Source organism: Pyrus communis, chromosome 15 (genome assembly GCF_041283825.1).
Source record: "Pyrus communis isolate YQ-2024b chromosome 15, ASM4128382v1, whole genome shotgun sequence".
Taxonomy (NCBI): Eukaryota; Viridiplantae; Streptophyta; class Magnoliopsida; order Rosales; family Rosaceae; genus Pyrus; species Pyrus communis.
Genome location: NC_142579.1, coordinates 27,588,754 through 27,801,546, shown reverse-complemented (window position 1 = coordinate 27,801,546; position 212,793 = coordinate 27,588,754). Strand labels below are relative to the sequence as shown.

General features: G+C 37.0%; 27 protein-coding genes, 1 long non-coding RNA gene and 3 pseudogenes across 36 annotated transcripts; 16 read left to right on the top strand and 15 right to left on the bottom strand.

Annotated features, from left to right (window-relative positions):
* Nucleotides 1–7,867: 7,867 nt before the first annotated feature.
* Nucleotides 7,868–11,747, bottom strand: LOC137716353 (protein STRICTOSIDINE SYNTHASE-LIKE 5-like). Its single transcript, XM_068455796.2, has 4 exons — nucleotides 11,163–11,747; nucleotides 8,800–9,107; nucleotides 8,521–8,653; nucleotides 7,868–8,416 (listed from the first exon to the last, which is right to left on the bottom strand). The coding sequence occupies exons 1-4, from the start codon at nucleotides 11,604–11,606 to the stop codon at nucleotides 8,135–8,137; spliced, it is 1,167 nt and encodes a 388-aa protein (XP_068311897.2). The 5' UTR covers nucleotides 11,607–11,747; the 3' UTR covers nucleotides 7,868–8,134.
* Nucleotides 11,748–18,229: 6,482 nt separating this feature from the next.
* Nucleotides 18,230–23,506, bottom strand: LOC137729127 (putative CoA ligase CCL13). Its single transcript, XM_068467970.2, has 2 exons — nucleotides 23,285–23,506; nucleotides 18,230–20,224 (listed from the first exon to the last, which is right to left on the bottom strand). Exons 1-2 carry the CDS (start codon nucleotides 23,486–23,488, stop codon nucleotides 18,794–18,796), a joined length of 1,635 nt encoding a protein of 544 aa, XP_068324071.2. The 5' UTR covers nucleotides 23,489–23,506; the 3' UTR covers nucleotides 18,230–18,793.
* A 2,881-nt stretch (nucleotides 23,507–26,387) lies between these two features.
* Nucleotides 26,388–28,257, bottom strand: LOC148690816 (uncharacterized; annotated as a pseudogene).
* A 2,121-nt stretch (nucleotides 28,258–30,378) lies between these two features.
* Nucleotides 30,379–33,072, top strand: LOC137735016 (endochitinase-like). Its single transcript, XM_068474373.2, has 3 exons — nucleotides 30,379–30,931; nucleotides 31,229–31,379; nucleotides 32,586–33,072. The coding sequence occupies exons 1-3, from the start codon at nucleotides 30,499–30,501 to the stop codon at nucleotides 32,953–32,955; spliced, it is 954 nt and encodes a 317-aa protein (XP_068330474.2). The 5' UTR covers nucleotides 30,379–30,498; the 3' UTR covers nucleotides 32,956–33,072.
* A 2,668-nt stretch (nucleotides 33,073–35,740) lies between these two features.
* On the top strand, nucleotides 35,741–38,028 carry LOC137718235 (uncharacterized). The gene is made up of 2 exons (XR_011065861.2): nucleotides 35,741–37,259; nucleotides 37,480–38,028. It is a non-coding gene; the product is annotated as an uncharacterized LOC137718235 (long non-coding RNA).
* Nucleotides 38,029–40,220: 2,192 nt separating this feature from the next.
* On the top strand, nucleotides 40,221–41,114 carry LOC137710393 (uncharacterized). The gene has a single exon (XM_088685690.1). It carries the CDS (start codon nucleotides 40,221–40,223, stop codon nucleotides 41,112–41,114), a length of 894 nt encoding a protein of 297 aa, XP_088541816.1.
* An 8,633-nt stretch (nucleotides 41,115–49,747) lies between these two features.
* LOC137710467 (uncharacterized) lies at nucleotides 49,748–51,335 on the top strand. The gene has a single exon (XM_068449534.2). It carries the CDS (start codon nucleotides 50,302–50,304, stop codon nucleotides 51,181–51,183), a length of 882 nt encoding a protein of 293 aa, XP_068305635.2. The 5' UTR covers nucleotides 49,748–50,301; the 3' UTR covers nucleotides 51,184–51,335.
* A 2,966-nt stretch (nucleotides 51,336–54,301) lies between these two features.
* Nucleotides 54,302–55,412, top strand: LOC137728428 (uncharacterized; annotated as a pseudogene).
* Nucleotides 55,413–67,589: 12,177 nt separating this feature from the next.
* On the top strand, nucleotides 67,590–68,852 carry LOC137710550 (uncharacterized). Its single transcript, XM_068449648.2, has one exon. It carries the CDS (start codon nucleotides 67,688–67,690, stop codon nucleotides 68,636–68,638), a length of 951 nt encoding a protein of 316 aa, XP_068305749.2. The 5' UTR covers nucleotides 67,590–67,687; the 3' UTR covers nucleotides 68,639–68,852.
* Nucleotides 68,853–69,935: 1,083 nt separating this feature from the next.
* Nucleotides 69,936–73,387, top strand: LOC137715205 (Regulator of Vps4 activity in the MVB pathway protein). Its single transcript, XM_068454452.2, has 7 exons — nucleotides 69,936–70,171; nucleotides 70,944–71,076; nucleotides 71,500–71,603; nucleotides 71,686–71,857; nucleotides 71,978–72,118; nucleotides 72,308–72,396; nucleotides 72,484–73,387. Exons 1-7 carry the CDS (start codon nucleotides 70,080–70,082, stop codon nucleotides 73,187–73,189), a joined length of 1,437 nt encoding a protein of 478 aa, XP_068310553.2. The 5' UTR covers nucleotides 69,936–70,079; the 3' UTR covers nucleotides 73,190–73,387.
* A 644-nt stretch (nucleotides 73,388–74,031) lies between these two features.
* On the bottom strand, nucleotides 74,032–74,828 carry LOC137714357 (small ribosomal subunit protein eS30z/eS30y/eS30x). Its single transcript, XM_068453595.2, has 3 exons — nucleotides 74,689–74,828; nucleotides 74,440–74,577; nucleotides 74,032–74,233 (listed from the first exon to the last, which is right to left on the bottom strand). The coding sequence occupies exons 1-3, from the start codon at nucleotides 74,690–74,692 to the stop codon at nucleotides 74,187–74,189; spliced, it is 189 nt and encodes a 62-aa protein (XP_068309696.1). The 5' UTR covers nucleotides 74,693–74,828; the 3' UTR covers nucleotides 74,032–74,186.
* Nucleotides 74,829–84,628: 9,800 nt separating this feature from the next.
* LOC137710763 (lysine histidine transporter-like 8) lies at nucleotides 84,629–88,116 on the top strand. The gene is made up of 5 exons (XM_068449889.2): nucleotides 84,629–85,213; nucleotides 85,431–85,567; nucleotides 85,676–86,103; nucleotides 87,025–87,156; nucleotides 87,361–88,116. Exons 1-5 carry the CDS (start codon nucleotides 84,759–84,761, stop codon nucleotides 87,847–87,849), a joined length of 1,641 nt encoding a protein of 546 aa, XP_068305990.1. The 5' UTR covers nucleotides 84,629–84,758; the 3' UTR covers nucleotides 87,850–88,116.
* A 1,292-nt stretch (nucleotides 88,117–89,408) lies between these two features.
* On the bottom strand, nucleotides 89,409–94,580 carry LOC137744699 (protein S-acyltransferase 10). The gene is made up of 11 exons (XM_068484471.2): nucleotides 94,162–94,580; nucleotides 93,843–93,957; nucleotides 93,291–93,365; nucleotides 93,051–93,122; nucleotides 92,792–92,929; nucleotides 92,487–92,520; nucleotides 91,803–91,912; nucleotides 91,262–91,348; nucleotides 90,917–91,000; nucleotides 90,502–90,567; nucleotides 89,409–89,839 (listed from the first exon to the last, which is right to left on the bottom strand). Exons 1-11 carry the CDS (start codon nucleotides 94,244–94,246, stop codon nucleotides 89,665–89,667), a joined length of 1,041 nt encoding a protein of 346 aa, XP_068340572.2. The 5' UTR covers nucleotides 94,247–94,580; the 3' UTR covers nucleotides 89,409–89,664.
* Nucleotides 94,581–104,347: 9,767 nt separating this feature from the next.
* LOC137740980 (putative F-box protein At1g65770) lies at nucleotides 104,348–106,483 on the top strand. 5 transcript variants are annotated; one of them, XR_011069192.2, is made up of 3 exons: nucleotides 104,383–105,732; nucleotides 105,917–106,138; nucleotides 106,234–106,483. XR_011069192.2 is itself a non-coding variant. In XM_068480792.2 (2 exons), exon 1 carries the CDS (start codon nucleotides 104,471–104,473, stop codon nucleotides 105,725–105,727), a length of 1,257 nt encoding a protein of 418 aa, XP_068336893.2. In that variant the 5' UTR covers nucleotides 104,348–104,470; the 3' UTR covers nucleotides 105,728–105,732; nucleotides 106,234–106,483. The 5 variants fall into 5 exon arrangements, 1 of the variants encoding a protein (XP_068336893.2); XR_015957160.1 differs by having other exon boundaries at nucleotides 105,875–106,138; XR_015957161.1 differs by having other exon boundaries at nucleotides 105,872–106,138.
* Nucleotides 106,484–106,945: 462 nt separating this feature from the next.
* Nucleotides 106,946–110,498, bottom strand: LOC137744325 (uncharacterized). Its single transcript, XM_068484165.2, has 4 exons — nucleotides 110,387–110,498; nucleotides 107,972–109,410; nucleotides 107,376–107,640; nucleotides 106,946–107,283 (listed from the first exon to the last, which is right to left on the bottom strand). Exons 2-4 carry the CDS (start codon nucleotides 108,093–108,095, stop codon nucleotides 107,064–107,066), a joined length of 609 nt encoding a protein of 202 aa, XP_068340266.1. The 5' UTR covers nucleotides 108,096–109,410; nucleotides 110,387–110,498; the 3' UTR covers nucleotides 106,946–107,063.
* On the bottom strand, nucleotides 109,956–111,381 carry LOC137744315 (uncharacterized). The gene is made up of 2 exons (XM_068484158.2): nucleotides 110,997–111,381; nucleotides 109,956–110,845 (listed from the first exon to the last, which is right to left on the bottom strand). Exons 1-2 carry the CDS (start codon nucleotides 111,379–111,381, stop codon nucleotides 110,685–110,687), a joined length of 546 nt encoding a protein of 181 aa, XP_068340259.2. The 3' UTR covers nucleotides 109,956–110,684.
* Nucleotides 111,382–112,713: 1,332 nt separating this feature from the next.
* On the top strand, nucleotides 112,714–115,216 carry LOC137714893 (thiosulfate sulfurtransferase 16, chloroplastic). The gene is made up of 6 exons (XM_068454052.2): nucleotides 112,714–113,059; nucleotides 113,351–113,461; nucleotides 113,624–113,697; nucleotides 114,267–114,337; nucleotides 114,450–114,503; nucleotides 115,082–115,216. The coding sequence occupies exons 1-6, from the start codon at nucleotides 112,896–112,898 to the stop codon at nucleotides 115,154–115,156; spliced, it is 549 nt and encodes a 182-aa protein (XP_068310153.2). The 5' UTR covers nucleotides 112,714–112,895; the 3' UTR covers nucleotides 115,157–115,216.
* Nucleotides 115,217–115,913: 697 nt separating this feature from the next.
* Nucleotides 115,914–116,681, top strand: LOC137749329 (protein IQ-DOMAIN 8). The gene is made up of 2 exons (XM_068489430.2): nucleotides 115,914–116,289; nucleotides 116,394–116,681. Exons 1-2 carry the CDS (start codon nucleotides 116,032–116,034, stop codon nucleotides 116,577–116,579), a joined length of 444 nt encoding a protein of 147 aa, XP_068345531.2. The 5' UTR covers nucleotides 115,914–116,031; the 3' UTR covers nucleotides 116,580–116,681.
* Nucleotides 116,682–116,730: 49 nt separating this feature from the next.
* Nucleotides 116,731–122,598, bottom strand: LOC137749314 (serine/threonine-protein kinase STY17). Of its 3 annotated transcripts, none has more exons than XM_068489409.2 (16): nucleotides 122,106–122,598; nucleotides 121,665–121,779; nucleotides 121,255–121,355; nucleotides 121,007–121,126; nucleotides 120,429–120,483; nucleotides 119,483–119,593; nucleotides 119,347–119,397; nucleotides 118,928–119,103; nucleotides 118,746–118,853; nucleotides 118,582–118,655; nucleotides 118,144–118,319; nucleotides 117,875–117,970; nucleotides 117,545–117,625; nucleotides 117,362–117,415; nucleotides 117,147–117,281; nucleotides 116,731–117,069 (listed from the first exon to the last, which is right to left on the bottom strand). In XM_068489409.2, exons 1-16 carry the CDS (start codon nucleotides 122,300–122,302, stop codon nucleotides 116,998–117,000), a joined length of 1,722 nt encoding a protein of 573 aa, XP_068345510.2. In that variant the 5' UTR covers nucleotides 122,303–122,598; the 3' UTR covers nucleotides 116,731–116,997. The 3 variants fall into 3 exon arrangements, with proteins under 3 accessions (XP_068345510.2, XP_088541845.1, XP_068345520.2); XM_088685719.1 differs by having other exon boundaries at nucleotides 118,621–118,655; nucleotides 122,106–122,586; XM_068489419.2 differs by lacking the exon at nucleotides 119,483–119,593 and having other exon boundaries at nucleotides 122,106–122,586.
* A 9,211-nt stretch (nucleotides 122,599–131,809) lies between these two features.
* LOC137710644 (ammonium transporter 2 member 3 pseudogene) lies at nucleotides 131,810–134,728 on the top strand (annotated as a pseudogene).
* A 275-nt stretch (nucleotides 134,729–135,003) lies between these two features.
* Nucleotides 135,004–137,688, bottom strand: LOC137710957 (bifunctional nuclease 2). Of its 2 annotated transcripts, none has more exons than XM_068450132.2 (9): nucleotides 137,306–137,688; nucleotides 136,849–137,061; nucleotides 136,700–136,752; nucleotides 136,564–136,620; nucleotides 136,157–136,222; nucleotides 135,995–136,066; nucleotides 135,729–135,838; nucleotides 135,557–135,648; nucleotides 135,004–135,406 (listed from the first exon to the last, which is right to left on the bottom strand). In XM_068450132.2, the coding sequence occupies exons 1-9, from the start codon at nucleotides 137,580–137,582 to the stop codon at nucleotides 135,354–135,356; spliced, it is 993 nt and encodes a 330-aa protein (XP_068306233.2). In that variant the 5' UTR covers nucleotides 137,583–137,688; the 3' UTR covers nucleotides 135,004–135,353. The 2 variants fall into 2 exon arrangements, with proteins under 2 accessions (XP_068306233.2, XP_068306241.2); XM_068450140.2 differs by having other exon boundaries at nucleotides 136,996–137,061; nucleotides 137,306–137,636.
* Nucleotides 137,689–138,432: 744 nt separating this feature from the next.
* Nucleotides 138,433–140,913, bottom strand: AKRP (ankyrin repeat protein). Its single transcript, XM_068488828.2, has 7 exons — nucleotides 140,151–140,913; nucleotides 139,828–139,904; nucleotides 139,602–139,700; nucleotides 139,404–139,502; nucleotides 139,213–139,311; nucleotides 139,019–139,117; nucleotides 138,433–138,829 (listed from the first exon to the last, which is right to left on the bottom strand). Exons 1-7 carry the CDS (start codon nucleotides 140,863–140,865, stop codon nucleotides 138,731–138,733), a joined length of 1,287 nt encoding a protein of 428 aa, XP_068344929.2. The 5' UTR covers nucleotides 140,866–140,913; the 3' UTR covers nucleotides 138,433–138,730.
* Nucleotides 140,914–142,335: 1,422 nt separating this feature from the next.
* On the bottom strand, nucleotides 142,336–145,519 carry LOC137738081 (uncharacterized). 2 transcript variants are annotated; one of them, XM_068477685.2, is made up of 8 exons: nucleotides 145,379–145,519; nucleotides 145,266–145,285; nucleotides 144,194–144,325; nucleotides 144,041–144,070; nucleotides 143,790–143,889; nucleotides 143,529–143,678; nucleotides 142,866–142,935; nucleotides 142,336–142,772 (listed from the first exon to the last, which is right to left on the bottom strand). In XM_068477685.2, exons 1-8 carry the CDS (start codon nucleotides 145,379–145,381, stop codon nucleotides 142,537–142,539), a joined length of 741 nt encoding a protein of 246 aa, XP_068333786.1. In that variant the 5' UTR covers nucleotides 145,382–145,519; the 3' UTR covers nucleotides 142,336–142,536. The 2 variants fall into 2 exon arrangements, with proteins under 2 accessions (XP_068333786.1, XP_068333794.1); XM_068477693.2 differs by having other exon boundaries at nucleotides 144,047–144,070.
* Nucleotides 145,520–146,633: 1,114 nt separating this feature from the next.
* LOC137719170 (phospholipase D delta-like) lies at nucleotides 146,634–152,111 on the bottom strand. The gene is made up of 10 exons (XM_068458404.2): nucleotides 151,029–152,111; nucleotides 150,556–150,672; nucleotides 150,063–150,257; nucleotides 149,599–149,901; nucleotides 149,382–149,450; nucleotides 149,125–149,272; nucleotides 148,547–148,695; nucleotides 148,044–148,196; nucleotides 147,550–147,750; nucleotides 146,634–147,210 (listed from the first exon to the last, which is right to left on the bottom strand). Exons 1-10 carry the CDS (start codon nucleotides 151,962–151,964, stop codon nucleotides 146,914–146,916), a joined length of 2,568 nt encoding a protein of 855 aa, XP_068314505.2. The 5' UTR covers nucleotides 151,965–152,111; the 3' UTR covers nucleotides 146,634–146,913.
* Nucleotides 152,112–154,973: 2,862 nt separating this feature from the next.
* Nucleotides 154,974–155,432, bottom strand: LOC137710729 (uncharacterized protein At1g76070-like). Its single transcript, XM_068449878.2, has one exon. It carries the CDS (start codon nucleotides 155,430–155,432, stop codon nucleotides 154,974–154,976), a length of 459 nt encoding a protein of 152 aa, XP_068305979.2.
* A 1,126-nt stretch (nucleotides 155,433–156,558) lies between these two features.
* On the bottom strand, nucleotides 156,559–164,957 carry LOC137734295 (DNA-directed RNA polymerase II subunit RPB1). The gene is made up of 15 exons (XM_068473586.2): nucleotides 164,663–164,957; nucleotides 164,256–164,519; nucleotides 163,624–163,923; nucleotides 163,377–163,535; nucleotides 163,070–163,231; nucleotides 162,709–162,929; nucleotides 162,453–162,594; nucleotides 162,032–162,367; nucleotides 161,648–161,934; nucleotides 161,203–161,461; nucleotides 158,061–161,122; nucleotides 157,792–157,863; nucleotides 157,592–157,645; nucleotides 157,410–157,481; nucleotides 156,559–156,934 (listed from the first exon to the last, which is right to left on the bottom strand). Exons 1-14 carry the CDS (start codon nucleotides 164,744–164,746, stop codon nucleotides 157,421–157,423), a joined length of 5,463 nt encoding a protein of 1,820 aa, XP_068329687.1. The 5' UTR covers nucleotides 164,747–164,957; the 3' UTR covers nucleotides 156,559–156,934; nucleotides 157,410–157,420.
* Nucleotides 164,958–166,684: 1,727 nt separating this feature from the next.
* LOC137715105 (uncharacterized) lies at nucleotides 166,685–167,697 on the top strand. The gene is made up of 3 exons (XM_068454332.2): nucleotides 166,685–166,950; nucleotides 167,088–167,203; nucleotides 167,288–167,697. Exons 1-3 carry the CDS (start codon nucleotides 166,741–166,743, stop codon nucleotides 167,433–167,435), a joined length of 474 nt encoding a protein of 157 aa, XP_068310433.2. The 5' UTR covers nucleotides 166,685–166,740; the 3' UTR covers nucleotides 167,436–167,697.
* Nucleotides 167,698–172,954: 5,257 nt separating this feature from the next.
* On the top strand, nucleotides 172,955–175,645 carry LOC137740402 (putative prolyl 4-hydroxylase 10). Its single transcript, XM_068480283.2, has 8 exons — nucleotides 172,955–173,454; nucleotides 173,541–173,622; nucleotides 173,915–174,012; nucleotides 174,146–174,243; nucleotides 174,436–174,565; nucleotides 174,662–174,849; nucleotides 175,093–175,181; nucleotides 175,389–175,645. The coding sequence occupies exons 1-7, from the start codon at nucleotides 173,249–173,251 to the stop codon at nucleotides 175,164–175,166; spliced, it is 876 nt and encodes a 291-aa protein (XP_068336384.2). The 5' UTR covers nucleotides 172,955–173,248; the 3' UTR covers nucleotides 175,167–175,181; nucleotides 175,389–175,645.
* Nucleotides 175,646–176,351: 706 nt separating this feature from the next.
* On the top strand, nucleotides 176,352–177,779 carry LOC137733370 (F-box protein SKIP23-like). Its single transcript, XM_068472525.2, has one exon. The coding sequence runs from the start codon at nucleotides 176,430–176,432 to the stop codon at nucleotides 177,681–177,683; it is 1,254 nt and encodes a 417-aa protein (XP_068328626.2). The 5' UTR covers nucleotides 176,352–176,429; the 3' UTR covers nucleotides 177,684–177,779.
* Nucleotides 177,780–178,063: 284 nt separating this feature from the next.
* Nucleotides 178,064–183,902, bottom strand: LOC137733379 (aconitate hydratase 1). Its single transcript, XM_068472533.2, has 20 exons — nucleotides 183,609–183,902; nucleotides 183,388–183,492; nucleotides 183,029–183,189; nucleotides 182,845–182,937; nucleotides 182,494–182,679; nucleotides 182,237–182,398; nucleotides 181,857–182,001; nucleotides 181,592–181,734; nucleotides 181,460–181,516; nucleotides 181,283–181,362; nucleotides 181,120–181,195; nucleotides 180,777–180,962; nucleotides 180,330–180,397; nucleotides 180,130–180,248; nucleotides 179,917–180,038; nucleotides 179,673–179,771; nucleotides 179,078–179,557; nucleotides 178,828–178,926; nucleotides 178,491–178,733; nucleotides 178,064–178,397 (listed from the first exon to the last, which is right to left on the bottom strand). Exons 1-20 carry the CDS (start codon nucleotides 183,610–183,612, stop codon nucleotides 178,329–178,331), a joined length of 2,697 nt encoding a protein of 898 aa, XP_068328634.2. The 5' UTR covers nucleotides 183,613–183,902; the 3' UTR covers nucleotides 178,064–178,328.
* Nucleotides 183,903–189,277: 5,375 nt separating this feature from the next.
* LOC137709760 (NEP1-interacting protein 1) lies at nucleotides 189,278–191,626 on the top strand. The gene is made up of 5 exons (XM_068448745.2): nucleotides 189,278–190,015; nucleotides 190,533–190,711; nucleotides 190,864–190,947; nucleotides 191,061–191,228; nucleotides 191,339–191,626. Exons 1-5 carry the CDS (start codon nucleotides 189,856–189,858, stop codon nucleotides 191,459–191,461), a joined length of 714 nt encoding a protein of 237 aa, XP_068304846.2. The 5' UTR covers nucleotides 189,278–189,855; the 3' UTR covers nucleotides 191,462–191,626.
* The last annotated feature ends 21,167 nt before the right edge of the window (nucleotides 191,627–212,793 follow it).

Here is a 212,793-nt window from a genome sequence, read left to right as displayed (position 1 = left end):
CATAGTCATACCATGGATCAATAGTTCGGTTCACCTAACAGTTTTGACCATTCTTATTGGCAAAACTAGCTCTCACTCTGTTGGACTTCCCTCCACGAGCATTATGCTTAGACGTCCACTGGTCGTCTTTTGCAACTCTGGAGTGAACTTATGAACACTCATCGCGGTGATTCATCAATTGCTGATTTTTTGGATTGTGTAAATTGTCTCGCTGACACACACTCTCTCTCTTTCTCAGGGTCTCCAATTTCAGACTAAGACTTAGTGGCCATTGTTCTTAATAATTGGTCATGCGTATGAAGGTACCGTGGCGTCTGCCCAAGGTTGAGAGGATGTTATCTTCTATGGCGCTTTGGAAGCTCTACTTCTCGGTGCCGAACGTTGCCAAACGATGAGCACTATGTTCAACATTGATGTTACTCATACTAGCCTTGTTGCTAGATGTGGAGGCCTTGGTTTTCAAGTCGATACAGGGCATGGTTTTCAGGCTGTTGGTCTTGGTTTTCAAGCTAGTGCTAGTTGTTAGTGTAAATGTATTCGATGGGTTTTGATCTAGAGAGAGCTGGACAGAAAGGAAAGATGAACGAAAACTGAAACCGAATGGTTTTTCTTCTTCTCTCTTGCAAAAGTTGCAGAGGAATATTTTCACTATTTCAAAAGAAAGCACTAACTCTACTTTTACATTAACTGTTGGCCTTAACTTGGGACCACACATACACTACATTTCATCTTAGTCACTTATCTATCTAATTACATGGATCAACTAACACATGGCACTCATGGCCTTTTACAAAACAGAACTTTACACTTGGCATTATTTTGCACAAGTGAATACACCAATTTAAGTAATCTTATTCTAAACTTTTCAGCTCAACATTTATAATTCAACACTCCCCTTTAAGTTTTGAGCTGATTTCACACCAAGCATATCCCTGAGATAGTTGAAACGATCTTTAGCCAAAGGTTTTGTGAAGATATCTGCTACCTGCTTTTCAGTGGGACAATACACCAAATCAATGATTCCTTCCTGCAGTGCATCCTTAATAAAGTGATACCTTCTATCAATGTGCTTAGTCTTTTGATGGAACACAGAATTCTTTGTGATAGCAATGGTAGATGTGTTATCACAGTGAAGAGGAGTAGCTACATTTTGTAATTCTCCCAAATCTTCCAAAACAAACCTCAGCCATATTGCTTGAGCTGTGGCTTCTGATGCACTTATATATTCAGCCTCTGCAGTTAAGAGTGCAACACAGTTTTGCTTGACCGAAGCCCAGGAAAACACATATCCTGATGTGCTTTTGCTGTCTTCCAATGAACCACCCCAATCACTATCACAGAAGCCAATTAAACAAGTTTTTCTTCCTTTCACATACTCCAAGCCATAATCCAGAGTTCCCTTGATGTATCTTAGTACTCTCTTTGCAGTTCCATAGTGTCTATTGGTAGGACAATGCATGTATTTTGCCAATAAACTAGCTGCATACATTATATCCGGCCTTGTAGCAGTGAGATATAGAAGGCTTCCCACAATGCTCCTATACATCTCATCACTCGCAGATCCACTTCCATCATCTTTAGATAACCTCAGTAGCTACAAGAGGAGTTGTGACAGTCTTTGCTTCATTTAAACCAAATTTACTCAGTAAAGAGCTTGCATACTTCTTCTGATTAATAAAGATGCTGGAATCTGTTTGAATCACTCTCATCCCAAGGAAGTGATAAAGAAGTCCTAAATCTGTCATTTCATACTTCATTTTCATATCTTCTGTGAACTCTTCTAGCATTGGTTTGCAACTACCAGTGTAGACTATATCATCTACATAGATAGAGATAATCAGGATATCTTCTCCCCTTGCTTTTATATACAGGGTTGGTTCACTCAAGCTTTTCTTGAAACCACACTGTGAGAAATAGTTGTCAATCTCTCCATACCAAGCTCTCGGAGCTTGTTTTAGACCATAGAGGGCCTTATGAAGTTTGTACACCTTTTCTTCCTTGCCTTTTACTACAAAACCTTCAGCTGCTCAACATATACCTTTTCTTATAGAACTCTATTCAAGAAGGCCGATTTCACATCTAATTGATACAGTTTCCAGCTCTTTTGTGCAGCCAAAGCTATTAAGGTTCTAATGGTATCCAACCTAGCAACCGGTGCATAAGTCTCATTGTAGTCCAAACCAGGCTTTTGTGCATAACCTTTTGCAACCAACCTTGCTTTATTCTTCAACACTGAGCCATCAAGATTTAACTTGGTTTTGTAAACCCATTTAACCCCTATAACAGGTTTTTCAGTTGGTCTGTCAACAAGCTTCCAGGTGCCATTCTTTTCAATCATAAACAGCTCATCCTTCATAGCTTTTAACCAAGACTCATCTTGTTTAGCATCCTTATACTTCTCTGGATCCATGATACACAGATTGCATTGAGCCAACACTTCATTCAGATTCCTCCACTTCAGTGGTGTATGATCAAATGCTTGATTGTGTCCTTCACTTAAGTTTGACATGCTTGTAGATTCACCTAAGATAGGTGACTTGGATTGAATTTCAGAGTCTTCAATATTAAGAGCTCTCCTAGATGGAGATAATATAAATGATGTAGGAGACAACACCATTCTGTCACTGATATCTGTACTTATGTCACTATGAATAAAACTTCCAGTATTAAGAGATGTTGACCCTGAGTTCTCTTCCTAACTCCAGGCAGCTTCTTCATCAAATACAATGTCTCTTGACAAGAACAACTTCTTGGATAGTGGATCAAATACCGTATACCCCTTTTCACAAGTTGCATATCCCACAAATACTCCTTTGAAGCTTTTAGGTTCAAGTTTATGCCTCTGTTCACTTGGAACATGAACATAACATAGAGATCCAAATACTCTCAGATGGACTATTCCTGGTTTTCTACCGGAATAAGCTTCAAAATGTGTGATATTGTTCAAAGCCTTTGTGGGACATCAATTTAGGATATATACAGATGTATGCACTGCTTCTGCCCAGAGAAAATATGGCATCCTCTTCTCATGCAACATAGATTTCGCCATTTCAATCACGGTTCTGTTCTTCCTCTCCACTACTCCATTTTGTTGTAGAGTATATGCAAGAGTAAGTTGTCTTTGTATTCCTTCCTTTTCACAGAACTGATCAAATTCTGATGACTTGAACTCCCCTCCTCTATCACTTCTCAGAGTCTTCTGCCATAGCTTTGAATTTCTTAAAACAGTTAAATGCATTAGACTTATATCTCAAGAAATATACCCAAATCATTCTGGTAAAATCATCTATCAGCAGCATGAAATACTTATTTCTAGCAATTGACTCAGTCTTTATAGGTCCACACAAATCAACATGAATCAGTTCAAGTGGAGCAGTTGCTCTGTACATTTGATTTCTTGGGAATTCTTCTCTGTGTTGTTTACCAAATTGGCAACCTTCACAAACTTCATTGTAGTTTGCAAGCTGTGGCAAACCATGTACCATTTCCTTGTCTCTCAATTGTTTGAGACCACCAAAGTGTAAATGTTCAAGTCTTCTGTGCCAAGTCTCAGTAGAGTGAGTGACACTAGCTTTCAACACCATTTGATTCTCAAAGAACAAAGTCAGTGGATAACACCTATTCACTCTCTTTTTCACTCTCATAACCAAGCATTCCAGTGATGGACCATCATACACACTGCACATTCCACCTCCAAACACCAAGAAATATCCATGTTCATCCATTTGACCAACACTGAGTAAGTTCTCCTTTAAACCGGGAAGATACATTACTTCTCTAACATACTTTCTCCCTTTATTTGTATCAATAACCAAAGATCTCATTCCTGCAACATTCACAAGATCTCCAATCGGCATTTGAACTTTGCCAGCTACATTGGTTCTAACCTCAATAAGCAAATCTACATTTCCTGTCATGTGATTGCTACAACCACTATCTATATACCACTCTCCATTCACCTTCGGTTCTGTGACTGTGTTGTTTGCATAAAACAGATTTCCTATCATCTCCAATTGATTTGCATTATTTGCCTTTTGCACTGATTTGCCTACAGTACACTTTCTAGCCCAATGCCCAAATTTATCACAGTTGAAGCATTTTGGTTTCCCTTTGTATCTACACTCACCAAAATGATATTTAGAACACACCTTGCACTGAGGCTTTGCAACCTCTTGACCCATTGACTGAGATGCATTTGCATTCTGATAATTGTGCATAGGAGATTTCTGCTAAAATTTGGGTTTTAATTCCCATTTCTTGCCTTTAGAATTCCAATTTCTCTGAAATCTAGACGAACCAGAATGAACACCACTCTTGTTCTGTTCCTTTGGATTCACAGAGAGTGAAGAGAATGCTCTCTCAGTTGCATCAACCGTATGCAAATCAAACCGTTGTTCTTGACTCTTTAAAATTGCAACTACCTCCTGCAATTCTACAGTCTCCAAACATTTTGTATTCTCAATGACAAGACATATGAGATCATATGATTTACTAAGGCTAATCAGAACTTTCTGCACAAGTCTTTCATTAGACAAAATTTCCCCAAATGTTTTCATCTGATTTATCAAATCATTTAGCCTAGTAAGATACCCAGACAAAGTTTCATCAACACACATGCTAGCATACTCAAATTCACGTCTCAGATTTTGTAATTTCACAAATCGTACCTGATCACCACCGTGATACTCTCCATACAACAAATCCCATGCCATCTTCGCTGACTCGGCATTGGCGATTCGAGGGAAGATTTGATCCAAGACTGCATTCTGAATGATTCCCAAAGCCTTTGCGTCTTGCATCAACACAACTGGCATTTCTTCATCTACATCATCCTCCGATGATCCTTCAGGCTTCTTCTTCTTCGAATCGGACGTTTTAACTCCCTTCTCCACCAGATTCCACAACCCATGTGATTTGAAGATTGTCACCATCTTGATTCTCCAGAACTCGTAGTTCTCACCGGAGAAAATTGGAGTTCTCATTTCTGAGCTTCCAGATCCAAACATCTTTGGTCTGACTGGATTGATTTCTCTTCTCAGATGATAATGAGTCTCCAGCGACTTTCACCAAGCTTCAAATCAGCTCAATGATTTCACAGATTTACGCCCAGGCTCAGATGATCGAACCTGGCTCTGAGGCCATGTTAGTGTAAATGTATTCGATAGGTTTTGATCTAGAGAGAGCTGGACAGAAAGGAAAGATGAACGAAAACTGAAACCGAATCGTTTTTCTTCTTCTCTCTTGCAAAAGTTGCAGAGGAATATTTTCACTATTTCAAAAGAAAGCACTAACTCTGCTTTTACATTAACTGTTGGCCTTAACTTGGGACCACACATACACTACATTTCATCTTAGTCACTCATCTATCTAATTACATGGATCAACCAACACATGGCACTCATGGCCTTTTACAAAACAGAACTTTACACTTGGCATTATTTTGCACAAGTGAATACACCAATTTAAGTAATCTTATTCTAAACTTTTCAGCTCAACACTTATAATTCAACCGTGGCGGCCGTGGTCATTTTCAACGTGGTCATGGCATGTTTCAACAGCCAGAGGCTCGTGCTCCTAATGATGGTGTGCTCGGTGTTGCATATCCGCAAGGTAATGTTTTTAATCCCAATGGTTGTGTTCAGTGCCAAATTTGCCGTAAGCCTGGTTATTCTGCTATCAACTGCTACAATCGTATGAACGTGGCATACAAATGTTGTGTTCCCGCTTCCAAGCTTCAGTCATATGCCGCTGCTGTTCCTATCCATGACTCTTCACCCATGGCTGCTCCACCGGTTCAAAATTGGCTCTTTGATTCTGGAGCTAATGCTCATATTACCAATAACTTGGCACAAGTGGTTGATCCCTGAGAGTACAAGGGCAATCATCATGTGAATGATGTAGTTGGAAGCACATGTTTGCTTATTTCTAAAGTTGGTCAATCCCATATTAGCACTCCCACCCATACCTTGAATCTTTTAAACATTTTATATTGTCCCAATGCTTCAACCAATGTTATCTTTATAAATCGTTTTACTATGGATAACAACTGCTCCCTAACCTTATATCCCCATTCTTATCGTGGTCAGGACTTAACAATAGGGAAGATCCTTTTGTAAGGCTGGACTAAGAACAGCTTCTATCCTTTTTCTAGTCTTTCATCCAAAAACAATCATGGCGTCTTTGCATATTTTGGTGGTCGTGTGTCTGATGCAATGTGGCATTCTAGACTAGGGCATCCCTCTGTTTCTATTTTAAAGTTTTTAGTTGCTAGGAATAAATTGCCAATTCATGGCCATGCTTATGCTCCATGTCATTCTTGTCCTCTAGGAAAAAGTCACAAACTTCCATTTTCGCTTACTATTTCAATTTCAAAGTTTCCTTAAGAATTAATTCATTCGGATATATGGACTTCCCTGTCGTACTTGATTTTATTGATGATTATTCACGTTACTCTTGGATATATCCTTTAAAACTTAAATCCGAAGTGTTTTATGCTTTTGTTTCTTTTAAGAAACTTGTTGAAAATATGTTTAGTAGGCAAATAAAATCATTGCAAACCGATGGAGGTGGCGAATATATGAGTCATAATTTTTAAAAACTGTTGATGCACAAAATTAGTGAAGACTTTGGAACAAAGTAAAGTGTCAAGTTTGTGACCTTTGCTCAGTTGCTCCGATCGCTAATGAGGATAAATATGTAAAGAGATAGAGATAGGGGAGTAAACACAAGATGTACGTGGTTAGTTTGGCTACGTCCAAGGAGTAGAAGAGTTCTCTTTAATAGTGAAGGGTTTACACAAATATAGGTTCAAGCATAATCATCATTAGTGAGTTCTAATGACTGGTTTAAGTACAATAATGACATTAGGGATTCATTCTAGGAGAATGATCTTCTTTTATAGTTGAGGAGAGTCTTCAGATTTTGTCTGCGGTTGATGTGGGACTCTATGAACTTTATTCTGACATTGACATGTGTCGTGCTGTGATTGGCCTCCTGGTTGGAGGGAAAACTATTGTCATTCGGCAGGGGTGCCTCAGCATGACCCCTCAGTGGATCCTTGAAGGTACAAAGTTGACCGGTGTTTGGTAGTTTTGAGATTGGTCAAGTATGGTACAAACAAAAACTATTTAACATCTCATGGCACATGTCCTCATCACCTTGACAAAACGGACTTGCAGAATGTAAACATCGACATTTGGTTGAAACTGGACTTACTTGACTTGCTCATGCATCAATACCTGTCACGTTTTGGGTAGAAGCTTTTCACACTGCAAATTATTTGATGAATCGCTTGCCCACCAAAGTTTTGCATAATGAATCTCCCTTTGAAAAATTATTTTCCACTCCTCCACAACATGATTTTTTTAAAGTTTTTGGCTGTTCATGTTCCCTGTATCTTCAACCATATAATCAAAACAAACTTAAATTTCGGTCTAAAAAGTGTATTTTTCTTGGTTATTCCTTAAATCAAGAGGGTTATCGTTGTTTTGATCCCTCCAAGGGAAAAATTTTCATGTCTCACCATGTTATTTTTGATGTAAAATGTTTCCCCCCATAAGGATATGGCTATTACTCCGGCTCTGCATTCTCCATCCACTAACGTAATAAACATAGACACCATACTGCCACCTACTACCTCTATCCCATCACCTAATAATTCCCACCGCCTAAACCCTATCACCTTACCACATCATCCAACCCAAACTCAACCTTTACCCACTCCCAATATCTCGCCCATCCCTACCCCACCTGATCACGCTACATGCACTCCAACACCACCTCCACTAAAGATGCTGCTGCTACGAGCTGTGATTCATTTTCAACTCTTCATCTGATATACTCTTGTATTATCTGCAATACTTGGGGATTTATATAGAATAATTATTTGTAATCAGTTCTTTGATGTAATTCATCTCTATAAATACAAACATACAAACTCTCTCAGAATTAACTGAGTTGAGCATCAATAACTCTTTTAGCCTTTATAACCTTATGTGTCATTATTTCTCCTTTAGAAAATACGATAGTAATGAACTGATTGACCATATTGTATATAACACAAGCAAATGTCACAAAACGAGATATGAAGTGCTGAGATTTTGCTACAATCAAACGCCCACCCGGCTGAAATTCCTCATGTGACAGCTGCAACTGGTGGGTTTTCTTGAATGTTAAGGCGGAGCATGTAAGGGTGAAGTATCGAACCGCAGTAAATGTAATTACCAATCTTGATGCCACTTGAAACCATCGACAATCTTGGATCATAGTAGTGATCAATCAAATTTCCTTCTAAATCAACGGCCAGAACTCCACCATTCTTCTCCACACTGGGTCTTAATTTGTATTTCTCCATAATTGCCATCACTTTTCTTATGGAAGGATACCTAACAGCCAAATCCCATGCCAATGAAGGCGCCTGCATTCAAAATTGATCAATTTTGAGCCCCTTCCTAGGTAATGTTAGAAGCTTAAAGGGCATAAATGCCAAGTGGTTTATAACAGTCTTAATCCACTAATTACCAAGGACAATGCAATCCAGTAACGGCCTTCTCCATCATATCTTATGTTATCAGGATACCCTGGAAGATGATCAATAAAAGTATCCGCGCTTCCCTTTTTCTGACCTTGTATGTAATACTTTGTACACCTCCTCCTGTAGTACGTATAAACAGAAAGACAGCCTAACATGTTACGTTTTTAGTATCAGGTTATCAGTTTACATTATGCATTGGAACAACAATTTATGAATTGGACAAGCTCAAATCGATCGCATGCAAAAGTTGTACACTAACAACGTACATTGGGGTTTCGCAGTAGATTACGTGACTCTGATCCGGTGAAACCACCACTCCATTAGCGAAGTACAGATCACGCACCAGCACTGTGGTCTGTTTGGTTGCTGAATCGTAGCTCATGAGTCTTCCGTGAGGCCGGCCTTCCAAAATGTCCCAAACATGGTCTTTTAAGCTGTATTTGTATGAAGCATCTGTGAAATAAATCATTCCATCCACTGCGACATCTACAGCGTCCGTCAGTGAAAATTTTACACCCTCAACATTGTCTGTCAGCAGCTTCACCTCACCCTCACTTGTTACGTTCAGTAAGCCCTGCCATACACTAGATTTTGTTATTTTGTATAAACTATAGGGGTGTGATATTCACACACCTCATTTACTGCTCTCACACTCTTCTAATTTTCGATCGTCGGATCAGATGAATTGAAAAAAATCAAATAACAGAAATTAACAAGAGATGTAAAAGAAGTAAAAAATGGTGTGTGGATAGCGCACCCTATACTATACTATAGATAGTGTACCTTGTCTAATGCCTTTTTATCCACTACATACTACGCCTTCATTGGATACAATATCATACAATATCTTAAAAATGAACCAATAACATTTTCAATTTTTTAGTTTAATATTCTATTCAATCTAATAACCCTAAGTAAAGAGAGATGTGTGAGAAGCTAAAAAAAAAAATGTAAGTCACCTCTCTTTACAAACATATAATTAGTAGACTCTAGCCCCTTGACACGTCCTCACATGTATATCAATTGCTTTTTTAATATTAAATTATGTTAGTTAAAAAAATGATTTTATATATTTTAAAAAATTATTCAAATAAAGAAGTGAAGCTAACCACCAACGACTATTTTGAAATTCAAGTTTAAAATTTTCATTCAAAATTGTTTGAATTGCTAGTTTAGCCTTGGTTAAGTCCCTTGTATCTTTTTCACTTATCTGAAATACAAGCGATGACACTTCTCTAATCTACACTAGTAGAGGGGAGAATTCGAACACGGGAAGCATTGGGTTGAAAAGAATACCTTACTCATTAGGGTAATCCACTATTTGTCACTTGTAATTTTTTAGAATTCTAGTTTATAAAAGGTAAACTTTGAAATTTTAAAAGCTTTGTAAAATTAGTGTTCTCCCTTGATACATTTAGATAGACATTGTTTGACTTCTTATATGAATGAGTTATAAGGTGATGCGGCATCATTTAACCATGCAAATGTTATATTATGAACAGTTGATTCTCCATCTAAATATCTAAAGAATTTCATTCGATTTAAAGATCAATTAGTCAATCATATAAAACAAGTTGATAGTTAATAAAGAAGATATTGCTTATTATCAATTTATCATAAAAGTCAATTTGTTTGACATATATAAATGGTTAAACGATCTCTAAAGTAAATAGATGCTTTTGAGAACGAATGTTTGTATTATAACATTTGCATAGTGAAATAATGTCATGTCATCATGTAAAGGAGAACAACAACTTATGAAACATGTTGATTCACAAAATCAAGTTGCTCTTGGATCAACTTAGATCCAACCATAAACCACATAACACACGTTAATACAAGGCTATATCGTAGTTCATCATGAGTTGGGTTATGTCCACATTGGTGTAGCTTTTACATAGCTCGTGTGGGCTATGTAGTGATACACAAATATGGTACAACAAAACACACACCATATGTGAATCATGTTTTTTGTTCTTAAAGTTGCATAGAAAGTAATCTGATTTGGAGTGTTTATCTATTAAAGTTACCTTTTAAAGACCATTCATAGAAAGATTAGGACCACTTAGGACCACTCAAGGCCGGGCTTGAGAATTTTGGAGGCCTCAACGAGCCTTTAAAGTGAGGTTTTAAAGTTTTTCGAGTCTCAATCCTTTGTATATTGATATGTGCAAAAAATATTCAGTAAATACATGAAAGAGTCTATGTCTACGTCAAATATTATTAAAAATTAATATCAAAAGAATAAAGATACAAACATTATTTAAATTTTACACTTCAAGCGTTTTTAGATGTAAATGTACTAATTAAGTTTACGTAATCTAATTTTTCAACCAATTCATTTTAACTGGTAAAACAGCTAACTCGTTTAATGCTTTTTGTTACATAATCAATCGAAGGTAAGATTTGATCAATATTAATTTTGAAAAACTTCTTTCTTTCGTCGAAGCACCTATAACTAATATGATTAACAAAATACTATAAGCAAAAGTTCAAAAAATAAGAGTGTAAATTTTTTTATTTGAACGGACACAAAAATTATAACATTAATTTATATATATGAGCCCGCTTATGGGACCACTGAAAGTCCGATTAGACATATTTGGAAAGTTGTCTATATTTTACTAACCTTGTCGGCATCAGCCACTAGAACTTCATCGTGATGCCCGAAAGCGAGTCCGAGCGGTCTGCCGCCCGTGTTGACCCAGTTCTCTATCGCAAACTCGGGACTCTCCGACTCGTTCCTCTTGACTCGCTTCACCCACCCATCTGCACATCCTGTGTAAATATTCCCCGACCTCTTATCATAAGCCACGTCCTCAGGCCCCGGCAGGACTCCAAACCCAACACGCTCAGCTCCTCGAAGCATGTGAGGGTTTTGAGCTGGGGCCGTCTTGATCAAGTGCCGAGTCAACTCCTGAAACGGCAGGGGGGCCGGGTCGAACGAGTCAAGTTGGTAGACTAGGGTTGCAGCAAAAATGGGGATGATTAGGAATAGAAACAGAGTTGGAGCTGAGAGCCATGATCGTTTGGAGCATGGTTCTGGTAGAGTAACTGAGTCTGCTGGGTTCATTGACTTGGGTATGGCGTTGAATTTGTGGTTTGATTCTGAATCTATCTATATATTATGCCAATGGAAAAGGTAAATAGGGGTTTTGATGTCATCAAGTTTCAACAAAAGTGTTTGAACAAAAATGGTTCTGAGAGAGAATACTTCAAATGCATTCCAAGATAATACATCAAATAAGGCAGGTGTTTATTAATATTTTACTAGTATTTTTTTAATAAGTAATTATTTTGTGATTTTTTTTTTAAATTAGTACCGCACAATATGTTAATAATAATATAATTCAATTTATCTATTTTTAAACATGTTCAAAACATTTTAAGAGACGTATAAAGCCGGTTATAAAAATAATCATTTGCACGCGAATAATAATGTGATTAAATTAGTTATCAAATAATTGTTTTTGTTTTTGTTTATTTTTTTTAAGCAAGCAATATTATCTATACTAAGGGGGAGGGGTGATCTTAGTCTCACAATGAGTTAGCAATAATGTGATTCAATTAGTTGTTTATTAAAGATAATTTTCTCTATTTTTAAACATGTTCAAAACATCTTAAAAAACATGTTATGCCGGTTATAAAAATAGTATTTTGCAGGCAGATAATAATGTGATTAAATTACAATAAATTAGTTGACAACTGATTGGTTTTTTTTTTGTTTTTTAACAAACGATATTATCTACACTAAGAGGGAGAGGTGGACTTAGCCTCACAATGGGCTAGCAATAATGTGATTCAATCAGTTGTTTATTAAATATTAATTTCTCTATTTTTAAACACATTCAAAACATCTTAAGCGGCGTATAATGCCGGTTATAAAAAAAAGTATTTTGCACGCGGATAATGTGATTAAATTACATTAAATTAGTTGTCAAATGATTGGTTTTTCTTTTTAACAAACAATATTATCTACATTAAGAGGGAGAAGGTGGGCTTAGCCTCACAATGGGTTAACAATAATATGATTCAATCAATTGTTTATTAAATATTATTTTCTCTATTCTTAATGTAAATTCTATAAAGATCAATTTTATGTGAATTCAATTACTTTAATTGGTTTATGAGGGGTTTCTTTGTGACAGCCCGTTCCGGATTTTTCGTACCGTAAGGGTAAAATGACAGTTTTGCCCCTAGTGTGTTTGTTTCGTTGTGTGGTCATTTTGGGGTTTTGGTTGGTTGATTTTGGACCACACACACACCCACATTCATTCTTATTCTCTGCTCTGTCCCGTATCTGTCTCTCTCTCTCTTTCCCTTCTTCTCCATATGTACGGACATGAACCAAAGTGTTCGAAAACGTAGTAGATCGAGGACGCAAACTACACATTTGTGCTCGTGAGGTTCTTAGGAGTTCAACCATACCCATTTCAGGTAAGGGAACCTTCGTTTTCACGTCGAACTCATGATCCCCGATTTGGTCACTGTTCATGCACACGTAAATTCATGTGTTTTTGGGAATTTCAAGTTTGTAGGAAGCTTGGTGAGGTCCTTAGGAAGCTCGGGGTGGTTCGTTTGAAGGTTTTGGACGTTGGGATCATGAGTTGCAGGTTTGGCCAGTTTTGGTGGAGTTTTCCCGGCGAGATTCCGTTGGTTTTAGTGCTTGAAGGTGGTAAGGATTTGTTCCTCTAGTTGTAAGCTTCATTTTGGTACCAATTTCGTGAAATTGGGTGAAAAACAAGTGAGATATTAAGTTTAGAAATTTTCTCGGTTTTCCGACGACGGTGACGGCGACGGCGCCAGAGGTTGGCCAAAGAAGACGACGGAATATTTCGTCAGTTTAGATGAAATATTCCTAACAGCGTTAGGTTAACTTTAACGGAATCTGTCAAAGTTAACGGAATATTCCTGACGCCGTCAGTGTGCCAGGCACATGCCTACGCGTGTGGTCGTGCCTTGGTCGACGTGTGGGGGAGCGTGCAGTGTCGAAAAATTATTTTAAAAATATGGGGATGTTCGTGAGGTTGAGTAGATCACGTTGGTGTATTCACACACCCCATTTGAGCATTGTATGAGAAGTTATTTTGTAATGTTGGTTATGTGCTTTAAAATTAACGTTTTTATAGTTATTTCACATATAGGTGAGACCTATCCCAAGGACAAGCGCAGTCACTCGAGGCAAAGGGGTTACGACCCTTTTACATACCAGTGAGTGGGCTTTTGGTTTTCCGTATATACCTATATACTTGTGATTTTCCCAGAAAATGAAATTAAACGTTTATATGTTTTATATGTCATGCATTATGTTTGCCCATTTAATTATGCATTATTAGTTGCATATATATATATATATATATATATATATATGTTTGGTGCTGCGAATGCACAAGTAAGTGTCAGGTAAGTTATGGTTTATGTTTATGTTTAGTAGTGATTTGAGATGCATTAAGAGCTTATAACCTACACCCCCAATGTTAGTACTCCCGCCCAGAGAAGGGCACAGTCCTTCACGTGATGTTCACCTCCTGCACCACACGCTCATCTTGGATCCAAGTTAGGTGCACAGTCCTGTCGTACATACCACTATAGGTGGTTCTGACTCGTAGGTGACCCGCGATTATTCGCCTAGTCTTTACGTGATCGTAGCACTTGAGCGTATTTATTTACACCCAGTCCTGTCGTACATACCACTTTAGGTGGTTCCGACTCGTGTGCAGGTATAGTTAGTGAGTTGGAGATTTGAGCTCTAGATTCAACCGTACAGGTCACGTCAGGTGACTCCGGCTGACAGATTTCATGGCATTAATTTGACATACCTGAGTACTTGCATTTCTATGTAGAGGCATTCGACATGGCATATTTTTTAGCATGATTTATATATATGTGCATATTCTATTTTCTGGGAAACTATACAGGTTTTACGACGAGGGGTTAGTACTTTTGATATTGAAATGATTTTGAAAAGGTTTGTTTTTGCCCACTCACACTTTCTGTTTTGCGCCACTCCAGGTTCTAGTTTGGATAGCTCTGTTGGTGGCTCTCGAGGAATTCACGGCATATCTGACAGATTATCACCAGTGTAGAACCACATTTGGGTGTGTTTATTTATTGTTTGTTCCCCTGGACTGCACTAGGTCTTTTATGCTCTGAACATTATTTATCACACTTGCGCTTGCACATGTTTGTTATCTACTTTGTGTATAACTTGATTTGTATTTATTCGTACTTTTATTACTATTCTTAGCTTCCGCACTATGCACATGGTTACGTCACTCTCACGTGACGGCTAGCATGCCCTGATCTCGGTCGGGGTGTGTGATTCCTCTAGCATGATATAAGATTATTCATTTACTTCAAATATTTAACTTTCATTTTGTCAATTTACGCATATAAATACATTTAAAACGTGTAAGTAGCACGTAGCCTACTGTAATTGAAAAAATGTCTTATGCACGCACATGAGCGCGTGCATGAAGGCTAATTATATATAAAGCTAACACAAAGGTGAATAGTGCTTTTAGTGTCACCAAACTTCAACAAAAATATTGGAAAACAATGCCCCCAAGATAAAAAACTTCAAAGGTATCCCAAAATAATGCATCAAATAAGGCAAGGGCAATTTTGTCATTTTAACAGTGTTTTTTAATAATTATTTTTTTTTGTGCTTTTTAAAAAAAAAAAAATTTGTATCTCACAATAAGCTAGCAATAATGTAATTCAATTTCTCTATTTTTAAACACGTTCAAAACATCTTAAAAGGCGTGTAATGCAGGTTATAAAAACAGTATTTTGCATGTGGATAATATTGTGATTGAATTAGTTGTCAAATGATTTTTTTATTTTTTATTTTTAACAAACGATATTATCTACACTAAGGGAGAGGGCGGTGGGATTAGCCTCACGGTGGGCTAGTAATAATGTGATTCAATCAGTTGTTTATTAAATATTATTTTCTCTATTTTTAAACACGTTCAAAACATCTTAAGAGCCGTGTAATGCCGGTTATAAAAAAAATCTTTCTCACATGAATAATAATGTAATTAAATTAGTTGTCAAATGATTTTTTTTTAACAAATAATATTATCTACACTAAGGAGGAGGAGGGTGGGCAGCCTCACAATGGGCTAGCAATAATATGATTCAATCAATTGCTTATTAAATATTATTTTCTCTATTCTTAATGTAAATTCTATAGAGATTGATTTTATTATGTGAATTCAGCTGCTTTAATTGGGTTATGAGGGGTTTCTTCTAACATGATCTAAGATTATTCATTTACTTTGTCAATTTACGTATATAAATACATGTAAAATGTGTACGTCATGCGTATCACACCGTGATTTAAAAAATGCATTATGCACGCTCATGAGTGCATGAAGGGTAGTATTGAACAAAGTGATCAACTCAAATTATAAGTATAAAGATCCATATATATATATATATATATATGTATGTGTGTGTGTGTGTGTGTGTGTGTGTATTCCACTATACTCGACAGTAGCATTATTAAAGAAAAGGAATTTGGTAATATGTACTACGGGTTGTATACAGTTTAGTGAATTCCTTTTGCAGTGGTCTAACATTTTAGTGAATAAAATGTTGAGATTTTACTTGGACATTCATAGTTCAAAACCCTTCAATCTCTTAAATCACTATAATAATTTCGAATTCCTCATTATTAATGGAATTCTTCATCACTTTTACCGGAGAAAGTTTGACTTAGCTAACAATAACGTATATACTTGTATTTGATTTGATATTTAGTTAGTGGCCCGTTGCGTATTTAGATTGATATAATTGAAAAAATGATGTAGTGCTAGTTGGGTATTGCTCTAGTGTGTAGTGTTTTCTTCTTCAATCAATTGTATCTCAAGTTTAAGTTTTAGGACAATTAGATACAATAAATATATGTTGACACTGGTAAATATATGTTGACATTGGTAGCAGAAATGATCAGTTTTTATTATGTCCTCATTATATCATCATTTATTATGTAATCATTATGTCATCTATATATGACCAACATATTGTCATTACTAAAAAATACTCCATTGGTACAAAAGCTAGTACATACATGTGGCCATTGGTGTAGAACAATCAATTAAAATTCGAAAGTAAAGTTGGTACATATTAATTTCTCGTTGACATTAACGCTAAGAACTCCTTTAGACGAAAATTTGAGGGTCACTAATATTATAATACATATATCCTTGTCATATCACGTAATAATATTAAATAAATGTTTTATGTAATTCGTAATAAGGATTTCTTGGTCTCTAATAGGGCGGCAAGGGTTTCAGAATCTTTTTTTTTTTTTTTTTTTTGTTTAACACGATACTTAACCTAGAAATAGCTCAATCATAAGGTCCAAAACCTGAAAGATCACGACACACAACCTAATTTTCCAAGTTTAATTTTATGGGTTTATAGTATATCCTTTTTTAGCCGGCCTCTTGGACCTTGCTGCCTTTTTGTTGGGTTGGGTTGGGTTGGGTTGGTTTTGGGCGTTTTGCATTCTTTGTTCTATATTTTTGTTTATTTATTTTTCCTATCTAACTTTTAAGAATTTAATTTAGATAACTCAATAGTCAAATGTCATTCGGCTTCTACGATGAGAAATTTGGAAACACTGTTAAGTGACGCTATTATTCATTTGATATATATGGGAGGCTGTCGGACAATATGATTGATATGTTTATATTATAAATTGATTGTTTTTGTTGATGTCAGCATCGTTCTATATTTTATTCATTAGATGTAGAAGGATGAGCACCCGGTATACTTAACAATAGCGATGTTCTAAGTATTCTAACAAACTACTCATGTATGAGTTCTCAATTAAAGCTTTGCATCGATTGACCCATTAATGTATCTCTGATATCCAAATAGAGCGAACCACTATTGTAATTTCAATAAATAAAACATCCAACTAAGAAACTTAGTAGTATGAACAAATAATAAGATCAAATTGTTTGGCTTAATATTTGAATATTGGGCTTAAATGAAGGAAAGCCCAAGGATGTCAAATTAAAGGAAGACTTGCTCGAAGCCCAGCATCAAGCCTAGGACTAAACTGAAACTTTCTTAGCCAAGAAACAAGCCACATGTCTATGAGTGAAGTGACAAGTGATGGAGACTAACCTACTATCAGCCAAAGAACACTTTCCAGTGACATTACAAGTAAAAAGTTGATGACTCACTACCCTCCAAGTGCTTTCGGGCAAGAGCAAAAGTTACAGCCAGGCCAAACTGCCTATAAAAGGAAGAAGAGAATAGAGATAAGGACACTTAACCAATCAAACAAACAAACATACAAACTTTGCTCTCAAGCCAGATTTGCATCCAAAAGCTGAAATTAACCTAGGTTCAGTCATTTTTAGCGATAATTCTCTGAAAAAGCTATCTCTTGTCTAGTATAAAAGCTTTGCTACCTCCCTTAGTGTTGTAGTATCGATTCCCTTGTGTAAACTTATTTACCATCCATCCTTTTTTAGCATATAAACCCTGTAAATTCAAAGAGAAGTGACTGCGAGAAGTTCAACCTTCCCAAACAAGGTTAAATATTTTCCTGAAGCTCTTTGTTTACTTTCTAAATTAGTATATCTATTGCTTAATGCATTATCTAGCATGTATTCAAGTTGTTTCCACCTGTTTTTCTGTTTTAAGAGTCTCATTTGTATCTGGATCTGGTTAGCTTGATGAATATATTTTCATTAAAAGTAATTTGGAACCAAACACATGACTTAAGGGGCTCTGAACTCCCTTCATTCAAACATATAAGACCATGAACTAAAAGTTCTTGTTTACAAGGCAAGAAAAAGAACTTAATACAGACTTAACCCATCTGTGATAATCCTTTGATAACAATAAGTTTGAGTAACTTGGGGTGCAAGTAATCAACTTAAAACACACTTATTCAACATCTGCTATACTAAGATAGTAGTGACACACCTAAGCACTTAGTTAGTTTTGATTGCGAGCCTCAAGGCGTACACCTAAGGCCCCACAAATGCACCTTTCAGAACTAACTTTGTTCTCCTCTTGTAGCACATCAACAATTAAGAACCTGATTACACATCCAAAGTGGCAATCCCTTGGGGAGCTGTGCTGAGGTCCAAAGAGCATTCTCCAGAGAAATCTTTGCCCGAACACAAATCATTCATATCCCATATTCTTGAAGCTTCATGCATATATAACAAAGAGTCTACAACAAACCTGTTTGCGAATTGTAAGTGCCCGTAGAAGAGATTAGGCATCTTATTCTTGGCTTCCCACAAGATTGGCCTTCTTCTTTAGAACAAACTTTTGTACCCTCCCAGTAGAATTAGGCAAATCCCCAAACACGAAAGCTTGTGGAACCATAAAAACAGGCAATTTCTCCTCACAAAACATCACAATCTCTTTACAACTTTCTTCACCACCACCACCAAAACCCTCCTTCAACTTCACAAAAGCACAAGGTGTCTCCCCCAAAACCTCATCATGTTTCCCCACAACAGCAGCCTCCAAAACTTGTGGATGAGTTAGCAAAACTGCCTCCACCTCAAGTGTGCTTATAGACTCCCCACCAGAAATTATAATGTCCCTTGCCCTATCTTTCATCTGAATGTACCCATCTGAATGCCGAACTGCCAGATCACCAGTCCTATACCATCCGCCCTTGAAAACTTCATGATTAGGGTTTGAGTTTTTCAGATATCCTAACATCAAAGTGTTGCCTCTTAACATAATCTCCCCCATTGTTTTTCCATCATATGGCACACTCTCCATACTGTTCAGATCCTTCACATCAACACCTTCCATCATTAGATTGTACTGAGATTCCAACTTGGGTTTGCATGGTGTGACAATTGCCGGTCCAAGAGCCTCAGTCATGCCATATCCATGGCTCACATTAAACCCTAATTCTGTAACCTTGATCAGAATCTCCGGTGCTGGCAATGCACCAGCAACAATAATCTCCACCCTTGATTTTGTAACCCTAGTTTGATCATTTTCTGAGGCATCTGCTAGAATGTTTAATATAGAGGGTGCACCACATAAGTGTGTTACCTTGTGAAGATCAATTGCTTCAAAAATGGCTTTGGCTGAGACACTTCTTAGGCAGATATTGGTGCCACCAAGAGCAGCAACAGCCCAAGGGAAGCACCACCCATTACACCGAAACATTTCGACCGTCCATAGAAAAACAGGCATTTTTCTCATGTCACTCTGAAAAATTGCTCCCAGTGAATTCAGGTACACAGCTCTGTGGCTGTACACAACTCCTTTGGGATTACCTGTTGACCCAGAAGTGTAACTCACTGAAATCGGGTCACACTCATTGTTGGGTTTGAGAATCTGAAAACCAAGTTCTGCTGATTCCTGTAGGTCATTGTAATTTAGGGCACCTGATGGAAGATCAAGATCAGTATGGGAAGATGATGATGATTGGTCACATTCTGGGATTAGAATGAGGAGAGGTGGCTTGGAGTTGGAGTTTGATTGGGACAAAATGTCAAGTGCTTGGAGGACAACTTCAAGGTACTGATGATCTACAAGAATGGCTTTGGCTTCCAATTGTTGTAATATCGAAGCTAATGCGGGTGCGTGCAGCCTAATGTTAAGTGCACAAAGGACTGCTCCAGCCATTGGAATGCTGAAATGTAACTCATAGAGTGCTGGGATGTTTGGTGCAAAAGCTGCAACCTGGTCAGGGAAGAAATTTAAAAATTTTAACTGATTCGCAGTTACTGTTACATTACACACACACACACACACACACACACACACACTGTTTTAGGTAATCAGGTCGAGTGTTGGCTCATCCTGCTATACAAAAATCACCGTATCTTATGTAGCGGGTAAGAACTTTTTGCTATTTCTTGATCCAATACTAAGGTGCTACATAGGTATTTAGAACACGTGATTAGTTTATATATCCAAGTGATCAGTTGTGCAATAAAAAACACTTAGTTGGATTTGCGCACACAGATTTTTTCTATCATGGTATGTGAGAGAGAACAAAAACATGTGTATTCTACAGTTGAGATATATATTTTTTTTTTCTTGATTATGCTTTGAATAAGTATTATATTAATTACCGGAATCTGTATTCAAGTTCTTTTCAAGATTGTGATCAGGAGACGGAGACAACTAGTGTATATTAACAAGGATATGCAAGCTTTTTCTGTTGACTTTGGGTCTGTGTACTACTTTGAGTTTGATGTAGTACCCTCTATATATTACAGTACAATTCAAACGTTTACATTAATATTCCTAATTAAGAGCCCATCAACACAAAAGTGATTAGCTTTTGACATAATCCCACTTCAAATTAATTAACAAGGAAAGAATAAAACAAGATGATCTTAAATTATCTTATATGTTAAAATGGCTTATGACTGTTTCCAACTACTAAAGATTATAAGTGGAGATTTTTCTTTCTCCAATTCGGTTTATTATATGATACTGAGAAGTTTTGATTATGTATTTCACAGTAGTTATGTCACTGGTTCTGGTCGATGTGCTGCCTCATACACACACACATATATATAGCCTTAGCAACATGCTAATTTTTAAACAGGACCAGTAGAATATGAGAGAAAGTTTGAGAACTGAGAGTCTGAGACCCCTGTATTTTGGAAGTGCGTGAATACGTGTATCGCATGCAACGTAAGCTTTTTGGATTTTAGTCGGTTTGGTCAAGACTCAAAGTGTTTGTGTTTCCATTGAATTCTTATTCTCAATAAGTTAGTGGAAGGGTTTTTGCGGTTTTATCTATCATTTATCTTTGTCGGCCTAGTGAGGTCTGAAGATGAAAATAAACACACATACAACGCACAAATTAAATCTACAAATGGGAATAAAATTAGCAATACACAACAAACATCTACTCATGCACGAATCAATTTCAATAACGGAGCATAAACTAGCATATATCAGTACATGTTAGGAAAACATGTGAGTACATGAGGATTCTACACATAATTCTCTACATGCAACAACTTAAGAGTCCTATGATACACTTGAACTGAACATTTAACCTAAAATTAATCAATTAATAATGGGTGAGAGGTTGTAATTGAATTGGAACTAAATGGTCGAAACGAAAGAAATGAAAGAAGACGAATTGAGAGCTTTTCTGTTTCTCATATTTCTTTATGATCAAATACAATCTTATTCTTTAGCGACTACGAAAACTAGCTTGCTCAAGCTATACACACACACACACACACACACACACACACACACACATGTATAGATTGTATATTCAAAGCAATCATAAGACTCTAGAGAGAGTTTAATAGCTATCAAGAAATTTGAAAAAAAAAAAAAAAAAAAACAAAAGTTGACGCAGAAAAGCAACTCCAAACGGGCATTAAGTCTTTACTAAGAACTCAACAAACTATAACGAATTACTTATCAGGATAGCTGACATTGCAACCCTCCCTAAGATGATGACATCTGATAATAGAGAGAAAGAGACTCCATATTTTTAAGCAATTTATATACAAAACTTTCATTTCAAATTTGAGATACCCTTAGTAAAGAACAATCAAGAAACAAATACACACACACACACACACACACACATATATATATATATATATATATATATATATAAGCGTACGTAGAGTTGTTTCTAACCTATTAGCTAGCAAGTGTTTTATATTAACTGAAATGGGATGTGTAGTTTTATTTAAAAAAACCTTTTTAGTCAAAATGGTTTTTGAGATGTGCATAACTCTTTGTTTTGGTATCTGACAATGAAAATTGATAGAAGTGGTCTCTGAGTTTGTCCATCGTATATCATTTTGATCATTCCGTGAAAAATCAATCAATATCCTCATTAAGTAAAGGAGTTGGTTTGATGAAAATACCCTTAAAATATAGTCACGTAGTCGTTCACGTGACAATTTAATGAGGATATTGACAGATTTTTCATGGAATGACCAAAATGATTTACGGTAGACAAACTCAGAGAATACTTATATTGATTTTCATGGTTAAGAACTAAAATGAAAAGTTATGCCAATATCAAAAAGCATTTTAACTAAAAAGCTTTAAAAATAATATATATATATATATATATATATATATATATAAGTCGACTAATGCATAGATTGGCAGATGATTCACCATGCATGTTACTTTGGTGGTTCCACGATCTTGGTTCATCGTGGGCGTTGTCCATTTGACCCAGCATCCACGCCAAGATGCATGATCAAGTTGCGACTTGGTCATTTGGCACCATCGACTTACGAAAAATGACCACCATTGACTTACAAAATTGATTAACTAATTTGTCTTTTAATATTGAGTCCATCGTTGAGATCGGTCTTATAATATTGAGTCCACCGTTGACTTACTACAGTCGGAGTCGTTGGTGACTAGCTAGCCGTGAGCTAGCTAGCAAGTTAGATCGATCTCCATCGCCATGGCGTATATTGATGATCAAATTTCCATGAAACTCAAAACAAAATGTAATGTGATCTTAATTGTTAGAAGACCTTGAGGTACAAGTTTATGTTGAAAAAACCAAACACTACTTGTAACAAAAGAAAATTGTCTTCTTACTGAATGATGAGTAAGATACTCATATAAAGATATATTCGTATATATGTAACATCCAAATTTTTTACTTTAACACTAAAATCATATACAAACTAGAATGACAATGCTTGAAACTAAAAATATAATGAAATCAAATACAGTGAAATCCCTATGTATACTCATGTCATAAAATATTAGAAATATGCTACTTACAACATCATGGCGAGATATGCCTAAGTGGACGAAAGCTGAGGCGACCTTGAGACATCTTACAAGCGTCTGCTGCCATGAAAATCTCACTCCCCCGTAAACGATCGAAATCTTATCGCCATGGACAACAGCAGCTCGCTCTAAGAAGCTTATAGGCGACAAGGGTATGTAGTTTGCGGAGCACTGGACAAGACTAGCCTTATTCATTATTGCTACGTCTCTATCTGGCTTGCCTAGCTAAGTACAAAACCACAATATATATAGGACTCTTCCACACATAATGTTGGATGACTTCATGTACACATGCTTCTCCCCAGTCTCCATGAGTCTGACTCGGACTATAAACAAATAATTAAATAAAGTATGAGAGTAATCCAGATAAGCACGAAAGCATAATGCAGTCATACGTAGTTGATGATCTCTAAGCACTCTTTGCTCTTCAAAAATTAGTATTAATGATCTCTTTATATTTGCAATTACTTGATCCCATGTACAACTGCTATAGTTGGAAAATTTACTTGATCCCATGTAATTACTATAAACAACACCACGTGGTATATATACTCAGCCTAGGTCTATTGTACGAGTAAGAAAACAAGTTTTTACTTTAAAGTGCGTATAAACTATGACACGTTTTGTAATAAGGTGGTGTTATCCACGTGCCCATTTTTACCTTTCACGGACCACTCTCAATTTTCGGCTATCGGACGAACGAATTGAAAATGATCAAAGGACAAAAGTTGACGGGGTATGTGTGGGAGGTAAAAGATGGTGTGTGGATAGACCATCCTTTATAATATGACACGTGTTATGGCTCTGTGTTTAAATCTTGTGCAACATTAATTCTAGAATTAAACTCTTGGAAACTGACTTTCATTTTGTGAGAAAGGGAATAATTATTCCACTTTAAATATCTCATTCTACACTTCTCACAAATGTATTTTTTCTTTCTAATTATAGAAAGTTTAGATTGTAAAATGAGAATTGTGGAATATCAATAATAATTCCTATGAGAAATAGTACAAAAATGTGAGGGAAGTCAATATGTTCCAACACAAGAACAGGTGGCTGATGTTTTAACGAAAGGAATTCTTGGTTTGAATTTTACATTGTTTCAATCTTAAACGAGTAGTGCTACACTTGTCATCTACTTATACCATCTTTTGTACCATCTCTCTAATAGAGGTAGGGTCCGTCACTGTATATGAGTCTCATCTCTGTCAGCCAGATGATACAATTAGATGGTAAGAATAAAATTTAACTGGGTTACTCCATTTTAGACTCCGTATTAAATACAAGATGCCCGTCAGCTTGCCATATCATTACTATTAGTTGGTTATGTGTTAGTGGTGTAGCTTCATTCTTAAGCAATGTAATAAAACTACAAATAATTCTTTAACTAAGAATATAATTGTAATAACTACTGTTTCTGAGAAATACAAGCATATCCATTTCCTTCTTCTTCAAGCTTTCATTTTATTCAATCCCTCCATGGATGTTATGATTTCGAATAGTTATTTATTAAATTGGTGGATAGGAGTATACTCTGAATTGGAATCCTGTCATGGAAAGTACTGCCTGATCATTTCTACCAACTTAAGGTCCCAATTAGTGTTCTTTGTTTGTATATTATGTAAAAATGTCCTTTTGGAGAATTTGCATAATCTCCATTACTAATCCTTTATATATGTTCATGTTTCAACCATCCACTTGTTTTTGCTGAATTCCCTGTTATGCTAATATATAAAAATGATAGTGAAAACTCAATACGAGTGATCTTTTGAACCTGCTTCAGGAGAAAGTAATCCAATTTGAAGTTGTTGATGTTTATACCGATTTATCATAGAAACAAATTCTGATTCATTTCATTCCGATTAAGTTTCCTTCCTATTAATCTGGAAGTTCTTCACAGACACAAGGAAATGGACGATAATGGGAATTCAACCTGTCAGCACTTGGGAGTTGGGACTTGTGACAATCGGATTTTCTTGCTTTGAGATATGTAAGTATTAATGGGTTGGCTCACTATAAGTATAAACCCCATTACACGTAATACATATTCGACCTTATAGAACCATGACCAGATACATACGCACACACACACACACACACACACACACACACACACACACACACACACACACACACATACATACATACAGACATACACACATACATACATACATACATATATATCAGTACCAAAACTACTTGGAGAGAAAGGAGGAGTAAGTTGTGGAGATGCTTGTATTGTAGAACCGGTACCAAAACTATTTTCCATATTCCCAGAAGAAGATGACCCTGGTGAAGATAACTCAAAATCCCTATGTTGTGCAGAAGCTGAAAAACTCAAACTAGCATCATGATCTGTGAGTGAAACTAAACTACTATTTCTATCATGAGACTGCTGTGAACCATTGAAATATGGTACAACAATAGGAACTAGAGTAGGATGTTTCACAGAGGAATAAGATTGCTTTGAAATAAATGATACTTTAAGAGCACTAATAAATGGAAAAACTGTTTTATCATGAACTACATGTCTGGAGATGAATAACTTCTTTTTATCTCTATGATAGCACACAATTCCTTCATAACCTAAAGCATAACCTAAAAATATACATTGATCAGTTCTAGCATCCAATTTGCTAGAAGTATAGGGCTTCAGATAGGGATAAACTGTTGTACCAAAAATTTAAAGACCTTTTAACTTTGGATGAACCTCAAACAACTTAAGAAATAGAGACTACATGCCTAAACCATTACAAGGCATTCTATTAATGAGAAACACAACATGAAACCAAAAGTTATGTGGCAAATGAGCAGTAGTTAATAGAGTAGCAATAGTTTCTATAGCATGCCTATGCTTTCTCTCAGCCACTCCATTTTGATGAGGAGTGTAAGCACAAGAGACTAAATGTGGAATGCCATTGAAGGGCAGAAAATTCTTGAACTTCAGACTCATATACTCACCACCACCATCAGATTGAAAATACTTCACATTTTCTTGGAAATGGTTCTTAATGAAAGCATAAAAGTCTCAAATATAGATTGAACTTGAGATTTATAGCACAAGGGAAAAATCTATGTAAATCTAGAGAAATCATCAATGAAACTAACATAGTATTTATATCCCTCAACTAATACAACTGTTGATGGCCCCCAAACATCACTACTTATTCTTTCAAAGGGTTTTACAGACACATGTGAACTGAAAGAAAACATTTGTCTAGACATCTTGCCACTGAGACATAATTTACACACATGTTTGTCTACATCAGCCTTATAGGAAATATTGGATAGAGAAAGCATACTATGTAAGATCTCATTACTAGGATGGCCTAGTCTATGTTGCCACATTGAAGCCTTGATCACTTGCCCGAGAAAAGCAGCTGGTGGTGTCTACAGCAACTTATTGTAGTTGAAAAACATCTGTTTTGGAATGTAATACAAGCCCGCCATTACTCCTTCCTCTCGTTAATATTGTCTTTGTTGCCTTGTCCTGTACCCAAAAACCAAACTCATCAAGAATTACATAGCAATTATTCTCTTTGCATATGGATAAACTGACAATAAACTTGCAGTTAAATGAGGAACATGTGAGATAGTTAACAAATGCAATGGTTTAGAAGTAGTGGAAATAGAATTTGAACCATTATTTTTCACTAGAAGACACTCTCCATTTCCCACTATGATTTTTTGATCTTCCTCAAAAGGTGTAACTATGTTTAAGTCTACCATATCTCCTGTCATATGGTGTATAGCACCTATGTTCATGATCCATGCTTGATTAGCATTGAATTCAGAAGATGCACTTGCATCCATTGCAATGAGTGATGGAGCTGGATTAGCACCTTGAAACACATAGTTACTTATGTGATAACAATTGAGTGCTATGTGACCCTGTTTTCCATAAATTTGACACTCTGGAATAGAACCACCAGAGATAGGTTGTTGCTCATTTATGTAAAAACAGTTTGATGTAGTATGTCCACATTTATTACAAATTTGACACTCAGGTATGATATTAGACTTCTGACCAGTATTGCCATTCCAATTAGACCAAGAATTCCCAAATGAACCTCCACCAAATGAACCATTCTTAGATTGATAACTACCTGAGGAACCAAAAAACCCTCCATTGTTTCGATTACCACCATTATAACTTCCATTATTTCGAGGTCTATTGTTGTTCCTTGGACCATTAAAACCCCCAAAATTTCTATTGCCACCAAAATTGCCATTATAGTTGTTCCCATTATTATCATTGTAATTATTTCCTGGAGGTCTTTCTTACCGACCTACAAATCCAACATTTCCATTGAAATTATAACCATTCTGAGTTGAAGAATCACCCTGATAGAACTGTCTATTTGCTCCAATGTTGGAGGATTATCCTTGATAAAATTGTCTCTGATTTCCACTATTGGAGGACTCTCATTCACAGTACATCCCTGACATTGGAAATTGAACATAATGAAGTGATTCTTCTGCAGTCTTCTTAGCACTTAGTAGCTGTGCACAAAATTCTTTAAGAGTAATAGGTGATTCTCGGGTTACAATGACAGTTCTAATCATGTTGTATTCTGCAGGTAAGCCGGCTAATGCAACCATAATCTAATCATTCTCAGAAATGCTTTCCCCTGCAACAAGCAACTGATCTTTAAGATACTTAAGTCTCCGAATATATTTTTCAATGAAATCGGTCCTTTTTTTTTATGGTGCAACGTTCAATCTTCAAATGATTAATTCTTGCCGTGAGACAGTTGCATAGCAATCACACAAGTGTGTCCAAGCTTCATAAGCTGTTTTACTCCCGACTACATATTCAATCGCTTCATCCCCCAATGTTACAATTAGAAGACTTAGTAAAGCCTTATCTGTCTTAATCCATTGTCTGTATGCATCAGTAATCTCCTTAGTAACACTATTGTCAAGTGAAATCACATATTTGGGAGGACATACATTGGTACCATCAAAGTAATCAAACAAATCATAACCTTCTAATACAGAACGAAACTAAAATGACCACTTAGCGAAGTTATCGTCTTGTAATCGCAGAGTAAGTGTCCCAAGTAATCCATCAATCTTCAAAGGTGTAGACGTCATAGCAACAATCACAATATAATGTTGAATTAGAGAAGAAATCAGCAGGAATAGGCTTCGTGCAACACAACAATTCACAATCTTCAACAATGCAGATAGCTTCGGCTCAAAATCTTCAATCAAAAGAGCTTTGTGCCCTAATTTTATCAATTTTCAAGGTTTGGACAAATCCAAGCATCGTGCTCAATTTCTTCTTCTAATCACCAATTGAAACAATTCATAGATAGAAAAATTTTCACAAACAAAATTTATATAGCTTCATGCCAAAAATTTCAAGAATCTTCAAAAACTCAACTACTAGGGGCTTCGAGCCTTAAAATTGCAACAAGTTTCAAATCTACAACTACAACTTCAATCGTAAATAAAGCAAAATAATTTTGGAAAGAAAAACCTAATTTCTGTCATCGATCACTGCCATTAATACTGATCACCACCATTGTTGTAGAAAAAGAGATGCAAACTTGCAGAAACTATGCGAACTTGCAGAAACTTTCAGCGAGACTCTAGATCTTTACCAATTCTCTCCCCTAAGCTTAGAATCCTCAAAAACCTAAGCTCTCGGTACCATCTTAACAAACTAGCGGAAGATTAAGCAAAGAGGAAATTGAGAGAAAAGTTTAGAGAGAGAAAGAATATAAACTGATTTCATTACAATGTGAAAGATTAGTTACAACTGTTATCTTTCTAGCTATATATAGAAATAGAAAACTTAATGACTAAGTAATCCTCTAACTACCAAATGACACAAGATTGTAACACATGTACATCCAAGATTATGATAGCTGTTCAATTACATTCTAACACTTAATAGTTATTTTCATTTCTTATAAGTCATCATGAACATTCTCTGTGAAGATAATGGAGAGAGTTTAGTGCATGATGTTTTTCCCTAAAGTTCCTATTCAAAACTTTGAATTGATGAGGTGAGATTCAAACTAAGGGGGTGTAGTCAAACTAAGATTTTAAAGGATTTTAAAAGTGATAGATTTGATAAGATTTAGGAGGATTTAAGACTCCTACAAAATTCATATGGATTTTAAAGAATTTGAATGGATTTAGTTTGTAGATTTTGGTGGATTGTGGTGGATTTTTTATATTCTTTTTTCTTCTTTTTTTCTTGTTTTTTCTTCTTCTTTCTGGACTGACAATACAAAATCAAATCAAATTGGAGGTGTGTGGTGCATTGGTGCCGCAACGGTGCGAACAAACAGCAGCAAGAGAGTGGTTCTAAGGCAGAGGGTACAGCAGCGGCAAATTGAATGGGTTAAGCAACATATTCAAATATGGGCTTCTGGATGGAGGTGCAGGAGGAGAACTCAAGATCTGGGTTAGTCAGGACGTTCAAGAAAGGTGCGAGATGGTGGTGAATTTGTCTGATCACGATGCTGGTGATCAGATCGTTGGGAAGGGAATCAGAACAAGCACACCGATGGACAACAGCAGGGGAAGATGGAAAAGGATTTGAAATTATAGGGGATGAGGTTGGATTCTTTTTAATCTTGGTTATATATACTTCTAGCCTTTAAATCCCACAAAATCCACAGTTTATTGAAATCCTCCAAAATCTTAATTTTTTTAATACACTTGGATTTGGATGGATTTTAAAATCCTTTAAAATCTTTTAATTGATTACACCTAGATTTGAATGGATTCTAAAATCCTTTAAAATCTTGTAATTGACTACATTAGGATTTTAAAATCTTTTAAAATCCTCTCAAATCCGAGTTTGACTACACCTCCCCAAAGTACCCGAGCTGCAATTTTAGGTCTGTCCAATTACTTACCCTTTTCCTTGAATTCGATAATCTTTTATCTATTGACGTGTTTTAGGGGGAAGTGGATAAGAGATGAAGTAGTCGATCAGTAATCAATTATCCTTAGGTCTGCGCTAGCATATCCTCCCAAAATTCAACGTCAACTTTTTCGGCTAGTTCCACAACAGGACGGCATTTAAAATAGGGCACTTGATCAATCAAGAAGAAACTTGTACCCAAAAACCCAATTGAGCGATTAGTCAAACGAGACTGCTCCACAAACACTATATATTTACTCACACCTCTAAAACCCAATTCATAGATAAAAAAAAACTATCAAACACTTGAAAATAAAAAATGAAATTGCAAACCCTTATCATTTTGTCCCTAAGTTTGCTGCTAGGGATCTCAGCAGAGCAATGTGGGCGTCAAGCTGGTGGTGCCGTGTGCCCAAATGGGCTGTGTTGTAGCCAGTTTGGGTGGTGTGGCACGACATCTGACTACTGCGCAGCCGGTTGCCAGAGTCAGTGTAGCTCAACCCCTAAACCTACTCCAACCCCAACCCCAAGTGGTGTTGGTGGTGACGTCAGCAGCCTCATTAGCTCATCCGTTTTCGACCAAATGCTTAAGTATCGAAACGATGGGAGATGCCCTAGTAATGGTTTTTACAAGTATGACGCTTTCATTGCTGCTGCCCGGTCCTTTAATGGGTTTGGCACAACTGGGGATGTTGCTACTCGCAAAAAGGAGCTGGTTGCTTTTTTGGCTCAAACCTCTCATGAGACTACTGGTCAGTACTAAACTAACGGTTATGTTTGTTTGTTTTGTTTGTTTAGTTTTCTGTGTTTAAATTGTCATAAAATCATAAAACTAGTTTAGTAATGGTTATCTCAAGTTGGCTAAATCAATGTACTTCCTTATATATACTCAAGTTCAAACTTTTTCTTTCATAATTTAAAAGAATTCGGGCTATTTGTTAAAAAAAAATTGAACCCATCATTTGGATGGTTATAAACAAACAGCGCTCATATTATAGAACTTTACTATACATTATTTTTGTGCTTAATCATCAATGTTAATTATGTAGGAGGATGGGCAAGTGCACCAGATGGTCCTTATGCATGGGGATATTGCTTTGTCAATGAGCAAAACCAGGATGTGTATTGTACACCGTCCAACCAATATCCATGTGCTGCCGGCAAGAAATATTATGGCAGAGGACCCATCCAACTCACCCAGTAAGTCTCTCTTAACTTTTATCATCAAGGCATTCGCCAACTTACTTGTCCCACAAAAAAAAAAAAAACAAAAACAAAAACAAAAACAAAAAAAACAAAACAAAACAAAAAAGGCGCCAACTTGGTAGTGGGTCAAGAAAAGCATTTGGGTGTAATAGTAAAAGGGAGCTTTTAAGGAAGTAGCTCACATCTCGAATTTTAATGATTTGAATTATTTATTTTTTAAGTTGCATCTCATAAATTATCTTTGCAAAATATTAGTCAAATAAAAAATATTTGATGCATCTAATTGAGTTCAAAGAAATTAACGAACACTATATTCCAAGAAAACTAGTGAAATTTTATTGTGATAATTAAATAGACAAATAGTTTCAGATTGAATTGAATTTTTCCAAGCCTGATCTATGAATCAAGATTTACAAAATAGACGGTTCGGATCATTGAAATTCGATATGATGTAAGTCCCACAACTAAACCCCATTTTGTTAAAAATGAGGATCCTTTCTCTTAAAGGGTTTGATGGTAAAATCACTATGTGGTGTTTCTAATATACGTTTTTTATTTGTATTTATTTAAAAAAATATATATATTATGATTAAGAGATGGAGAGGGTTCAAAATTATTATAAGAATTTTGGGAATGAAAGGTTTTCGAACTCTGACTATATTGGTGGAAATCTAACATCCTATCCACTAGAAGAGGACAATAAATTTATGTTTTAGTGTCGCAAATTGATGTTTGCACGCCAATTTTTCTGTTTTCAAATTTTAAATTAAATAAATTAAATGAGAAAATAGTAAAAACACAATACTACAATGTCAAATAAATAAGTGTGGAAAGAAGAAAAGTGGGCGTAAAAAGTCATCTTTCAAGGCACTTGTGTTAATCTCCATTCCTCTTTGTGAGGATCTAACGATCCATGCATTGTGTACATTTATCATATATCGTGCGATCAGAAATAATTTTAAATTTTTTAATTTAAAATTGAAAACAAGCAGTACCTTACGAAAATTGATCGCACCATATATAATGAACAGACACAATTCATCAATTCTCAATATTCTCACAAAAGAAAAATCCGGAGAAAATTGGATAACAAAGATCAATATAACACCACGTGCCATTTACTAGATTTATTTCTTGGCTCTGGTCTGTTGACTAGTTGATGGGAGATTGACTTGCTTTTTGACTTGTTGACTTTTCTAGCAACTACAACTATGGTCAAGCGGGCCAAGCAATCGGAAAGGATCTGATAAACAACCCGGATCTAGTGGCTACAGACCCGGTTGTATCATTCAGGACAGCTATATGGTTTTGGATGACTCCACAGGGAAACAAGCCATCAAGCCATGATGTAATCACTGGTAGGTGGAGCCCATCTAGTGCAGACACATCAGCGGGTCGGGTTCCTGGGTATGGAGTGATCACCAACATCATCAATGGAGGGCTTGAATGCGGCAAAGGTCAGGATGCTAGGGTTGCTAGTCGGATCGGGTTCTACAGAAGGTACTGTGAGATATTGCAAGTGAGCCCAGGAGACAATTTGGATTGTTATAATCAAAGGCCTTTTGCCTAAAACAAATAAGGGTAAAAGCAATGTTTAGCCTAGGAGATATTGTCATAAAGACAATAATCCTATCCTCTGTACCAAATAAAATGCAATAATCCTATGTAATTGGAAATTTATCGTCTACGCTATAAGTTATTACTTATTATTTTTAATTACGATATAAAGGTGAGAGAATCTAACACGAGAATTAGTTGTTGCAATGGTGAATCACTCTTATGCTACTAGTCTACTAAGAAATCACCTTTCTATAAAGTTATGGGCTATTATCCATCCCATCTTGGGAAACTTTAGTGCTATGTTAGCTTATTACGGTCTAAATTGAAATTTTTATTAGTACTTTATCAAAAATCCATGCGCGCCTCCTCACCTGCGAAGTTAAAATTATTATTTTCAAGTTTCAACAATTGCCTTAACAATTGCCTTCACACGAGGAAGACGCTTTTCCAAGGCCCGAGTAGAGATGGTTTCTACCCTTTTTCCAATGTTTCATCATGTAATAAAGGACTCTTTGCATTCATAGGTGCTAGGGTGTACAATCATGTTTGGCACTCTAGATTAGGTCATCTATCATCTCATGTTTTGAATTCTTTAATTTCCAAGAATAAATTACCTGTCAATGGTGTTGTAACTAGTGACTTTTGTCACTCATGTCCACTCGACAAAAGTCATAAGTTACCCTTCAATTTGTCTAGTTCTAGGTCAACTTATCCTTTACAATTAATTCATTTGGATGTATGGACTTCTCCTTTTGTTTCAATCAATGGATTTAAGGATTATGTAGTGTTTATTGATGACTTTTCTAGATACTCATGGTTGTATCCATTAAAACTAAAATCAGATTTTTTTTCTACCTTTGTTAATTTTAAAAAATTAGTTGAAAATATGTTTAGCACCATAATCAAATCCTTTCAAACAGATGGTGGTGGATAATATATTAATAACAATTTCAAAACCTTTTTGACTCATCATGATATATATCATCGTTTCACATATCCTCATCATTCCAAACAAATTGATGTTTCAGAACCTAAACATCGTCATATTGTTGAAACCGATCTTACTCTTCTTGCTCACGCATCCCCACCCACTTCCTTTTCGGATGATGCTTTTCATACTGCAAATTATTTAATTAATCATTTACCCACTAAGGTCTTGAATGATGAGTCACCATTTCAAAAACTCTTTCTCAAAACTCCTCAGTATAATATTCTCAAAGTATTTGGTTGTGCGTGTTTTCCATATCTTAAGCCATACAACTCCAATAAATTACAGTTTCGTTCTACACGTTGTGTCTTGTTAGGCCTCTCATTAAGTCAACAAGGTTACAGGTGTCTAAACTTGTCTGCAGATAACGTCTTCTTGTCACGTCATGTTGTCTTTGATGAAATTACTTTTCCCTATACAGAAACCAGCTATACTTAGATTTCTTCTTCCACCTACTTGCCTAACACCATAATTAATATTGACCCCGACATGCCCACTTTCCCTCCCATTCCCACGACATCACCTACACCTACTTTTTCCATCCCTAATGCTACCCCACGTCCTACTCCTACCCCTCCTTCTGCCAACCTCATTTGTACTCTATCAATCCCTCCTGACACCCCATTTTCCACTTCAACCGTCCCTTCTGCCAACCCCACTTCCTTTTCCTTATCAGTTCCAGTCAATAATCTACTCCAACGTTGAAGTCCTCCTCTAGTCTATGCATTATTCAATCCACCTAATAAACAGTAATTATTCTTAATGAACAGTAATAACCCTGGTAATAACATTTGCTTCTCCACCGTTACAATTCAATAGCCCTGACAATAAGCAATAAAATATTAGTATTTTTTTATTTATAAAATAATACAAAATAATTTTAATTGTAATATCGGATAAGATTTTTAATCGTTCTCGTTGTGCCACATGTCATTATCCGAAGTATTATTAAATAATACAAAAAATTTCAGATTTTTTTTTGAATTTTTTATAATTTTTTTAAAAATTTTTATTCAATTAATTAATCTCTGCCGTTGGATATAAAAAAATTTGAATTCCAAGACTCCAGATTGTGCCACGTGTCACAACGGTAACTTTTCTTAATTTTAAAACTATTTTTTCTTTTATTTATAAAGCATATTAATATCCACCGTTGATCTCAGATCGAACGGTGGATATTAAATAAGACTTTTTTTTTTACCATTGAGATCGAACGGTCCAAATTAAATATCTGTTGAGATCGAACGAACTGTGGGAAGCCACGTGGCTTCCCAACGGTGACTGAAAAAGAAAATTTTTTTCTGATTTTGTATCGGCGACGCGCCCCCACGCGCGAGTGGGGTGCACGTGCCTAACACAAAAAAAATTAAATAAGGCCTGACGCCAGGCTGACGTCAGCGCTAGCGTCACAGGGCCTCAGGCTCTCGGGCTGGCAATTCTTCACGGGCCCGGAGCTCGGGCCTCCACCTTCACTCGGGCTTGCCCACGCTGGAGCCGGTCCACGGGGCCTTGGGCTCCTTTTCTCTCCCCAGTCCCCCGAGCAACTGCCCACGCTGGGCTTGCTCTTAGATCCACTAGTTTCTCTCCACCCTGTGAATGCAAGTAAATCCACTGTTACCTCTTCATCTCAGAGGCCCACTCTACCTACACATCCCATGGTTACTCGAGCCAAGGAGGGGATTCGCAAACCTAACCCCAAATATGCATTTATTGCCCATACAACTAATGATGCGGTTGAGCCTACTTGTTTTACACAGGCTAACAAATATGCAGAATGGAGACAAGCTATGGCAGACGAGTTTAATGCTCTTCAGCGAATCGATACATGGTCATTGGTTCCATTTCAATCAACCATGAACGTTCTTCCAAATAAATGGGTGTACAAAATTAAACAGCATTCTGATGGTTCCATACAACGATTTAAAGCACGTCTTGTGGCAAATGGTTTTCATCAACAAGCCGAAATTGACTACAGTGAAACTTTTAGCTCCGTTGTCACATATGCCACTATCAGATTACTTCTTTCCATTGCCCTGCACTACAACTGGCCCATTCGCCAACTTGACGTCCAAAATGCCTTTTTACATGGTTCTTTGACGGAGGAAGTATATATGCGCCAACCCTCTGACTTTGTTGATCCTCAGTACCCTTCACATGTTTGTCGTTTGCATAAATCTTTATGTGGTTTGAAGCAGGCTCCTCGTGCCTGGTTTCACTGTTTTTCTCAACATTTTGAACACTTGGGCTTTCAGGCATCTCTGGCAAATTCCTCATTGTTTACCTTTTTCCATGGCACCACAATAATTGATTTGCTTATTTATGTTGATGATATCCTGGTTATGGGCAACAGTTCATGTCACATCAACCAACTTATTGCTCAACTCAGCCATATGTTTTCAATGAAAGATCTTGGCCATTTACATTATTTGCTCAACTCAGCCATATAGTCCGCATTATATGGTTCCCGCTCAACTACTCCAAAACAGAGTTTGGATAACACACGATGTCTTCAACAGATTGAGAAGAATCATAATCCTCCTTCAACATGACACTATCGTCACCGTGTATCTTAGCTTTCTGTTATGTATTTTTGTAATTTGAATTCCATTGTAATCTTGATAACAGATACGCTGTAATCTTGTAAAGCCTATATAATGAAGTACATAATTCACTCATAATTAATTGAGTTGAGCTTATGCAATTAGTCATTTCAACCCTAGCTTGAATTCTTTCACTGGCATCCCCTAACCAACGTTTCTCAGTATGAAAAACCAGTCCCTTATCCGACGCACTCCATAGGAATCCATCGAATCCCTCATTCCTATGCGTAACCCCTAATTTTCACGACCCCCAAATTTATTGTCCATCTTCGTCATACGAACGGAATCTGTGGGTTTTCGATACCGAGAACAATCAGGTCTCTCCTTACGAACTTGACCTGGGTCTCGATTCGACGGTCCACACATCTCCGAAGGAGGCAAAGAGGCAGCTGATGTACTGAAGAAAATGAAGGAGAAGGGTGTGGAGCCCGATCTTGTTACGTATAATACTTTGATTTTTGGGTTATCGAAATGTGGGCGGATTATGGAGGCTAACAAGTATTTGGGTATCATGGTCGAAACGTGTCATTTCCCGGATGCGGTGACATACACTTCATTGATGAACGGAATGTGTCGGAAGGGGGATGTCTTGGCTGCAATGGAGTTGTTAGAGTAGAACCTGTTGCACATTGATGCTTATATTTACTCCAAATCTAATCATGATGGTTTTCTGTGCTTGTGCTATATTATGTGTAATCCGGCTAGATATGCTCTTCTCAAAATAAGGTTAGACATGTGAATTGTGAATTCTGATTTTTCTTTGACTGTTATTATGCAAGTAAGGCTGTTATTCTGGCCGGCCAGTTTCTTTGGCTGTTGTAGGCTGTTATAATGGCCTGCCAGTTTCGTTGGCTGTTGTAGGTTGTTTGAGTTGTCAACAGTCGTCGTTGATGAAGCAGGAAGGCTACATCTAGCACACTAACACTACCGATTTTAACTGCACCAGGTCAAATGACTCTTCTGATGAACCGCAACAATGACAAGATCCCCAATTGGAAGGCCCTGGACACGAAGCCACGAGAAGTTTCATGTCTAGCCATAGGCTGTAAGATCTGTAGTAGATTTCGTGATGCTGCAAAGAATTACAATTTACAGGAGCAGTTTGAGTAACCAGTGGAGCCAGAGTAAATGACCGGCATTAATAATCCCCCCGGAAGCTCAATTCCACCACTTTGTATTCACTTCCAGACAAACATTTTACCTCTTGACAGATATCCTCCAACAAACTAAGGATTTTGCATCAGACACTATCTGCTATTTGTTGTTGAACAGCTACTCCTGTGGAGCTGTAATTGTCTGCTACTATCCATACAAGTACAAAAATCCCCCTTTTCGTGATTGGGTGGCTGTATAAAATAATAGCTTATACAAATTGAGTCAAAAAGGGCTTTAAGAAAGGTTATCCAGATGACAGGACCATGTCTACTCTTTTGCAATCTTGTATCTTTGAATTTTATGAAAAGCAATAGAATAAGCCCCCAAATTGTATTTGTCTGTTCGGATTTGCATTAACAATTGGGATATCATGACTCTTAATATGTTCTAATTCTATAATCCTGGTTCCTCGATAGTACATTATATTAATTATGAACCAATTAACCTAATATGAGATAACACGATTAGTTAACGAGTTGGATTGTTATTGAGTCATATGTTAAGAACTCATTATGGTAATGGGTTTGACACAACATGATCCGTTAAGATAACATATATAATACAAAAACGACAAATACGACCTGTTTGTCAGGTCAAGGTACATGATACATCTCCTTCAACTTGTTACCACAATTGAACCCTATAACTTTACTCCGTCGTTTATTATTTTTAATCAGAATAAATTTCATTAGATATACTTTAAAATTACATTAACATTGTTAGTAAAACAATAAGATCAATACAATCTACAGGCAAAAGCTATACAAACAACTAAACAACTCACATTACCAGAAGTAAGCTTTATCTCATGTCAAACCCACACCGCAAAACTACCAAAACGTAAAACAACCTACAAGCTTAAACCACGAGAAATACAACTACATGAAGCGTACTCGCCATCAAACCAAGAAATTAGTGTGTAACAATGGGGATTTGGGGAAAACATGGTCTCCAGATATCCAATTGGGCCTTTTTTTAATATTTTACTTTTGACAGGACGAGATTTTAAACTACGCTAAGTTGCAAGAGAGAGACGAATTAGTTTGGCCAATTAACATAACCCACATTTACTTATTATGTTTATTCAGTGAACAAAACTATGCACAATTAGGCAAAGGCAGAAAAGGGTGCCCTAAAAAATGCAACAAAGAGTGTAGCATTACTCTTTGTCTTTGATTTAGGGTTTGCTAGGTTTGCGTCCTGCCAACAAGGTTCTGCAAAACATGTAATACAAAAACTACTTGGGGCATTTTTAACTCCTGAGGTTTAGGCTCTTTTGTGACACTAATTGCCAACAGCCTGCCGCCCCTCTTAACCCAAAAATGTTTACCATCATTGCTTTGGTTTCAGAATAAAAGGTGAATTAAAAAGTGTCAAAATGTTTCATTGTCTGTGAATTAAAAATTGGGTGTATATGGTGCACAAAATGATAAGGAAATCCAGTGATTATTTGATTAGATGGACCAGACCATTATGGTTAGAAGAGCCTATCTAATCACAAATATTATTACCATAGTCAGCAAACCCTAGCTAGATTCTTGTATTTGAGGGCCATAGATTTATGCTTAAATCTTGTCTTAGTGTTGTTATTTTCTTTCGAATTTTAACCTACTGATACCTTCTTTCTCTGTTTCTCTCAAATGACCAGCAAAGCACTTGCCAGCCTTTCATGTTTCATAAACAATCCATCCAAACGAATATATATATGATTGAGTTCTGATTGCGGATTGTGCGGTGGATTTGAAATAAGGTCATGTGACGTTATTGTTTTACTTAAATTATAACACGTGAATTTTTTTTCTAATATATCTAGAAGTGTGACATATCAACCATATCGGTCACCTTTATTATAAAATGTAAAATAAACCACATGACTTTTATCTCAGGTGCCATAAAATTAGAGGAGAGAGAATGGGCTAGTAAATGATTGGGGGAGGCAAGGAGGCATAAGCCTGACACGGCCTGTACATTACTGTTTGCAGATTGAGGGCAACTCCAGCGGGAGCAACTGCTCGAGGGACAGGCTGCGGAACAGGGCCTGATTGGAAGTCCAGCGTTGGTTGGCGAGCGAGCCCGAGCAGGCCCGAGCTCCAAGGCCGTGGATTCGTGCCGACTCGAGTGCCCGAAGGCTGTCTGACGTGGGCTGATGTCAGACGCTTACTGAGTGAATCGAAGGGCCACCAGACAACTGTACGATCTCCTGAACATTGTCATCGTCGTCCTCTTCTTTGTCATCGTCGTCCTCTTCGTCCTCATCCTCGTCGTCGTCCTCGTCGGCATCCTCCTCCTCTTCGTCTACTTTGTCATCGGATTCAAACTCGAACTCGGACTCGGACTGCGACTCGTACAGCTCCAATTGCTCAGCAGTCAAAGGCTTAACTTCATTTTCCTCCACAACTTTCTCCATAGCCTTCATCCTCTCAAAGCTCACACAAATTTGCAGAGAAAATCTCCTCTTTGTATTCTTGAGAAAACGAATTGGGATTGGATTTGGGAGAGTGAATGAGATAGAGGGACTTTTTGCAAAAGCAAATGGCGGTTTCATTGGCATCCACAGTACCTGTGAGGTCTATTAGCCTACCATCTAGGCTAAACCCTAAATCCCAAAAAATTGAGTCAGATTTAAACAAGTTAAAGACTTCGAAATTTTCAAGTTCTCTAGTGAGTGAGGATCTTCTGGTGGGCTTGTCTGGCCTAGCAGAGTTGTACAATTGCATCGAGGAACTTGTTCTCTCTCCAGTGACCCAACAAGCACTTCGCCACCAACAGTGCAAAGCAATTGTGGAAGAAGCACTTGACGGGTCAGTTGGGTTGCTAGACTCATGTGGTAGTGCAAGAGACATTCTCTTGACAATGAAGGAACATGTCCAGAACATCCAATCCGCATTGCGCAGGAGGACTGGAGATTCAAGCATCGAAACTACCGTTCATTCCTGCATTTGCTTCCGCAAAAAGGCAAAGAAGAGCATTGCAAAGAGCCTCAGAGAGTTGAAGAAAATGGAAACAGATCTTGGGTCATTCCATCTCTTGGATTGTGACCACGGTGTACTAATAGTGCTTAAATTGTTAAGAGAGTTAAGTGATGTAACAATTTCCATATTTCAATCCCTCTTCATGTTTCTATCCACGCCGGTGGCTAGCACAACGGGTAGCAAATGGTCATTGGTGTCAAAGTTAATGGCGGCGAAATGTGCAGCAACAGAAAAAGGCCAAACGGTTTACAATGAAGTGGGAAGTGTTGATGTTGCTCTTTGCTCACTCCATGGAAATATCAGAAGGAGTGATGCCAAGATTGATGTGCTGGTGGTTCAGTGGAGACTAGACACACTGGATTGCAGCATATCCAGCCTTGATGCTGGATTGGAAATATTCTTCAGATACCTATTGCAACATAGAGTGTCTCTACTTAAAGTCCTTACACCTTAAAGCTGTATAAGTTATCTGTAAAGTCAGTCATGGCATCGACATTTACAGGATTGTACCATGTTCAAGAACCATTTTGTAAAATTGTTCCAAAATTATGGAATTCAATACGTAATATTGATTCTTGTCAGCTTATTTTGTGTTTTTTATAAGATTTGCACCAAGTATGTTCTCTATGAATATCGTAGATTTTGGATTCTAACACTTACAATTTACAAACAAATTAAAGTTAATTACTGAATGCAAATAATTTATTTGGTTTGTTATAATGGAATTATGTAGGTATTGTGACTTATTAGATAAAAATTGAACTTCATTACCAGAAAATTAGATTGTCATCCTTAAATAAAATGACTTTCTTTATACAATTTTGGTGTTAAATTAAATTTTGATATAGGTCCCTAGGTACAAACATAATAATGTACTTAACCAAAAAGGACGGAAAAATAAAATCTAAAACTTACCTGTTTTAGTAAAACCTTATAACTCATTAATCGACCTACGAAGCCAGTTAGTTCTTTTTAGTAAAACTTTATAACTCATTTTACGTAAGGACGAAAATGTGCATGACCTTTCATTAATTAACCTACGGAGCCAATTAGCTCCTTTTAGTAAAACTTTATAACTCATTTTACCTAAGGACGAAAATGTGCATGACCTTTAATTAATCAACATACGGAGCCAGTTAGCTCTTGATACCTGACTATCCGAATATTTTCTGAATTTGAATTCTTAATTGATATAAAAAAAATTAAACCAACGAAATGCCACAATCAATACACCAAACTTCACAAATATTGATCAAAATGCAATTTAGTTCAAAGTGATTGGACTTAAGAATATTGTCAAACCCAAAAACACTCGCCCCCCTGGCACCACCCCACCAAAAAAAAAAAAAAAAAAAAAAAAAAACCTAACGTGATGCATCCTATAAATTTGAATGATTGAGGAGTATATTTTATAGACATGGGTTTATGCCACCTATATATAATAAAAACTTTGATTCTTGCTGACTCAAGAAACCCTATGTGAATGCAAACAAGAGATAATCCACTATGCAAAAGAAAAATGCAAACATTATTGAGAGCACGTCGACTAATGAATAAGTGATTTATTCAAATATAAAGTTCTTATGGAGGTAGAATTTAGTATTAGTTTTTATTATTTCAACTCAGTATGATTAATGTGCTATTATCTTTCAAGTTTTTATTTATTAATATATAATTTAACATTGTATTCCAGTAGGCTGTTCAAGAACTCTAGCAATGGAAGATGGAAGTATATTATGGAAATGGAGGACATGATTGCAAGTTTGTCTCTTGAAGGACTTGGTTGCAAAAAGATTAAATTTTTATCCAAGCATGTGACATTAATAATAGGATTAGACAATGGAATGAGTGCTCAACGGCTCCCTTTTAAATAATAAATAAACAAAAAGATTGAATGTATCATACTTCAACTATTCCTTTGTACACCGATAGAGAAATGGTGGTGTTTGTCGCAACAAAGCTACAGAGGACATGGACGTCAATTGTTGCAGGGTGGCATTTGATAGTTGCCACCGAAGTCAGTGCCATTTGCCTACTATTATTTAAGCGAATGAAGAAGGTAGCTAGCATCTTTTACTTATTCCACACCATTAAACGTAGAGTGTCCTGTGCTAAAATTTCCATGGTTGCCAAGCTAAAAGGGTCAACTGTCCAGCTGAGCCGTTGATCACCACATCATTTCATCGTCTGCATGACTGTTAAACCTTGTGGCATGCGATCTTGCAGGTCCGCTAACGTAAAGCGAGGAGTTGAGCCCTCATCTATTCTCGAGTCACCAAGTCCACCTACAAGGAGATTATTGAGAAAAGCCAAATTGGCCTTATGGGACGGCAAAATTATACCCTTGAATTTTTTTGGACGACGTGGACCTCCCCATGACTTCAAATTATGCATGGGATATACTGATATACTATAAATATTCTGCCAATACGCAGAGAATATTGGACGTATGAATATATAACACATTTTTTCTATATAATTAGTTGGTTTACATAAAAAAATTTTGGTTTAGTACTAATAACAGTACTCTCAACTAGCTAAAGGAAGATAAAATATCTGTAATAATATAAGGTTTTTCTATAACTATAGAAAGAAGAAATTCGTATATTTTAATTACTATATATGTATTAAGCAGAGAATTAATGATGATAATTTAGGTACACTGCAAAGACAATGTACTGTGCTCCCTTAATATTGTAGTCAGGGGGAAGCTGAAATGTCTCTGTGAGTCTTCCCAACCCCTAAAAATGATAGATAACCGTGACTTGCCACCAGTTGACTCACTTAAAAAAAATAATAATAAATAAATAATATTATGAAGAACACCAAATTAAATTAATGCATGCAGAAAACTAGCTAAAGCAGACAACAGAAGAATCATGTCCTCAGCGGATATTAATTTTATACAAAATGAGCATGTGGTTTTTATTAAGTTTTGGTCTGATGTGCAGAATCAAAGCTTTTCCAGAATTAAGCCGCCCATTCCTAAAACTTAATTCTGCATTCGATATGCATATGCTCATTTCCTGTTTCTTTTTCTTTTTTTTTTTTTACAAACCATATTGGTTGGTTTATTTATTCTATATTGAGCACCCTCCTATGGTTTGGGAGAAAAATATCAATTTAATGACAATGATATATATATAACTTTTATGAAGGAAGAGAGAACATTTTATATAGCTTTTATCTTATCTGAGGGGATGGAGATAATATTTGTAAATTAATTTACTATTATACGTGTGAGGCAGAGTTCATGATTTTTTTTTTTTACAATACAATGTACAGTGCAAAGACAATGTACTGCGCTCCAGTAATGTTACACAGCAAATTAATGCATGCACAAAACCAGCTAAAGGAGACAACAAGAATCATGTCACGATGGATATATAAATGTTTTGTGTGTGTGTGTGTGTGTGTATTACACATAAAAGGAGCACGTGATTGGTGCTCAGAATTGTAGTTTTTTTCCAGCATTAAGCTGCCGCAGCTGAAATATAATTTGTGTATTAATTTGTTTCATGCATGATAATGTAGAGCTGAGCCATCATCAATTTCCAATGCAGGAATGTGTTGTATACATACAGAAGGATAGGAGAAACATATACTGCCTTAATGCCTCCTTGTCTCCAAGATTACACCAACACCACCATAACGATACATACATATACAGTTCTATTTATAATTCAGTGCCACACTGCAATTCATAGTTAAAGAACAGGCAATTTGCCAATTTGGAAGTAAAAAAAAAAAAAAAATATATATATATATATATATATATAATTATACAACCTCGACCTTAATATTATGAGATTATGATCTATTCCAAGCCTCTTCAATTATGATATATTCATGGCCTGTAATAGCAGGGGTAGCGCCCAGCTAGTGCATGAAATGTTGAACAAGCTCTATGGCTGAGTTGCCAAAAATTTAAGGGATTTTGTCGATCTTATTAATTAGTGAGACATTCTCGGCTCTTCTTCTCAGTTTATAATTTTAATTAAATTAGTCATGACCCTTTGGGTTCTCAGAAGCAAACACAGACACACTCCCGGATCAACTGCAAAATTAACTCTAGCTCGAAAACCACTGCATCAGACCGAGACATATGCAAATGAGAAACATTAATTTGTACATCAGACACGGTGTATAAAGGAAACATTAACTTCAGCTAGTAACCGATCCATCACATTGTTGACACTTAAGAGGGATATGGAAATATCAATGGTGAACTCATCGATCATCATGCATGATGTTCGGAATATGCAACATAAACAAGGGCAGAAGAGTAACGTTGTAAGGGCTGATGAAGAAAATACCCGCTGTTCACGTTTCCAAGAATATGCAATGCATCACGGCAGATATAAATTATTATCAAGTATATTATGTAATACATTACTTCATCAAATATCTCATGCCCCATTGGGACTAAAGAAAGTGTTTCATTTGTCTTTTTTGTTGGCCAAGAAGGTTGCGGGGGCCAGCATCAGAAAGTAATAGGATGATGACATCCCATTAGTTATCTGATCGATGCCCTTTCATATGTATGAAAGAAAGCTATAGGATATTGATGACATCCCTAGCTTTCTGATGCCTCTTCATGTGTATGAAAGAGCTTAGGTGAAGTCTTTAAAAGAGCTTAGGTAAAGTCTTTAAAGTTCCTCAAGCAGTGAAAAAGACGTAAATAATATAAAATTATAATAAATATAAGGTTCGATTTGTAACAAAAAAATTTAAAAATTGCAAAAACAAAGCCAAGCTTCCCCTCAATTCGCGCTGATCTAATTAACTAATAGATTTCAGTTAAAAAAGATGAACTGTATCCAAGAATGGTTTTCCTTCTGCTACGTCAGAGGTATACATCATCAGTGTAAATGAATGATATGGGAAATCTTCAAGGGAATAGATTCTTATTTTTTTTATTTATAAAAATAAGGATTAATTGTGGGATCCACACTACATCGAAGTTTAACGATCCGAATCGTCTATTTTTTAAGTTGTACCTTATAGATCATGTTGCAAAATATTAGCTAAATTGGAAATGTTTAAGATATCTAAATGAGTTAAAAGAAATTAATGAATACTTTGTTATATAAGAAACAATGAAATTTTATTTTGATAACTAAATAGGCAAATGGTTTCGAACTGAATTGAATTTTTACAAAAATGATTTATGAATCGAAACTTACAAAATAAACGGTTCGGATTGTTGAAATTCAATGTAGAGTGAACCTCACACTTAATTCCCATTTTTTGAAAAAAAATGGAGATCTCTTTGCACAAAGGGGTAAAAGAAATCATAAGTTGAATAATATGATTTAATTCAAGCTGGTGCTACTTCCATTAGTAACGACATTTAACTCATAATATATTTAAACAGAGATTATAAACACTATTTATGAATACAACAGAAGTATTTAGATTTAAATTTTAAAAGAATAATATATATGTTAACAAACAAATGTCATTCTCACCTCAAATCTAACTTCATTTTACCTTGGGGAAAAATGATACTGGCCATTCTGAATTTTATGAGTTATCAAATGTATTCTTTTCTGAACACACAACGGGCTCTAAATAATACTCTAAATGGGATCAAATAATCAACCAAATAATTCCATATGTACTATATAGTTATAATTAAGCATTTCCTGATGGTTCAAAACCTAGCTAATATCGTATCGTCATTTTTACTAGGAATGTAACTCGGGTGGGTTGGGCAGGTTGGAAGGTCAACCCAACCCTAACCCAACTTTTACAATTCGGGCTCGGGTTCGGGTTAGGTTTTAATCGGGTTTGGGTTGGACATGGACGGGTTCGGGTTGCTCAACTCTTTCAAAATTAAAATTCAATCCTGCAAATTGTATTCGTTATAAAGTTAAACTAAATATGAATGTTCAGCCATGCAAAGTTTGAATTAAAATACAAGAAATACCAAAGCTAGTACCAAACTACCACATTCATCCCCCTGAATTAGACGTACAATAGTCAGGTAGCTAAAATAATAATCTCATTGGAATGAACTAGGGTCAAATTTGGATCAAATGGATGATTGTGCCACAAAACATTTATGAATTCAAAGTCAGATTGTTGGCAGATTTTGGGTACAATTCAGATCTTTGGTACATCCTTCTGGTCCATATAATTCCATATCAACTTGGAAGTAGTAAGAGTTATGGGTGATCCTAACAGCTCTATGTGCCACATCAATGAACGGGTTGGGGTTGATTCGGGCGGGCAAATGATCAATCCTACCCAACCCAATCAATGAACGGGTTGAAATTGGGTTGGGTTCGAACGGGTTATAACTAAAAAAAAAAACCCCCGCTTGTTCGGGTTTAAAGTCGGGTTGGGTTCGGGTTGACCCAACCAAAGTTGCACCCCTAATTTTTACAATGGTATTTTATATTTTGAACTTCTTCTTAGAGCTCATTAATGATAATTTCGTTTTTAGTTTTTGATTTTTGTGTTTTGAGATAGGAGAAGTATAAGAGAAATGAGGAATGAGTTAAGGAAGAGGGAGTTATTGGGAGGGAAGAGGAAGAAATGAATGAGAATCTATGATAACTGAAACTTGTAAGTAAAAACAAATTAAAATTGGTTTTGGATATTGGATTTTGGTTTTTAGGTTCATTTTTATTTCATTCTATCGACATTTCTTTCACATTTCTTTTACCATGTTTCCTCCACCCACCTTCATTCTTCCTTTCTTTCACCTATTTTCTTCTATTTATTACCCAAAAAACAAAAAATTAAAATTAAAAAAGAAATAATTATGAAAAAGGTAATATTAAAGAAACCAAATTCTGTAAACTAAATAATATAATTATTGATTATTGAATTATTAATTAAGTATCGATTAACGTTATTATGTCTTATTGCTAATCTATTATTTAGTCTGAAAAATTAGTTTAAAATTTTAATTTCCTTAATATTATCTTTACGAAAAGACTCAATTATGAAAAGCTAGCTCTAGGGACACTCCACGATTTACTCAATACACTGAAGATTTCAGACTAAATGTCCTCATCATTTACCCATTCTAAATAAAGGACAAATCCAAATGAGAGATCAGGGTAAGAGCACGTATCTGTCCACTGCAAAGTTAATCTCAATAGGAAAATACTACTCCAAGTCTCCAATAATTTAATGAAATGACACAAATCAGAGAGCCATGCAGAGATGACCACATGTCTATCTTAAAGTAAAAAAAAAAATCGATGTGAAAATTTCAAGAGGGAATCTATTTTTTCTGGAAATTCTAGAGATTTGTGATCGGAATCGTCCATCGTATATTGTGCAATCAGAAATCATTTTAAAATTTAAAATTTAAAATTAAATATAAATAGTACCTAACGAAAACTAATCACATAATGTATAATGGACAGTCTCGTTCACAGGATTTCTAGAATTCCTAAAAGAAGAATCCAGCGGGTCCTTTTCCTATTCGCAGGATCCTTTTCCTATTTCAATAATTCGATGGTGAGATGACTCAAATGATAGAACCAAATAGAGGGCACCACTTGCCTTAGAGCAACACATGTCCGCGTAAGCAGCAACATGCGTTTCATAAACATTTTGAGTACCTTAAACTAAGGAAAATTTTTATTTAAACCTATGCAACCTCTTTTTACACTTAATTTAAAATTTTGAATGTTAATTGTCTATTTTACCCTATTGCATAATTACTATTAAGTACAAAATGAAATTAATAATAAAACTCAAATTTATCAATAAACCCAAACACTATAATTAAACCCTACGATCATTATTTTTTTATCCTACGTTCATTCTGACTAAAACCCTAATAGTTCTCATAGAGAAAAATAATTTTTTCTATTGATGAATGATGATTTTGAAGTTTTGAATGTAGCCACTAATGATGTTGTGGATCTTGAAGATGATTAAAACATGGTTTTTCTTCTTGTAAAGACTATTGGTAAACTCTATTCTCCGTTTGAGATTAAAACCTAGCTAATATCGTATCGTCATTTTTACAATGGTATTTTTACATTTCGAACTTCTTCTTAGAGCTCATTAATAATAATTCCGTTTTTCAGTTTTTGATTTTTGTGTTTTGAGATAGGAGAAAGTATAAGAGAAATGAGGTGAGTTAAGGAACAGGGAGTTATTGGGAGGGAAGAGGAAGAAATGAATGAGAATCTATGATAAGTGATAACTGAAACTTGTAAGTAAAAACAAATTAAAATTGTTTTTGGAATTTGGTTTTGGTTCATTTTATTTCATTCTGTCGACATTTCCTCCACATTTCTTTTACCATGCTTCCTCCACCCACCTTCCTTCTTCCTTTCTTTCACCTATTTTCTTCTATTTGTTACCCAAAAAACAAAAAACAAAAACAAAAAAAGAAATAATTATAAAAAAGGTAATGCTACAGGAATCAAAATTTATAAATTAAATAATATAATTATTAATGATTGAATTATTAATTAAGTATCGATTAACGTACTTATGTGATGACCTATTATTTGGTCTGAAAATTTAGTTTAAAATTTTAATTTCCCTAACATTATCTTTATAAACAACACTCAATTATGTAAAGCTAGCTCTAGGTTACATTCCACAATTTACTAAATACACTGAGGATTTCATACCTCATCATTCACCCATAATTCTAAATAAAGGATAAATCCAAATGAGAGATCAAGGTAAGAGCACGTACCTGTCCACTGCATAGTTAATTTCAATAAGAAAATACTACTCCAAGTCTCCAATCATTTAATGAAATGACAGAAATCAGAGAGCCATGCAGAGATGACCATCTGTCTATCCTAAAGTTAAAAAAAATCGATGTGAAACCCTAAGAAACATCAATAATTTGGTGAGATGACACAAATCTCTTACAAAGTTAAAATTTCAAGAGGAAATCTAATTCAATGATTCCATGGTGAGATGACTCAAATGAGAGAACCAAACAGAGGACACCACTTGTCTTTGAGCAACACATGTCCACGTAAGCAGCAACATACGTTTCATAAACATTTTGAGTACCTTAAACTAAATTAAAATAAAATATACATTACAAATTTAAACAGAGACATGAATACTACAAATCATTCGTGCGCACAATTTAATACTAGCTACAATATTATGATGTTGATCTTGGCATTCTAACCACCATGAATAGTACGTGGTGTGTGTAATATGTTACATTTCTTAATCCCTATAGATCTGGATCTCAATCTCTTTGTTAAGCATTTTGTTTAATACAATTTCGGTGTTGAAGCATCTCCAAAATTGAGACAACCCAGACAAGACAAGGCCAGCTATTGGAGGACTGGTCTGCCATAATTCAATAAATTAAAAATGAAGGCTAATGTGGCACTTGGGGAGGCAAAGTTGGTGATGACTCTTGAAGTTTTGCCATAACAATTGAAACCTAAAGAAATTGCAAATTATTGAAGCAATAATGTTACCTAAAAAAGCGACAACATAACCAAAACTCGAGGCCTGCCCACTCTGGCTCCACATGCTCTCCATATTGAATTCAGAAGTCTTGTCCCTCTCACCTTATTGCATCTATATAGGCATCCTCAAGAGATGGTGAAACCAGAGACCTCAAAACAAAGAACAACATCATCAACTTTGAGCTTTTTGTCAAACACAAATTAAAACCCTAAACCATGGCTGCCAAGCACAATGTAATCAGATCAATCAGCTTGCTCTCAAGGTCGCACCCCACCACTATTAAAGTTGAAGAGGAGCTCAGCAAGCTCCAAGCATCTTCATCTTGTGCTTCAACTTCAAACTCAATCTGCAAATCTCTATGTGGTCTAGAGGAGTTGTATGAGTGTGTGGACGATCTTTTACAGATGGCATCAACCCAACAGCTCCTTTCTCAACATCAACAGCAGAAATGCATGGATGATTTGTTGGATGGATCAGTGAAGCTCTTGGACATATGTGGTATCACAAGAGATACCATTTCAACAATCAAGGAACATGTTAGAGCTCTTCAATCTGCTCTTAGGAGGAGAAAAGGAGACTCAAGCAGTGAAAACTGCATTGCCAATTACACTTGTTTCAGAAAGAAGATGAAGAAGGATGCCAAGAAATTGATCACATCTTTGAAGCAAGTAGATAACAAAATTGAAGCATCACAACTTTTAGAGCAAGACCACCATCTCACCGCTGTGATTCGAGTTCTTAGAGAAGTTTGTGTCGAGAACATGTCTATCTTCCAATCCCTCCTGGTCTTTTTAGCTGTTCCTGTTTCAAAGCCAAAGGCCAACAAGTGGTCTTTGGTTTCAAAGTTCATGCACAAGGGAGTGATAGCATGTGAAGATCAGAACGAAGACATTATTGGCCATGAGTTGGATGGTGTTGATACTGCTCTCTACTCTCTATCCAAATCTTCTTCAGCTGATGTTGAGAAGGTACAAAGTGCACAAAAAAGATTGGAGGCTTTGGAAATCATCATTGAAGGCCTTGAGAATGGTTTGGACAGCGTTTTCAGGCGCTTGATTAAAACAAGAGCTTCTCTTTTGAACATAATCTCACAATGATGTGCTCTCAAAGGCCACATTCATTTATCCCAAAATCCTCCAAGGCATATCCACATTTTATTAGGATCCCTTTGGAATTATAATTTTTTTGATACATATGTATATGTATATGTATATATATAGTCACACAATGAAATACAGTTGAGACCCAAGTTCTTAATCTTATCATTATATTTGTTTTTTGTCTTTTATCTTTTAATTGTTATGTACATGCAAGGCCCATCAAACTCTAAAAAACTAACACATGCGAGGCTAATGAAACTTGTACGGTGAAATAATTTGATTTTTACGGAACAGTAAGAAGATCAATGGATAAACGTGATTAGAACACCTACGAACAATACACATTCTTTCACTAGTGGGCAAAAGCTTCTTGATCTTGTTTAGTTTTGGCATTAGTATCTGTTGAACATTATTCACTTCATCTAAGAGTTCACTATGCTTTTTCATATTTATGTGTAAATATTACGTACGGAAGCCCAAATAAGTTTTGAGTGCCCTTCACTACTAAATCTCTTTATTGGTTTCATCAAATTAAAATTGAAGAATTAGATTCTTTTTTCTTAACATATTGTTATTCACACACATTTTTTTACTTATCACAGACCTTTGTTAATTTTTTTACCCTTGTTAATTTTTGTTCATTGATCTTTTTCAATTTATTCGATCTGATGGCCGGAAATTGAGAAGAGTATGTCATGTGTGAGAAGTAAAAATGGATGTGTGAATAACACCACCCTCTACTTAATGGACTAGGATACTCTCCCCTCATCTTTCCATCCCCTTCTCTCACATTATCTATTTTGCTTTTCTCTTTTTTATAAAAAATTAATATAAGATATTGACGTGGCTTAACCATGACCGTTCAAATAGGAAGAGGAGGAAGGGGAAAGAAAAAAAGAAATGAGAGAATCCTACTTCCTACTTAATTCCCACACCACTTTTCTCCCCGAGAAAGTACATTCATTCATAGTTTGTGTTTCTTTCAGAATTACACCTCTCTCTAGGCAATGAATCTACAAAGACAAATAAAACTTCTGTTTTAGAGAGGATAACAATCATGGAGCTAAAAAATAGTTTATATCGTTTAATGAAAGAATGAGGTAACAAAAGTGATCCACGTACTACCCAATTACCTATCCAAACATCAGATTAAATTTCTAATTGAAACCACTAATTCTCTTTATCATTATTTAAAGATGTGCAAAACATCATTCAATCATATTCTGTGTCAAATTAATGATGGTTTTGATACACGTACATATATATATATATATATATATATATAAATATATAAATATATATATTATGGTTACTGGTTATGAAGGATGTGTAGTTAGTGATGAAAATGATGAACTCATCAATCATCGTGCATTATCACAAGCCATACAAATTAAAGGGCAACAGAACAAAACAGAACAGATTCAGTAACGGCTGTAATGCGCTAATGTTTGTTCTTATTATTATGCAGCAATGCATCATGCTGAATGCAAATATTTAGGACAAATTACATTTTACCCCTTTAAGTTTGGGATCAATTTCAATTCCTTACAATATATTTATAACATTTTAATTTCATACATTTACTTATCATTTTATTTCAATTTTATACATCTATTAGAAAATTCGTTAAGTGATGATGTGGCAAATATGTGATACACACTTGTGCTGACGTGACTACCAAATTTATGCTACATGGCAAAATAATAATTTTTTATGCATTTAAAATATAATAATATTTACCTTATTTAAAAAAAAATTAATTTAAAAAAAAAAAAAAAAAAAAAAAAAAAAAAAAAAAACCCAAAGCCCAAACAAACCCAAAACCCCCCGACCCTCCCCCTTCCCCGCAACCCAAACACCCCATCCCACCCCACCCTCACCTCCCCCGCAACCCCCCACCCCACCCCCACCTTCCCGGAGACCGCCGCCACGCCCAAAAATCCCACCTCAGCCACGCCCAAAAATTCCACCCGAGCCACCCCCTCTGTCCAAGCTCCCGCGTTTTCTGTGGGAGCGGAGACCGCCGGCGAGCGTCTCTACGAATCGATCGGCGATAGGAAGAGGAAGAAGAAGAGAGAGGAGTGCATGAGAGGGGGGGGGGGGTGAAGGTTTCTGAGTTTGTTTACAGGGGTGGGGGGTTGCGGGGAGGTGGGTTTGAGTTTGAGTCTGAGTTTGAGTTTTTTTTTTTTTTTTTAATAGTTTAAATGAATTAAAAGTTATTTTTTTTCAAGTGGCATAAATTTAGCAGTCACGTGGCATAAATATGGCCGCCACGTTAGCTCTTAATAGATCAATGGATGAAAAATGTAACGAAGGTATTATATAGAAATAAAATAATAGATGAGGTATGAAAATTAAATGTTTTGAATTTATTATATGAAATTGTAATAAACCTCAAATCTTCGGTGGTATATTTATAATCAAAATTTAAATACAACTCCCAATAGGATTAAAGAGTGCTCTTTTTTTTTGTGGACCAAGAAAGTTGCAGGGACATCCGAGAGGTGAGAGAAGCTTGGGAAAATTATGCAAACTTAATTTCAATAGGAAAATTACTCAATATCTCCAATGATTTTTCCGACCCACGGAAAAGTACTCTCCAATAATTAGGTGATGTGACTCAACTGAGAGAGCCAAACAAAGATCGCCACCTACCCATTGTAAAGGTAAACTTTTATGAGGGAATATACATCAATAATTTGATGAGATAACTCAAATGTGAGAACCAAGCAGAGAGCACCACATGTCTCGAAGGTCCACACGTCGATTTCTAGTTTGGTCATGACTTTATACACACATGAAACGTTTACCAAAATATAATAGTCACGAATAGTACAAGTAACTCGTGCATACAATAATATGTTACATATCTTATCTTATTTATATATCTACGCATTTTGGTGTTGGATCTTCTCCAAAATTGAGTAAATCCAGACAAAGCCAAAGATTGGAGGACCGGCCTGCCACGGTTCAATAAATGAAAAGTGAAGGGCAATGTGGCACAAGGGAAGGCAAAGTTGGTGATGGCCCGTGAGGCTTTTGCCACAAATAATTGAGGCCTCAAAATTGTGATGAGTCTTGTCACTCTCATCTTTGATCCCTATATATAAACATATTCCAAGATATGGTAAGACTAAAACCCTCAAACTTGAGCTCTAGTGAAACATAAAGAACAGCTTCAACTTTGAGGTTATTTGTTGAACACAAACGAAAATCAACCATGGCTGCCAAGTACGAAGTCAGATCAATCAGCCTGCCCTCAAGATCACACCCAACCACTATTAGAGTTGAAGAAGAGCTGAGTAGGCGCCAAACATCTTCAGCTTCTGCTTCAATATGCAAAGTTCTATGTGGACTAGAGGAGTTGTATGATTGTGTGGATGATCTTTTACCGATGGCATCAACCCAACAACTCTTTTCTCAATACCAACAAGGGAAGTGTATGGATGAGTTGTTGGATGGATCACTCAGGCTCTTGGACATATGTGGCATCACAAGGGACGCCATGTCACAAATCAAGGAACATGTTAGAGACCTTCAATCTGCTCTTAGGAGGAGAAAGGGAGACTCGAACATAGAAAGCAGCATTGCAAGTTACAATTGCTTCAGAAAGAAGATGAAGAAGGATACCAAGAAATTGATCACATCATTGAAGCAAGTAAACAACAAAGCATCACAACGTATGGTGCATGATCAGCGTGCTCCTGCAGTGGTTCGAGTTCTTAGAGAAGTTGTTGGTAAGAATGTGTCTATCTTTCAATCCCTATTGGTCTTCTTCGCAGTTCCAGTTTCAACGCCGATATCAAACAAGAGGTCTCTGGTGTCAAAGTTCATGCACAAGGGAGTGATAACAATGTGAAGATCAGAAGGAGGACATTCATGGCCATGAGTTGGATGGTGTTGATGCTGCTCTTTACTCTCTATGCAAATCTTCATCAGCTCCTACGGAAGGTGCTAATGTTGAGAAGATTCAAAATGCACATAAACAATTAGAGGCTTTTGAAGTCACCGTTGAAGGCCTTGAGAAGGGTTTGGAGAGCGTTCTTAGGCGCTTGATTAAAACAAGAGCTTCTCTTTTGAACATAATCTCACAATGATGTGCTCTCAAGGGCCACATTTTGTTAGGATTTCCTTTGGGATTATAATTCTTTTGATACATTTGTAACATTTATAGACATACAATGAAATACAATTGACACCTTGAATCACATCAAGATATTTCTTTTTTTTTTTTTGGGGGGCGGGGGGGGGGGGGGGATGTGGTTGTGGATTTGAGAGAATTTGGATTATATAGACTTCTACAAAATTCATATAGATTTTGGAAGATTTGAGAAGATTCGTATAATAGATTTATATGGATTTTGAAAGATTTTATAGCGTTAAATCTTAACCATCAAATAAATCAAGTGGTGATAAATGTATCTAAGTCATAAATCTAATCAAATGAAGTTGTTCATGCCCTGGAACTGCGTCCATTGAAGCCGAAAAAAAAGTCAAGATTATCACATAAACCCAACTCCTCAAAGATCCCCAGCGCACCCCTTTCCAATCCTACTTCCTCCCTCACTTTATTCTTATCCTTTTCTTATCCTTTTCGTTGTCACCTTATGTATTCAGGTATATAAGGGCTTGATTTAGTTATCCAGGAATACTTTTAATATTTATTAATGAAACGAATTCAATCATGGTACCAAAAAAAAAAAAAAAAAAAAAAAAAAAAAAAACCAAGTATAAAGAAGCAGACATGCTCTCAACACATGAACCCATGCCGCACAAATAGCAGAAGGGCCCAGCAGCAACGAAAAAAATTGCAGATAGGAAGAAAAAATTGCGACCCGGCAACAAAAAATTGAAGAAAAAATCGCATAAAATGATACAACCCAACAACAAAAATTGAAGAAAAAACTGCAAAAATGAAGGGAGAAGATTAAGCAAAGAAGGTGGCTGGCAGTGAGAAGAAGATGAGTCGTTCACTAGGTCTCTGGATTTGAAATCCTATGGTGTGGGATAGGATTTTATTTGTTCTTGGTTATATATACTTCTTCCTTTCAAATCCTACAAAATCCACAACTTAATGAATCCTACAAAATCTTTAATTTTTTAATACATCTAGATTTGGATGTACTTTAAAACTGACTATTAAAATCTCCATTGACTACACCTAAATTTACATGGATTCTAAAAATCCATTAAAATCTATTGATTGACTACACTAGGATTTTAAAATCTTTTAAAATTCTTTCAAATCCAAATTTGAATACATCCCTTTTATCTTTTAAGTAATCCTCTTGTGATTTGTACGTATCCCAAAGGCATCAATATCGCAAACCCTAAACTTACAAGGCTAGTGAAACTAATTACAAGACTAGTGAAACCTAGAGAGCCTACTAAATCCTTTTGTGATTTCTACTCATTTATTTATAAGACCAAACCCAACTCTGGGCTAAATGCTATTTTTTAAGTTTTATTCCCTCCTCAAACCCAACACATGCTAAATGTGTGGGCTAAAAGTTAAAAGTCAAACAAAAGCCAAATTTCCCCCATGATTTAGCCCAGAAAATGGTGTGGGCACCACCAACGAGACCCCACCTACATGGGCATGTCTCTCAGGATTTATTGAATCCAACGGCTGAGATCGAATATAATCAAATTTAACGATAGAAAAAAGATCTAACGGCCCAAATTTAAATCCAACGGCAAAAATAATTAAAAAATTATTTAATTCAAAATTCATCCAAATTTAGTGATTTTTTAATATTTATCGGAAATTAAATATTTTTAGGTTAAAATGTTCATAAAATTAAATTAAATTATTTTAAAAGAAAAAATTAGCTTAAATTTATTTTTTAATAATCTCAGGCCGAAAAATTTAGGCTAGAAGGGTTGGAGCAGAAAAACTGATTCTGGGCTAAAACCTAAATTTTTTGGGCTAAAAATTTTAGGTTTTAGCCCAAGGGTTAAAAATGGTCTAAAAGTTATTATTTTTTAATATAATTAATTGTAAGGGTATATTTATCTTTTTATAGTCATATTAGAAGGAGTTTTGTGAAAGTGAATTAAAACCTCAAGAGGTGATGTTAGTGCAATGTTTCAAACCTATAAGGGTTTTGTGAAAACTCAAAAAACCTCAGGATGTGTTAGTCTACCCATCAAGAAATTTTAAAAAAATAATCAAAATTTGTATTCCATATAGAATTATAACCACCTTTTAAATTTATAATAATTATAACAAAAAATTGACGTAAAAGTGCCAATATACCTTAATGACTAAAAATTCCCTCATTTGCTCTTAACTGTGAAAAAACCATAGGCATTCCTTTTGCAGAAATTGGATTCCAGATTTTGGAATTTGGATGGCGAGGGGTGGATTGGATAACGTTTCATTTTTGGGAATTTGCAGGCCATCTTTAGCTATCCAAATGAAAAGCATCATCATATTTCACGTTTGAATTTTCTGCATATTACAATTGATGGTTTGATACAGACAGTGTTGGAGAAAGAGACAGAGCAGTGAGGAGAAGCAAACAGGGGGAGGAAGGAATGGAGGCAAACAAGAACAAGTTCATAGAGGAATGAGGGATCCGCCAGAGAAACTTTTGAGTACAACTTCCGCTAGACTCGCCGCAACTTGGTTCAATTGCATCTAGGTGAAGAGTAGTATGGTGGTAATGTTTTAACAATTCAGTTGTTCAAGAGATGAACACTAGAGGTAGGCGGAGAAGAGAAAGTTTTAACCTAAGGGTAATTAAGTATTTATAACTTCAATTTTGGTTAATTTCATAAATAAAAAAATAGAAAAGATAGGCTATATTTCATTAGGTGGTTCTCAAAATGGCTATATTTCTAAATTTCCCAAACCCATGCCTTAAAAAATATAAAAACCCTAAGCTAATCTTTTTTGTTTCCTTAATGGAATAGGAAAACCCTATCCTATCCATTAACAAAAGAAAAAGAAAAAGGGTAAAACCTTAAAAGCAGTCTTTGCAGTTTTCTTGTTCTGTTTCTCTCTTCTTGCCTTTTATCCCTTCTCCTCCGGTTTTCTTTATTTTCTTTTGCTCGACCAAGGAGATAACATGGATAATGATGAAATAGTGTTGGGCCTAAAAAAAAAGCTTAGGCTGAGACTGGGTAAACCAAGTTGAAATGCCACAATTTTTGGTAGGTAATGATTCCTTAGGTTAGTGGACTTTCAACCCAAAAGAGCACTAATTCAACCGAATCCCTATAGAAGTAAAGTTGTTGAAGGATCAAACTCAAACGTGGCTCGGTCGAGTCCTAGTGAATTAAAATTTCCAAGGATCAGATTAGTTTTGATGAAATGCGTATTCTAAGGATCAGAATTAAAGCTTGATCAAATGAGAATGAATCAAGTGCATAAAAGCAATAGGTCAGAATTCTTGTTCAAGTCAAAGAAGCCGAGACTGTATAAAGATTTAATTTAGGCTACGGAAGGGATAAAGGGATAAAGGGGGAATATCTAGGTAAATGTCAAGTATGCATAGTCCTATCAAGACTCTATACCTTAGCAAACATGTTTATCACAAACTACATCCCTATAAATAAAAGAGGTTCTACAATGTGGAAAGCCCATTCAACTCAACAAACAACTTAAATGCTTTATGCGAAACCCTTCTTACACCCTTGAGAAAATACTAACTATCCTAACCCTCCCATTAACACATCTTTTGTTTAGATAAGTAAACAACACTATAGCCATAGAATCAAATAACATAGAAGCACCTTCAGTTTGGACAAGTAAACAACACTGAATATGGTTGGTTGGTTATCTATCCAATTCTAGGTTGGTGAAGAGTTTTCAATTCTTTCGCCCAAAGAGGTCACTTCACTAGCTTCCCAGTGAAGTGAGATGTTCTATGATCGATTACTCTCAAGTGCACTTCATAATTAGGCATTTAGACGGCTGAACCACGTTCATGCTCATCTCCTTAGAGTACCTTTGCCTTTACAACCTGATGATATTGGTTCGATGCACCTGTATTCTCACGAATATAGTCGAAGCAACCAAACCCAGTGCACAAGATCCTGAACTCGCAGTGAATTAAGCAACCTTGTGAATCCAAGGCCGAAACAAGTTCTTTCTTCGGTCGTAGTTGCTCAAGTGTAAAAGTCAGCAGTGCACACCACCACCACCACATTGGTAACAACTCGTCCTGAATTTATTTATGGATTTTTGGAATAAGGGCATTTTAGACATTTCACGGGTAAAAGATATTTTGGGATTGCTTTTGGATCTTAAATTGTGGGCCGAGTGGAACCCACTTGCTTTTTGGTTCCCCAACCTCCCTTCTCCCTTATCTGCCATATGGCACCCCTCACTTTCCCCTCATTCTTCTCTCTTCCCTCCCCCGTGAACAACCTATATCTTCTCTCTTCACTCTCTCTCCCTTCCTCGCTGTATCATTTCATCCTCGAGCACACCACAAGCACCAACTTTCTCTCCCTCTCCCCGAGTGACACACACCCATCCACACAATGACGACATCACTCACCACCATCACCAACCATTTGTGATGGGTCATCTTTCTCCTTCTTTCTCGGTGAAGCACAGAGAACTACCCAACAACCCACTCCAGCAAGTTCTGACGGCTTCTGAGCCAATTTCCGGCCACTACTAAGGAAATCAAAGGTATAATCCTAATCTACACTTAATTGTCTTCAATTTGGTGGGTAGATCGAAGATTGTAGTGTAGTTTTGAGGTTGACTGGAGCTTGGGAAGCTCCGGCTTTCTTCTCCGTCGAGATTGGCCAACCCGGCCTAAAAACAGGTCAAAACCCAATCCACCAACCTATGCTGGCCTAACTCATTGGGCCATGGAACCCAGCCCATTTCCCTCAGCCCAAACCTAAATGGTAACCCAGATCCAATGAACCTAAGCCCAAACCAATAAGTCCAGCCCTGAAGCCCAAGCCCATGATATTAGGCCCAACTCAGAGAACCTAAATCCAACTAAAATGTGAAACTTGGCCCAAAAGCCTCGACACAAACCCATTCAGATCCCAGAACCCTGGCCAGCGCGTGGAGCTCTGCTGCCGTCCACTGCGGCGCATGGGGGTACCCAAGGTCCCCCTTAGGTTTTTCGACGTCCTAAATCCATTTATAACATCCGTTTCCTGAAATTCAACCGTTTTAGTATAGTTTTATTAATTGGTACCTTTATGTGCTTAGGTGCAATTGTTTATGGCGTTTATGTTCTTCCTATTTCGCATGGCTCTTCGACCATAGAGTATCTGTGAATGGACCCCTTCTAAAATGCATGATTTTACTATTAGAAATGCATACATGAAAAGCATGATTTAATGGTTACGTTTTATGAAACGTTTATGAGTAAATTGGATTTACGTTTTATGATATTCATGCTTTATCGATTTTACGTTCTTCGTAGTATATATGATTAATGACTATATACTACGAATATGTTTTTATTATATGATGCTTGAGCTATTAAGCTCCGATGATATATATATATATATATATATATATATATATATATATATATATATATATATATGCGCATGTATCTTGGAAAGATTATATTCACTGATTTTTGTGCTTATTTAGTGGTTACTCATATGTCCTACCTACGGGCGAATGTCCTGCTTACGGGCAAATGATCTGCCTACGGGCGAATGACCTGTCTTCGGAAAACCTATTACTTATTATGCTATTTGTGTTTTCATAAACTTTAGGGGTTAGTACATTGATGAATAACTGTTTTAGTATTACTTATATATCAACTTGGTCCACTCATGTTTTGTTTTGCGCCCCCCTCAGGACTTAGAATCGAGGCTTACAATCCCGGTGCCCGCATCGGCATCTTCAAGTCCTCTCGGTGTAGGACCTATCCCTTTGTTCATTCAATTTTATATTATTTCCTTTCTAGTGTCTCAGATTAGTTGTATGCTTTGAACACGTTCCACAATTGCATAATCATTGTATTTAAATTTATAAGTTTTATTTATGTCCGTTACTTCTCATGCATGTTAGTATGGCTTCGTCACCTGGCCAGCGCGTGCCTACCCTGATGTTTGGAGTATATCAGGGTTGGATGTGTCAACATTTATTCTATTCGCCCAATTAAGCTTGATCGTAAATTGGCATGTCCACATTCAAAAGAAGGACGTAGACCTATCCATGACTTAAGTTATTCGGCTGATACTCGAAGAATATTTGACGTACGATCATTGTATAAACACATTCCTTAGAATAATTTGTTGGTTGGTTGATTAGCAAAGCACACATATGGTATTGGAAAAATATCAATTTAATTAGTAACTATTGAGGAAGAGAGAATACAATACTTATTCACCTTAACTTGGAGCTTGGGAGGTAGGAATATATTTGTATATATATTTCCTGCATTTTATGCATGTGAAGGAGGAGAGATTTTTTAGTGTACAAGAAAAACAGTTTGGTATATTAAATGTCATAATATAATAAAGAGAAGTTTTTTTCTTTTCAAATGTTCATCCACTTGTATTTGTTGTGTCAAAACTCACACAAAGTTTGGACTAGGTTCAACAAGTATTTGCCCCGAGTTTAGCTTTCGGTCTCAATGCCACAAGATGCCTCGAGAGAAGAGAGATAGACGTGGCACTCTTGGAGGCTACCAATAGGTAATGTTTGTGTTCAAGTGTGTGCGTGAAAGTTGCACATATATCTGACTTCTCAACCTATGGTGGTGCACCAAGTGAACGTTGGTTTGGTTAAGTTTTTTTCTGTGCCTCGAGCGAACAAGAACTTAAATTCAATGTAATTTCGTCTATGCTTGCCTAAATCTTAAATTATGTGTAATTTTGTGTATGCTTAACTATTCGTCTGTGTGGCAAACTCATTTCGAATGACTTTTTGTTGGGGCCTTAAATAGGTTGGAGTAAAGCGAGATACTCGTCCGAGCTCTGGTTTGGTTTTCAATGTTGATGGGCTAAAGTCGTATGATTTTTGTTTAAATAAAAATGGAAAAGCAGCATAGTACGCCTTATGACTCAAATAATATTATGACATTTGGTGGCCATGTTCCTGGAACTAACAAATTTCGCATCAAGGAGAAGATGATTTTGATTTACATGCATGCACTTTAAAGGCAATGTACGTACTGTGCTCCTCTAATATTCCGAATTAATACCAAGTTAACTAGCTAGATAAAGGAGACGAGGAATCTTGTAGCCCTCATGTGCATAGATATTATTGAGCGTGTGATTATGTGTTCTGATTGGTTTAATACAGTTTGGATTGGTCTGATGAACTGCATAGAATATACTGAACCGTTGTCCAGCAATATTAAGCCGCCCACACCATCAAACAAAGTTTGGATCTTGGGTATACATTCGTTGCATGATGTAGCCGGCCAGAAATATCAATTTCCAATGCAGGAATATGTTCTGTATGTATAGGAGAATAGGAGAAAAGGGGAAATATGAACTGCCTTAGTGCCTCCTTGTCTCCGAAACGGTGCCAACATCACCAACATTATATATAACACAGTTCCAAATATAATTCAGTGCTACACTGCAATTCGTCGTTAAAGTAGTGGCGATTTGCCAATTTAGGAATTATTTATATATAAGGATAAAACATCAATCTTAATATTATGAAATTGTAAGTTATTGAAAGCCTTGTAATAAAGTACATCGAACGATGTTTGAATTGACTACTGATAGGATTGAGGAGCAACTTGACAAATAAAGCGCAAAACAGCAAAATTCAACCTTTGCATATTTGAGCTCTGGGTTTCAATTTGGGCCAAATTCTATTGTTTAATAGGTTAGAACTATGTTTTGAGTTTTGAGATGGTTATATTTTGAAAGAGATCTTAGTTGACAGACCAAAGAGTAATTAAAAGCATTTTAGTTTTTGTATTGAGGTCATTTTCAGTAAGGATTATGTCACTTTTAACCTGAAATGTGTAAAGTCCGATTTTAGTAAGAGGGCAATATGCTAGTCATCAACATGGATAAGTACTTGTAGCCGTGGAGCGAGATGCATTTAGTCCTTTGACAACGGATCCCTTCCATCTAATATTCCTTATCAAACAATTCGGATTCTTGAAATATGATCCAACAGCTAAAAACACGAGCATACTCTAAAAGTTATAATAACTTTAGCCGTTGGATCAAATTTCAAGGGCCCGTATTGTTTGATAAGGAGGATTAGGTGGAAGGGATCCAGAGATGATCCCTTTCCTTTTGACAAAGCTTTTTATGGAGCCCACACAGACTTCCTATCTCCTTATAGAGCCCAAATAGACTTTCAATTTCAGGGATCATTTTGATGTTGCAAATCAATTTCAATGATCATTTGTGAGAAAAAATGACTTATGGGACCCATTTATATGTCACGTCAGTACTTAACAGAATTATGATGGAATGACCACATTAATTTGCGACATCTATTTTTAGGGACTACATTGATTGATTTTCAATTTCAGGGACCATCTTGATGGTGAGAGTCAATTTCAAAGACCATTTGTGATAAAAATCCAAAATATTAATGTATAACCCTGCAATAGTCGGTAGTAATGCCGGAGAAGTTGAGGTGGAAATGTTATAATTGAGACCACGAGATAAAAGAGCATTATTTGGAGGCTTAAAATATAGCCCTCTACACACTGTTCTCCTCCACCGCTGGAGATAGCCTAAAATTGTTATCCTATATTATTAATAAAAAAAGCTTTGAGTTTCTTTCATATTATATATTATATATTATATATTATAGGTTACCGTAAGTTTCCTTTGTTACTTGAGCGTGCTAGCTTACCAATACAAATTTTTAACTAGTCAATACACATGCTTCTGTGGTTCTTTGAAGCAGGACACACGACAACTCAAAGACAAGAGCATGAAAAATTATGTCAGAACTGAAACATAACCATTAGACAATTAGATATTGTACAACACAGAAATCGTAAGAAACAAAAATGGTAAATACTGATGAATCAAGGTTATGGGTGAGAATTTGAGAGGAATATCATCTTTGAATATATGATGTTGGGGAGGCAACAGCAGCAAGGCATGCCAATAAATGCTGTGCAGTAATGTTCGTAATGGATTGATGGAGAGCCAGAGCCTGTAGCAGTTCACGTTTTCAAGAACATGCAGATGCATCATCCATCATATAATAATATACACGCCACTCAGCTTATCGCATACTCCAACCTCCAATGCGGTTAAAAGAAAGTGTTTTTTGTCGTTTTAATATGTTGGCAAATAAAGTTGCAGGGGCCGGCATATATTCCCGATGAGAGTGAAGACGGGCCGGCATATACTTGTCTGAAAGAGCTCAATTCCTTCAATATAATAATAATCAGCTTTTTGTTAAAAAAAATAAGGATAAATTATATAAAACTATCCTAATTATTAGGTCATTAATAATTTCATACATTGTTTTTAAATTTTTTTAATGTCATACCTTATATTTGAATTTGTTGCAATGTCATACTTTCTGTCAATTAACTGTCAATTCCTCTATTAAATGTTAAGCATGAGATGGGACCCATTTTTTATTAAAAAAATTAATTAAATATTATCAAATCCCGTGATGCTTTTGCCCTAACCCAATACACCAAAGACAAGATTGTGATACACCTCATGACAATTGTCATTCCTAAAGAAAATGCAAATTATTCAAGCAATGTTGCCCAAATATGCGAATGTGACAAGGTAACGTAAGACTAGACAACTCAACTTAAGCTCTTTAAAAAAACAAACAACAACCTCAACTTTGAGCATTTTGTCAAACCCTAAACCATGGCTGACAAGCACCATGTTATTAGATCAATCAGCTTCCCCTCAAGGTCTAACCCGACCACCACTCGATCTCCTTGTCCTCCCCAAGAAATTGTCTTCATTGGGAAATGACGTTTATCTTTCACAATTACATACATTATGTGTAATAGAAATTTTTTTAATGTCATCATAACGTCACGTCAATTTAGAAACGTGAACTCAAAAAGACCAGGATCGCAGTCACACTAAAAACTTTTAGTGATTGCTCAAAAATGTTCTTTCTAATTTACTTGGCAATTGACACATGCTAATGTTGCCCTCCCGATATCTTGTATAGCAATAGAGAAGATTTACCATGCATATTGTTAATGTATCAACTTCACAAATGTCGGCTAGCCGTTTGTTTATGTATTTATCTGTATTTTTTTCTGTTGTTTTTGCTAACCAAATTTATTTGAGTAATAATATATGAAGTAACAACTTGTGGCCTTGTATACAATTTATTAAGTGACTGGTACGTCCCAACAAATTATTCAAGATTTTTAAGAATGTGATAAACAATGACATATTTCAATTTTTAAGTCCCAATTATCCCACGATATGCACGGTGGAGTCATTTTCTTTTCAATAATATGATGTGCAAATCAAATTTTCGAAATTGAATATACTTTAGCTGTCCTCGTGCAGCTTGCTAAGAGACACTTGAGAGCTTGGGAAGGAAACACAAGTATTTTAAATTGAACACCCTTTACTCTGATGTGAAGTTTTCCGCTAAATGTGAAAGAATATAGTAATATACCTTAAAGTCTTTTCATCTTGTGTCTTTCCCAAGCCAAAGGCACGAAATCGACTAAATTGATATATTTGGAAGCAACTCTAATCTTAATCCCCTCTGTTTTTGCTCATATTAAGCGATCATGACCAACTAATGTAATTTTCAATTCTTTTTATTTTGTATCTAGGTCGAGTTATGATAACTTTGATTCTATGATATTCTAAAGAAGACATGTTCCCCCCCCCCCCCCCCCCCCCCCTTTTCATATATAGAAAAACACTTGATAAGTTGTTATTAGAGGACAATTCTTAAAATTAATTTGTTTATAGTATGGCGCCATTTTCCTTCAATTGGGATTACTGAAAACTTTGACAGCGATTTTCCTGGCTATTCTGTTGTACAATTTCTCATCACTTTTTAATGAATACTGTGCCTTGTCCTAAAAAAAGATGCAATTGCAAGTTCACTTGTTTCGCATATACATATATAGCAATTCAATCAAATTGTCGAATTTGCTTCATATTGAGTATTCTTCTTCGTTTTTCATCTTTTCCTTTCCTTGATTCCGTCCCAAAATTAATGAAACTTTCAAATAAGGGGCCAAAATATTTCTAATTCAAACACACTGATCAAGAAGTACCTTGACAAAGTCTTTTTACCTGTCAGCAAAGATGAAGAAAAAATTGGCCTAAAGTTAAAGATGTGACAAAAAGTTACCAAGAAAGAATCATTTCCTTCTTTTAAGGCCAAAAAGTAAGAAGAAAAACGAGGAAAAGAACAAAGAAAACAACAATCCCACTGCTCAGAAAACTTAAGTAAAGGTCTGTGGTCGAGCATGACCACAATGAACTACTTAATCAAGTACTAAACTGAAGTAGGTTTAATTGCATTTGGAAAGTTGCAAGCCTTCAAGGGAACATAGCAAAGACATCACACTCGTGCAACCCATGTACATATATATTATAAATATAATTTTTGCTTTGAATTTTTGTTTAAACCCCTCACATTTCCATCCAAATTCCAAAACTAATAAAAAAAAATGGTTTCATGATCTTGTTGGATATATGGATTTCTCGATGTTCAATATTCAAAGGTTCTCCTATCCAAAGAACTTTGGAATGCTCCATTTTTTTAAATACTCGCCATCGAATTCCTATAAATTTAAGTCACTTGACTATATATTGAGAAACTAAAATTTAGCTGTGCCAGTCAATTATTTTTTAATAACACGATTACATAATGTTACATTGTCCACAACTATTACAACACAAGAACTCATATATTAGTACTTACAAGCAAGAACACAGCCACCTTATATTCACTATGGGTGGATGCCCCCACTCACATTGGTCTGGAAAAAAAAGAAAAAAAAAGAAAAAAAAAAAGGATACCGCCTTCGCTCTTTACACATTCTTATGCATTTCTAGTTATATATTGCATTGAATAAATTAAAAGAAAAAAAAAACCAATGGATAAAAATAAACAAATGTGTGCATAAAAAAGAGGTGTTGTGGATATCATTTCATTTCACTTAATAAATTTTTGGTTTAATGTCTCCATTCAAAAAATCTCTAACTCCATCCTTGCTTATAAGAATTTCTCATGCCGGCGGTGCATGAAAGGAAAGAAAAGGTCAAATGAATCTATCTTTCAAGAAAAACAAAAAGAACTAATTTCAGATAACATCCTACCCAAAAAAATAACTTTAAGCTGATATTAAATTGGACAAATATTAAGTTTATAGTTGGTGCAAGACGTGACAATATAACTCACGCCATGGAATGGAACAATGGCCCATCGGCCTCCACATGTTGATCACATTGACCTAAGGACCCAAAAGATGCTTCTGGTCCCCCTTCCATCTTCTTTCAAATTTGTACCTCGGTATAAATCTGTGACTTCGAACTCTAAATCATACAGCACAACTTCTTGAACCAATTCCCACAAGTTCTTTCAATTTCTCTCAAGTTTCAACCTTTTTATATGATGAAAAGAGCAACAATGGCTTCATTCTCTGCCAAACCTTCAAAGCTTTACAATGTTCGATCGATTAGTATGCCGGTTAGGTCACATCCAAGCACACTCAGAACCGAGGAAGAGCTGAACAAGCTCAAGGCTTTGGAGGCAGCATTGACATCTTCATTGTCTTCGTCGTCGCCAAAGGCGGATTCAATATGCAAAGCACTAGGTGGGCTCAAAGAGTTATATATTTGCATTGAGGAGCTTCTTCAATTGCCATTGACACAACAGGCTCTAGCCCTTCACCAGAAAGAGAAATGGGTTGAAGAGCTGTTGGATGATTCTGTCACGTACTTGGATGTTTGTGGCAACACAAGGGATTCCATTTTGACGATGAAGGAAAGCGTTAGAGATCTTCAATCCACGCTTCGGAGAAGAAAGGTGGGAGATTTGAGCGTCGAAGACAATGTTAGTTCATATGTTCGCATACGAAAAAGGAGGAAGAAGGAAATTGTGCAGTTTATGGTATCGTTGAAGCAAATGGATAAAAAATATGAAGCATTTCCTTTGGATCTAGACAACCATCTCGCCGCGGTGGTGAGAGTCCTGAGAGAGGCAAGTTTGATCACCAGTTCCATTTTTCACTTCCTGTCTTCATTCCTTTCCACACCAATTCTGAAGCCAAGGCCTAGCAGATGGTCACTGGTTTCGATTTTGTTGCACAAAGGGGTGTTGGTTTGTGACAACAACCAACACAAAAGCATGAACGAGCTGGAAAATGTAGATATTGCAATTAGCAACATGCTTGTCAATAATTCAGGTGAAGGTTTTGAGGATGATCAGAAGATTCAATCTGCACAAAGAAGGTTGGAGGTCTTGGATTCAAGCATTGAAGGCATTGAAAATGGTTTGGAGTGCTTGTTTAGGCTCTTGATCCGCACCAGAGTCTCTCTCCTAAACATGCTTTCTTGTTAAAAGATCATACATCGATTAGTTTCCATTTATTGTACCATATAATCCCAGTAGCAGCATCCGAATTTTAAAGGATCTCCGTATATTCTTCTTCATTTTGTCGAAATGTGAATTCTATTGTACTTGTATCTAAATGTGTATATTTATTTTAAACTGATTTTAATACTATTTTGTTTGAGGAACCTCTAAATTAAGTTTGCGACGTTCTGTTTAAGAATTGTAATCTTCTTTGAAATCTAACGTCAATCGTTTCCTATATTACCTTAGTTTCATTTCCTATATTATCTTAGTTATTAGTTGTAAATCGTGTTAGAAAATTCTTAGAGGTATTTGCAAGTGAAAACCTAAATACATGCTTATGCTCGTTGATGAGTTGATTTTAATCCGATTCCAATTCGATGTGATACAATTAAATTAGATGATGATTTTAATATGAAAATCTAACTCTGATTCGAATTCAACAATTTATTACGTTTGTTCATGACTAATCAGATTTGGTTTCAATATATCATATAACCAAATTATAGATAATAGTTCTGATTTGATAATCCGGTTCCAAATTATGCACATGGACTTTTCGGTCTTTTTATGGTGTGACATAGACTTGAATCAAATTTATTTCCGAATAATGTTATTCATACCATGTTTTTGTACCACATTTTTATACCAACTTAGGTGGTATTTGATGTGAACAGCCACATCATTTGAATTAATCAGATTTTTAAATTTAGTTCATTATTTAATAAACTAACTAGTATTTGCCTACACACTTTGTGTATAAGAACACATTTTTTTAGAAAATGAGAAGGTGAGAGAGAGAGAGATAGAAAACGTGGGAGGAGTGCGAGATTTTTTTTTTTTTTTTTGGTTTTTTTAATTATTTTTAATATTAGAGGTATTTTAACATCATTTATAGATGAGGCTTCAATAAAAAAAACAGTAAAATTTGAACCTGTGAAATTACATTATTGCCCATCATTTTTTTGTGTAATAGAAGACTAAGTGGTTTTTTCATCTTCTTTTGGTTGACAAAGAAGATTTCATTAATTAATAAAGATAATTAAAAAAAACTAGTTAATTATAAAAATGAAATCTAATTTAGCCAAACTCCTCATTCATTTTAATATAAAATATATCATTATACTAAAAAAAAAATTTGTGAAAAAGTTAGAAATAGAAATGGTTTGGCTGGATTTTACAGCTTAAGAAATCTTCACACCGACTTTGTCATTGGATTCTTCTCACACGTGTCAACTCACAACGGCTATATTCTCGTTTTACAGGCCCAATTTATAATTACAAGACATAGGTCGGTTATCCAGTGGGCCCCACAGAGGATCTGAAGTATAATTTCATAGCTTTCCTATTCCAATTCAGGCGACCGTTCCATTACACTCCGCATTCAAAACCCAGCAAAAACCCCACCCGCTCTCTCTCTGTGACCATGACTGTCGCCACCGTAGCCACCACTCACACCAAGAAGCTGGTGAAGCTCAGCCGCTCGCTCTTCCGATGGGGATTCAACTCCTCCAAATGGTACATTCTTCTCTCTCGCTCTCTGCCTTTCCCCTTTCTGGGTTTCTCTACTTTAGCTATTTGGACTGTTTGGTTTGGTTCCTAGAAATCTTGGATAATAGGAATTGAGACCCCAGATTGTCAAAAGTTGAAATAATTGTTCACTGTTTGCATTATCTCGGCAATGGCAGTTAGTCTTAGTCCCCGTTGGTTGGTTGCCTAGAATATGTGGGAAGCGGGAATTGTAGAGAGCCAGATATTGAAAAGTTATTAGAGTTGAAATATTTGTTCAATGTTGCATTATATCGGCAAGGCAGGGTGGGAGTTAGTCATTCTGTTTGGTTGCATAGAAAATTTGGGTAGTAGGAATTATTGAGACTCTGATAGTTAAAAATTGTTAAAGTTGAAATCTTTGTTCAATGTTTGCATTATCTCAGGAATTTAACTGGTGGGAATTAGTCCCTCTGTTTGGATGCGTAGAAAATTTGGATTGTAAGAGTAATTGAGACTTGAGACCCAGATACTGAAAAGTTGTTAAAAGTTGATATATTGGTACCCATGTTTGCTCTTTCTTGGCAATTTAATAGGCTCGGAGTCAGTCCCTCTGTTTGGTTGCCTACCAATATGTGGGTAATGGGAGTTATTGAGACCAGATTGTGACAAGTTGAAACTTTTGTTAAATGGCGTGCATTCTTTGACAATTTAATAGGGTGGGGGGTTTGGTTTTTTGCTGAATGATTGTTCTTGCTCATTGTTTTGCTAATCGTGATCAATGGAATGAATGGTGAAACAGCAAAATGCAAGCGAAGATGGCGGTGGCTAGAATAAAGCTGCTGAGGAATAAGAGGCAGGTGGTGGTGAAGCAGATGAGGCGTGACATCGCCTTGCTCCTACAATCTGGTCAAGATGCCACTGCTCGAATCCGGGTACTTATCACTTTTATTAGTCATTTATTTAACATATTAATCTAAAGTTCATGTGTTCTGGTCTTTATAAATAAATGGGGAGGGGAGAAGGGGAGTAAAAGTAAAAGCATGTTAGTGACTCTAGCGTTGTTTGAAAAACAGGCCAATTCACTTATCATAGGTCTACATGTTAATGTCTCATGAATTTTGTTAACAATTGTCTGAATGGATTTCCCAGGCAAGTTATTATAATTTCCTGAATTTTTTTGTTTACTTGGATGTTTTATTGACTCAAACATACGATAGTACCCAAACTTCTGCTTCAGTTTGTTATAGACTCAAACTTATGATCAGGCATGTGGCTTTGCAGTTAGGTTTGCGGTTTTGCAACATGGTTAACGAAATAGGTTTGCCCTAATTACTAACGAATTCTTTGTTTTGTAGGTTGAACATGTGATCAGAGAACAGAACGTTTTGGCTGCCAATGAGTTCATTGAGCTCTTCTGTGAATTAGTAGTCTCTAGGCTTTCTATCATCGCAAAGCAAAGGTGACAACATTGTATTATCTGTGTTGCGTTTCACAGCTGTGGAATTGTATCTTAATCCCAATGTTTATCGGATTTGTTACAGGGAGTGTCCACCTGATCTCAAGGAAGGGATTGCAAGTTTAATCTTTGCCTCCCCAAGGTGCTCTGAGATTCCTGAACTGATCACTCTAAGGAATATTTTTGAGAAAAAGTACGGTAAAGATTTTGTATCTGCGGCTGTTGATGTACGTCCCAGCTGTGGTGTGAATCGCATGGTAAGCATGGTCTCCCTGTCATCTATTTCTTTATTGTTATTGGATATACTATATCACTTTTCTACTTACAGTTCATATTTTAGTTTCTATAGTAGCTGAGTGCGTTTGTTTCTCACACAGCTGATTGACAAGCTCTCTGTTAGAACCCCTACGGGCGAAGTAAAGTTGAAACTCCTGAAGGAGATAGCCAAGGAATACCAGGTTGAATGGGATACATCGGAATCTGAACAGGAGCTTCTCAAGCCTCCAGAAGAGCTTATAGTTCGTTGCTCTTCCTCTCTCTCTCTCTCTCTCTCTCTCTCTCTCTCTCACACACACACCCACACACACAAATTATATTCAGGAGCTTTTCCATTTTGTGATTTTTGTTTAGTAATCAGTCATTTCCTTTCTCACGTTATATGCAAGAAATTTTCTGATTTAATATTTCTATTTGCGTTATTTTAACAGCAAGGACCGCACAATTTTGTTAGTGCTACCAGCATGCCTGTGCAGAGTGTGCAGCCTCAATCTATTGAGACTAACAAGCCAGACACTAGGTAGCTTGGCTATTCCTTTTACCTCATCTTAATTTAAGGCATGACCATACTTCGATTATCTGTTTACTTTATCGTACTTTCTTTTAGTTCTTCACGAAGAACAAGTGGTGGTGGAGAACGAAGAACAAGTGGTGGTGGTGAAAGAGGACATATGCAATTCGTAGACTCAGCATCAGCTGCCGAAGCAGCTGCAAAATCTGCCAGTGAAGCAATGGCTGCTGCACAAGTTGCTGCATATTTGGCCAACAAAGACTGCAATCAAGCAGCTCAATCATCTTCAAGCGTCACTACCGGATTCGGAACCCCTTCAGGAAATTCCACTGGCCGCTTTATGCCAGATTCTCCATCATTCGGGTCTCAGAATATGGTCAATAATGGATTTGGAACCCCTTCTGGGAATTCCACTGGCTTCTTTACGCCAGATTCTCCATCAGTTGGCTCTCAGAATAGCGATCACCAATCTAAAGCTCCTGGAGTTGATAGGTCTCACTCTTCAAGAGATGAGGAGGCGATGCACAGCCATGGAAATGAGAAGCAATTCATCTACAGGAGGTACAGCTACAATAACGCCCCATCAGTACATTCAGATATTAAGTTTGATGAATCGGACTGTGATGAAGAAGTTGAAATGGAGTCACCTCCCAGCGGCTTTCATCAAGCACCTGAGCGTCCTCCACCACAAGTACCTTCAGCTGCAAGGCAGGACTCGGTTCCTCGAGTTCATCCAAAGTTACCGGATTATGACGCACTTGCTGCTCGCTTTGACGCCCTCAAGTATCGGAAGTCATCCTAGTGCTTGAATCAGATTGCTTCTGCATTATTTTTGGGTTGCTTGTATAATTCGTATACAATACATACTTCAAATCGAAAACGTATCGTCTAGATTGCTTCTGCACCAGTTTAGGCTTTGCTTGTATAATCGATACATATGGTGGATGCTTGTCATTGCATCATTTTAATACTAAATAAAGCGCATGCCAGAAATTTTGTATGTTTGCCCCATTGAGCCATTTATTATTATTTTCATTTATCTCTTGAACTTAGGAAAGTAGCCAAATCGCAGACGCGATAAAAAATCATTTTAAATATTTTTATTTAAAATTAAATACAAACGGTATCCACAATAAACAATCGAATCTCTGGGATCCTCGCAAAAAAATCCTGTTGGAGCAACTGGGACTTGATTTATAATCATTTTAGTCAATTTCCAAAAGAACTTTAGTTTGACAAAAATATTTAACGATTTTTTTACAAAATCAATGGTATGAATCTTGCAACGCCACTGCACCTTGGACAGCACTCCATTTTTCACACCAAATCCCTATCATGAATGCGTCCTTTAGCCAAATTTTTTTTAACTTAAAAAATATTGGTAAAATAGGCTAATTAAAATTCTAATTCTAATTGTTAAAGTGAAAAAAATATTAACGATATATATTATACATCAACAACATCCAGAAAAACTTATCATTTCAACAATTAAAATTAAAAATGATAATTTTGCACAATTTCTCATTCAAAACTTAAAAACGATATATAACTCGATTAATTAGCTTTCTAAATATGATTTTCCCGGGAAATCAAATCAAGCATCAGACAAGAGGATCATCAAACAGCCAAACCAACACAAAAATGTGAACGAAGAAACCAGAAAGAAAATCGCATTGCTGCTAATTCAAATTAGATAAAAAAAAAATACCAACATAATCCAACACTTAAACAAAAATAAGGCCTTTAATTTTTCTCAATCTACGAAGCACTTGTCATCCTTTCAAAGCTTGAACTTTGCCCTACTTCTCTGAGGAGTTTGGTCCCCTCTTCTTTCCGAAGCCAACCACTGCAACAATCACGCAACACGCACAATGATTTAATCAAAAAATGCAGAACATGGGTTTTTCATAAAACATTAATTCTTAATTACCCATTTCAAAAAACAATCTAAACAAAAATCACTAAAATGGTTTAATCCCAGAGAATATGATCCATAACATAGGTAATAACGGCAAAATATTGGATGGGAAAATCAGGAAACGGTGGTGTTACCGGCGGTCACGAATCGGCGGTTGTATTGCAAGCGCTTGTGAGCGCGGCCGCGGGGCTTCTTCTTCTTGTCCTGCTTGGCAACTTTGGGTGTTTGGCCTCTCACCTTACCGGCACGAGCCAAAGAACCGTGCACCTTTCCTGAAAAAATTAAGAAAAATACATATTTTAATAATAAAAAAATGGAAACAAAAAAGCGAAAAAGATATTAAAGCGTGGGAAAATGGGCGGAGAGAGATGCATTGAGCTCACCCATGGCTGCCGAGTGGTGTAGTTGCAGAGAAGATCAGGAGAACAGGTAAACGGCGCGGCGGCAAAGAGACGAGCGCTGTGAGAATTAGGGTTTTCGGTTTTTGCTTCGTTTTAAAGGGTAGATTTGTGTTCATCTATGTTAAACCTCTGCATATTAACTAGGCCTATAGCCCATTTATGTTGGGCTGAAAAGAGTTATTCAAATAGCCCATTTCCATTAGTTGGCCCTGTCGGATCGTTTCTGTCCGCCATCTTTAACTCTAATTTTTTGACAAAATAACCTTAACATGAAATATTCACGAGATAACGATCAAATAATGATGATATGTTGGTAATCAATTGGAATTTTAAAAATGATCACTTCGTCAAATTTTCTGTACTTGCCCTCCATGAGGTGTGATATGAGAAATTTATTAGTGTAATTGTCACACTATCACGTGTTGTTATTAATTCATGTGTCATAAGTGGATGATATAGCTAATATGTCATGGACGTAGAATACATATTAATAAAAGAAATCGACTAAAATGATCAGAAATCAAATCTAATTTGTCAAATTGATCAAAGTAGTGATTTGTAATGCTCAAAAAGTGCATCTTTAATCTCATCTAACACTAAGACAAGTGTTTTTCCTTATGTTTCCACCCACTTCTTGGGTTGCTCTTTGAGATTGTCAATACGTTGTCTGGTCCTAAACGGTTTTGATTGGTCAACAAGTCACGTAGGTCGAAAACAACACATCCTTGTCTAGGATTATAGGATGAAAGTAAAGCTATTCCGACCCCTTGTATATCCATCCAAACCAAACCAAACTTTGAGAGCAAGGAAGCGCAAATCGAATTATCTTATCAAAGTCAACTGACCTTGTTGGATATTATTGCCGTTGCGTCAATGTCAAAACACAAAAGTATCTTTGTGTGATGACGATTTTATGAGAACAAAGACGATTTATGAGAATAAATCAATATGTTAATTTCTACCTCATTTTTCCACCATCTCTCACTAGTACTTGAGTTAACTCCACGGCTTGATGTTTCTCTTCCGACTTACGATTGCGTTCATGGGAAATCCTCTTTAATTGTGATGTCACATGAAGTAAAGTTATGAAGGAGTGAAAACTGAAAACTATATAATCTCAAGTATTAACTAATTGAGCCAGAGAATAGAATGACTAGATACAATCTGACTAGAGAATGTGATCCATTTTTATGCCTACTAAGAGACAAGGAGTGATTTGTCTTGTTATTAAACAATTATTTTTGGATATGATGCTATTGGATTTCTAATGAAATCACCACATAATAACATGTAAAAAAGAAATTCTATCGTATAGTTTAGCATATCTTCTTTTTAACTCTTTCGTCACATGATTTTGACGTATTAATAGCAAGAAAAATAGTCATTTTTACTATGATATAAACACTACGTTCTTCTAAAAAATGAAAATTTTGCACAATCTACTAAATCTCAAATCTCAAACCTGGAAATTGATTTTTTTTAGGACAAATTACATAAAACTACCTCAACTATTGGTTCAGTCACATTTTCATACCCTATCTTTAAAAAATGTCAATGTCGTACCTCATCTTACGAATTTGTTACAATTTCATATCTTTGTTTGTCTGTCAAATTGACTGTTAAATGCTGACGTGGCTTGAGACGGAGCCCACTTTCTAGTAAAAAATTAATTAAATATTAAAAACTAAAATATAAAATCATTTAATAATTTTTTTAAATGGGGGACCCACCCCTACAAACCCATCCCCCCTTCTTCCCCATCCATCCGTGTCCCCCACCCCCAACCTTCCTTCACCCCCCAAAATCAAAACCCCACCATCACTCTCCCTTACCCTTATCACCTACTCGATCATCTTCTCCACCCAACCACCTCTGCCAAATTCCAGTCAAGTCTTCCCACTTCTGCAACTCCCCAAAAACACCACTAAATGCCCCTCAAATCCTAGTACAATTACTTCCTCCTCCAACTCTTTTCTTCTTCTTTTATGGGCTGTGAGAACCAGGGCTCCGACGAAGCCCACCCTCTTCCCCCATCCCCCATCCCCCATCACCCACCCCATATTTTCCTAAGCGTAGTCTCAGCCTCTACCATCCACACTCCGATCAAGCCATTCCCCTCCATGCCCGTCTTCCACTACGCCCTCATTCGTTGCCGTACTTGCCGCTCGGTCCTCAACCCCTTCTTCACTGTTGATTACACTGCCAAGATCTAGATCTGCCCTTTCTGCTTCACCCACAACCACTTCCCTCCCCACTATGCCTCCATCTTCGATGAGAGCCTCCTCGCCGAGCTCTTCCCCCATTATACCACCATCGAGTACGAACTGTCCATCGAAAAACCCACCTCACTTCTGGTCTTTATTTTCGTCGTCGACACCTGCATGATCAAGGAAGAGCTCTCGTTTCTCAAGTCCGCTCTGTCTCAGGCTATCAGTCTGTCACGCCCCGGCCCCGAAATATTTATTTCGGGAAACCATAATATTAGTGATAGGCCCAAACTAAACTCTTGTTTATTTAGCCGACAATTTTCACGACTCTAAATTTAAGTTCCTTAAATCCGCAAGTTCTATAACCTTACTTCTCTTAGATCAATTTTCTAATCTAAGAATAATCCTCAACTAAAATGTAATTTTTGATTATTTAATTTCACTTATTTTATGGCTGCATCTAACGTCTCGTTAGACTGCCTACGTACCCTAAACAAGGATCAAGCCATTCGTAGTTCACGTTTCCAAAATTCAATCCAAATCTGAATATATACATTTAAATTCAACATATACCACAATGGTATTATTATTCAACCCACAGCAGTTAGATCTCAAAAACATAATTAGAATAACGAAATTCGCATAAACACACAATGTTGGCTCCCTGGCCGTGCGCTGTTGCACCCGCCGCCGTGGTTGGCAGTCGGCCGCCCTGACTCGCTAGAAAATTCAATTATTTCTAAAAATTCTCAAATTTTACAGAAATGTAGAGCAAATCAAGGTGAACAACTTTTATACCTGGACCAAAGTCCAATTCGGCCGGAAAACAATTGAATTTGGCTACGAACCACCGGCACCCTAGAATTTGAGTGTTCTTGATTCGCCTCCAAAACATTCCCGACACCCCAACTGATGATTGGGATTTGTTCCTGAGGTTGAGGGGAGCCTACTGGTAGTTATAATCAACGGAATACCTTTCAAAAATGACTAATTTTCGTCGTGCACCCATTAAACCCGCCGGTTTGTTCTAGAGGAAATCGTGGCTATTTCCCCTAAAATCTTTGTGAAAAAGGAAGAGAAAGGATTTGGGATATGCTTCTAAGTCTTTTCCCGTTGAAATGCCAAGGAAAACGACCGGAATTGGAGGCAAAGATCAACAATTTCCATCAGGTTGCCGTCGGGTTCGCGAGTTTGCCTGTAACCCAACCCACTGGGCTTCCCTCTCCCCTTTCTCTCTTCCCTCATTTCTCTCATTTCCTCTCTTTCCATTCGGCATCTCCCTTTTTTTTTTTTCCTTTCTTTTCTCTTCTCTTTCTCTTTTCCAACGACCCCCCCCCCAAAAAAAAACCACAACTACTACGTGGCTTATCTACACAAAACTCCAGCAAAATCTGGAGCATTCCAGATTTCAGGGCAAAGGGACTATTTTGCCCCTATCTTCGTTCGTTTTTATTTTGTTCATTATAACTCTATTTCACGAACAGTTTTAACCTACGCGCTCGTAGGGTCGTTCTCTATCCAAATATGCCAAGAAATCTAATAAAATATATGAGGATAAAATACATCCTCGTAAATTACGTTCAGCCAACTAGGGCATTTCCGTCATTTCACTCATCGACAAAGAAAAACCTATGTAAATTATAAAAAAATTCCTAGAAATAAAACTTTAAAATTTCCCATTTCTTTTTCCATAACCATAAATCGATTTATTTTCGATTTTCTCCACATATTCATAATTATGAATATATAATTCATATATTTAAATTTCCAGGGTATTACATTCACCCCTCGTTAAAATAAATCTCGTCCCCGAGATTTCAACTGTCAATTTACGAGAATGCACAAGCACTATTTCCACCATTTCTTTTATGGTGAATAATATTATAACTTCTGTCTATGATTTTATTCAAGTTAGAAATAAATACTCGATGAAGAATTCATCGTGTTCCCACACATTTTCTCAGTTTTCCAACCGCATTCTTTGATAAGTAAAAATACCAGAACTTCTAACCACATACATTGAAAGAAAAAATATCGGAAATTCCAGCTGTAAACGTCAATGGCCAAATAAATATCACAATTTCAAGCCAAACCACTAAAATCAACTAGCAAAAATTCCAACCAAAATCATTGGAATTTCAACCATCATTACTCACCACTATATTAAAATAAAGATCCGCAATTTCCGTTACCATGGAATGAAATCAAAATCTCATTCCCTGATTTCCTTCATTTCCTCAATTTACTTAATTACTCATAGCAAAATCCAAACAATGCACATGCAGGCACAATCACATTGATTGGAGCCAATATTCTTCTTTCCACATTCAAGTTTAAATCTTCATTTCTGTAATGTATATTTGATTAAAAAGTCAAATATCCTTCATGTTGAGAAGAAAATAAAAAGGAGTAAAAGAGCATAAGGCTTGTGGGATTCCATGCACCCAAATTGATCATGACATCACATAATCCACTCTGATATGTCAAGAGGCAACAATTTGTGCAGAAAATGGAGCACCAATAAATCTTTTGAAACTAGTAGTAGTCCAATTATTTTCTCTCATATTGACAAAATCAAAAACCAAATTTCAAGTCATGACTAACGTGACTAACAAAATATCAGAATTTCATGCCATAATTCGTTAATGGCAAACCAAACCAATCAAATTTGAATTTATAACTTTCTCTTCCCCAAACGTAAAACCCAACTGGGAAAACGTTAATATTAACGAACTCGAAATTTCATTCCACACTTTCAAGTTCCAAAAATAAGCAAATCAACGAATTATAATTGTGATTATCACTCACATTCTCCTATTCCCAAACACATTTATTGGCAGAATAAATATAAAAATTCTAACCATACTCATTGGCAACATAAATATTATAAATTTCCAACCAAAATTTTATGATTGGCAAAACGAACATAAAATTTCAACCAAATTCATGGAAAATTTCCAATCACACTTACTGGTTAATGGAAAGAAAATTAAAACTAAATTCGCAACACCACTAATATAAATTCTCATTTTATGGTTCCCTTCATTTTTTGCAATTAACTAAATTGCCCACAATAAAATTAAAACCTTTTAAATCTTCCTTTCGATTGTTTCACTTTTAACTTACCTCAAATGTAGCCACGGATTTAATAAATTAGTGACTCACACTTCCAGAGCACTACTCACATTCCATCATCCAAGGGAGAGAAATATATATATCACAACTTTAACGGTCAGTGAAATTAAACTTTAAATAATCACATAGTTACGAGAATATATGCTCGTCATCAGTTTTTGTTCGCAATATCGAATCCAACAATGCCAACTCAAGACCAAGGCAACCAAAATAATCAAATTTGTAATTAAAATTTTTCCCCATCAATTTTTCATCAATCATAAAAATTTCTCATCTCACACAACTGGAAATTCGTTTATATTAAACGAACTTAAATATCATTTCATAATTTTATTCATGTCCACCCTAAATAAATGGAGAAAATTTCATAGTCTTTTCACCATTCCAAATATAATGACCAACCATAACCACAGTTTTTAATTTCCTTCCCATTCGAAAAATCACCATATCTTCCATAAATATTAAAATGTCCAACCAAATTATCGTGGCCATAAGATTTTTAAAATTTCTAGCTATATTTATCATTGTCAAAACACTGATTTCACCACCATTTTCTTTTATCTTCATCAGCAACTAATAGGCTGGAAAAGATTGTATTATACCTGGCCAATACACATCACACTTTTTTTTTTTTTTAACATCTATGGGCCTTTTCCACCCAATTTCACATCCACAGGCCTTTCTCGCCCAATTTCACATTCACGGGCCTTTTTCGCCCAATCTCACATATCCACGGGCCTTTCTCGCCCAATTCACATATCCACGGGCCTTTTTGCCCAATTCAACTTCTCAAGTGCCAGGTATAATGCCAATTCTCCATCTACTTATCACCACCTCACAATCACCTTAACATTCAACATTTTCATAATGCATAGCCTAATATCGATTCAATTCAAGATTAATCCAAAACTTTAATCAAATGCTCATCTTCAAAGCTATAATATGAATACTATATTTTAAAATTTTCTACTCCCATTCAATTCAATTCAAAGCATCATAATTCGCAATATATGCATTTCACATAATTTCCGTCATACTCATAGAACTTATGAAATAAAGCAATATCAATACAATTCATAATTCACACCCACAATTCAATAATATCTCATAATACATACCATAATGTCAATCCAATTCATTTCACTTCATGGTGATTCTCAACATATATATATATATATATATATATGTGTGTGTGTGTGTGTGTGTGTGTATTTCACATAACTTTCTCATTACCCAAATAACTTAGAAATAATGCATTATTAACGCAAATCACAATTCCCAGTAACGAAACTTTCATATTTATCAAGGAAATTGCACCACAATCATAATACAATTTATATCTGTATTTCACAGATAAAACATGAATGCCACTTTATTCCTAAAAATATGAATTAATGCAACCACAATGCATGTCATAATTCACACCGACAAGACTCACGAATACTGCATCTCGTAGAGTATGATCATTTGCTCTGATACCATTTTGTCACGCCATGGCCCCGAAATATTTATTTCGGGAAATCATAATATTAGTGATAGGCCCAAACTAAACTCTTGTTTATTTAGCCGACAATTTTCACAACTCTAAATTTAAGTTCCTTAAATCCGCAAGTTCTATAACCTTACTTCTCTTAGATCAATTTTCTAATCTAAGAATAATCCTCAACTAAAATGTAATTTTTGATTATTTAATCTCACTTATTTTATGGCTGCATCTAACGTCTTGTTAGACTGCCTATGTACCTAAACAGGGATCAAGTCATTCGTAGTTCACATTTCCAAAAATCAAACCAAATCTGAATATATACATTTAAATTCAACATATACCACAATGGTATTATTATTCAACCCACAACAGTTAGATCTCAAAAGCATAATTAGAATAACGAAATTCGCATAAAAACACAATGTTGGCTCCCTGGCCGTGCGCCGCTGCACCTGCCGCCGCGGGTGGGAGTTAGCCGCCTTGACTAGACAAAAAATTCAACTATTTCTAAAAATTCTCAAATTTTACAGAAATGTAGAGCAAATCAAGGTGAACAACTTTTATACCTGGGCCGAAGTGCAATTCAGCTGGAAAACACCTGAATTTGGCTACGAACCGCCGGAACCCTAGAATTTGAGTGTTCTTGATTCGCCTCCAAAACATTCCCGACACCCCAACCAATGCTTGGGATTTGTTCCTGAGGTTGAGAGGAGCCTACTGGTAGTTGTAATCGACGGAATACCTTTAAAAAATGACTAATTTTCGTCGTGCACCCATTAAACCCGCCGGTTTGTTCTAGAAGAAATCGTGGCTATTTCCCCTAAAATCTTTGTGAAAAAGGAAGAGAAAGGATTTGGGATATGCTTCTAAGTCTTTTTCCGTTGAAATGCCCCAAAAAACGGTCGAAATTGGAGTCAGAGATCAACAATTTCCGTTAGGTTGTCGTCGGGTTCGCGGGCCTGCCTATGACCCGGCCCACTGGGCTTCCCTCTCCCTTTTCTCTCTTCCCTCCTTTCTCTCATTTCCTCTCTCTCCATTCGGCAACTCCCTTTTTTTTTTCATTTTTTTTTCTTTTCCTTTCTTTTGTCTTCTCTTTCTCTTTTCTGACGACCCCCTTAAAACTACAGCCACTACGTGGCTTATCTACACAAAACTCCAGCAAAATCTAGAGCATTCTAGATTTCAGGGCAAAAGGATTATTTTGCCCCTATCTCGGTTTTTGCCTACATGCTCGTAGGGTTGTTCTCTATCCAAATATGCCAAGAAATCCGATAAAATATATAAGGATAAAATACATCCTCGTAAATTACATTCAGCCAACTAGGGCATTTCCATCATTTCACTTATCCACAAAGAAAAACTGACGTAAATTATAAAAAAAAATTCCCAAAAATAAAACTTTAAAATTTCCCAATTCTATTTCCATAACCATAAATCGATTTATTTTCGATTTTCTCCACATATTCATAATTATGAATGTATAATTCATATATTTAAATTTCTAGGGTATTACACAGTCTCCATCCCCCATATTTGGAGATGAGGGAGTAGGCGCGTGATGGGGGACGGGGGATTTTTGGGTTAGGTTGCTTAGAAGAAGAAGAAGAAAAAAGGGGATTTTTTGGGAAAGGGGATTTTTGGGAGAGGGGGGTGGGTGATGGGGGCTCTCATTTTGGTGGTGAAGGAAGGTTGGGGGTGGGGGATGGGTTTGTAGGGGTGGGTCCCCCATTTAAAAAATTATTAAATGATTTTATTTTATTTAGTTTTTAAGATTTAATTAATATTTTAATATAAAGTAGGTTCCGTCTCAAGCTACGTCAGCATTTAACGGTCAATTTGATAGACAAACTAACGGAAAATATGAAATTGTAACAAATTCGTAAGATGAGGTATGACATTAACATTTTTTAAAGATGGGGTATGAAATTGTGACTAGTCCAATAGTTGAGGAGTTTTATGCAATTTACCCATTTTTTGTGATAATTTTGCCTTCACTAGTTTATTATTTTTTCTAGTAAGATCGGTCTCATGTTTACTTACAGGAATAGAGATTGGAAACATTTTTATTCATAAAGTTCCTTGCATTAATTACGAAAGACTATTTCACTACTTAATCTTCCCTTATGTTTACTAACATATATGGATTCAGAAAAGTGTGAGTTATTCTTTAATTTTCCGTAATCATCTACCTAAACATAAAGAATCAGATCAACTAGAGGGGCTATAGCTAGTGATCCGATTCTATTTCCGTACCTCCCCTATTTCTAAGTTCTCTAATTCACACCTTCTCCCATTTCTATTAACCAAACATGTCTTATCAATCATGACAATTTAATCTGCATAAGGTTCATGTATGTCAATAAGAAAATAAAAACAATCATGCACATTGCGTTTTGGAGTAAAGAATGCCCAATGGATGTTGGCTTGCATCATCATAGCATGTTAAAATAACATTAGAGGCCATTTTCATTTGAGACGCTCTACTAAAAAAATCTAATGATCTCTTTCCCTTCATCGCTGATGGCTCATTCAGCCAAGAAAGTCACCGGCAGGAGACTTTGTTTTTCGTCACCTTCATGCTTTGGGGTCTAAGAAAGTCCAATTCCAATTCCAAAAGAACGCTAATATTGACCAGTGTGTTTATCTTTGAAAGCAACTTGCATTTCCTTTCTGTTTTTCAAAGTCTTATATTTTCAAATATCCACATGCTAATATAAACTCCTAATAAAAAAAAACCCTAAGTTCTCCACAAATTAAAATAATAATAGCCGTTTTGGCCTCTTTCCCACTATTTCCTTAGGGTTAAAACGTTGACCAATTCATACTCCATGCTCAAGTAACCTTAACAATGGAGCTCCAAATCGTACGTTATATATCATTTATGCCAAAACAATTTAAATGCATAAAGCAAGAAAAATAAGCAGTCAATATTGCCCGTCAAACAATTGCTTTAATTACTTTCCAACTAATGCAATCTTTCTCTCTCGGTCATGGTCATACAAAGTTGTCTAAAACGAACCAAAGACTATCGACTCGAAAGCAGTTTCACAAACAAGACCCACCAGCTCTTTCCTTGTACCTTGCCACTTCCATCTTTTACTATTTGATTTATTCCCCTCCCCTATATGTATTCTGCTCTGTGTTTTCTCTCCAAGCCACAGAGGGAGATAAATAGAGTGCAAGGAGCAAGAACAATATAGGAGAACACAAACAAAATATCAAAAATGAGTGTAGAAGCAAACGAGATTAGCTCAGCTCCTATAACACCGAGGCCGGCTGCTGGGGCTCCAAAGCCTCCGGTAGCTCCACAGCCTGCGGTGTCTTGCCCACCTTTGCAGTACAACTCACCGTCTTTGTCTAGGTCACCGCTTCTCGATGGAGCCTCAGATCAACCAGCAGCGGGAGGAGCTGTTGTGCCTGCCAGTAAGACCCCCAAGGGCTCTAGAACCCCAGCTGGAATAAGGACTCCAAGGATGTCTTTGACTCCAAGGTTCATCACTCCCATTGGTAGCCCTGTCAGGAAGGCTTTGAAGATGACTAGGCTTGATCCTGAGGATGCTTGGCTTCCCATCACTGAGTCTAGAAATGGGAACAAGTACTATGCTGCCTTCCACACTCTTTGTTCTGGGATTGGTATTCAAGCTTTGGTGCTTCCTGTTGCTTTCACAATTCTTGGCTGGTAAGACCCTCCAGATTAAACCCGGAACTAGTACTCGTTTTGCAAACTTTTGATGTTGCCAGACTGTCAATCTGGACCGTAATTTCCCCATGACTCAGATTGAAAGTATGGCAACGTAAAATGTCAGACTATTTTAATCTTTCAGAGCTACAAAATTTACGAGTTATGGCTTCTGATAGTTTTATGGGTTTTTCTCCTCTTTTCTGATTGATTGCAGGGCTTGGGGTATAATATGTTTGACTCTCGCATTCATATGGCAAAGTTACACCCTATGGATACTGGTTCATCTCCACGAGAATGTAGAAACTGGAGTACGTTACAGCAGATACATGCAGCTCTTTAGTCTCACCTATGGTACGATTCCAATCGAACTTCATAATTTTACCCCCAAGTCCATCAACCTTTTCTAATTCGACTTTCTGCACCATTGGAGTGACTGATTATGTATACAAAATGTTGCAGGTGACAGAATAGCAAATTGGCTAGGGATGTTTCCGATCATGTATCTATCTGGAGGCACCTGCGTGGCCTTGATAGTGATTGGTGGAGCCACTTCCAAGCTCTTCTTCCAAACTTTATGTGGGGCCGCATGCAGCTCTAAGCCATTGACAACAGTTGAATGGTACTTGGTGTTCACATGTGCTGCTGTGCTGCTATCTCTGCTGCCAAACTTGAACTCCATAGCTGGAGTTTCACTTATCGGAGCTCTCACTGCAGTTGGGTACTGTACAGCGATTTGGGTGATTTCTGTATCAGAAGGCAGGCTTCCTGGAGTTTCATATGATCCCATTGAATCTGCGACTAATGTGGAGAGGGTGTTTAGTGTGCTCAATGCCCTTGGGATCATTGCTTTCGCCTTCAGAGGTCACAATCTCATCCTTGAGATTCAGGTAATTGATAATTTTCATCTTAATTAATTATTAAATTTTAATTTAAACAACTTTACAGATTAACAGATTAATTTGAGTTGGTTCTTTCGACTCCCAATGCATTTGGCCAGTGAGAACCTGCAAAATTGGTCAATATATATTTTTTTAGGGTTTTTGAAGTCAGAAATTGATGCCTAACTAGGTGAATTATTAAATGCGCACTTTTTCTTTGAAGCCAACAATTTCCTAACAATAATTCTAACAGAATTGAGACTTCTCATATTGCTTTTACACATACAAAGTGACAATTTTGACCAACTTGAGCATCTTCAAATGAATAAGAATCCAACCGTCAATTTTTTTTTTTTTTTTATTTTTATTTTTTTTTTGAAAATGCTAAGACACATGCAGATACAGTACAACTAATCTAGCAATTGGAATAGCTTAGTTTTCCCAGTTGAATATTTAATTAAAACCAACCATGACCGATCATTAATCTTTAGCTTTACATAAATTAAAATTGTGCAAATTCATGCTTATTTGTTTATTTATTTATTTATATTTTATAAAAGCTTATCTTTAAAGATTCATTTTGGCTTTAAAACATAAAAAATGCTGAGAGAGTATGTTTTTTAGATCATATTTTTGCAGATAACACGATGAGACAGTTGATGATTGAATTTTTCGTTTAATGATTTAAAGAATGAATCAAAAAATTAACCGGCACAATATGTAATCTACAAAATATAATTTAAGTAGATGATATCTCTAACATCATCATATGTACGTCAAATTAAAAAGAAAATTTTAAATAAAAGTGCGGGGGTGCTCAACCGTTCACTTATCATGATCATCCCCATCACCTAGGTAGTTAACTCTAACATGGAATTATTCAACCATAGACTTACTTAGCTTTCTGAATTCAATGTTTTTGTGTTGCAGGCCACCATGCCTTCTAGTGAGAAACATCCCTCACATGTGCCAATGTGGAGAGGAGTGAAGGTGTCCTATGCAATCATTGCTGCATGCTTGTTTCCCCTTGCAATTGGAGGCTACTGGGCTTATGGTCACTTGGTAAGCACCCAATCCTCATCCTCAGTTCTTTCCTGCACAAGACGTTTGTTCTTTATCAAAGAACAGACATGCAGACGTATATTTTTTTTTCCAGACGTTCAGCATAAAGAATTTCTGTATTGATCATAATTAACAAATGTTTAAACATGAACTATACACTTAACTCAAAGATTTTAATATTTTATTTCACTTTTTTTTCGACAGATACCAGCAAATGGAGGAATGCTTCCAGCTGTGTTCCAGTTCCATTCAAGAGATGTGTCACAATCCGTCCTAGCGCTCATAAGCTTGTTTGTGGTGATAAATGCACTGTGCTCATTCCAAATCTATGGCATGCCAATGTTTGACCACATGGAGTCCCAATACACAAGCAGAAAGAAAGCTCCACTTCCATGGTGGCTGAGGTGCATTGCTAGGGCAATGTTTGGGTTCGGAGTCTTCTTCGTCGCGGTGGCAATTCCATTTTTGGGAAGTGTGGCTGGTTTGGTTGGAGGGATAGCACTGCCTGTGACTTTAGCGTACCCTTGTTTCATGTGGATCAAGATTAACAAGCCTAAGAAGTACAGTCCTATGTGGTGGCTAAATTGGTCTCTTGGGATTTTGGGGATGGCTTTGAGTTTGGTTTTGATGGCAGCTGGACTCTATGTTGTGATTCAAACTGGGATTCAAGTCAAATTCTTCAAGCCTCACTAACAAAGGGAGGATTTCAGGGGAGGATTTGAAGGGAGGATTTGTGAAGAGGAAAACAAAACGGTGGATTTACACTTATTAATTTGTTTTACTGTTCTTCGTGAAAGAAAAAAAAATTATTCACAGTTGTAGTTTGCTGCTGAATTTCATGGGAAAGATAATTCTATTATATAATCATTTTTTTTTTCATGGAAATTGTAATTGACATTGTAGAATCTTGAGGTGTGTGTAATATTACTTAGTCAAGTAAAATTCTGAAGATTGGATTAATCTCACTTAACACACACACACTCTCTCTCTCTCTCTCTCTCTCTCTCTCTCTCTCTCTCTCTCTCTCTCATGCTAATTCATTTTTTAATTCAGAAAATTCAAAGGCCAGTGGAAAATTCCAGAACAGATCCTGTCTGGATCCTCTTTGTGAGAATTATAGGGATCAGTTCATCCTATATGTTTATCAGTCTACGGCCAAATTTTATTTTGATTTTTTTTATTAAATTGAATACAAATAGTACTTAACGAAAACTAGCCATACAATGTATGATAAATGGCTGAGATGAATTGATCCATAGAATCTTCACAAAGAGAATCCAGAAAAAATCCTCATCCAAAAATTCCATCAACTATGGACTGCCACTCTAATTATAAAATCAAATCAAACTAAGTTAATTGGTTAGGTGGGAGGAGAAGTTGGATGAAATTTCAAAAGTTGATCAAGTGATTTTAGTGGAAGATATCTGATGAAGATCTCTTCTCAGGTGGGAGAGCTTAATTGTAACGCTAAAGTGGCCTACTGTGGACCATGCCTGTTTTATTATTATTCAAGAACACTACTTAGCTCTTTTATACACCGAAAAAGTTGTTCTTCCTTAACTGCAAATCAGTATAACATATTTAATTAAAACCATCAAATTTTAAGAGGTTAGAAGTCTTGAACCAACGTTTATTTAACTGAGCTTATTAGTCTCAGAAGGTGGCTCAAAGTCAAGTCAATGCTCTTGTGACTTGTGATGAACCTTGACGGGTGGTTCAACCAGTGTGGACGCAGACGCATAAAATTGCAAACTATCTTAAGGATCTGACAAAAGGATCCTCACCGGATCTTTTTCCTGAGGATCTAGAGATCTTGTAATCGTGTTCATTCATCGTACATCATGCAGTAAAAAATCTTTTAAAATTTAAATATAAATAGTACTTAACGAAAACTAACCGCATAATGTACAATAAACGGACACGATTACAAGATTCCCCAGATCCCCGAAAAGGATCCCTCCCAAGCATCATGCCGTAATTACCAAAGGAAAATACTCGACTCCTTCTGCAGAATAAATCATGTATCTAAATATTTTTTTCATACGCGTAAAATTTAATCGCTTCTATCCATATATTCCACTAACACATATCGCGAGAGATAGGATCAGTAAATATAATGCACCAAGTGTATAACTCAATTCACATTAGATAAACTTTTGAACCACATTTCAACGATATGAAATTCTTGCAGAGCAGTTCTAGGAGAGTGAATTTGGTAATTTATGGGAAGAGTTCAGCTATGTATATAAAACTGGCACAAATAATTCGGAATTTTATATCCTGCAAAAACAATTTGATCAAAAACCTTTTTTTATAACATGCCTAAAGATCGAGCCTAAAATAAAGTACAAACTATAGACCTTGAACCAGTTCCGACTTATCCATCTCCGGTCGCCATATTTGGGAGCTACCTAAACAAAATATATGCGCAGATATGCCCCCGGATGGTTCCCCCTGTAAATTTTGAGGGAAAAAATATGACAAATTAATGATACAAAGCTCACAATGTCAGCAACAACGACAGGTTACAACGTCACAACAGGTGTAAGGTCTAGACTTTTCTTCAAGTTGCTGCGTTGTTGGTAATGATTCCATTCTGTATTTACTGCTTCGAACACAGCAAAACTCGTATAAATTTCTGCATGCTCCTTTACTGAAGGGATATACCCTCTCGGGTACTCCTCTGTCGATCAAAACAAAGTAAAAAGAACTGAGAATCTAAGAGCATAACGGTTAACTATTTTAATTCACATCTCAACACAATATTCATAGCCTAGTATATGCAAATAACAATTCTCCTATGTTTGACAACGGATTTGCATTAGCAAGGGATTTAGACTAAATGAATTAGAAATGAACAACAAACATCAGATAGAGGGATTTGAAATGCACTACATGATCGTTATATATTTACAACAAAGACATAAACAAAGGATTTACAAATCAATCTTTCAAGTAATCATTTGCGAATCCCTCTCAATGCATTGTATCTAGTCATCTCAAATCTCTCCCTCTAATCTTTTCTAGCACATTTCTAACTAATTTAGCCTAAATTCCTTGGTGGTCGTTGCAAACCCCTTACCATTATAGAACAATTTGGAACACAACGCTAGTTAGGGTTCTGTAAACTCCGTGTACATATACTATTATACTCTTTTTCTTTCATCACACCACAAATAGCCATAATAAACACATCTAACCATATTTATGTCACATATATTTTTTTTTACTGAATCAGTATTAAAGTATATATAATGACACTAGATATTTTTAACATACAATGACGATTTTAGTTATTTACAGCAAATAATACTATATAGCAGAAAAGAAAAGAAATGAACTAACCTTAAATATGGGATGCGCCTTCGTCTTACAAGCTCATAGGTAGTCTGATTGGTCAGAACTAGGTAACTGCAGGAAAAGAAAAAGAAAATTAATGTTCTACTGATACATTTCAGTTATGCTTTTGAGGTAAATGACTTACGTAGTGATAGTGCTCAGTTATAGAGAACGAAGCCGGGATGGGGGAGCAGAAAGAGAGAGAGAAAAAACAGACATCCAATTCTTTAAATATATTATACTATAACACGACTATTGCCAGCATCATAACACAAACAAATGGCAGAAGTTCTGTGAAAGCATTAAAATTAGGTAACTCTACCAAAATGGCAAATTGAAAATAAAAACATGGTGTCATAGCATAGGAGGAAACGTCTTGCATCTAAGAAACCCAAAGCTGATGCCAAATATAAAACTTTACCTATGAAATATCAGGAGGAGCAGCAGAAAGGTCATGGAAATTGACAAAGTAACCAACAGCAATATCACAATTGCATCCTTCCACCTGACAATTAAACATTCAGAATCCAAATTATAATGGACACCAATTAAACAGAAAAGAAAACCCTTAATGGGCAAATAAAACTTCATAACGAAAACCACAAGGACCATAAGAAATGACTTTTCGATTCTGTTTTTAGTTTTCACTTAATCTATTTCTCCATGGATTCATAGAGCACCAAACACTTAGACAGTACTACCACAATGACAAGGGTATAACCTAAATCATTCCCACGAAATAAGGACCTCAGAAAAGATACCATACCAAGCGACTGATATATTAGCCTTCAGGTATGTGATGTACAGGATGACAGTCCAAAGGCACAGTGCTGTCTCTTCGCAAATGTACCACCTACAACATTAGACCAAAAGACATAAAAGTTCTTGATCAGGAATTTTAAGTGTGGAAATGTAAATAAAAGTTTTACGTGCAGTATTCAGTGCACTGATTGCCTATCCTGTTAAACGACAATTTTAGAAATGATCAGACAAGACTCAAAAGTAAATAAGATTACAATCTTAGGAATGTTTTGTACCATTGACAAAAAGAATAGTTCAACCATAAAATAGAATAGAAATATGTCAAGGTGGTGATCAGGGCTTTTAAGTATGAAATGTATATATACGTTGGAGAAAAATAGAGATGATACTGAAATAACAAAATAAGTGCAATTCTAAATTCAACAACTGGTACTCATTCATACCACAAACTGAACATGGAATATCTTCTGTCTATTGGCAACAGATAAAATATAAGAACGCAAAACACAATAACAAAATTTAAGCTAGTACAAAATCACACTCACCAAAATTTACAATGGTTACCCACACCAATGCATGTTCCAAGCCAAACACAATGATGATCGAACTGAAGAACACATTTGTCACAATCATGGCAGTGCTTTGATCTCGGAGGCTGCACATAAGTCAAAGGCAAAATATATAATCCAAATTTACATTATAGGTAAATAAAAATTTTGAGTAATGGCAACAAGATAGATAATAGATTCTTTTTCCAGTAAATTAACACATGGGCAATTTTGTACACTAACAAATAACAATCTTGATGCATAACCTGAAAAATAGGGGGTGTGAACATCTAGAGGATTGCAGCTAGAATCTTGTCCAACAGCAGCCATACTTTTTCAAATGCTCTAGTGACTCTTCTGGAGGAAATTCATTTGTCCAAGGTCGTAATTCTAAATCAGATCAACTTTTTTAAGACCCTTGTCCATGCCGAGCAGTTTAACTATAACTAATTACTCAATCACTCTTATAATAACACTGAACATACACAAACAGGTACAATACGAGAATCTTTAATTATTGGTCTTCTCTTTCCTAAGATAGACATTTTCTCTGTATATCTTTGTGAATATTCCATCCTTTATAAAGTTTTGTTCCATGCTCAAAAGATGTTGGCAAGAGAAATAATGTAAACAACCAAAAGTATCAGACAAGATGAATATGTAAAACCGAGATGGTACTACCTGCTCAACATTACAGTACGTGCATGTCAAACTTCTGCAATAACCAAAAGGAAGCAGTCAGCAAATATATTTGTGAAATATGAGAACTTATCTCACTCTTATACTTAACTATTTCATTCAATATTGTATTTGAAAGGAAATGGTTGCATCGAAAGAACTTTAAACTCTGTTTACCCTACTTATTTTATGTTCAAACAAACACAATTAAGATGAAATACACAGAATAACGTGCAAACACCAAATCATCACTTTGCAATGTACAATAAAAGTGAAACTGCTCTGACAACTTATGAATAATTGCATACCTAACAGATGTTCCAGGTGGATACAAGTCCATCACAAGTTTGGTCCAAGATGTTGCATTATTTCCAAGAAGACTTCTTCCCAACTGACTCCCTTCCACTGTCACGACCACGCTGCCAGTTTTGCTTGGAGCAGGCTGTCTTTGCTTAACATTACAGCAAGATGACATCAAGGAATTAGTTCACTTAATGTTGTAAGATCTCTGACCATAATTTTTATCAATATGAAAAACAGAAATACATAAATGAAAGCAACGCTTACTTTGAGATTACTGATGCTTTTCTGAATATTGTATTGGATTCATTGACAGTCCTCATTGCATCGAGGACAAAGCTAAAATATAAACACAAATAATCAAGAAGTCAATTAGCTGAAATTGGAATACAAGTATCAAATTTTTGAGATATCACAATGAGATGAAACTGAAACACAAGCGTAACGTTCGCTATTCATATTCAAACAAGTATAATCTTAAGGTAGCATAAGTGCAGTGGCATTTACCCCGGAGAAGAACCAGAGGTAACAAAGTATTGAATCAGTGTCACAACAAAGAGAGTCAAATATACAGCAGTATTCCTGGAAAAGGGCAGAAAAGAAAAACAAGGAGAAGGGTTAGTGGTACGACAGAAAACACTAATAGAACACTTTCATACGATGACTTAGACGTTCATACCCAAATCTAAGATCATTGATCTTAAGTTCCATATGTTCCACCACTAGTTCAGACAGAATGTGATAAATAACTTGTCTAAGTTTCAGCCCCAATACAATGCACGCATTGCTAAACAAAAGGCAACGCCTCATCAGTTACACTTGCGCTAATGGAACCAATCGACACCGGTCCTCACATACGTTAAGGTTCAACTCATTTTGTGATCTTAAATTGAAAATTGATATTATGCAACTAAGACACAGCGGGACCTATTTATTTAAAAGTTCTACAGTAACCCATCGTCGAAATTAGCTAAATTTGCATATGAATATGCTTATCGCCATAAAAATGTGATGCAACTAAAACATAGATTAAATAAAACCATAAAAACATTAGCATACCATGGTTCTTTCTTAGTTTTCTCTATCAAACCTCCATCAAAAAGAAAAATCACGCCGGCGTATATCAGATGTAGCATCACCAATGCAACTTTCAATCCCAAAGCAGACCTCCGCGCTGAAATTCAAAGTACCCAAAACATAAAAATCACAATGTTTTTGCATCAACAAAAAGTCAAGCTCTCTAAAAACAATAAAAAGTAAAATCCTGGACTCAATTGCGATTAAAAAACTATGTAGCTGAACAAAAACAGTCAGACTTTGTTTTCTGTTCCAATTTTTTTTAAAATAAATACAAAATTGAAGGGGAAAAAAAAATCACCGGGATCGGAGAGGCAGGGAAGGAAACGGGAGCATCGCTCAAATGGTCGACACGACGAGTCCCGGCAGATGTTCACGATCGTCATCGGACGAAATTGAAAGAGAAAATAAGGAACTGGTTACATCAGTATTCTACAACACTGGGTTTTCCAGGAAAATGCTTTCTTTAGCTTCAAAATTTGAACTTTCTCGGGAAAGTGATGGAATTGGAGAAACCCAAGTGGTTAAACTGGAAGAGCAACGGACCTGCGAGAAGGGTTTGGATTTGGATAAGAAGATTGTGCGTTTTTTGTCAGAGAAACTGGAAATTGAATAGTAGCTGTACGCCTGTGCCCCTATGTTCCTCTGTCCAACACTTCGATTTGTAATATGCCTAAGGCTTTTCTAACCCTCATTACATATCACTTGATTAATTAGATTAGATCGCTAATCATATTTAAACTACATATTAATAACGTTTCTTTGTTAACTAACAGTGGGTATAATGACTACTTAGTTTTTATCACAACAAAAGTTAAAAGCAGTAACGTAATTTCACAAAATAAAATTTTACAAGCATCACATACATGTGATTTTAACATTTCTAATTTTAAAATATTTAAATAAATTAAACCTCTCTCCCTCTTTCAATTTAAAAAAAATTCAAACGCTTTATATATGGGCATATACTAGTTAACTTTTGAGTAATGTTATAGATATCACATTTATACCATCTCTCAAGGTAAGGCTACCAACACATGAGAATTTTTTCTTTATCACAAAGATGTACAAATATGGTAAGAGCAATATTTTTTTTTAGAGAATAGTAAGATCAAATTTAGTGATCTAAAATGCAATACAAATAATTTTTCTTGGTTTAGTGTTTCAAATTTCTAATGTGAACAAGAATTCCTCTATTTTTTGCTCATTCATTTACATATTCTACACGTTTAAATTTGATATTTTAACTTACGGATTTTAACATGTGACAATCGATAAAACGACAAAAATTGCATTGTCATAAACCGCAGAAAAGTTCATTTGTTAACCTTGGGTATCATAACCACCACCTATGGAAAATTCAAATCAGTTTGCCTCAAGTATATTTGTTTTGTATTCAAGTTCAGTTGGTTAGCTCATAAAATTGGACAATATGAATCAAACTTTCGGAATACACATACATTTTCTAATAATAGGGTTCACAAAATTTCTGCCAAATAAAAGTGTTCCCACTTAACAACGTGAAGCATGATGATTCTAATAATTTAATTGCCAAATTGAGATTTGAAGTCAAATTTAAACTACATATTAATTAATGAAGTTCTTCTTGTCAACTAAAACTTCATAAAATTACCATTCTACCCTTTAATCAAAAGTGAACATCTCTATTAATTAATGAAACATTTTTTGTCAGCCAAAAGAGAGTGAAAATACTACTTAGTCTTCTATCACACAAAAAAATGATGGGCGATAATTTAATTCATAGGTCCAAATTTTACTGTTTTTTATTGAAGCCTCATTTACAGGTGATGTTAAAATACCTCCAATATTAAAAAAATATATATGAAAACAAAAACCTCCCACTCCCCCCACATGATCTCTCTCCCTCTCTCCTCATTTTTCTAAAAAAAATGTGTTCATACACACAAAGTGTGTAGACAAATGCTAGTAACATATTAATAGAAATCTTATTGTCAACCAAAACTTTGTAAATTACCATTCTAACCCTCTAATCAAAACTAAACTTAAATAAAAAAATGGACAGTAATGTAATTACACACAACCAATATTTTACTACTTTTTAAAACCTCATCTATATGTGACTCTAATATTTCTAATTAAAAAATAAAAATAAATCTCTGACCCCTCTCTCCCACTCCTGCTCCGAAGTTCTCTCTCACTCTCTTCCTCTCTCCTTCTATTTAAAAATTAAAAAAATCACTTAGCAGTACGATTTAGTGGTATTCCTCTCCACTTGTAAGTGAGAAGACTTAGGTCTAATTCTCGTCAAAAGCGAATTTGGACCACATTATTGATAACTCATTATGAGACTTAGCCGACTCTCCCATCCTTTAGTATGGATAATATCGTTTGGTCAAAAAAAAAAATGTTCACATACACTTTGTATGTGGGCATATTCTAGTTTTAATTATATGTTAGGACCTCATCATTTTTTTTTAGGAAAACTAATAAAAAAAGGTTTGAAAACTTTGAGTTTTAATGATAAGGACAAAATAAAAGATAAAGTAAATAGTACTAGGATTGACTTTTTAGTATAAAAATGTGGTTTTTCGTTAAAGTGAACAGTACCGTGAATTTTTCGTTAAAACTCTTTTTTTTTTTTTTACAAGCAAAAAGGTAATTCTCCTAAATATATTTAAATTACTAAAAAAGATTCGAACTGAAATTTCATAATTCGTATTAAGTTTGCGAAAAAAATCAACCAGAAATTTAGACAAGTTCTGTACCGACAGGTCCAACTGATCCATTAACATATGTTCAACCTAATTTCCATTTCCACACCTAACTAAGCTAACTGAACAGTCGTTGGGAGCACCAATCATTCAATGACAAGTTGCAATCTTTATTCTCCGAGTATTGTGATTGTTGTATCATCAAACTAACTCTATAACTAAGCTAACTGAACAGTCGTTGTATCATCAAACTAACCTAATTTCCATTTGCACATATTTTTTTAATTTTCGATTGTCGGATTAGAAGAATTGAAGAATATCAAATGATAAAAATTAATAAAAAATGTGTGAAAAATAAAATAAAGTGTGTGGATAGCACACCCCTATATGCATTCTTTCGAAAACATGAATTGTAAAAATATGTTGCTAGACCAGAGAACTCTATCGGTTTAGTTCTAGGATTTGCCAATCTGCCAAAAAACAAAACAAACATCTCACAATAATAAAACGGTATTGTGGGTTTTTTTTGTTAACAAAAACAACGGTGTTATTACTTTACTTGAAAGTGAGATGTCTTAAGTTCGAATCTCGTGAATGGCGAATTCGATACCAAATTAAGTTGCCCATTGTATGGCTTAGCCGAACTTCCCCTCCCCCTAGTGTAAAAATATCAATATACTCAAAAAAAAAAAGTCATTATGTATTTTTTTTTTTTTTGAAAGAAACGAAAGTTTCATTTCAGGGAGTGCAGAATAAATTTTTTTTAAATATCAATTGTTGTTTACATGTTAAATTTGAAATTTATCACACGTGAAGAAGCATGTTGAGCACAAATCACACATGAAAAATAGAAAGAACCTTGCATGATCTTTAACATCGCTCCAATAAAATTCTGAATACTAAACCGCTATAGTAAGGCCATCGAGTCATTTGGCCCACCAAGATATTAATATTTTAATGAACAGTACATGGCTATATTTGCCTCCATCTCCAACCGAGGGCCAAATGGGCATAGGGCTCGTTTTAGCCCTGTGACAAAAAACCGTCTCCAACCGAGGGCTAAAGGGTCATAAGGCCAAACATAATTTATGACACACCCCGATCGAGATCAGGGCATGCTGGCCGTCACGTGGAAGTGACGTAACCATGTGCACAGTGCGGAAGCTAATAGAATACTAATAAAAATAGTACAAATAAATAAAAACCAGCTTTACACAAAGTAATAACAAACATGTGCAAGCGTAAGTGTGAGAACAAAGTTCAGAGCACGAAGACCTAATGCAGTCCGGGAGAAAATGACACACAAAAGCACACCCGAAGGTGGTCCTACACTGGTAATAGTCTGTCAGATATGCCGGGGAAATCCTCAGGGGAGCCACCAAACGTGCTAGCCAACTAGAACCTGGAGGGGCGCAAAACAAAAGCGTGAGTGGGCAAAAACAAAGTTTTTCCAAAAACCATTTCATAAATAAGTTCTAACCCCTCGCCGTAAAACCTGTATACTTCCCAGAAAATAGAATATACATATATATAAGTCATGCTCAGAAATATGCCATGCCAAATGCCTCGAAGTAAAATGCAAGTGCTCAGGAATATCAAATCAATGTCATGTAATCTGTCAGCCGGAGTCACCTAACGTGACCTGTACGGCTGAATCTAGAGCTCAAATCTCCATCTCACTAACTATACCTGCACACGAGTCGGAACCACCTAAAGTGGTCTGTACGACAAGCCTGGGTGTAATATAAGTACGCTCAAGTGCTACGATCACGTGAAGGCTGGGCAAATAATCGCGGGTCACCTACGAGTCGGAACCACCTAAAGTGGTCTGTACGACAGGACTGTGCACCTAACTTGGATCCAAGATGAGCGTGTGGTGCGGGAGGTGAACATCACGTGAAGGACTGTGCCCGACTCTGGGCGGGAGCACTAACACTGGGGGTGCAGGTTATGAGCTCTCTAAGCATCTCAAATCACTACTGAACGTAAACATAAATCATAACTCACCTGGCATTTACCTGTGCGTCCACAACACCAATACATATATATATATGCAACTAACAATGCATAAATAAACGGCAATATAATGCATGGCATATAAACGAATAAACGTTTCATTTCACTTTCTAGGAAAAGTATAAGTATATAGGTATATACGGAAAACCAAAAGCCCACTCACTGGTATGTAGAAGGGTCGTAACCCCCTTGCCTCGAGTGACCGCGCTCGTCCTCGGGATAGGTCTCACCTATATACGAAACAACTATAAAAACGTTAATTTTAAAACACATAACCAACCTTATGAAATAACTTCTCATACAATGCTCAAATGGGGTGTATGAATACACCAACGTGATCTACTCAACCTCAGGAACATCCCCATATTTTTAGAAAAATTTTCCACCGTCGCACGCACCGGCCATGTGTAGGCACGTGCCTGGCACGCTGACGGCATCAGTTAACGCCGTCAGGAATATTTCGTTAACTTTAACGGATTCCGTTAACGCCGGAAAATCGTAAAAACTTCAAACCTTCATATCTTCTTCGTTTTTCAACCAAATTTCACAAAATTGGTACCAAAATGAAGCTTACAACGAGAGGAACAAATCCATACCACTTTCAAGTGCTAAAATCCACGGAATCTCACCGGGAAAACACCACCAACTCCGGCCAACCTTGTAACTCACGATCCCGACGTCCAAAACCTTCAAACGAACCACCCCGAGCCTCCTAAGGACCTCACCAAGCTTCATACAAGCTTGAAATTCCCAAAAACACAAGAATTAACGTGTGCATGAATAGTGACAAAAATCGGGTATCCCGAGTTTGACGTGAAAACGAAGGTATCCTTACCTGAAATGGGTATGGTTGAACTTCTACGGACCTCATGAGCATGAATATGTACTTTGTTTCTTCGATCTGTGAAGATTTAGAGGGTTTCTAGGCATGTCCGTACAAATGGAGGTGAAAATGGGAGAGAGAGAGAGGGCTCGGACAGGGGGTGCAGGGCAGAGAAAGGTGAGGGTGTGTGTGTGGAAATGTGTGTGGTCCACAATCAGCCAACAACAATCCAAAAACAACCACACAACGAAAATTCACATTAGGGGCAAAATCGTCATTTCACACTTACAGTTTGAAAATTCCGGAACGGGCTGTCACAACCTACCCACCTTATAAGAATTTCGTCCCGAAATTCAAAACAACCATACAAAACAACCCCTAGTGATCAAAGAACAACCGAGGATACAAATCTCTCATCCGATCTTCAGTTTCCCACGTAGCTTCCTCCACATAATGATTCCTCCACAAAACTTTCACCAAGTTCACTGTCTTGTTCCTCATAACCTTTTCCTTCCAATCTAGGATCGTCACTGGTTCCTCATCATAAGTCAAATTCGGATTGATTTCCAAGGGTTAAGGTGGTATCACATGAGACAGATCAGCAACATAATGTCGAAGCATGGACACGTGAAAAACGTTATGTACTCTAGCCAACTTCGGAGGTAACTCCAGCCTGTAAGCTACCTCGCCAACTCGCTCAGTGACCATGTATGGTCCGATATACCTGGGACTCAACTTACCTTTCTTTCCAAACCGTACAACGCCTCTCCATGGTGAAAGCTTCAGAAATACCCAATCACCAACCTCATACATTCTGTCAGTAGCATGCCGATCTGCTAAACTCTTCTACCTATCCTGGGCCGCCTTCAGGTTAGACTTAATTACTTGAACATTTTGAGTAGTCTCCTCAACAATCTCCGGGCCCACCAAAACTCTTTCCCCTACCTCTGACCAACACAACGGTGTGCGACAAGATCTACCATATAATGCCTCAAATGGTGTCATGCCGATACTCGAATGAAAGCTGTTGTTGTAGGCAAATTCCATTAAATTCAACCGCTTATGCCAAGCATCACCAAACTGTAACACCGAAGCTCGCAACATATCCTCCTGATTACGTTACTAATACATATCCACCTTTACTAGGAATGTGGTCAAGGTGATTAGCATATGTAGTACCAAAAACATTATTCAAAATTTGATCCTCTTATCATTCCCCTGGATTTATCTTTTTGTTTCCAATCAATTTTTAATATATGTATAATGCAGAATTTATACATGCTAGGAGCTCGGAAATTTGGGATTATAAGTATTCCTCCAATTGGATGCTGTCCTAATTTACGTGCTTCATCAAAGAAGTCGGGTGATTGTAGAGAAGATCTAAACAAGCTCGCTCAATCCTTTTTCATTTCACTTAAGGATCTTCTGCGAAACATGAGTTCAAAATTGGAAAGGATGAAATACTCACTCGGGAATGCTTATGAAATGACCATGAGTATCCTTGAAGACCCATTAGCCTTCGGTAAGCATTTCATATAGAAAACATGGTGATTTAATTGAACCTTGAGTTTGTTCTTCATACAAGCTGTAAAAAGAATCTAACAACTGAAGGACCCTATGAGTGCACCACCTTGTTCATCCATCCGTGTACTGCCTTGTCCATTCATTCATTTTGCGACTAACATATGTTCACATTACAAATTTTATAATAACATGTTTATTTTCTTAATCATCTTTTAAAGGTTATATGTGCAAATTGATTAAACTAGAGATTGTGTCATCATAACTATCGTCATGAGGATGTTAATTGTACTAATAAGTGATCTACTTAAATGGAGTACTATTACTTGAGTTATAATTAAAACCAACAAAAATTATGAAAAAAATATATATAAAAACAAAATTTAGAGCAAAGCTGGTAGAACCAAACTAAAAACATAAAAGTGATTTTTCTTATGCGTATGGAGGTTATATGTCTTTTATTCACATATATAACCTAGATTTTTTTTCAAAGATGAAGTATTTTTGCTACAAACCAAGTTGGTACATATGTGGATGATATCATATTTATTGACCTTTAGGATTGGGGGTTTTGTGCAAGGGCACCTATTGCACAATCCCAAAACCGCCACTATGTTAACTTATATATTCACATACTCTATGTAATATGAGTAGACCATAAACTTAATATTTTATGAAAGTAATAATATTAAAAAAATAGATACACGTACTATAACTAATAATAACAATGACTTTGATAACACACCACATGGCAATACTACCGTCGCACTAAAATGTTTATCATAAAATCACTAGGGTTGTTATGATTAGATTTACCTTTCAAGTCTTAAAAAATGAATATACAATCTTTCAACTTGATAGGCTTCAAGGACGTCCAATCAGCCTGCTGTGGATCAGGAAAGTTCAATGGAGAATTGCCATGCTTTTTTCTCATTGGCCCCAACCTTTGTGCGAATCGGCGCGAGTACTTGTTCTGGGACAGTTATCATCCCACTGAATATGCTTCGGAATTGGCAGCACTTACCCTCTATGGTGGAGGAACAAGATTTGTCACACCCATGAATTTCAGTCGGTTGGTGGCTACTCATGTTAACATCACTTCCTAATGATTAGATCCAAACAAAAATAAAGAAGAAATGAATCTTCTCTTTTCTTTTTATGTAAAAATAAGTTAAATTTGTGAGGTTTTGTTGTTTTGATCCATTTTTAAATTGGAATAATTAGCAATAATTGCGATCGATATCTTCAACAAGCATCACAGAAGTTCTTTTCTTCCAATATAATATAGAGCATTTGCTTTTAATATAAGATAATACTTGCACCCATGAATTTCAATTGAAGATCATTTAGTCATTCAAATGTATAGAACAAATCGACGGTGTAAGTACTAAGCAATATATTTATGGTGAACTGTCCATTTATTTGATGTATTTTGATGACTAAACAATCTCGAATTTGAATGGTTTTTTACATGAGTGATCTTCAATTGAAGATTAATAAATTAAATAATTCCAATCATTAATTTCATTCGGTCAATATATGGTATTAGCAAACAGGGGACACATGTGTATCTCCTATAAATTAAAAGATTCTGATCAATGCTTACATTCGGTCAATATATAGTATTTGCAAATAGGGGATTTGTGCTTTCCTATAAATTAAACAAGTCTGACCATTGATTTTATTCGATCAATATACGGTATTCGAAAATAGGGCAATACATGCATCCCCACATAAGGAATGCAAGTATTATACATCTCTAGGGAGGATGAGTTCATTTTCTCTTGCGAATAACATATCTTGACCGTACAAATTTCATAATCAGAATTGTTTAATTTTTTAATCTTTATTTGAATATCACCTTTACAAAAAATAATTTTAGAGATTATTTAAAATAAATAAATAAATAAAAATAATAATAAAAAATATATTTTAAAAAAAATAAAAAATAAAAAATTCTTTTGGGAACGAGTAGGTGCACCACCAATACCATCAAGTGTTTGCCTACACAAGGAGTTTTCTAATGAATTTTGCACCACAACGGAAAGGGTGCCAAATTGGCACTTTCAGCTTGGTCCCACGACCATCTCACCTTCTGCAATACCTACCTGGGTCCCACTCGTGACCGTGCCCCATTCGAAATTGAATTCCATTCGAATCTATTTTGTGAGGATCTTAGGGATTTCTACATCTTAGTCATTCATCGTGTATCATGCGCTCAAAAATCATTTGACTTTTTTATTTAAAATTAAACACAAATAATATTTAACGAAAAGTGGTCACGCGATATACAATGAACAGTTCGAATATGAAAATTCCTAAGATCCCTACAAAGTGAATCTAGAAAATATCCTCTTCTGCCGTATTCCAACCGGCACTTGCTTTACAATTACAAGCAACATATCATCGAATTTGGAAAGGGATCCTCTCCGGATACCTTTTCATCAAATCCACCTAGTCTGAGATCCGGGCCATTAGCTTTTGATTCAACGGCTACAGTTACTATAACTTTTAAAGGGACTCCCTGTTTGTAGCCGTTGGATCAAAATTCAACACCCCAGATCCTGGACTAGGTGGATTTGGTGGAAAGAAATTCGAAGAGAATCCCTTTCCATCAAATTTAGCACACCTGCTACACCATCGAACTCATCAAATTTAAAAATAAATAAAACAAAAAATTAGGATAATAAATTACTCATACCAAAACCAAAAGCACCATCACCTGCAACTGCAAGAGAGAGATTTGAAACACCTTTGGCAAACTCAAATGGATACTTACTAGCCACTAGTACTACGGTCTAATGATATTCTTTTTTACTTGTAAGTGAGAGGTCTTATGTTCGATATACAACTAAAAACAAATTTGAATTACATTATTAATAACACATTGTAAGGCTTAATCTACTCTGCCACACCCTTAGATAAATAATATCATTTTTTTATTAAAAAAAACAATTGGATACGTATTAGTAGCTTGTATTCATTTTTTAATTTGTCCATTAATATTTTAACATCAGTTTTCTTATTTTAAAAAATAATGAATATGTTATTAATTTTATTGTGTATGCATGTGAAGAAACAATAAATCCTTCTTCACATGCAACTCTTTTACATATGATGCGGTAGCATATTTTCGTCATTACACTAAAGCAAAACGAGTGACCCACAATTAAGTTTCTACGGCAGGTAACAAAAATTGAGTTTATTTTCAATTCTGGAATTCAGTATATTTCATAAATTTGATCTTATGTAATAAGGAATCAACTATTTAAAGGAGTGAAAATAAAACAACAATAATATAGTAAAAATTAAATAAATCTGACAAACTCACCTAATCATTGTTAAATAGCTTGATTAGAGAATAAAATGGATATGGACTCAGTTATTATCCGACCTGTCATATCAGACAATCTGAGATTTTTCTTATTTGTTGACAAACTGAAATCCCCACCCAATAAGAATTCGACAAATAAACGGGCGCGAATTAGTGGGGAGGGACCACCCCATGATAAACAACCATTTTTCCATAGATTCTCCTCCCTCCTAAGTCAATCAAGATGGAGACGACGAAGGAGTGGTCCGATCTTCCAAAGGAGCTATGGCCGGCAATCGGAAATCGCCTCGACAACCGCCTCGACGTTCTCCGATTTCGCAGCGTCTGCAAGACATGGCGCTCCTCCGTCTCCCCTTTTCAGCAACCCGTTACCCCTCCTCTGCCCCTCAGCTTCTCTTCCCCTCCCGCCGCCGAGGATGGCGGAGCTCTGCAGACTCAACCCAAAGCCCTACTCTTTCAAATCAAAGTCTATCGGATGGAATCGCTCGTCGGCGAAAAGCCCAATTCGTCAAAACCGTGGGTGGTGAAGTTTGAGGAGTCGAGTTCCGGGGACCTGCGATTGCTGCATCCAATCAGTAATAAGCCGCTCAGGTTTTTCCCTGCATCTAACTCTTTAAAGGAATTCAATTTGTTGGACTTTAAGATGGTCGAATTGCGAAAATCATATAGTCTGCAGTTTAGAAATAGTCTCAATGTTGTTACGGCTTGTGTGAACAAAGTGGTAGTCATGGATGCAAAAAAGTTGAATGATTGTTGTATTTTTATGATTTGCAATGGCGGAAAGTTGGGCTTCTTGAGATTCGGGGATGAGAAATGGACCCATGTGGATGAACAAAACTCACACTACGATGATCTTATTGTGTATAAGGGTCAATGCTATGTTGTCGATAGATGGGGAACAATTTCATGGGTCAATTCTGATTTGAATGTGATCCAATTTTCGCCTCCGTTATGTGGGTTTGGCGGGCGGAAGCATTTGGTTGAGTCTTGTGGCGATCTCTTCGTTGTTGATCGGTACCTTGACAAGTGTGAAATGGAAAGGTTCCCAGAGCACAATGTTGAGAATGAAAATGTTAGTGTTTTTGGCCCTAATTTTCAAGCTCCTCCTCATCGTTTCGCCGCTTCTGTTGACGGCGAGGCTGTTGATTTTAAAGTTTATAGGCTGGATCAAGAATGGGGTAGGTGGGTTGATGTGAAGAACTTGGGAGATCAAGTGTTTATTTTGAGCAATGATGGGTCTTTCGCCGTCTCCACCAGAGACTTTGGTAGAGTGAAGGGAAATTGCATTTTATTCACTGATCAAAAGCTTCCTCATTTACACGGAATTGGGGGATCAAAAAGGTGTAACACTCGCGTGTTCATGCTAGAGAGTGGCATCATTCGGGACGGACATGCTTTGTCCTGCTTTAACAAAATGCTCCATCCACCATCCAGTTGGCTCCGCCCTCTTGATTTCCGTCGGCATCGGCTTGCTGACTGATTAATGTAAGTGTGATACGCTTCATTCTTCTCAAAATGTGAAAGGTTTACTGTTTACATGCCTACAAAATTTTTGTTTTTGCCACTCGGCGAAACAAAAAGTGCTTTGTATTTTCAACTGAATTTCATCTTCAGAATGTGATAGCAGATAAGCAATTTTCGGAATCATTAACAAGGCTAGTTCATGCAGTCTTTTTCCTAAAGAACATTATCATTCAGCTCAAAGGATTGTAGGTTTCCAGCGATGACAAACCCATGATTTAGTGCTCATGTTATGACAATCTTCTATAGACACCGAATGGCTATATCGAAAATGTAAACAAATTGATGTAGGATAACGCGTGTTTTAAAGAAAAGGGAAGAAATACAGGTTTTCTTCAAAACCTGAAAAAGTTCTATCGCGATTCATGAGGTAGATTGAGAGCATGCTTATTCCCCTGAGCAATAGTGTTTCACTTGGAAAAACTAGGATTTGTTTGTTTTTAATTATTTCTCAACACTTGACAGGGATACTGCTGACAGCGAATGAAGACACATTTTCTGCATCTCTCGGAGGGGGAATATCCAGTTTCTCACGAGTGATTTGTAGAATTATCTGATACGAAACTAGTGTAAAATCATCAATCTAGTTTATCCGATGTGTAAGCATGCGGTTTATCGATGTTGTTATGGATGTATATATGCAGATTATGCAATCTGTTTCTTTGTTGGAACTCAAATCTTTACATGTAATTGGTAACGTAATGCGTTTCTTGAATCAGATTCCCCTCCTCACCCACCCCTTTCCACTCTCTTCTCCCATCAGCCTAAATTCTCAATCATCCTATGACGACACTTGCTTGAACTCGTTGTCATCCTTTACACGCATTAGTAACCATAAAAACTGGTGGAAGAGTTCGATTGAAGAGCGTAATTTTCGGAACTAATCATTTCTAGGTTTTTGTTCTTGAGTTTGAGCCTTATTGTTGGTTAAAATTGAATCGAAATGAAGATCACGGAACTTAAATTTCTTGAAAGATAAGTAATTTCGCGCGCTCTCTTTAAACTTTGGTTTCTTTAATTTTGCGACTTCCTTTTGAAATCGTAGCACAAAGGTTGTAAACTACAAACATTCACGACAAAACTCCTTTGATTTTATAAAATTTGAGTGATGATCGATGGACCAATTTGGCTTTAGTTGTTAATTTTTCAATTTTATTATAATTTAACAGACCAAAAATTGAAAATTTGGATTTATATATATTATCTAAATACAACCACATTTATCCTAATCAACCACTAAATTGTAACAAAGCGAGAAGAACAAAAAAAAACTACTTCTCAATTATTACGACTAGCTAAGAGATGCATCTCATGGAGTACGTCGACACAGGCGAATCAACCGCGGGTGCATCGTACACCCTCGGATGATCGCTCTCCAATCCGTAGTCCATCATCGGACGGTGCTCCAAGTCCTCGTCATGATCGTACACGAAATCAGGCACCTCAATCTCGCTCCTCCTCACGTGCTCCCACAAATAATCGAGCCTGCTCACGTACCTTAGCTTTCCGTATACCCTGCGCCGCACCACAAGCGCACGTTAGTACAAATGACAGGAAAAATGCTTGCATGCGCCTTTTCCGTTCAAGTAAATCAATCAATTATTTACCCGTCGGTGAAAAAGAAGCGGCCGAAGGTGGCGAGAAAGAGGCGGGCCTGGAGGCCGGGGTGGAGGAAATACACGGCTTCGAGATTCCGGCGGACGGCGATCGGGATGGCGTCGTAGATTGATCGGACGGCTGAGATTCCGGGGAAGTTCTCGCACCTTTGAGCTCCGGTGTGCACGTACAGCACAGCGAACGGCTTTTTCTCGATCTCTGGGAATATTCTCTCCTCCAAATACTTCCGCAGAGCCTCAACGCTCACAATTCGAGCTAAATAATACAAAATTAAAATTAAAAATCAGATAATCAGAAAACTAAAATAAATTAAGGATAAATTGTTGATTACGAAGAATGATTAAGAATCTGTTTGGGAATAATCTTTTGAAATGCTGAAAGCGCTTTGAAATTGACAGAAAACGTTATAGGTCACAAAAGCACTTTCTGGAGAAGCACGGGCTTCTTCAAAAAGCACTTCCAGGATCGCTTGAACTTTTGATAAAAAAAAAGTCAATGGTATTTTTAATAAAATCATTCCTAGCACAAGCGCTCTGAAAGAGAAGTGCTTTCTACAAAAAGCAATCTCAGAAGATCCATAAAATACCTGGAAAGAATTTGCCGATGATGCGAAGGACGGTGCGGCCGCGTTTGTCACGACCCCTGATCCTGAAGATGTCGAGCTTCTCGATGAGTTCCTGCTGCTCGGAATCGGAGATTGGAGTATGCATTTCTTTCTGTTTAGTATTACTTTCTTGTTGCCTGTTTGGATGGCGAGAAAGTGAGGGGAATTGTGACAGAATTTTGAAGTGGGAAGGGAGGATGAGGGGGTCAATGGCGTTGGATGAGAGAGAATTATGTAGCCGACGACAAGCGGTATTATTTCGTGACTGGCTCAGGAATTAAGGGGGCGAATGGAATATTCGGACGGATCTTCCGTTATTGGAGGTATCTGGGTGTCTGATTGCTGAGTTGGCGTTCTGTTGATTAAATTAGGGTTTGGATAGAATGGACGGGCAATTTTAGTGGAGGGTGGGTCCAAAGATAGAAGGAGGGGAGGAGAAAAAGTCTTACAAGGGTTGAACTAGTAAAGAGTGTTTATGGCATGGGCATGTGGTCAAGCCTTAATCTACTTGGCTAATTAAGGAAAAATAATGCTAATTTGGTATTTGGGATTGTGGTATGGCATGCGTGGAGGTTGATTTTAATGGTTGATGCATATGAGGGTCGTGATCATTAATAATTAGATAAAATAAAAATTAATTTGGTGCTACGCGACGTTAATGTTGGATATTTTTAGGCTCATCCGAAGGTGCCAGCCTAGAAAGAAACCACGAAGAGCCCAAGGCAAAGTCAAAGACCATGGGAGACCAAGAAGCCCAAGGTCCAAAGGGCTTGGAAAGGAACACGTCCGAGTGCTGAAGGGCTTGTCGAACACTGACCAACCGACCAGGGTATACGAAAGGTTTGTCAACCGTTAAGAGCACATGGGCAGACTAACAATTTTATGACACAAATCTCTAAGGGAATGTCTACTCATACATCAAACAAGCCACTTAGCGACCCAAATTCAACAGCAGGTACCTAGGATTGAAACGAAAAGTGAGTCGGAATGCGCTCAGAGAGGTTGAGTTCGACAATCGAGGCACATCGAAGGCTTAGTCCACTTTACAATGTGAATGCGTGTTATCTTAACTGGACACCCATCACTTCACTATCAAATGTCTGGATGGCAGGTGACGAGATGTTAGTAAGCTAGTCTATGTAGTCAGCAGATTGAATGCCAAGTAAGAAGGACCCAAGCTGAAGGTTTCATTGAGGGCCTATATAAAGGGGTAAAAACCTCCAATAAGGGGTGAGACCAAAAAGGAGGGAGAGAATTGATGTATTAGTTGAGAGTTGTTTTCCAGTCTTGCAGTTAATAGAATTTGTGCAATACAGTGGATGTAACCCAATTTTTAGAGGTGAACCACTTACATTTATGTGTCAATTTCATTACAGTCCACATCCCAAGCCCACCAAGGCTTTAGTATGTAGTTTGTTAACCTGCAAATTTTGAGCGTTAACACATGAATAAGACACGTGTTGATGCATGTGAAACCTTTCAACATTAATAATCATGATGAAAGAATGCTTAATTGGCAATTTGAGTAGCATTAACATCAAGATGACAAGCAACAGACTAGTCGTTGGTGTATCAAACAGTCAAGATCAATTTACACGTGTAAAAGTGACCATAACATTTGTTTAGTAACATTTTTTTTTAATTTTTTTTTTACAGAGGTTTGGTACCTTCCGAAGCATACATGATCCCATCCAATGGGATTTCTCTCTTTATATTCGCCTCGTTGACTAATAAGAGTTAAAAGTTAACTTAGCATTTTGAAAAGGAGTAGGATTCTCACAGCTCTTAATTTCTTTCTTCTTCCATCCCCTCTTATTTAAACAGTTACGATTAAGCCACGTCAACATCTTATATTGGAATTTTTTTTTTTTTTTTTTTTGGGGTAGAAAGGTAAGGAAAAAAGAGAAACAGAAAACAGATATTAATTTCATCTACATAAATAGCCAAGTTGGCAACATCTATAGACTCAACACAAAAGACTACACAGTGAAAGAATGATCTATTCATATCAATGACCATTGAATTCCCATTACGGTGAATTCCTTAAACATAAAGTAACAAAAGTGAAGAAAATAGAATATAAAGGAAACCACAGCTACCTTGATGCTGCGAGCATCAAACCTTCCATACATTATTTATGATTTACTCTTTACTGTTATGAAAATCGTTGTAACACTTAAGTTTATCCGTCTCCAATGTTTCCTACCACTCTGACTGCCATTCTTATTAACATATATTTCTATTTCCTCCTCTATCAAATTAGCTAGACAGGCAGCCTCATAATACAAGAAGATTGAGCTTCAAAGCAGAATACGAGTTCCGTTAATCACCCATGAAACTAACACATCCATGAAACCGAAAAGCTAAAAAAATAAAAATATGAGTTAGGTTAATCACCTTGAGGGCACAGGTGGAAGAGCACTATATGACCTGTTGAGAGTCACAACCACCAAGCTAGCTATACAAAACAGCAAACCCACTTCCTTCTGTACTTTTTCTAACCCAAAATCCTAAATTTCAATAAACCCAAATACTAAATCACTGCCATTAACATCAAATCAAAGAGAACAGAAAAGAACAATATCCAAAAGCTCAACTTTAAAGTAATGAAAAACAAGGTGAAAGAGAGCAAAGCGGATAACAAGCAATACGAGCAAGAAGCTCCTGAAAACTTTGTGCCAAGAATGTACAAAAATCAAGCGCTAGCCGCTGCCATGGAAGTTGAAGTCCCAAGCAATACTAAGCGAGCATTAGATTCATCAATTCCAAAAGGCAACTTCTTTGCAGTCAAAAGCTGCACAACCAGAGTAGCAACTAACCCATAAGCAACTATTCCGATAAGCGGAAGAGGAACACCTGGGAAAGCCAAAAGGGATTTTTATCAAACACCTTGCGTGCAATGCAATTCATTTCCAATCCACAAAAACCCAATCGAAATTTTCACTTTTTCTTGTTTTGGGTGATCAAAAATTTGAATTGGTTTCAGATATGGAGTTAAGGGGAGTACCAAAAACGACAGCGTAATCGCTGCTGAGAATGTCGCCGCAGCTGCCGCTGCCGCCGCCGCCGCTGGTGAGGCAGAATGCATTGGAATTTGTGAGCTTGAGATAAGTCAAGTACGTCGTCTCGAGAAACCCAACGCCTCCAAGCCCTGCATAGAGTTTGTAGGTCAAGTCACTCGAAGAAGACGGAGTCAACGACGCCGTTTCTGATTCCGAGTCGTCGGCGTTTTGATTTGGTTCTGTAGACGAGCATGTTATGGGAAGAAGCAGAGATCTCTGACCACAATTCAGAGATTTATGGAGGAGCGGGAATCTTCCATGGGTCGACGGAGACCGGCGCAACGACGAGAACGGCGGAGATGTTAGGCTCGCGAACGCCAAAGTCGCCATTTCTGCTCTCACATTCCACCTGAAAAATCAACGCGGTGACTAATCTGGGCTGGCTGGGCCCAAGTAACTTCTCTATGGTCCAACCCAAATTTCCCAACGGTCTATTTTGGCGGGGTGATGAAACGGTTTGGGGTTTACTGTTTATATTTGTGGGAAGCCTTTAATCCCAATTATTTTTTTAAATTTTTTATTTAAAAAACAGAGATTAGTTGTTAGATCCACGTGACATCAAACTTTAATGATTCGAACAATCTGTTTTTTAAAATCATGTTATTTTCATCATAGAAGAAGATTTCTCGAGATAATAAGCAACAGAGGTACAAAATCACTATTTGTATGTTTGTCTATCTCTATCTCTCACTAATTGACCTAATTACGTGACGAGAGAATAGAGAATGAATACAGTACTGGCTATCCAAGAATCTCCCCACCATAGAATGTACATTTTAAAAATGTTTTTTGTCAGACAATCAAAACATGTGAACTATCTAGTTAGGCAAAAGAAAATGATAAATAAATACTTCTATTTAACTATGATCATCATATTGAATAAATCTAATAAAAGGGACGGAGATAATTAAATAAGAGTGTATGTGATTATCATGTTTCTTACAATATTGAAATTTGTACGTAAAATGTTATGGATTCATGAAAAGTATAATTGCCACAATGTTAATGAGTTCTTCTATCAACCATCTCTTAGTTTTATAATATCTCTCTTTCCAAAGTTACAAGAAGTCATAGATGTGTATTCTTAGATGTTTATACAAAATTTAAATAGTCAATCATTTTAATACCAATAGTCTGGGTTATTTAGTTTAGGGATGAAAATATACTTGAGCAATTAGTGTTCACTTTAGGGAAACTTTTAGGGGCGGAGTTGCCTATAGCCTAAGGGGACTTTTAGGGGTAGAGTTGCTCTAAATGATGTGTCACTAATAAAAAATAAACATGTTAATCAACACTTAAGTGATAATTCAATTAACTTCCATATCGCTTAGTTTACAAAACTTGATTTACAAATTTAATCTCCCTAACATTTGTCAGGATTAATCTCAAGGGTAATGCTAGGATGACCAAAATTATAAACGAAATGATATGTCACCAATAGAAAATAAGCACGTTAATTAACGCTTAAGTAATAATCCAATCATCAACAATCACATCATTTAATTTAAAAATTTTAATCTCTTTAGTATTATCCTAATAACTTCCAAAACACTAAAGAATCTTGTCAGCAGTCTCATCCACCCGGTGTACATACATGTAAAGAGCTAAGGTTGAAACTTATCCATGCAAAAGTATGTGTGCCTCATTTTTGGGTCTATCTGAATACCAAAACAACAGCAAGACTTAAATAATTAGAAATATGATGGCGATTTCTCTGACAGCACACCCCCATTGATCCTCCCTCACAACCAATTTCCAATATTTTTCTGATAAAACAGCAAACCCTCACACGCTGCATTGCAATCTGCAGATCTCAGATACCAAAAACCTAAATAATTAGAAATATGATGGCGGTTTCGTCTGTGTCATCCTCCTCTTGCTTTACTAGCTCTGCTGCAATTCAACATCCTTCACTTCTTTCTCACAAAAATCTCATCCACAAATCTTCGTTTTCTCTAAACGGGAAGAGATTTGGCACTGGACTCCAAAACAACAACTTCAACTTCTGGTAAGTAGAAGAAGAAAAAAAAAAAAGAACCCCAACAAAACTAGAAAAATAAAATTATTTTTAATTATGTAAGTATAATATTGTTAGGTAACAAATTTCAGACTTGTGCTTTCTCGCACCCCTCGTCCTTTGTTTATGTCTCTTGATTCTTCTTTGATTATTCGATCCAAATGCGAGAAAAAAATGGATGACGCGAGTGCATGGGGAGAAAAAGGGGAGTAGGAAAATCATTACTTCCAGATTGTTGTTGTCGTTTTTCACTAACTGGATCTTATTTGGTAACTGGGAAAGTGTGAAAGCTTATCAGAAAAGGAATTTGGAGGCTGTTGGAGTTCCAACTTCCGTGCCAGTTCGTGTGGCTCACGAGCTTCTTCAAGCTGGACACAAATATTTGGATGTCAGGTAACTTCTCTGTTTTCTTTTTAAGCCTATTTATTTATTTATTTTTGTATTAAGTTAAGCACTCTGTTAATCGTTGATTAACATTTTGTTTAACTGTTCTTGTTTTTGAGTAAATTTTATTTTATTTTATTTTATTTATTTATTTATTTATTTTTTGTGTAGGACTCCTGAGGAGTTTAGTGCAGGGCATGCACCTGGGGCCGTTAACATCCCTTACTTGTACAAAGTTGGCTCAGGTTCAGTTTTTTCTCCATTCCCGACCCCTTTTTCCTCCACTATTTTGTTAAATGATTTTTCAGAATTATAATCACCAAAAGGAGTGGCTCAAGAACCACATTTTATTAAACAACTGCAGAAAAATTAATTAACATTGTTTTTTCTTGCCCTAGTTGAGTAACATTGAAAATTTGCAATCTTCGTTGCAAAAAAAAAAAAAAAAAAAAAAAAAAAAAAAAAAAAAATCTGAATTGTGCTTTGGAATCCTTTAGACCGTCGTATATGACTGTTGCATCCAATACATTCTCATCTAGCCGTAATTTTAACAACGGATTTAGTAGGAAAATTCACAGTTTTTGTGTCTTTTTATTACTGTTTGAAATTGAACCATAGGGTTCCTCTCATATTTAGGCAAAAAATTTGGTCCTACTATAAATTGTAGTGACATTATGGTGAGAAAAGTTTATTTTTATTTTTCGAACTAGAACGATCAGGGAATTCGAATAAAGATGTTGTTTGACAAGGTTTGGCATGTTTTGTGTTATAATGGTATAGTAAAACATTTTGGCAATGTTGTTGTTCTATGCAGGGATATCAAGGAACCCAGAATTTCTAAAAGAAGTGTCATCACATTTCAGAAAACATGATGAGATTATAGTTGTGAGTCCAATTACTCAAAATGTTTTACTCCTAATTTCATCTTCTTTTTGCTTTCAATAGTTTTTTGTAAATTTCTGTCGCGGTTAAGCGTTTATCTTATGCCTTTCCACAGGGATGCCAGCTTGGGAAAAGGTCGATGATGGCTGCAACTGATCTTGTAGCTGCTGTAAGCACATTACCCTTACTTACCTTTCAATGCTTTTTTACTTAATCTCTAAGTAAGTGGTTGATGAAGACGAAAAATATGCATCGCATTTTGGTTGAACGTCATTGTCAAATAGGTTGCACAACTTGTATGGCGGATTAAAATTCCGAAAAGAATTTATCCAAAGCCAGAATGTGTGTTTTAGACATGTTTTGTTTCAGTAATCGGTACTTAACGTTAGTAAGAAACACTTCGAGGATCCAATTGTGGAAGGAGAAAGAAAAACCCTTGCCTATCAATTGTTAACGTCGGTGAAATAACAGCTCGATCCAATTGTTAATGTTGGTGGAAAAATAGCTCAAGAATCAAGTTAGAAGGCAAAAACCCTCAACTATCAATTAAACTAATAATCGGTGCAATCTTTGTTCGGGCAACCAGGTCCTTTTCCTTATTCAAAACGGTGCTTTAAGTGTTTTTGGCTACGAAGGGGAGTTACAAGGGACTTATCTGCGAAGAGTCCCCTTGGAATTGGTATCCTTGCAATCAAAGAATTGATAAAAAACTGACCAGAGCTTTGTTCTTTGATCTTCTTTTTGCAGGGTTTCACTGGCATTACAGATATAGCTGGTGGGTATGCTGTTTGGACACAGACTGGACTTCCAACAGAGATATGAACTCTGATTGTTTCTTGCCAAAGGGAGGGAGAGAGAGAGAGAGAGAGAGAGAGAGAGAGAGAGGTGTGGGGGGGTGGGGGGTGGGGGGGGTTTACTTTGGAAGCAAAGGATATGGTGCAGGAAAAATAAAAACACAGATAAAGTGGCAGTAGAGCCCTGCAGAAGCATAGAAACTTGGTTCCAAAGAATATTATTGTAAAAATGTGGCAACAGAAAAAATCATGTGAAAGCAAAATTAGTAAATAAATTAAGCTATCACAACCACAAAGTTGGTATCCAATATTATAGTCGCTTACTAATCGACGCTCTATTAAACTGAAACTATTTTAGTTCTTGACTTTTAAAAGCGTTGTTTACCATAATTTATATTTAAATTATTCTAATTCTTGACTTTTAGTTTTACTTATATATATTGTATATGAAATAAAAAAAAGATATATTCGTGTCACGTTAAAATCAATACTCTTAACAAAAAAAAAAAAAAAAAAAAAAAACAAAAATTGTTTGTAGTTCATCTGATTCTCATCCTTTTTATCCTTCACCATTTATGATTTCTCCCGTTTCGTTTTAAGTAAACATGTCATAAAACTCGAACCAATCTTGAAGCTCGAAAAATCGACATGTCGTTTCCTAATTGAAAAAAGTGGAGGTTGCATTTTATTAGTTTTCAACCTTTTATTTATGTGGTTGAGACTTCAGTGTAGAATTCATCCCACCACGTTCTCCGTCTCAGACAAGCAGAAACCATCTCTCTCTCAACATGGTGGCCACATCTCCTTCCTTCACGTCACCGTTTCAATTTGCTTTTAAGTGGAAAATGCCCCAACAAAACTCTCACACTTGTTAGATATCAATACACAAAACTATACAAGAACATGGGAACTACTCGCAAGTGGTTCAGAACAATCCGAAGAAAGTTAGTCGGATCATCCAACAGAGATATCGTCGTCGTCTACACCAACACCACCCCGAGCACTCACAATGAATCAGCCCCCCGGTACGAAAAAATCGACTGCATTGCTTCGTCATCATCGTCATTCGTTGCTTCGTCACCTTCGGCATTCGAAAGGAGAATTTTCACCAAGGAAGACATTGCAGCCATCAGACTCCAAGCCTTTTTCAGGGGACACCTTGTACATTACCCCAACTTGTTCCTTTTTTTTTTTTTTTTTTTTTTTTTATACGCCAAGTTTTGCTTTGGTGGATGATATTTGTGATGATTTGAACAATTTGACAGGCCAGGCAAGCGTTTCGAGCACTGAGGAGCCTGGTGAAGCTGCAGGCGTTGGTTCGTGGGGTGTGCGTGCGGAAACAGGCACGTATAGCTCTGTATTGCATGCACTCGATGGTCCGATTGCAGGTCAAGGTTCGTGCACGCCAGCTCCTCAGCGGGTCTACTGACGGCAGATCCATCGCAGGTTAAACAGTGTTTGCTGAACAAGTCTAGTGATGTATGATTTTAAGAATTTGTAACAACGATTTGGCAAGTCAAAGAACTTCCTAGTAAATGGATGTGTAATTTTAAGTTCAAATTCGCCCGGAAAGTTCCTGCAGTTCAATGTCAACAAATAATATTCTCAATGTCAAACAAAAAATATAATACCATACCATAAGGTAGTTAACATTATCTGTCAATGACGGGCTCATTAATATTTACTGTTAACCAGCCGGCCGGACTGAATTAGTAGATGAAAATTCGAGTCTCCGAAGATAAGACCACCAGAAAAACACAAACAAACTACAAAAGAACAACTGTGTGATTGGAAAAATCTGTACAATGCAAAAAGTATGTGCAATGAAAATGGTCATGTGCAAGATCAGATTTCTCTCATCAACTGTTCTCAGTGATTGCCCCATCTAAGTGCCGAGAAAAAACCACCAGATCTGTGTCGATCTTCTCCCTCATTTCCAACCTGTGTTGAGATTATAGGATTTAATCATTTGAATATGTTTAACGGCCCAGAAGCTTTATGGTTGGGCAAGAAAGTACCTCTTTGGCCAAATTCTGCAGGATTTGTACAATATCGGAGAAGGGGGGCCTTTGAGTTGGGTCTTGTTGCCAGCATCTCTCAAGCAGTTCGGCGAATCTTGGGTGAGTGGTCTTGGGAATTGTAGGTCGTAAGCTCTGAATGCCGTGCCAAATAAAAGTTAATCCATAAGAATATCATGTGGTAGAGTTAGCCAAATTAGAAATTGGGTAAGTACCTTTTGCACCACACCTACTGCTGCTTGTAACGGTGTCAAGGATGAGTAGGGGAGCTGGTAAATACACCATAAAGATGACCGTGAGTTTTGAAATTAATGCCGTCATCAACTGACGCACTGAATAGCAAAGGCAGAAGCAAGCATAGTAACACAAACTTCTTGCAAAGAAAAGTAAGCACTTACTTGTCCAGTTAGAAGCTCCCACAGAACTATTCCAAAACTGAAAACATCTGCTTTGTGATCATATGGTTTGTGTTCGATGACCTTCACAAGACCATGGTAAAAAGAAGCTGAGAGATAGGTTACGTTAAATGAAGTCAGCACAAACTACCAACCAACTTAATTACTGTTGAACCCGATGATAGCAGGCCAAAAAGGCCCCATGATAGCTCTAACTCCCCTTGGGGGTAAAAGTTTAGTGGGATTGAGTTGAACCCCATGAATAATTAAACTATGAATTGTATCACTTTAAACAAAGTAGGATTTAAAGTAGATGTCCAAGGAGATTACTACCTCAGGAGCCATCCAGCGGTATGTACCAGTTTCAGCTGTCATCACTCCAGATTGAATCTGCACTCTGGCAACCCCAAAATCAGCAACCTTAACGACCTGCACAGGAAGGATATACGATTCTAAACATTAAAAATCCGCAAACATGTTAAGAAAGAATAGTTAATTGAGACACAAAATTTTGTTTGAATTTTTATCTATATAAATGCAAAGGGAAAACATGTGTGGCTGACAAATGAATTGTTGATTGAATAGTCATGAATTCCACGTACTTCGTGTTCATCCATAAGAAGATTGGCAGTCTTAAGATCCCTGTGGATTATATTATTTTGGTGCAAATAGTTCATTCCCTTGGAAACGTCAATTGCTACTTTGAGTAGAGACGGAAGCTTAAACACACCCTTGTGCTTATGCAGAAAATCGTACACACTTCCTTTGGACATAAACTCTGATAAGCAGGAACATGAGCATCAAAAGGTGGTCATCAGTGAATTCAAAATGCACTATATTTCTTAAAATAAAAATTCATAACTGTTGACAATCAATGTCACTGTTTTCTTCTAGTTGTAACCAATTAGACATGGTATAACAAAGATGAAAGTATGGCAGCCATCCATAGCAATCATGACTACGAAATAAGATAGATGCGCCCATGAGAATCATTAATATATATATATATATATATTATAGACACACACTCTAAGAGATACCTGTCACAATGCATAGGTTTGGAGGTCGTGTACATGCACCTATAAACTGCACAACATTCTTGTGCCGAATCTTCCTGCCAAATCTCATGATATCAAGAAGTTTAGAAAGCTGCACAGAAAATGACAACTGCCATCAACAAGTATAAGCAGGTATATGGGTGAACCTCAATATATAAACTTCCTGTGAAAAATCCCTCAGCATCTCTGCATTGACACGCTCAGGTTTGAGAACTTTTATGGCAACTTCCTGAGTACAATATGTCCCTCTGTACCTGAAAGAAGTTGGAAACAGCATATCAAATAAGAACCTGCATAAAATCCAACACAGATTCAAAATGTAACTTACAGATCACCGAAAGACCCAGATCCAACTTTGTTCTCAAATTTCAGCTGCTTTGTATCAATCTCCCAGACATCTGTTCCATCAGTTGGTATTTCTATGCTACTGGGGAAGGACTCATTCCTTGTTTGATTGTCCTCACCAATAGCCGCGATTGGATGTTGTTTTGACCAAGATTGATCCTAAAATACGAAATCACAGTAAATTGTATGATCAGATGGGAGCAATGAACCCAAATTTTCTGCATGATGGTAGGTGGTATCCAGTTTTCATGAGACAAAAACAAGGATTCACCAGATTTTAAGAAACCAGCCCAAGTATTCCCATACCACACTAGTCTGAGTCTTATTCAAAGAATGAGACATTTTAAATTTTGTTCTACAAGATACAGCCATAAAATTAAGCAAGTCAAGGAGAAAACTTACCTTAAATTTTGAAATTTCCTTTTCTAGCACACTTTTGAGCTCCTCGGTTACCTAAGTTTTACATGCAAGAACATTTTGTTCAAAGAACAAGAAGCATGTGAATCAAATATCCATGAAGAAACATACAAACTTGTACCTCATATTTCCACCCATCAACCACAAAAACATCAAGAGAAAATCCATCAACAGTGGAGAAAGCATGAGCTTCTTGAATATTCAGTCCAATATCAGCAAGTAATGAAGTTAACTGGAAAAATAATCACTAATATGTATCATTTAGTAAGTGAGTAGGCCAAAAACTGACAGAAAGATAACATAAAATTTGCCATAGAACTGTTGAATCTTATGACAATACACAATTTAATGTTAACAACCTAGGAACTGCTCCACCAAGCATATCTCATGAAAATAGATGAGCAACTCTTGAGCTACAGAATTCCAAAATTTACTAGCTACAGGGTTAAAAATACAGAAATCAACACTCGAGCCCCTAGTTAGGTCATTCTATTACAGCATAATCTTCTAACAAAATAAAAAGCCTTTCCTACAAAAGTAAACAAAGATCGATACAAATTGGCTCTAGAAATAATCTCAGTTAAACCACAAATTGCCAGTTGCAGACAATAGCAATTGATAAAAGAATGTTAATTTTCGGAATCCATCCACCAGTAACCTATCACAGCGGAGACAGGATGAGTATGAAAACGAAGAATATGTTACTGCTTAAGATATTCTTTAAAAGATGGAACAAGGTTGAGATAAATATTACGTCAAGTTTGATCTAAAATGTGAAAGGTACAAAATGTGTAACAACAGCCACCTAATAGGATAAAAGGTTCTGCATCTAAACAGAGTTCTCATTGTATATCTAGTCCATCCAAAGGATCCAACTGTAATGCATTGGTTCTAAGTCAGTACGAAATAAATATATAAATTATAAAGGACATTCTGAAAGGAAAGTTCAAACATATCCATAGATATGAGCCTATGAACAGAATCAGATGTGCACAGCATTGAATAAAAGTTGGTAGAAATAAAAGGTCAATGGCATGCATGTGGATATATATACAGATGAGGACTACCTGACTAAGAAGTTTGGGCTTGTCAACTGTTGAAAACGTGATCTCATGCATAGGCCTACACAATTAACAACAATAATTAACAGCGACATTTACAAACAGCCAACGCAATAAATTACTACCAATATTGTGTCTGTATCCATGTTAAACAACATCAAACACTTTACTTTGTCATATAGAAGCATCTTGAGCGTAAGCCTAAATTATGTAGCCCCAGACTTCACTAGTACAAAACACTATAAACTACGCAAAGTTGACAACCAGATGGAGAGAGAGAAAAACCCGGAACAAACTAAACTGTAAACGAATTATATAGCATAGAATATTTGTAACATAATGTTAACTAAAATTCTTATTGAGCCTCAAACATATTCCACGGCATATGGGAAATTTCTCAGATTTATCATGAAGTTAAGTGGAGAAACCTTCTCTCTTTCTGTCTCTATGTATTTTGATAATTTGAAAGAGCAACAAAGTAGCAGACAACTTATCAAGCTAAACACCTCTACAAAATTAAGAGGAGAATCCATTTCTCCGTGGATGAGTAACTACTTAAGATTGGGTTCAATGTCACTTCTTACCGCGAAAAGACTGGTGTTGCACTCATAGCACTACCTCCATCTTCAACATGGTATCTATTGGCTTGAAGTGCAAGTGCGTCAAGAGTAGGAGATGAACCAAAGGTGGGAGGTGCATGAATCCTGTTGACAGACAATTCTATGATTAGCACATATAAGAGTAAAGTACAAAATGCAGAGTGAGGTAATTGAATGAAAAACAAGGATGAAGAATACAAGTAACTGATATAAAACTATACAATGTGACATACCCTTGTCTGTTAGAATAATTGAAAGAACTTTGTGCATCTTCTTTCATCGAAGAATCTGAATGGACAGAATCAACAGAATTTCCATTGAAGACAGGATAAACCTGCATAAAAAAACGATTTTCATGATTAGCAAGTAGTCATGCATCGTAGCCTAAGGTAATTACATTGATTTTAATAGGTACTTCTAAGTCTTCAACTCAAGACTAGACAACTATACTCGGCAACAAAAGTTGGACGAACGGTTTCCACTAGAAAAGAATGCGGACCACAGTCAAACCATTATACATACACGGATAATGCAAGGATAAGGACATGCATGAACCCACACACAAGGACGGATGGCATTAGGCATCAACAGAGTCACAGCTAGCTAATATTCAAATTATTCCAAGAAATGCACTTGTGTTCACCTGCACAGAGCGAACTTCAAGGGCGGGTTGGTTAGCAGGGTCTTCTGCAAATTGCAGCAATCTCTTATGTGTTAGAACATCTTCTGCCCTCTCCACATTCACATCCAATGCATAACTACATAGAACCAGCAACAACAATTACACAATTATACAAACTTAACTTCCAAGACTTCAAGATTAATAAACTGCACCAATTCGGTATCTTTTTCTCCTACTATCACTATTTCCAGCAATACGAATTCAAAAAATTGATAAACCTAAAAATATGAATCATTTGATATTTTATACACGTATCAGTATAGATTCCAAGTTCCAACTCTTTAATTTCTTTAAACTTCCCATACTTTCTCAGCAACCAAAGAAGCAATGCCAAAACCCAAAAAGCTAATTACCGAACATACAAATCGAAATTACAAAATTCTAGGGTTAAGAGAGGAGTACCGAGCAGGTAACCGATTGAAGTGAAGCCAAAGCTGATCATCAAATCCAGGAAGATTAGCCTCCTCAAAATTAGACTCTTGTATTCGTCGGAGCACCTCGTTGTACACTTCCAACTTCTGGCGGTGGTGGCGGGGCTGCGCCTGCGACGACAGCGCCGCTCTGCTGCCGCAGCTCTCCACGTCTTCGTCTATAGCCATTGGAGAAGCTCGGGGGAAAAGCTTGCGAGAAGTGAATCAAATCAGGCTGTAGAATTATAGATTAGAGGAGAGGAATATGCAGGGGAAGAGTGAAACGGAGATTTTATAGAGAGGAGAGAGAGAGAGAGAGAGAGGAAAGAGACAGCTTGAACTGGAAAAAGGGAAAGAGTGAGAACGAGAGATTCGTTCTGGCTTTCTACTGCAGTTGGATGCATCCAACTGTTTCCGTCATGGCATTTAGACTCTAGCGACTGGGATCCACCACCTGTTGACTCATCGGCGACTTATCTATCACTGCCAGTCTGCCACTAGTTATTTAGTACTAAATAGACGAGTAACAATTATTAAATTCGATTCTCTTTAAAAATAAATTTGAACAATATTATTTTTAGCCTTATTATGAGACTTAGCTCTTATCTAACTCGTTAGTATGGATAATATCATATGTTAATATATATATATATATATATATATTTATGGATATCTCCAAAAAAAAATGTTGAATTGTTTTTTCTTTTGTTAAATTTGTTTTCTTCTTCTATTTAATTATTTCATATGTACTTATTGTTATTGTGTTAATTTTATTATCTTTCGAGGATTTATGTACTTGGAATAATGTGAAACGTTGTAAGTTTTCCATTTCACGAGCGAAAATGATTTTTTTTTTTTTTTTGTTCAAACACAAGCGAAAATGTTGAATTAAGTCATTTCACGGAAATAATTAGGAAAGTCGGAAAATTTACGATCACACTAAATGGCATCGCCGACGGTATAAGGTATCCAAGTTCCAAGTAAAAATCTGACCCTTCCAAGTTTTAACAAACACTAAAACACAAGGATTGGATTCTCTTCCTCCTCTTTTCATCACTTATCTCATATTCTTTATTTTTTCTTTCTCTTTCTATATAAAATTAATATAAGATGTTGACGTGGCTTAACCGTGAATATGAGAGAAATAAAGGAAAAAAGAGAAAAAAGAGGAGAAAATCCTACTCCATAACATATATATATGTGATTTATTTGGTGACAATATCCTATATATATGTTCTTACTCATTCAAGGCTTCGTATAGCATCAAAAGACTGCCACGTCAAATCGGACAGCCGCTAAAAGCTTCGGTGCGCACATACAAATTACCTTTGTATGTGTGTGGGGAAGAACGTGAGACGCTAATGCAAGACAACTGATGATATCAACACCCCGTAAACTTATAATTGATATGTGTCAAACACAAATAAGTTTCATAATGCACAAACAAACGACTCATATTGTCATGTACATCGCATGAACGACTAAAGATACCAAAACTCATATGCTATCAACTATGGTATTGATAGGTTCTATGGCACAAGAAGATGAGGCTCTCATGGGCCAGCCCTAGGCTGAGCACTACTCCTGCGCTGCTACATACTGCACTGCTACTTAAAGTACGCATTCCATTTTATTACCATCTGATTACTTAGCCCGCATTCCTATTTCAAGTAAGAATATTTTTGTTTACCGTTTTCAAGTGATGATAATACTCATCACTTTATTTATTATCATTAGATGAATTTAAATTTAGAAATTTTTGTAGTGGGTAGACACAAATCTTAAAATTTAAACTCATTAAACGATATAAATAAAGTGATGAATATTACAACTATCTAAGGATAGTGGGCAAAAATGCCCTAGTACTAGAAATTGAATCACCTTGGACACCCTAATGATCGTTTCTTTCCTTAAACGAAAAAGTTATATCTGAGTTTTTATGATGAATATAAGAGATTAAATTGTTCTACATATTGAATATTTTAAATTCTTATTAATCAATATTTATTTAACCACAAGGAAGTTAAAATATAATTACCTAAAGGATTGAATGTTGAGATGTTGAAATGAAACAGTTCGATAGATGACTGAAAGTGGGGGGATTACTGCAAGCAGAATACTTGTGTTTTCCTCGCTGGGAACCTATTTGTTCTCCTATTTATGATTAGATATCTTCATCTTGTGAACATTATATCGTTCAATCTCTTTATTATTATTTAAAGATCATATGTACAGAAAAATCATTCAATTTAGACATTATTTAGTTATTCATGCATGTCAAACTAATCGACGATTTTGGTAACAAATAGTATCATCATGATAAACCGTCCATTTGTTTGATGCATATGGATAGCTAAATGATCTAATAAATGCTTTTTCAGTAGATATCACCTTTAGATGACAATAAAAAAAATGAATGATTCCAATTATAATATTCGTAAAGTAAAGATACGTTAATCATAAGTGGAGAAACAAGTAGGTTCCCTATAAGGAGAAACATAAGTAGGGTAAACTGCGGTTTGACCCCCTAAACTATTACCCTAGTTGAAATTGATCTCCTGAACTATTTTTTTGGTAAATTAACCCCCTAAACTACTTAAAATAAGTCAATTAACCCTTTCTCGTTAGATTCCGTCCAATGTTCCGTCAAATTAATCTTTTTATCATCAATTCTTACTTGTCGGTTATAACCACCAATAAAATAATAACACCTGGACACATAATAATTCAAAAACTTATAGCATAATAAGAAACATAAAGAATCCAAACATTTGCATAACATACCATTTCACATTGTCATTACACATTATTATGTGTCCACAAGTTAGAATTTATTGGTGGTTATTAGTGACATGTAAGAATTAATGATAAAAATACTAATTTGCTCTTGAACTTGACAGAATAGTGGACGAAATCTAACCGATAAGGGGTCAATTGACTTATTTTAAATAGTTCAGGGGGTTAATTTACCAAAAAAATAGTTTAGGGGATCAATTTCAACTAGACTAATCATTCAGGAGGTCAAACAGTAATTTACCCAACACAAGTATTATTCTTAGTGCAATGCCTTGACAATTGAAATGTGAATAGTTAGGGGTGTATGGTTACCATATCGAAACCATAGTACCAAACTTTCGGTTTGACAAAAATTTTTACCATTACCATACCAAAATTTTAGTATACCGAAGTTTGGTATTGCCAAATAGTTTGGTTGGCATGGTATGACAATGGTAATTCCACTTTGTTTTGGGACAAAATTTGTCTTTTTTTTTAACCCAATTCAAGGGCAAAACCTTTGTTTGTACCTTTATCTCATACATTGTAGCCTAAATTCATCTATTATTCATCATTCACAATTTACACACACAATAATTCAAATGATGCATCAAGATTCATGATGAAAATTAAGCTTACAATGCAAATAGAAGTTAAAGTTTCAAACCAAATAAAAATTGGAACTAAACTTCAAAAAAATTCAAATGATGCATCAAGATTCATGATGAAAATTAAGCTTACAATGCAAATAGAAGTTAAAGTTTCAAACCAAATAAAAATTGGAACTAAACTTCAAAAAAGTAAAATTCATTGATTAATTCTTCAAGCTTGAGATGTCGAAGTTTTTGGAGGCAGCATTGAAATTGTAGAAGATTGAGCTTGTGTCAGATTTCGTTAGGTACTATTTATGTTTAATTTTAAATGATTTCTAACCGCACGATGTGTGTCATATCCCGACCCGGGACGGATCACTTCTTGGGCTCGCTCTACCACCGTAGCACGATATTGTCCACTTTGGGCTCCAACCACGCCCTCACGGTTTTGTTTTTGGGAACTCACACGAGAACTTCCCGATGGGTCACCCATCCTGGGAGTGCTTTCGCACGCTACTCGCTTAACTTCGGAGTTCCAACGGAACCCGAAGCCAGTGAGCTCCCAAAAGGCCTCGTGCTAGGAAGGGATGAGAATATACATTTAAGGATCACTCTCCTGGGTAATGTGGGATGTTACAATGTGCAATTAACGGACATGATTTTTGGATCCTCCCCAGATCCCAAGGAAAATGATCCGGCGAGGATCCTTTTCCCTAATCTAGACACGTTTAATACAAAAGTCAATACATTTTGATGGTTAAATAACATTATATTTTATTAATTGAACCATCATATTGTTACTCAGTACTACGATTTAGTAATATTCCTCTTTACAAAAAAAAATAAAAATAAACCACCATATTTGAACGAATCAAGCTGTTATGCACCCTCGTCCATGGTGGGATGACCCTACTTTGTCCTTTTATTATCTCTTATGTCTTCATTTCTTCAAATAGGGTGTAATGTCACTTATGACACAGGATTCAACGATAATATTTAGTAAGTTTTGATAAATATCGTATTGTTGTTTAAGATGTGCTCATGTCTTGCGTGAGCGTGTGATGTTGTTTATACATTAGTTGGTATAAACACGAGCAACGCGAACAAAGCTAGTGAAATTCTTATTTTTTCCAGATTAAAGTAACAAACAAAGATTTTTCCACCTAATAACTTTTTAATAGGAAACAAATTGCACCCACAATTTTGTTGTCCAACTCATTAATATGGTTTAAGTATTATCGATCGTTCTTAAGCCAATTTAACCGATTAATTGGTGCTAACTCATAATTTTTAATTTTTCAGGAATCATTAATTTCCAGCTTGAAAAAAAAAAAAATCATTATTCTAGAATTAGAAAGTCCATAACCATATAACAATAAACCTTTTGCTTAATACATCGATGTAGTGTACATATCAACGGATTTGGATTCCATTCGGATTCAAATTGTGGGGATCCTCACATTTTAACAATTCATCATGCATCGTGCGGTCAGAAATCATTTAACAATTTTTATTTAAAATTAAACACAAATAATACTTAATAAAAATTGATCGCACAATATACGATAAACGGTTATAATGTGAGGATCATTAGAATCCCAACAAAGTGGATCTGGAGAAAATCATTTTCCCATATCAACCAATCAAAACACGGAACGTGGACGACAAAACCACTAAGAATGGTCTCGATCAAAATCTCCACCGTCGGATGAAGAAAAACGTAACTACTCAAAAATAATAAAGCAATTAAGAAACCTTTTGCTATGCCAAATTATCAAAGCATTCCTGAAAAATATAAATAAATACAGAGAAAACAAATGCAGAGTCAGAGAGGAAGAGACAAGTGTTTGACATGACGAAAATCAGGGAGGCGCTTTTTGCTGGGTTTACATAAGTCTAGATGATGTGGGCTTTCATGTGTCACAGATTGAGAGAAAGCAAAACCAACAAACTGGAGTTTTTTGCTGGGTTTCTGTAAAATTGTTACAAAATATGGGAAATCTTTGCTGGGTTTACTCAGTTTTGGCTTAGGGTTAAATTATGTAAATTCCTCTTCACCATATATTCATAAAGTTTATGACTTTGGCTATGGGAAATCTTTGCTGGGTTTGGTCTGTTTTGGTTTAGGGTTAATTAGATTAAGGGGATTCTTCTGTATCATATTTCAATATTTTTGTACGTTGTTTTTTTTAAGCTTGAGAATTTGGAGACAGATTATGGGTCAATGCATATGTAAGCAAGTTAAGCGAAAGGGGCTGAGTGGTAATTCTTCGATTTGTTCTTCTGCTCGAGGCGGCGGTGGCGGTGGCGCTGGGTGTGCAGCGAGGCAAGGATGTTGGAGCATGATGCGAGAAAAAAGGTCCAGGCTCTATATTGTTAGGAGATGTGTGGTGATGCTACTTTGTTGGCACAAATATGGCAACTATTAATGAAACTTGAATTCTTTCTTCTTTTTTTTTTTTTTTGTTACCGATTTACGAAACTTCATGTTTAGGATCGAGGTCCTTTATATTGTAAATCATTCTATATAGATTATCTAAAAAATCAATTTAAAATCAAGTCGGTAAGCCAATCAATAATAGAAAATAGATAAAAGGTTAGTAATGCTTTTACGATATCCAACATTTGTTTTTATATAGTTCACTGACTAAACAATCTCACTTTTTATTAATTTTGTTTGCAAATATGATATTTATAATGTGTTTTATAATATGAACGATTCTGATTATAAATAAAAAGTTCCATAAATCGATAAGAAAACATATTGAGGAGAAACTTCTTGTCACATCCCGGCCCGAGCGGGACCACTTCCCGGGCCCGACTCCACCATAGCACGATATTGTCCGCTTTGGGCCCCGACCACGCCCTCACGGTTTTGTTTCTAGGAACTCTCACGAGAACTTCCCAGTGGGTCACCCATCATGTGATTGCTCTCGTGCGCTACTCGCTTAACTTTGGAGTTCCGATAGAACCCGAAGCTAGCGAGCTCCCAAAATGTCTCGTGCTAGGTAGAGATGGGAATATACATATAAGGATTACTTCCCTAGGCGATGTGGGGTGTCACAATGCTTTGATACCAAATTGTCACATCCCGGCCCGGCAAGACCACTTCCCGGGCCCGACTCCACCGTAGCACGATATTGTCCGCTTTAGGCCTCCAGCACACCCTCACGGTTTTGTTTCTAGGAACTTACACGAGAACTTTCCAATGGGTCACCCATCATGGGAGCGCTCTCATCCGCTACTCGCTTAACTTCAGAGTTCCCATGGAACCCGAAGTCAGTGAGCTCCCAAAAGGTCTCGTGCTAGGTAGGGATGAGAATATACATATAATGATCACTCCCGTAGATGATGTGGGATGTCACACTTCTTCTCATATATTGAGGAGTCAAATTAATTCGTAATCCTATTTTAAAATATGGCATATTTTTTGGTTGAGAAAATGATATTTTAATATATTATGAGAAATAGAATATGAATTTATGTGAAGTTGGAGTTATTGTTTTAGCTAATTTGTTTATGTCAAGTCACAAACAAAAAATCATATTGATTAGTATCGGTTACCAATTAGTGAAATATCTCGACCAATAGTAAATAAATTGCGCATAACTTTTTAGACGGTTACCAATTAGAGATTTTTTCAGAAAAAATCAAAATCAGATGTCACGTGGTGGTTTAGCTAAAGACCCATTGGTTGGGACCAGGAAGGGGTGGCCGGGGTCGTAATACACAAAGGGTGTGCGATGTTTTTGGGACTTGAGTGGGGGAGCAATTAACCTACACAGTAGAACATCTCATACTCATACCCATTATACATCTCTTTTATGTTTTGATTTTTTTATGAGTTCATGACAATATATTATTAGTTCGAAACGTTGTCATTTTAACTTCTTTTTTCATGTAAGCCCTTTTTAGGTGGATGTTTGACCCGCGACTTAATAATTTCTTCTTGTCTTGACCTATCTTAATTCTTTATCTAATCTAATTAGTGTTAGTGGGTTTCCAATATGCATAAAGATTTTCAATGCATCGAAAGTACGGTCCGGATACACTAAGTATCGTAGTATAAAAGAGAAAATTTTTTTTCCTCAAATATCTATCCATTTGCATAATAACATAGGTGTACCCTACATCTGTCAAATATACGAACCAATGAACTTTCTTTGTATTGAGCTAAGAATCTTCATTGAACAAATATCAGATATTTATTTATTTTGGTGTTCCAAGTTCCAACACAATTTACAAACAAGTATTTTAATTTTCTTAAATAATATAAAATAAGAATTTTGGAGGCTGCAACGTACGATGTAAAGTCCAAGGAGAATATACCATGGGCCATAGCTTTCTACGCTCCAGCTGATGATTACCCGCCTCCGGGGGGGGGGGGGGAAGATTTTAATTCTTTTAATAAATCTAAGGATATTTAATCAAGATTTTAAGTGATTCTTTGAAATTCAAGGTATATTCAATTAGAATTTTAAGATAGTTTATTAAAATCCTTAAAAATCCGAGTGTATTCAATTAGGATTTTAAAAAAGTCTATAACATTTCACGTGTATTCAATTAGAAATTAATTTTACAGAATTTGATAGAGTTGAGGAGTTAGAGGGAATTTGAAAGATTTCGTAGTGTATTTTAAACATTTACAAATATCACATTTCCCCATGAAATTTCGAGGGAATTAAATTAAAATTTTATATGGAATCTCTACAAATCAATTAAACTCCATAAAAATCCATTAAAGTCTTTCAAATTCTCAATTGAATACACTCCTACATTTACACCCCGATGAGATAAAAAGGGAAAACAAAAATGAATATTCAAATGCAGAGACAAAATATTCACATTAATCATATAAATTTGCACCAAAAAAATAAAATAATTAATCACATTATGTTGTAGGCATAATTTACTAAACGATTATGGAGACCATAGAGAGAAAGAGATGTGCGACAATAATAGAGTGAAGAGAGAGATGTGTAATTGTGGTGTATGTTCTATTTCACCCATTGTGTTTTTATTTATTGTAGTAGGATAGGTAAAATCCTTACCCTTTTAGGATTACAACTCTTAATAAGTAATCAACTCCTAATAGGAATATAAGAGATATTCCTAGATATACTAGATTTTACACAATCACATTCCTAATCTAATAGAACTGCAACACATTAGTCATTGATAGGGTGTGCTTTAATTGTTACATTATTCCACTGCTTGGAGTTTATTTGATGGAACTCTAGCTAATGTGTGGACTGTGGAAACAAGATAGTATCAAAATTTTGGAGGTTTTGTAAGAGGGAGTACCAAAGTGTTGGTGTCTTAATGTTAGTGCACCAATTGGATCATGGCCATTCCACTCTTAGTTCGCACCTTCGAGCAACTTTGAAGTTTGTGTACAAATGTAAAAAAACAAAAACAAAACTCTAATTACATGAATTGGTTCCACAATTTGTACAATAGTTAAACTAAGGCAGATGCCTCGAGAGTTGACTCTTATAGAATTGTTTAAGAACCAAACTTAGGTGACTGCCTATTCTCCGTCCTTCATAACCCTCAAAATTTATGTATACTAAAAAGAAAAGAGGCAAAATCATGATCGCACAAACCGGCTTTACAACTCGTTCATTAATTAAATCAAGACAAATGTCTTGAGAGCTTGCCCTTAGAGTTTATTGGGTACCAAACTTAGGTAGCTCCCTACTTCGTATCCTCAAGCAGCCTCAAACTAGCTTTACAACTTGTTCAACAACTAATTCAATACAAATGCGTGGGATCTGACCCTTCTAGAGTTAATTGAAGACCAAACTTAGGTAATTGTTTCGCATTCTCAAGCAACTTCAAAGGTTGTGTACTAAAAAGTGTAATGAGGACAAAATCCAAGTTGCACAAACATAGTTTACAAACTCATGCAACGATTAAATTCAAACAAATATCTTGAGAGCTGACCCTTTTAAAGTAGATTGAGAACAAAAGATGAGTGATTACTATTGCAACACTTTTACCAACCTAACTAACCCCTTAGGATTCACAAACCTCAAAGGCTCTTGCAGCTCATGATATCCAATTAATGTCTCATTTTATTCAATTTGGTCCACAAGTCAAATGACAAAGACCATATAATTTCAAATTGAATCTGTAACATCAGCCAGCAATGAATGTTGAGTGTATGCTTTTTTGTACTAAAAAACCAGATTTGTAGATAATTACAATGTACAACAACATTAAACATTAAGTCAAACTCCAAAGCTCTAAACCCTATATATTTCCCTTCCTTGTAAGCTATTCCAAAGTTTCACCAAACTCTCTCTCTTCCCTTCCCCTATTTCCGATGAACAATGGTTGTCCACTTCTTATCGACCTCCCAACTAATCTCTATCCGGACAAAGTGTCGCGGTCATGGATGAACAAAGCAGACAATGGGTGGCAGCTAATAGCCACCACCATGGTGGGCATGCAAAGTGTGTCTGGCCTTGTGATTCTCTACCGGAGCATGGTGAAGAAGAAATGGGCCGTAAACTCAGCTTTCATGGCCCTGTATGCTTTTGCTGCAGTCCTAATCTGTTGGATCATGGGGGCCCACAACATGACATTTGGCTCAAGATTTTGCTCAATTTTGGGAAAACCCGGTTTTGCCCCAACGTTGTCTCCTGACGCAATACATGGGGTATCTTCCGAAGGCTGACTATGTGTACCACCAATTTGTATTTGCCACCATTACTGTGATTTTGCTCCGTGGGTCCCTCCTTGGGAGGATGAACTCCACAGTGTATTTAGTATATGGGGGAACAGGTTTCATGAGAAGTACATCATCGATTATGCTGGTGGGTTTGTGATTCATCTTTCTTCTGGTGTGGCTGGTTTCACTGCTGCCTATTGGGTAATTGATCTAGACACCCAACTCTATGATTAGTATGTCTTGTTATACTATCAAATTGTCAATACTCAGCCTGTTGAGAAATACGTCATTGATTATTCGTCGTATTGTGTCGAGTAACATAACATCATTCTATGTTTAATACTTGTTTTTTTTTTTTTTTTTTTTTTAAATAACGTGCACAAACAGAATCGCTTACAAAAATCTTATCAAGAGTAGAACCGAAAAACACTAAACAAATAGTAAGTAGTATATAAACCGTAGTTTAGTGCATCTATATAATTTGGTTGGTGCTTCTTCGTTCTATTTTTTTATTAAATATGTATAACCGATTATAGTTGTGCATACTTTGCTTCTTTCTTTCGTATATTTTTAGTGTTAGATTATCGTCGCATGATGGAGTGATTTGGTGATGATCATGTAGGTAGGACCAAGACAAGCACATGACAGGCAACATTTTCCACCAAACAACATAATTCGCATGTTGGGAGGTGCAGGGTTTTTGTGGCTTGGATGGACAGGATTCAATGGAGGATCTCCATTTGCAGCAAACGTGATTGCATCCTTGACCATTATCAACACCCACATCTGCACCGCCGCCAGCCTTCTGGTGTGGGTTTCCCTTGACATGTTGGTGTACCGGAAAAGCTCTGTCATCGGTGTGGTCCAGGGGATGATCACCGGCCTCGTCTGCATCACACCAACCAATGAAAACGTCCTCTTACAGGAATGCATGACATGTTATGTTATTATACTATCAATTAGTCGTATATTCTGTTTTGAAGTGTAACGTAAGATGCCTTAATATAACATGTCATATATCAAATGATGCTTATCAATATATGTGAACTAGGTTTTGATTAACATCAATTGATATAACTAGGGCTGCAAAATGGATTGAAAATTATAATTCAAATCGAAAATTTTCGTTCCAGATTTGAAAATTTTCCGATTCTGAAAATTTTTGAAAATTTTGGATGGCAATTGGAATGTACCTATCCAAACCGAAATTCCTAAATTCCAATGCTATGAAAAAAAAAACAAAAAAACAAAAAACCATGGATAATATTATTTTATCAAGTTTATTGTTGTATTTAGATATGTTTTATTTCGTATTTTGTGTATTTAATAATACTATTATACTTTATAAATGGACAATATTATATGTTGTCTAATATGATTTTATGTCAAACACACATGTAACGGTCTACAAATATCGCAAAAATTTAGAAATAGAATTGAATGGCGGATATATAAAAGTTTGAAAATTTTCAAAGTCTTGCAAAATGTAGGAGGTCCAAATTATGTTTTGAACATTACGAGATAAAACCAATTCCGAAATTTCTGATAAATTTTGATAATCCAAAATTGCGAAATTGGAACTAATATTGATTCCGAAATTTTTGGATTGGCATTGGGAATGCTTGTTTCCAATCCGACCGAAAATCACTCCTAGATATAACAAATTCCAATGCTCTTGTATAATAAAATACATGACATGTTAAATTATCAGACTGTCAATCTTCGCTCATTAATCAAGTGGATTGTTGTTTTAAAGTCCATCATCGAACAATCTGACAACATAACGTGTCACTTATCTAACAATTAAACATAATGTAATCATTGCTTTCATAAAACAAGAACATGATGGTTAGGAATGTTATGAACTTGGCTTTGATTTATTTAAGAAAGTAAAAACAAGCAATTTTGCAGCATTCCACCAATAATATGAACATGATCGAGCAGGGATTGTGGAGCCATGGGCAGCACTAATAATGGGAGCAATGTCTGGCTCAATACCTTGGTATACCATGATGATGTTGCACAGAAGATCGGCTGTCTTCCAAAGCGTCGACGACACGTTGGGGGTCTTCCACACGCACGCAGTAGCAGGCCTCTTGGGGGGACTCCTCTCGGGCTTCTTTGCCCGACCCAACCTTCTCCGAATGACGTACCCCCACTATACCTACGGTCCTGGCTTAATGCACTGCATCCTTGAAGGGAAAACAAAGGTTGGTCTCCAACAAATGGGGTACCAGATCGGCGGAGCACTTTTCATCATCGGGTGGAACGCGGTTGTCACGAACTTGATTTGTATTTTGATCAGCCGCATAGTTGATCTTCGAATGAAGGAAGAGGACCTCGACATTGGTGATGATGCTGCGCACGGAGAAGAAGCGTATGCCCTGTGGGGACACGGTGAGAAGACGTCTACACAGATTCGATGGCTTCCATTTGCAGATGCGAGAAGCATAGTTTTGTAGCGTAAATGTAGTAGGTTTTGCAGTACTTTCCCCCGGTTTTTATAGTTCAAAGAATGCATGCAGCAACTTTCGTTGCTGGTGCTAGTTCAATCCATCATTTTATTCTCGTCTGTAAAGCGTACATGTTGAAGAATGTTGCTACTGGAGTACAAATTGTGACATGTAATTTACGTTCGTGTCACACGTCTTATGTAATTTGGTGAAGAAAAAAATAAGAACATACTGCAATAATCCAATTTTATCGCGTTATGATTCGAATTACAGGTAACTACTGTTGGAACACAATCGAACTGCTATTGCTGTCAAGGATTCATACACGCAAACTTTAGAAGAATGTAAATGTAGGAGAAGAATCACTGCACAAATGTAATAAAACATCCAATGTCTTTTGAAACAAGATTTTTTTTCAATTCGATTACGGGCAAACACAATATGATCATTCTTTTCATATAACATTTTGGTAAGATTTACAAACTCTGGAATTCTGGATATCTCCAAGGAAAACCTACCGTCTTTAGGTTTGGAAGATCCAACTAAATACACGATTTATATTTACAAATTTGGGGAAAATATACTAGGGTAGCTGTACATTCAATAATTTGGAAGTTCCCTCGTCATTGAGTAACTCGTAAAGGTGTTGCTTGCACCAGAATCTTCGCGATGAAAAGCTATGCCAAAAGCCTCAAAGGCATATTTCTAAGAAACCATTAGAAGAGGACAACCTTCTATAGTGATTAAGGCCCTTGAATTGATTTGCGAAGCTTGAATAGTTCGTCTTTCCACATGGCTGCAGGAACCAATTGTTAATTTGCAAATGATCCGATATATAAAAACATGAATCAGGCAATCAGAAGCAAATCGATGAAAAAAAGGGAATATGTAACGTGACTAGTAATTGTATATATTACAAAAGCAGTGAAAAGTCCTGATAAAATACCTGCATCTTTATATCTTTCCTCTTTGATAGCTAAATTGATATTCTTAACCAAACCAAGTTCTTGAATTAAAGAATCTGGGCCCTCTATAGCACTGAAAAGAATACAACATATGATCGTACACACAAAAAACTGACGAAACAAAATTGAGACCCCTAAAATACAACTCCGTACCTGTCAAGAGATACGTCATAACAAGACTTTGTATCGCGCACTCTGCCCATTCCATAACTGATCCTCACTGCATCTGTTAAGACAATCTGTTTGTTTATATATATGGGTGCCTGCACGTGGCAAGTGTCACTAAAACTTAACAACAATTTCAACGAAATGGTCATGTGTAAACTGAAGGTTTCTTGCTTGGACATGAAGCAGCAGGAATATTTATGTACATAAAGTCTATGAGTATTTGTGTTGAGGAAGGTAAGAGATGTAGATACCTTGCATCTATGTGCGAAATTTATGGCATCTGACGGGCGTGCATCCACACTAAGAAAGCCATTTTCCCCTGGCTGCAGATAACAGGAACCTCAATGTCATAAGGTTGCTTCATTTTCTTTAAAAGATTAGGAATAACTCATACGGTTTTTAACTTTTACCACCTTGCTAAAGTACAATCTGGCAAAGTAAGTATTCCGCACTCTTTCCGTGATTCTCACCATATTCACCTGGAATTGAAGTGGTGACAAAAAAAATAAGACAATGACCTGAATGGTATCTTGTACTTGGAAAACTAATATTGTATAATCAAAGTGCAATGCTACCATCAGGGATCTAAAGACTATGAATGTCTTCTTAAGTCGGACAAACTATATACTTGCGATCCCTTCTCAACACTCACTTTTTTTCTACAATCTAGTTATTGGTATCGTTAGATTTCTTATGAACATGCAATAAACATAGAGTGAGACTAGTGAGTAGCTAAAGCAGGAAAAGGACAAACTACAAAAGCCTTCTCTTCGACCCTTCAGAAAGTAAACTTAATACACACAAAAAATTAGCTCCTTACTTGATAGCCGAGTTTGTCAACAAGGTTTCTTAAGAACTGGAAATGATCTGGGGAGTCCTGTAGCAAGACCATTTACGGGATCAATATACATTACATAAGAAAGAACCAACTTAATTAACAGAGCTCAAACAGTTACCCCATTCTCATCTCCCCACTGGGCATCTATGAGATTTTCTATTGCAAATTCGCCTGAAAACAAAAATCAGATAACGACATTAATAACCAAGGACATACACCCCAAATCACATTCACGTTCATTCATATGACACACATAACTTCATATACCTACAACAATTGGCAGCAAAAAGTCTCCATCACAAGAAATCTTAAGAAAAATCGTGGGAGTTTGGAAACGCTGGACAAAGTTTCGGCCTAATGTATCAAGAATGTTTTGTTGTCGGCTGGCGTGGACCGAAAAGGGACGCAATTTACCAGATAACTGCCATTTCGATTCTTCTTGAAACCCTCGCCTCTGCATACGGTAGTGCGATATAGTTTCTGCACTAATTAAACAGAAATAAACAACTTCAAAGACCTAATCACACTCAATTAGCAACAAATTACTCCACTTTAGTCAAAATTGCAGAATTTAGGCAACAAACACCATCTTTTGAACGAAATAGTAAGAAACAGAATCAAAATCAATTCAATAATCACAAATACATAGAAACGTACGTATTTGTATGTGTATACAAACATGCATGCGATCACAAAGAGAGAGAGAGAGAGAGAGAGATGGGACCTGAGAGGAGGAGGGACGCTTGGATGTGGTCGAAATCGTGATGATCGTCGGCATTGCTGGATCTAGAGCGAGAGGAAGAGCTGTTGCAGGTAATGCGGAGAGATTTGAGCGCACGACACCGTTTTGATGGTCTGATGAACCCTAATCGAACCGTGAAGACCAAGTGGCGCGAAGAGGAAGCAGAAGACGAAGTTTTTGGGACCGGATGGATAGCAGCTGAGCGATCCGTCACGTGGAATTGAGCTCCGGCTCCGAGCATTGCACCAAACCAAAACATCCACGTCTGAGAGAGAGAGAGAGAGAGAGAGAGAGGAGAGAGAGTTGATTTTAACTTCGGCTGGTTGCCTTCTTAACTCTTTTTTAATCAATGTGATTAACGAGTTTAATTAACGATTAATTTTCTATAATTTTGTTCTAATCCTCCCTCTCATAGACATGTCTCCCCAATTAAAAAAAAGAAGTAATGCTAGAAGACTATCAATTTAAATTATATTTGTAAATCGTATAACGTGTTTGTTGATGATTGAATTATTACTATTGATGAACGTATATATTTTTTTTATTAGTAACATATCATATGATTTGCAAATATAGTCTAAAAATTGGTCCACTAACATTACTCATGAAAAAACTCAAACTCAATCAGTTTCTATGGACCGGGGGCAACTTGATCTATTTCGGTTGGGCGATTGTGACTTGGTGCTTGCACAAATAAATGTGCGTAACAATAACAAAACACAGCATGCTGACATATTATAACGAGTTTAATAAAAAAAAAAATTTAGCATAGCAATGACATATCAGCATAGCATAACGTAACATAATGACACGTGATCTATTATTTTTTCTTCTGGCAATACGATATTTTAAATTACTATAATCTATATAATCTATATAATCTATAAAAGAATGAATTTTGAATTCGCGTGCACACTTCTCCTAAACCCACATAAAACACGTGATTTTACACGTTAAATGAGTTGTGCTCAAGACTCGATTGATCTAGCTCACTTTTGTTTCATGTAAACATCATGTATGTACGTGTCCTGCCCCTTTCAATCGTGTTGAGCACGTGCTGAGCTCGTGCGGACTCGAGCCTCTTTTGTGCCTAACACGAACAGTCCAAATATGTAACAAGATATTCTGCAATTTAATTTCAGTGACTTCACAAGTACAAAACATTACAAAGTTGGTGCATAGCTAATGATTTTGAGCCTCAAATGTTCTCCTTTCGATAGTCCAGATGGCGTTTTCGCAGTTGTAACAGCATCGGCTCGTGAGTTGGAAAGATGGATCGTCGGATGATAGCTGGACATGCTGAATCTTTGATGTAAAGTTATGGCAGATCAAACCCTGGTTTGCCTTCAGATCATTTGGCCAGCTGACACACTGATGAGGCGGATATGTGATTAGAATATCCAACCATTAACGCGACCTCGGAAGAAGCTTCAACAGCTTAATTAGCTCGTAAGTCCTCGTGTCTTGACCAGAGTAGAGGCAAAGGTCAAGAGGGGATAAACCATCCTGCAAGAAAGTATAGATGACTTGCAATCATTCATCATAACATTCGCAAATCTTACGGTCCACATCAAGGTGATGAGATGCATATACTGGAAAGTCAATAAGTTGCTTAAACTTGAACAGCGTTATATAAGAGGAGATATTATGGAGGACAGTTCAAGCATGTGCAGAATCCAGAACTCCTATGTTTACCTTGTTCTTCAATGTCTTATTCGCTCCTTTAATCAGCAAAAGCCTGACAACATCTGTTCTTCGGCCTTGAACAGCTAGGTGTAACGGCGTCCAACCATCCTATATAGTGAAAGTAACTGATTTAATTATACTTCTCTGGATTATTATAGATTGAAGTTGCATAATAAAGCGCTAGGGGAAATTAAAATCCGTACGTTGTCCTGAAGGTTTATATCAACATTATATAAAAGAAGAATTTTGATCGCTTGACTGGAAGCTGTTCGAACAGCATAATGCATCAATGTGCCGCCATCCTGGTTTTTACCATAAACATTTAATTAGGACAATAATCTTCACACCAATTCTAAACTGGATACAGTGATACACTACGTGAATTTGTACTCACTTTATCACGAACAAATGGATTAGCTGATTCTCTCAAAAGATAGTTCATGATGGCCTGGTTTTTACCAAGAATTGCTTTGTGAAGAGCACTCCAACCGTGCTGCAGACGACATGAACCAATTCTTAAATCAGGTATTGAAAAGCCAAGAACAACATTCTGCATTCAACGTTCTAAGGTAAAAGGTGGCCATTTACGTACCTTATCCACGACATTGATATCAGCATTATGTTTCAATAAAGCATCCATAAGGTAAAATTCTCCAGATGCAGCAAGAGTGTGCAGGGGTAGCCATTTGCTCTGAAAGAGTTTACAAATACTTTATAAACAACTTAACAACTTCAAGTTCATCAGGTTAGAAGTACAAAAACGTGATTATGTTTTATCCTAAACATGCACGAATGATCATAAGAAGGGGGACACTTACAGAGGTAGCAGCAGCTATATCAGGTTTTCGCTTATTAAGGAGAGCTTTTTCCTCTTTCGAAAATAACTTTCGGGGTCCTATTCATCCAAGCAACAAACAATGCCTCACATACCTTATGAATTAAACAAAACACAAAAAAACCAATTCAAGTTCAACCTAAGAAAAGTTATCCATATTGAAAATTTGGTTAAGAAATAGAAGTTTGGATACTTGATTATCTAAAGTTCACTAATTTTCCAACAAAATTCAGAGCTCACATCTGCAATCTAATATCCAAAACATCGCAGTCACATCTGCAAAATTCAGTATAAACAAGCAATTACCTTCAGATTTCTTAGCACCAGGCTCATAATTCCCACTGTTAAAGTAATCTGCAACATCCTCCAATCCCTTCCCATAAACCGCCCACCTCGGATTCTTCGGCGCCACTCTCTCACTCAATTTCCTAGCATCCCCTTCATTCTCCTTCAACTCCTCCGTCGGAGCTAAACCAGAAGCATCATCCAAAACAAGTGGCTTCAATTGGTTTAATTTCGCCTCCCTATACGCCAAGTACTCCTCCAAATTCAAATCCCTAATCGGCTCCAGCCCCTTCTTCTGCTTCTCCACCCTCGTCCCGAACTGCAACTCCTGCGCAATCTTCCGCCGCTCTTTCTTCGTTATGTTAATCTCCGCCTGCACCTCCCGCCACTGGTCCGGAACCAAATTCTCCGACCCGATTTCGGAACCATCTCTTCTGGGTTTCGCTTTCTCGGGTCTGATACGGTCGGTTTTGGTATCGTTTTGGAGGTAGGGGTCGTCGAACACGCCTTCTTCGAACACGACGCAGTCGCCTATTACATGGTCCTCGTCAAAATGGTCGGTTTGGGCGGAGTAGGAGGAGGTGAAAGAGGGAAAGAGGCCATGGAGCTTTCGCGGGAACTTTAGGGTAGCAGGCGCCGATAGCTTGCGAGGTGTGGTGGGAAGAGAGAGGGGTTTGGCGAGGAGGAAGGTGGATTGGGGGTTTAGAGAGAGTGGCATGGTCTTTGCACTCGCCATGCTTTCCCCAAAAATCAAAGATTTAAAATACCTTAACTGGTTTAGAATTGCTCTGCTTTGAAAAAAAAAAAAAACTGTTACGTGCTCTGAGAATAAACTCATTTTTATTGTTTCACGTTTTCAGCTTTTTTTTACCCCAAACTGTGAAAATAAGCTGTTTTTAAGTGTTTACCAAATATCTTTTTGAGTTTAGTTTTTTTTATACCCATTTTTCATAAAAACATCTCAATACCAAACCAGTACTTAAGATTGTACAAGCCCTTAGCAGGGGTAAAACAGGAAGCACAGTGTGCTTATCAACAGTGTTTCAAAGTGTTTTATGTTTTAGTATAGATTATATTATATTTACTAAACTTGAACAGAAATTGAAGTAGAACAGAACTAAAGTATCACTATGTTTATGTTTTTTTATTTGGGTAATGAGAAATAAATGTAGAAAGAAATGTGGGAGGAAATAGGAGTATTACTAAAACAATAAAAATCAAAGTCCTACTATTTAAGTTGTATGTTTTTTACTTCTATTATTCAACATCATCCTTAGTTATATGTAGTTATTTGCTTTATATAGGCATTTACATCATTTCACAACACGTTCATATTTTAAGAAATACTAAGAAGACTTTCCATGAATTCTCTGTCATCTCATTTTTTTGGAACAATAAGATGAATGATAGATAGTCATTGAAAGTTCTATTTTTGAAAATCTTCTTAGCATTTCTCTCGTATTTTTCTCTCTACATTTTTTTTGCAACTTCATGAACTGTTTAATTAAGGATTTTTGCAAGTCATCAATCAAGTTTCAAGTTTTTACTCAAGTTTTCTTGCAACTGTGTAAGTGTTTTTACGACTTTATTGTTCAAGTGTTATTGCAAGTAATTTAAGTGTTATTGCACCTATTTAAGGTTTAAGGTTTAGTTAAGAAAAGTTGAGGCTTTCTTAGATGTTAACATTTAAGATTTTATAGTGATGCATGTGTGGTACTCCATTTTTGGACCATTGGAGGGAATATGGATTCTTTTTGTGGAGATCCTGAAAATTTTCAAATCGTATCCGTTCATCTACATCTTGCGGTCAAAAATTATTTTAAATTAAATATAAATAGTATATGACGAAAAATGACTACATAATATACAATGAACAGACACAATTTGAAAAATAACTGCACGATATACGATGAACAGACACAATTTGAAAATGCCAAGGATCCTTATAAAGATGATCCGGAAAGGACTCCTGGCATTGAAGGATGATTCCCCATATATAATATAATGTGTGATATAGTTTGAATAGATAAAGATTAGGAGAAAGTTTCAATTTTTGGTGAAGATTTTAACCCTATTTTTTCCGACCATGATATATGGGCAAAGGCGATCAGCCAACTCAAGCTGATTATGCCAATTTATACTTCATGCCTTAGATAAGACTTGTTCCCTCAATTATAAAAAAGCAGATGCCAAAAGCAGACCAAAATGGACGAAAAGGAAGCCACATACATATTTAAACCCCATATCCAAGGTCTAAAACCAGCAATATCCTACAATTTGTTAAAAAAAAAGCACGAGAAAACGAAACAAGAGGAACAGCAGACTTCGAGACGCAGATCGATACACTCCTACATCGTGTTTCCAGATTTGTCACTTTTGACAGACGGGAGATACATCACATATAGACTCATCTAGAGCCACGAGCATACTTTCTTTCCGGGCTTCCATAGGGAGAATAAGACCTCTCTCTTCTTGATCTTCCGCCATAAGGTGAGCCGCCCCTTGGAGAATAATCACGGCCACCTCTATAGGGTGAGCGCCTTGGAGACCTCCTATATCCATAGTCATCACGACCTGAGCCCCCACGGTACCTACCACGATCACTATCACGTTCACGATCTCGATCACGATCACCTCGGTAGCCTGTGACCAAGGCAGAGATAAAATATGAGAGAGAGGCACACAAACCACAGAAAGGCAATAGATCATTTATTATGAAAAGCATATCAAACATACCATAGTCTCTAGTATTTTTCAACCCAAGATAATGCCCAGGTGTTGGCGTTCTTGGTCGCTTCCTCCGGGACTGAAAATAATCATAAATCCTCAATTACTGAAACTTCCGGTACACAATCTCAAAATGAATAAAAAAATATCATAAACAAAGTTGTAGAAAACAACAGAAACAGAAATCTCCAAGCGACGTCATTTTTAATAAACTCGGATTCCAGAGTACATATTTTAACAACTTAGAAGAATCTAGATAAAGTGGTAAATCTGGACACAGAAACAAGCACAAGATATCCGGGCACCTACATGATACGATTAATGTCCATAAAATGAATGCCATTTATGAAATACCATAAAAGCCTGATTAGAAAGTTGTTCGTAATGTCCGTGGATTAGTTGAGGGTTGAAAGTTGAAAGTGAATGCTGAAGTTGTATAGTTGTTGGAATATAGTTGCTATGTTTAGTTGATCAGGCGCATTTGAAATGCTGTTTAAGCTTGCCATTGATCAAGCTGTTTCTAAAGTTGACATGGATAAACTCATCATCTGTGATTGCTGCCAACATAGCTGACGCAATGACTTCTGAATATAACCAGAAAACTTCCAAGTTAAGAACAAGAAAACCCAACTAGATGGTTTCAAGTTTATCACCATATTAAAATCACATTACCCTCTCAACAGTTATGTATCGACCTTCCAGAACCGACTGATTGAGATTTTTAATGCACCGTTCAGCATCTTCAACTGAGTCCATCGTAATGAAGGCAAAACCACGAGAAATCCGAGTCCGAGGCTCCATAACAAGAAAGCATGAAGCTACCTGAGGATGAATGCAAGCAAATATTATAAATGAAAAATTCATCAGTACACCACGTTTCAATAAAAAGTTCTAAAACAATTAACTTTAAAACAAACTATAAAATCGAAGCACCTTTCCCTCCTTTGAAAAGTGCCTTTCAACATCCTTCTCTGAGACCCTTGTAGATAGGCCGGTCACATACAGTGTATTTCCAGGATTTATAGCAGCAGCCCTACCACAAAAAAGACTAAGTTGAGCACTAGCAGCACCATCAGCCCATGTGGCCAGCACAGAAAAATATCAGTGTCGTCAATCGGAACAAGGTTTGACAAGATTCAACTTTAGAAACACATATACTACCCAAAAGAAAAACCAAAACTTACACCAACCTGCCAGGACTTCTGGACCTTGATCTGCACCAAAAAATGCCAACCATGTATCAGAAATATAGGTGGTACATGGCCAAAATATTAAAGTTATTAAGGTCAATAAGTAACATAGTGAAAAGTACATATAAGCAAAAAATTAACACCAACCTGCCGCGACTTCTAGAGCGAGACCTCTGCCTTGGTGGCCTAGACAATGATCTTGACCTCGGCCTCGGCCTAGACCAAGACCTAGACCTGGACCTGGACTGAGCTCTCCATGGAGAAGGGGATCGTGAATACCTTATTTATCCATACACAACATAAATTTTTTGAACAACTTCAAATAAATAAAAAATAAACATTGATAATCTGATTAGAACTCTGCTGCATAGTGAATCTACATAATTAAGACCGCCAACTCAAACCTAATATTCTATCCAAAATAACATTTATCTTTAGTGTGAATTTAACAGACCCTAGAATTACCATATTAACCCTTGCATGAACATATTAACCATATTGAGAGATACTAGAATGTTCCAAATTGGGCATTTCACCCACTATCCAAGCCAAATTTGAAACATTCTTGAAAACGCGATGGAAAAAAATAAACAAATGCTCAAAAAGCATAAACTTTCAGGTCACTTGATTCTATATTTCTATAGGATAACACAGTGAACAACTTCGAAGCCTAACAGTAAATTACAAACATCTATGGTACAATTACAGCACTTAAATGGTAAACAAACCCTCTCATGTAAAAACAGTTGCCACATTATGGTCTCTCAGAGAAACCCTCAAATTTCACGTCGGAATATTTTCCATAGACTACGGCGCAGCACATCAAGCACAACCACATGAACCTAACATAACCCGCATGCGCTCCGGCATATCTATCAACTGCATTTCTAAAACAATTAGCTAATATTGAAAATCCTAAAACAGGGAATTTGTGTGTTGTTCCTTTCCTATAATTGCTAAGGGAGGGCCCTTAAAGTATCGGTTTCTACACAAAATTTTACGAACAATGAGAGATAACCAGAGACAAACATAGCAAAATAAATGTTCCCAATCCATCACCCAAAAAATCAGTTAAACACACAGCGAATTCTAAACTCCAACAGATCGAAAGCCTGGATACATATATCATGTTAAAGTACAATTCTTTCTTTCAAAAAACATGGTAGGATGCAATTCCAAACCAGAAATTGAAAACAAGATTTGGGATTTTAGGGCTTACTTTTTGCGTGGAGAATCCGCCTGCACAAAAATTGTAAAACAAAAAAGGGATTAAAAATTTGAACTTTTGTCGAGCATGGAACAGCTGCATACGATGTTCTAGAGAGAAATTACCATTTTCAGAGGGCAAAGGCGAAGGACCCTAGAGAGAGAAAGAACAGAGAGGGAGAAGACTGGAGGTAATTAGGGTTTGCGGTCAATAAGATTTCTGGGATGAGTAAATTGAAGCTTCCTCAACTTTAATCAAATTTGAATAATAGTCTCTAACTAAAAATTCGTTACTATTGACTCCATAACCCGTCAAAATATATAGCTACGATTATTTTCGTCGACTTCGTCAAAATTTTGTCAAAATAAGTTACGTTGGAAGGACCATTTCCCCAATTGAATTAAAATTAAATGATCATTTCTTCAATTGGATCAAAATTAAGATATCATTTCTTCATTTAGATTAAAGTTAAGGGATCATTGGTAATGAATTTTTAATTAAAATACTGTAGCTACACGTTTTAATGAGTTGATGGACCAATACTAATATATTTTTAGTTGAATAATCATTACTCCAATTAAATTAAAACTGAAATATTATTATTACAATTTACTATTGGAAAGCGCTGTTTTGCGTCTATTTTCTGCGTAGGACCGGAGAATGACATTCAATATTTGTTCGGGAACGATCCTCTACGGCGAGGCACATTTTTATTAGGTGTAATTTTCTTTTTATTAAAGATTTTTGGGTAAACTCCAGTTGACACTCTTAAATTTTAGTGCAATTACAATGTTATACATAAATTTATGAATTTACATTGATGTCGATGGAAAAAATGTGCCACATGGAAAATGTTAGAATAATTAACAAAAAATAAACAAAGTTTATTTTCTTTGATAAGTTTATTTATTTCTTAATTTTTCTTTAATTCTTTTCATACGGCGTCAAGTTATCAGTTAACGATTAAATAAATAGATTAATTAACAGATGTATGACATTGAAATATATTTGTAAGTTTGTGTATGACATTACATTGTTTTAAAGATGAGGTACGATTGCCACTTAGTACTACGGTCTAGTAATATTCCTCTTCACTTGTAAGTGAGAGATCTTAGGTTCGATTCTCGCCAAAGGTGAATTTGAACCACATTAAGCATACTCCATTTCCCTTATTGTAGATAATATCATTTGTTAAAAAAAAAAAAAGGTATGATTTGCAATTACACCCAAATTTAAGGGTGTAAATTGTATTTATCCAAGAATTAAAGACAAACATAATGGTTTAGATGAGTCAGTTTGCTTTCGTAGTTACATGAATTAGTCTAAAACATCGCTTATATAAAAATAAAAAAATTTCTTAAGAAGTGGGTAGATTAATAGTTTTTACAGAAAAAGAAAAAGATTACTGCTACTTCACTATTCACATTGTCGAAATTCCTTATACATACAATAAATTGAAAAAAAAAAAAAAAAAAAAAAAAGGACTGCTGCTTCATTTGATACAAATTCACAAAGTGACATCATTTCACCTCACAATTTTACAAAATTGAATAAACAACAAACAACGCCCACTATTTTGATCTGGTAACTTGAACACTAAGCAATGTCTCGCCTCAAATTGATTGCACAAATCACGTTTGAACATAAGAATGTCGAGAGATTATGTTGTGAGCATATCAGGAACTGCGGCGGAATGAGCTCCAAGTACTTTACCACCAACATCAGGGAAGTTTTCATGTCCCGGCAGGGGGCCGACCTTCCCATCAACATCTACCTGGATAGGATACTTCAGAAGATGACCCTGCAGTAGTGTAAATTCTGGTGTTGTGAACCTCTTCCAGTTTTCGTCCGCAATCGCATTTACTTTCCTCATACATTCCAAACTCTCAGGCTCTTGGAAGCATGGATCCAAAATACCAAGGTGCTCGGCCCAAAGCGACCTTCGATATCCATATATCTGCATAAACGGAAGATTGGAGGTCTCATCAAAGCATGTCTTTCACTATCTCCTTCCGTTATATACCATCAAAATATTTTGAGACAGAAGATGAAGGAAGGGACATTTCTGATGTTGTCAACAAATTCTAAACTTGTGGGATAATTAGCTTAAAATGCACTTTAACTTGTTCTTTGAAGATAATGGAATAAAGGGGCAAGAAGGAACTGCTACGCTAAACCAAGGGTCCAAGACAAGAACAATTACGACAGCTAGTGCTAATAAAGTCTCATGGACGCTAAAGGTAGAGGGCCATTATAAGTTGCGAAAAGCAAGAGAGAAGTACAGCAAGCTACAGACCTGACCAAACGGATGTTTCTTCCTCGCAGCCCAAGTGTGATGGGGTTGATACGCACCCATGGCTATCTCAGTGTCTTTTGTACCAGCCATTGATCTTTGGTTGATATTGGCAGATCCCAGTAATACATACTCGTCATCTACTACCATACCCTTGGCATGAACATAAATCATGAACCGCTTATATTTAAATGAATCGGAAACCTGAAAGAAAATAAATTATGAAGACCAACATCTGAAGAGTTTCCCACTGATAATAAATTAAAGCAGATATCTTATCCACTCCAAAATATAGTATACATGTGACAGATCTTGATAATAACCGTCGAACCCAATAAACAAACCATTTTGCCTTTTTTTTTTTTTTTTTTTTTTTTTTTGTTATTAGCCATAGGGATCAAGGGCCTACAATTTAACTTAGGTCAACCAAAGAAGTTAGAACTCAATGAGTTCGACTGTTAGAGTGGTGCAGATGACAATTGTTTTCAAATAATTACCGAAGATGCATTGTCATTTGCCATATCCTCAGGAGGTATTTCCCGTTTACCCAGGCAATAGAAACTTAGGTAATCTTGAGGATGTGAGTCCTGAAGCTGCGCCGATTTCAGTGCCTGTGCAATGACACTATACATCGCTTGCATTGTTTGGCTCTGCAAAAAGCAAATATACACAAGTCAGAAAGAAACTTTCACGTGTCCTTTCGGTTCTTATTTGTTATGCAGTTTCTCAATTCCCCTTATCCTAGACATCTAAAGATTAGATACCAACATTATGTGCAACATCAAACAAATAATTCTAAGGCTAAGCCAATAATTTCCATGAACAAATTCCTGTTGATTCAGGTCTAGTCAAGCTGCTAGCAAAGAGAATCAATGATGTCGAAGCAAAAAGTCCATCGCTATTTTTCCTAGTCATTAGAAGATCATAATATCCAATTTCGTGGTCCTATTTAACAACCATGTGATTTCCGCGTATATTTATATATTAGATAACCACATACCTGCCAGAAGAGAATTTCTTGCATTGCAGCAGTTTTTGGATCACCTTCAGGCCACATAGGTAAAACGACATAGACTGTAAATCTCTCATTAGCTTTAATTTTGCTAACAATCTTTAATGCCAACTCCATTGGGATAAGATTATCAGCTCCTGTACACACCATGAGAGAAAATAGTCAGATAAATTTGAATCATAAGAAAGGAGATATCTACTATCAATTAATAACGATGTTTACTTAAATGTTTGCAAACAGAAGAATTATGAAGCGACGTAGTTACTGGTTAGGTGGCAGGTGCAAAAATATAGGGTAATTGAGGCTAAAATTTGTGTAAACCCAACGACGAAGAAACAAAATGCATATGCAAACTTTCAATATTTCTAGACTTCTAGTCAATTAAGGATAACATAACAGCAAATTGAGCTGCTTCCCATGTACAAAATGCTTGAACCATAAATTCCAAGTGCAATTATGCACACATGAAATAACAAGCTACTGTACTGTTTTACAAAACTAAAATTTTGCTCCCAAAATATAAACATTAATTCCTAGAAAACAAGCATTAAACATTGTCATCTCACCTGCATTTTCATAATCTGGCCACGCATATGATGAACCAAGAAAATACTGATTTTCGATATATATAAAATGTTGGGCCGATCTGATTGCATGGATGTATGCTGTTTGAATGCTTTTATCTATTACCAGGTTCTTTGAGCAAATAAGATTCTGCAGTTACAATAAAGAGGTATGATCAGATTTAGGCCGCACATTTAAAAGTATAAAAATGGAAGACAGATAGAAGAAGGGGGAACAAGAGGGGGAATCAAATAAAAACCAGGGCCTCAGCAGCACGGCCAGCTTTGGGAAATCCCTTCAGTGATCCTGAGTCAATGGACCGGAAAATCTACAAGAGAAGGAAGAAATTACCAACTTGATTCTCCTTTTTACTACAGAAACAATAATATCATGTGTGTGTGTGCATACCCACCAAAATAAAATTATTAAAAGAAACAGAAAACAACAGAAAGGAGGGCAAGAAAGTTGCACTCCACCTGAACATGCCAATCTTCAGGATCTTCTTCACGGTTAACCCACAAGGAAGGGTCGTCTTCTGGAATAGTTGTACCATCCTTTGAAACAGATAGGGGAGGACTTAGTATCCAGGAGATGCGGTCAATTTTTATCAAAGCATCATCATGCCAATGTGAAACCTTCTTACGTAATAGTCCAAACTCCTTCCACTGTGTTGCTTTCCTCCAACGTTGCTCAAAGTTTATAAGAACATCATATGCAGCAGGCCCATCTATTCTACAGTGCAAGTCATGCCATGGTTGTCTTGGAGCCTTGGTTCCAGCCTATTACAAGAATACACCATGAACATGCGGAAAGATATGCATTACAGCAGTCTCATTATATATCATTCTAATTACAGCATAATATACAAAAGAAAAAGGGATACAGTATGCTAGAGCCTAGAAGCAATGCAGATAATAAAACCCCATCACCAATTACTTACAGGAAAAGTAGGTTGATGAAAATCACCCTCAAATACAGTGTTAAGATCATGAAACAGTCTGTGCTCGGGTGTGTCATAACGACCATCACAGAGATCAAGACCTCCTAAAAACGCAGTTATCTTCCGATTATTACCATATGCCTGTGTGTCCACAAGAACACATTTTTGATGGTGGGTGAAGAGGGTTCCAACAACCTGTTCGAACCCATACAGTGCTTGTTAAATTCAACATGTATCAGCTCAGTAGAAAATAACGTCTAGTAAACCGTAAACTATTCTGAAATAAAACAAAATCTCCGATAAAAGCAATAAGTGGATTGCAATGAAGGAGTTATTCTCAAAACACAGAAGGTTCTGGCCAATTGTACCCAAATGGTCAGTATTCGGGATATATCCATAACTTGGAGATTGCATTAAACAAAAGAGCAAAAGCAAAAGGGATAAAAAAAAAAGTGTCAATACCAAACTACAAAATGTCATAACTGAAACCTGCCTGTTGTTTTATAATGCTAAGCTTATTGCTAGCGTAGCGAGTTGCCAGAACACAATTTACAGATGAATGCTTGAAAAACTTCCTTGTTTCTTCATCATGAGTCGCCATCATTCCTGCCTGCATCCAATCCAGCTTTCACGTTATGACCCAATTTCCAGACTATTGGAGTTTTCAAGTTGTATATTCATTGTAAGGAAAAAGATTACAAGACCTAACCAATATATGTATATCGAAGAGAAGGAACAAGCCCCCTATCCCTCCTCGATTTAAGCCTAAAAGCTAACAACCAAAAGTAAACAACTACTAGATACACATCTCTTGAATTAAGGGGATTGACAACAAGAAACACTATTGGTGACAACAATGTACAAGAGGGCAGAAAACAATCCACTCTACATCAACCCATCCCCCTCAAACTAGGTTAACAACAAGTACACTTCATCTAAACGACAATGCAGGTTTAGAAATGTCACCGTTTTGAAGCAGAACTTGTCGTGCGAGGTCTTATCGTCCCACACCAACAGCAACACCCTCACGCCCTCCTCCGACTTGTACTTCAGCAAATCGCCGAGCATCAAATTTCCGCCGCGCGGCAGTGGCCGGCTCGGCTCCCGAATCAGCCGCACCTTGTGAAACACCGACCAACCCACAATGTAAATCAAGTGGTGCGCCTCCGAAATCGCATAGCAAATGTCCTCCCACGTATTCTCCTGCTTATACACCTTCCCGCCGTCCAACTGAATCTCCGGCAGCAGCCCCTCCGGGCAGTGCGCGTCTTGGTACAATCGCACGGAGCTTCCCTTTCGGAGCGGGAAATACGTGTGCGGCACGCCCTTGTGTTCCGGATCCCCCGCTATGCCTTGTTTGTACAATGGGTTTTTCTCGAACGGCGTGAACTGCAATTCGACCCGGATCGCCGAGTCGGGTTTCGGGGGCTTCCCGGAAGGTCCGATAATCGGGAACCACCCGGAGATGGGCTCTCCGGTGGCGATTTTCTCGGCTGGGATCTTGGCGGTTCCGATGATCTCGGCGCCGAAGACGTCGTTATCTTTGACCTGAAACTCGAGGTTAGTCACGGGGTGAGCCAGCGGGATAAAGAAATGCTCCTTCCACTGCGGGTTCTGGGAGTTCTTAATGACACGTGTCCGGGCGACGGTGGTCTGGGGGACCACAACGGTGACGTAGGGGTCGCTGGTTATGATCTTGCGGTGGGGTCCGTGGGGCTTGCGGTCTCGGCCGTCGTCTTCGGCGGAGCGGTGGCAGGATATGTTGATGGTGTCGCAGGCGGTGAAGCAGCGGCGGAAGCGCTCGGAGACTATGTCCATGTTGGGGAGGTGGCAGGCTTCGACGATTGTGAGGTCGAGGTCGCCGTGCAGGTAGGTCACCCGCTCCGACGTCTTTTCGGCCATTTCCGGAGGTCAGTGTACAAAACCGTAATTTCGTAAACCAGATTTGCTGGGTTTGCGGTGGTGTGAATAGTGACAAAAGCTGGGTTTATGGGGGGTTTGGCGTTGCCTATAGGCAGAGAAGGTGGGAGTTGCAGAGGACCTCGTGGCACCTCGGAGGGATTTGGGGGCTTTTTAAAATCCCGTGAAAACAAAGTGTGAGTGGGGCCAGGAAGTTACTGTCCGTTACCAAAAAAAAAAAATAATAATAATAATAATAATTGGGTTTATATTTCGGGAAAGTTCGAGCAATTTGCACACGACATGAATCTTGAGAGGGAGAGGTGTCAATTTTTTTCCGTAGTTTCGACATTCCTCTTGTCTCGGTCTATTTACACATGATGAACCAAAAAAGTACAAATATTTACTTAAAATCCGTACTAGTTCTTATGATTCCATTTCTTTCTCCGATTTTTAATTTTTGATTTTTTTTTTTCATTTGTGTTAAGTAAACACGCTCTAAAATGTGTAAGCGAAATTATTTCCCATTTAGTTATGAGGATGGTGCAAGTAAATGTATTGGAGAATTTGAGCATAAGAGATCCCAATAAACATTGAGAATTGCGTCAACTAATCTCATAACTTATCAAATTTATGATTATGAGATTTGATTATGAATTTGAAAGTAAGATCGTATTTTTATTTTTTATGTGATAGTACACACTAATGAAGTTAATTTGAATAATCAAATCAAAAGTCTATCAGAGACCAATAACAAAAACCTTCAAGAAAAAACTCCAATCCTTAAATGAAAAAACCTAGCAGCCGATCCTTTGACTATGATCTTGGGATCAGCGTCAATTCATCTTTCTTTTTTTTTTTCTTTTTTTTCTCTATTTATAGAAATGACCACTTTCTCATTTTTTCAAAAAGAGTTATTGTGGTTTTAATTGCTCTCTCGTTTGATTCTGTTATTGATGAAATTTCTTTTGACGGGAAGAAGAATTGGGGATTCCAAAAATGAGTTGGGGTGTTTGGTGTGCAATAATTGGGTAGGACGCATGGAGTGTGAGTGAGACCCATGAAAATAATTGAGCATGTTCATTTCATATTTTGGGTGAGTTGTGGATCCAACTACTTATACCATCAATCAATACCTACCCATTTTAAAATTAAGCACAAAATCATTGAAAATCTCCGATGATAAATGATATCAATTCCCAAATGGGATTCTCCAATGTTTATGATGCTTTGGGAACAACATGTTTTCATAATGTTATTAAATGCATAGAATCTATATAGTTTTTATGTGTTACACACAAAGTAAGATGTTTGCAAATTAGGAGGGGGGAGATTTCTAAGCATTTCATGATTCATTTTAAATGAAAAAGGTAGAGAAAAAAAAATATAAAGAAACAGTTACACTCAAAATTTTATACTAAGAATGATTGTTAAGTTTGCAACGTATCATCATTTAGTGTTTTTGTCAATTGGCGAGTACATTATTATATTAGTCACCTCTAAATTTATTTTATTATCACGTGACGAAGATAATAAAACACAGTATGCACGCTCGATTGCATGGTAGATTCTCTCCATAGGAGAGCCATATTTGTGGGTGTCATCTCCTAGCAGCTTCCAAGCTAGGTGGTCAGAAATTCAGAATGCAGTCCACAAACTATAGGAATAGTGTCACATACACTATTTTAATAACTTGTCCCTCCAATAGCAGAAGCAGAAAGTGGATTAGGTGCTTATTACTTTTGTGCTTAATCCAACTTCCCCAATCCAAACGTGAAAGCACCATTCAAAAGCAGAAAAAAAACTGCTTATTTTACTTTACAGCTTTAACCTACCGGCCCACAAATCACAATCAGTCTGGTTGGGAAGTTGTCCCCAGCCTCACACTCGTTATCACAAGCTTTCCACATTTATCTATACGCCAAGTGCCAAGTCAAATTATCCATAGACTTTCATGGACCATGATATTGGTATGCTATCACCGTGTTGTCATGCGTTAGTTATACAACACAGTACTGTAGCGTTTTGTGTCAATTTTACATGTGATATGAATGAAAGAAAACTTCACGATAACTGTATACTCGTGTCGTAGAAGTTACTTTCCTAAATATCAATGGTTCCATCATGTTTTCCAAATTTTAGTTTCCAAATGGAGAAAACCCCACTTGATTGTGAAGGACGGCTTGCAGATAGATAGTGCCAAAGGGACTGCAACATAGGGTTTGGATGATTTTGGTATCTTTGTAAGAATGAAGTTTAATTATTGTGGGCTTGAAATATTTCAGAATGGGTCGATTTTGGGCCCAAATGAACCACCGAACTAGTCCTACTAGAGCGCCCAAAATACAAATCTCCAGCGAAAAAGAATGTTCATGTAATGAAAAGCCAGCTAACAAATGTTGGACATGAAAATGCCAAAGTGCTTTTGGTATGAAAGCACTTGAAAGTGTTTTTTTAGCCTTTTCAATTGCTTCTTTAAAAATCACTTTCAAAAGCATATGAATTCTTAAATGGAAAGTTTAACTTACTTTTAATTATAAAACCGCTTTCTATAAGAACGCTTATAAACATAAGTGTATCTCTAATTAGCACTTCCAAAACGTTCTCAAATTCAACTCATCCAAGTATCAAGCAGTTCTATTTGACCAAATAAAACATGTAATTAAACTTAAAGGAAGTGGCAGTTGTTTGGTTCTCAAGCAAAAAGAAGCATTCTAGTTAAAAATATCAATAGTCATGAAATCATGGTAGAACAATTAATATTTACATAAACCTGAATTAAATCCACAGATATTTAATTTCTATTTCGAAACCTAAGTTTCAAAATATAAACAATGATTGATTCGTGCATATGTGTTTTACGATTGAAGAGGCAAAGGGTGAGAAGAAAAGGTCCTCCATTTCCTCAAAGCAACAGCTTCCTTCTTCACATCCCTATGATCTTCATCTTCTTCTCCCCTTACCTCATGTGTCACGTCATTCTTCTGATCATCACGAACCTCCAGTCACAAATCAATCCGCCAACGTGCTACGACCACTGGCAAACCTCTTCATCTGACCCAAAGAAGGCACCCTTTCTGGAGCTTCATCACGGTTCCTATTTTCATTTCCTTCTTCCGGGAGGGCTACTTCTTTCGGAACCTTGCTCGAAACCCTAGCCGGCTTGTTCTTCACCTCTTTAGGAATACATGAAACTGGAGCAGAACCAGTACTATTTGATTTGCTTTTGCTCTTCTTCTTGCCATGGACTTGCCCCATGCAGGAGACCTTTGGGGAGGTGGGTTCTTTGGAAGCAAAGGTAATTCCACTCCTGGTTTTCCTTCTGGATTCAGGAGGAAATATCCGTATCATCGGACCGGCTGCTTTTCTAGGGCTCGGAGGTGGGCTGTGGAACATGATCACGGCCGGCTGTGCAGCTCTTGATAGAAACGTTAAAATCTTGCTTCCCATTCGTTTTAATGGTTTCTCCATCGACTTAATTGTTGTGAATCTTGTCTACTTATATATTCATATACAGTATATATATGTGTGTATGCTTGTATATATAAATTTATATACGCAGAAATGCCTTTAGGGGCTTTGGGGGAGTCGGAATGGGAATGAGAATGTTGACCTCTTCACAATATCAGCTTGTGCGATGGAAAAGCCAAGGGTTTTTGCCGGCAAAAATAAAAAATTTGGATTAACAATGCATCCTCCACGTGGCAAACAGCAGTGCAATCTCCAAAGTCGCATGTGATTTTTAATTTTGTTATTTTTCAGTATTTCAGATAGGAGGTTTACATCCACAAGTCAAAATCTTTTGTTTATGACTTAGGATCAAGAGCAAATATTTTGAAACATATTTTATGACTTTTTTATTTTAAAGGGTCAGTTAGTAGTTTCGTCAGAGATTATGAGCAATTCTTGCTGGTTCACTCCTTCATTCGTGAATGTGTACTTGAATTTAATTCCAACAGAAGAGAGAATCAAAACCAAAACATATGATCAATATCCATCGTTTTTACATGCGAACGTAGAGTCATCAATCTAATACCCAGTAATGAGCAATTACTATTCTATTACCATTCTAGCTAAATGGGCCTAGGAGAACCTAGGAATCACAATAATTTTACTGTTCATTCTATATTAGTTATGTCAGTTAACTAGAGTAATATGTATGTCATCTTCCATCCAAATTCAATCTCTCTTCATAGCCATTTGAAAATATTTCTTGTAGAAAAGCAAGACATAAATTAAACCAATAGCATTTTGTGAGCTTTGTGCGTAACCTCTTGAGTAAAAACTTTCTTTTCATCAATTCGCTCATCTAATTAGGCCCTCGAATTTCCGTGAACGGAAGCATAATTTCGGGATCGCATAAAAAACGACACTACGGTATGACAACGTATCTTTGTGGACACTCAAGTTGTAAAGCCTTTGACAACGTTCATTGGATTGTGTAAGCTTGTGAGTGAAGGCCATGTAATGAGCATTAAACGGTTAAAGAGTAACATCTCTTCATTTACAGTAGAATATCGTTGTATCAGAAGAACAAAAATATCGTTAAACAGTTAACGAGAAGGGTTGAACTTGATTATAAGTTCAAAACAGTACATGATAGCGACGTAGGCAATTTTATAAATCTACAAATTGGTTATAAGTTCAAAACCAGACTTCTCAATACACTCGTCATCCTCACACTGATGAAGAGAGGAAGCTATCCGACTAGAACGTAAACTTTCGACACTTACAACACATCGCGAGAGGAAAATATTCTACTGATGCCAAGTTCTAGGGCACCGAAAACACAGTTACACATTTCTCCCTGGATATCTGAACTGATTAATAGTAAAAACTAGTCCTGGGCATATCCTCGACTATTGACGGGATTGTAATATGTACGGCAAGCTTACATCCCCCAGCGAAGCGGCCAACTTGAACACGGCTTCTCAGTTCCAATTAGTCCATGTTTTCCGATGGTAACAGGAGAGCTGTAGACTTATACGAAAGAACCATGAATAAAAGCCGATGAAGTATCATTTTAAATCATTTTCATTCTCTAGCTACTGGCATGCATTTGGGACCCTATTCTGAAATTTTCATCCAACCAAAACACCCTTTCATTTTCCATGGCCGGATTGAATATCAACTTGCTTACATGCTTCCGTCTCTCTAACCACAAATACATGCAATTTCCTTTTTCTGAAATGAAAACAAAGTTTAACTAAAAAACTGTACCATGTAAGTATAAATAAAACTTTATGCATATAAATGAATGAGATATAAGAATACGAGTGCTCGAGTCAAAAGCTTAAGGAGGCACTGATGTTCAAGAGACGTGGAAATGCAAATAACTGGTGGAATGAAATTAACCCTGATAACCCAAAGATAAAGGTTTGAAAAAGAAACTAAAATCTCCATTTGAATAAATAGACACCCACAAGATGAAGGATTCAAATAATATACCTCCACATCATCTACTGGCTGGCAGATGATGGCGAGTAACCAGGTTGACTGGGTGAGTATCCAGCACTTGGACTGCATAGAAATAAAAGTGAGGAAAATTCACAAGCATTATGGCACATTTAGTGCAATGGCGATCAAAATAGAAATATTCGGAGAAAAACAAAGATTGTTTCACAGTTTACCTATACTGAGGGGAACTCGAGCTATAGTCTAGGCTCACTCCAGAAGTCAATGGGCTGAACAAGAATAAATATTAGAAAAAGAAAAAAAAAATTCAACAAACTTGCACATCAGTAAAAACCAAGTAGAGTCCCAAAAAACTAAACTGGACAGGAAATATAGAACTATGCAGTCGAGAGGTGACCAAAGAAAGTAAGTTCACCTGCCGGGACTGTATGTGGGGCTTGAGGGAGAGTAAGATGGAGAAGTAGGGGAATATGATGGTGAGGTTGGGCTGCAAAAGATAAGAAAATATAATTGGTAGACTACATGAGATTTCCTCAACATAATAATTACAACAATTGGAAAAGACAGAGGCAGCAAAACAGAGAATTAGAAACTGGAGACTAATCAACTGTGAGTAATAATCCTACTCATCAGCCCACATACAGCAATTCTAATACCATAAGTGCAGTTCAAAAGATAGCTCACCTGTAGTTCGGAGAGGTAGGACTGTATGGACTAGATGGTGACAATCTTGGACTGCTTGGAGAGTAGGCTGATGATGGGCTGTACTTGGCAGACTGAGGATTATAGCTTGGAGATGTAGGGCTGTAACTGGGCGAGGTTGGACTATAACTAGGCGAGGTTGGGCTGTAACCAGGAGAAGTTGGGCTATAGGCTGGCGAGGTAGGGCTGTAGGATGGAGATGTGGGACTGTAGGAAGGAGAAGTTGGGCTGTAGGAAGGTGAAGTTGGGCTGTAGGATGGCGAAGTTGGGCTGTAGGAAGGAGACGTGGGACTGTAAGATGGCGAAGTAGGGCTATATGCGGGGGAAGTGGGGCTGTAAGCAGGGGAAGTGGGGCTGTAAGCAGGGGAAGTAGGGCTGTAGCTTGGTGAGGTGGGGCTGTAGCTTGGAGAGGTGGGGCTGTAGCTGGGAGAGGTTGGCGAGTATGATGGACTTGTAGGAGAGTAAGCTGGACTGGTGGGACTATAGCCGGGAGAACTAGGACTATATGTCGGAGAGGTGGGACTGTACCCAGGAGAAGTGGGGCTATACCCTGGAGAGGTGGGACTGTAGCCAGGAGAAGTGGGGCTGTATCCAGGGGAGGAAGGGCTGTATCCAGGGGATGATGGGCTGTAGCCTGGAGAGGAAGTAGGAGAGAATGCCATTCCTCCAACATAAGGAGAAAACTGAGCATCCGAAATTGGTGACAGCCGAAGATTTGGGCTCAGCAAATAATTAGGGGACATCATGCCCTCGTGATATGGTGTTCCTGACACTGGAGAACGGGACGGTGTCATACCAAAATCAAGACCATCCATGTAACTGGGCAGCTGGAGTTCGATGGCGTTCTTCAGCATCTCATCATTGAGATACAGGGCACAATCTCCCGTCCCAATTGGTGCAAGTTGCCCTAACATTATATTTTCTGTCACGCCTCTTAAATAATCCGTCTCTGCGAACACTGCAGCATCAAGAAGAATATCAACAGTCTCTTCAAAGGAGCACCTCATCATAGGACCAGTGTCATTTCTATTAATGCCATGACGGGTTATTGCCATTAAGTGCCCACGGTACGTCATCGTGTCACAAAGGATAGCGAGATGCCTATAATTAACATAGGACCCATCAAACGAAATAACAACCCTCAACTCATCCAACAATGACCGACGAACTGCCTCAATTCCGAGAATTTCCAGAATTTCAATCAAATGATTACTAGTTGTGCGCCTAGCATCAACATCATCATGGCACAGAACAGCCAAGAGATTAACCCCTTCCGTATCCAGCATCCACTCTTGCTCTGCTTTAAACCCTTCATTTGGATCGAACTTGTTAACTTTACCATGTTTAATGAACACCTTGTTAATATCTGGGATACCACGAAGAGCCATCTCTGTCAGCATGTTACTCTCAATCTTCTTCAGAAAAACATCATCTTCAGCAGATTCATCAACCATCTCCCCTTTTGGAGCTTCAGCATTCATGATACGGATACGAAGGATCAATTTTTCTGCATTGTCATCATTGAAGATACAAGTTAAATCATCATCAAATTCAAGGTTAATCTTCTCAGCAATGTCAGCCATGCTCAACTTCTTATCCACCATCATTTCACGATTCAACTCGATGCGAAGCAACCAAGGTGAAATTTTATCAGGATTAACTTCTTCATCTGGCATTTCATAGTAAGCTCTCACAAAATCAATATCCTCATCAATTATTGTGCTTGTGGGTTCTGGATCGTACCACACTTCTGTAGCTTGAGTTACACTTCGCAAAGTGGTGTATTCCAAAGCACACTGCACATTCTTCGCCCTCTCCTTCGTTTTATTAGCTTCAGGCTTTAAGTAGACAGACAGGGATGGCGTTTTGATTCTCTTGGCTACATTAATAATTTCCCTCAACCTGGGGACACCTAGGGTAACATTCTTTGCACTCACACCTGCGTAGTGGAAAGTATTCAGTGTCATCTGAGTGGCAGGTTCTCCAATAGACTGTGCAGCAACGCAGCCAATCATTTCCCCAGGTGCTACAAGCGATTGCAGGAAGCGTGATTCTATCTCCCCAATAACCCACTCAAATGCTTCACGAGTAAGCCTGTACTCATCCAACACCCGTTTGCTTGCGAAAGTGCTGCGAAGTAAAATGTTGAAAAACAATGTTGCATTCTTCTGCGCTTCGACACTCAACAAGTCATCACCAGGAACAACTTTCAGTCTCTCCTGCAGCTTATCAATAGCTTCCACAATTTCCATCGGGTGCATATCAGAAGTCCTTCGGAAGTCAATCTTAAAGGTTTTTTGTGCATTCCAAATAAGCCTCTTCAAGTTAACAGGCAGTGGCCAAGAATTATCACCTGTGACTGCAATCTCTGTTCCAAGTTGTAATCTATCTGTTTCAAGTTTCTGAACTTCTGCATCAAACACATTACGGAACTCTCTAATCGTTTTGAGATCCTCAACATGTTCGTGCAACATGTAGTCGGGATTCCAATATTCATCATCCAACTCATAAGTAAAAGTCTTATCAAATTCTGTTTTCTTCATTTTCAAAGAATCCAGCTTTTGTGATTCTATCCAAACAGCATCCATCCCATCTTCCCCATATAGAAACTGAATGACATCACCCAAAGAATTACGTACTGTGCCATCATATTTCACCATAATATCCTCCATAGCCTTCACCAGTCTCCTTTGGATGTACCCAGTCTCAGATGTCTTAACAGCAGTATCTATAAGACCTTCCCTACCACCCATAGCATGAAAAAAGAACTCCTGTGGAGTTAGTCCACGCAGGTATGAATTCTCTACAAATCCACGACTTTCTGGTCCATAATCATCTTTAGTAAAGTGGGGCAACGTCCGGTCTATGAACCCGTACGGGATTCGCTTACCCTCAACGTTCTGCTGTCCCACACAAGCAGTCATCTGTGATATGTTGATAAAACTCCCTTTGGACCCTGCTGTAACCATGGCCTTAAGATTGTTGCTCTCATCTAAACTCTTTTGAGCACTACTTCCAGCATCATCACGAGCCCTATTCAACACCTGGAAAAATCACATACATTATTACTCAACAATACGCAGGCAAAAAAGAATAATTGCAGGCAAAAAGCCAAGTAGCAAACCTGGTTCACTTTGTTTTCAAACGAATCCATCATGGTTCGTCCAGGTTCAGCCTCCAGCTGCTTAGATTGGGCTTTACTTATAAGATCTTTCACCTCATTTTTCGCCTTGGAAATTGTTTCATTGATTTTCTCCATTGTGGCTGCATCAGCAATCGTATCTCCAATTCCAATGCTAAAAGCATTCTGCAGCAGCCAGTAATTCACAAGCCATTGGGTATGACCCAGAAACTTGCGGGCTGCATCTGGACCAACCTCTTCCCTGCCCAACAAGAAGTTTCAATGGATACAACTTCTCTTTTGGTCAAATTATACGTTTGATACTCAGATGGAAGCAAACATCCTATTGTATGGTGCATCATAAACTCCGAGTATGAACTTCACCAAGATCATACACACAAATGCATTTCTTAACTTAATAGAGTGAACTGAATAGAGAAAATCATACCATATAACATGAATAAGACTTCCTGTAGAAGTCCCAAGGGCCTTCTTGCAGAGAGTTCCAGAAAGCAATTCACCCTTTTCTATTCTAACAAGAGTATCCCCTGGAGTTATGTTCCCACTCTCTGATTCCGAGTGCCATGCAGAAGTTCTTTGGAGATTTATTTGTTTTGGTATTATAAGATTGAACACCTGTTTTCCAGTCCAAAGTGGCCGGGGCTTCAAAATTGCAGGAGCAGGAACTTTTCCATCAAAATCCTCCCACCACATCAAGATATTCATGAAAACATCCTGAAAAGAATTAGTGAGGGTAAGGCTCCTTTTGCGTGAAAAGAGAATATTAACAAAACATGGTATTCAAGAGGTAAAATAGGGGTGAATCAGTTACCTTCTCTATGAAGGTGTCCCTCTTAGTGATCTTACGACAACCTAAAAGTGTGTCCTGCACAATTCCCATGACAGGTCGATTTGACTGAGGTGAGACGATGCATTTTGGCACCATCATGAGCTCCAATACTTCAGCCCTGGTTTCAAAGGACTGGGGCACATGCATGTTCATTTCATCCCCGTCAAAGTCAGCATTATACGGCGACGTCACAGACAAATTCAATCGAAATGTTGAGTACGGCATGATCTTGATTCTGTGGCCCATGATAGACATTTTATGGAGACTAGGTTGTCGATTGAAGAGGATGAAGTCTCCATCGTTCAAATGACGTTCCACCTGAAGCCACAATAGTACAAGTTCAAAATTTACTCTCAAACAGAAAAGATCCAAATCAAAACTTATCAGAATGAAATAGCAATGCCTTGTATCCAAGCTCCAAATGATGATCACTGCTTTTCTTCAAATAACGAAGATCAAGCCTTTGCCCATCATCCCTTATTATATACTTCGCACCAGTTTTACCAGGCGGAGGATGGGGGCCATACTCAACAAGCTCCTTCAACCTGTTTGTTATTGAATGATATTCCATCAGTAGAAATAGAATAAACTAGGGAAGATGAAAAACTGTAAAAAAGAACAAGATCGGAAAATTGCAAAAAAAATAAAATAAAGTTTACCTTTCAATATTATATGGAGTCACAGTCTCAGGGTATGTGAGATTCAAAGCAATGCTCCATGGAACTCCTAATTGATCAATGTTTATGTTTGGATCGGGAGTAATCACTGTTCGTGCTGAAAAGTCAACACGTTTCCCCATTAAGTTGCCTCTTATACGCCCTTCCTTTGCCTTTAGTCTACTACAAATTGATTTAATAGGCCTCCCTGATCTCTGCGTAGCCTGTTCAGTGTGGAAAATTTTCAGAGTATGCATGAAATGAAGTTCTACTGCTTAACATAAATTTATGTCCACAAAAAAAGAAAGACACAACATAAAAGCATATAGCTACTATGCAGAAATATGTTTCCATGTATGCATACCCTTGGTAGTCCTGGCAACTCATTGTCAAAATAAGTGGCAATGTGGAATTGCAGAAGTTGTGCAAACTCTGAAATGATATGAGCAGGAGAACCGTTTCGTTCCTGCCGCCTCAGATTGTCATTATGACGAATAATCATCGCCAATTGATGCGTCAAATCATCCTGAACTCAGAAAATACATGAAGCCAGTTATCAACTTATCACCAACAATGATAAATACTAGACTTTCCTTTTAGCTATTAAAATTATCAGCTTGCCACCTGTTCTCTGGAGAGAAAGGAAGAAACACAGCATGAAAGAAGTTTACCTCACTCCTGGATGAGGTGTCCATCATTACAGAGGGTCTCACAGGTTGTGGAGGAATGGGCAGAACTTGTAGAATCATCCAATCTGGCCGAGCATACTTTGGGTTCAACCCCAATATTTGGGAGTCTTCATCACTTATTCTCTTTAAAACACTAAGAACCTAAAACAAATTTAACAATGTTTTAGTATCACTATCATGAGAAGTTGGTCTGATTGAAGGAAAATCTGTCTAAATAAAGTACACCAACCCTTTCCGCAGTAAGGGTCTGTTTCCTTTCCACAGGTTCAGGAAGCTGTTCCTGGTCATCATTTTTCTTCCTTTGGGCTTTGTACTCTGCATTCATTTTCATACCCTCAATAGAGAGCTTGGGCTGCTGAGCACCACAGCCACCCCGACTTTTCTTTACAGGCTCTTCAGTATCTTGGCCTTGGACATCAATTTCATCACCACCTTCACATTTGGATTTGTTTTTGCAGGCATCCAAAATCTTTTTCAGCCTGTTTTTCGGATTTTTTATTCTCATAGCTTGCTTAAACTTGTGGTCGTCCTGCAAAATGAAGTCACACAAAATTTGTCGAGGTTAACAATTGTCTGCATACTTGAGTATAAAGGATTTAAAACAAAATTGACGCTTTTGGGTTCCTGAGGCAACAGACTCATTTTATGCATTTCAAGCTACCCCAAAACATAACCCAATAAGTTTACAACGAGGTATACAACAAGCTAGGGACATCCAAATGACCTTCAACCTATCTTACAAGACTAACAAGCTTATCAACTATAATGTTAGTCAACATTAAGAAAGCAGTAACTGAAACTCAATCATGTGGATTAGAAAACTATTCTACTGGAAAGTTTAAGGGCAATAACTATAAGTACCTCATCAACTAGAATTTTCGAGCAATTGAAGCAAACGCATCGCATTACAGATAACACAGTCTTTATGAAACCGATGTGAAACATTGGTTTCGCAAGCTCTAGGTGCCCAAAATGGCCGGGGCACTCAGCCATGTTGGCTGTACAAGTCTCACATTTCAACTTCCGGTCAATTGTACCGAGCCGAGGATCACTCAAACCAGCCGTCTTCGGCTTGCCTCCCAACATAGTCTCACTGTGCTCAATCTCCACCACAGACATTTGCCTCTGCAACAAAACACAACAGATTGTTTCAGAGCACTCCAATTCACCATAATACAGCACTCATCGAACCCTAGCATCATCCAATCACTACCAAATCGAACAAACTCAGTAAACAGCTTTCGAACAAAGAGGGAGTGGAAAGTTACGATTTCGTCGGGGCTGAGAATTCCGAACTGCACGCATTTCACCTTCGCCACCTCCGCTGGCGAGAAGGGAAACCGGATATCCATGGCGACGACGACGACAAACCCTAGGGTTTTTTTCTGAGTCAAATTCTCACTGTCACTGGTACTTATTCAGCTCGCGGTGTTTGTCGATCAAATAGTTTTCTGGTTTCTTTTTTTTATCCGATTTTTTTGGGTTTAATTGTTTTTCTGATTGCTGCGAAAACGAGGGATCGATTGGCTCTCAACTTTGGAGGAGTAGTCCTCTTACCAAACGGAGTGTAAGCTTAGGCCTTAAGGCTCCATTTATAGGCAAAGTGGATGGAGGCTAGTGGCTGCCTACTTGTCTTAAAGACGAAATTGCCCTCTCAGATTGACGGCTGCCTTCTCCGGGCGGGTTGTGGGTCGTGGGTTGTGGACTGTGGCAAAGCTAATTGAAAAGAGAGGAACTCGTATGACATGGTTAATGGTGACGTCTAGTGTTATTGGTATATAATATTTCGTGCTAAGAGTGTAAGAACATGTGGGGGCAAAATAATATATGTCATGTATTATTCGCACATTATGTCATCATGGCAATGTACCAATGTTAAACATGTTATGTTAAAAGTGCATTCAAATAATCACAATGACTTTCATGTGCGATTGGAAAAGATAATTAGAAATGTCTTTTGAGTGTGTGACATTATTCCAAAGTGATACTGAATATGTGTTCACTTAAGTGTTTTTACAGGAGGCATTAGTTTGTTTAGGAATGCTTATAAAAATGACAAAAAGAATTTTTTGACAGTTAAAAGCGTTTATAAGTGTGTTTGGCAAAAAACCTTAAAGTATTCTAATAATCATAGAAGCGCTTGTTATAAATACACATACCAAATGCTTATTTAAGAAGTACTTTCAGCCGTTTTCCATGAGACAGTTAGAACTTTCAATAAATTTAAATGCATTTATTGTATCACGTTATGTTTTTATGTGCAAAGTGCTTTCTTTGTGAGTAAAACCCCAAACGTGCCCTTGAAAGTTAAAAGGCACTTCGATTTGGAAAGAGGGACCAACCGCTTCCACCCAAGCAGCCACACCACCGAGAAGAAGACCCAACAAACCAACTGGATGAAACGGAAAATGGGGGTGGAAAACCACCAGCGCTATGAGCACTCCCAAAACCCCACCAAATGGTGCTAAAAGCACTTTAAGAGTCACCTAAACCCATAGCATGTCTCCTAATGAGATTCATGGAGGAAACACAGGATGAATCGAGTGGGCGAGGCTGGTGGACTGTGACTCGCGGCTAGGAACAACCATTGGAGTGGAAGAAAGCATGAAATATGGATATGAGACAAAACCCAAGGAACTTGAGACAGAGCCAAGCAAACATAGACTGAGCTCAAATAACAAAATCACCAGATACAATGATCAAAAGCAAAGCAGAAAAATAAGGATAGTCAAAAGTTGCAGGAAAAGTAAATCTAAGGGTTGCCACCAACCCCAACCAAGGGAGGGGCCGGGAGCTAGGAACCAGAGTTAATAAAACGCGTTTAGATATGTGGTGTTCCCACCATGATCTTCGGTATGGTGCTACTAAATTCATGAGACATATGGTGTTCCCACAATGGTATCCGGTATGGTGTTACTAAATTCATAAAATGCTGACTCTGCAGTCCACCTTATTAAGATAATAACACCGATAAAGGATGTCACCGTCACACAAATTTTTTTCGTTACATGCCTTAGTTCCATGTACAATCTGCCAAATATTTCTTGTTGAAAGTTGCTGCAATCCCAAGTTCTCAACTCTTACCGGGAAATTTCAGGTTGCAACTACCAGTCAATTTTCCTTTGTATTATAAAGCCTGACAGGGAAATGCGCCTGGAAAACCAAATCCATCGGTCACATTTGAAAGTTAGGTTGGAGTAGTAGCTACCTTTAGAGGGTTGGTACTTTAAAGTCCATGTCCAAGACTTGCAATCATTTTATTTCTTCCACCACATTCCAATCTTAATCTTGTACTGTTAGAACTTCGACAAAATAAATTGATCGATTCGATTTGTCGAAAAGATTGATGAAGATGAAGCAAATAGAGCAGGGGAGTTCACTGCTGCCGCCACCTCCACCACCTCCACTTCCAAGGTTCTGGGCTAATAAGGCTGTTACGGAGAGCGTGACAAAGCGAGAAATTGCGAGGTTCTGGTATCGGAAGCGTATTGAGGAAGAGGAGCATCTCCTCTCCGCTATCAAGGCTGCAGCACGTATTCGAGCCCGCAAGCTCTCGGTAAGATTCTATCTCAATCATCATGTGTCACGCACTATCGAGCTGAGACATGATCAGAAACAAGTACAAAAGAGCAGTCAGTAGCCATTTTTATTTGCTTACATTTTCCTAACTAGTTGAAGGTGTATGGTATACAGGAGGCAGATTACAGACGCTTCGAGGAGTCCTTAAACGACGATGACAAAGATGAGAACGACAGATCTTCTGCTACTAATGACAGTAACAACGAAATTCGTGTTGGAATCAAGGACTGGTGAGCTAATTGTCTCAATCAATCAAGAAGAAGTTATCAATTTTTTCTTGAACCTATATATATTTTTAACAAGTATCTGTTCAGGTGGACGAAAAGCAAGTACGCATACTTGAACCAACCCACCGTGGCGTCCTCCGTGGATCCCCCGAAAAGGCGGACGTCCACATTTGTTCCGAATTGTTTCGCTTATAAGCCGGCGCCGCTCTACCCTACTTCTCTTGGTGTGTTTTAGACCGGCTGATCATCATCAGTTGATTCAGTTGACTGGACTGAATATTGTTCGTGAAGTTTTTGTGTTGCCAAATATATAGACGATTTAATTCCATTTGGAATAAGTAAAGGTTTGCAGCCTTTGCAAGCATTAGTTTCTGCACAGAATTAATCATCTGCATGTCATGTATATGTTTCTGTTTTCTGTTCAGAACGATGAAATGTTTGTATTTCTGAATATTTAATAAATTAATTGGAACAACGGAAAATACTTTCGGTGTGGAGCTTTGATTGCAATATTTTATCCAATCTTAGTTAATTAGCGCATTTTTTTTCCCCAAACGACAGTATTAATGGATTGAATTATTAGTTATTAGTGCGAGAAAGGTCAGTGTGGATCGAAACCGTACTAGTAAAATGTGCTCATAATATAATTAATATAATCTAAACTACATATTAATAAAATCTTTTTTGTCAACTAAAGAGACTAAAACTATTTTGACTTCTATACAACAAAAAATTTAAAGACAATAACATAATTACACAAAACAAAATTTAGTTGTATGTCTCGCGACAACTATGAGAGCAGAGGTGACTGTTGTATGTACATGACGACCTAACCATAAAAAACCAATGAAATTTTATGACTGTATGTGTGTGCAATCAAATTTACATTCACAATCATGTTCCAATTATGGTCTACCTACGGTCGCATGCCTCACGATAGCTATGAGCCCAGAGGTGGCTGTTGTGTATGTATAGCAACGTTACTGACCTTAACTTTTGTGGTCTGGTCTCTCTTCTTTGTTGTTCTAAATTTCTAACTGCTTTGTGTGCTGTTTGTTGTGGATTGCACAGTTTAGTCCTATGTCCACACATTATAGGTGTGCAATTAAATTTGTGTAATATTTGTTACAAAAATAGTTATATCACTTTAAAAATAAAATAAAAAACATTGAAAAAAAAATTTTGTTGTCTCTTGAACAAACGATATTATTTACACTAGAGAAAGAGGGATGTGTTTAGCCTTGCAATGGTTGAACAATAATGTAGTTTAAATTCACCTTTGGCTAGAATCAACCTAAAACCTCTTATTTACAATTGAAGAACAATATCATTAGACCGTAATACAATTTGGCGTGGAACTTAGAAGATGGGGTGTTTCAAAGTGGGAATGTGAGGTAAAAAAAAAACCTTCTCAATATTTTTATTTTTTATTTTTAAATAGAGTTTGTTATGTTTTCCTAACTGTGATGTTTGTGTTAAAAAAAAAATGGTGTTGCATGTTGTCACATCCCGGCCCGGGGCGGATCACTTCCCGGGCCGACTCCACCATCGTAGCACGATATTGTCCGCCTTGGGCTTACCATTCCCTCACGGTTTTGTTTTTGGAAACTCACGAGCAACTTCCCAGTAGGTCACCCATCATGGGATTGCTCTAGCCCCCTTCTCGCTTAACTTCGGAGTTCCTACGGAACCCGAAACCAGTGAGCTCCCAAAAGGCCTCGTGCTAGGTAGGGATGAGAATATACATTTAAGGATCACTCCCCTGGGCGATGTGGGATGTCACAATCCACCCCCCTTAGGGGCCCGACGTCCTCATCGGCACATTTCCGGCCAGGGATTGGCTCTGATACCAATTTGTCACATCCCGGCCCGGGGCGGATCACTTCCCGGGCCGACTCCACCACCGTAGCACAATATTGTCCGCTTTGGGCTTACCATTCCCTCACGGTTTTGTTTTTGGAAACTCACGAGCAACTTCCCAGTGGGTCACCCATCATGGGATTGCTCTAGCCCCCTTCTCGCTTAACTTCGGAGTTCCTACGGAACCCGAAGCCAGTGAGCTCCCAAAAGGCCTCGTTCTAGGTAGGGATGAGAATATACATTTAAGGATCACTCCCCTAGGCGATGTGGGATGTCACACATGTAATTACCAAATTGCCCATTTTTTTTTAGGGTACAGTACAAAAAACTACATCAACTATTGGTGTCACAACACTTTCATACCTCATCTTTTAAAATTGACAATGTCATACCTCATCTTACGAATTTGTGTCAATATACCTTTCGTTAGTTAGGCGTGAATTTCTCAGTTAAATACTGATGTGGCTTGATTCAAAACCCATTTTTATTAAAAAATTATTAAAAACTAAAAAAATATATTTAATATTTTTTAAATATTAAAATAATAAAGAAAAGTTAAAAAAAAAAAAAAAACCAACATTAGTTCGTCCCTTCCCCCCTTCTTTCTCTCTCTTCTCCCCATCTTCATCTTCTTCCCCCTTTCTGCAACTGTAACCCATAAAAAAGAAGAGAAAAAAATAAAAACCAAGTTGTCTTCCCCTCTCCCCACCCCCTTTTCTCCCCGCACCCACTACTTGCAACCCAAAAAAAAAAAAAAAAAACCCAGATCCTGTTGAGGTGGAATCATGAAACCTTCGCCAGGCCGATTCTGAAGGTTGAGAACCTAGGTGCGGAGAAAATGGGAAGGAATGGGTGTGGAGGGAAGAGGGTGGGTGCACCGGGGGGGGGGGGGCAGACGAACTGGGTTTTTATTTTTTCCTTCTTCTTAATATTTAAAAAATATTAAATGATTTCTTTTAGTTTTTAATAATATTTTATTATATTTTTTTTAATAAAAAATGGGTTCTGGATCAAGCCACGTCAGCATTTAACTAAGAAATAAACGGCCAAGCTGACTGAAGGTATAACATTGGCACAAATTCTAAAGATGAGGTATGACATTGTCAATTTTAAAAGATAAGGTATAAAAGTGTTATGACACCAATAGTTGAGGTAGTTTTTTGTACTTTACCATTTTTTTTATTTTGTTTGGTTTTGATGAGAGGGTTAGAATAGTAGTTTTCTGGAGTTTTAGTTGACAAATAGGATTCTATTAATGGGTAGTTTAGATAGCATATACCTACACACTATGTGTCTGTGAACACTTTTTATTTATGCTTTAAAATGGGAAGGAGATGGAGAGAGAGAACTTGGGTGGGAGTGGGAGTGGAAGGTTTTTGTTTTTTGTTTTTAATATTAAATATATCTTATATTGTAGGTGAGATTTCAATAAAAATAGTAAAATTTGGACATGTGAAATCACATTATTGACCATCATTTTTTTTTTTTTTTTTTGTGATAGAAAACTAAATAGTCATTTCACTTTTTTTTAGTTGACAAAGAGAGTTTAGATAATAGGTAGTTTAGATATTAATAGAATTCTATTTGTCAATCAAAAGAGAGTGAAAAGACTATTTAGGGTGCGTTTGTTGCATCAAACTATCTCGGACTGAACTAGCCTTAGGAACTAAGTTGGACTAGCTTGGCTTGGACTAAGCAGGATAAAAATAGTGAAGTGTTTGATACAATGCCGGACTAAATATTTTAGGACTTAAATCATTTTTTTTTCATTTTTAATCCACACTTGCTTTACAAATGAAAAACTAAAAACTAATAAAAAAAATAAATAATAAAAGATCAAATCCAGTAGAACACTTCTATTTTATCCTCTCTCTCCTCCAAAATTGACAAAACCAAAATTTGACAATTTGTTCCATCATCTTCAATCTTCATCTAGGCAGTGCTTTTTCAACCCTCCTATGCGCCGACCCACTTACCCATCAGAAATATAGGACATAGTTGTCAAGCTACCATGGCAGAGCTTCAACAAGAGCTTTGAAAAATTTTATCGGAATTTCTTGACCGCATCCAATGGGCACAACATCAACACGGAAAAAAGGGAGAGCCAGATGATTCTTCTTCAATTCAAGAGAAATAATTATCAAATTTTAAGGCAAATTAACCAAGTTCATGAGCAGCTCTAATTACCAAGTTCATCCCCCAATTCCCATATCGATTCGAGAGAGGGAGGAGACTTGTTCTGGAAGCTCACCGAATGATCAATAGCTTTGACGAAGAACAACGGTTCACTCCCACCAATTCACGCGAAGGAGACGGCGAGGGAAGCAGCGTAATGAGGTTCTTAGCAATCCCATGCTTTTGGGTCGGACTAATTAGGACGACTTAACGAGGCCGGTAGTCCATGCGAGTCCGGGCTAGTCCCATTTAGTCCATAGTCATGCCAAACATGGGTAGTCTTAGCTAGTCCAATCCTAGCTAAGGAGTTCAAACAAGGGAGCCCTTAGTCTTTTATCACATTGACGTAATTTCAAGAAACAAAATTTTGTCCTTTTTTGTTTAAACCTCATTTACATGTGATTTTAAAATCTCTAATTAAAAAAAAAAAAAAAAAAAAAAAAAAATTCGCACACAAAAAATGTGGAGATACACTAGTTAATATTAATCACTCCTGCCAACCCACTTTATTGCATTACGTCACATAAATTACTCTTACCAACCCTATGTCATATTATATGGGTCAACTTGGACCATGGCATTCAAATAAAAATCAATTTATAACAAGGTTTTAAAAGACGCTAGATGCTAGTTGGGCGGCGGGTTGGGACCTAGCACTTAGGTGGATAAGCGAGGTCAGGCGAACGCTTAGGCGGACTAGGCGGAATTAATTAAATTTAAAGAATTGTTATTAGCATTCAAAAAATCTCATTTGACACTCCAAACTTTCTATAATTAAAAATAAAAATACACCAATGAGAAGTGTATAATGAGATTTTTGAAGTGCTAATAATAGTTCCCTAAATTTATTATATTTCGTGTAAATAAGTGTCTATTTATACTTAAACTATATATAATTTCATTATAAACTACAAAATAGAATGACTTATATATTATGAGCTATTGAAACATAATGAAAATACAGGAAACAAGTATATAATGTGTGTTCATTTAAATATTCAACAAGTTTCTTACAATTTATTGAAAAAAAATAACATGCAAGATGAAAGTTATCTATTTTCTGTCTAAGTAAGTTACAACCTAGGCGGGTCTTGGCAGGCTAGGCGATCTAGGTGAGTGCCTCAGTAGGTCTATGCGCTATTTCTTAATTTTTCAAACACCTAAACATTAATCGGGACGATGACCAGCCTAGCGCCGCCTTTAGAACAATAGGCGCTAGGTGAGAATTTTTAGAACAATGATTTATAATAGGTTACAATATTAGTTATCCTATCATCATTCGTTCACACTAAAACAAATCAACATCTCTAATATGAGTAAAATAAATCAGCTTTCCAATGTTACAAATTGATCGACATACACTATTTTTATATAGTTTATGTCAGTACTAATAATCCTTACGCAAATGTGTGACTGATGATCGTTGATGATAACATTAACTCTTCACGATTGTTCAATGAATCCTAACATATCAAATTATCTAGCGCCATTAAAATGTGAGACCATTTGATATAGAACACCTAACACAATTAACCTTTACCTAACACTATCAAATTATTAATTTTTTTTTTTTTGATAGACATGTAACACCATATGTTGAGGCCTAAAAGGAAATTCATATAACTAAAAATTTCTAAAATTTTCACTTCTTTAGAATAATAAATTACCAAAAAAACAAAAAAATTGTTATTAGCACTTCAAAAATTGTATTTGCATTTTAAACTTTTTATGATTAAAAAGAAAATAAAAAATTTAAAATACTAATAACAGTTCTAAAGAAAAAAAAAAAGATTAAATCGAAGTAACAGACTGACACTACTGTTTTCAAATTCCATATTTCCCAAAGCAGAAGACTTCTGAAAATATTAGAACTTTAGAAGTTGTAGACTTTTCGATGCTTTAATCGAATCTCTCCTCACAGAGGTCCAGATCTTGCTGTCCCAATTCCCAAATCGAACCAATCGATCTCAAACTCCTAGGGTTTTTTCTCAATTCCTTCGCCCAGAAGCAACTATGGCTGTCAAGCCACGGCACGCGCGCCTCCCGGCCCGCAAAACGTCTTCGCGGTCCACAACGCTGGTCCTGACCTTGCTCGTCATGTTCACCTTCGTCATCCTCATTCTCCTCGCCCTAGGCATCCTCTCCGTTCCCAGCGGCTCCTCCGGCAGCTCCTCCAAGGCCAACGATCTCAGCTCGATCGTACGGCACAGCGTCGAGAGGTGCCGATGAGTCGGTTTGCATTCTTTGCTTTGATTGATTTGGTTGGTAATTCGGTAATTAAATTGAATTTTGTGGGTTTTGTTAGGAATGAGGAAGATGGGGCAGGGGAGCAGTGGGTCGAAGTCATCTCGTGGGAGCCGAGAGCTTTTGTGTATCACAATTTCTTGGTGAGCTGAGCTGAAAATTTATGATTTTTCGGAAAATTTTGGATTGAATTTTCTTTTATTACCTTTGAAGTTACTGAATTGAGCAATCCATTGGAATGCTGGATTTGTTATAATTGTGCCAATGTATCTTGCATTATAGATGGTGTGAGTAAATAATTGAGTGTAATTTCTAATTTGTAATTGGTAATTGCATTGCATTTAGTTTTGGAAGAAATTAATGCTTCATAAGTGCCGGGATTTGATGTAATCTAAAGCCGGGGAAATTCTAACCCTGGTTGGCTAATGTTGGCAGACCAAGGCGGAATGTGACTATCTAATCGATCTTGCCAAGCCGACTATGCACAAGTCAACCGTAGTTGATAGTGAAACCGGAAAGAGCAAAGATAGCAGGTATTCATTTCTCACTTCATTCTCTGGTGTGATTTTGGTTGAATGACGTGGATGGGAAAATCTGTTGTCTTTGTTTTCATTCCCTTACTGAATCCCCTCATGGCGGTACAATTGTTTTACTTGTTTTATGCAGGGTTCGTACAAGCTCGGGAACATTTTTGGCAAGAGGCCGCGATAAAATTATCAGGAACATTGAGAAAAAAATTGCTAATTTCACCTTTTTACCTGTAGGTATGCTGTTGAGCTCATGTCTGCCCTCTTATTTATTTACTTTCTTGTGCTTTTTAATGATTTTTTTTTTTTTTTGCCTTCAAAGTTGAAGGTACTACCTTTATGTGGGCTACAATCTTTAGGGTATTCATCTATTAATAGTGTAGCTTTGTGTTTCATACAATTCACAAGCTATTTTTAAACCAAATACAGAACACGGGGAGGGACTTCAGGTTCTCCACTATGAAGTTGGACAGAAGTACGAACCTCACTATGACTATTTTCAAGATGATTTTAACACTGAGAATGGAGGCCAACGTATAGGCACGGTTCTTATGTACCTGTAAGTTTCCTAGCATAGCTGCCTAAAATACTCATATTTCTGATCATCGACCCACTTATATCCTTCTCAAATGTTTTCTCCTCCCATGTGGTTCAGCTCAGATGTTGAAGAAGGGGGTGAGACCGTGTTCCCTGCTGCCAAAGGGAATATTAGTTCTGTGCGTTGGTGGTATGAGCTATCTGAATGCGGTAAAAAGGGACTGTCGGTTAAACCCAAGATGGGTGATGCATTGCTTTTCTGGAGCATGAGGCCTGATGCAAGTCTAGATCCTTCAAGTTTACATGGTTAGTAGCTCACTTATAATTAGCTTTGCGAAGCATCAATTCAAGTTTCACTGATTCCAAAATGTCCACCATGGAATATGACATTTGTTTATCTGTGCTTTCTTTATCAATTTTTTGCCTATTTAAAATGTAGATATAAGAAAAAATTATTTCTGCATCACAATTTCGTAACTTTTATTACTTATTCCCAAGTGTGCTAACCTTTATCAAGAATGAGTTAACTTACTCCGGTGTTTATTTCAGGCGGATGCCCTGTGATTAAGGGAAATAAGTGGTCATCTACTAAATGGATCCGTGTCAACGAGTACACTATTTGAACTATTTTACAAAAGGTAGCTATCTTTACCCAAAATAGATAACTAACAGTACTTATGGTTGCTACATTCTGTGAAGCTACAAAATTCCGTTTGTCAATTTCCCAAAATATGCCATTGACTTGCTCTATGCTCTTGTTCTTGTATATGTCTTGGTTCGGGTTATGCTGTTATACGCTATTTCTACCCGTAAATTATATGTATTATTTTCTCAATGATTGGCAGGTACAAGTTCGTATGTTGGTGTGGTACTTGTCAATATCTCAAGCCAGAGCCTTTGTACTTGTGCTTCAAGTCTCATTTGTAACTTAGTATACGGATCGGTGCCTGCATGCCTTAGATTTTGATGTACTATCGTCTATAGCTGCTCTACTACTAATTCAATTTTTGTTTGCAGAGCTTCTGTATTCTTGTTATCAGAACCCCTCGATGAAATAACTTCGATTTCGTTTCTTTTTTAATGGAAGTTCTTACTGTCTGAAGCTTTAGAACGTTGGGTTGATGAAAAGAAACTGTAAGAGATATTCGCGGAAGATCGAAAGCATTACATGTACTAATCATACGTTTGCATCTTTTTTATTGAAATTAATCCCTAATATGACTGGGTCAAGTTGCCCTATCATTTCACCTATTACTAAGAAGAAAGCGACATGATTTAATAAGTTGAGGTTTTAGGTTCGACTTTCTTTCAGTTGCCCCTGCAATTGTTACCTGGGATTGTGGCTTGGGTCGCCGACTGTCAACGAAAACATAGGGGGTCCACCACGTGCTGCCCACGAAAGCTTGCTTTCTCGCTCTTAGCTGTTGGATTTTCAACGGCCTTCTCATCTTGATCATTGGATTTCAACGTTAAAAAAATAAAAAATTATCGAAGGTATTAGGTGGCACAGTAGTGCATCTAGCTTTAAAAGAAAATTAGAAATCAACCGTCAAAATTAATTCAAAGGTAAAAAAAATAAAATTATCAGAGTTACAGGGAGTTTATTTTTAAAGAACAAACTTAACGAGGCATGCCCTTTCTCCTCTCAAAAGGGCGGACTTGCACAAGAGCAATTACTATTTGTAAGGAAAATTTTATTGCCCTCGTAAAACGAGTGAACTTGATTTAATGACTAACAATTTAACTCAATAATTCTATTGTTTATTAAAGAAAAATCCTAAAAGTTAGGAATATCAATTAATTTTAGGATATTTAATTGATAAGTTTTCCGATTCTCATTAGGACCGGAGGATATTTATTCATATAAACGTTGAGCTTTCACCACGATGAGCAAAAACCCTAGACTCCAAGTACCCTGTTCCTCTGAAAACACCACGACGTACAATACAGACAGACTTGACATGGCGAGTGGTGCAGATAATATCCCACGCGAACTGTTAGCGAACATCGGAAACCGCCTCATCACTAAAACCGATGTTTCTAGATTCCGTGCGGTCTGTAAGTCATGGCGGTCCTCTATTCCTCCCTTCAAGAACCTGCTCCAGTTACCCTCAGAAGCGTGGTTTGCAGTCGGAGAGGATGGCATAGATAGTTATTGCGTAGGCTTTACCCTCGTCGAGAGCGCAGTCTATCATATCGCACCTCCCGCGGATGATGGTCCCCGGAAAAGAGGTTGGTTGATTAATGTCAAAGAAGTAGGTACTGATCAGTTGAGTGAACAACCAACTCATCGCATGTTGCATCCACTCTCCCGCTTATTTGGAGGGCAGCCCAAGTCCTTGCCAAAGGTATTCAACTTATTGGAATTTAGGGTTTTTGAAGTGGCAAAAATGTATAGTCTAGTGTACGATCATGAGATGCCTGATGATCATTTGAAGGTGGCCGCATCCTTGAATCTCGATTTCCCTGCTGTCATGGCGATTGATCCATTCGGAACGTTATATTACGGAGAGCTAGGTGGTGATGTCGTAGAGTGCATCAACTTCCCTTTGAAGTTGGACGACGTGTACCCTGGTTTTCAAGATGTTATTTTTTACAAAGGAAGGTTTTGTGCTGTGTGTCGTGATGGGAGAGCTGTAGGGGTTGATTCTTGTCTGAATACGGAACTGATTGCTTCTCCATTAGCGAATAGCTCTTGCCGTGACGACAAGAGGAAGAAGAAGTTGGTGGAGTCGTTGGGAGAGCTGCTTTTAGTCGATATGTATTTGTATGGCAAGCCGTCGGACTTTACATTCGAGATTTTTAAGCTGGACGCTCACAAGAAGCAGTGGGTTAAGTTTGAGGCTCAGGCTTTGGATGATCGAATATTGGTTCTCGGAGATGACGGCTGCTACTCCCTTTCTGCTCGAGATTTCCCGGGAGTCGAGGGGAGATGTATTTATTTCAAAGAGGCTCTTCATTACAGGAGTTACAAGTGCAATGAGTTGGAAAACATGTCCAGAGAAATTGCAGTGTACAGCTTGGATTCAGGCCGTGTCTCGCAGATAACTGATTTTCCAAGTTTAAACATATTTTGTCCACCCACAACCTGGAGATGGCGCATCATGAACAAGGCAGCGAGGAAGAGAAAGATGTGGTAAGAAGAAACGGACATTGTTCAAGTTCTTGTTCTTCATTGATTCTTGTATCTCTTTCTTAACATCCATTTTCTTTCTGATGGCAAATTCGTTACCAAATTATACTGCTCATTGTGTAGCTTAGCCGAACTCCCCCCCCTAATCATTGTACTAGAAAAAACATCCATACTCTTTATTGATTGCACGTGAAATCTAGTCGTTTTGCGGTCCAATCTAGTCCTCCGTATCAAACATGACCTAATACGATTGCGGTTAATTCCTTAATACGACTTGACAAGAGTCCACACAACCCTACGATCAACGACTGATTTCCACACGGCAGCACAATTGTGTCGAAATTGAAGAATCTTGGCCCTAGTACAAGTGCTAGAGACTATAAATTCGAAAATTGAAAATTTATGAGCATGAGTTGCAAAATTGAAGGCAAGGTCGAATTGAATGCACTCCACACCTCCAATTAAAAACCAAATTTCACAAGTTAAAAATGGAAAATTATGAATGTTCCTACCAACATTCCTTTATTTATAATGTAGCTGGGGTCAGCGCTGGGATTGAAACATCGTCCTCTTGTTGCCGAACCGGGTCAATTATTTCAACTTGAGAGGATAGTTTTGGTAGAATGTTGATCAACACCTTATGGTTGTTGATCTAACTTTTGATCAGATTCCTGATGACATACTGCAAAATGCCCCCGTGGTCGAAATAGGCCAGCTCAACCTGCACGAAAGACGAAACAAGGGAACTCTGAAGCAACACGAGCTTGACAGGCAATGAAGATAGAAAGAAGCAAACGATGATGCAGCATGTTACCTCTGTATCGAAACGTAGTGTACATACGAAGGACTTGCCGTTATCTGTCACCACTGTGATATCCTGACCGGGTCTAATTTCACTAACACTACTTGGAAGATCGATGGTGTAGCGTTCCTCCCCGGTTAAACCAAGAGAGTCGGCATCCTCCCCAGGCTTGAAACATAGTGGAATTATGCCCATGCCAACGAGATTACTACGGTGAATGCGCTCAAAGCTCTTTGCTATGACCGCCTTCACACCCTGAAAATTATCATGATGCAAGACAGACTTCATTAGAAATAAGACAAACATATACTGGAATCGAATGAAGTAAGATACTGCTAAAGGGTATTACCAGTAGCATGGGACCCTTTGCAGCCCAATCACGAGAACTTCCACTTCCATACTCGGCACCAGCCAAAATAATTGTATCATATCCTTCGCTTTTGTACCTCTGTCAATAAAAGTAAAGGAGTCAATATTACAAATTTAGGCCAGGGATGAAAGCATCAATATTAAACATCAAATAAGGAGGAAAACCTTCCCGAGGAACTAAAATGATTTTTCGATAACCTTTAGTAAAGGCTGAGATAGGAGGGCATTACCATAGCAGCATCAAACACGGACAGTTTCTCTCCAGTGGGAATGTGGATTGTTTTGGGACCAACTTCTCCCTTCAAAAACTTATTGACCAGCCGAATATTTGCAAAAGTGCCTCTTGCCATAACCTCATCATTACCACGGCGACTTCCATAGGAGTTAAAGTCTCTTCTATCAACGCCACGTTCCAGTAGGTATTTGGCTGCTGGGCTGTCTTTGTGAATACTACCAGCTGGTGAGATGTGATCGGTTGTAATACTATCTCCAAAGTTGAGCAAACAGTAAGCATTCTTCACTCCATGAGCGCCTGGGGGAGACATGGTCATATCCTTAAAATACGGCGGTTCATGTATATAAGTTGATTTTGGGTCCCAGGCATAAAGAGTGCCAGATGGTACAGATAATTGATTCCACATTGGATTTCCTTTGGTGATTGCTTCATAGGTAGCCATAAACATATGAGGAAGCACATTTGATTGCACAACCTGAAAACAGCACGACAAGACCAACATGAATTTTCGATCCCTCGACTTAAATAGTAGAAACTATTCTTGTGAAAATAATTCCTTTCAAAAAAAAAAAAAAAAAATTATAACTCACCGTTGCTACTTCTTCATTGGATGGCCAGATGTCCCTGAAAAATATCTTTTTCCCATCTTTTCCCACCCCAATTGGTTCTGTTTCGAAATCAATATCTACCTGCAGAAATGCAAACAAATGAGATATTGCACCAAAACTCAAAAGTTATGAGCATAAAATCAGCTCATGTATAGCATAAAGATGCATACAAAATAACATGATACAGAGTGTAACAACTGTCTGTGTAAGAGTTTGAGTTCCATACCGTTCCAGCAAGTGCATAGGCAACAACAAGGGGAGGAGAAGCAAGATAATTAGCCCTTGTTAATGGATGCACACGACCCTCAAAATTCCTATTTCCAGATAATACAGCCGCAGCTACAACATCTGTATATGTGCAGAAAAATCAATAACTTAGTGACCGTGCAAGACTCTATAAAGTAGCATTTGTATATGCACAAACTGTAGAGAATACTACCATTTTCCGTAATTGCAGCCGCTACTGCATCATCAATATCTCCTGAATTCCCAATGCAAGTGGTGCATCCATACCCAACAATATGAAACCCTAACTGATTCAAATACTTCTGCAACCCACTGCAGAACAATACATGACTTAGGAATACATCACAAGAGTTGCATTTATTCCAAAGTTGTAGCATAGAGTCTTAAAATTACCTTTTTTGCAAGTATTTGGTTACAACCCCAGAACCGGGAGCAAGACTTGTCTTAATCCATGGCTTGACCTAATAAAAGGCACCAAAATAATGCAAAGATAGTTAATAAAAAAATCACTACGTTGCCCAACGTTATACAACGTAGAAATAAAACTAATCTTTCAGTTATGTGACATCAAAAGTATTCAGTAGACTAAGAAACAGGGGGACATCAATTTAACCTGCAGAATGCAGGCACACATTTTGTTAATCACATGGAAGGCAAATTGGAAATGGACTCATTCTAAATAGCACACCGCAAGTTTTTATCTGACACAAAATTCATTATCCGTAACATCATTTTATTCTACCCCTATAGACCAATCCTCTTGTAACTTTTTCCCCTTACTATTATCCTAAAACGAATTAAATAAACATGAGAAATGAGCCATAATTAGAGACATCCAACCTCCAATCCTAAATCACAAGCTTTCTTTGCAACCAAAGCAGCTCCAAGCATTACACTAGGATTTGAGGTGTTTGTGCAACTGGTGATAGCTGCAATAACAACATCCCCATGCCTAAGCTGTGCTGGGGTTCCGTGAAAATCGAATTCTATGACTTTACTTTGAGATTCTTTTGGCACAGCAAAACCCTGCAATGCATTGTAAGAAACATAAGCTCTTCAAGAAAAGGTTTTCTTACGTGAACATTAAACTATAAAGTAATCAATTACGGAACATCCAAATGACCCCCACAATTTCCAAGCAGTTCTGAATGAAAATTCATGTCAATTTATGTCACTTTCTCACCTTAAATCCAACTCTATTGTCAAGGCATGCATGCCAATCCACTTTCATTTCTTTCAATGCAACACGATCATGTGGCCTAGAAAACATATGATTCTCAGTGTCATCACAAAAGATTGAATTCAATGAAGTGTGCAAGTTGGCTTGATTTACCAAGAAATCCTACCTCTTTGGACCTGATATGCATGGTTCCACTTCATTAAGATTTAGCTCAAGATACGAGGAGTACACTCTCTCGATCTGGGGCTGTGTTGAGAAAAATATTCACTCAGAAGTTCAGAACGCATATTATAGAAGATTTTGAATAGGAAGGTAGCAAAAATAGTGGGTGCACATATCTCACCTCATTGTAGTCAACAAACATCTTATTAGCCCGTAAATAGGATTCTATCAGAGCGACCTGCATGGTAGCTTTTATCTCAACATACAAACAAATGAACACGAAAAATGAAACGGTGTTTAAACAAGAAGTTACCTTGTCATCACTTCTGCCAGTAAGTTTTAGATATTGCAAGGTGACATGATCCACAGGGAAGAAGCCCATGGTTGCACCATACTCAGGAGACATGTTAGCAATAGTGGCACGGTCTGCTAGTGACAATTCACTCATGCCTTCCCCTGCAAAAGAGAGCAAAGGCCAATATCTGATGTGAGAAGAAATGGAAACCAAGCACCAGCCGGAGCATCTATCATTGAAACACCAGTACAACTAGATAACATGATTAAGCATACGGGTCTACCATAGAACTCCACAAACTTGCCAACAACTCCATGCTTCCTCAGCATTTGAGTTACTGTCAGAACCAAGTCGGTAGCTGTCACACCATCTCTCAGTTTTCCTAATAATTTAAACCCAACAACACCAGGCAGGACCATGCTCATGGGCTGTATAAAAATAAAAGAGAGAGATGTTCTCAAAAATAAAAAATAAAAAAAAATAAAAAAATAAAAATAAAAGAGAGAGATAAGAAAAAAAGAGTAAATGTATATTTCTGGATAAGAAAGTGTACGGTAATAAAACTCAAGTTGTACAGTAATACTAGGGTCAACATAATCAAAAGAAGACATCAAGTTATTCATCAAAAAAAGCAGGCAAGGATCCATGGATGCACTTCTTTACCTGGCCAAGCATAGTGGCTTCTGCTTCGATACCACCCACACCCCAGCCAGCAACACCTAATCCGTCTATCATAGTTGTGTGTGAATCTGTCCCAACAACACTATCAGGATAAAGCAAGCCGTCTGTGTTGAACACAACTCGACCAAGGTATTCCAAATTAACCTGCAATTAGCATTTCATTTTGTATATCTCAGGTTAGAATTCTGGAATAATATATTACAGGTTAAAATTTGTGTCCCCCAAATCGATTGAATTACCTGATGAACAATCCCTGATCCAGGAGGAACAACGAGCATGTTATGGAAAGCATTTGATCCCCATTTCAGAAAACCAAACCGTTCTTTGTTTCGCTGGAACTCAAGTTCCATATTTGCCTGCACTGCATTTTCTGATCTTGCAATATCTACTTGAACCGAGTGATCAATGACAAGATCTACTGGGACCTGCATTCATGAGAAGCCAATGTAGATTCTCTTTGAAACAGTTAAAAAGAAAGAAAAAAAAAAAAATCAAATGGCATGCTTGTAATGCAACGTGAAAGACAGTCAATTTATTATAAACAAGAAATGCCAATGCAAAACAACGATGCACGCATATATGTAGCTCACCAACGGGTTAATCTTGTTAGAATCCCCCTTCAGATTGTTCATGGCATCACGCATACAAGCTAGATCAACGACAGCTGGTACTCCAGTAAAATCCTGAGAACCAGATGAACAACACATTGATAATCCACGTAACAAACGGCAATAACTTCAAATTTCAAGACTGACAATCCACACAATGATTTACCTGAAGCAGGACTCTAGCAGGTTTGAATGGGATCTCAACCTGCTTGGGAGAAGTGTTCTCCCAATCAATAATTTTCTCAACATCATTACTCTTCACTTGAAACTCATCACAGTTACGAATTGCGGATTCAAGAAGGATCTTAATAGAGAATGGCAGCTTCTCTGCAACACAAAACACCAACATCAAAGTAAATTTCACCACAAATTTTCACTTTCAAGTACAATAAACAAAAGAAACACTCCGTTTCCAAACAGTAATAAAAAAACCAACTACTTTACACAGCACAAATCACAAAGATTCAAACATTCTCGGCAAACAAACAGAAAATACATCAAAATCAATCAGGGAAACAAACAAACCGATTCTGGGATCGTTCAGAGCCGGCAAGCTGTAGTATTTGCCGAATTCGCCGCCGTCCGGCTTCTCGAGCGCCGTCAGTATCTTCTGAAACGGATTCGCCGCCGCTGAAACCACTCCCGACACATCGAATTAAAATCAAAAGCAAAAAAATAAATAAATAAAAAGCTCCGATCAGGAAAAACCAAAATTAAAAGATCGAGCTGGTGGGTAGTTACAGTACCCATTTAGCGATAAAGATCCGAGCTTTCGGCGATCCGGGTCGATCAGCTTTCAGGGTTTCGATTCAAATCGAATTCGGGCCGACGATTCGAGAGAGTGAAGTGATGAAAGGAGGGGAAAGACTTCACAATGTTAGATGAAGTTCTTTTGTTGTTGATGTTTTTGTCGTATGTTCTTAGTCCGATGAATATCCGATCTTAGTGGAGGAGCAATGATTCGGTGGGGTCGAGCCTAATTTGTGTGGCGAGTTTATTTATTTATTTTTGGTTATGATTTGGAAATTGGACCGTTAGTTGGGTGACTTTTGGGTCGCTGATGACATGATAAGGCAAAAGTGGGCCTTTGGATCCTTGGAGAGGCGTGTGGCTTTCATTCACCCGTCACCAATCTTGATGCGTTTTGCTATTTATAGAACAAATTGGATTGGGGTTGGTTGGATATTAGGCTCTTTTTCTGTGAGGTCTTAATTTTATAAACAAAACCATGAAGGTGTGGTTGGGGTCCAAAACAGACAATATTGTGCTACGGTGGAGGCAGGTTCCTGGATATGGTGGGGGCCTGGACGAGGATGTGACAATGAATGAAAGATAATTGACTTCTAATATAATAGATAAATCATAATTTGACACGTTAATAGATGAGTTATTATTACATTTACAAAAAGTAAGAATAATTCTTGTAGACAATAGAGGAGCCAAGTGATGCCGAAGTAAGCGAATTTTGAACAAAATATGGTTCATACTCTATGTCTATGTTTTCCCATTCTTTATTCCTTATAGAAAAAAACAAGTACATCAACCAAATTATATAAGGTTGCATTCGAACAATTAATGACATGTTATCTCAACCATCACCGTCCTAACGTGAAAGTGATAATACAATGTAACCGTGATTATGTCTTTGAAATCTATATTTCCCATTAGGGGAAAATCATTGTATAATAAGGGACGTGGATACAAAGCAAATATCTCTTAAGTTATAAGACATTACACAAAAAATAAGGGTTGTTGAAATTTTAAAATGGCTTGGTCCACGCAAGACGTGGATGGTTAAAGTCTTCATTTTCACCCCACTGTGTTTCCGGTTCAAACCGTCCCCCCTCTTCTTTATTGTAAATTACTGTAAAATATTGTTTGTACTGAAAAAAATAGCAGAGTCCCCATAAGGATGAAAAGTGAAGGGTATAGGCATTGATGCACTCACACATAGAGATCAACCCTCTTTCCATCAGACAGAGAGTTGGCAATAGGACCCCCTTTCTCTCTCGCACAGAACCCCTCCAAAATCCTCTGCTCTTCGCTGCCTACTCCTTTTTGGTTGGGGTCGGTAGGCAACCCCCTTGCTCTTCCTCCTTTTTCTTCTCCTCTCTACCCTTCCGCTGCCTATGACTGTTGGATTGTGAGGTCTCGAGTTCTATTCTCAGCGTCACCTATAACAATATGACATTGTTTGGAGTTGCCTAGATAGAGCAGCATGTAATTTGTCATACTTTGCGAGACTGTTTAGGACTGTACAGAAAATAATTCTTACTACAAAAAAGTATACTGCATTTCCAATGTGACAATATCTGATACAAATATAAATTGGGTAAATTCCTTTTCAAAATTGACTTTGGACAGTAAAAGATCTGGTAGAATTTCAGAGTGACATGTAGGCCATTTAACTATGTTGTACTTTTACCTAATTACTACACGCATGGATTAGATTACAATATTACCTAACCACATATCTCTTATGTGGGTTCCAGTTAGAAATACTTCTTGTTCTTTATTTCTTTAGTTCGTTAGGTAAACCACATGGTATGCTTTATTTTTAAGTGTATTAATAAAAATAATTAACATTTTATAATTTGAGTGAAAAAATAATATTACATGATTATCTGTCAAATACACCGAAAATTTACTTCAAATTTTAGCCTTAAAAGATAACCAACAATTAAGTGTCCTTGATATTAATATACATATATATTCTTTTTTGTAGAGGTCTGCACCTGATTGTAATACAATTTATTGACTAATTGCGTCTTCAACGATCATGACACGATCATTGGTCATTGTTTAGCTTAACCACCAATTAATCAAGTGGAAGAAATAAGATTGAGAAATCGTGAGAGAGCATTTGACATTAATATATGCATGCATGTATGACTCTTCCTCCAACTGATTAATAGCACGTGGTATAGAAAGATTCTAGAACGCTGGATTATAGAACACAAAATCTATTGGCCAAAGGAAAAGGGTCGCAACATACGATTGGACATCGGTACGTTCCTGCAGACATTTGTTTCCGAATCCATGCCGCATCTAAATCAACTTAATATAAATTATCCTATCATTTACAAAGAAAATAAAACGGTGAATGTCAGTTTACTATTATCAAATTGTATTTTTTAATATTTGGTATATGAAGTTTTTTTCGTTCCAGAATCATACCTAAAGTGTTAATTTTGGGACAGTCTTATACATCCGTCAATTTGACTGTTAAATCTTCCGTTAATTGATGACGTTGTTAACAATGATTAAACATCACGTGTTATTAAAGGGTCTACGTTAAAGTTAAAAATTCAAAAAAAATAATTAAAAGATAGAAAAAAAAAGGGTTAAATCTCTATCCCTCCCCTCACCCACCCCACCTTCCCCTTCCCTGATACCCACCCGCCACCATCCATTTTCATTTTTCCCGCTCATGGCTTCTTGCGGTAATGTAGTCTGCAGCAGCTTGGGTGGACGCCCAAGAGTGGGAGGTCTGCAACGACGACGGCTTCGTCTTCAAGTGGAGGAAGCGGCGCAGACTCAACCCAGATGCCGACTCACCGGCTCCACGGTCCTTGTCCGCCGTGGATCTACAGGAGGATCCCCAGAAACTCCGGAGAGAGCGGAGGAGGAAGTTTCTTCTCAAACTCAGAGCTAAGTACCAGGCAGAGATCGAGTAGTGGGAACTTTTGTCGAGCACGTTGCGCGCAATGGAGGAGAGGGAGTGGCAACTTCAGCGGAAACGAGAGGAGGAGCAGCAGCATAGAATGGAAGAGCGAGAACAGGAGGATACGGCGTCGTTGGATGGGTCTGGGGTGTTAGAGATTCAAGGGACGGAGTCCGGTTGTGGGTTATTGGTGGATGAGCTTCTTTTGCAGGTGAATTGGGGGTTTCTTTATTTTTCGTTTTGGGATTGTTTAGTTTGTGGCAATTTTTTTGAAAATTGAAAGATTTTGGGGATTAGGACGATGCAAACGAGCAAATGGGCGTTCTCGAAAGGGTCGGAAATGAGGGAATGGGAGAACTGAAAGAGAGCGAGTCTGACTGCCTGGAAACCCGGGGAGGTGTACCGGGTCTTCAACACGGTGGCGACCCGGCAAACGACGCCTTAGTACAGTTTCCGTAGCGACGAAGAAGTGGAGGAGAGGAAGGTTTGGTGGGTTGGTGCAGAGGAGAGAATGGAGGGATCAGGGAGGAAGGGAAGGTCGGGGGAGGTCGAAGATGACCATTTTTTTTTTTTTTTTTTTTTGTGAATTTCCACGTGGACGCCTTAATGACACGTGACATTCAGTCATTGTCTACATGAGCGCCACATCATCAGTTAACAAAATTAACACTTTAAATATAATTCTTGGACGAAAAAAATTTCATATACCAAATGTTGAAAACCACGAAACTTAAAAATAGTAAACTGAGATTTACCCAAAATAAAAATATCAATTTATATTTATATTTATATTTTATAAATCATATTTCAGTCGTTTGACACACTCAAAAATATACGAAGTGAAAATTTCATGTACATTTTCCATCTAGGTAGAAATATATGAGAAATTTTATGTACTTTGCTTGATCCTATTCTGTTTTATAATGTTGCCACAAAAATTAACGTAAAACTGTAAGGTGACAGAAAGTTCATAAAAAATCTCACTTTAAAAGAATTTCCTTAGTATTTTTCAAAATATAGTAGTTCATTTGGACTTTCTTTTGAGTATGATATAGGAACTAACTAATATAATATATGTAATGCATCAGCTTATGTGCATCTTCAGTAATAATTAACTGCTATGATAAAGCTAGACACGAACTTAGTGGATCTTAATAATTTAGTCGTGTGGTGAAGGCAATTTAAACGAAAGGCAAAGAAGAAAAGAAAGTTCTAGCTTCATTAAAGTGCTTCAAACTTTCTCGACTTCAACTTCAAAACAATTACATGCATTATGTATATATGCATGCACGTAATATATACAATATCTCTTTCCTTTTTGGTGCGATTTAATTTCTAGAGGTATGTATTATTGTTGTCGGTTGCCATTGCAAATCTACAAAATTGGACATGACACAGGACTTTTGAATAATTCATGCATCTTCCTTTTAAGATTATAATGGATGATTTATTATTATTATTATTATTATTATTTTGTCAAAGATCATAATGGATATATAATAAGTAGCCATAGACGTTAAATGTTAAATGCAATCGTTCACATTTATGCAAGTTACAATATAAAATACTTTATAATATTAAATTAACAGCTAAAAGTCACTCGTTCATGCATAATCAAATGACTCAGCGCAGTCGAAAGAGAAAAACAAGTAGCTAGCTTTAATTAGGAGGTTAGAAGGTGTGAGATGGTCCGCATTGGGAAAAACCATGCAAGCCTCGAAGACCAAGATCGAAGCAGTCGCCTAAATTCAGTTGGATACTTTTCCAGAAGATTGGCTTTTCTTCTTCCAACCGCGTGTTTTGATGAGATGGTTGTCGGAAGTTCTTTTTTGGTGGTCTTAGTATTTTTCAAAAGCCACGTCTCAAATGAGACTGCATGGTGCATGCACTGACTGTGTGGTCGTCCTTATTTCTGATGCATGCATTCCCCATAAAATATAAAAGCCAGTAAATGACGTAATAAAATTGCAAAAGTAGAATGTCTCTACTCTCTAGTTGTTGTGTAGCCACTTAGGCATATTGTAGGCGAATTTAGAGAACCAATCCTAGCTTGCTTTACTTCCACAAGTTTGATTCATATTTGAATCCGATTGCACTTAGTTCGGATTTTCTTGTTTGCTTTTCTCTTTCGCATAAGTTCACTGCCGGAGACTGGTAACATCTTTATTTTATTTTGGCTGTTTGTAGAGTAGTTCAGTTGTTTATGAAATATTTTGGCTGTTTGTACATGTACAAGTTTGAATTGTTTGAATTTTAACGCATATTTGTTTAATAACGAACATTTTTAGCTCACCTTGTAAAATTTTTTTTTAAGCTAGAGGATACTTTGAAAAATACAATACTAATTTTCTTTATTTATAAAAATTTATCCCCCCTATATCCAATTAGGGAAATCACTCTTCCCCCACCCACCCTAGCTCTTCCCACCTGTACAAAACGAATATAATACATTTAGTTTCAACATTCCTCAATCTGCCACGTCTTTTGGTTGTCTGCAATTGAATCTAAAATAATATTAAGTTAAAAACGCACCTATGTGTTGTCCCCATGTTGAGGTGGCAGGCAGGACTTATCGGCAACATACCATATAAGGCAAAACGTATTAACCAAAGCAACCCAATTAAACCTAAATATTTAATAACGTTTAAAGAATAATAATAAAAAAATTTATTGCAAGAAGAAGAAGATATTTTCGTTGCCTTTTGCGTACCCTGTGGATTTAAACCAACCTCAGCGGTGGCCAATCAAACTGTCACCAAAGCATACAAAAACCCAACCCCACACCCTTGACTCACTCTCTCTCTCCTCCCTTTCTCTCTCTTGGTTGAAAAATGGGTGATGGAAAATTAAAAATCAATTTGCAGGTGACGGGTTTTGTGGGACGATTTTACAGCCTGAACAACTTGATCATTTATCAAAGCAGAGGCTTCTTAATATCGGGTCTCTCTCCCTCTCTCCTCTCTCACATGTATTTTCTGATACCAAAATTACCAGTCTTTTTCTACAAAGCCTATATTTGCTTTTATCCACGAGCAAATATAGCTGTAACGGAAGAAAAACAGAGCTTAATAAACTAGAGAGAGAAAGCGATAGAGAGAGAAGCAGAGAGAGATTTTTGTCAAAGAAAAAAAAAAGAGCTTTAAATGCGAGCTGGTCGATGTGGTTTTCTCTTCTTCACCTATCCATCCATCCCTCTTTCCTTTATATATATACTCATGTGCAGGGAGATATTCATAGTTTAAAAAGGGTTTTAAATTCATATATTTTTGCTTTAAGATCAACTAACATCCAGCTACAAACCCAAAAGCCTTCTTCTTCTATAAACGCAAATGGCAATGGATTTTATTGCGCACCCATCTCGTTTTTCTCCTTCCTGTTCCTTTTCGTTGGGTAATTTCATCGAACGGGTCAAGGATTTCTGCAACTTCGCCGTCTCTGCGGTTCTGGGGAACGTTTTCTCTGCGATCTTCACCTTCTTCTTTGCATTAGGTTTGTTTTATTTTCTGTTTTCTGAATTGGGTTCTGCTTGTTCATTGAAAGTTGTTGTCTTTCTTTTGCTATTGCATTGAAGGGTGGAAATTTTGCAATGAATTGGATTTTGGCTCTTGGAATTAATAATTTCTGCAGGAAAAATCATTTGGGTTTCTGTATCTGTGACAGAGGAAATGAATCCAATAATTGCATGTATTTGGATTCCTGAATTTTGTGGGGAGAATTGAATTGAGTTGAATTTCATATGCCATTGTTTTGTTAAATTCTGGCTCCAATCAAAGTTAATAATTTTACTTGATGACAAAACGGTTTTATTTTGGGAAAGTTTGTTCATCAATATTTGTGTATTTGTGTATTTATGTCTGGATCCTTGGAACATAGCGCGTTTTCGAAACTATGAACTGTATGTTATATTGTCCTTTTGGGAACATGCGATAAAATTGGAACGATACAGAGGAGAATTGTATGTTATGTTAAGATTCTCACTCAATGAAATGGTAATTTTTGTGTGCAGTGGGCACCGTGTTAGGAGCAATGACTGGAGCTTTGATAGGGCAAGAAACTGAGAGTGGGTTTGTGAGAGGAGCTGCAGTTGGAGCAATATCAGGAGCTGTTTTTTCAATTGAAGTGTTTGAATCTTCCCTTATTCTTTGGCAATCAGATGAATCAGGAATTGGGTGTCTTCTTTATTTGGTGAGCAATTAAGATTTTGGGGACCCCATTATTTATATGGTTAGGTGGTCACCGTTCAATTGCCGCAAATGTTTGGTTTATTAGAATATTAAGTAGCAAATGCCATTATTACGGGTGCCTAATTCGTGTTTCGTGTAATCTATTCTATGCAGATTGACGTCATTGCTAGTCTCCTAAGCGGTAGATTAGTCCGCGAGCGGATTGGCCCCGCCATGTTAAGTGCAGTGCAAAGTCAGGTAATATCAATGCTTAGATGCTAGTCTTATGTGAGGCAACATAAACTCCAAGAGGCCCATTCATGAGCTTGCTAATTACTAATTTACTAGTCGTCCTGCTGTGCTTTAACCAGATGGGTGATGTGGAATCAAGCTTTGACGAGATCCCCAACATCTTCGACACTGGCGGCTCCAAAGGGTTGACCGGAGATTCAGTTGAAAAGATCCCAAAGATCAAAATCACCTGCCACAACAACGTGGATGCTTCTGGGGAGAAAGTCTCCTGTTCAGTTTGCCTTCAGGTAAAAAAAAAAAAAATCTTAAAAAACCGTCTTTCGCTCACAAGCGAGAGAATTCGTCTCAGTTTCGAACTTTTAGCTATTGACATCGTGATTTTTTTTTACATGATCAGGATTTTCAGCTTGGAGAGACAGTAAGAAGTTTGCCACACTGCCATCACATGTTTCACTTGCCTTGTATAGATAAGTGGCTCCTAAGGCATGGCTCATGCCCTCTCTGCAGAAGGGATCTGTGAACCTGATGATCTTCCTGTAAATTACCAAATGAGTAAAAAGTTGTTTATTGAATTATACAAATTTTGTACCCTTTTCATCTGTACCGTCATTCACCAGGCTGCTCCAGTAGCTTCATGCTACATTGTGAATTCATGTATAAAAATTTTGATTGTGGTAGTTTTAAACCTTTTCATTGCACAGAATCCCCTCCCTTTAACTGTTTTACAGCACTCCTTAGGCACTGCAAGGACATTGTCGTAATCCTACTTTTTGTACTCGCAAGACAGACATGGGATTTTTACGGTGTCTTGGAGTATGAGATACTCCTGGTTTTTTAAACGTAAGATCTTGGAAAAAGCTCGGAGAATCCTATGCTCTGGAACGCCACACAAAATTTTGCCCATTTATAAGGGTCTGTATGACTTTGAGTTGAATTAGGAATTTTCAATTGCAATGCCAGATTTGTCTGCACAAGTAAAGATGTCAATAACTATTTTAGCATGGTCTCACCTGTTGTGCATGCCACCATGCCTCCCCTTACAAGGATAAGTCCTTTTTTAGGTCAAACATTATCATGCGAGGGGAGATTCGAATACATGATTTCGTGTGCAAGAGCAAACGCTTTTAATTATATGAGTTACAAATTTTTCGCTCTGCAAAGATGAGTTAAAAGTTATCTTTTCCATAATCCCACTTTAATCCACAGAGCAATTGGGCTTAACTTTCCATTAACATAATGCGTAACCCAATAATTTCTCTTCTGGTGCAACTGATTGAGTATTAGTTGGCTCCAACAATTGACATATTTTGGTGTAAATTTTGCTGACGAAGTTTTCTCATCAGGTAGGTAGGAACTTTATATCACTCTAGAAAACATTTTTCTTTTAAATATGGTTGTGTTTTTTTCATGTGTATGTTGTGTTTTCTTTTCTTTCCAAGCCATTTTTTCAAGAACTAAATAAAAAAGCCATTTGTGTGTCTATATGGTGTCCCGAAAAGAATAACTTATGATTTTAGGGAAGTCACTTTCTCACGTATTTTGTTTCTTTTAGTTTTGATATTTGAATTGAATAAATCAAAGTATGATTAAATACCATAAGTAAACAGGAGTTTTCAGATGGAGAAAATTGTGCCATGATTTTTTCATCATTGACTATAATGGCATGAAACAACATAAATACGAATTAAGTCCGCTTAGCATCTACAGTTTACTGTGTTGGGCGGCCATATCATATCCATGCCGCCCAATCACAAGTGTAGCAATGTGTCGATCTTACTTCATTATTACTACATGGGATTTGATATCCACACACCTTTTTTTACTTCTCACACCATTCTAATTTTCGGCCGTCGGATCGTATGAATTAAAAAAGATTAACGAACAGAAATTAACAAAGGGTGTATAAGAAGTAAAAAAGGGTGTGCGGATCCGCACACCCCTTACTACATGACATCAACAAGAATATATGATGTTTCTATGGCCTTTTATGGAATTGCCCTGTGCAATGTAACAAGCAATGACAAACTTTCTAACCAAACAAAGTAGGTAAAATCTCTTCCTGTTTTTCTACGGTTATCAGATTTTCATTCTTATTCTTGCAAGACTGGAATGAAGTCCGACTCAAGTCACTTGTGAAGAATATATCGTACCTGTAAATTATTAAACAAGCAGACCAAATCTTAAAAGTAACCTTGTCATCGGAATCGGATCCCCTCCGAACCTAATAAAGCTGAGCCTGCTGGGCAAGGGATCCGGACCGTTGAAATTTGATCTAACAGCTACAAACAGAGCCCTCTAAAGTTATAATAATTGTAACCGTTTGATCAAATTTCAACGGCCCGGATCCCTTACTCAGCAGGCTCAGTTTATTTGGGCCCGTAAGGGATCCGGTTCCCTTGTCATCTACCACTAATAAGATAAGGAAATTAAATTAAGCAAAAGAGATTCCTCGGATTGTTCAAATAAATAATAATAATCCAGATAGTGCTCATTTTAGACGCTTGTTTTATTTTATTTATTTGAGTGTAGTATGGATATCAAATAAATTTGTTTATAGTAGTTTGAATGAGTGTGATATTTATATTAATGCTACACTAGTTTAAGTTCAGTAATTGTTGGAGTCACACTTAAAAACCTAGTAGTTTACACTCAAATATTCCTACCGACTGTAAAAATACGATTCCAATACAAGCTCAATACATTAGTAATTTCGGCCCGCTGTAAAAAGCTTAAGGGAGAGATTCTTGAGCGCCACATAAGTGTATTCTCATGAATAATAAACGATCATCACATAAACATATTACGTGATCAAAATTATAAACATATAAGAATGTATATCGGTTGTAGATTAGAATCTCGGCGCATAAAAAACATTAAAGCAAACACAAAATATCTTGTAGCGAACATCCATTGAGCTGCTCCATTGCCTAACCCCATAACATAAATAAATAGAGTATTACTAGTACAAGAGAGTCATAACTTAAGAACTTCAGCTACCACATGAATAATTTAGAACTCTCAAATAAAACGTGCGGGCCATAACCATATTATTATATTGTAGACCTATCATCTGTGGTAGCTTTAATTTCTAACACTATGCATCTCTCATCTTTGCAAGTACAAAACTTTAGTAATAGTAGTTAACAACATCGGATGATTTGGTTTTAGGAATTAGGTTTTATATGCAAAATTACAATGAGTTGGACAGATTTATCTATATGTGTGCGTGTGTGTCATTTTCTTATTTTTTTTTCAAATCAAACTTGAGATATCTTCCATACAACTAAGTTGTTATAACTACTACGTACAAAATTGTTGACATGTTTACTTTACATGAGTAACGGACCGAGAAACTTAGAAATATGAGAAGTAAAGAACAAGATTTGGATCAATTAATCCCCTTTAATTGATCTGATTTTAACTTTTAAGTATCAATACGAATTTTAAAAATAAACTCACATTTTTTTAGTTATATATGTGTTAATAAACACATAAGAGGTTAAGAATTAAAATGATTTATACATCAGTTTTGATAAACATATAAAACTCAAGAGTCAAAATTTCATGTAAAAGTAATGTGATAATAGTTTGTCAATATTTTGATGTATGACTTATAATAACGTCCTATTCTTGGTAGCTTCACAGTTAAGGTATTTTTTTGTTTATATTTTCTTGTGGATACATACTTTTTGTTGGAAGCTAAACAGCTCCTGGAGTCGAGGGATCAAAGGCAGCAAGGAGCTCTCGAGCATGGCTGTTGTCTGAATCGAAGAAGAAAGAAGAAATGAAGGGTTAAAGCCTTCAACGGTTAGTTCTTTGTTTAAATGTATGTGTGAGTGTGTGAGTGACAAGTGTTCAGTCCAGATTAGATCGCTTAAAACCCAAATGAAGGGCTAGGATTTAATCTGGAGTAGTAAGGATGTAAGAGTTGTTTAAGTCTCTTGTCAATCACTCCCTTAAGGAAGTATGGGTCTTGGCAATGCACCATACCCGACAAGATTTCCTCTACTTAATAAAACACACTCCAAAAGTCCTATCCATCCTCTGCCATTCTAACCCTAAGAAACTAATCCAAACAATCAACCAAAAACAAACCAAAACAAACAAACTTTATCATGGCCTTAGAGCTTAGTTTCTGATCTTACAACTTTCTGGGTGTAATCTATGCAAGTTGAGATCTTTGGGAGCACCTACGTAGTGTCCTCAACAACAACAACCAATAAACAACCTTGAAAATGAAGGGATCCAGTAGTAGCAGTGAGCTAAAAGCTTTAGTCTTTGATGGGGAGAACTATGACTTTTGACGAATAAGAATGACAACCATTTTCAAGTCCTATGATCTATGGGATATGGTTCAATACAGGTATGAACTACCTGAGATGGAGGTTGATGCTCTAAAAGAGGACCTCACAGAAACACAACTCAAAACACTGAAGCAGAACCAGATGGAGGATGCTAGAGCACTTGGAATCATCCAATGTGCTATCTCAGACACCATTTTCCTGAGGATAACAAATGAAGAGAGTGCAAAGGGAGCTTGGGAAGTTTTACAAAAGTAAAAAAGATAAAACTTCAATCCCTTAGAAGAGATTTCGAGCATACAAGAATGATGGAGAATGAGCTGTTAAAAAGACTACTTTACTGGGCTATTTGATGTTGTAAACAAGATGAAAACATATGGTGATGAATTGCCTAATGAAAGAATTGTCCAGAAAATGTTGATTAGTTTGACTAAACCTTATGATTCAATAGTGAGTGTCATTGAAGAAACTAAAGACACCGAAACTCTTAGTGTACAAGATGTGATGGCATCTTTAAGAGCTTTTAACCAAAGGCTTAAGATGCATGCTGATTTTGCACCTGAGAAAGCTTTTCAATCACTCAATGTTGGATCTAGTAGTCAAGCTAGTGCAAGCAAACAAAAACCACAACAAAAGGGTAAGAACAAGAAATGGGAAGGAAAAGGGTATCAAAACTCTAGACCTAACCAAGGCAGCTACTCAAATGAAGGTTTAAGAACCAAGCAGCAATGCAAGCACTGTGACAAATTCCATCTTGGAGAGTGTTGGTTCAAGGACAAGCCTAAGTGCCACAAATGCAACAGGTTCGGGCAAATCATGAAAGATTGCAGATCAAAGAATGTGTAGCAAGTGAACTTTGCAAATCAAGTGGAAGAAGAAGCAAATGTGTTTTGTGATTTCAATGCAAAAGTGGAGAAAAACAATGAAATGTGGTGGTACATTGACAGTGGCTGCAGCAATCACATGGTTGCACATAAGTCATTACTCATTGATATTGACACAAACTTCACTGGAAAAGTGAAAATGGGAGATAGAAACATTGTCAAAGCCAATGGAAGAGGAACTCTGGTCATTAACACCAAGAAAAGAAGAAGATGCATAAGGGAGGTGATGCTAGTGCCTGGATTGGATGATAATTTACTTAGTGTAGGTCAAATGATGGAGCATAACTATTTCCTACTCTTTGGGGGAACTGTGGTCGAGATTTATGATGATAGGTCCCTATCAAACTTAGTGACTAGAGTGGAAGTGAAAAACAGAAGCTTTCCACTTATGCTGAAGTACCCAGAGAGAGTGGCAAGGAAAGCAAGTGTGACAGGTTCTATGAAGCTATGGCACAAGAGGCTTAGTCATTTAAACATGCCAAGCTTACAAAATCTGCAAAAGCATGAAATGGTGCAAGGTATACCAAAGATGGATCAATGCAATGAAACCTGTGAAGGGTATGTGTTTGGCAAGCATCACAGAGATCCATTTGAAGCTGGAAAAGCTTGGAGGGCAACAAAACCACTCGAATTGATTCACACGGATGTGTGTGGACCAATGTAAACAACAATAATCAGTGGAAACAGGTATTTCCTAACCTTCATTGATGACTACTCACATATGTGTTGGGTGTATTTCATGAGGTTTAAGTTTGAGGTATTCACAGTATTCAAGAAGTTCAAGGCAACGGTGGAATTGCAAAGTGGATACCAAATCAAAAGACTGAAAAGTGATAGGGGAGGTGAGTACAACTCACATAAGTTCAATGCATTCTATGAAGATGTGGGGCTGAAAAAGCAACTCATTGTGGCATATTCACCACAACAGAATGAGATTGCAAAAAGGAAGAATAAGACTATAGTCGAAATGGCTAAGTCTATGATGCATGAGAAGGATAAGCCCTATACATTTTGGGGTGAAGCTATGAACACCTCAGTGTACCTATTGAATAGATGCCCTACTAAAGCACTAGATAAGAAGACACCATTTAAAGTGTTCAGTGGAAGGAAGCCTTCTGTGAAACATCTGAGAGTGTTTGGCTTAATGTGCTACACCTATATTCCTCAACAACTAAGGCAGAAGTTGGAGAAATCAAGTAATAAAGGTGTTTTCGTGGGTTATGGAACCAGTGAGAAAGGGTACAGAGTTTACAATCTGTCAACTCAGAAGATAATCATATCAAGGGGTGTTATCTTTGATGAAGACTCAACATAGAACTGGGAAACAATGGTAGAAGAGAAGGACAGTGTCTTTCGACAACTTAACCTCAACAAAAGGTAAACAAATGAGCTTATGGAGACCTCAGTTTAAGAAAAATTCACAGAAAACAGTGACATACAAAGGACTGCACAGCAAGCAAGCATGAGTCCACAACCAAGTCAATCACAGATAACAACTCCAAGTTTAACTCCAGTGAGGTTGAGAAGCTTGGATGAGATCTATGCTACATGTAAATATTGTGTAGTGAAACCAAAAACATATGAAAAAGCTGAGGAAAAACAAAGCTTGGAAGAAAGCAATGAAGGAAAAACTTGAAATTATTGAGAAGAATGACACTTGGGAACTTGTAAATCAACCAAGTGGCAAACTTGTGATTAGTGAAATGGGTTTACAAAGTCAAGCTCAACCTAGATGGCTATGTGCAGAAGAACAAGGTAAGATTGGTAGCCTTAGCTACTCACAGAAGCCTGGTGTAGACTTCAATGAAACCTTTGCTCCAGAAGCAAGGTTAGACACCATAAGGACCTTGATAGCCCTAGCAGCCAAGAAGGGTTGGAAGTTGTATCAATTGGATGTCAAATCCGCATTTCTAAATGAAGTGCTAGAGGATAAGGTGTTTGTGGAACAACCTCAAGGGTTCACAAGTCAAAAGTTTCCAGAGAAGGTGTACAAACTAAGGAAGGCTCTCTATGGCCTAAAGCAAGCTCCAAGAGCTTGGTACAGTGAGATTGATTCCTATTTCACTGATAAAGGATTTCAGAAAAGTCTTAGTGAAGCTATAATCTACACCAAGACAGAAAGCAACAACAAGACCCGCATTGTTTCAATCTATGTGGATGATGTTGTCTACACTAGAAATGATGCTGCAATGTTTGAAGCGTTCAAGGAAGAGATGATGAAAGGGTATGAAATGACTGACCTAGGCCTCTTGCATCATTTTCTTGGCATTGGGGTAATTCAAGAAGCAAGTAGCATCTTCATTCATCAAAGGAAGTATGCTAAAACTTTGCTTGAAAAGTTTGGATTGAAGGGATGCAAACCAGTCTCTACACCCCTAATTGCAAATGAGAAGCTTAAGAAGGATGATGGAAGTAAACCTGCAGATGCTAGTCTCTACAAAAGCATTGTTGGCAGTCTATTGTACTTAACTTCAACAAGGCAGGACCTAATGTTCTCAGCAAGTCTACTTTCTAGGTTTATGCAGAATCTTAACAAGATACATATAGGGACATCAAAGAGAGTTCTAAGAAATGTGCAAGGAATACTTGATTATGGGATCAAGTATGAAATGGAGAAGTTAACTATCTGAATTGGATTTTGTGACAGTGATTAGGGTGGCAGTGAAGATGATAGCAGAAGCATATCGGGCAATGCTTTCACTGTGAAGCAACAAAGTGTTGCACTGTCCACAGCCGAAGCAGAGTATGTGAGTGTATCAAAAGCTACAGCTCAAGCTATTTGGCTAAGGTTCATACTTAAAGACTTTGGGGAATTACAGGTTGATGCCACACCCCTTCTGTGTGACAACACCTTTACAATTGCCATGATAAAAAAACCCAGTATTTCATCAAAGAACAAAGCATATCAAAAGAAGATATCATTTCATCAGAGAGGCATTGCAAGACAACACAATCAAGCTAATCTATTGTAGCACAGAAGATTAGATTGCATACATTTTCACAAAAGCATTACTGAATGAGAGATTCAATTACCTGAGGGGATTGCTTGGAATGACTCCCATAAGCAGTTTAGAAGGGAGTGTTGGAAGCTAAACAGCTCCTAAAGTTGAGGGATCAAAGGCAACAAGGAGCTCCTGAGCATGGTTGTTGTCTGCATCGATGAAGAAAGAAGAAATGAAGGGTTAAAGCCTCCAACAGCTAGTTCTTTGTTTGAATGTATGTGTGAGTGTGTAAGTGACATGTGTAACTCCAGATTAGATCGCTTAAAACCTAAATGAAGGGCTAGGATTTAAACTGGAGTAGTAAGGATGTAAGAGTTGTTTAAGTCTTTCGTCAATCACTCCCTTAAGGAAGTATGGGTCTTGGCAATGCACCATACCCTACAAGATTTCCTCTACTTAATGAAGTTATGGCTGCTGCATTTTGCACAGCCTTGAAACCGTAAAACACACTCCAAAAGTCCTCTCCATTCTTTGCCATTCTAACCATAAGAAACTAATCCAAACAATCAACCAAAAACACACCAAAACAAACCAACTTGATCACTTTTGGCTTTTTCAAGTAAACTTCTCTTTTCTTTTGCCTTGTGAAATGAATGCGACTACCTAGCCAGCTACCTGCGTATTTTTTGGTCCAACACAGAGAGAGAGAGAGAGAGAGAGAGAGAGAGAGAGAGAGCTGCCACCTCAGGTGAGAAATCACGCTCACACACGTCTGATGCATGCATATATCACCTTCAACATTTCCCAACATTTCTTTTTTGTGTTTTAGTTTTATTCTGCGGTTATATTTTCTGCGTTCTTTTGTTCGAGGCATTGTGTGGATGATTTGTTGAACCATGTGATCTTCTCACATGCTGTGCCCTTTTTCCAGCTTTTTGTAAAATCATGATCACCTGCAGAAAGCCATGGCCTCAAAGTAATTCACGTGAAGCATATAATTCCAAATGATTGATCTTAGGACTTCATGCAAGCAGGGAAAGGGAATTAATCCACTTTCATTTGACGAACTGTTCCGTCTATTGATTAACGAATAACGAAGAAAACAGCACCACTCACTCTCGTCAACTAGCTTTCTTAAAACAGAAACCTCGAATGCATGCAATTATAACTTTGCTTGGAACAGCATCAAGTGGGGTGCTTGATATATATGACGGCTCAAGAAAGTCCAAGGCCTTGTCCGGTGTCTAAGATTTGATTCGAGTATTTAAGGTATCTAATAAAAAGAAATGAAAAATTGTTTTAAACTTGAAGGTAAAAGATGAACTACTTATTAAGGAAACTTATTCATTTCAACTTCACAAGAAATGGTAGAATTACTAAAGACAAATAAGTTTATTTTTCATGTTTAATCTCTTAATATTCTCAAAAAAAAAAAAAAAAAAAAAAAAAAAAAATCAGTCTCATATATCTTCAGTATACCTTGAATTTTATTTGTTACCCAATCCATTCTAAATCCTAGACATCATATGAATTGTCTCCAGTAAGCAAGAGATGAAGAGGGTCTAAACCACAATGAAGAGCTCTAAGACTATTGATTTATATAGGCACTAGTAAAAAAAAAAACTCTTGCGTGACGAAATTTTGCAAGACAAAACACATATCGTCGCCCAAAGTGACTTTGCGCGATGAAACAACATCGTCGCGCAAAATTGCGCGACGAAAAACACATTGTCGAGCAAAGTGACTTTGCGCGACAAAACTTTAAACGTCGTCGCGCAAAGTCTTTACAAAAAATAAATAAAATAAAAAAATTATTTTATTAAATCTTTGCGTGACGTAATTCAAATATTTCGTCGCCTAAACCAATTTATTTTCGTTTTTTATTATTTTGTATGTATAACACTTAAGAAATTGAACGGTGTATATATATATATATATATTAAGTAGTTTTAAATTTATTATTGTAGTTCGGATTGAGTTTTTATTTTGTACATATAACACTTAAGAAATTGAAATTGAAGGGTATATATATATATTAAGTAGCTTTAAATTTATTATTTTAGTTCGGATCGGGTTTTTGTTAGAAAAATATATTATTGTAGTTCAGATTGGATTTTTGTTAGAAAATATATTTTAAATTGACGATCGAATTAGTTCATTATATTCATATAGGGTCAAGGAGTGTAGCTGTAAAAAATCATCAAAGTCGGAGTTGAAATAACGGTTAAATCGTGATTTTTCGTTTATAACCGTTGAAAAGTTTTGTCACATTCCTTGATCTGTGAATGTTTGTTTTTTTGTGATTTTTGTTGTGTATGATCTCAAAGTATTTACAAACAAGTTTGACGGTTGGATCGTTGAAATTAGTTTCGTAGAATGTGTATCCCATCAAAACAATATATTCACTAACACTTACGAGTTTATTTATACTTTCATTGAGTATAACATAAGATTTTGTGGTACCCACTAATGTAAATATTTTAAATTGAAGATCGTATTTAGTCATTGTATTCATATAAGGTCAAGGAGCGTAGCTGTAAAAAAATCATCAAAATCGGAGTTAAAATAACCGTTAAATTGTGATTTTTCGTTTATAACCGTCGAAAAGTTTTGTCCCGTTACTTGATCTCTGAATGTTTTTTTTTGCGATTTTTGGCGTATGCGATCTCGAAGTATATACAAACAAGTTGGACGATTGGATCGTTGAAACTAGTTTCATAAAATGCATATCCCATCAAAATAATAGATTCACTAACACTTGGAGTTTATTTATACTTTCATTAGTGTAAATATTTTAAATTAAAGATTGAATTCATTCATTGTATTCATATAGGGTCAATGAGTGTAGCTGTAAAAAATCATCAAAATCGGAGTTAAAATAACCATTAAATCATGATTTTTCGTTCATAACCGTCGAAAACTTTTGTCCCGTTACTTGATCTTTGAATGTTTTTTTTTTTTGTGATTTTTGGTGTATGCGATCTCGAAGTATACACAAACAAGTTTCACGGTTGGATCGTTGAAACTAGTTTCATAGAATGCGCATCCTATCAAAACAATAGATTAACTGAAACTTAGAGTTTATTTATACTTTCATTAAGTATAACTTAAGATTTTGTGGTATCCATTAGTGTAAATATTTTAAATTGAAGATCAAACTCATTCATTGTATTCATATAGGATCAAGGAGTGCAGCTGTAAAAAATCATCAAAATCGGAGTTAAAATAACCGTTAAATCGTGATTTTTCGTTTATTCATATAAGTGTAGCTATATATATGCGTCACACAAACCAATTTATTTATTTTTATTTTATTTTATATTATAAATTTTAAAATATAGTTTTTCAGTTTTTATTATTTTTAAAAAAATTTGCACAACGAATATCAATATTTCGTTGCCTAACCATTATTTACTTATTTTTATATTTTATATTGTTACAGTAAATTATTTTTTTATTTTTTTTAATATCTTTGCGAGACGAATACACATTTGGTCGCCTAAACATTATTTATTTTAATTTATTTATATTTTAAATTGTAAAATAAAATTATTTTCTTTTTTATTATTTATAAAAATTATTTTTATAAATTTTGCGCGATGAACCAATATTTCGTCGCACATAATTCTTAAATTTGGACAAGAGCCAAAAATAGGACGCGGGAATTTTTTTTAAGACTTTGTATGACCAATTTTTTATTGCGCAAAACTCTAAAAATTTGGGCGGGCACCAAAAATGGAATGCGGGAAATTTTTTGGGTAAAGTACAAAAAACTACCTCAACTATTGATCTCACGACACTTTCATACCTCATCTTTTTAAAATAACAATGTTATACCTAGGGGTGGTTCGGTATGGGATACCATACCAAAACTAGTATCCCGAATCCCAAACCGAAATTTTTCGGGACGGGAATTTGAAGACCAATCCCAAACCAAATTTTCGGGAATCCCGAAATATCTTCGGGATTTTGGGACAAATCGGGAATCCCAAATTGAAATATGAAATTATGAATTGTTCTTCAAATATATAATTCAAGAACACATTCATGAACTAGGAATTTCATTTCATTCACACTACCATTTAATTGAACATTGGCATGCTTGACTCTTTTTATCATAGTCAAAATTCAAATTAATTAAACTCTTTTTGCAATCTGTTGAGAGACAAAAGAATCAAGCCTTCTGAAATCATCAGCCATGGCAGCAGCAATAATAAAATCCACATGAATATCAAACAGAACATGAAAAATATGCAAGGTGTAGGGCATTCTAGGTTGCTGAGCATGAATTAGAAACTACTAGCATCAATTATAAAAGAATAATATATATGTATAAATATATATATATAATAATTAATATTATATATTTTCGGTTTGGTATGGGATTCCCGAAATATCGAGAAGGCAATCCCGAATCCCATACCGAAATTTTGGGATTGGTTCGGGATAGCATCCCGAAAATTTCGGGAATTTCGGTTTGGGAAATTTTTGGTTTGGGATCGGGATTTTTTCAGTTCGGTTCGGGATTTTCGGGAATTTTTTCCACCCCTAGTCATACCTCATCTTATGAATTTGTGCCAATGTCATAACTCTGTCAGCTTTTCTGTTAATTTCTCAGTTAAATGCTGACGTGGCTTAATTCGAGACCCACTTTCTATTAAAATATTATTAAAAAAACTAAAAAAAATCATTTAATATTTTTTAAATATTAAAATAATAAAGAAAAGTTTTTAAAAAAAACCAAACAAAACTTCCCCTCTACGCGCCCTCTCTCGTCTCCCCCATTTTCATCTCCCTTCCTCTTCTTCCTACCTGCTGCAACCCAGAAAAAAGAAAAGAAAAAAAAAAAGCAAAAGTTTGTCCCTTCCCTCCTTGCGCCTTCTCTCTTCTCCCCCATCTTCATCTTCTTTCCTCTTCTTCCCCTATATGCTGCAACCCAGAAAAAAGAAAAAAGAAAAAAAAAACAAACAAAACTTCCCCCCTGCGCGCTCCCTCTCTCTTCTCCCCCATCTTCATCTTATTTCTTCTTCTTCCCCCTATCTGCTGCAAACCAAAAAAAAAAAAAAAAAAAAAAAAAAAACCAATTGTCTTCCCCCACAACCAACCTTGCACCCACTTTCTTTCTTCCTCTACACACCCCACTCCTTAAATCCACACCCATTCCCCCCATTTTCTCCTCGCCCAGGCTCTCCATCCGTGGAATCGGCCTGGCGAATAGGATCTGGGGGGGTTTTTTTTTCTTCTTCTTCTTTTTCTTCTTCCTCCTCCTTCTTGTTCTTTCTGGGTTGCAGGGGGTTGGATTTGTTTTTGGGGGAGGGGGGCGGGGGAGACGAATTGGGTTGGGGTTTATTTTTTTATTTTTTTATTTTTTTATTCTTCTTCTTCTTCCTCCTCCTTCTTCTTCTTCTTCTTCTTCTTCTTCTTCTTCTTCTTCAGGAAGGGGGTTGATGGGTTTTCAAAATTTATTTATTTATTATTTTTTTTGGTTGAAGATTAAGCAGGGAAGAAGATTAAGATGGGGAGAGAGAGAAGAGGGGAGGGGGGGTGGAAGGGACGAAAGGTTTTGTTTTTTGTTCTTTAACTTTTCTTTATTATTTTAATATTTAAAATATTAAATTTTTTTTTTTAGTTTTTTTAATATTTTACTAGAAAGTGGGGTCTGGATCAAGCCACGTTAGCATTTAACTAATAAATTAACGGCTAGCTAACGGAAGGTATAAAATTGGCACAAATTTGTAAGATGAGATATGCCATTGTCAATTTTAAAAGATAAGGTATGAAAATGTCGTGACACCAATAGTTGAGGTAGTTTTTTGTACTTTACCTAAATATTTTTTAAGACTTTGCATGACACACCCCGACCGGAGTCGAGGCATGTTAGCCATCACGTGAGGGTGACGTAGCCAAGTGCGCGACAGAAGTGATATTAATAAAAGAAATGTGAATAACTAAAAAACCAAAACTAAACTTATTCTACTAGAGATACTATGTAAGTGTGTGAAAGTGATCAAATATAAGATACACACATATTAGAGCATAGGTAAAACGAAGGTGCAGTCGAACCTGTGTAGTCCTCATGAGCCACCAAAGATGATCAACTACTTAGAACCTGGAGGGCGCAAAACATAAAGGTGAGTGGGCAAAAACAAAGTGTTTGAAAACATATTTAGCTTTATAAACATAATAACCCCTCTCTGTAAAACCTGTATAGTTTCTAGAAAATACTACTACGTAGGTACGAAAAACCAATGCACAAGGCCAGCGAAAATTGAAGTATGCCATGTCATAATATTTCAGCACTAAAAGATGTAAGCCAGGTGTGAAACCAATATAAAATGGTACGCCGGTCAGAGTCACCTAACGTGACCTATATGACTGGATCTATAGCTCATCAACATATGTTTGCACACGAGTCGGAGTCACCTAATGTGACCTGTACGACAGGCTGGGTGTAAATAAGTATGCTCAAATGCTACGATCACGTGAAAGCTGTGCGATAGATCGCAAGTCACTTACGAGTCGGACCCACCTATTATGGTATGTACAATAAGTTAGCACCAAAACTTGGATCCAAGGTGAGCGTGCAGTGCGGGAGGTGAAAAATCACGTGAAAGTTGTGCCCTGGCCTCGGGCGGGAGCACTAACACCTGGGTGCAGCATAATAAGCTCTAAATGCATAAATGCATAACAATATGCAATGCAACAAGACCAATCACATGCTAACTCACCTGAAGCTTACCTAAGCCTCCACATCATCAAATAGTATAATTCACAATTCATACTAATGCAACAATATAGTAAAAAGCGGTATAGACATGGCATACTAGGCATAAATTCATTTAAAACGTTTTCTAGAAATCGTAAATATATATATATATATATATATATATATATATATAAAATGCCCATTCACTGATAAGTATCAGGATCGTAGCCCCTTGCTTCGCTTGTCCACGCTCGTCCTCGGGGTACGTCTCACCTATATGCGATATAACTAATTTAACGTTAATTCAATAGCACATAATCAAAGCCTAGGATTAATTCCTCATACATTGCTCAAATGGGGTGTTTGAATATACCAACGTGATCTAGTCAACAACACGAACACCCCCATATTTTTAGAAAAAATTTTGGACCTCGAACGTGCTGACCAAGGCACGGCCAGACATGCCCCAATGTGCAGGCACGTGCCTGGTACACGGGACGGAAAACCCTAACGGCATTAGGAATATTCTGTCAAAATAACAGAATATTCCATTAAATTATAACAGTGTTACCTGACGCCTTTAGAATATTCCGTCAACTTTAACGGAATATTCTACTTCTTCTCCAGTGGACCTCGCCGGCCGCCGTTTGGTTCGTCGATTTCTGGAAAATTTTCAAAGCTTAATATCTACTTCATTTCTCAACCAAAATCCATGAAATTTATATGGATTTGAAGGTCTTGAAGAGTAGAACACATTCGTACCTATTAGAATTCTTAAAACCAATGGAAAATGGTCGGAAAAACTCTTGAAAGTTCCGACCAAAACTGGAATCTCTCGAATGCACCTATTCCAACATCAACTTCACTCCAAAACTACTCTAGGGTCCTAGATAAGTTGCTTGGAAGCCCTATCGAGCCTTAAAACTTGTGAAATGTCCACGATCACGCCAGAGCAACCTAGCTCCTCGTCGGAGCTTCTGCGTTCTCAGGTTCCTGATGTCCATTCGATGACTTATAGGTATGGTTAAGCTCGTGGAGTCACAAGAAAGGTGATGGTGGGTTGTAAAAACTCGATATGTGCGAATTTGATGATAGTTAGGTGTATGGGTGTCACGGTGCAAAGGGAGAATGAGGGAGAAGGATCGAGAGAGATAGAGAGAGGAGGGTAAGAATACATGTGTGTATGTGTGTGTCTGATTGGGCAGCATCATAAAATATCATTTTCTGATTGGGCTACCATGAGAAAGAGGGAAAAAGATAGGATTCTCAATTGGCCCAAAGAAAGAAACCCAAAAATTTGATTGGGCTCAAGAACATTGGAACTATTGTGATTGGTGAATATGTAATAGGTGTACTCAACCCTAAAATATTTCTACCCATTTACGTATTCAAATAATCGTAACATTTTCGTTACGAATCTGATTCGGCCCTAACTCGCGTCAACGCGTTCGTGATGTCAAGTACGATTTAATTATGACGGCGAGGAAATAATTTAAAACTACATATGTACATCCACGTCACTAAGCCAACGAGGGCAATATCGTCACTTTACACACTAGGGGAGAAAATATATATAATAATTTAGGACGGGTTGTCACAGTCTACCCCCTTTAAGAAAATTTCGTCCCTGAAATTTCTACATATGAACACATCAATAATCATAAAACAGACGTGGATATAGGTCTCACATACATTCTTCCGTGTCCTAGGTAGCTTCTTTGACTGAATGGTTCATCCATATTTATAAAACCTTCACTATACGAACTGTCTTGTTCCGAAGAACCTTATATTTCCAATCCAAGATTGTCACCGGCTCCTTATCATAGGTCAAATTAGGGTTAATTTCCAATGGCTGAGGATGAATTACATACGTTGGATCAGAGACATAGTGACGAAGCATAGACACATGGAAAACGTCATGTACCTTTGATAACTCTGGAGATAACTCAAGCATGTAGGCAACTTCACCAACTCACTAGGTGATCTGATACGGTTCAATATACCGAGGACTTAACTTACCTTTCTTACCGAACTGTATCACTCATTTCCACAGAGATAACTTCAGGAATACCCAATCTCCAACTTTATATACTCTGTCAGTGGCATGTTTATTGGCGATACTTTTCTGTCGATCCTGGGCCGTCTTCAGGTTAGCTTTAATCACCTAAATATTCTATATGGTCTCATCCATAATCTCAGGGCCCACTAGCGCCCTTTCGCCAACTTCATACTAGCACAACGGAGTACGATATGGTTTACCATAAATCGCCTCAAAAAGTGACATGCCAATGCTAGAATGATAACTATTATTATAAGCAAACTCAATCAAAGCTAAACGTTTATGCCAAGCGTCGCCAAACTGCAAAACTGAGGATCTCAGCATATTTTCTAGCGTCTGAATTGTTCTCTCATATTGTCCATCCATCTAAGGGTGATAAGCTGTGTTGTAAAGCACTCTTGAACCGAGGGCTTCTTGGAAAGCTACCCAAAATTTAGAAGTGAACCTAGGATCCCGATCAGAAATGATACTCACTGGAACACCATGATATTTGACAATTTCTGAAATGAACCGTTCTGCTAACTGACTCAACGAGTAATTTTCTCGAACAAGTATGAAGTGTGCTGACTTGGTGAGTCGATCAACTACCACCCAAATACCATCATAACCATTCTGCGTACGAGGTAACTTGTACACGAAATCCATGGTAATATCTTCCCATTTCCACTGAGGGGGAAGTGGCTATAATAACCCAAAAGGTTTCTTCCTTTCTACCTTGACTTATTGACAAACTGCACAACAACTCACATATTCTGCGATTTCTCTTTTCATACTAGGCTAATAATAGAAAGGTTGAATGGTGAGATACATCTTGGTACTTCTAGGATGCATTGCATAAGTCGAAATATGTGCTTCATCAAGTATATCTTTCTTTAATTCTGCTATGTCTGGTACATACATCCAATCACACTGCACAAGCATACCATCAGGTCTCCAAATCCTGAGGTCTTTCTTTTTCCCTCTAAATAGTACTTGTATTAATTCCTGAGATTTTGGATCATTCGCCTAAGCTTCGAGTACACGATCCAGCAAAATTGGCCTAACTTGAAAATTAGCAAGTAGAGCTCCTTGGTAATCTTCACCTAATGTGACTCTAGTAAATTGCAACTCCGTCAAGAGTGGAACTCTGCGTGTATAAAGTGTGTTGAGTTGACCTTGGGATTTCCTGCTTAAAACATCAACTACGGAGTTTGAACGACCACGATGATACTCAATCGTGCAGTCATAATCACTAAGCAACTTAACCCATATTTGCTGCTTGAGATTAAGATCTTTCTGAGTAAAAATGTATTTGAGGCTTTTATGGTCGATGAAGATCCAACACGTTTCTCCGTACAAATAATGCCTCCAGATTTTTAATACAAAGATAATAACGACTAATTCAAGATCATTAGTGGGATAATTCATTTCGTGGGGCTTTAATTGTCGCGAGGCATACGCGATCACTCTACCATGCTACATTAGTACACAGCCCAAACCATTCAAAGAAGCATCACTATAAATCTCAAAGTTCTCACTGTCATCCGAAAGTGCCAACACAGGTGCATGAATGAGACAATACTTCAGTTGCTGAAAACTTTGCTCACAATCATCACTTCACTCAAATTTAACTCCCTTCTGGGTTAACCTCGTCAATGGCAGAGCTATAGTTGAGAAATCTTTCACAAAATGTCAATAATAGTTGGTTAGACTAAGAAAACTTCATGCATTTGTGACAGTACGAGGCTGTTCCTAATTCTCTATTGTAGCTACCTTCTGAAGGTCTACAAGAATACCCTGGGCTGATATCACGTGTCCTAAGAACGACACTTAATCCAGCCAAAATTTACATTTACTAAATTTAGCATACAATTGATGTTCCCTCAACTTCTTTAGAATTAGTGTGAGATGTCTAGTATGCTCCGCCTTCGATTTAAAATATACCAAAATATCATCGATAAAGACAATGACAAACCTGTCAAGGTACGGGCAGAATACCCGATTCATTAAATCCATAAAAGCCGCTAGAGCGTTCGTTAACCCGAATGACATCACGAGAAACTCATAATGACCACAACGAGTTCGAAATGCTGTCTTCGGGACATCCTCATGCTTGATTTTTAACTGATAGTACCCTGATCTTAAATCAATCTTTGAGAACACATAGGCACCCAGAATCTGGTCAAAGAGATCATCAATATGAGGTAATAGATAATAGTTTTTAATCGTTAACGGTTCAACTGTCGATAATCAATACACAACCTCAAAGTTCCGTCTTTCTTTTGTACAAACAAAACTGGGGCTCTCTAAGGAGAAGTTCTCGGCTGGATGAAACTATTATCAACAAGTTCTTGTAATTGGGTTTTCAATTCTCTTAACTTAGCAGGAACCATTCGATAAGGGGTTAAAGAAATAGGATATGTATTTGGAATTAAATCTATAGCGAATTCCACCTCACGATCTGGTGGTAGTCTAGATAAATCATCAAGAAAAACATCAGGAAAATGCCTAACTACCCGAACATCCTCCACACGAGTAGAAGTATCCTCATTTAGCACCACATGAGCTAGATAGGCCTAACATCTTTTCCTCAACAATCGCTTCGCTCTCACGGCCGAGATAACGCCATGTCTTAGTCCACTACGCTCACCCACAAAAGTAACCACATGCAAGCCTGGCCGATAGAAAGTAACTATCTTCTTATAACAATCTAACTGAGCACGATTGTAGTGTAACCAATCCATGCCCAAAATAACATCAAAATCAACAATATCTAGTGGAAAAAGGTTAGCTGGCATGATGACATCTTCCATAAGAACAAGACATCCCTAATATGCCCAGCTAACATAACAAGTCTCACCTCTAGGCATCAAAAACTCTAATTCATACTCGAGGGGAGTAGGGTGTGGTTGAGTTTTTTGAGCAAATATATGAGAAATAACAAAATGTGTCGCACCTGAATCAATTAATACTCTAGCAAAATGACCAAGAATATTCAACGTACCCATAATCAAATCAGGGTGGCCCTGAGCATCTTGCAGAGTGATGTGATGAACACGGCCATGCGCCTACTGCCGACCTCCATGACCTCTATTTCCTTGATTACCTCATCCCTGACTGGACTGATTAGGCTGCTTTGACGAACCAGCACTGCTAGAGGCAACATCAAGGTTCTGGGACTGTCCTTCAATATACCATTGTGGTCCACCGCCCTGATACAGTGCATACAGCGCATAACATCCCTGATATGGTGGATAACTACCCTGATAATATGGATAAACTGGATATTGATAAGCTCATCTAGAATACAGAGATACATCTTCCTGATAGTGGTAAACACCACCATAACCTGTCGGAGTATAGCCACTAGGCCCTTGAATCTGCTGAAATGGTACAACTGGTGGTAATGCAGAGGGCTGAGATTTCTGCTGATTCTGCGGACACTGGTTAACCCTATGCCCTGTCTGACCACAAGTGAAACATCTACCACTACCACCTTGTCTACGCTCCCCAAAATGGCGATTATTACACTTACGACAAAGTGGAACACCAGAACTGTTAGGATTTCTCTGCCATTGGAATCGGGAACCACCTGTGAACCTGCCACCTTTCCGCAGTGTACTATAATTTGAACCACCACTGAATGAACCAGAATTGTTGCCACTTCGCTTAAAATTGTGTGTTTTACTAGGACCATAGGATGACTGCCCTTTATCCTTATTAGTATTATTTTTCTAAGCATTACCTTTTTCTTCCTCCTCATCACTATCATCTGGAGCATTCTCGGAGTCCTCGACCCAAAATAATACCTCGAAAAACTCTTGATATGTAGAACAGGGAGTCGAAGTCGCCATAAAACTCAACTTCTTACGAGTACCCTTCTTAAAACGACGAAACATCTCAGCATGATTTGCAACAATCTCTAGACAATATCAGGACAAATCAGTAAACTTTCTGTGATACTCAGTGGCCGACATTTTCCCCTGCTTCAGTTCTGAGAATTCATCCCTTTTATGATCCAAATACTCCGGAGGTATAAATCTCTTCTGAAATAGATGTTTGAAAACCTCATAATTTGTGGCATCTTCAGCTGACAGCTAAAAGGATTCCTGTTTCCACCATGATACAACCTCCAAACGCAAGAACCAAGTGGTTGTCTCGACTCATCTGTCATCTGAAAGATTTCACTGTCACTGCATCACTCGAAAGGTTTTCTCGACATGGATGAACCAACGCTCGGCTCCCTCGGACCCCTCATTGCCAAAGAAATCATTTAGCTTCAAGTTATACATAGTCTCCAAGAGGGTCCTCTGAGGAGAACGAAGTGAGGACTAATAACACTAGCAATAGCTTCACCAAGTTGTCCAATACCTGAAAAATTAGTCTCAGAAGAAGTACGTGGTTCTCTACGAAGCGGCATGGTTCTGACATAAGAGAACAAAATGATTAGGACTTAAAAAAAAATACAGGACTACCGAACCTAAGCTCTGATACCAAATTGACACAACTCGACCGGAGTCAAGGCATGATGGCCGTCACGTGAGGGTGACGTAGCCAAGTGCATAACAGAAGTGATATTAATGAAAAAAATGTGAATAACTAAAAAACCAAAACTAAACTTATTTAAGATACTATGTAAGTGTGTGAAAGTGATCAAATATAAGATACACACATATCAAAGCATAGGTAAAACAAAAGTACAGTCGAACTAACTAAGTACTAATTATACAAACAGGGAGAATACCCCTACTTTTATTTATGGAAACGTCAGAATCGCCATGTAGTCCTTGTCAGCCACCAAAGATGATCAGCTACTAGAACCTGGAGGGACGCAAAACAGAAGGATGAATGGGTAAAAACAAAGTGTTTGAAAACATATTTAGCTTTATAAACATAATAACCCCTCTCCGTAAAACCCGTATATTTTGCAGAAAATATTACTACATAGGTACGAAAAACCAATGCACAAGGCCAATGAAAA

Coding starts and splice junctions, on each gene's coding strand:
- LOC137716353 (XM_068455796.2), bottom strand. CDS start 11,606: ATGAACCCAGCAGACTCAGTTACTCTACCAGAACCATGCTCCAAACGA. Junction 8,654..8,799: donor ATCTACTGCGAAACCCCAAT/GTACGTTGTTAG, acceptor TACGTACTACAG/GAGGAGGTGTACAAAGTATT. Junction 8,417..8,520: donor ACTGGATTGCATTGTCCTTG/GTAATTAGTGGA, acceptor TTTTGAATGCAG/GCGCCTTCATTGGCATGGGA.
- LOC137729127 (XM_068467970.2), bottom strand. CDS start 23,488: ATGAATAAGGCTAGTCTTGTCCAGTGCTCCGCAAACTACATACCCTTG. Junction 20,225..23,284: donor GCATATCTCGCCATGATGTT/GTAAGTAGCATA, acceptor TTCCCTGACCAG/GTTGCAGCTTTTGCACCAAA.
- LOC137735016 (XM_068474373.2), top strand. CDS start 30,499: ATGAAATTGCAAACCCTTATCATTTTGTCCCTAAGTTTGCTGCTAGGG. Junction 30,932..31,228: donor AACCTCTCATGAGACTACTG/GTCAGTACTAAA, acceptor TTAATTATGTAG/GAGGATGGGCAAGTGCACCA. Junction 31,380..32,585: donor GGACCCATCCAACTCACCCA/GTAAGTCTCTCT, acceptor TGACTTTTCTAG/CAACTACAACTATGGTCAAG.
- LOC137710393 (XM_088685690.1), top strand. CDS start 40,221: ATGGCGGTTTCATTGGCATCCACAGTACCTGTGAGGTCTATTAGCCTA.
- LOC137710467 (XM_068449534.2), top strand. CDS start 50,302: ATGGCTGCCAAGCACAATGTAATCAGATCAATCAGCTTGCTCTCAAGG.
- LOC137710550 (XM_068449648.2), top strand. CDS start 67,688: ATGATGAAAAGAGCAACAATGGCTTCATTCTCTGCCAAACCTTCAAAG.
- LOC137715205 (XM_068454452.2), top strand. CDS start 70,080: ATGACTGTCGCCACCGTAGCCACCACTCACACCAAGAAGCTGGTGAAG. Junction 70,172..70,943: donor GGATTCAACTCCTCCAAATG/GTACATTCTTCT, acceptor ATGGTGAAACAG/CAAAATGCAAGCGAAGATGG. Junction 71,077..71,499: donor ATGCCACTGCTCGAATCCGG/GTACTTATCACT, acceptor TTTGTTTTGTAG/GTTGAACATGTGATCAGAGA.
- LOC137714357 (XM_068453595.2), bottom strand. Junction 74,234..74,439: donor CCGCCGATTCGTGACCGCCG/GTAACACCACCG, acceptor TGATTGTTGCAG/TGGTTGGCTTCGGAAAGAAG.
- LOC137710763 (XM_068449889.2), top strand. CDS start 84,759: ATGAGTGTAGAAGCAAACGAGATTAGCTCAGCTCCTATAACACCGAGG. Junction 85,214..85,430: donor GCTTTCACAATTCTTGGCTG/GTAAGACCCTCC, acceptor GATTGATTGCAG/GGCTTGGGGTATAATATGTT. Junction 86,104..87,024: donor ATCTCATCCTTGAGATTCAG/GTAATTGATAAT, acceptor TTTGTGTTGCAG/GCCACCATGCCTTCTAGTGA.
- LOC137744699 (XM_068484471.2), bottom strand. CDS start 94,246: ATGACGATCGTGAACATCTGCCGGGACTCGTCGTGTCGACCATTTGAG. Junction 93,958..94,161: donor TCCCTGCCTCTCCGATCCCG/GTGATTTTTTTT, acceptor TTTGAATTTCAG/CGCGGAGGTCTGCTTTGGGA. Junction 91,349..91,802: donor GGTAACCATTGTAAATTTTG/GTGAGTGTGATT, acceptor CTAATGTTGTAG/GTGGTACATTTGCGAAGAGA.
- LOC137740980 (XM_068480792.2), top strand. CDS start 104,471: ATGGAGACGACGAAGGAGTGGTCCGATCTTCCAAAGGAGCTATGGCCG.
- LOC137744325 (XM_068484165.2), bottom strand. CDS start 108,095: ATGCATACTCCAATCTCCGATTCCGAGCAGCAGGAACTCATCGAGAAG. Junction 107,641..107,971: donor CATCGGCAAATTCTTTCCAG/GTATTTTATGGA, acceptor TGTATTATTTAG/CTCGAATTGTGAGCGTTGAG. Junction 107,284..107,375: donor CGCTTCTTTTTCACCGACGG/GTAAATAATTGA, acceptor GGTGCGGCGCAG/GGTATACGGAAAGCTAAGGT.
- LOC137744315 (XM_068484158.2), bottom strand. CDS start 111,381: ATGGCGACTTTGGCGTTCGCGAGCCTAACATCTCCGCCGTTCTCGTCG. Junction 110,846..110,996: donor CGATTACGCTGTCGTTTTTG/GTACTCCCCTTA, acceptor TGGCTTTCCCAG/GTGTTCCTCTTCCGCTTATC.
- LOC137714893 (XM_068454052.2), top strand. CDS start 112,896: ATGATGGCGGTTTCGTCTGTGTCATCCTCCTCTTGCTTTACTAGCTCT. Junction 113,060..113,350: donor AACAACAACTTCAACTTCTG/GTAAGTAGAAGA, acceptor TAACTGGGAAAG/TGTGAAAGCTTATCAGAAAA. Junction 114,338..114,449: donor AACATGATGAGATTATAGTT/GTGAGTCCAATT, acceptor GCCTTTCCACAG/GGATGCCAGCTTGGGAAAAG.
- LOC137749329 (XM_068489430.2), top strand. CDS start 116,032: ATGGGAACTACTCGCAAGTGGTTCAGAACAATCCGAAGAAAGTTAGTC. Junction 116,290..116,393: donor CCTTTTTCAGGGGACACCTT/GTACATTACCCC, acceptor ACAATTTGACAG/GCCAGGCAAGCGTTTCGAGC.
- LOC137749314 (XM_068489409.2), bottom strand. CDS start 122,302: ATGGCTATAGACGAAGACGTGGAGAGCTGCGGCAGCAGAGCGGCGCTG. Junction 117,282..117,361: donor CAGTAGGTGTGGTGCAAAAG/GTACTTACCCAA, acceptor CACGGCATTCAG/AGCTTACGACCTACAATTCC. Junction 117,070..117,146: donor TGCAGAATTTGGCCAAAGAG/GTACTTTCTTGC, acceptor ATCTCAACACAG/GTTGGAAATGAGGGAGAAGA.
- LOC137710957 (XM_068450132.2), bottom strand. CDS start 137,582: ATGTTTTGGTTTGGTGCAATGCTCGGAGCCGGAGCTCAATTCCACGTG. Junction 136,067..136,156: donor CCAGATTGTACTTTAGCAAG/GTGGTAAAAGTT, acceptor TGTTATCTGCAG/CCAGGGGAAAATGGCTTTCT. Junction 135,839..135,994: donor ATTTCGCACATAGATGCAAG/GTATCTACATCT, acceptor TGCCACGTGCAG/GCACCCATATATATAAACAA.
- AKRP (XM_068488828.2), bottom strand. CDS start 140,865: ATGGCGAGTGCAAAGACCATGCCACTCTCTCTAAACCCCCAATCCACC. Junction 139,905..140,150: donor TGGTGCTAAGAAATCTGAAG/GTAATTGCTTGT, acceptor TTGGATGAATAG/GACCCCGAAAGTTATTTTCG. Junction 139,312..139,403: donor ATCCATTTGTTCGTGATAAA/GTGAGTACAAAT, acceptor GGTAAAAACCAG/GATGGCGGCACATTGATGCA.
- LOC137738081 (XM_068477685.2), bottom strand. Junction 144,071..144,193: donor CGCTCTAGAAGTCGCGGCAG/GTTGGTGTTAAT, acceptor TTTTTGGTGCAG/ATCAAGGTCCAGAAGTCCTG. Junction 142,936..143,528: donor GATACATAACTGTTGAGAGG/GTAATGTGATTT, acceptor GATTATTTTCAG/TCCCGGAGGAAGCGACCAAG.
- LOC137719170 (XM_068458404.2), bottom strand. CDS start 151,964: ATGGCCGAAAAGACGTCGGAGCGGGTGACCTACCTGCACGGCGACCTC. Junction 149,273..149,381: donor GCCGTGCTGCTGAGGCCCTG/GTTTTTATTTGA, acceptor TTGTAACTGCAG/AATCTTATTTGCTCAAAGAA. Junction 147,751..148,043: donor CAAATGACAATGCATCTTCG/GTAATTATTTGA, acceptor ATTTTCTTTCAG/GTTTCCGATTCATTTAAATA.
- LOC137710729 (XM_068449878.2), bottom strand. CDS start 155,432: ATGGAGAAACCATTAAAACGAATGGGAAGCAAGATTTTAACGTTTCTA.
- LOC137734295 (XM_068473586.2), bottom strand. CDS start 164,746: ATGGATATCCGGTTTCCCTTCTCGCCAGCGGAGGTGGCGAAGGTGAAA. Junction 162,595..162,708: donor ACTCCATATAATATTGAAAG/GTAAACTTTATT, acceptor AATAACAAACAG/GTTGAAGGAGCTTGTTGAGT. Junction 157,864..158,060: donor CCTACCTCTCCGAACTACAG/GTGAGCTATCTT, acceptor TATCTTTTGCAG/CCCAACCTCACCATCATATT.
- LOC137715105 (XM_068454332.2), top strand. CDS start 166,741: ATGAAGATGAAGCAAATAGAGCAGGGGAGTTCACTGCTGCCGCCACCT. Junction 166,951..167,087: donor TTCGAGCCCGCAAGCTCTCG/GTAAGATTCTAT, acceptor TATGGTATACAG/GAGGCAGATTACAGACGCTT. Junction 167,204..167,287: donor CGTGTTGGAATCAAGGACTG/GTGAGCTAATTG, acceptor GTATCTGTTCAG/GTGGACGAAAAGCAAGTACG.
- LOC137740402 (XM_068480283.2), top strand. CDS start 173,249: ATGGCTGTCAAGCCACGGCACGCGCGCCTCCCGGCCCGCAAAACGTCT. Junction 173,455..173,540: donor GTACGGCACAGCGTCGAGAG/GTGCCGATGAGT, acceptor GGGTTTTGTTAG/GAATGAGGAAGATGGGGCAG. Junction 174,244..174,435: donor TTTCACCTTTTTACCTGTAG/GTATGCTGTTGA, acceptor AACCAAATACAG/AACACGGGGAGGGACTTCAG.
- LOC137733370 (XM_068472525.2), top strand. CDS start 176,430: ATGAGCAAAAACCCTAGACTCCAAGTACCCTGTTCCTCTGAAAACACC.
- LOC137733379 (XM_068472533.2), bottom strand. Junction 183,190..183,387: donor TCTGAACGATCCCAGAATCG/GTTTGTTTGTTT, acceptor TTTGTGTTGCAG/AGAAGCTGCCATTCTCTATT. Junction 179,772..179,916: donor CCTATGCACTTGCTGGAACG/GTATGGAACTCA, acceptor GCATTTCTGCAG/GTAGATATTGATTTCGAAAC.
- LOC137709760 (XM_068448745.2), top strand. CDS start 189,856: ATGGCAATGGATTTTATTGCGCACCCATCTCGTTTTTCTCCTTCCTGT. Junction 190,712..190,863: donor TTGGGTGTCTTCTTTATTTG/GTGAGCAATTAA, acceptor TATTCTATGCAG/ATTGACGTCATTGCTAGTCT. Junction 190,948..191,060: donor TAAGTGCAGTGCAAAGTCAG/GTAATATCAATG, acceptor TGCTTTAACCAG/ATGGGTGATGTGGAATCAAG.